Raw genomic sequence first — 242532 nt, 5'->3', positions numbered from 1 at the left:
CGCGGTTCTTTTCTTCAGTCCTTTCATTCGCAATGTTTCGAATCCTAGTTGCATTACGTCTTTGTCAGGAATAATTTGATCGTCTTAGTCGTGACATTGTTTAGTTATAATATCAGCACAATAAGCTAATAGTTACTCGCACACTCGAAACAAACACACCAACCAGTCAACTTAAATAACATGACGTGCACTGTCAGTTGTATTTTATTACTCATGTAGCGTGAAAATAACAAAAAACTTCATTGAATTCCTTCTATTCTCGAGATGTCATGAAAATGTCAATCCATACAAAATGTATCAGAAAATAATTCTTTTTTGTTATAATATTTTTTCTTTATTTTATTACTTATTACTTACCCTATTCCGGACTAAGAGAAATCCAAAAAAACAAACAACAGAAAAATTGGTCCAGCCGTTCTTGAGTTACAAATGGTGTAACTAACACGACTTTGTTTTATATATATAGATAATTAAAAAGTGTCTCCATAAACTAATACAAAGTCCTGTAAAACTGTTTAGACAGTTTGTCTACAGGATCGAGTGAGTTTCATACTATAAATCCTAAAACGAATCGTACAAAATATGTTTCTGCAACACTAAATAATACTTTTATAGTTTTTAAAAATTTATTTTTGTTTGTATCCCTTCGGATGTTCTCTGGGAAAATATTAAGCCGATATGGTATTATTTTCCTTAAAGTTCTATTGCCAAAGTAATTATTTACTCTAGGTACTTCAAGTTTGCCTGATGTCAACAAACGGGTGCCATGATTATGATTATCAAAACGTTACGAAATGGATACCTTAAAAAATGACCATACACCCTCCTAACAGACTGGAAATGCTCCTGTGATTGCTCGGGTGTTTTTGAGTCTAGACAGCGCTGGTAACTAACCATCAGGTCACCACAAACGTCCACCATAAAAAATAATCTGAATTCAGACATCGATAACATACTAAAAACGAGGTAATAGTATCAATTTATACTATATTTTGAAGTTACAAATATTCTTTATATTATGGCATTCAATCTATATACATATAAAAGAGAATGTATGTTTGTATGTTCCCTAATAACTCTTAAACTATTCGACCGATCTCAATGAAATCTTTTGTAATAGATTCGTTGAAACTCAAGGAAGATTTACATATACAATTTATATGGTCAAACAACGTTTGCCAGGTCAGCTAGTAATATTTATATTATAAGCTTATACGAAAGTCAGTATGAAATATTATACAAGGTATCAGGCAATAATTAGTATCAACTATTTCAAAATGTTGAACAGAAAATTTGTTTTCTAAGCTTTACTTAATCGCCTGGTATTGTTTGAAGTCTTTTTTTGGAACATTGTTATTTTACACATTTATCTTGCCTAATTGCAATTCAAATGGATTATCAAGTCCACTCATACATGCAGTACATAAGGGATGTCTGCGGAGGCTTCCATTGATGGATTCCAGTACCAACACTCTCGTGAGTGTTATTGCCACTGACCTCTAATATATACCACTGGACTGGCTGTCAAAGTGCTCTTGTGCCTGTTTGATATTCGCCATTTTGGCGCTGTTGGTCATGTAGCGAGAGTCTGCGGTACTAAAACTTGTGATGACAACCTCAGCAAACATCGATAGACGGTGTGAAACTATGTAAAAAAAAATCTGTACTTTATGACGTTGATTCTTGAAGTATCAATAACACGGAAAACGAACGAAATTAATTAAAAATGCAAAAATACTTCAGATTTTGTACGTTGCTTCGCAGTCATTTGTATTATACGTCAAAATTAGTTTTCTGGACGCTCGCAAGTGGCGCTTCAAATAGGCACAAAAAATTGCTGTCAAATATATGGAATAGCCTGTCCTATGGTACAGGTCAGTGGTTTTTGCAGATTGGTTGGGGGTCCCCCTTTTTACAAAGGTGAATGTGGCTTCACACCAATTTAAAATAATTCTAATTTGCACATATGAGTATAATACAAGTAGTGATTTTGAACCAGGGTAACACCACACTAATATAAAGAAATGTTATTGAGAATATGTAAAGAATATGTAGGTACGTAACAGTCTCTTGTCAATTCTAATAAACTCAAACACGATTTAGATACATGGCTCTATTAAGGAGTTCTGATATCCACCTTCCGACTACATCCCCAGATCAGTTGGATGGCACTATTTTAATTCCCTATATAATTCAACAGTTCAGGTGGCCATGTGTAGTCTTCTTCATGAATTTCATTTTAACCGATTATACTCAGTGTACAAATATTTGATTATATGTACAAAATTCAAAAACGCTGTATTTATGCTTAAAAAATTTGAGGGTTCATCTTCGAATAATGGGGGGGGGGGGGCAATTCCTGCCAGCTGGTACAGTTTTTCGGTAGGTGTTTTCAGAGCTACGTCGAATAGCTTTGTATGTGCCGACCGTTCCCATGCAGGGGGGAATATTCGGCCGCGGAGTAGCAGAGTGCAATGGCTGTAGCGCGCAAGATGGTTGGTTTAGCTCCCCAGGAAGTCGCAGTCAGTTTTCTCAGTAAGTTGTTGCGTGTGCAGACCTTCTGCTGAGTGTTCATGCAGTGCTGCTTCATCGTCAGGCTTCGGTCAAGGGTTACGCCTAAGTATTTGGGGAGTCTATTATGGGATAATTTTGTGTTTTGCCATGTGATGTTAAGTTCCATGTTTGCGTCTTTATTACGTAGGTGGTATACGCAAACTTCGGTTTTATTTGGGTTTGGTTTCAATCCATTTGCCGTATAGTAGTCGCCGAGCTCGTTCAAGGATGTAGTTATTGCTTCCTCTACACTCGTGAAGCTGTCCGCTTGGGCTGCTAGTGCTAGGTCATCTGCGTAAATGAAGCTTTTGGTGTCCCGTGCCCTAGGCTGGTCGTTTGTATAGATATTGAACAGACTTGGTACCAGGACGCTACCCTGTGGCAGTCCATTACGCTGTTTCCTTCACCGACTCTTCTGATTGAAGGACAACCTGGAATTGGCGGTTGCTCAGTAGCTGCCTCACAATCTGGCATAAGGTGTAATCAGCCGTGATTTCTTAAAGCTTTTTGATCATTGCGCTGATGTTGACGGTATGGTAAGCAGCCGATAGGTCCACAAAAGCGACACCGGTAATTTTCCCCCTCTCAAAACGATCCCCAATATGTTGGGTCAGGTTGAGAATTTGCGACGAGCAGGACTTGCCTGTTCGAAAACCTGATTGTTCGGGGATAAGCTTTTCATCGATGTGTGGTGTAAGTCGGCCAAGAAGAATTCTTTCAAACAGCTTGTACAGGTGGCAAAGAAGGGAAATTGGTCGAAAATTTTTAAGGATCGTCAGCAGGTTCACCAGGCTTAAGTAACGCAATGACCCGGGCTTTGCACCAGATTTTTGGGATGTTTTTAGTTTCTACTCACTTGTTGAAGAACCTCAGAATCCAGTCCAGCGTTGCAGGGCCAAAATTCTTTATTTGTTTGACTGTGAGATCGTCAAGTCCACACGCTTTCCCACTCTTCACCTTCTTGAGCGCAGCTTTTAGTTCGGCTAATTTTAGTACTCACAGCATCTGTTTCTGTCGTTAGATCTGTTAGGATTTTAGTAGGTCCTGGAGAGGATTTGGTATTTCCGTTAAGTAGGAGTTAATGGGCGACCTGCTTAAAGGCAATGTAAGCACACTTTTCTCCTTAGTCGTGTGTCAACTGTGTGTCAATCAACAAGCCTAAGTGTGCTATAGAAATGCTTAAATAATACATTAAAGACTCAAAAAAAAGATAGTGTGACTTATCATCGGTAAGGTTATTTTATTTATATAATATTAATATGCAAAAAGCGTAAGTCATTTAATAAAACGAATATTTTTTCATTAAATATGGTACAATATTATTGACAAGTCCCCAGACAAGACCCACTTGTCAAAATGGGACAGATGAAAGGACACAGTCAGAAATTAAAATAATAGAGCTCTTTTTAACCGACTCCAAAAAAGGAGGTGGATCTCAATTCGTCGGTATGTTTTTTTATATTTGTTACCTTAGAACTTTCGACTGGGTGAACCGCTTTTGATAATTCTTTTTTTATTTGAATGAATGCTGGTGCTTCCCGTGTGATCCCATTGCAATTTTGTCCAGATCCATGAGAAAACCATAAAAGTCTTAAATTTGCTATAAGTATGTGCGCAACAACGAATAACTCAATATCGCGCGAGCCGATTTCGATACTAATTTTTAGTTGGAATAAATAATCGTTACAAGAATTAGATTTATTAATTAGATTGTATAAAAATATGCAATTATTTTATACTTTTTAGTGCATATTATATCTATTGTTTTGGATTAGTGTTTTTGAAGTCGGTTGTTTTTTGTTAGATTTTTTTTAAAGGACTAGGCCTTTAATAAAATTTGGACAATTAGCAATATTGTATTTTGTGTAATGTGAACGGCTTACAAGAACGTGAACAATTACATACTAGTGCTATTTACACGTTATCACGAAAGTATCGTTACCTAGTGATAATTGATACTTATTTACATCGCAAATATGTAAAAGCTAAGATTTGGTAGCAAGAGAGAGATGTGAAGAAATTTACAAACCAAATAAGCATATTTATATTTCACCACTAAAGGAATTATTTTTTTTGGATTTAACCACATTCGAAATTTGACAAAAGCTGTCATATAGATAGATAATAATTATGTTGATGTCCGCTTACGCCCGTTTAGATATCTAAGTCTAAAAGACAAATTTTATTTAATTCAAGGAACTTAACATTTAAATAACCAGTTTAACTAATTATGTTATCCAAATAAAAATATTATATTTGAGTATTAGTTTTTTCTCATTATACATATAGGTTACCTTAACTTATTAAATCCAAATCCCTTTAGAACGCAAAGAAGTAAGAAATATTAACACAAGGCAATAAATAAACATACAAACTTTCCCCTTTATAATATGAGTGTGATTTTTTATTAAAAACGTAAAAAACCTCCGACTGAACGGATCTTGATCGGAAAATAGGAACAGACTGACGAACGTTAAACTTATAGCATCCCTCTTTTTCGTCTGGGCTTAAAAAATACCTAACTGCTACTCCACTGATGTCACTGTCCAAATCGGGTTCTAAATTCAAAATACGCAGCTGAAACTGAAGTAGTGTACATTGCTGCCTATTGACCAATACAATTTAAAAAAACTGGAGTAAACGCAGAAATGTATACACATAGCAGTCGAAGGTTATTATGATGTCATTTGTGGCATGTGCCATATTTCGGCTTTGATTTTGAAGTGACTCGAGAAATATGCCAAAGCTATCAGGAATCCGTTATTTGTCATAGATATCTTATTTCGTTTGAACTTTAATAACTAGCACGGAGTTCTATAGATTTATATTCACACCACAACAGCACTTTATTAAACTTTTGCATTAAATCTCAATCAGTTTGTTAACGACAAACGATAAATGTGAAATGAAATTGACGTTTTGGAGCACGCGTTAACTTCGCGACTCGTCGAGATTTGGGAAAATATTATATTTGCTTCGATAGACCGAGACCTTTACAAGCCACGACTCGAGAACGACATCAAGAAATATTATATTATTTACATAAATAATAATGTGTAAAGGAAGAAGAAGAAGCAAAGAAGAGGTAGTGAAAAGTGGAAAGTGATCCAGGTGAAGAAGAAGATAGAAGAGACTTAGTGTTCGGTGCGGTATGACGCGTTGAAGGTACCGCCGCCCACAAGAGGAACAGCGGCAGACCGGCGAAGTGCATGTTCAGAAAAATGAACGCAAATATAGACTCGTTCCTGCTGAGTATTTATTTCCAATACCTGACCCACTCTCGTGTCATTATATTAACCGTCTGACGTATTTATAATTTTTGCCTGTAGCTTCTAATATTTAATTGTATGATATTAACTTAAATAAATTACTAGGTAGTTTAATTCAACACTCTATTCTCTTGAATAGGTTTTTGTGCAAATTATACAATTATTAAAGTAACTTAGTATAGAAAATTTTACACAAGGTTTCAATTTTATTTGATTGATTTATTTGAAACATAAGTTAACTTTATTTTCTACTGTTCGTATTTAATAAAATGAATAATTATTTGATATTTATTGTTATTAGCATACACGTTAAGCGGAGTATTATAGTAGTATCGTATCCGTGTCGTTACGTCAGAAGAGGATCCATGGATGAGGCATTCGCAAGGCTCTTTGAGTAAAATGCAAATAAAATGAAGGTTTCGTCGAAATCGTAAATCAAGCCACTCCAGCTTCGTCTTCGAGTGTATACGAGTCTATTGAAGTATTAAATGAGGGTATTTCAACATAACTGGATTTTTAATGTTCTTAAATATTTAGGTATTATTCCATAAACGTAAGGAAATATACTCATCCCGTTGTTCGAAGCTTTCCGACGTAGTTGTAGTATGTATTTCCAAAATTACGCAAATAAATTAGGATGCGCAACGAGAGTTAACAAAATATATAATATTATATCATCACTGATTCAAATATGAATTACTTTATTAAGTAGTCAAAGTCAAATAAACTTTATTCAAATAGGCTTAAATTTGAGGGAGGAAGACGACTCGGCACACGACGACGCCACCGCAAGTAATGCAAGTTGAGGCTTCAATCCTGGATACACATATATATTATAAAGGTATATAAATAAAGGTATTATGCGTGCATTATATTAGAGATTATTATCTATAACTTTATTTTTAAAAACATGAAGCAGAGTTTCTGGTAATTGGATCATCCTGCCACTCGTTTATTTATTATAACAGTACTCCAAATGAGATGTATGGTAAGTTATTTAAAATAATTAAAACAGAGTTTGCTTCTATATTTACTTCAAAGACAGTCAACTCGGGTGGTCTCTTATCATTTAACAACTGGGCAACAGCTGGTATTCATAGGAGCAGACAACGGTTATATGAACTATATAGTGAGAGATCATCATGTAATCATGATGTATCTTTGTATATGTGAAAAAATATTCAAAATTATTTAAGAAAGTATGTACTATTGCTAAGTCAATGCATATTAGAGAAATAATTAAAAATGCTTCAAATAAAATAAAAATGACTTGGAAAGTTATTAACTGGGAATCTGGAAGAGCGAAAGACTGCAAGTCTGAATATAATCTAATAATAAACAATACAAAAATTCACTCTGAGCAGGAAGTAGCTTCTGCTTTTGAGAAATTTTTTTCTGACATTCCAGTTTCCATCTCAAGCACCCTTGTCTCCTCCACCAGTGTTGCCGAGTCACTTCTTTTGGAAAATGTTAAGGAATGTAAACAAAATTTCAAATTCAGTGTTGTTAGCCCAGCAGAAATAATTAAAACTTTCAGATCCTTAGAAATGAAAAAAACTGCTGATATATGGGGCATATCTGTAAAAATAATAAGTTCTGTTATTGACGTCATAGCACCATATCTAGCACTAGTTTTTAATAGCTGTATTGAACATGGCGTGTTTCCTGACCTTCTGAAGTATAGTAAAATTACACCAATATTTAAATCGGGACTCACTTCTGACCGGAATAACTATCGCCCTGTTTCGGTGTTGCCGACCCTTAGTAAGATTTTTGAAAAAATTATTTTAAGCCAAATAATTACTCACTTTAACACGTCTTATAAGTTACTTCATATAAAACAATTTGGCTTTACTAGGGGACGCTCGACTACGGATGCAGGTGTTGAACTCATCACGAATATTTTTGAGGCCTGGGAGGAATCACAGAATGCACTTGGTATCTTCTGTGATTTATCTAAGGCTTTTGATTGTGTTCAACATTCAACGCTGGTCAGGAAGCTATGCCACTATTGTATAAGAGGATCTGCACTTGATCTTCTGATCTCATATTTAAATAATAGGATTCAGAGGGTCGAGGTGAATGGCAGGAGATCTCCTGGGACTCCTCTTGGTATGGGGGTACCACAAGGGTCTATTCTTGGACCCTTCCTCTTCCTAATTTATATAAATGATCTACCTAACCTTGTAGAAAAAAAACACAAGGTGGTATTGTTTATATATAAAGGATAAAGGATATATAAAAACATATTAAAGGATTGGCGAATAGGCTTAGTTCTGCAGCATATGCGGTTAAGAAAATTAGACGGTTAACTGACATAGATACGGCGAGATTAGTATACTTTAGTTATTTTCATAGTATTATGTCCTATGGTATATTGTTATGGGGCAGTGCGGCCGATATTAATACTATATTTGTGCTGCAGAAGAGGGCTATTCGCGCGATTTATAACCTAGGTCCTAAAGAATCATTAAGAGAAAAATTTAAAGAAATAAACATTTTGACTGTTGCTTCTCAATACATTTTTGATAATGTTTTGTATGTTCATAAGCACATTGAGGAATTTTCTAGAAACTGTGACATTCATAATGTTAACACGAGGAACAAACATAAACTTGTTGCGCCTACTACTCGGTTGGGTCGAGTTAGTAAGTCTTTTGTTGGGCGATGTATATGCTTCTACAATATGATCCCAGAAAATGTACAAAACAAATGTGTTACGAAATTTAAAAGAATTGTTAAAAAACGTTTGTGTGGGAAAGGTTATTATAGCATAAACGATTTTCTTAATGACACCACGTACAGGGAATAAAGCGAACACCCTCAGGCTCTTTAATTATAAATGTTTACTGTACGATATTACATTGTAATCCATATTTTATATTAAAAAAAAAGCCCGCTGAGTTTCTTGCGCCCATTCTTCTCAGGTCTGAGGCAGTCTCTTTTGAATGGGTGGTAGATTTTGACGTTCAATAAGTGATTTTAAATCCTATTTTGAATAAAAATATTTGAATTTGAATTTGAATTTGAATTTGAATTTGAATTTGAACTACAAGTAGCACCCATTCACGGGCATGACGCATGAAACAGCCATCATACATCAACCATATAGGGAAGATAAGGACCCGCCCCACGTCGCCGGCACAAGCACAATAATGATATAATGTAAATATTATTACTAAAACAAATGTATTTCGTATGATGACGAGTTATTGAAGTTTATTATGGTCTTGGCATACACGGTTATTATCTTTGATTTTAATACGTTATATTTTTTATTAGTTGTCCCAAAAACGGCTTTACTTTAAAGGTTTTTAGTTTTATTTTCCGTTACAAACATAAATCGGCATTAGAAAAAATATTAGATCAATATTACATAATCTATATATATAAAAATGAATTGCTGTTCGTTAGTCTCGCTAAAACTCGAGAAGGGCTGGACTGATTTGGCTAATTTTGGTCTTGAATTATTTGTGGAAGTCCAGAGAAGGTTTAAAAGGTGAATAAACAGGAAAATGCTGCTAAATTAAATAAAAACAACAAATTTGTTTTTCCTTTGATGTGTCCATACATAATTTCTATGAGAGAATTTATTGACGCACGGTTTGACAGTTCTGCTGTGAAACAATTTCATTACGACAGCAGGGTGCATATTTTACGAAGTAATTTTTGATGTTATGATATATTATTGACAAATTCATATAAAAACATTATTTTATTTATTATATACAGAACAACGTCTGTCGGGTCAGCTAGTACACAAAATAGAACGTCATTGGCAGGGAGCATATTTTACAAAATTATTCTTGGTGTTATTGACAAATTCATAAATAACAGTATTTTAATTATTATGCACAGAACAGCGTCTGTCCGGTCAGCTATATAATATGTATATATATAATATTACATAATATATATATATAATATTACATAATATATATGTAATATGATAAATAAATAAAATATAACTTATAACGCAGCCCTACAAAACAATAAATTGTAAAAATTTGATCAGTGTTGTTAATAAAACGACAGAAACCATCAGAGCAAATTGCACAAGAATTAGATGTTAGCTTTATGTTTGGAAGAAGATGGGATGTAAGTTAACCATAGATTTATAACGAGATAAACCCCGCATTTGTACGCCGAATACTCAATACGGCAGTTTGAATGAAGTAAATTAATTAAATGAACGAGAAAACTTATATCTAACTCTTAAAAACGTTTAAAAAACGTATGTGCGTGTAATATTTACTTTAATAATTTATATAAAATGAAATATGCCGATTGTTATTTCATTTTATATTCTTTAAAAAACTATAACATCAATACAAATTATAACACATTTTAAAAGTTTTCACTCATTAAATAACTTTGTTGTTGATTATTAAAGAATGTCACAAACGTCAGATAACTGATAACTTTATAAATAATTTATTTATTACAAAAGTAGTGATAAATAAACTAACACTTGTGCTTAATACACTTTTCACTACAGATTTTCAATGAATTTTACTGAATAATTTGTAACAATTTTTAAACCAATCAACTTTAACGACAAAAAAATTGTTTTAAGTATTATTTTTTTTTAGGTTTAACTTAGGTTCTACTGATAGGCTAGCTGTAATTTTGAAGCTTAGGTACTCACAACCTATGATTGATTATAAATGCAATATTTAAAAAAAAATGTATTTTTACCATATTATACTTAAGTCATCTTTTGGGAAATTTTAACAGATTTCATTACCTTAGTCTGAAATTTGATTGTTTAAGTACGTCCATAGTATATTCACTTATTAAATAGATGATCTCATTAAAATAACCAGAACTTTAAATGTGTATCTGTCTATTCGTCTTTGGTAGCAAAGCGGCTCATACATCTATGGAGGATATATAAAAATGGTAATAAAAATAAATTGGATGCTCAGTGCGGGCTCTATGCTATACAGTTCTATTCCACTTGTGTTGTCCGATTTAGAACAGTCATAAGTATAAGTTATCGAAACCTTCGAGGATTTGTTTTCTGAAGGCATTTTGAGTAGAAAACATATCGCGCATATTTTACTTATATTACGAATTAACATTCAAAGAAAATAAAAAAAGGTAATATTTGATTCAAAATTTCAAATATCTGATTTATCTATCTTGAACTTACCTAATGAAATAACTGTTTACATACAGTGTACTGTGTATTTTCTTGTATTTCTTTTAGTCTAGAAAATATTCGATATTATAAAAGTTGGTAAATTGTGTCACTAATAAAATAAAAAAAGCCGTGCGTACAAGGTACACATGTCACAAGTGAAACTTCTTTGGAAAACTAATTTTTAAATATCGTTTATATCAATTATCCTAATCTGTTCACTAAGCCAAATGTTTTTGTCAATATTAGAAATTCTTAGATGTTCTACTTACGCGCTAAACCTGCACGATACAATGCTAGTAGGGTAGATGTTCTACTCTTTCGCGGCCGCGAGCTAAACCTGCACGATACAACGCTAGGAGGGAATATGTTCAACTTACTCGCGGCCGTGTGCTAAACCTGCACGTAAGATTTCAGAACATTTTAAATTGATAAGTTATACAAAGTGGCTAATGCCCCGACATTTCGATATTTCTAACAAAACTATCTGAAAAAATAATGAAAGTTGTACAATTATATGGTTGCTTAGGAATAAAATTTCTAAAGCCATCTTTGTGCTTTATGTATATACACATAATATATATTCTTCTCTAGGCAGGAATTGTCCGAGATTACCTACCACATTTTTTTGTGCAATCTGTTATAATACTTAATCGCAAAAAACAACAAGAGCCATAGAGATATATCAACAATATAAATATAAAAAGAGCTCTTAGACTACGTGATAATAAATGATGTTCGATTCACAAAATGGTTTCTTACAAGGAGAAACTATTTCGCTAACGTTTCAATTACCCGCCTCGAGAAATCTTGTTAAGTTTTTAATTAAAACATCTATTAGAGGCAAATTGCTTGTTGCACGAAGTAAAAAGGCTTCTTGTTATAGGAAATTACTCTAGGTCGCCGCTGGTGACATGTTTGACAATTTAATTTATATATTAATAAACTGTTAAAATGCGAGCTAGACTTATTCAAGAACCTTAAAATATTTTTGTAAGTTTAAACATATTATACGGTGCATCTAGTTTGGTTATATTCTATGATATCCTATGGAGATTGCTTGTCCCAAAGTTTTCTATCTTCTAACTTGAAGAAACTTTTAATTTCAGATTGACTTGCTTTAACTGATTGATAAATTTTACTATAACTAGTTGCGTTTTTAGCTTCACTATCTGCCTTCTCATTTCCGATTATCCCTCGGTGGTTAGAATCCAGATCAATTATATTATAATGGGGAATGTAGCCGATTAAATACAATCTTTAATACAATACGTCAAAGTTAAACATACTTTATTCATTTTGGCTTCAACTAAGTGCCTTTGAATCGTCATTATAAATATTTCTTTTAAATTACTGAATCTACCATATGTTCGGAAGAAGTTGAGCTCATAAGAAGAACATACAAGAAACTCAACGGCCACTCTTTTCAATCAAATAGAGTATTTTACAATGGCTGTAATATACATAAAAATTCGTTTGTAAGGTGATGCATCCAATATATGAATCGTGTTAAAATAATATAACTTATTGTACAAAAGTATTAAGAATAAAATTTATAAATTTAAATTATCGTATTTTGTATGTGGGAGGCTCCTTGCACAGGAAGCCGGCTAGATTATGGGTACCACAACGGCGCCTATTTCTGCCGTGAAGCAGTAATGTGTAAGCATTACTGTGTTTCGGTCTGAAAGGCGCCGTAGCTAGTGAAATTACTGGGCAAATGAGGCTTAACATCTTATGTCTCAAGGTGACAAGCGCAATTGTAGTGCCGCTCAGAATTTTTTGGGTTTTTTGAGAATCCTGAGCGGCACTGCATTGTAATGGGCATGGCGTATCAATTACCATCAGCTGAACGTCCTGCTCGTCTCGTCCCTTATTATCATAAAAAAAAAAATAAAAAAAAAATTGTATGCATCAACCTCTAGAGTTTGTTTAAGGATGCTTCGTGAACATGATAATCGTTTCTACTGTCATAATTAGTAGTTGCATCAACAAATACAATGATTTATTAACAATAACAGGTCGCACCTGGTACCACAGCAGCCATCGTTCCCTTCGCACATAGTTGAGGGAAGGAGAGGACCGCACATGACGGCGCCGCGAGCATTTGTATTTTTTGTATCTTTATGCTGAAGAAGAGGGCATTTCGCGCTATGTATAAACCTTGGTCCAAAAGGATCATTTATAGAAAATTTTAAGAAAAATTTGTTTACATCACAATATAATTACTATTATTACCTTTGAATATATGCTTGATATGTACGAATTTTCTAGTAACTCTCACAATCATGATTTTAACGCCAGAAAAAAACTCTTCTCCTACATTTCAGGTCGGCTAAAATTTTATATCTTTAAGGATTTATATAATAGCGATTTACTTAGTAAGATGTAAAATAAATTCGAATAAAAGGAACACATAAAGCTACAGTAATTTATGAAGAAATTGGCGATTACAGCTAGAATTTACTGAGCGACATAAAATTATCATTACGACGTGCGATTCAAACTCGAATTTTCTCGTATTGGGTATTTTACGGCTGTGATGTCTTACGAGAAAGCAGGGGCTTGTAGGTAGTAGAAAAAGTAATATTTACAGTATTTGTATGTTTGATAATTAATTTGATATTATGTATAAGTTAGTACTTTAGTAAGGGCGCCGTAGCTAGTGAAATTACTGGGAAAATGAGACTTAACATCTTAGGTATGTCTCAAGGAACCGTGATTGTAGTGCCGCTCAGAATTTTTGAGTGTCTTAAGAATCCTGAGCGGCACTGCATTGTTATGGGCAGGGCGGATCAATTACATCCGGCTCGTCTCGTATTTTCGTAAAAAAAAAGGAAATCTCATTGTTATACTGTTGGTCGTAAGTGTAAATGGTAAATAATCTTTCTTTCATATTATGTTTCGTTTCTTATATGCATCAAAAGGTGTAAGTATTTTTTTAACATTAAACATATAATAATATTTGTAAATCCTATATAGATAACTAATTCATTACGGCAAATGATTGAAATCTTTGTTTTCATTATTCTTTATATTATGCTGCCGCACTACAACTTTTATATAAATATATTATCTATGGTTAACTTTTTTGTACATAAAACAATTTATATCCTTTCGTGTAATAATACCCTTCACAAGTTTAATCGATTGTATCGGCAAATTATCTAAACTGGATATGTTCATTTTTCGGTTTATGTAAATGGGTCTAATATAAGTATTTTAGTTGCTAGCTTTTTCGAGCACTACACAATTTATAATTTCTGTTACAATATGTGGAACTCTAGGTCTGTTTGTTTTCATATATTTACTGTCATATTTGTTTAAGGCTGTATGTTTCCCAAATAAAAGAAAAAAAAATTATTAATTAATCATTTTAGAAAATTAAAAGTGTGCTTTAAATTTTTATATGTCAGTCATCAAAGAACGTCAAACCAAACAACCAACCACAGTTGGATGAGGGCAGCGCAGGACCGATCGTCATGGCGATCTTTGGAGGAGGCTTTTGTCCAGCATTGAACGTCTTCCGGCTGGAATGATGATGATGAAAGAAAGAGAAATATACCCCTTTAATAAAAAAAAATGCAAACACTGGCTTATTTTTAGCGCAAGTTGTTTTAATAATTATTCCACCTATAGGTATATTTATGTGACTACCGTCATAAAAGTTTTTATTTTTTATAAGACGGTTTGTATTCAAACGGTCGCGGCGCTGAGAGGAAAAGAAGCGACACAAAAAGCTGTCCTCGTAATATTATTAATGGTCTTTTAATAATTATTATTGATATTAACAGAAAAACAATTTTACCTTGTCAGTTTTAAGTTTATTAATTACAAACATATTTTTGTACATATTGAGATATTTAATAAAATTATATCCTAAGATTATAATAATATTAACATTGAAATGCCTTCAGACTATTTCAAATTATGCCCCAAATAGATATAAAATAAAATTGTATTGCTGTTTGATTGATTTTTCTTTGCAATTCGTATTGTAGATATAAGTTTCGATTTTTTTTTGTTATTGACACACCAAACTTTGTGTCCCACAGGTAAAATAAATATCTTTGAATCTTTGATATATCCTAACATATAAACATGCACGACTCGGAAACAAATATCATTCTATATAAATGCTTCGACCTTCGGGATTCGAACCAGGGACCTGTAGCACAGCAGGCGGGGCCACTAACCACTGAGGTGTGGGTCGTCGTGATGCAACACGTGAACGCAGTTGTGAAAAATAATAGTGCAAAAGTCTCAGTGTAGAAATGTGACACAAATGATTAATTAGACGGTTCACAATGGAGTAGAACTTTCTCCATCGATATACAAGTTTGACAGCATTTCACCTGCAGTGTGCACCCCCGACATGTTCCTCAACTTCGCCAGTTATTAATTGATTCCATCAAACTATCACGAATGTAAATTATGACAAACTTGAAACTACGAGAAGCTTCTTAATCAATAGTTCCATGCATATTGTTAATAATTATGTACCTTCATCTATAATTAAGATTCAAGTTTATTATTGTATGTATGAAACTGTGTTAACACCTTAAACCTTTTTTTTTAATTTGATGGAACCTCTGAAGTGGTTCGAATATTTACGGCCGCTTTCTGTATTCAATCATAATCCCAAATTGGCGTTCCGAAATTGATATGATGATGATGAGAGTATGCAGATGAAACAGTGTAGGAGATAGCACACAACCTTGGGGAACTCCAGCATTCACAAGCTTCGGGTTCGAACAATAACCGTAATCTACGATCTGTATGCTGCACCCAGTGAGGAACCTGGTGATCCACTTGGATAAATTCACGGAAAGCCCAAATATTGGAATCTTCGAGAGAAGCGCCTTGTCACACGATCAAAGACATGCCATCAGTGCTTGAATTCTTTTCGTCCAACCAATACAGAGCTCAGCTATCAGTTCTGGTCCGTCTGAACAGTTCTTCCGGTAAAGAGCTTCGAGATAGTCAGCGGTGCTTTTCCATCGTCGTCAAGAGTCGAATTAAAATACAAAAAGAGTGCACAGAAAATCGGCTATTTATTTTGCCGTACGAGCTAGGGAGTCATTCCTCGTGTTCAGTGGCGGCAGGGATGGCTGGTTAAAGTTCTCAAGAGCAGCATTCGACAACGACCATAACTTGTTGTGTGAAAATACCGGTCGGGTAACTTGAAAGCTGCTCGCCGATTTTGACGACGTGCTTAGATTTCGCTTGGGTGATTTTCCGCTTAAAAATCTGGAGGCACGGTTGTATTTCCTATTTGCAGTTCGGATCCTTCGTACCCAGCGCCGCAACTGTACAATACGCCTGTTTCAGTCGGCTGCTACAACGGAACAGACACTGGGAATGATCTTAAGTATTTTTTAAGTATTCAAATGATTGAATACTTAAAAAATACACAAACAAAATATGAAAACAAAATTTTATGAACGATGCGGGACTCGAACCCTCGCAAACGAACTCTCGCCTTCCGTGCGAGTGCTCTGCCAACTGAGATAACCGTTCGAGTGACGTAGAGATATAAAATCTTGTATGCTTTGTTCAACTCTCAGGTTGTACTTAACAAATTGTAAGATGACGCTTAGCTTAATTAGCTTATAGTAATGCGAATCAAATAGGAAACCCCGATCCCTTAATTTTATGGCAGAACCGGTTTAATATTAAATAGGTATTATAATAGATGAGATAATCGTTAAACCTTGATGTTGTAGTTTGGATTATACACGCTGTAATAACCATTATGTCGTGTGCCAAATTGTGTTAACTATATCCATCAGTTACAATCTATAACATTTATGATATACCAACATTTCTACACTATATAAATATATTGAACATAGTACAATAAATATTAGAACAGAATTTTGAGTTAGAATTTGGTAACATGGAATTTTTACCATTTTAAAACCATTTAATAATAATATAGGATATATCTATATATATAAAAATGAATTACTGTTCGTTTAAAATTTGTTTTGTATGGACATATTTTCTATGGGAGAATTTATTGACTAACGGTTTGACAGTTTTGCTGTGAAACAATTTTATTACAATAACAGGGAGCATATAACTTCAAGTTTCCACCCATCTACGATCAACAGTTACTTTTGTATCGCGATTTTAATATCGGCAATACAACGTTTGCTGGGTCACCTAGTATATATATACAAACCTGTAGTTTTTCTGTTTCATGACAACACTTTTAAAATATTGTTATAGTCGAGTTTCAAAGTACCCTCACTTCTAGGCTTGGCAAGTCAAACCTCATCTCTTGTTAGACCTCAGTTTCGGCTATCAGCCCCCTTCTTATATCTTGTCAGAACTTAGGTTTGCCTAGCGAAACCTAGAAGCGAAGAAGTCTCAGAGTTGGACTACAACATATTTTCATAGCAATTATTTTAGCATTTTATAGTATTACTTTGAGAAAATTATTAGTATTATGAACTGACTTTAAGTGGTGTCTATTAAGTTCAAGAGGATAATGTAAACTTATACCTAATCATAATAACTAAAGCTAACAAATTGAAGGAGCAGAGTGTCTAATAATGCTCCAGCTAATAACCCGAGGATATCTCCAGGGTCCCGGCGGTGGCAACTGGCGCGAGACAATAAAGAATATTGACACAATAACCAAGTAGCAGCCGCGCCTGAGAACCAGACCTGAATATTATATTGCGGAGATATTTGCGCGCGGTTCCACTGTAATACGTAACTTTTCGCAGAAATCTCTGCAAAGTATTAAATCAAATCAAATTAAAAACAATTTATTCACTAAGATCAAAAAATGACACTTACGGATAACAAAATTATACATTCCACGATTTTGGGAGGAATGAGCTTCATTGAAAAGAAGTTGTAAAATATTTGTTACATCTTTTTTATATCCACGTTTGTAGTTTCAGCATTTTACAAATATATTATTACAATGTCTTTGCAAAGTGATGCAGGAAAAATGTTCAAACATTTAATTAGTAATTAAAAGAATAAATTAAATAATTAAAAACAGATGTTACTAATTTGTGGTTACTATTGGAACCGAGACACTGGATGAACGTAATGAAAGAAAATCGACATGTAAAGCGTGGGGTGAACAAAACGGAGTCTGTCAGTCAGACACGGCTAGTCTGAAGATGTTTAATTGTGAACATCATTACGACTAAGGAATGTGACTTAATTTCTACTACGATACTCCACGATATTAGTCCATACTAATATAATAAATACGTGGTAACTCTGTCTATCTATCTCATGTCTGTCACCTTTTTGTGTTTAATCGATTTAGATAGATTTTTGTAAGGGGGTTGAAAGTTAAATTAAATTAATAGTTTGACACCCCTTTAGGGTTTAAAAGTTTAAATATATAGTATATTTAAAAAATAAATAGTATATTTTTTATACCTAGAATTATTCGATTTAGAAAAACTTAAATGTAGTTTGAAACACACACGACACTACAATGGAAACGTACTCTTTGCATCAACATAAGGAGAATCCCAAACGAGCTCTTAATAATGTCTCTATATGATATCATTCCAGTATTGGGCAAATGTTTCGCTTAGTAATTTTAGATTAGACCATATATATTCAAATTTAGACCCTTTTCTACAAACTTTAGGGCCTAGTTTAGATTGGACCTTGTAATTGAATTGATTTTCTCAGTAAAAATGGTTTTCTAGCGTGGAAATTGCTTCAGACTGATCGGGGACTAGAATACGTTTTCAATTATTTCTTCGATCTCATTCATATTAATTACTAGTTTCTCGCCTCGAATTTGATAGAATAAAAATATCACATCGAATTTGATAGTATTAGAAGTAATACATTGGCTTCAACGATTATTCATTTTAACAAAATTGCGCTTTACGTTGGATGAGTAAATTCTATAAAAAAATATTTTTTTTATTTTTTAAGATGTTTTTTTATTATTACAAACATATTCGGAAATTATTTATTTTTTAAATTTATCTGAATATCAACACTGTTCTACTCTCACGTTGTGGCTTCATCTACAGGATCTACTTTTCAGTTGGTAACCTGCTCAACCCCAATATTTGCATATTAGAAAATTGACTTGAGATGTCGCTTTTGCAAATCTATGCAATTTGTTATTTTTTTTAAAGTGATAACTTTTTATCGCTTTAATTTTATTTAATTTCTTTACACGCTTTACATCCATACAGGTGAAGCCAATAAGCTTCATTCACCTGTATGTATATTTGTTTATAACCGACTCATTTGGGCCTTATCAGCCATTTTCGTTAAAACTTCGTCGATTTATCGAGGACCGAGGACAATACATTAAATTGATTATTCCATTATTCCATTTTTCAATTTTCAAAATATGATTTTTGTTAATTTATATAATTTTTTCATATTTATTTCATGATATAAGGCAGGAATTGATGTTTATTTAATATCAACCATTATCTTTTCAACCAAAGCTTTTTAATTTTTTTAACTATTTTTATTTTAGTGATAATTATTTATCACTTTAAATTTGTTTTTAAAGTGATAACTATTTGATAAAAATTTTATTCCTGTAAGTAATCCCAGAAGGAAGGGTTATCACTTTAAAAAATAACCAATTGGTTTGATTTACAAAAGTTGAATTCTGCAGGAAACGAAATGTACCTAGGTAACACTGAAAATGTTTAGAAAATGAAAAACGGCTTAATGTAGAAAGTTGCCAATACTTTTATTGTTCTTCGAAGTAATCTCCGTTCCTCTCTACACATCGTCGCATTCGATGGAACCACGAAAAGCAGTGGGCCCATTCTTCCTTAGGGGTCTCTTCTATGGCATTTTCATACGCTTTCACTGCATCTTCAGGTTTCGTAAAGCGAATACCTCAAATTTTATCTTTAGTTCTTGAGAATAAATAAAAGTCACAGGGCGCCAGGTCAGGACTGTATGGCGGATGACTCATTATCTCGACACCTGCCATAGTCAAATATTAAACAGTCCGTTTTGCGGAGTGCGCTGAAGCATTGTCGTGGTGAAGGAGGATCCTGCTTCGAGGGCGCTGCTGTCGAATTTTTCCCAAGACAACAGGCAAACAGCGATTGACATACCAGTCTGCAGTAACCGTCCTTCGATCTTCTAGCACAACTGTCGCGAAATGACCTTTCCGACCAAAGAATGAGGCAATCATCTTTTTTCGCTGACTTCTTCCTTTCTTTACCTTATTTCATCCTCGAAAGGAAACACCCACTGAGCTGATTGTCTTTTGATTTCGGGTATATCCAGCTTTCATCACCTGTGACGATGGCAAATACAGCATTTGAGTCACCGCCGTTGAACTTATCTAACATTTGACACCAGTCCATGCAAAGGTGTTTCTGGTCGTCGGTTAAAGTATGGAGAATCCATCTGGTACAAAGCTTCCTGACGCCTAAATGTTCGTGTAATCTTTTTTGAACTTGACTCATACCAATGCCTAGGCTTGCCCGTATCATGCGTCGCACAGCACTGATGTTATCTTCAGTAGTCGCTGTTAAATGACGTCCCTCACGCGGATCATCACTGAGATTGCTACGTCCACGCTTAAGCTCGTTAAACCAATTGTAAATAGTGGCACGAGATGGGGCTTCATTTAGAAATGCTAATCGCAGCCTATCATAGCTTTGTTGTTGAGTAAGCCCACAACGAAAGTCATAATAAATCATTGACCGACAATTTTCTCGCGTTCGGTTAATTTTCACGTGTAACAAGAGTTTTAGATTTGCCGCCAATTCACAAAAACAAATGACAAATGAATGCAATAGGTTACCAAAGAGTTCTAAAATTGAAATTCAAAAAAGTTTGCATTAGCAATGTTTCTAACAGGCTAGTACTAAATTTTTAGTGTTACCCACGTAGATATGAATTTCAACAGAGTTCTGTTAATTCACTGAGTTCTCCTGTGATGTATGCTCGGTAAGGCAACGAGGTCACGGATGAGCGTGATGGAAAGTTTACGTCGTTCAAATAAGAAAGTAGCCGAAATACTCGAATGCCTGCACGTTGCAAACAAATTGCTTAGATTTGCAAAAGCGACACCTCAAGTCAATTTCCTGATACGCAAATATTGAGGTTGAGCAGGTTATCAACTGTAAAATAGATCCTGTAGATGAAGCCACTACCTGAGAGTTGAACAAGACATATTATACAAGATTAATCAACGATACGTCACTTGAATGGTTGGCTCAGAGGGAGAGCGCTCGCATGGAACGCGAGAAGTCGCGGGTTCGAGTTCCGCATCGTTCATAAATTTTGTCAATCATATTCATAATCGCATTCTACAATATGATTTTTTAATAAATAAGTATATATAATAATACTTCCTGCTAAAAGGCGATTCAGGAGCCCTACAATTATTCTTTTTTCCTTAGCTTATTATTATGCGTTCTATGAAGTATCGACAACCCAGTTCGTTAATACTGAAAATATATTTGCAAGCAAAGCAAGTGGCGTCGGTGTTCTACAATATAAGTAATTGGCCTCGCAATACATTTCCTTCAATCTTGTTTTATTTTTGTAGACTTTCGTCTTACGTTCTAAATAGGTCCACTTTGTTTGTCGATAGGATAACAAGCTGGACCCATTCCAATTTGCATTTGAATTCATTATTATGTAGTTTGTTTTTGAATGCATAATATTATTTGAATTGTAATATTAATAATTATAATTGCTTGAATGAATTCACGCAGTTGATATGCGATCACTGCGTTGTATGTGTGGGGTAAGACTGACTGATAGAATTCCGAATGCAATGGTAATACGAGCGCGCTGTGGTTTGAAAGAGGATGTTGTGACAAGGACTGAGAAAGGAATGCTGAAATAGTTTGGACACGTGGAGCGAATGACTGAAGAAAGAATGACGCATCAAATATATAAAGCAAGTGTGTGTGGCAAGACGGCCGCGGGAGACCTAGTACAACATTCGTAGACCAAATTGGGGACGTTTTGAGAAAAGGAAAGGTCCGATGCACCCGCAACCGGCGAGCATGTGTGAAAAGAGTAATGAATGTAGAGGAAGCGTGTGAGGTTTGTAAGGATAGAAGCAAGTGGCATTCTATTGTCTCTGCCTACCCCGACGGGAACAAGACGGAGTGTATGTATGTATGTATATATAATTGCTTGTACAATGCATATCTTATCAGAAAAGTGTCAAGCCATAGGATAACATTCTCCCATAAATGTTAAAACGAATGTATGATTAATTTTTACTCCACGTTATGTTTTGCTTGGGATGATATTTCAAGAATTATTGGTGTAAACAATTTGTTATGTTTTAAAGTGATAACCCTCAATACTGGGATTAATTACACAAATAAAATTTAAAAACAAAATTTATGAACGATGCGGGACTCTCGAACCTGCGACCTTTCGCGTTCCGTGCGAATACTCTTCCAACTGAGCCAAACGTTCGAGTGACGTATCGTTGATAATATCTTGTATGTTCTTTTCAACTCTCGGGTTGTGGCTTCATGTACAGGATCTACTTTACAGTAAAGTATAATGAAGTAAGTAAGTATCAGAAAGCAAGGTTCGAGTCCTGCATCGTTCATAAAATTTGTGTTCAAATTTTATTTGTGTAATTATTCATGTATTAATTTGATCTGATAGATTGATAAGTTTTACACCTTTTTTCGGCAAACTTTCTTCAGCAATTTTTCACTTCTATGGTGTAGCAAGAAATCTTATGATTGTCATTTATTTCTATGTAATGAATCTTAATTTGGAATTGCATTGGTTGTGAAATGTGGAGAAAAATTTTTTTTGATCATTTACCATCTACTCAAACAAACTCAGTTCCAAAATTGAGATTAAGGATCACATGTCACATCTACAGCAAAATAATGTTATATGAGACTGAGTCAGCGGTAGTTCTCGCTGCTGCTTACGTAGTATTTACTTCCGGACAGTATGTATTATTAGCACTAACAAAAAAGTCGGTTTAATTTAAAAATAATTGATTGATGAATAAATTTACAACGAAACATGCACACAACGTGCATAATGTAACAGTCCTCAGAGTAGCTGACTTTATGTATTGGATTGGGTAGGCTGATCCACTGGCAATTAACTGCGAGCACTTGCCTTTCCTAGCTCTATTAAGTCGCGTAATAGTACTTTGTACAATCATATAATCTTCGCGCCTCTGGGCCCCACGGTCCCAGTGTCCCAGATTACTAGCGGCCGTCCGCCACCTCACCTGCTTGAGGCGTATTGCTGACTTGTCAAAGTGACTACTGAATCAGATTTTATACACAATTTAATTGATGAAATAGTGTGGAGATAAACCGGAAAAAACAGACAGACAAAGATTATAAAAATTTGTTTCCTGGGCTTATATCTTATACGAGGCTTATTCCTGTAAGTCGCAGGAGCGTCGATTTCCTTTTAGCATGTGTTATTTTTTAGTAGTCATGTCGTATCTTCCTGGAAAACCAACGCGCTAGGAATTTCATTGTGTAGTAGTACGTGGCAGAACATTCTTGAAATCTGCACCGTGAAGATCATTTTAATAAAGATGTACCTGACCAGTAGTGTCATGTAGTGCAATGGTGGAATTCTGTGATAGGAATCAGGTCAAACAGCACGTGTTTGTATATTCCCGATTGTCTGTATACTCTTGATTCCAAATTGAAATATTGATGCATTGGCGAATAGGCTTAGTTCTGCAACATATGCAGTTAAAAAAATTAGACAGTTAACTGACATAGATACGGCGTGACTAGTATACTTTAGTTATTTTCATAGTATTATGTCCTATTGTATATTGCTATGGGGCAGTGCGGCCGATATTAATATCATCTTTGTGCTGCAGATGCTATTCGCGCTATTTATAACCTAGGTCCTAAAGAATCATTAAGAGAAAAATTTAAAGAAATAAACAATTTGACTGTTGCTTCTCAATATATTCTTGATAATGTTCTATATGTTCATAAGCACTTTTTTAGGAATTTGCTAGAAACTGTGACAATTATAATATTAACACGAGGAACGAACATAAACTTGTTATGCCTACTACTCGGTTAAGTTGAGTTAGCAAGTCTTTTATTGGGCGATGTATATGCTTCTACAATATGATCCCAGAAAATGTACAAAACAAAAATGTGTTACGAAATTTAAAATAATTGTTATAAAACGTTTTGTGTGGGAAAGGTTACTATAGCATAAACGATTATCTTAGTGATACCAAAGACAGGGAATGAAGCGAACATCCTCAGGCTCTTTAATTATAATGTTTTTTATATGATATTACATTGTAATCCATATTTTTTTAAAAAAAAAGCCCACTGACTTTTTTGCGCCCGTTCTCATGTCTGAGGCAATCCATTTTGAATGGGTGGTTTTTGACTTTCAATAAGTGATTTTAAATAAAAATATTTGAATTTGTTAACTTTATATGGGCATAAGAGGCGTCCGCTGTCACGGCGACATCACTACTTGGCACAACAGTCAGCACTCTTATCAACACACGTGATGGCTTGGCGTGTCGTGGCGTGCCACACACGAGCCCTCATAAATCAAGCGTTGCGTTGTTATTGCCATTATTTGGGTGTCACGTACGACCGATATGTTGTGCGGATTCAACTATAGGGACATTTACCACAATATGACATTAAATCAAACTTAAATTATCTATTAAACCATTTAAATTATTTAATTAAAAATATTGAATATCATGAAGATCGCAGCCGGCAGGTAAGGTGCCCATGAAGCTGGCATCGTTCTGTATGGCCAAACTTATCCTCTGACAGAGGTACGTATCAGACCTTGTCGATGAACCCCAAGGATCCATCGTCTCCACTCCGAAGAGAATTAATATTATGTTTCGATCACCGAGTGATGGATATTGCCTTTATTCGGCAGTTTCCGCCCCTACACCTGCCATCCTAGCTGTATTTTCAACAAGAAGAGACGCTATGATGTCCGCACATCTCGCATCCCAGACCAGCGCCCTTCCTCCAATCCAGGGAATTCAATTATGAGTTGAGCTATTTAAATTAAACGTTTACGTACTATGTTATGACCCTGGTAATGTTGTCCAGGTGGTTGGATGAGAATGTAAACAAGTAGGTATATTAAAATAGGGATTATATGGATTATAGGGATGTGTGTTACTCAGTTATTTACTTTGTAACATTTGATGGGGTAATGGGTATTGTTTATTGGATGGTGACGAAACGTATTGTCGCGTAGCAACGCTTCGACGTATATGACGAGAGTTGTCAAACGTCAAGACATTAATAATTTCAACAGCTCCGTCAGCAATACTCGTAGCTTTGGCGTAAAAGTGTTTACTTAAGACGCTGTAGACCCGGGTTCGATACACCTACCAGTGTATGGAATTTTTTGGGTTTTGTAAACTTAATTGAAATTTCTAGTACAATTTAAATTTAAAGATGGAATGGGAGAATCATTTTGTAAATGGAACAGATCCGGGGGTATATAAGTCGTACTACGCGTGGTCTACGGCAGTTCTAGTTCTGACTCGAAAGTGTAAAGAAGCAGAAGAAGAAAAGAAGAAGTAGTGAAAAGTGGAAGTGTTCCAAAGAGAAGAAGATAGAAGAGACTTAGTGTTCGGTGCGGTGTGACGCGTTGAAGGTACCGCCGCCCACAAGAGGAACAGCGGCAGACCGGCGAAGTGCAAGTTCAGAAAAAGTGCACGCAAATAAAGACTCGTTCCTATAAGCGGAGTATTATGTCCAATCCCTGACCCACTCTCGTGTCAGTATACATACCGAAGCCATAAAAAAGTTTAGTTTTTAGAATTTTTGTGTATCTGCTGTGTTCATCCGGACAGTTGCAAAAAGTATTGAATATATTTAATTATGATTTCGCATGAATATTTGTGATGGCCAGTGGGGCACTAAAGTCCTCGAATGGCGACCATGTACGGGAAGACGCAGGTTGGTAGGCCCCATAAAAAATGGCGATCCGACGATCTGGTCAAGATCAAAAAAACTAGTGGAAGTGGCAAGTGGGCGTTACAATGTCGTCACTATTGTGTACAAATGTACCTACTCGAAGCTCAAGTGAGACGAGTCATTTGATGTCAACTGAAGCATAATAATCTTTTAAAAAAATACGAATAATAATATTATTAACTTATTGTACCATTTTTGACTGTAGAAATCATAGTCACAATAAAAATATGTCCAATGCAGGGATTTCCTATCATCGGTAATCACAATTTTCCTATTTAAATGCAATTTATATTTTTTATGTGTTGTGCAAAATATACAATTAAAAGTTAACCATAATGTTACGATGTATGGTTCATTTATCTTTACGTTTATTTAGAATAATTAATGTAAACAATAAATATGTCTAGCTACTCAACAAGTGCATGCATGTACATATCGATATAATTTTATCGAAATAAATTTTACCTTTATAAATTGTATTCAAGTATTGCTCTTTTCCATGCATCATGCGATAAGGGTGTAAGTAAGCAAAATGTTATAATAATATGGTTGTAGTAATAAAATTGTGTACAAGAGAGATAACAATGAATTGAAATTTATTGTTATAATTGTCTCTTTGGTACAGCTAATTATTAACAACAATTAAAAACAATTTTTTTTATTTTAATTTAAATATTTGGCATATATTGAGGTTCCATTGATAAGATTGAGTCGAGGTCGAGTAGAAAAAAAAGTTCGTCAGACTAACAAGAATATTAATACTTCATCAGTACTTTATTGCTTCTCTTTTTTATAATCATTCGTTACTGCTTGTTTTGGTATTTTTCTTTCCGCACGCGCATTTCTTATGGAAGCAGTACGGTTTATAAAATCTCATGTCTTACTTGCCCCTGGGTTTATACAGAATAGCGATGAATACCTATAAAAAAAAGACGTGTGGCACTCGGGGACTGCCGAGGTAAAGCTATTGCAAAGCATTTTTATCAACTTATGCAATTATAATTATTTATTTATTTTATTTATGCAGTTTTTTTTTTGATAAAATTAATTTTAAAAAAAGCAAACGGGAAGTGAGTAAAACTTAACTTGCAAGATTTGATTACAGACAGAAAACGGGGCAGGTGAAACTAAATAAAAATGCTAGTCATAATAATAAAAATTAAAAAAACGTGATAAAATAAAATAAAGAAATTAAAAAAAAAATCAAGACGTACCCCAGGCTCGAACCTGGGACCTTCTGCTCAAAAAAGCATACATGTTAACCGCTGTTCCACGGCAACTGCAATGACTGTGACGAAATATCTATATACATCTAGTAAGTAAGTGGTAGGTTATTTTCGTTACGGAATTTCTGGATTCGGTCTCCACGCTCAAGGCCCGCGATAGAAGCTATACAATAATAGCTTAACTATGTTTTATGCATATATTACTTCCCAGGTAAATATAATATTGATATTGTAACATTCCAAGACTATTCATGTACGCTGTCTTTATTTTGTTTGAATTGAGCTAAATATTGTGCATCCTTTTAAATAAAACTATACCTAAGAAAAAAAATTTACCTGTTATTATTTTAGCTTACTACGTACTTTATCGGTCATATACTTTATCAACCCTGATTACATTATTTCTAGTTTTCGCCCACTTATCGATATATTTATTTATTTTCGTATAACACTAGGTATTTTGACAGATGTCAAATCAATGGTTACAGAGTGTCTATTACTTCAAGTTTTTAAATGTGATTATTTGCAATTTAAGAAAAATTCTGAGGTTTTGATAATCACTTTAAGAATATGAGATTAACGTAATTGTATTAAGTTCGAAATTGATGAATTTAGGCCTATAAAGCCGGAATTAAGTGTGTGCATTATATGTGTGTATATTTAATGGATAAATGTGTGAGTTTTGCGACATCGGTTTCCATAGTAAAATGACATGATGCCACTTCTACTAGTTTTTTGTGTTCTGTGGTAGGACCGATCGTCGTGGATATCTTTGGGGAGACCTTTGTCCAACAGTGGACGACTTCCAGCTGATGATAATGATGAATATTAGTTAATATGACAATAGGTAGCGGCGATATATAAGTAAAACGTCTCTACGCACGATAGAATTGGCGAGTAAGCTGGTGAATGCGTGACGAGAATGTTACGAACAAACGCTAGCGTTACGCGAACGGTGATTTAGATTATTTCATAATTTCATTGCGTTCTTGAACAATTTTATAAATTAAATATTTTGTTTTATTTCAGTCGTGTGGTCTAAATCACTATTTTTGCTATAAGAACGGAGAATTCAAATCAGTGTTTTGATTATATGTAGGTAATAGACGCCCAAACCACCGCAGCAGTAGGTAAGTACGGGTAACCGTCTACGGAATAGCTCTACAAATCGTTTGGCAACCTTCCAACACGATTCACCGCTTGAATTTATCGAGGCCTGAACTAATGATTTCTAAAAACTATGCAATACTTTGAAAAGTTTGTGCAAACCTTTGTGTACTCTTTGTATATACTGCTTCATCGAAAACCTGTCAGGGAGGTTTGGAGTTAACTTTTAATTTATTTGCTGTTCTAACAATTTTTACTGCAATAACTTTGTTTTGTAAAGGGTTTATGACAAAAAATATGTACATTTTCTTTAGTAGTAGTACCTACAATAAAACTATTAGTAGTTTCAGCTGCCCGACTTCGTCCGCGTGTTCGACGCTTATAAGCGGCAAAAATATTATACTAGCATCGACGTAATAAGATATAGCCTATATTAAGTCTCTTGTCATAATAACTAATCTTCATTCAAAAATATATATTCAACCAAAACAAATCTTATAACTATTTACAATACCTACTACGATTACATTAAATTAAAACTATCATTACGGAGAAGCGTACCAAGAACACTGGCAGTATTCCGCGTTGGACAGCTGATCTGTTGACCAAAACAGCTGCCAGCGCTTGGGTTGTCAGTAGCCCTATTGAGACGCGAAGATACTTCTTTGTACATTCTTCGCGCCTCGGGGCCCCACGGGCCAACTTTTCTACACCAAACGGCATAAATTTAATTAAATCTATTCAGTCGTTTCCGCGTTTTGCGCGGACCAATATACTTAAGCGTATGACTGAATGTGAATGTAACTTGGGTACCTTAGTCAGAAAAACACCAACACTTTATCACTAATTATAATACGCCATTCATAGATGAAGAATATAAAATATTAAGAACTTCCACAAACACTGATAATGGTTATGGTCATGCTTATTGTTTGTAAAGTGGCTTTGATCCAGTTCAGTTCAGCCCTGTTACACTGCGACCAATGTGATCTATTGTGATAGCCACTGTTAACTATAGATCACTGCTAACATTGGTTCTTTTCATGAATCTTATTATGTCTTTTGCACTGAGCTGACGTATCTCAAATGGCTGAAGAAATGGACTTCCCAAAGAAATGCTACGTTTACGCATTAAAGGACCACATTCAGAGAGAATGTGTAGCGGGGTTTCATCTGCACTATTACTGAATCTGATCTCTGAGAGTTGAGATTGAGAGGTGTTGAACACTGATAATATATACTACATTAATCACACAATACAATGCAACAAAATACAAGACTTTAGAAATTAATTAACAAGATTATTCATAAGAAATTACTACTAACAGATGCATGAGCTTATACTTTCAATGGTAAAAATCAAATGTCATTCAATAGTTAAGATCATATCACTAAACATATTTTTACCTACCCGCAGAATTTCAGATTATTTGGTCGCGGTACGCATAAATGGGCGCAAATCGCCACCTACCGTCAATTGTTTGCAACTATTGATATTTATGTTTTAGTTTATCGTTAAAATGAATATATTATTATAGATATATCTGAAATATATAAGATTTAAATACAAATAGCTATTTGTAAACATAAAACGGTTATTTATTAAGGTCTAACTAATTCAATAGACACTGTTTGGACTGTTTGAATTGTTTGAAGATGTTTGATTATTTGATAAATGAAACATTATTGTTAAAATACTTAATTGAATGTGTAAATGTTCATATTAAAATTAATTTTAGTTAATTAGAATTAATATCGTTATTCTGTATCAAACCTTATTATTTTATGTCTTTCTTAATTGTATTTCGAAACTTGCTTGCAGCGCCATCTTCTTACTTCGTAATGTTTGTTCAAATTAAATGAACAAACTATTATATAAATCATTTGAAGTTATATAAATTCACTAAAACATTTATTGAGCTGTATTCAGGAATTATTTTACAATACCTAATTTTATTTGTGTTTTAAAAGAAGTTGTATCTACTCTGTTTCATCTATTGTACGGAGCTATAAAAGCGATTGTTTTATGTGAAGACAGTTCATATCTATACTAGTAGTTGTGCTTCAATAAATGATGGACTTCATGATGGACCCTGATCAAGGACACCCTGGCGTAACGCCGACACATACTACGCGTATACCGCGACTCTGTCATAAAATAACAAAATATTATAATATTTTGTATGAGTGTAATGAATGTCTGAATTTTCTGTGTTTTAGTGTAATGCCTGATTGTGCAATATTTTAATACGTATATAAATATGAATTAAAATATTTAAATACTTGTTTGTGTAGAATATATTTATATTAAAATACATATACTAAAATAATGTGTGTTAGCCACAATACTAATGTTCTTTACACTACTTTATTAGTTTCAGTGGTGTTTATAGAACACGCAGCAAATATTATTAAAAAATATTCAATTAACTGTATTGTTGGTGTTTATAGATAATATACCTATTGTAAATATTTTGTCACATAACACAAAGTACTATAACATAAAAAGTTTCTAGTAATGTATTTGTTATAAAAAGGTATACCGTGTAAGCGTGCTCTACAAATGCATAGACAAGGACAAGGTATTGTCCTGTCCTGTGCATTTGTAGAGATTGTCTTATTTGAGAAATTTCAGAGGTAAACCTCAACAATTAAGAATTTATGTTAGTTTGGTGATCATTAATGAGTCCTGAAAAAATTATTAACTTTATCTTCTTCCATATCAAATCAAATCAAATCACTTTATTCACCGGTATGTAGGTCACGGAAATGACACGACACGAATGTCAAATAATTACATTTGTTTTAAATTTACCGCCGTCGTAAAGGGTTGAGCTAATTAGAAGTGAAGAAGTGGCAAGAAACTCATTGCCACTCTTTTAAATCAACATTTATAAGTTCATAATTATACAAATAATTTCAATTACAATATATTGTGTATAGTGGTGCAACAAAAATATTCAAACGTCAAATTGTCAATGCCTTACAGGAGTAAGCAAAAAAAAAATTAAATATATACAAAAGAAAAGTTAAATAAATAAAGGTATTTTACACAAATAAAATTTGAAAAACAGAATTTTATTTGTGTATTAACCCTAGAAGTGAGGGTTATCACTTTAAAAACATAACATATTGTTTAGATTTACAAGAGCGACATCTCAAGTCAATTTCCTAAGGGTTGAGCAGGTTATCAACTGTAAAGTAGATCCTGTAGATAAAGCCACAACCTGAGAGTTGAACAAAGTAAACAGAATTTTATAACGAGGTGATACTCGAACGATTAGCTCAGTTGGTTAGAACACCGGCACGGAACGCCGGAGGTCGTGGGTTCGAATCTCGCATCGGTCATTAAATTTTGTTTTTAAAATTTTATTTGTGTATTAATTCTAGAAGTGACGGTTATCACTTTAAAAACATAACGTATTGTAAAGGTATCTTGTGAACATTTAATTAGGGATTATGAAATATATATACATAGCATTATGTCCGATGAAAATTTTTGAAAGGGGGAAACAGCTCACTAAACACATATTATAAACAGAAAGGGCGCAAGGTTCTTCTATACTTCCTCTTAAATCTATCAAAATATATTAAATAATTTGTATATTTTGGCTTTGTATAAGTGAAAAATAAAATCCATCACCACTACTTCTAATTCAAATAGCCTGTTATGATAGGTAGGCAATGATGTTCTATACATATAGAAAAATCACGTTTCTCCTTTGCACAGGATGCCGACTAGATCATGGGTACCACAACGGCGCCTATTTCTGACGTGAAGAAGTTATGTGTAAACATTATTGTGTATCGGTCTTTGGTTCTATAGCTAGTAAAAACTTACTGGGCAAATGAGACTTAACATCTTATAATGTTTAGTTGGCTTAACATCTTATAATGTTTGGTTTAACTCTTGGGCGTGGCGTTATACACGTCCATTAACCCGGCCCCTGCTCTTCACTTGGGCAAGTCCTGTCTGGCGCGTCCATGTCGCGGGGGTGGGCATCTTACACTTCAGCAAGCCGGAGTGTGTAGATGGCGGAGTTCAGCAGGGACCCAGTACTGCGGGGTATAACGCAGAACCCGTGCCCAGGGTTACGGGTGAAGACCTCAACGGTGGTGAATGCGGAGACAACAGTTGTCGGTACGGACTAACCAGCGGAGGAGGCAAGCTACAGGGGCGTAGAACCTGGATCCTGATGGAGGGCAGCGGTAACCATCAGTACCGAAGTGAAGCGAAAGAACCATATGTTCTGAACCGGTTCACTCTTGGATTAGTATAGCCACTGAGGCTATAGTACCGCGATGTAGAAAGTAACGGGAACCTACTACATTATTTATCCCATGAGAGTTGCAATGATGAGTATGTTTAAAGACAGAGTAAGACCGCCTGGCAACCCGCGTAGCGACCGGCGCCCTGAGTTTTCCGGGGCTGAGGGTGTGAAATGGGTTACTGGCCATCAGGATGTAGGCAACCAGGCATCCTATGGAAAAAATGCTACTGGAAGAAGAAGAAAGAATATTAATTTAAGAAACGATCTTCGCATAGGTACATGGAACGTTCGAGGGCTTCTTGAAGATGGAAAGCTTCATATTCTGGAACAAGAACTTGAGCGATGCTACTCACTATCACGGGAATCAGTGAGACACATTGGAAAGGTAGCGGCTACTTTGACTCAGAGAAACATACCATCTATTTCTCCGGCAACGATAAAAGTAGCTTTTCGGGTGTGGCTATTGCGATCCCTAAATTATGTAAAAACTCGGTGCTTGGATATCACCCAGTTAATGATAGAAATATTTCCATTAAACTTAGCGCATCACCGACCCCACTCAACATAATTCAAGTCTATGCTCCTACAAGTTCTGCCAAAGATGAAGAAGTAGAATACTTCTATTGTCAACTTGAGTCTTCAATAGCTAAGATCCCCAAAAGAGAGCTATTAATCATCATTGGGGACTTTAACGCCAAGGTGGGAAACACCACAATGAATACGGGCATACGACATATTGTTGGGAACTATGGCCATGGTGTTCGTAACCCAAGGGGTGAACGACTCATAGAGTTTCCCGATAACGTTAGCCGATAACAACATGGCCATAGCAAACACTATGTTCAAACACCATCCTAGACGCCTATATATCTGGACCTCCCCTGATGGCAAACACCGCAATCAGATTGATTACATATTAGTGAGAACCAGATGGAAAAGTTCAATTGCCAATACACATACCCTTCCCGGTGCTGATTGTCATTCCGACCATCAACTGCTCATTGGGAACCTGCGATTGAAATTGCAAAGAGCAAGACAAATTAAAATGGCTAGAAGAATGGAGGTGAACGATCGAAAGTCACTAACCACCTCGATACAGAACAGACATGCCGCATGGAGAGCAGGTATCGGAAACAATGACTCTAACTACTTGTGGATCTCGGCAAAAACATATATTGTGGAGGCGATTGCTGAGTCACAACCGAAAACCGTCTTACCAAAACGACAACATTGGATGACGGAAGAAACCTGGCATTTGGTTGAAGAGCGCCGAAAACTTAAAGCCAGTGGTGCTAGCATTACGAAGCTAAATGCCAAGTCAGCCATCATACAAGCTGCTTGCCGACGTGACCGCAATAACCATCTGAGTAAGATATGTCATGAACTGGAACAGCACTCCGACAAATATCAAACCAAAGATCTGCATGATAAGGTGCGATACATAACACGCCAATTTAAACCTAAGACGTGGGCTGTTGAGGACTCCGCTGGGAATACGGTTACGGAGATAAAGGATACCGTGAATGTGTGGAAGGAATATTGTCAATCATTATTTTCCAATAATTTGGTACTAAGCTTCACATGTTCTCCCCACAACATACTTGACCGTGAACCCGACATCATGCGGGATGAAGTACGAGCAGCAATTACACACCTCAAATGCAATAAAGCCATAGGTTGTGATGAGATCCCAATAGAAGTCCTCAAAGCGATGGGAGAACCTAGAATTGATATTTTATATACCATCTGCTGTAAAATATGGGAGACTGGAATATGGCCTGACGATTGGTCAAAATCCATTTTCATTCCACTGCACAAAAAAGGGTCCACCAAGAAATGCATCAACTACCGACTCATATCCTTGATATCTCATGCAAGTCAGGTGATGCTCCACATAATTAATACAAGGCTGTTGGCCTACCTCTCAAGGCAGATTGCACCCGAGCAAGCCGGATTTGTTAAGGGAAGAGGCACTCGGGAACAAATTCTTATACTGCGTCAGATTATTGAGAAGGCCAGAGAATTCAATACAACCCTTTACATCTGCTTTGTGGACTTTCGCAAAGCATTTGACACGGTCATATGGACACACCTTTGGAAGATACTTGCGGAAATGGGTGTACCATCCCATTTAATAGTTCTATTGAGAAGGTTGTATGAGTACGGTACTGCAGCGGTACGAGTGGATGATACCCTTTCAAGCGAATTCAAGACTGAGGCCGGTGTACGACAAGGATGCATCTTATCGCCATTACTCTTTAACATCTACACAGAGTATATTATGCGCATTGTCTTGGAAGATTGGAACAAAGGAATATCTGTTGGGGGACGCGTGATAAATAACCTCAGATACGCTGATGATACTACCCTTCTCGCACAGACTAGAGAAGATATGGAAAATTTTCTAAGCCGTCCAGAAAGTACCAGTTTCCAATTCGGACTTATTATTAACCGAGACAAGACGAAGGTGATGATAGTAGACCGGGCCGAACAAATTGGAACCAACGTACCCTATATAGCCAACTGTGAAGTGGTTCAGACCTATATTTATCTTGGTTCTACTATATCAAGTACTGGAGGATGTGGCGACGAGATCAACGACGGTGCGCCATCACCAGGTCTGCAGTGGAACAACTGGGAAAGATTTGGAGGGACAGGAGGATTACCAAGAAGACTAAAGTCAGATTGATGAAATGCCTTGTTTCCAATCTTTCTCTATGGAGCCGAAACTTGGTCTCTGAGACTGCAGGATCGCTGTAAAATCGATGCATTAGAGATGTGGTGCTGGAGACGCCTCCTAAAGATCCCGTGGACGGCATTTCGCACCAATGTATCCATCCTCAAAGAGCTTCGTATTAAAGACAGACTATCGTCAATTGTGCAACTAAGAATACTGAAGTTCTTTGGTCACGTCTCTAGAAATGAGAACTTGGTGGAGAGACTGGTAGTTCAGGGCCAGGTGGAAGGCAAGAGAGCACGCGGTCGATCGCCAACCCGCTGGATAGACGCCATCACAAAGGCTACTGAGTCCACCATAGTCCAGTGTACTCGCAACGCCTCTAACCGTCAGAAATGGAAGCACATCGCCAGGAGATCTACCCTCAGAAAGGATGTTGACCCACCGAACACTCCACCATGTACCTCGTCAGCGCAACCACGACCACTCTAACAAGAGTGTCGGACTAAGAAGAAGAAGTGTTTAGTTAAACGGAGAGGTAATAGAACTGGTTGAATCTGCTATATTTCTTGGCATAACTCTAGATTCCAAGGCATGGTCTGAGGCATTCATTTTGGAATGGGTGGTAGTTCTTGACTTTCAATAAGTGATGTCACATCCTATTTTTAATAAAACTATTTGAATTTGAATTTATGTCTCAAGGTTACGACCGAGCAATTCTAGTGTCGCTCAGAATTTTGGGCTTTTCAAGAATCCTGACGGGCACTGCATTGTAATGGCGTATCCATTTATCTCAGCTGAACGTCCTGCTCGTCTACTCCCTAATTTTCATTAAAAAAGTCGTATTAAAACAAAGCCAAAATATGGAACAAGCCACAAATTACATTAAGTTTCGACTGCTATATCTCTACATTGTCGCATTTATCGAATTCTTTAAAATTTTCGTGGTTTATAAGCAGGAATGAAAAATAATTATCCAGTACAGGTTTTATTCGGACAGTGACAGTTGACTACTATAGAGAAGTGTTCTTACATTGTCTTTGAACACACTTTTGCTGTTCCGCTATGCGACTGCGAATGATAAAGAACGTCATTGTAGGTAGGTGATAGAATTTTATGACACAAGTTACACACACATTTACAGTTACCGTAAGTATTTAAATAAAACACTAAGGATTGAAACGTGTGTAATTGTAATTACTTTGTTTTACATTACATTAGTGGGTTTTGAAAACCACGAGATCTGGTAAGGTCTTGAAACATAGGGTTAACTAAAATAAAAATGTAACTTTTATGCAATAACCTAATGTAAAAACACAGTTACAATTACACGCGTTTTAATCCTTTAAAAGTGTTTTGTTGTATTTATTGTATTTGAATGTGTAACACTCGCGTCAATCAAAGAAAATACTTTATTACTGTAATTAAATAAACTACAGAACCGATATGGACAAAACCAGACAAGAAATAGTCAGACTCGCCCACCGAGCCCAAGGGTAGTAGTAAGTAGGCCCTGGACATTGAGTTTTCTGATGCAGAAAGAGACTCTGTCTAGATTATTAATTATCTAAGGTAAAAAGTTAAAATAAAACAAATACATCGATTAAAAAACAAAACTTTTATTACACTTTTTGGTAAATGCAATTACCCACACATCCAAAGAGTTCTACACACATCAGTCATTCAATAAAGATGTTTAGTGTTTGATCTTATAAGTAGAAGCGGAATTAATTAAGTTAAAATAAATATTTATAATAAAATAACAATTACTTTACTAAGACTACGCTGTACTCAGAAAATAGGATATTTTATTATCAACGATTATTTTCCAATTCTTATGTTGATAATTTTACTTTCTTTAGTTAATATACCATTATGTATAACAATTTGGGATCGTTGACGAATTTAATTTTAAAGCTGGTTAGTGTAAGATATTTAAAGATAAAAAAGTAAATAAATGAATATACATTAAGAAAAAGGGGGCTGTGAAACGTATTCTAATAATAAACTATTTGATAAGGTCTCTACAATTCAAGAAGTTAAATACTATTTACACGAAAATATAACTTTTTAAAACATAGACTATATATATATACCGTTTCCTTAATATTATTAAGTACTTATACGTACATCTGTGCAATATTTTAATTAAAAAAAAAAATCAAAAACTCTATGATAATAATGGCAGTTTTTAGAAGGCACTCATTTTTATAAATTTATTAATTAATAATATAAAAATGTAATAGCAGAAATATTATCATAGAAGTATATAAGTTACAATTTATAGATACTTAGAGGTAAAAATATAATATGTATAAAAATCATTTTTTTTACATGCTCAGAAAAGTGATTATTCTGGATATGTAAGCAAGGCACTTGTTTGCGTAGTTGATTATAGTTTTTGTTTCTTTTTAAAATTATTTGTACAATCGTGTACAAAATTATATTGTTCCTATTAAAATTTTATAAGACTTTATTTCGAGTTATTAATAATTTTGTATTAATAAGTACATTTTTCAATAGTTACTGCAATGTACTTATATTACTATTATTATATCAATGCCTACCAAATATTTCAATATATAGCTACAATAAATAAATAATAATTGCGGTATCATACATACATTTCACAGGTCCATAGTCATTAATCTACACAGCTACTAGTAAGAGTAACGATTAAAATTTTAGTGCTTAACACTATAATTTTAGTTATCCAATAATAATTTAGTACAAAACAACAATAGAAATCGGTACTCTAAAATTTTATGCAAATAATATAAAACAATTATCGTATGAAAATTAAATTTATTATTTACATTAGTCTAATTAGATTTAGTGTCGAATCTGTCGAAGAAGAATTAAGTATTAAATTATCCAACTTAAGCAAAAATATACCTAACTACTTTAAATACAGATCACATTATTGAACAACACCACTGCTCTTAATAGTTTGCACTTACATCCAAAAGTGATCTTCTTTTATCGTGACTAGTTACGTTAGTATAATTTATACATCGAAAATATTCCTAAAATATCTCTTCTATATAAATATTGCATCTTTAAGAAATATTTAAAGAATCTCCAGGGTACCTATTTATTACAGATCTGCCAATATTACATTATTTGAAACTTAATAGAATTATATTTTAATTAATCAAATCAATAATTGTGCGCGACTGTATTTACTATTAATACTTTTTCAAAATTTCTAATGACATGCATAGTCTAACGTAAGAAATATTTTAATTTAACTACTGCCTTTCAATTTTTACAAGGGAATCCTACAATATCCGAATTAAAAACAAGTTAGGTACATAATATATCGATCACCATACTTTATGACACAAATGTAAAATCATTAAAATTTATTACGACTTCAAATTCGCGACCTTATAACACAACTTCATAAGGCACATTTTAGTACAGTCTTCATCACTTTCACTATACACTCATATTTCACACATTAAGTTAATTTAGAGTTAAATAGGTTAGATTTGATTTCAAGAATCCATCACTCAGCTAGACACAATACGAGGTAAATCAATGTACGGTTAGTATCTTAGGTCATTAATGACTCTTTTGATCACTAATCAATCACACAAGTTCATTAGTAAGTATTTTAATAGCGACTTGAGCTCGAGTCATGGCTAGTGACATCACTGGCAGCGTCAGTCGAAGAGCTATAGCTGACGTCACGTCCGTCGCTCGAGTCAGTCGTGTCTCGAGCGCGATGCGGATCGGACGTGTCCGCAGTGTCGCTTGTGAGGCCGATATCAGTACTTGTATATCAAAGATGCTCGTCACGACCGTTGAGGGGCTGGCGCTCAGCGTGGTCTGATGGCCTGTTGCGCTTGAAGAAACCGCACTAGAAATAAAATATTTAATAAGTATTACCCAATCTAAGACGATATTGAATTATACTATTTAAATAATTATATACCAACGAACGACTTTTAAACTCAACCCAAAAGAAGTTTCAAAGCACTTTTTACATATTACAATACAGGTATGTGAACGATCTTTTTACATCACTTCACATTGACCAATATAATATAATTATTATAAATCAAAATCACTTTATTCATCTAATTACGGAAATACACTTATTGTCAATATAAGAATTTTTTTCCTATTGAATCTACTGCTACTTCGTAAAGGGTTGAGCTAATGAGAAGAAGTAGCAATATACTCATTGCCATTCTTTTAAATCATGATTTACATTTTCATCGTTTTACAAATCATTTCAATTACAATATAATATGTAAAGTGATGCAACAAACACACTCAAACGTCAAATAGTCAATGCCTTACACAAGTAAGTCAAAAAAGTTATAATTAATACAAAACAAAAGTTATTGAGTACAGTAGCTGCATCATCCACATATAACGTAAATAAATAAACGTATTCTGTGAGCATTTTATAAGCGATTATATATAACTTTTAAGAATCTGAAACCGAGCCTCCGGCAACAGGATCTTCCTGCCACTACAAACAGCGCCCGTTCACGAGCATGACGCCTGAGCCAGCCATCGCCTTTCTCAACCATACTTTAGGGAAGGGGACGACCCGTCCCATGTCGTTGCCACAAGTAGCGACATTTAAGCGAGCATGACGAAGCCTGTTACGAGAACTCAACCAAACAACAAAAAAAAGGATCTTAATCTAAATTTGTAATTAATATTATATATTATTATTATACAATATATTACCTTATACAGAGCAAAGATAAGAAGCAGTAACAGCAAGGCGCCGACCACAGCTGCGAGGATGATGACCCAGAGCGGTATGGTGCCGGTCTCCAGAGCCTCCAGCTGCGGCGTGACGACAGTGTGCGCCTCCGCAGTCTGCCACGAGCGGTCGCTGGGGCGCCCCACCATCGGCAGGCGGGACACGCGCGTAGCTGTCAGAGTTGACAGCTTCACTGCGTTCTCTTTGGATATCTGTCAGAACGGGACACGACATATTAAAGGCATGCATACAAATTTTGATATAATAGGTAAATTCAATACAAGTTTGCAAAGCTTAATTTTCAAAATGATAAAAAGAATCCTGTAAAGATCTTTTATAATTTTATTTTTTTTTTATGAAAATAAGGGACGAGACGAGCAGGACGTTAGTCAGCAGCTAATGGTAATTGATACCCCCTGCCTGTTACTATGCAGTGCTCAGGATTCTTGAAAAACACAAAAATTCTGAGCGGCAGTACAACTGCGCTCGTCACCTTGAGACAAAAAGTCTCATTTGCCCAGTAATTTCACTAGCTATAGCCCTAGCCAAGCCCTAGCCTTCAATAGCACTAGCCCTTCAGACCGAAACACAATAATGCTTACACATTACTGCTTCACGGCAGAAATAGACGCTATAATCTAGCCGGTATCCTGTGCAAAGGAGCCTCCCACAACAAATTTAAGCAGCATTTTGGAGGGAGGCTATAATAAGCTAAAGTAAATAGTTCAGTAGGTAATTGAGAGGATTTTGGATGTGGAGTATGTGTTACCTCGTTGAGTACGGTCGCGTTGATCCTGGACCGGAGTGCGAGCCACACCTCCTGTCCCTTGACCAGGCGCCCCGTGCGACACCGCACCACCTCGCACTTGTACTTCTCCTCACACCGCTCCAGCATTTCCTTCAGCTGGGGGTCCACCTGGAACATCCAGTACAATCCATGCTTAGGTACATGATAACTATACTTTTTAAATAAAATACCATATAATAGACTAATACTCGGACCACATAAAAGAGACAGGTGATGCAATGCACAGAGAGAGAAAGAGAAGGAAAACCTTTCGTAGGTGTTGTTCATTGTATATAGATTTGACTGTACACGAAAACATGGAGGACACGTTTTTCATTTATTTAACATATATGATATGATAGAGCATAGATTAAAACATAATAATAAAAACTTTACAAAGATTAAAGACTGTGTAGTTTAGCGGTTTCATTTTGAATTTTTATTAAAAAGAGCGCAAAAATAGAATGCTGTGAGAGTTTCTTGCGGCGCTTCTTCTCTCTCAGAGCGCCATGTGTTTCCGAAGCGGTAGTAGTATCTAGTATATTAGAAATGACATCAAAAACAATTCTAAAGGAATAAATTTTGAGAAAAAAAATGCCTTTTATGCCTTTATAAAAAAAGCAAACTTTTCTTGCGTCCGTTCTTCTCAGGACTGAGGGTTTTTGACGTTGAAAAAGTCATTTTAAATCTTATTTCGAATTAAAATATTTAAATTTATTTCAGAGGAAACCGTTGGAAATAACTTGTAAATAAATAAATTAATAGAAACCGTGAGGCATTCAATACTAACCTCGTCTTGTCTTCGACGTCTCGTGCTCTCGCGGCGATGGTCTGTTGAAGAGCTGAAACCGCCTCCAGAGTGCGAATAGGATCGTCTTCCTAATAAATAAGAAACAAGAATTAAATATATTTTGCAAACACCGTTGCTCCTGAGATTCCTTTGTTGTTGCAAAATAGCATAGGTGGCGGTCATCACAAAACACTTGGTGACCCATTCTCGTTTCTCTCATTTTCTATAAAAAAAGAAATTATGTTTCTTGGCAGCAGTTGAATATAACAAGAACCTTTTTAAAGAATTAAAACGTAGAAATCCATGTATGGCCGTGACACACTGACCTCTATGTGTGACCATATGTGTTAGCCATTTTGGCGCTGTTGGCCATGTAGCGAGTTGCGGTACTAAAACTAGTGATGACAATGAAAAAAAATTATGTACCTCCTTTATTACGTTGATTCCTGAAGTATAAATAACACGGAAAACGAACGAGATTAATTCAAAATGCAAAAATACTTCAGAGTACTGTAAGATTCTCCACAGCCATTTATATTATTATTACGTCAAAATTAGTTCTCTGGACGCTCGCTAGTGGCGCTTCAAATAGGCACAAAAAATTAGCTATCAAACATAATATGGAACAGCCTGTCCTGTTGTATTTATACATGTCAGTGCCATAATTGCATAGGATAAAAAAACCTTTTGATATTTGTTCCAAAATAATAAAACTTAATTAAAACCTACTTAATTTAAACATGTAACATGTAATTAAAGAAAATGCTAAACATAGTTGGAAATTTGAACTTGAACTTACCTGAACTTGAAGAATACGAGTATCCTCCACTGCTGGAGCCGTAAGCCCCTCCACTCACACCGCCTTGTATACTTCCGCTCTGGACGGTACTACCCTGCAGGCTTCCACCCTGGTTGCTAAGGTAACCACTCTGGAAACCTCTGCTGCCTGTACTATCGCTTCTACCACCAGACCCGCCAACTGCTCCCGTGACGTCAGCCATCCCAACTTTGAACTCATTATTTGAGCTCTGCGCAGCATACGCTCCGAAACCTTCGAGTCTGAAAGAGTTACTTAAATTTATTAAGAAATTCTCCATTAGACCTTTTGATCTGATTACTGCCAACGAATCCCACTATTGCACAAACTTAAATATCACACATCCTCAATACCTGGATGTCTGGTGCGGTTTTCCAGAACTTTCTTCTATGCTATGCTATGCTATGCAGTACTGTGTGTTATATATCCAGGACTTAACGTAGGTACTACCTAAAAGGCCGGAATTGCTCTTGTGATTTCTTTAATTATGCAAGAGAGTTTGGACAGAGCGGTGATCACTTACTTACTTGTTGTTCTAATCCCATAAAAATATTCCTTTCTACATATTTTGAATTAATATCACAAAACCACCAAAACCTCTCCACAGCGCGCTTTTCAAGTAACTTTCTTCCACGTGCTACAATGCTTGAAAAATGAGCTGCCTTGAGCGGTGTTTCGGGGAAGATACGACATGGGTACCTTGAAAAAAAGAAAGGACACCGGCAACGCTCCTGTGTTTCCTCTGGTGTTGAAAGAGATTGTGGGCGGCGGTGATCGTATAGCACCAGGTGATCCGTACGCTCGTTTGTCATTCTTATCCATAAAAAAAAACGTCATCTGCACTTACCTGTCTTCCTCTTCATCACCAACAACAGTAATATCTGATCCTCTGAATGCATTGGAGCCAGCGTTCATGATGTCTGGGTTCACAGTTTCTGTGGTCGCCCATGAGCCGTGGACGAAACCTTGGTTTGATCCAAAGTTTTGGTTACCTTGCTTGTTCAAATACCTACAAATTTAATAATTTGATTTACTTATCATATCAAATTTTATAACATAGAGCCACTTAAAAACCAAACAAGGCCTTGAGGACAAAGATTCAGATGATATATAAAACTATGACTATCTTGACTCACAAAATCAAAATCATCACTCTCATCAGACTATATCTACTAAGTATTTACTATTGCGTTTTCAAATTAATAATATAAATTTCAGAATAATAATAAAAATAATTCTTTATTTATACGAATCAACACATTACATAAATAAAATTTGAAAACACATTAGCCAAAAAGGGCATGCAAATCACATTAGCTCCTATAGGAGGAGCACAATAGGAGCTTTGAGGACTTATGAAGAACAAAAATTAAGAGTGAGAAAGTCATATTACTATACTTGATGATCTTGGTAAAAAGCGTTATGCTTAAGATTTTATTTTCAATAAATTTCCTTAAAAATCTCATAGTATGCTATTTTCATCCAAAATATCACGGAAATTACTTTGAACAGTAGATGTGACTTATTTCATATGCGAACTCTTAACGAACGACGGCAATAGAAAACTATGGAACGAAAGAGAAAGAGTGTAGCGAAACGAGTGACAGAGAAGAGACACCGTTAGCTGGCTCTCTTGTATTTGGGCTAGGCTTAATACTATACGTGTATAATAATGCCAGGTCCGAGATTATGACAAAAGAAGTTGAACTTACGTATTAAAAGAACTGCCAGCGTCTCCTTCGTGACCCAGGGATCCATATTCCGTGCTGCTTTCAGTTTCTGACACCACGTTATGGTTCCCATCGTAAATTATAGTTCGGTTCTTCACTCGTACTATTCTTCCATCTTGATCATATCCTCCTTCGAAAACTTGTCCGCCCTGGTTGTAGACCCCCTGGCCGTAACGCGTTTGGCTTTCTTGAGTTTGATAACCTCCTTGTCCACGACTATAGCTACCTTGGCCTTGACCTGAACCTCTTTGGCCATAGCCTCCTTGACTTTGTCCATAAATACCTTGTCTATAAACGGTTTGTCCTTGGTTATTAGTTTGTCCATAAGAACCTTGACTGACTCTGCCGCCTTGATTGGGATTTCTTGCTATGACTTCAAGATTCTTCCTAATAGCTTCCTTTTCTTCAGCAGTAAGACCTTCTTCGCTAGACCAGGTACGATTATAAGAGTAAGCGCCTCCTTGCCCAATCTGCCCCGTACCACTTCCCGATTGGCTACTAGTGTGAGTGCCTGATTGTCCATACTGTCCACTACCCGATCGACTATACTGTCTTCCGCCTGATTGGCTATACTGTCCTCCACCTGACTGACTAGTAAATTGGCCACCAGCTTCTCCACCTGCATTGTTAAACTTACTGCTCGAGAAACCTTCTTCCCAATAATCTGGAAAGAAAAATGTTTCGATACATTGTTCATTCTACAGAAATCGATGACTTATAAAAATTTCATCAACTAATACTGACTTTGTCCGTAATAGCCTCCTGCTCCACCAATTTGAGAAGCTGAATAGACTTCACTGTTCATCATGGCTGAAAAAACAATAACAAAAATAAATGTAACAAAAATTTTGCTATTTTCGAAAAGTACTCAATCAATATTGCTATTATTATTGATACATATAAATTATATATCTTTGTTGATAAAATAAAAGCCATAGTCAAATAAACATAAGAATTAGATGCAAAAGAATAGAATAAGAAACGCCTGTATTGCGCGCTCAGCGTTAAAATCAAGCTCAATTTCAATCCCCATACAATTTTTATACCCTGAGCTGTAAATAGATTCTTTAGAAGTAAATACCAAAAAGTAAAAATAAATTTATCTATTTAGCATAAATTAAGGCATTGAATTCATTTTGTAACGTTTTTCAGATGCGTGCAAGCGTTTCTCCACAGTGTGAATTTCAACAAACTTTTCGCAACTCCCTAAAAGTCTGGCAACGCTTTTACGAATCCTCTGCTATTGTAGGAGAATGTGGGCGGCGGTAAACAGTTGAAAAAAAAGATAACTTTCATCTCAATTTACTAACCTTCTTTCTCTTTAGCCAATAAGAACGCGTAAGGATTTTGCACAAACAGGTTCTCAGGATTGATGTTTCTTGCCACATCACACACCATATCGCCGACCCATTGAGGCTGCACTAGCATGTACAGTAGGTTCTCTCCTGCGAAGGAAAAACTGTTTTAGTAATGCACTGCTGACGTTCAATATAAATTAGTGTGGCCACATTCAAAGGATGGATGCCGTTTTCTACTCAGAGCTTTTAAATAAAAAACGTAGACTAGCAGGCAGTATCTGGTACAAAGATGTTCTCAAACGTAACCTAACAGCAGGCAGTAAGCCAACGGATAACTGGCAAGAAGAGACTCATAATCGACCGATTTGAAGCTTAAATTTGCCTGAGGATGCTCGTCATTCGGAGCAAGATCTACGAGTACAAATTGCACAGGCCAGCTGTACTGCTCCATGAGTGATTGAAGAAATGAAAGATAGAGTCTTAGTTGGTTTATACGTCTAGATAGACTGTTATAGCTTTAAATACGTCGAAAAAAACCGCAGTGAACAGTTAACCTCTATCTTCAGCAAACGCACGAACACTAAAACAAAGTGGGTTCCATAACAGCAGGAGACTCTATCTAGATGTATAAATTAGGTATCTCTTCATCATCATCATCAGCCGGAAGACGTCCACTGCTTGGCAAAGGTTTCCTTAAAAGATTTCCACGACGATCGGTCCTGCGCTACCAACACTGCGTCTTCTGGTACGTGCCGTTCGAGGACTTTACTGCCCCAACGGCCATCTGTCCGTCGAACTATGTGCCCTGTCCACAGCCACTCCAGTTTCGCAATCATTTGGACTATGTCGGTAGCTTTGGTTCTCCTACGGATCTCCTCATTTCTGATTCGATCTCGCAGGGAAACTCCGAGCATAGCCCTCTTCATTGCCCACTGAGCGAACTCTTTGAGCGAGCTTTCTCATAAGGCCGACAGTTAGCGACCACGCCACCATAAATTATGTAAGGATAGAATATAAGTCCAATTCTCTATATTGTAGACTTTTTGGTGTAAATTACCGTCAAGCGTCTGGTAGGGCCACATGACATAGATCTCAGCCTCTTCAACGGTGAAGGGTCCATCGTTCTTGATGTTGTACTTGTGGATGACCTGAGGCCCCAGCTTGGTGTCGTCCTTGAGGCTCTGGCTCTCGTAGAGCGACGCGTTGTAGTGGAGCTCTGGGGGATCTGACGTTCTGTGGAGGGTACAATAGTAAACTTTAAATTTATTTTTACACTGAAAGCTTTGCAAATCAATAAATAGGAATATTCCGACCGCAACAAATTCTTATTTATCAGCACACTGTTGTTTAATATTTTCCATATTGAAATACTTATAGATCTGTTTCGTTTTTATGTTTTTACCGTTTTACCGTTTTTTGGTGTACCCATTATTTTAATTTTAACATCATATTACTAAATTGTAACAATAACAGCTTTATCTACAAATAAACTTGGTATAAATTTATAACTGAGAATAGACCATGAATATAATATGATATAATTCTGAAGTTTTACAAATAACCATAGATCGTTTAAGAACGAAGTTTGATTCGATAGGGATGTACTTCACCGTTGACAGAATTGATGAATGAAGAATAGGTAATTTTATTCTAGGAGGTTCGAGAACATTCTTTATAGGTGTATATAAATAGAAAATGTTGTACATGCATTCTTAGTTTGGAAGCCAAAGAATGACTTAGATAAACTTTTGAATTACTGACTACATACCCACTTTGGGATTCGGAACCTTTATTATTATTATTATCAAAGTCACAATTCTAAGAATAATTAAAAATATACTTAATCAAAATTAGCGGCTAACATACACAGATAAGCTTTCAAAAGTTTCAAGTGTTTGTTATTGTGGTTTAATATGTGTGTTATATCCCGCTCAAAGTCACGCGTGGCGAGTGTAGGTACCTACATTTGGCTTGGCACCGACTTCAATTCCGCATCAAACTAAAGAAGAATCACGAAAATACGGATCATAAATCTCAGCGCAATCATAAACATACATAAAAAAACCAAACGAATTGAGAACCTCCTCCTTTGGTTCAAAACATAGATAATAAAATAGAGAATAGATAATCCTTTTACTAATAGTAGAAATACTTTCGATTTGGTAGAACAATATTGGTATCTTCAAGCGAGCTTGTCCTTCAAATATCCTTGAAGCGCGGCTCTGATTCAGTTAACGTTCCAGGGAAATGATACGAGAACACAAATCTAGAGCAAAACGTGAAAAGGATTGAAACTTAATGTTAACGATTTTGCAAATACGAGAATAGCAAGTGTTATGAAGGAGTGACTTACCCAATGATGGCCAGTTGAGCTCTGATGACGACGCCGATGGCGAGATGGCGCACGTTGTCGTAGGTGGTGCCTTGCTCCGGGTTGGTGGAGTTCACCTCCATGTCAAAGTTGAGGTCAGTGACGCGAGCGTCCACCTCCAGTATCACGCGGAAGTTTACCTGCGAATATGAAATAGTAATAATAGATCGATCTGTATCTGTACCTATCTGCAGTGTTTGTCTTTTTTTATGAAAATAAGGGGCAAGACGAGCAGGACGTTCAGCTGATGGTAATTGATACGACCTACCCATTACAATGCAGTGCCGCTCAGGATTCTTGAAAAACTCAAAAATTCTAATTCTCTAAAAGACATAAGATGTTAAGTCTCATTTGCCCAGTAATTTCACTAACTGCGGCGCCCTTCAGACCGAAACACAGTAATGTTTACATAGGTATTACATTCAAGGCAGAAATAGGCACCGTTGTGGTACCCATAATCTAGCCGGCTTCCTGTGCAAAGGAGCCTCCCACTGCTCTGTCTGGGATAGAACTGCCACGAATACACGTGTAAAGTACATAATTGAATTATGAGTAAATATTTTATATGTTTTTTAACTGAAGTATGGAGAAATCCTAACTCAGAAGAGATACAGATCAATCTGCCTTTGGAAGTACTTGCTCTTCTTCTGTGAAAATAATTTTGCCATAGTTATTTTTTTGGTCAAGTGCGACTTGTGCCACGTAAGGATCATTTCATTGTACCGCAAGCAAAAATTTGAGCAGCAGAAGTGAGTTAAATATAATAAAATGATTTCTCATAATAAACTACAGCCGAGTCACAGTATATCTTTATATATATAATTCTTCTGTAGGTGTGTTGACAGTGAACTCCTCCTAAACGACTCGGCCGATTTGAATAATTTTTTTTTGGGTGTTCAAGTGGATTCGATGATGGTTTAGATTCACAATTGAACTCCCTCCAAAAAGGCTAGACCGATTTTGATGATTTTTTCGTGTGTTCCATTTGAGAATGGTTTAGATTCTCAATTCAGTCCATATTTAATACGCCTGCCCATGTTAGTGAAGTCCTCCTAACGGCTGGACTGATTTTTTAAACTTAAGACGTGTTTACAGGACAACGTCTGTCGGATTCGCTCGTATGTATATAAAATACAAGCACCGAAGACAAAGACATTGTAACACAACATTACAGTAAAAAATCACTAATGTAAAATACATAATAAGGAATAAATAAATATCTATTCCAATACTCACACTTTGCCCACTCGCCATAGGGTTGCCAAGGTCACATTTTAGGGAGCTGTTGCCACTGTTTCCTTGATTCTTGATCGAGCAGTATATTGGTGAAGTTTCGGCACTAGAAACATATTTAAAATTACCAAACTTCTAATTTTATTAATACTATTTACAGCTACAGTAAACGTCCTTCAGATTACTTTTTTTTAATTGTGCTTTTTTATAGTAATAACCAACGCTCACACTCCCATGCAACACGAAAGGTATTACCAGAAAATTGCCCGCCTTTTAGTCAAATGTACGCGGTTATCTGAAGGTAAACTTGTCGAATTGAATTAAAACCACTGCGAAAGAAGTATTTTTTATATATAAGAGGGGGCAACGGGCGAAAGACTCACGTGAAGAGAAGTGGTAAAGAAACTGCCTATGGACATCCGCGAAACCACAAGCGATGAGTGGAGAATGCTCTTAACTTGAATGTTCCCGAGGCGTATCAGTTCGGGAAAACAGCCGTTAATTGATTCCACAAAGTGATTTAGCGAAGAAAGAAGCTCCTTGCAAAACGCGTGGTTTTAGTATGCCAGACATCAATATGATACGGGTGGAATATCGCATTTTTAAGTAAAATCTTTTTTAGCGTCGTTGAGCACGTTTCTTGAGAGGGGTGGGGTATAAAATGTTAATCTCGCATCAGGACACGTGTAATGATCGAAAATTCTTAAGACAGTCGTTGAAATTATATATAAAAGTTGATTTTTCTGAGAGATAAACTTTTTAATGTAAAATAATTGTAATAGATCTGAAGTGTTAATTTTTTATGCAACGTAAATTGTCATTTTTATATACGATAGCGTTATATAAATATTGTATTTAACCACATAAATGCTAGTACTTATATACTGATAAATAAAGCAATTCGTGCGAAATTATTCACTAACAATTCCAAAATATTCAAAAAAGCATAACGTTAATGTTATTCACTTCTGACGGCACTGCCGAAGTGTACCCGTTATTTTTCTTTAAAAAGGCATTAAAATTCAGTGCCACTCAGGATTCTTCAGTAAGGCCAAAATTTTATGTGGCATCACAATTATGTCAATTGAAGAAGATAATTATCACTAGCTCAGTAATATTACTAGATACGGCACCTACAGTTTTGAACGACTACTCAAAACTCGGGTTTAATTTAGATTTGACGGTATAAAGCATGGTATTTAGTCTCAAGTCTAAATCATGAGTAAGTTCAGGTTGAGGGTCACCTACCTGTCCTTGTCGAGTCTCTCCATCTTGGCGTAGGTGACGCCGGCTGGTACCAGCAGGTAGTACGCCGCCTCGAATGCATCTTCAGCACTGTTCTCCACCTTCACGTCAATGTGCACGTTCTCGCCGGATCCAAGCACGTAGTTCACAATGGGCCTGAAATTATTATGGAATAAAGTGATGAATAAGAAGATAATCCACACAACCTGTGACTTAGATGGAATATTTGTAACACCTATCCTCACACCAACACACGTTGATAAACTTTTAAAGAGTAACTATTAAATAGTCATATTTGTGTTAGAAGTAACAAATAAGTTACCTAACTCTCATATAAATTTATATCTTACGAACGATTTATATATTTAATGGCATTCCAGAAAACGGCGAACTGGGATTATGATATTATCCCATTTTCTGCTTTTGGCATTAAATAATCCATCGAACTTCATGATGATAAAAATGTTCAATACATCTATCTCATATACATTTGGAAATAAATATTGCTAGTCATCACTCAAGTTAAATCTGAATCGGAAAAGTATAAGTTGGCGTCAGACACTTACGTGGTGACGTACATCCGGAGGTCTGGCACACACACGTTGTCGGGGCCGCAGTTCTTCTGGATGTTGAGCGAGTCGGTGTGCACGATGCTGCGCGTCTGGTCCAGCACCGGGGGCACCACGTCACCAGACGGCTGCTGGGCCAGCGAGTACGTCAGCTTCACCTCGATGGGGGTCAACTTGTCACGAATCTCTTCCTACGATCAAATAACACACTTTTATATAAAATAAGACTTATGCCATTGGGCTAGAAATCATACTCCTTAGGAAACTCATAAAATGTAAGTTTGAAGTGGATGGAGTGAATCTTTAATCACCCCCCAATGATGAGTAAACGATTTATATTGTTAAGGTAACAAGTATTTGACAGATATCAAAGTATTAAGTAGATGAATCTATAGTATTATAGTAGGTAGGTACACTGATATTATGTAGGTATCATCATATCAGCCGGAAGACTTGAAAATGGACAAAGACTTCCCCCAAAGATCTCCACGACGAACGGTCTTGTGCGGCCCTTATCTTGTGGGGCGCCTACTAATACTGCGCTTTCCGGTACGTGGTTGCCATTCGAGGACTTTACTGCTCCAACGGTCGTCGAGCTATGTGCCCTGCCCACTGCTACTTTAGTTTCGCAATCATCTGGTTTATGTCCATATCTGAATTTGGTTCTCTTTTTTTATGACATTAAACTAAAGACTTTCAGCTGATGGTAATCGATACGCTCTGTCCATTACCAATGCAGTGCCTCTCAGGATTCTTGAAAAACCCAAAAATTCTGAGCGGCGCTGCAACTGCGCTCGTCACCTTGAGACATACGATATTAACTCTCATTTGCCCATTAATTTCACTAGTTACGGTGGCCTTCAGACCGAAACACAATAATGGTTACACATTACTGTTTCACGGCAGAAATATGTCGTTGTGGCACAAATAATGTAGCCGGCATCATGTGCAAAAATGGGAGGCTTCCACTGGTGACATACAGATCTCATTTCTGATTCGATCTCGCTGGGTGGCTACAGTGCAGGTATTGCCTCTTTCAACTGTCTACAGCTTGAGACATTCATCCATCGGGTGGTGTGTAGGTCGTATGTGAGAGCGTATCCATGAGCGCATTTGGCTGAAGGGCAGTGGCAGAAGTGGCAATGGACCAGTCACTAGATTTGCCGATGCCCGCCTTGCAAGCTCATCCGCTGCATCATTTCCCAACGAACCGCTATGTCTCTTTATCCATTGCAGAGTTACCCGGTTATAAGAGGCAACTTGTCTAATCTCTATAAACCCTGTTTTACGGACCTAATGCAAAAGAGGAATACATTATTAAGTTTTTCGTAGAAGACTTACATCAAGATACACCATGATCTCCTTGCATTCCTGTTGTCCCTGTGTGAGAAGAATGTGTGTCTGGTACACGGTCTGTCTGCTCTCCATCAGGAACAGACGCTTGCTCGTCTTCTGACGGGAGTCCAGCTCCAGAGTTATTACAAAATCTGGAATTGGGTTTTATTTTTCTTTATAAATGAATGACGAATGATTGTAATGGCTTTCACTTATATCTTAGTTCTTTAAACGAGCAATTCTTGTATATTTATAATCTGAATCTCGGAAACGGCTCCAACGATTTTAATGAAATTTAGTATACAGGTAGTTTCGGGGGCGAGAAATAATTTGGCTAGTTTCAAATTTTTAAAAATGTAGCTTTATCCATCTTTTCATGAGAAACAGCTACAATAACATTAGAATACAAAGGTGAATTTCAAAGACTATAATATCCTCAGATGGGACATTGGGTGATCCGGAAAGCAGAAGACCCCGGTTCAAATCCAGATGTCGTATTAGTATTTTTGTTCAAGTTTTGTACATTCTTAAAAATCCGAGCAAGGCTCGGTCGTCCAGACATTTTCCACTTATGTCAGATTTCACTCAAAATAGTAATCAATTTCTTATTTTTAAAGTGATATCCCTCACTTATTAAAGTAAACAAAATTTATGAACGAAGCGGGACTCGATCCCGCCACCTCTCGAGTCACAACCTGAGATTTACGCACGTTGGTAAGAGTGCTCGGACGGAACTCGAGGGACACGGGTCTCGTACCGGATCGTTCTTAAACTCTGGTTACAAATATAATTGAAAATAGTAATATTTTAAGATTAGTGGATAGTTTTTTTTAAAGGCCTATTGTATGATTTTTTTTTACTGAAGATCATGAACATCAGTAATAACCAGGATCAAATATATTTTTAAGCAAATTAGTAAATATATCTTTTTTGTTTGTTATTTTATTTAAAAAACACGATAGTTAAGATAGATATAAGATTGTTTGTTAAGTAAAAGATTATGAATGAAGGCTATTATTACTATTATAATTTATAGTTATTAGAATACATCTTGCGTAATCATATGTAGCCTATATGTTATCCACTGGTGTTCTGAATATCCATGCAAAATTTTAATTAAATCTATTCATTAGTTCTTGCGTTTTGCCGGGACATACAGGAAAATAAACTATTGTGTAGAAATTTAATTATAGGTAGATATGTACAGACCATTTTCTTCCGAATCGACCAATAAAAAATTCGCCCCTAACCTACTTTAACATGGTGAACACTACAACTTTGTGCAGATATAACAAACATTAACATTTCTAATCTACTAAACATTTTACTAACACCAAATAAAACAGACATAATATATTTTAATTAATATTATATTTACATAAAACTGCAGCAAAATAGAAACGCATAAATATGAATGCACAATCATCGGTAAACTATTAAAAATAATGAAGGGTTTTTATAATAATATGCGGACCCCACTTTCTCCTGTCTTGACCGACACACGTCTAATATTTAAAAAATCGATCCAACTGTTAGGAGTTCACTAACATACAGAAGGGCACGAAAATTATAAATGGACTGAACTGAGAATTTAAACCATTATCAAATTTCTTGAACACATAAAAAATCATAAAAATCGGTCCAGCCGTTTAGGAGGTAGTTCAGCTGTGAATCTAAACCATCCTCGAATCCACTCGAAGGCACACAAAAAAATTCATTCAAATCGGTCAAACGGTTTAGGAGGAGTTCACTGTCAACACACGCACAGAAGAATTATATATATATATATATATAAAGATATTAATATGACTAAAACAAAGAGCATAAAATTCATCGCTAAACTTATTAGCACCTATCAGTTTGTTTCGGTCGAAGAAAATTTTCAGCTTCGTTTAATATCCACCAGGGGGCAGATAGAGTATAGTAACCACAGATAATAACCCATAGATCGGTAATTTTAGGAAAGCACTAATTTATATCGATCGTGACTGTACACTTAACATCAATCGGTTTGTCTTAATATTGTCCATCTACAGTTTTCTACACAACTCACCGAAGTAGCAAATATATCCCTCCGCTTGGAAAAGAGAATAATACATAAACATTATTCATATTATTTTCTTAGTAGGCATTTGTCCAATAAATATGACAAAATACATACATATCACAAAAATTTAAAGTTACTACTTAAATATTTTTAGATACTTTGTAATTAATTATATAATGCAATTATTTATAAACAAATAAGTACAGATTGAGGAATATTAAATAAATAATTATAAAAGAGCACAGACAATTGTACATATTATTACATTATAGAATATTATACATATACGTGTAAATTACATTAGCTGGCATTTAGTATTTTGATGGACTAGTCATTACGACCTGCATTTAATTAATTAATCAGATAACGCGTCTTTTTATTTTATAACTTAAAATAAAACTCAAATTTTTGCTGTAATATTTTGTCGTGAATATAATACAATTAAGTTAGGTACTTACTGATTTGCTGGTCGACGTTGACGCCGGTGTAAGTGAGACAAAACATGAGTTGCGCACACGCCACTTGCGTCCCATTCGACAGGCGGCACCGTTTATCTGTGAGCGAGATTAGCTTGCTCTCTCCCATGAATTTTACTTCAGCCATCACTTTTACTACTGGTCGCGATCTAAAATAATATAAAAAAATGCATTATTCACCTAAATTAATTTTCCATAATACATACCGAAACAAGCTGTCATTACACAAATAAAACTGAAAACAAAATTTTATGAACGATGCGGGACTCTAACCTAACCGAGCTAACTGAGCTAACCGTTCGAGTGACGTATCGTCATAAAATCTTGTATGCTTTGTTCAACTCTCAAGTTGTGACTACATCTACAGGATCCACTATACAGTTGATAACCTGCTCAACCCCAATATTTGCATATTAGGAAATTGACTTGAGAAGTCGCTCTTGTAAATCTAAACAATTGTTGTGCTCTTCCACCTGAGCTAACCGTTCGGGTCCCGCATCGTTCATAAAATTTTGTTTTCAGTTTTATTTGTGTCCGTAATCCCAGACTACTTTAAAAACAGGTACTTTAAAAACATACAAATTGTTGAGCTGTCTTTAATCACGTAGCCGCGCGCTAGCGTAGGCACTGACACCTACTTGTCCCCCACGCCGCACGTAGCCAATTAGAACTCTTAGGTGAGTAGCGCCCACGTAAGAGTGATCAAAGGAGTTGTTCCACGTTGTCTTTATACGTTGACTAGCTATAGCATCAATTTACGCCAAAAAAAAGTTATGATTAAAATTTGTTTGATATTTATTCTGTTCAAATTCAATCAATGAATTGTTAAGAGTGACAATTGATATACACATTAACGCCATATTTAAATCATTGCAAATGTTTCCTCGATTATAGTGGAATTTTGGATCATTTATATTCAATACCAAGCTGATCTCTCTAGTGCCCGGCGTACAAGATCATATTATAATGTAACAACTCCTTTTGTATTTTAAATATGTAATTGTTTGTTTGAAAACTTTCAATAATTATTAATTTTAATTTGTAAATTTATTTTTTTATGGTTACGGTTAAGTAGTTAGTTCTAGCAGTGTGTTCAATTAATGTTTCGATGCACCACGCTGTATACCTTAACGTAAAAACAGCTCAATAAGATAATATGCTTATAATGTAGGCGAGTATCGATATAAAGAAGGATTTCTCTTTCTTGACACAAGACAGGACGAAGTACGCTGAGCTGAGGACCACTCTCTAGTAGTGGCTCGGCACATAAAGAAGAAAAAATATCGCCTATAAATACAAACTTAAGCTTCTTAACAACATGAGAAAATCGGAAAGGTGTATTGAATTTAAAAAAAAAAGAGAAAAATATAAGAAATTAGTAAGTTTAAAAAGTTGGAGTTATGTAAATTAAAATTATTAAAAAAAAAAACAGTATTTAAGTTAACCACTAAACCAATTACAAAATTTTAAATGTAATTTTTTTGTAAAGTACTTGTGATAATATGTAAAATTAGATCTTTTTTTGTTTGAGTTTAAAAGAGAGCTCTTTTGAAGAAGACATAATAACTGATGTCTTCATGTTCTGATATTTTGCCAATAGATGTCCATGAACTTACTTGAGAAAGACGACACTGTCAGACTTGTAAGCACCAACAGCAAGATCAGTGTAGTTGTTGTTATCAAGATCGACTCCACCAGATAAGGAGAAGCCGAAGGTGGAGAGTGTAGGGCTGATCTCCTCCGCAGTGATAGCTTGGGAGTACTTCTCTCCGAGACCGAGCTCGCTGCCGTGGTAGATGTAAACCACACCTCGACCGTTTTCTCCACCGTACGGGGCGCCCACTGCAATGTCTGGAGAAAAACGAAACTTAAGTAAGACGTTAAGTTAAGAAGTTAAGAAGAAGTGGGAGGCACCTTTGTACAGGATGATTATCAGCTAGATTATGGGTACCACAACGACGCCTATTTCTGCCGTGAAGCAGTAATGTGTAAACATCATTGTGTTTCGATCTGAAGGGCGCCGTATCTAGTGAAATTACTGGGTCAATTATACTTAGCATCTTATATCTCAAGGCGACGAGCGCAATTGTATTGCCGCTCAGAATTTTTGGTTTTTTCAAAAATCCTGGAGTGCATTGTAATGGGCATCGTGCTTATTTTCATAAAAAAAACACTTAGGCGGACTTCAAACACAGATTTCAATTTATTTGTTTATGCTTTTATCTGATTTTAAAAATCATGAAAAATTGGGAGGAATCTTCAAATTTGAAAGAATTAGTATTTCTAATATATAAGTTATAGTAGTAATGTATTATGTAATGATTTTGATATTTTCAATGGAAAAACATTCGTTTTTTTAATTTTCCATTATAGTTTGTACAAGGCAGATTATCATCACCGTCATAACGAAATAGTTATTATAAAAGTGGAAGGTTCTAGTGTCGTAGGTTATATAGTTACTTCATTTACATGTTGGGACACCGTGGCATCTATATTTAGTGCACACACAGTTTAGTTAAATAAGAAAATAAATTATGATGTAGAAAAACTAGAATCTTCAAATAAACTATAGAAGAGTTAGAATTTTGACCTCACCACCACCAGTAGCAAAACTCGAATCTTGTAAATTACATACTTTAGTACTACTTATCCAGTTATGTCGAAGCCATATTGGTGTAGTAATAGTTGTACAAACCTCCAAAGCCATCGTAGTTGATGTCACCCAGGGAAGTGACTGACAAGCCGAACCTGCCCCGTGAGACTTCACCGGTTCTTGCATGATACTTCGTAAATGCCTGCGAAAACATGAAACAAGTGAAATAGTTACATACATACTGTTGTATAAAGTATTATCCTTGATTACCGCGAGTGTTACATATTTAAATAAAACACTTTTCAATGGATTAAGACGCGTGTAATTGTTCTGTGTTTTTACATTAGTTTTTCCCGTAAAAATTACATTTTCATTATTATTTTAGCTAACCGAACAGACAATGAATTTTCCGAGGTAACGAATGGCGCTAAACTACATAATGACAACTATGACAAATACTCTCGACTCCTGTCAACCGCAGTGCCCCAAAAAGGTGCTCTGAAAAGGTCACGAAACGTCGCGTCAGTTAAAATGTAATACAAATGTAAGTTTTACGCAAAAGCGAATTTAAAATCACAGTTACAATTACACGCTTTTTAATCCTTTAAAAAGTGTTCTATTTAAATATTAAAATATTTAGATAGATTTCGACTTTCATCTATTGTATATAAAGACTCTGTCTATTTAGTCTGTCTTTTCCTTACTTATGTTGACTAATGATTAAATAATCATTTTTTAATAGAGGGAGTGCTACGATTAGCTCATAATTTCTGCAATATGCCAAGTTATTTTGTAGCATTATAGATACTTCCTAATTTTCTCTAAAATATGTAATTATGGATAATATACAGAACTCCACTATTCAGGAAATTTTTCAATAAAATGTTTGCCAGATTTTTAATGAAAGGATTTATTATTATTTTCAACATTAGAATGACTTCGAACTGCTTCCAAATGGAAAGATACTACTTATCAAATAAACAAAAGAGAAAATATGCCTTTGAGTAATAATTTCAACTCTGTTTTGTTACTCCCTTCCACTTACTCTGTTTTTCCCCTGATAGACGACATATATTCTTCCATGCTCGAATCCGTCACTCTTAGGCTTTGTGAACATCGGAGCACCAACAATGATATCATCAGCTCCATCACCGTCGATATCACCGCTAGCCAAGCTGTAGCCAAAGTATGCTCCTATCTGTGATCCGCTGATGTTTTTAATGTTTTGTAACTCCCACGTGTATAGCACCACCTGGAAGCAACAGGCATATACATTTATGAGGCTAAAATTATATTTTTTTTATGAAAATAAGGGACCAAGCAGGACTTTCACCTGATGGTGATTGATAGGCCCTGCCAATTACAATGCAGTGCCACTCAGGATTTTTGAAAAACCCAAAAATTTTATTTGGCCAGTAATTTCACTAGCTGCGGCGCCCGTCAGACTGAAACACAGTAGTTCTTATACATTACTGCTTCACGGCAAAAATAGGCGCCGTTGTGGTACCCATATTCTAGCTGGCAAACTAAAACTGGTAAAATAAAATATAAACACTTTTGTAAGTTATAATTTGCAAGTGTTTGTTCAACTCTTACCAAGCCTCTTAATTCTGAGCCCCGAGGTACACCCACAGCGACTCCCTGTATACCCTGGCCAGCAAAGTCACCAACAGTCACAGAGTATCCCATGTAAGAGTCGTCGTATTTTGGACTCGCTTCTGGCGTCGAGATGAGGACCGGTCGACCATTGAGTGTTTGCGATTTCAATTGCCCTAGAATATAAGTAAAGATTATACTAGGTCGAACCAATAAATATTATTCACATCATAATACTCGTATGACTAAGCAATAATTTTACTTTTAATCTCTGTTAGGCAAAGCAAGTATTTTTAATTTAAACAGTCATTTTATGAATAACCGAGCTATAAATCGTTTAAGACTACATATAGTATTTTTTTTATAATCTTGTGTAAGTTAGTCGACAAAAAATACACAATAGCAGTGCGAATAACTTCATGTTAAATTGAAGTATTCGGAAAGTATGAATTTTAAGCATTCTGTGAAATAATCGAGACATAATGACAGAAATTAATAATCAATGAATTCTGGTAAGAAGCTCATGAAATAGCAACAAAAGTATAGCTTTCTGTTGAAACTATACAGGATGATATACAGCATGATAACAACTTTGCTGTAGATGAGAGTACTCTAAATACGAGTGATTTCATTGCAAATATAAGAATTCCGATTAGAATCAATCACACCTCAAAAATTAAATCACCAATTTTAATAAAGACGGGTTAAGACCAAATAGCGACCAATTAAAAAGCCTATGGGGAAGGTACATTACTGACTGATCAATTAGTACCAAAGCAATGGGTGTTTGAAGCGTTAATAAAACCACTTTAACCCATTTTTAACGGCAAATGGATACAGAACGCTACTACCAGTACCCTGATAAATTATTTATTGGGAATTGTTACCGTTTCATAGAATTCGTTGCAGCTGTCTGTCGATATTTTAAAATATTTCTATTAGAATTTTCATTAATATCCCTATCCCTATTAATATGAACATAACTAGGTATTCAAATTATGATTTAAGGGACTCATACACGTCTGACGTTGGTACATCGTTGTGTACGAAATATGAAAATACATATGTAGATACATCAATATCAATAGCGGTGGATTTACACTAGGGGCAGTTGGGGCAAGTGCCCAGGGCGGTAAATTTTTGAAAGTGAAAAAATTTTTTAGTCTTATCGAGATTGCTCAATATAATTAATTAATTCTGTTAATTAATAATTTTTGGTTTTATTGTTAATGAAATTCAATTTATCCATTATTTGTAAATTATAATTTTGGCACGTTTAGTCAAAATTAATAATAAAAAAGATTTAATCAATTGGAGATTTAAAATAATAATCGTTTTTTTCTATTTTGTGGAATTAAAGAAATTTACTTTAAGTAAAATTCCAGTATCGGGCGGATTTTTTTCCGGTGTCCAGGGGCGGCATTTAGTTTTAATCCGGCCCTGAATATCAACAATATATGCTCAGTTTTTATTTATTATTATATTTAGTAAAAGGAGCAGCAGATGGTACGTACACAAGATGATAAAGGGCATTATCTATATAAATAAAAGATCATTTGAGCGCGCATCACGGAAAAACTACTGGATAGAACTAAATATTCCAAGTTATATTTCTTATACACTTAGCCCTTATTAAAAAAAAATTAGATATATTCGTTTAACATACACCGACACACTTAAAATCTGAATACAAAAGTATTTAAAAGTAGGTAAAAGTATTTAGTGTAACCTTATTTTACGGCAGAAATAGATGTGGTGGCAATTTGATATGTGTATCATGTCAATGAGATGAGGTATCACGGGAAATTATACTATAAATGATACCACATCTTGTGCATCGAGCGATTACACTAAGCTATTTAATGAATAAATTAAAATTCAATGCAATTTGATAAAAAAAAGAAGCCCGGTAATTTTCTTCTCAAGTTTGAGGCGTATCTTCTCGAATGGCTGATAGATCTTGACGTTCACTAAGTTAATTTAAAATCCTATGTTGCTTAAAGTCGTTGGTAAAGAGTTTTGAAACTTAACAAAAATTTAATACGACATCTAGAATCTGTTAATGTCTCACTAAACTACAAATTAGTTTGAAGTTTATTACTATATAAAGATCTTTGAAATCCATTTTTGATTTCAATATATTATTTTAAGTATCTATTTTGTACAAAAAGACTACAGGCAAGTTAGCACTTAAGAAATATATGAATTACAATTATGAACATTTCAACGTGCACTAAAATGGTTCGTCAAAATCACAGAACAGGAAGTAGACGAAATCTAATCTAGGTAGGTATTGTAGGGTCTGTACAGATGACGAGAGAAGTAATGAAATAAATGCTAATGACAGCTGCCTTTTCCTTCTTTCCATGAGCATGTGGAGTCAACTGCTTTATGAAAAATGACATTTTGAGTATATTACTATAGTTAAAAATTTTATATCCTGAAAAATATTTCATTATTCAATGAAATTCTTTTAAAATTGACATTAAACAAGAATCGAAAAAATCGCTTGAAATTGAAGTCCTCATAAAGTACCTAAAGAAAGTCTTTATAAGCAATTATTGAAATAATTGCATTGTTAAATCACTATAATAGAAAAAAAAACTTTTTTAGTTTTTTGGCCAATACAGAACAAATACAGAACAAATACATAACATTAGTATCAATAAAGAACCACACTAAAACCTCACGGGTTTATCTGGGTTCATTATTCAATTTATTTTTTTCAAAACTAAAAATACTAAAACAAAATTAATTAAATTTTAAGGCTACTGTTACACTTATGATATGGTGATGGTACCAAATGAACCTAACTGTATACTACTTATTCTTTTTTTTATATGAAAATAAATGACGAGACGAGCAGGACGTTCAGCTGATGGTCATTGATACGTCTTGCGCATTATAATGCAGTGCTGCTCAGAATTCTTGAAAAACCCAAAAATTCTGAGTAGCACTACAACTGTGCTCGTCACCTTAAGACATAAGATATTAAGTCTCATTTGCCCAGTAATTTCACTAGCTACGGCGCCCTTCAGACCGAAACACAGTAATGCTTACACATTACTGCTTCACAGTAGAAATAGGCGCCGTTGTGGTGCCCATAATCTAGCCGGCATCCTGTGCAAAGGAGTCTCCCACTGGTATTTCGTTACTAGGTTTAGAAAAATAAATTAAATTCAAGAGATTTTGTAGAAACTTGTTTAAACATGAGCTCGTGGTAAAAATTAAAAAAAAAATACTCAAAATGTCATAAAATATGAAATGATCCGGGCTATTATATTGGATTATGCGTTGGTAAGCCGTTGCTATGTTATTCTGTTATTGTCAGGGCTAGTACACGATGTTTACCTTCCTTCGGCATATAGTAGTTGAACCTTGCGTTACTGTCTATCGATAATGTTCGTCCTGTGGATTTTATTAATATTCAGAATCACAATTAAGACTACACAAACAGAAATGAAACATAAGCTCTTGATTTACGACTAAAGCTCTTTTCATACAACGCTATACTATTGTGATATATAATAGTATAGCAAATAAGGACCTAATGCTATACCTACTATATAGCACGGCATTCACATTACGCGATATAACCGCAAGCATACTGGATAGTCTTGAAAGCTTATCGATCGATGATGACAAAGCGAAATTTGACACTATCTTGTCATTAATGTTACGAGAGAAGAAAAGTGCCAGAGCATGGATATCAAATGATATATAGTTCAGAGGAGAACTTGGTGATTTGAAACTTTTTGAAGATGGAAGAAGGAGGAAGAGAGCGGCTCACGATGTAGCACAGCATGAACTCAGCACACTATCGTACTGTGAAATGTAAACGTGTCCATAATCTTATATCTTTAAATGAGCAATTCTTGTATATATATATAATTGGAATCTCGGAATCGGCTCCAACGATTTTCATAAAATTTTGTATATAGGGGGTTTCGGGGGCGATAAATCGATCTAGCTAGGAATATTTTTTTTTGAAAATGTCATTTTATTCGTGTTTTATCGATAATCAACTTAAACATAAACTTGGAAGAAAAATAACAAAAAGGAGGCGTTTGAGTAGTCTCAACTGAAAAATATGACTCTTCCTGACATCTATTGGCGAATAATAATACTATTTTTTGTGAGCACCACCAATTGCTTTAACGACACAACAGCAGATGGCGTTGTTAAGTAAATAGTAAATATTAAAATATTACTTATTTAAAGACCCCGGTTCGAATCCAGAAGTCCTATTAGTTTTTATTTGTTCAAGTTTTGTACATTCTTAACAATCCGAGCAAGGCTCGGTCGTCCGGATATTAATGTATGGTGCGCGATATTGTTGTGCTATAAATAATATATGCTATTATATTATAGCGTAGTGTGAATAGAGCTTAAGGGAACAAGGCGAAAATACACCGATAACAATAACCAAACAAATTATTATTATTTTATCAATAATTTACAGTCTCTATGTCACAATCGGATCGCTAATGCTTATGTTTCATTGCACAATTTTATATAAATAAATATTATTTGAAAGATTTCCTTTACATCCCTAGACTCTTTGAACTAACCTTGCCAATAGAAGCTCCCAGGAGCTCCCATGAAGAGCCGTTGTCCATCCTGTAATAAGAGAAACATATCTAGCTAAGTAACAATATAATAACTGTAAAATAGACTGGTGTTAAATGGGAACCGCGATTAAAGTCAATGGCTATTTAAAAATTTAACTATTTATGCCACAGAATCTTATTCACAGTACGTAGGTACTAAGCAAATTGGCAAAAACCTCTTGATTTTTAACCGACTTCAAAAAAGGAGAATGTTCTCAATTCGACGGTATTTTTTATGTTTGTTACCACAGAACTTTCGACTGGGTAAACCGACTTTGATTATTTGGAAGCTGGTACTTCCCGTGTGGTTCCATTTAAATTTCATCAAGTTCTGACAGCGGCATCCATGAGAAAACCATTATATGAAGCCCAAAATTTGCACTAAGGATGTGCGCGACAAATGGATGAATAACTCAATATCACGCCAACCGATTTCGATGATTCTTTTTTTATTGGAGTGGTTATACATCAAAGGTGGTTGATGAGAGTTCGGTTAGGTTCTGATTATGGAATCCATGACAAATAAGGCAACTTTTCAAATGTTAGAAGAAAATTAACGATATTCGGCCGAATCTTTTAAATGCTATCCGGATATCAGAGTCAACTACCGTAACGTCGTTATAGTCAAGCAATTGTCGTAGTTGAATATGGTGACCAATAGAAACTCCTTAACAGCTTACAGTAAGAGTGAGATCTGTGGCAGAACTGTCTATTATCAAATTGCACTGTGCCTATGTTTGTTTCTGCATTGCAAAATGACGCAAGCGTTTTGTGTATTTTTGCCCACTTCGCGAGTCTCTTTTGAAATTATCGTTGAGGTAGATTTCCTCTGTTGAGATTGGCGTTTCTCCCTCACTTCGTTTGTTTCACTTAAACGGCGCTGTCTCACACGAGCAGCACGTTTAGTAAGTCTACTTACATTATCCAGAAAAATTAGTTAGTGTACTTCAGATTCAATAAAAAAAAAATTACCACAAAAACCAACCGATTTTAAAAAAAAAACTATTAAAAAATATTATAATATGCACTAAAAAGTAAAAAAATAATTGCGTATCCTTCTACAGCTTAATAATAACTTATTTTTAGTTCTCAGAAAAATTAAATGAAAAATATTAGACTACCTAAAAGTCAATCAAATTATTATACGACAATATAATGTAGTTACAATTATTGTCAATGGAGTCAATGTCAGCCAAGGTAGGTTTGTAGCTACATAAAAAAGTTATAGGTGAGTTGTGCTTGTGTCGCACGCGGTAGCGGGGTCGCGGCGGGAGGACACCGATTTCAATAATAAAAATAATTGATATTGCCAATGATAAGATGTTACATAAGAAGATACGAGTACATTATACGCTTCACTTAAACTTTGACTGATTCGCAATGCCACCAGAATAACGTAATCGCTCTTACCACGTCTCCGTTTATTGATATGTTTTGTATTTTTTGCATTTAATGTGTGTTTTGACATGGTCACTCGTTGGCGCCGGCCGCGGCCCTCGGGCACTCGCGAGCCCTCGTCTTATAAGGTCCGATGACCATATTTATAACTCAGTCGGCACCCGTTTGTTTAACAGACTTTATATAGATAACTAATAATAATAATTTTTACGATCTAATCTAAGATATCGAAGCTCTTTGGTATAACGCCCAATAGAAATTTCCTGAAGGAATTTGTCTATTTTTAAAACTGTCTTACATTAGACAAGTGATTTAAATTTTATGGTTTTAGAGTTTTATTAAATGGAACGTTAGTGCGAGGTTTCGTAATATAGAACTACGTAAAATTTTTGTTAAAAAAATTCAGAATTTCTTTTGCAACATTAACTTTTAACTGCAGTTCGTTTAATTATAATTATATTACTTATTATTAAGTATTCTTACTGTTAAATACTATTTTGTATAAAACTTATTTATTTTATATAAAACATTGCTGTGCCCTTGTACGGCGTCACATATTGTCTACCTATTTAATCTACTCACCCTTTTGTAATAATGTGACTTGCAATAAAAAATTTGATTTGATTTGATTTAATTAAAAAAACGACAAATGCGAGTCATCTACCGAGGGTTCCGTACATATTATTAGGTGTCTACGTATACTTATATAAACACATCGTAAAAATACTAAAAATCTGTTCAAGCTTGTGCCCCACATGATATAGTTACTTGATTCAAAATTTTAAATCCCGTTCCTTGTTTATATCCTAAATGTAAATATTGATTTAAAAGAGTGGCAATAAGTTTCTTGCGACTTCTTCTCATTAATCCCTTTTTCGAAGTGATGGAAAATGAAAAGAAAACTTTTGACATAAATGTCTATTCCATTAGCTACATAAATTGATTTTGATTTGATTTGATTTAATTTTCACAATATATATTTTTCAGACTTTTCCCTGTAGTATAAGACGCTCATCCTTGCCAAATTTCATACTTATGTTTTTAATTAGCTATGTCAACTGAAAATACATTGAACTTAGAAGTTTGATTTTCAATTTCAACTCGATATCTCCACGCGTTCCCGAAATAAAGAGTCTTGACAGACATACAGACGGACGGATAACAATGTGATCCTATTTCCCCATGTTTTTATGTAGGGAACCCTAAAAAATGAATAAGAAACTAGAATAGAAAAACTCTAAAAACTAAAATAAAATAGAATAGTGTCCCCTGTTTGAAAGCCAAACGGGAGAAAAGAGCAATGTAAAAGAAAAATTTCCCATAATATTATTTATCGTTAAATTGAAAAAAGATTAAAAGGAGTTTATAATTTCGTTATATCCGTCTTTGCTTATTATACTATTATTAGTATTCGTATTTGAAATCACGTGAAAAAAGTGTAATTATGAAATCTTTAAATATATGCCTGTTTGTACATAATATAAATTATCTTAATATATACATAGGTATAAATCTAGTGTCCTGATGTTTGTTTCCAGAGAACTCCTAAACTAATGAACGGATTTTAATGGGGATTACTTCTTCGAGTAGGTACAGTTTAGTCCAAATTGAGAGATAGGATAGTTTTTATTTCGATTTGGGACCCATAATTATTTTTATTTCCAATATATGTTTTGTATGGACATATTTTCTATGATAGAATTTACTTACGCACGGTTTGACAGTTCTCCTATGAAACAATAACATTATAACAACTGGGAGCATATTTTACAAAATAGTTCTTGATGTTATGGAATAGGAAAAAAAGACAAATACATAAAAAACAGTATTTTATTTATTATTTACAGAACAACGTCTGTCGGGTCAGCTAGTATTTCAATATAAAACACGCCATCTCTGTTACAGACTCGGCACCGAATAGAATATCAATTATATTGACCCTTACCCAAATTTTATTGTTCTTAAATTCGAAAGTTTAATTTATTCTCAGTTGCTAAATATAGAATACTAAAATGTGTTCTATTAACGCTTTAAAGTCAATTCACAGCAGTTATCGGTCAAATTGAATTTATTGTTCGAAAACATTTAAGGAATATAAAACAGATAGATTCAGAAACATTTAGATAGCGCAGGACGTCGTAGTGGTTGTGAGCGACAGATAACATAACATAAACATGTGTTACAATTTGTCGCATTCCACTTGAGATCGCTCCAGCTTTCGAGTTTATGTCCGTCTAATTGGCTCCTTAAGAGGGCTGGCATGAAATGAAAAGGAATAGGTTGCACCCGAGAGGGAAAGAGAGAAAACATTATGATGAGAGGATCTGAGAAAAGTTTGATATCAATAAAATTTATTGAATTAGGCGTTACTTTGCGGAAATCCATAATTATACAAATGATTTAAGTTTTCTTTAGTGTTAATTCCGCCAATATTTGTCTTTAAAACAATTCGACACGTGTTTCGGCCTCTACACGAGGCATCCTCAGGACGTGTTGTCTCGCCAAAATGTGGCACGAGATAAACACGTGTCGAATTGTTTTAAAGACAAATATTGGCGAAATTAACACTAAAGAAAACTTAAATCATTTGTATTGATATCAATATTTATATACGATTCTTTTCTTAGGTTTTTTTGTTCACTTTGATTTTTTTATAGCGTTCAGACTTAAGTACCTAGTAGTAAATTTGAAGTTTAATATCAAATGGTAATTTCCTACGATTATTTGTTATTTATGTTATTTTTTTGTATGTGTCGTGGCTACTACAGTTCCTAAAATTGCGAGTGCCACAGCACCATCCGCCAAAAAATAAGCATGCAAATATTTAACTGTCAATATTGAATTAAAACATTCTTGCGTCATTAACACACATTATAAAGGTCTAATTCTAATATCATTAAGAAAAAACCATAAACATAAGATTCTAGACCGGTATAACCACTCTCAAATAATTACTTTAAAATGTTATTTTTCATCGCTAAATAATTCCTTGAAACTATAGAGGCATTTATAAATTAATTTTATTTTTTTATGTATTAAAGTTTAAGGCAACTCTAATATTTTTTTTTGAAGATGTAAATGATACAGACCTTAAGAGTTTCTTATAGAATAGTATTTGTCGCTCGCATGATATGTTTACTTAAATTTATTTATCACAATTTTACTTAAAATATATATAGGTAAGCAATATTTACATAAGCGTATGAAGTCACGTGCGTTTAATGTACATACTACATTTTACAAATAATTAATATTAGCTATACGTTCGGCGCGTTTATTATCTCAAAGCCAGCAAACACACAGAGAATTTTTAATAGTTTTAACAACCAACGCAGGTACCCGAGTATCATAAATAACCAGTTGAGTGAAAATTACCTATGCTAACTCACGTAAAACGAATAAATAACGAAATTACTTTAAGCACCCTGTATAATAATTATTGTACTTATATTCTATTACACAATCGTAAAATGAAGCTATTTAGAATCTCATAACGCGCCTGTAGCACCGATGCTAATTTTCTAGGAGAAATGTTCTCAGGCGAATAACAATTGGAAATGCGTGAAGACTTTTCGCGGGAAACGAGGAGGTATTGTCATTTTATAGGTTTAGGACTGGAATAAAGTTTACAATTGCACGACTTATGCAAAATAAGTTAAAGTATGTACAATGTTGGTTCCCGCCAAAACGTAAATCTCTTACTTTAAACCTCGCTGAAGACGTATTCATTCCCCCACTTTAGCCTCCATAAATAAATGTAAACAACAATTATTCCGACAAATCCCTGAACGTCGCCGATTCAATTTCGAAATGGCGTGCGTATCGCTTTTCCCGCCAACGCCATTGTCTGCAAATGGCGGCCGTTTACGGCTGCGTTCCGAATCCATGTTTGTACCACAAAGAATGTTTAAAACGTCGCGATGACAGCGAATTTTGTTTTGCATAAGAAAAAGGCAGGAAGAAATAAAATTATTTCAAGGCGGTCGTAGAAAGTCGCGACAGGATTCTGTATTGCATCTTCGGAAAATAGCAAACGGGTCTCGTTTAGAATATAACGTAGGGGCTAAAGTATACACTTAGCCCACCAAGGTTTCTTGCTATTTTATTGCTATAATTAGTTTATTACTTGCACTGGTTTTATTTAAGAGGAAACTTACATAAAATTAAAGTGTTTTCTTTAATAACCAGTAATTTGCATGTTTATAAACTTAAAGTTATTTTTTATGGAAGAGGAGGACAAACGATTGTACGGGTCACTTGATGTTAAGTGATCACCGCCAACCACATTCTCTTAGAAGTAGAACACAAGAGGAAGCAAAGGAGCGCTGCCGGCCTTTGAGAAAATTATCTGCCGAAAAATTTACCTCGCTTTTTTGAAGGTACGGTACTCATGTCGTATCGTCTTGGAAACACCACTCAGGGAACCTTATCCCACAGTTTTTTTTTTTATGGAATATGAGGACAAACGAGCGTACGGGTCACCTGTTGTTAAGTGATCAGCGCCGCCCACAATCTCTTGCAACACCAGAGGAATCACAGGAGCGTTGCCGGCCTTTAAGGAAGGTGTACGCGCTTTTGTTGTAAGTTTGGTTGTACTTGGAAGAAATTTCCTTGAAAACCGCGCTGTGGCGGAACGCTACACATTCAGATGGCGGGAATGATATCCTAAGTTGTAGCGAGTCGTGAGGTGGAATTCGGCGGCAGGAATCAGGTAAAACATCAAACAGCTCTTCAGAACACTCCCCTTTATAAAGACACACAATGAAGCAACGTCTTTACGCAACGCCAAGTGATCTAGCCGTTCACCGGACACTGGGTTACGGACAAGTTCAGTATCAGTATTTAAGTAAAGACATTTGAAGCATATTGAAATTTTATTTTCAGAAAAGACAAATATAAATTATTAACGAGAGCGACAATGACACATAATTGAATAATATGACACATATTGATAATCTTCTCTCATCTTTCTTCCCTAAAGATAGACTATAATGATATTCTATATTTTATTAATACATTTTGTTCAATTAAATTATTAACGCAGCGTTGAAAATAATCCGTGACGGAGGGGATAAAATGGAAACAAGAAACTATGCAATATATTTTTTTTTAATGTAATTAAAAATACCAATGTTAGCAAGTTATTATTTATTTCAAACCAAAATACAAAAAAAGAGGAATATTTCATTCATTTTATTATACTCAATTACAAGAAAAACCCCCGTTAGGGCAATTTGGGTAGTTAGGGTAGGGCATTAAAGGCAAAAATATTCTTGTAGGTGAGACCTCCATTTTTAAGTTATTATTATGTACTCCTTAACTGTTAAAACCAAAAATGTTCGTCATCTAATAGAAGTTTTATGGAATCTGTTATTTGATAGATTCAAATTAACATTCGATTTTTTCTGTAAATTTAATAATTTTTGGGATTTAAGCCCAATTTGATTAATAATGACATTTAAATATTATAGTGTTTTTATTGAACTTGAACAAATCAAATGGCAGCATTCGAATGTATATTATCAATATTAATGATTCCTGCAAGTATGTGAGATCCTGACATTCTCAAATAAAACTATTATATTTCCATAAACTACATACATTATCTAATATCTTCAGAATTCTGCAGCTACATGCCAAAAACAACAGTGACCACGAAGAGTAATCTACAAAGCACGATTATTATGTAAAAGTGTCACGTTTCGCTCTGAACTGAGTCAGGTAGTTTTGTGCTATGCTCGGCTAAGAATAATGTAGACAGAGCAGGGGCGAGCCAGAGAAAAATGTTGGAAAATCCTATTGTTGATTAAGTTGTACTCATCTGTTTTTATTATTTTCGTTGTAAATATATTTTTCTTCTATTCTTGATAAGCGTACCTAATAGTAAAATAATTCATAATTTTGTTCTTAATTAATCTTAATTAATCGTAATCTTTGATAATATCGATAAAAGTAAAGAGCTATAAGATGTTATATTTAATGCAATATTTAATAAAATCAAAATCATTTGTAATTTTAAGTGATTTAACCCTCGCTTAACAATTTGAAATTTTTGTAGATTTGTAATACCTATAATATATAATAATTATATTTTTTTAATAATAACTGTGGCAAATCCTACTTTACGTCATATGTATCCTACTCTAAAACTTAAACAATTGGTTTATGATAAATAACTATGAAATGAATAATTTTAATTAAAGAACAAGCGTAACAAAGCTCAGCGTGACGGGTCAATATCATTATCTTAAATAAATAGTATTTTTAGTATATTCGACACATAGAACAGTTTTGCAGCTCTCAGATCCCACGCTCCATCTATATAATAGTTGCATACATCGATAGCACGACGTGCAACATTATACAGTTCGTAGAAACGATACTATCATGCTCCAGCGTAATATTTTTAATCTTGGGACTCATCTCGGGATTGATCCTGTACGTGGTTAAGCACACTAACATTAAATTAAATTATATTTGTTTAATCTAAATATGGAAAAAAGTATAAATTGCTAACAGCTAAAATAACTGGCGAGCAGCACGTTATGTTATATTACACGAACTATATGGAGCCACTTTTGATCTCCTTAGAACTCAAAAACTATTATTTCACATAAACAATATGTCAAATTATGGCTCATACATTAAAACTTGCGATTTATACAAGTGCACCTTTCAGAAGCAAACCTCAAGCGGTTGTTTAGATATTGACGTCCAAAAATAGTCATTTTTATCACTGACTGACCTATAGATCAAAACTCTTATCCAGTTCCAGATGACCTAAACAGTTCAAACTTAGCATCCACATACATACATAGTTGGGTGAAATCAAAAACCAGTAAATTTTTATCATTTTATCATAACTTTAAAAAAAATTTATTGAAGTAGCCGTTACTTTGCGGAAATCCATGATTATCCAAATGTTTGAAGTTTTCTTAAGTGTTAATATTTGTCTTTAAACAATTCGACACGTGTTTCGCCTGTATACGAGGCATCTTCAGGACATGTTGACTCGCCAAACTCTGACACGAGACTGATAACTTTTCAATAAATTGATTCTATTAGGAACACTTACTTATAGAGCCTGTGTAATTTAATAATAAGCAATCAAAATTGATGAAAGCTGGTCTTTATAAGGATTTTAAGGTCTTCATATGAATATATATATCGAATGGAATACGATACTTATTCTTTTTTTAATCTAAACATATCATTTTACGTACTTATAACTATTTTAAAGTAAGAGAGTCTATCATATTTATTACGTTTTTAACTGGGATTTCGCACCTATTCATTGTTATTTCAATATTAAGCGCTCATAAATGGGGTTATATCATTGAACTACCTAACTAACAAGTCAAGACCAAGTTGCAGGTATGTTGTAATAGATATGTTCACACTTCACAGGGAACAATTACTTATTCGCTTAGCATATGCTATTAATATCGATAAATCATATCTCTTCTGGACATAGGCTCCTTTATATTTAGTAAAGGGCGGGCTTACTTTGGACTCTTTTTTTTTTATAGAAGAGGACTACAAACGAGCGTACGTATCACCTGTTGTTAAGTGATCACCGCCGCCCACAATCTCTTGCAACACCAGAGGAATCACACGAGCGTTGCCGGCCTTTAAGGAAGGTGTACGCGCTTTTTTTGAAGGTAACCAGCAGAGAAATGATGTACTCATGCTGCTGACATTGGTATAGTATTTGTTATGAAAAAGTTCCTGCTATATATCAGCTTGGTTATAGACAGTCTCTCAAAGAATATTTTAAAGAAATAAATATTATGACTGTTCATTGTCAGTACATTTATGTAAATTTCATATAGTACTATATTTGATTAAAAAGAGCGCAAAAAAAATTCTGGGAGAGTTTCTTGCGCCGCTTCTTCTCTCTCAGAGCGCCATTTGTTTGCGGAGCGGTGTTAGTGTCTAGAAATGCCATCAAAAAGAATTCTGAATGAATCAATTTTGAGAAAATAAATCCTTTTATGCCTTTTTAAAGAGCTTAGATAATGTACAACTCATCAATTTAGATCCAAGTCAATCCAATGCATAAGAGAGCTCTCCGTTGACAATTTTTTTAAGAACAAAGCACGATTCGGTCAGAGTTTTTCATTATCTCAAGTGACTTATTTCAAATAAGTTCAATCAACAGCCCAAAATTGATGTTACAGTAGGGAGTTGATCCCCGACCATCTAGTGAGCCCCATGTTGATAGTAGATTCAGACTTCGTGGGAACAGCACCCTATATACATGGTATCATAGAGATCGTTTGAAGCGAACGTGATGTGAATACGCAGGCTTATGAATTATTAAACTTTTATTGTTGCCAGCGCAAAAAATAAAGCGACACACGACCAGTCTATTCCTCTGTTGTTTATGGTGATTTCTTCCTTTTTTTTAATTGTCTATTTATGGCGCGGAGATTAGCGATATGAATGACGTGTAACTTATACGACAGTTTTGTAATAAATTGCACCATAAATGGTACTGTTTAAAGGATTTTTATTTTTATAAAATAAAATGAATATAAAACTTGTTGCTGCAGTGGTATTAGTTTTTACCTCAAGCCACGGGCCGTGGTATCAATCCCCGCTGGAATGACATAAAAAAATCTTATTTTTTTTTGTATTATCTGTACATACATAGGTACATATATATAAAATTGGAGTGTCTGTTTGTAATATTGAAATAAGGTACATACACCAAAATAACATCTTTTACAATTTTCTGTCTGTGTGTATGTCTGTCTGTCTGTTTGTTCCGGCTAATCCCTGAAATGGCTGGATCGATTTTGACGGGACTTTTATTGGCACGTAGCTGATATAGTTAGAAGTAACTTAGGCTACGTTTATTTTAGAAAAATTAAGTAATGTTGCAATGTCCAAGAAACGGTCTAACTATAAAAATAATTTATATGGCAAAACAACGTTTGCCGGGTCAGCTAGTTTAACAATATAATCACGGGCTTCTCCCGTCTCCTAGAGGTGTTTTGAAATATCGCTCAGACTTGTTGTTTGTCCGTCTGTCCGCGATATTTTATTATTTTTACATATATTATTATTTTTGATATACCTACTTACTACTATTTATGTCTATAAAAAATATGATAAAAAACTAAAGTGACAAATTTCATAATTACTACCATGCAAATTTAAAACATATCATATTTATATTCGAAATAATAAATTAACTTCAAAATAGGCTTTAACATGAACATTCAAATGTTGTCAGCCTTCTTACTTCACGACTACTGTCTCGTGCTAGCATTTGGCGAGTCAACATCTCCTGAGGATGCCTCGTGTAGGGGCGAAACACGTGTCTAATTGATTGAAGACGAATCTTAGCGGAATGTACACTCAAGAAGGCTCACAACATTTGAATAATTATAGATTTCCGCAAAATAACGCCAAATTCAATAAATTATTTTAACATGAACGTCAAAAAGTACAATTAATTCGAAAATATATGCCTCAGACCTGAGAAGAACGACCGCAAGAATCGCAACTTGCTTCTTTTTTTTAATCACTTAATTTTTTTATGGAAAAGGAAAACACCGTAAGGATCACCCGGTGTTAAGTGATCACCACATTCTCTTGCAATGCTGCCGGCGTCAGGAGGTGGGAGGAGACGCGATACTTTTACCAGTGGCAATCTCCTTTGCACAGTATGCCGGCTAGATTATGAGTACCACAACGGCGCCTATTTCTGCTGTGAACCAGTAATGTGTAAGCTTTACTGTGTTTCGGTCTGAAGGGCGCCGTAGCTAGTAAAATTACTGGGCAAATCAGACTTAACATCTTATGTCTCAAAAAGACCAGTGCAGTTGTAGTGACGCTCAGAATTTTTGGGTTTTCAAGAATCCTGAGCGGCACTAAATTGTAATGGGCAGGGCGTATCAAATACCATCAGCTGAACGTCCTGCTCATCTCGTCCCTTATTATCATAAAAAAAGTAAAAAAGATATAGACAAGGTAATAACCATGTATGTAATCTTTTCTTTCTTCACATGATATCACATTTTCACTTTTAAAAATAAAATATGCATTTTCTGCTTAACATAGCTTAGGCTTACACTTAGTGATATAAAGGGCTACACCATCTACATGGCTAACATAAAACATATATCCCTTTGATGATAACTTCGTTTAAAAATTATTATAATATTGACACACTTTTACACAAATTATCTTGCCCCAAACTAGGCACAGCCTGTACTATTGGTAGAAGGCAACGATATAATTAATACATTATACTTACTTAAACATACATAATATAAAACATCCATGACTCGGCAACAAACACCCATATTCATATTCATCATATAAATGTTTACAACTTTACACCTTCCATATGATTCCTTTCGAACCCGCAACTTCTAGCTCAGAAGGCAGGGCTATATGGGTCGACATTGCATAGCGGTTAAAGTAATACTTAATATATATTAATGCCAGTGAACAATTTCAGGAGCTCTACAAAATTTATGTCACCATAAATTACAAAATTACGGCTTCAAAGCGGCAAAAAACATTAACGGCCAGTCAAATGAATTTATAATATATCTCGCGGGATTCACTTTACAGTTTCCGAATTCGCCGACGGGTTACTAATGAGCGTGTCCGAAACGATAATGATAGTAATTTTGTGAGGTCCTAATTTACGTTGATCTGTCGCATGAATATTCATTGAATTTTTACAAAATGACTACTGATGTCTCGAAAGTTGGGACGTGAAATTCGATGTTGAAAGGCAACATGACAAATGTGAAATATTTTGCTTTTTAAAGTGAAACTTTTATTACAGCGCCGCAAATTATATCGTCAATTTATCGCATTTTTTTTAATGAAAATAAGGGACGACACGAGCAGGACGTTCAGCTGATTGTAATTGATACGCCCTGCCCATTACAATGCAGTGCCATTCAATTCTTGAAAAACCCCAAAAAAACTGAGCGACTCTACAACTGCGCTCGTCACCTTGAGACATAAGATGTTAAGTCTAATTTGCCCAGTAATTTCAAATACACAGTTTTGCTTACACATTACTGCTTCACGGCAGAAATAGGCACCGTTGTGGTACCTACATAATCTAGCCGGCATCCTGTGCAAAGTAGCCTCCCACTGGTAGAAGCATGTCGCTTTATCGCCGGCCGCGGAGTAGGGGTTAAGTTGAATCATTAATTTTTTAACTACTACTTTTAAGTCAATTTGATCGAGTAGTCTACGGCGCCATATTTAAATAATGAAGTGTATGTTACAAAAATAAAAATCATACACACAATGTTGATTAGCAAAACTTTGCTGCTTAAACAGCGTCAGGCGTAACATTCGATCCTCTTTCTTATATTTTAATTTGTCAAACTTTTTAAAATTAAAGAAAACCCACCTTGGATACAGCAGCTGAAAAGCCGGCCTGGCACACCCCTGTCTTGCGTTGACCATGACTTGCTGTAAAATAAAAAAAACATCTCTTTAGCTCAAATACATTATGGATTTCTACCGTAGCTATGTGACATATCACTGGTAGAAAGGCAGAAATATCTAACAATCACAATTGAACAATCTATAGAAATTAAACAAGAAATTAATAGTGTAAGTAACTATGGAAAATTAAGGTTGATGTATCAACTAGATTTGCCTTGAACAGATAGTTTTACAGGAAACTTAAAATTACTGTTTTTCTCTAAAAATATATACATAAATCGCGATCGAAATCGAGGCGAACGTGTTGGTCCACCCAACCAACAAAACAAACAGTGACAAAAACACATACTTAATTTTGTTTTCATACTTTTATTCCTAACAGTTTTTGTATACAACATACAAATATATATATATTTAGGTATATATTTCATCCTAGTGGAATTTAATCTTGGTAGCTACCAACGGTTTTTGAAGATTCAGATTATTAACAATAATAATAAGATTCAAATATTTTTTAAGGAATTATTTTTCCATATATTTAATAAATGAATATATTTTAAATTTTAATTAAAGAACATTGAGTGCTGATTGGAGCGTGTATTATACATTAATTCAAAGCAAACAGTTACAATACCTACGAGAATACTACACTGCACATGCATTTTGTAAAATTCTAACTTCTTATTATGTATGGATAAATAGATGGATTTATTTTGTTTATTTTATAACGCCCGAGTCTATGGCATGTTTAAGTGTCGCCACACAAAGCGTTTTTGCAGTGCGTTCCAAACTTCATAATGAATTTCATCTCAATGTAATGGCGGTAACTGAAGACGCTAATAGCAAAACATCTTTAATATCAAATACAATTCGACGTAGTTCCTGAAAGACGTTCCAAGCCACAAACATCATTTTTTAAGAAATTCGTGTTTAAAGTTTAATAAATATTAGTATTTCATACATGTGGGTTGGGCTACTAAGTAGATTTTGACGTTCAATAAGTGATTATAAATCCTATTTTGAATAAAAATATTTGAATTTGAATAAGTCATGATGTCATTTAAAGAGTGACAGTAGGGCTGCTATTTTTTGTCAGTCCGTTAATATGAATCACATAATCTCAGGGTGACGAGCGCAATAATTGTAGTGCCACTCAGAGATTATGGTTTTTTCAAGGATCCTGCACTGCATTGTAATAGGTAGGACGTATCAATTACCATCAGTTGAACGTCCTACTAGTCTTGTCCCTTATTGGCATAAAAAAAACGTGACCAGTTTTGTTTTCTTAACACAAAGATTGTGGTTTGGAACGTTTTTCTGGAATTACGTCCAATTAATCTTCAGAAAATTTGCTTAAAGCTCATAACCAATTAAATTTCTGCAAAAACGCGCGTGTTATTTTCGTATTACAATGAATTGTTATTTACAATGTCGTGTCGTGTTAACATTCTATATGAATAGCGTCTTTATTGCATACGCAGACATATTGAAATGTTTAACATGTCCCGTGCGTTATAACATCGATTATACGTCTTACTCACCATCCTCGTCCGAGCGAAACCCTAAAGTGCACAAAATTATTATAATAGATACCATTAGTACATAACATTATAATAAATAGTTATTAACACATAATAAATAATAAATTATGATATCCCATTTCATGCTGTGATCTTTCCCTAATTTATAATAATATTAAACGGTCGTGCAATTATCAAAAGTATTTTCCACCATTTCATTCAAAAATCTCAAATAATTTGTTTTCAGTTTTTTTTTTGGTATGGTTATGGTTTGTAAAGTGGCTTTGGTACAGTTTAGTTCAGCCCTGTTTCACTGCGACCAGTGTGATCTACTGTGATAGCCACTGTTAACTATAGCTTACCTCTCATGAATGTTGTTTATATCTTTTGCAGTGAGCTGACGTAACTCAAGTGGTTGAAGAATTGGACTTCCCAAAGAGACTACCTTTACGCAGTGAAGAACATGCAGGGGGAATGTGTAAAGGGATTTCATCTGCACTATTACAGAATCTACAATTGAAAGGTGTTTGTTTAATCTGCAGTGCCCCGTTAGTGTCCTGGTTAGATTGTGTAAGTTTTCCCTACTAAACCCGTGTCTCATGCGCAGCTTTTTTGTTTAAGGCTTGTATTAGGTTTTGGAATGGGTTTAACCCGGAGTGTTGCTCCAGGTTTTATAAAACTCTTGTGAATATGATGTATCAAAAGTTGGGATACCACAGAAGGGTTCAGGGCCAAATTGAGTACTTTTTAGCACCAATTTTTGCAAGGTCGTCAGCGCATACATTGCCTTCGATCCCTGCATGTTCTGAAACCCATAGAATTTTACCTCTGTTAATTTCTCCCAGAGTATTCATTACAGTCCGGAGTTGTCTACTAGTTTTATTATGTTTGAGTCTACAGTGTACAGAGACGCCTGACTAACTGTGTGCAGATGTTGGTTAGTTCAAACTGAAAATATATGTAATCTTCTGTTCTTTTTTATGCCACGCCCCAAGAACAAAAGAACATAACCATTAAAAGAATTTTCAGGTTCAGATGTTTGTTAGTTGAACCTTTTTGAAAGTTCTTTTAATAATTATACTCTTCTATTCTTGGCGCGCGGCATAAAAACGATAGAATCGTCTAGTCTGTAAAGCGCTTAAGTATGCGATTATTTATGACACATTTCTAATTAACTATTTTCAATCAATGACTGTAACATGTAATAGATATTAACTATTACGATGAATATAACGTTTGCCCATCTAAGGGCTGCTTCATTTCATAATCCATTACCTACGATCAGTTCTTCTGAACATAATATGGTATAAAGATTATTTCAAGTCAAATCAATAAATTAATTGACCGCACTTACAGTTTCTGCATGGCGAGAATTCGTTTACGTCGACTGCATCGGGCGTCTTTGCGACGAAGCAGCTTCCCACTGGGTCTCGTTGGTTAAGCTTTGCTGTCACGAAGGAGACATAGCGGGGTGCACACGCCTGGAACAAGGGAGAGCAAATTCAATCAATCAATAGTAATAATGTACGACAGATGGTGATCACCTAAAATAATGAAAGGGAAAAGAAAAGAAGCTCAATCAGTAGCAAAATGACTGAAATTTGTTTAGCAATGGACCCTACAAACTTGCTAACCAAGTCAGATATCGTTAACAACAATATAAGGTATAGAAATATCTAATTTCCTTTGTTTTTAAAATATTTTTTTAATATAATAACTAGAAAATGCTCGCTTCCTCCAATGTTCGTTAATAACACTAAAAAAACAAAGAGCTGTCTCTAAAATCTAAACCTATGAATGATATAAAAAATACGGCAAGTATCCTAAAACTGTTAATACACGGGGTCGATACCTTCCCTATAAAACATACACCATGACAGATAGTCCATAACATCATACGGATTATCTCGAGTCTCGACACTGCGGACTGTTAACTTGTGAACACAGATCTAATTATAGTTTGTTATTTTTAACGGCATGAACTTGAGGATTCAGCGGTTCATATGTCCTGTAATAACATTAACTTAATATTATATAGGGCTGTCACCTTTATAAGCAAATAAAAACGCCGCGTTCGATCTTACGATAGAAAAAAAACATGATATAGCTTAAAATTGCAAGAACTTCCTTTTCAGGAATTACTTTTGTGCAAATCGAATCAGGAGTGAGGATAAGATAGAAATCTGAGAAAGGCAATAAATTGCTGTGTATTTGATACTGAGAATGTAAGCACATGTACGCAATATTCTCACTATTACATTATTCACAATATATATCGAATAGTTGCAGTAAAGATAAAAAACTGATTATGAAAAATATTTAAGCCGTTGAGTAGGTTAGATTCTGTAGTTGCAGAACAACTATAAAACAACACAAGACAACAATAGAACTAACATTTCGTTTCATTTAAATTCACAGGTACACTTTTTTTTTAAATACCCTCTAAATATCAAATTTTGACAACTGGCTAAGTGACTTTTAGATGCGAGTTTGCTCTGAATCTGGCAATTAAATTCAGAATCAATTTAAATAAAATTTATTCCCATTAAGACGTATTGACACTTACATAAGAAATTACAATTTAATATTTAATTAAATGGCTCCAAACGATTAGGTTATTTAGGAGGTACCTGTACAGTTCAAAACAATGTTGATGTAAGTTTTATTTCTAAATTAAAAATAAAATACGCGACAACCCTATCAAACCCCACCAATTAGAATGATTCAAAATAATTCGTGCGCGTGCGCCGTTTTGTATCCCGCTACATAAACACACCACGGGCTAGAGCATCAAAACTACATCAACATCTGGTTTAAATTTAATATCATTTATTTATCAGAATTTGTTTTCAATATTTGGAAACGTAGATGATAGATCTTCGACCATAACCGGAAACTAGTTTTATGGATGCTTTGTATTCATCGATACTTGTAATATACAGTTGAGAGGGTATCTCTGGTTTTGGGTAGACAATACACGGAAAACTACAACAATCAGATCTTGGTCATCCAGGTCGTAATATTAAACGAGCACTAATTCTTTTTAAATATAAAATTACTTTCCTAGACGAAGATATATTGAAAGAATGGCCAATTTTCTCACCTGATATAGATAATAGAAATAATGATTTGGAATTATTAAGTTACTTGAAGTGAGGTTGTGATATTAACCAGTAAACCTTGCACTTAAATACTATGTTATTAAAAACTTAAACATTTTAAATACTATTTATTTTCTTCTTATTAGTAAGCTTCATTGAGATATTTGCTTACTTTCCTTTAACAGTTCTTATTCTGTTAAATTTTATTCTTTTACTGGTAAACTTTATTCAAATCTTCATGTCTATCATATTAACCAGGAAGCCTTGCGAATAAATACAGTCCTAGAAGAATTGACCCATGTTTATTATTTATTAGTATCCAATGCATTTCAAATTTAATTTCTTCTCTTCTCCTTGATTAGCTTCAATGAGATATTTGTTTTCATTCCTTTATTAGTTTCTAGCTGACCCAAGATACGTTGTTCTGTTCATAATAAAAAAAAACTCTTGCGGATGAAATTTCTTAAAATCCGTTCTTAGCTAACCTCTACTCGGCGACAGGAATATTCCTACAGGTGCGCCGCAATTATCAATTCTTGATTCTTGTAATTTGATGATGGCTTATTATAGTGCAGACGATTCCCTGTAGATAGAGAAACACCATAGCCAACAGACTCAATGTCACCTGAGAGGTAAAATGACAGTTGTCTCTTGTCAAATTGTCACCGAGCAACACAGTTCGCACGCAAATCGCAATATACACATAAATATACGCTTCATATTATAAGCAATTTGAGACTTTATCAGTGATCAACGACGTAATCGTTAAGTTCTCGGTGTAACGCAACGCAAAAATACTTTTCCTACACACGCCGAGAGAAAGTAACACGCACCTTAGCACCAGGAGTTCCTAGAGGATTAGCGGGAGCACCATGCAGAGCATCGCGCTTTGGAATCTCAGGTACGTCAGCCTATTATTTAGCCATAACTGATTTCAATTTTTAATAATACATTTATTTTCTACGCACTCGCTAATACACCTACTAAATTTCAAGTCTTCTACGCCTTATGGTTCCAGAGGTATAGTGATGAGTAAATATATAGGTGGATATATATATATTAAGCTGTTAAATCTTAACTTTATTTAAATCTAGATGCTATAAATTATGTACCTACTTAGTTAACTAGTACTCATCTGATGTACACACTAATGGCTCTGTATCTATCATGTTTATGTAATCAATTAACGGTTCATTGGTCAGCGGCCATAAAATAGTTTATAAACAGGCGGAGGTTTTATTGTTCGCCATGTTGGGTTGTGTCATCTCCTTGTTAAAAAGGGCTGTTACGACCAGATGTCTGTACAAAGTGACATATAGTGATTTTGTTACGGTTTCACAGCTTAGGAGTTTGTGGGTTAATAGTTAAATTAAATAAATAGTACATATGATTTAAGTTTTCTTTAGTGTTTATTCCGCCAGTATTTGTTTTTAATACAATTCGACACGTGTTTCGCCTCTACACGAGGCATCCTCAGGACGTGTTGTCTCGCCAAAATCTGGCACGAGACTGAGATAGTGGTAGCACAAGAGGTAGAACATAGATGGTTGAAACTCTCACCACGGAGCCCGCAGTTCGATCCTTGCCCACGACGAATCAATGTGTTTTTGGTTTTTAAAGTCAGTTATACGTTTATTCGACGCTTTATAAGTTCGGCAAACCTCCTGAGATTCCTCTTGTTATCTCATGTGATCACAACATTACCTCCTCTTTCATTACAAATAAAGTATGCTTAAATAAAAAAATTACAAAAGAGAATATTTATTTTATGCAAATGAACAATAGATTAGAAGCCTGGTTGACGACAGATGAAATATATTTATGAGTATCATATTTTTTACTGAAATTTATAACCGCTACGCCAGGAGTCCGATGATGTATGAAAATACAATATTGTTTTATTTGATTTCAAATATGCCTATTCTACCCAACTATGCTTAGTAAGCTTCAAAAAATTGGTATAAATTGTAAATATATTGCTGAAAATTTGTCCAACGAATTATTAGTATTCAAATCACGGGAGTTAGTGTTTATGAAAGTTTTCCGCAGCACACTCCGAAGATATGGGATCTGGACTTTCAGTCAACTGCCCCAAGTTGTCGCAGTAGCGATCGAAAATCGCATATCTTATCACAAAGGACAATTCACTTCACAGGTTTGTAAGAGGGGAAAAAAAATCACATTCACGATATAAACACTTCACGCTGCGACAAGTAATAATAGAAAATAAATTACAATACAAATTTCAAGAGCTTCTTAATAAAGAGGGTTGCCAATCAATCACGAAGCCCGACAATCGCAAGTGACCACAATCAGCTGATTTAAGACATTCGGACATTAACCCCGGCTCGGACAATGCCGTTTTTCAGTTTGCATTACGCATAGCAGACAATAAACTAAAATATGCTAAATGCCATTTAATAATTCTTAACGACAATCTAAGGATGAGTCAAAACTTTGAGGCATTACTTTTTGGAATAATTTTAATATCAATACTTAGATAATTTATACGTCTAGATAGACTATGACAGCTGTGAAAACGTCGAAAAAAATTTAGTTTAGAACTATTCTTATTTTGAGCAATTCACGCACAAAAGAAAGTGTCATACAAATCTCGAGTGTAAGACGTAGCTTGTCACGCACACTAAAGTATTATTCCTGGCATTATGGCCTGACACTATCTAGAGGTATAATTTATGTAAGTATCAATATATTATTACTATTGGGGAGGCCTTTGTCCAGCAGTGGACGTGTTACAGTTGATATGTTAATATCACTATACCTATCTAATTCAGATTTAGAATAAAAATATTTTAATTATAAAGGCGTAAAATTATTACTTATGTGATCGTCGTGGCCCAAACTCTCTGGCAACACCAGTGAAATTACAGGAGCGTTGCCAGTCTTTGGATAAAATAATAATAATAATATAAATTTATTTCAGAAAAATAACTCCATAATACGAAATCCGAGTCATACACAATCTTATAATATTAATTAATTAAATTAATTATTGATATTAATTAAAACAAATTATTACGTATAATTTTTTTCTAATTGAATTTATATTCTTTATATTTATATTTTTGATGTCGCTCCTACTTTTCTTTTTGAGCTGTATAAAAAATACCATAATTAATAATGAAGTAAATATTATGTTTTTTTATACGCTTTATATTAGCTTCACCTGTGTGTTTGTATGTTTGTAACCGACTTCTTTTGGCGCGATTTTGACCCACTTTAAACGGCTAGATTTCGTTCAAACTTTGTAGATTTATCGAGGACCGATGACATTACACTAATTTGATAAAATTATTCAATTTTTGAATTTGCAAAATAGGATTTTTGTTAATTTATATAATTTTCATCTATAGTCGATAAGGCGGGAATTGATGTTAAAGTACTTAATAGTTTTAAAAATACGCTTTTATAGAAAATTTAGCTAAAAAATGAAAAATAAATAATAGTTAAAAAAAACTAAAAAGCACGCTTTATATAAAATTCAACTAAAAAATAGAAAATAAATTGAAATTGAAAATAGTGTATTTTTTTTAATAATATCTTAAAAAGCACCCCACGCGTTTTTTTTACAATAAAATATATTTTTTTTTACACTATTTTCAATTTAAATTTATTTTCTATTTTTAGTTGAATTTTATATACTTATAGCGTGCTTTTTAGTTTTTTTTTAACTATTATTTTCGTTATTATAATTCTTTTGTATATTACACAATATTGTCAGTTATTCTTATCGGCAGTCAATGTTTCAATTATTTTAAATACAATCGAAAGGTCTAATGCAGTACTAAACAACTGTATCAACAATTCGAAATTATGCAATAGTTCAAAACCGTGCTATCGATTAAGAAACCCCATGTCCCAATAATGTAGATCGGTACAAAGGCAAAAAGCTAACCAATTGACACTTCGACCTAAATTCGTTACGAGAATAGTGCACGATGGAAGTAGGTTAATGTTTCGCGCCTATTTCTCTGTGCTATTATACGATTCAAAAAGAATATCTACTTTATTTTATTTTAAAAGAATTAAAGAGTTTCATGATCTGATATTATCTCAGAGGAGTTGTTAACCGGACATTTGAAATGAGGAACTTAACGCGCATCATGTCACCGTTAGCGCCTATTTCTGCCGTGAAGCAGTAATGTGTAAACATTTCTGTGTATCGGTCGGAAAGGCGCCGTAGCTAGTGAAATTACTGAGTAAATGAGACTTAACATCTTATGTCTCAAGATGACGAGCGCAATTGAAATGCCGCTCAGAATTTTTGGGTTTTTCAAGAATCCTGAGCAGCACTGCATTGTACATCAGCTGAACGTCCTGCTCGTCTCGTCCCTTATTATCATAAAAAAGGCATCAATATGCCATTTCACAATCGCGCGTTTTACTAGAAACTTTTTACAGAAACAACATACTCGAACCAGTACAATTGAACCCTTTAAGCTCAGAGCATACTCCCATCTTAAAATCTAAGGCAAACAATGATTATCTCTTGCAACACAAGAGAATTGTACCTTCAAATTTAAAGCGAACAATTCTTCAATTAATTTGTTCATTTTTTTTAAGTGATAACCCTCACCTCCTACGATTAATACACAAATAAAAGTTGAAAACAAATTTTTATGAACGATGCGAGACTCGAACCCAGTTGGAAGGTCAAATTTTATTTGTGAATTCTTCAATTTTTTCTTCAGAATAAAAAAAATCAAATTGTTCATTGTTGATTAATGCCACGCATTAATGCGTGATGCTTGAAGTCGACAGCACACATCTCTTCAGAAGGCACCGGTGAAATAAAATTTAGATCTGAACATTATATTTAACAAGTCTAATATCTATATTGTAAGTTTGATGTACACGATGTTGTAAGAGCATTTACCTACAAAGAGTATTTAACCTATTTGACATTAGGCACGTTGAGTCAACACAGAGTGGCCAACATTCTCACATTACTAGTACTGATTTTTATTATCAATATAAACTTGACTAAACTGAATAGTAATAATTATTATTAATAATTGATAATTGAGTTTTATTTATGTGTGTAGTGACACACACATAGTATGTAGTGACAGTCATTGCGACAAGAATGTTATAACGGCTTGTAAAGGATTAGAATTCGAAGAAGTATTAGAAATAGATTGACCTGTTGAAGTGTTTTTTTTTATATAGGAGGACAAACGAGCGTACGGGTCACCTGGTGTTAAGTGAACACCGCTGCCCACAATCTCTTGCAACACCAGAGGAATCACAGGAGCATTGCCGGCCTTTAAGGAAGGAGTACGCGCTTTTTTTGAAGGTAACCATGTCGTATCGTCCCGGAAACACCGCACATGTTTAAAACATCGGCATACCTTCACATCACAGGATCTACAGAAAAAGGTACTCATCCAAGAAGAGATCTTGTGTAAAAGAATTGATACGAGTTATAGAAGATAGGGAAGTTATCAGGACTATAATCTCTGACTATCCTACCTCGCGAAAATAGGCGAAATTATATAAAAGAGATCATGTATAAACAATTTGGTATATTTTAAAGTGATAACCCTCACTTCTAAAATTAATACACAAATAAAATTTGAAAAACAAAATTTTATGAACGATTAGTGATTCGATCCGTGATTGTATAACTTTTTTTTCCTTTTTTATGACGACAAGGGACTAGACGAGCAGTACGGTCAGCTAATGGTAATTGATACGGCCTGATCATTATAATTCAGGGCTGCTCAGGATTCTTTAAAAACCCAAAAATTCTGGATGGCACTACAATTGCGCTCGTCATCTTGAGACATAAGATATTAAGTCTCATTTGTCCAGTAATTTCACTAGCTACGGTGCCCTCCAACCGCAACACAGTAATGTTTACACATTACTGCTTCACAGCAGAAAACGACGCCGTTGTCGTACCCATAATCTAGCCGGCATCCTGTGCAAAGCCTCCCACTGGTAAATGTCCTAAGTCGGCTGTTACGACGCTCTTGGGCCCGGGACATTCCCTATTCTTATTATGCGCCGGGGAAGCACAGGAACTTGTGTGAAAAGAGGAACTCCTCTGCCGCATATATTGAGCAGAGTACTCGGAGGAGTTGTTCAGGTTAATACTAGCAGCTGAATTCCAGCATTGGACATTAAAACAAGATGCGAAATTTCTGTACTACCCGATAATGTGACCAATTTTCAATGTCAAAAAGTGAATGTGTGCGTTAGCCAGTGCTTTAATAATCAAAATTCTAAGGAACTAGAGCCAAACGTGGCTGACTGTTTATGACTTATCAATCAAAATCGGTTACAGTAACAACAGATTCGCATTCCTTTTCTATCTTGCTGTATCTACATTAGAGATGTTATTCTTCTTTGCTTGCGCGCTTGCGCGGTTCGTCTATACGCTTGTCATGTTAATGGTCGTAACAACTTTTTTTTCGTATGCAAGATATTGACCGCAAATCGACGTAAAACTAAAAGTTTGGTTACCCTCGTATATACTAGCTGTTGTAAATCATACAGACTTGAATCGTGTTATAACAACTGTCTTTGTTGTACTTAACTAATATTTGAACTCAATTGTTGATTTATTGGACATTCTGTGTCATTCATTTTAAACAACTGATATAAGAATACTTCAATATCGTTTCGCATTGTTATAATATTCATAATATGTAACCGATTCTATATTAATTCTTCATTATCGATATTTCGATCGATGTTTTATTAATACTCCATTTCAATAAAGAATTAATAAAACATATTCGAATGCTTTTCTAAGAGTCGAATGAATTTTAAGCATTTATAATATAAAAGATTCAATTATTATTTTAGCTAACCCGACGTTTCGTGATCTTTCTAGTCCGTATGAAAACGTTTTATTCCTTTAAAAAATACGTTTTATATATATTAGTAGGTACAGCTTTATTTAAATAAATATATTTCATATTTATTTGTATGAGTAGTTGTAGCATAGTTCTTAACAATTGGTTGAATGTCAAAATTTTTTTAATGTCAATATAAAATTTAATATATTTTGCGTCATTATTATTACACATTATAAGGCTGTAATTCAAAAACATACCACTCACAAATAAAAACATTAAAATATCAGCATTTATGACGACAGAATTCCTTTAAAATATAGAAGCATAATTTTAATTATTCAATAACTCTCTAACATTTTCGGAAGACGGAAAAAGACTTTTATTATGATTATATAAGACTGTTATTTAATTACTTATTAAGGCAGTGTTCATCGTGATTATTCTAATTTTAGCTCTTTCTTATATAAACCCAGTAAAACCCACTTGTTGAATATGCTTATGTCAACAAGATTCGATAATTTGTCTATATGTTGAATTAGTTAGGCCACTTAAACCAAATTAATTGATAGAATGCGAATCAGCCTTGAACTGAACTTATAAGTGCACATTATAATTCCATGTATTGAGTAACCTATTTACACGCGGAAACAGAGTACCGCTGCAGACGCTGTTAATTTCGCGAAACCTCCTTTAGGGAGAGGAGGGAAAAACTGGCCAGTACTGTAGTTGACTTTCTATGGCAGAACGGTTTCAATGGGACGCGTTGTAAAAACTTGCCGTTTGAGTTTAATAAGGTTATGTTTGCAGGCATAAGATCTAAGGCAGACAACACATGTTATTGAGAGTGGAGATTTGGTTATATGTATTCTGTCATTTGCAGAAACAGTCGGGCGGTATAAGTATTTTGAATGGAAGGATCAACAAGCCTGCATGTCGTCATCATCACAAGAGCCAGCCTTTTAGTATTTAGGTGCGCGATTTTACAGAAACTACCCATTTCATATCTCTTTTGTATTTGCCTATCGCATAACGGGTCGCGGGTTTGATTTCCGCCTTTTTACACGCTTTTTATTAGCTTCAGCTGTACGTAGTTTTGTTTGTAACCGACTCATTTGGGCGCGATTTTGACCCAATTTAAACAGCCAGATTTCGTTCAAACTTCGTAGATTTATCGAGGACCGATGACAATACATAAATTTGGTAAAAACAATCTATTTTTCAATTTACAAAATAAGATTTATGTTCATCTATCATCCATAAGGAAGGAAGGAATTGACATTAATTTTTTTCAACCATTTACTCTTCAACCAAAGCGTGTTTTTTAGTTTTTTGCAAAGTATTTATATTATTGTACTAGTAATGCTACTGTATTAGGAATATTCTAACTATTCAGAGGTATAGAAATCTCTAGAACAGACTTTACGATTCAGCTTCATTTATGATGACTTTTGACGTTTTTGGTGCATCATTGATCATTATTAACGACCAGAATACATAACACATTCACTGTTTCACTTGAGTCACTATAGGGAAAGTTCAATGTGGAATATTCATACCTTTATAGGACACTTGACAAAGTTCTTAACAGTAATTTGACGTTTATATAATATAGTTTATTTAAGTTTTTATACAACGATTATGTCAAGCAGAAGATGGTTGCAATTAAAATATCTCAGAAAGTATGATAATTATAAATAAACACTTAATTACCACAACTTATCATGGGTTTGAACCAGCTGCAACACGCAACTGTATCTGACTGTTTTGAACAAGACAACAAGAATTTAAAGGGGCAATTGTTATTTTTTTTTGTATGAAAATAAGGAACGAGACGAGCAGGACGTTCAGCTGATGGTAATTGATTCGCCATACCCATTACAATGCAGTGACGCTCAGGATTCTTAAAAAACCCAAAAATTCTGAGACCTTGAGATCTGTCACCTTGAGACATAAGATGTAAATGGTAATTTCACTAGCTTAGCCCTTCAGACCGAAGCACAGTAATGCTTACACATTATTGCTTCACGGCAGAAATAGGCGCCGTTGTGGTACCCTTAATCTAGCCGGCTTCCTGTGCAAAGGAGCCTCCCACAGTTGTCAATTGGACTTCAGCTCATAATTTTCGTGAGTCGGGCGCTCGTCTTTAAGAGTAAACTTTAACTGAGACTTTTTTAATATTTAAGAATTCTAAAACAACGTACCGTCTCGCTAACGCGGGCGACACAATCATATGTTCGATAAGGACAACTGAAACCCTAACTAAGAATTGTAAGTCAAAACAAAAAAATCACGGTTACGTTTTTGAAAATTGAATGGGATGGGAAGGAAATAGACTGGATGCATATAAAAAAATAGAACATTCTAGAAGAAACAGATCCATTACTCAAGAAAGCTGAAGCTAAAGCACTTAGATCATTTATACGTCTAGATAGACTATGACAGCTGTGAAAACCTCTATTTTAATCAATTCACGCACACTAACACAAATTTTTATACAAATCGCGAGTGTAAGACGTGGCTTGTGACGCACACTAAACTAATATTCCTGGCTTGTTTTTATCGATTGTCTAACAGCAAGAGACTGTCTAGACGTATAAATCAGCTTAACTAATCTTGCTAACACTAAACAATTTGAATTAGAATTTTATGTATTAGGTACTAATAATTCTAATTATTGTCTAAACGAGTTTTGAAGTAATTATTGTTATTATTATAATTGGTGGACTAATATTTTCAAGTGCAACATAGGAAATTTTGACTTACCGAATTTGAATTTTGGAAATATTGGCACTTGGATCAACCGTAAAAAGCATTTTCAACCAATTTTAAAACAGCTTTTAATTTACTTGTATTTTTGTACCTTGCTGAATCTTTTTTTTATGAGGGGCCAAATGAGCAAGAGGCATGATGTCATGATGGGGACTGCTGAGGCCGCCCATGATTATCCGCAAAACCAGGGAGCATGGAGATGCATTGCCGGTGGGAGTTCAAGGTGGGAGTTTCCTATTTTCTTGAAGGTCCCAAAGACGTATTGGTTCGGGAAAACAGCAGCCTATCTAATAATAAAGAAAACTCTAAACCGAATTCTAAATTTTACCTTGTAATGAATGATTTTGAGCTAGATAGGTTCACAAATAAAATTTTAAAAACAAAATTTTATGAACGATGCGGGACTCGAACCCACGACCTCCGGCGTACCGTGCCGGTGCTCTAACCAACTAAGTAACATAACGTAACCATTCGAGTAACGTATCGTTATAAAATCTTGTCTGCTTTGTTCAACTCTCAGGTTGTGGCTTCATCTATAGGATCCACTTTACAGTTGATAACCTGCTCAACCCCAATATTTGCATATTAGGAAATTAACTTCGAGTCCCGCATCGTTCATAAAATTTTGTTTTTCAAATTTTATTTGTGTATTAATCCTAGAAGTAAGGGTTATCACTTTAAAAACATAACATATTGTTTAGATAGGTTCAGTTGATAATTTCAGTTCAACCCACTATTATGGACAAGTACCGATCTAGTAATCAGAAGACATCTTGTATCTCCTGTAAAAACTCGACCTAGATACAAAAGGTATATTTTTTTTACAGAGTTGTCTCCGTTTGTGAGTCTCCGTTACGATCCTTTAAAAGGGAAATGTAACTGGTCGTAACTGTATTCAGCCTTCTTCTAACTGTTACACATCGTATCTCTATATGGCGGCTCTGCTGGCAGTGTAAATAGTTGAATCGAATACTTTAAGCCATTGAGCTGATTGTGTTTTATAATCAAATCAAAATCACTTTATTCATGTAGGTCACGGAAATGACATTTATGAATGTCAACAAAATATTTTTGTTATTGAATCTACCGCTACTTCGTAAAGGGTTGAGCTAATGAGAAGAAGTAGTAAGAAACTCATTGCCACTCTTTTATATCAAGATTTACATTTCCATTGATTTAAAAATCATTTCAATTACAATATAATATGTAAAATGATGCAACAAACATATAAACGTAGTTTAACCTACGACTGCAGGTTAAACTCAAACTAAACAACAAATCTGTTCGACATCGTTCCATAACCTCGTGCTTTATAACAATTACAGTTGTTAACTTTGTGAAAGAAATATTTTTTTTATTTCGTTGGTTTATACTTTATGATTTGATTTTGTGTATCGGTAATACTAATACACACTTCGTCAAAGTTTGTATTACGTATTCCGGTCTGTATCACACAGACTAAAAAAATTTGACAAAAAACAACCGAGATCAAAAACACTATTCCAAACAATAGATATAATATGCACTAAAAAGTATAGCAATAATTGTGTATTTTTATACAATGTAATTAATTAATCTAATTCTAGTTACGATTACTGTTATAGCAAATTTAGACTTTTAAGATTTTCTCATGGATGCCAATGTCAGATCTTGGCCGTGTCAATGGGACCACACGGGAAGCACCAGATTTCAAATAAAAAAATGAATTATCAAAATCGGTTCACCCAGTCGAAAGCTCTGAGGTTACAAGCATAAAAAAATACCGACAAATTGAGAACCTCCTCCTTTTTTGAAGTTGGTTATTAAGGGGTGGATAGACGGACAGACAGCAGACTTAGTTCTTAGTAAAGGGTTCCGTTGGTTGTAAGTTGGTTACTAAACTTACAGGATCACTTCGTGGTCGATATGACTGTCAAAACACTTTTTTCTCAGAAACGCATGGGTTCCGTCCAACTTTAAGCGGATTTTATCTCAAAAACCGCAATACCGGTACACAGTTGAAATTTTGACATAGCAGATAACTGTTATGTCAATGTATAAAGATTAACTGCAAGTATGTAACACAATAATAAAAATCCAAAATGGGGAATCCCAAATCGGCCTCATGTAATTGTTTTACAAAAGTATTAAAAAAGTTTATTTGGTGTTAGCCTTGTACAATGGTACCGAACGCTTAGCTAAGAGTTCGACTCGCATTTGCTTTCCACTAGCCGTACTGAAGCCTATAATGATTCCTATACAAGGTATCCGAAGAAAACGAATGAGTACATGTGGAAGACCATTCAAGAGGAGGGAAGAAGACTTAAAAGCTATTGCTGGAAAGGCTTATTTATTATTATTATTTATACGAGGGTTCATCGTCCTTTTGATTAAATCAATTCGTTTGTTATTGAGTGGAAAATGTATCCTTGTTTCCAGAAATAACTTATTAATTACAATAATTATTATCAGTCTCATTGTCCGGGCCAATGAACAATAAAATCCACGTCGAACAATCAGTCAACATTAAGTTCTACACATATTTGTTGGCACAATAAATGTCACAGTAATGTGATAACTGATAACGTAACTCTTGTGAGGAAATAGTTTCAGAGTAATAGTTAAGGAAGGTGAAGAGGTCGATACTATCGACCGGATGGCGCCCGGAGATGAACTTAGTAGAACATTTTAGTTAAAATGACAGTTTTAGGAGTAGGACTTAAATTTTATGTATCAAACACACGTAATATTATTTCACATTCTTAAAACTTAGATTTTAAAATCATAATTTTATTATGATAAGAAGGAAATGTGGAGTAATTTAATTCTTTGCTGATGTGAAAACTTTTTTAGCATCGTTGTGATTTGAAAGTCGATGAAACGAAAAGACACGACAGTAAAAAGAGACATTTCATAAGATTTAACGTGGGAGCAGACAGTGGAAAGCATTATACAGTGTTTTGGTCTTATGCATGACGCGAGTATACTCATTTTATACTGATGTAATTTTCTGACCTATAACATAAATATGGTAGCGGTGATAGTAATGTCTTTCATAGCGGTTGAAATCAAGTGTCTTATTGTAATCATGTGCATTATCCTAGCAACATGTACCAGGACTTCATATGCAGTTTAGAGGAGAACAAAAAAACGCACACATTGGTACCACTCACTGTAGGGCATTTATTAATTGACGTTTGAGTATTTTTGTTGCAGCACTTTGCATACATTGTAATTGAAATGATTTGTAAATTTCATTGAAAATGAGAACTTGAAATATCTTTCTGTTTTGAAAATTCTTTCTTTTCTTTCAAAAGAGCAACCTTAGAGTTTTTTGCTCGTTCTTCTCTAAGAAATCTGACTCACGAATTAGCTGTGTGAAAAAATGACATATTTCAAGTATAATGCAATTTACCTCCGAAATAAAATTATTTTTTGATTTGATTTGATTGACAAATCAAAATCGGTCATGCATTATCTGGCTGACAGATCTTTTATATGTTAAGTCTATGATTAGGTACCATGAGGTATTTACAGAGGCAGTTAAAAATGTCACATATGGTTATATTTTACGTCACAAACACCACAAATGAAATTTGAAAACAAAATTTTACGAACGATGCGGGACTCGAACCCGCGACCTCTCTTGTTCCGTGCGAGCGCTCTTCTAAAAAAATCTTCTTCTTGATAAAATCTCGTATCCTTTGTTCAACTCTCAGGTCGTGGCTTCATCTACAGGATCTACTTTACAGTTGATTTGGAAATTGACTATCATTCATGTAATTTTTTTTAATTTTATTTGTGTAATTCATCCCAGAAGTGAGGTTATCACTTTAAAACAACAAATTAGTCACAAATACTAATTAAATAAATTTTAGTATCGCAATGTGAACGATCGCATCGAATGCGTGGAAAGAAACCATAATAATAACTCAAATGATCCCATTTCAAAACAACATAACTAACTTGACCGGATATAAAACCCATTTGCTACAGTTCATATCTTCCGTAAGGTCAATCAGATAAAATATATATAATTCGTATAACGAAGCGTGGTGTATCTTATAATTAACTAGTATTTTCACGCTGCGCGCCACGCCCATACACGTTCGACGTGCGCACGCGCAGCCACGTGTACTTCTTGCAATAATCTTAAATATTTATTGGATGTTATGTTACACGAACACATTCTAACAATGCGTTTAGTTTTCTATAAAACAATAGGATACGTGGAATAAGTGTTGTTTTACACTTATTCCACGTATTATTTCCACATTTAAAAATAAGTTTATAACACTAAAACAAATTAAATGGAACGTATATTTTAATACGTTATCTTGCAGAAATCCATAATTATCCAATTGTTTTGAGTTTTATTTAGTGTTAATTCCGCCAATATTTGTCTTTAAACAACTCGACACACTCTGGCACGAGACAGTATGGATGTCCTGAGGATTTCTCGTGTAGAGGCGAAACACGTGTCGAATTGTTTAAAGATAAATATTGGCGGAATTAACACTAAATAAAACTCAAAACATTTGGATAACTTTGAATAAAAAAACTTTAGAAGTTAGACTCTGTTACTAGCGATTGGCGAGTCAAAAGCGCCCGAAGATGCCTCGTGTAGAGGCAAAACATTTGTGAAACTTAGCGGAATTAGCATAAGCATTATCATGTATAACTTGTGTATAACATTCTTATATAATTTATCATACGTCTAGATAAAACCTCTCGCTGTTAGGCAAAGCATGAAAAAAGGCCACGTTTATTGCTTAGTGTGCATAGCTTGTTATGCGTGCGTCCTACTCTCAGGATATGTATGTAAATGGACCACTTTGTTTGAGTTTGCGAGAGTTGCTGAAAATAGAGGTTAAATGGTCGCCGCTATTTTAAATAACGCCTAATTCTATTTTGAAAGTTATAAATGATTATAATATAATACAGTCTTTATCAGTCAGACGAATCAATTTCGTTTATTCTGTGTAAAACCAGCCAGTGCTATCAGCAGCAGTTTTTTTTAAATTGCAGCATTATTAGCCAAACTCTAATAAGTTGAAATAATATTTCCAAATTCGAAATTTCGAAATCGGAATATTTACATCATAGAACCATCAAAATGCTTCGAAGAGATAAGAAATACTACAAGCAAAGAGGGTGTAAATACTCCGTCATACCACTTGGGACTGCCTAAAAATTTAAATTTAGTTTAGTATGAAACGTGTGGTCATTTGACATAAGTTTGAAATAGTAGTAATTACAGTATGGCGATCGGCGACGAAGTATAATCCGGCTAAGTTTCAAAGCGAACAGTTGCTTAAAACGTAGTGGATTTCGGCTTTCTCCGTTTTTTACAAGATTATAGCCGTCATCTGTCAATCTATCAATCACAGCACGTTTCATACAATCAAGTGAATTACTTTTATCTTAAAGAGTTTCGCTAGGCTGACTACAAATTGCATTTGCTGCAATAACAAGCTTAATCTTAGTACTGTATTAAAATTCTGATTAAAACAAGTCTGAGACGAACAAGTTGGTAATCTCTGTCGTAGAAGCCAACTACCGTTACTATAAAAGTGAAGTGTACATCGCAACGATCATATTTATAGGTTTATTCAGTATCTGGCCAAGCTCAGGACAATGGGGTATTATTAGCTCGGGATGGCGTCTTATTGTAGTGCTAACTTGCTAATAGCTGGCCCAAGACATAAGACGAAGTGGATAAGAAAACTAAACTGCTCAAATATTCTGATAATATTTTAAGATCTGTAAAATCGCCGTTACAAACATTTAGTTTAGGGCTACAAAATAAATCGTTACAAGTAATAATATTCAGTAAGAAAATATTTTTGTTGTTAATCTATATTAGGTCGGTAGTTTTGAAGTTTAATTAGTTATTTCATATCCTATTTTGAATAAATTTATATGAATTTCAATTTAAACCTACTGATGTGTTATAGAACTAAAAGTGATCACAATATAATTATTATAATATTTAATATATCATTTTTTCTTTTAATTATTTATTAATAAGCATTTGCAGCAATTTATTACTCTCATTAATACTTATTTATATAATAATTGTCACATTTATGTAATAGTTTTATTAAAATCGTCTCGGTTCATTACTTGTACCACTCATAATAGCAAGAAAACGTGCGCACACGCATAGTTTATAACGTCTATTGGCTGCGCAGACAGACAGCGCAGGATTCTAAATGACTTTCTTATTGATATTTTATCACGTGATTCCTTCTGACAATGCAACAATACTGATAATATAGTACATAGAACATAAATAATCACTGTATTGTTAGTAATTTCATGTTGAGGTTTTATTGGATCTGTACTTTGTATACACCACGGGGATTTCATCGGATCTGGCAAATATTTCGGTTCCTATTCTTACATATGGCATCTTTGTAGGTTTTGAATTATATATAACTTAACAATAACGAATGTTTTTCAGTTAATTTAGAAAAAGGAAGTCCCGAGAGTTGAATGAAATGAAAATGTCCACGGACTCTAGTATCCCATAGTAGAGTTTCTTGCGCCGCTTCTCTCTCAGAGCGCCATTTATATTTTAGAAATGACATCAAAAATATTTCTAAAGGGATCAATTTTGAGAAAATAAATTCCTTTATGCCATAGGTATGCTACTACAGATGCATAAGCTATGAAAGGAATAGGAAAGAAATCCTGTTGGCTGCTGTAGAGAAACATATAATTCCAAGTATGAGCAATTAATTCACAACATCCTAGGAGTTGCGCTGACGATGACTTGATCAAAGTCAAAGTCAAATAAACAGGTTCAATTAGGTTTAAACTTTAATCCTTTGAGGCTTTTAATTTTTGTCATTGTAAATATTTCACTTAAATTACTGAATGTTCGTGAAATGTAGAGCGCGTGAGAAGAACATACAAGAAACTCGACGAATCGTAGACTCGGTAGCACACGAAAAGAAATTGTCATGGCCTATCCATGCTTGGGAGCGTGTTCGACGTGTGCGAGCGTGCGTTGACGTTTGTTACACCAAAAAGAACTTAGTTTAAACCTTATAAAATAACACATTATTGAATGCGTTTAAATTGTAGCCATGATTGTTTATACCTCAATAATTTCCGTTCAAAATAAACAGTGAAATAACGATATTAACATATGTTGTATGATAAGAATAGCATTCCTTATTAAATTCTGATGTACAAAAAACAATTAATAATAGAGGTCTATTAATAATCTTGTTTTCATATCACAATGTTAGTTCATTAAGCAATGAACCGTAACAAATTACAAAAAACTTTATAGAATAGCTTGTAACGATTCGATGCCTCGTACACGGTATATCGTTTTTGCTATAATTTCAAGACAAGCGTGTCCAAACCTCTATTATTTGTGAAATTTAATGGTATGTGCGGTTAAATTTGATTTTATTAAAGATTTACTAATTACTTTATTAGCAATGTTATAAGATGTATAAAAATTTTCATTTATTTTATTTCAAAAGACGGTTTTGTATTATCTATATTACCTACCTACATATAACCTTTAAATTATATTTTACCTACTTAAATGGAACATTTTATCATACTAGCTGACCCAGCAAACTTTGTATTGCCATATAAAATAATATAAAAATCGCGATACAAAAATAGGTGTTGATAAAAATAGGGTGAAAATTTTAAATTGCATGTATTTTTAATGCTGAATCAGAATAAAAAAAACGTCCAAAAATTAAAAAAAAATGTTAAGGGTGAACAACCCTTACCACTTATGGGTATAAAAATAGATAGTAGCCGATTCTCAGACCTACTGAATATGCATATATTTGGTAAAAATCAGTAATGCCGTTTCGGAGGAGTAAGGTGACTAACATTGTGACACGAGAATTTTATATATAAGAAGATTACTTAGTTATTTTTCCTCTCAAAATTATTAAACTACTACTCATATTGTACATTATAATAGTCAGACATACACATTCTTGAACTATGGAATAACCGACCGATATACGGGGAGTACTAATATCCTAAACAAAGGGAAACTTAGTTAGGAGTTAGAGCTCAGCCATGTACTATGTACTAGTAGATTGTTGTCATAATGTAGATACATACATACCTACACTCGAGCTAAATATCAATTTTCTGGAAATGCACCAGCTTTTATGTCAATATCACATAAACCTACTGTCTGTATGTGCCTAGTTTATTTAAGAAGTCCTAGCAATAAAAACTTCGTACCTACTTGGCTAGATGCACTTACGAAACTGAAGCATGTAGGTTTCTTCTTAATGTTTGTACCTAAAGGTTGTGATGTATAATGTTACGTAGTAGGTATTATGAGTATGTAGTAGGTAGCTTGCACATGGTTTTGTGCTATGTCGTTTATGCAATATTAATTATAACTTAATGTGATCTAATAATCTATAAAGCAATAAAGTGTGTTAACAAATATATTATAGTAACTAGCTGACCCGGCAAACGTTGTTTTGCCATATAAAGTATAATTCACGTGATATTTTTATAAATAAGTAATATATAATAAATAGCCTATCATTTATTCTGGTGTGTAAGCTATATTTTTGTAAAGTTTCATCAAAATCCATTCAGTAGTTTTTGCGTTAAAGAAGTACAAAAATACATCCAGACATACAAACTTTCACATTTATAATATTAATACGGTAAAACACCTGTATAATTTCCAGCATTTTTCGTAAGTCTTTCTTATAAGTATTTAAGGCAAATTCTAAGTTTTCTATTCAGTTTCAAATTCGTAAAGTAAAGCTATAACTGCACCATTTACTAGGTGCGGTCAGACTTAAGTCATTCTACTTCGCAGTTACAGTTTGCAATTACATCGAAATTAAGTGCAATTGAAATCAGATAAAAGTAGGATGTTCTGTCAAAAATAACAGAACGCATTGTTCAATTCGAAAGTAATCGGTTATCACTTCAGAACTCCCAAAATCTCTGTTTGTATCGAACGAACACAAAAACAGTCCCGAATAAAACAATACGACAAATACGCCATATAAGTCATGATGTCCTGGTACGAGCGTTCGATGCCGACATCCCGACCATATTAGGAGCTTCGCAAGAACTCCGGTATGGCAGACAAATCGCTTGACAATTTTGTTTAAATACTCGTCGCGGGACGAAATTTATTTAGCGAAAACATTTGGAATGCTAATTTGAGTCAAATTAAGGTTGTGTTTGCAAAGGTTTTCAACATGCGAAATGTTAAGTGAAAAGCATAAATTATATTGCATAAAATTACAGGGTATATTTTTTTTTATAATGATCTTTAGTTATCATAATATTAAGAATAAAGTAAGATTGATTGATGTCTAATTGAAGTGACTAAGAATCAACCAAAATCAATAAGATGACGAAAATAAAATTGATTACATGTAAATAAAACACTTTTTAGAATTATTAAAACGCAAATTGAATAATAATTGAGTTTTTACTTAAGTATAGCGCAATACTAACACTTAATATGTTATCGGGACCTTTCGAAAGTTTTGCAATATGCATGTATGGTCACGTAAGGTCTGAAGTTGACGAGGATTTTGGTAGTTTGTCGATAGTTAAAGAAATTTAAAAAAAAAACGTTTAAATATTTGAAAAATAAAGGAACTAAAAAAGGGGGAAAATAAATAACATGGTGACTCAGTTCTGTGTTTAGCGACTTATAGTTCAGTGTGAGATTGTTATTTTAATAAGCCAGTTGATACTGCATTATAGACCGAAATTTCATATTTAAATATTACGACATTAAATAATTAATGCTTGCACAGTGCAAATTCTACTAAGTGCACTAATCGAGATTCGAACTCGGGACCTCTAACTCAGTGGGTTGGGCCTCTAGCCACTGGGCTATAAGGGTCTGTTGTAACTCTAGACTCGACGTTTCTGTACTCTCGATATTTTTTTATTCCATTTTACATGATAAAGGGAGTGTAGCTGAACTCAAAAAAAATATCCATCTGTCAGTTGGGTCTTTATTTTTGTACACGCTCATGGAACTACTGGACTGACTTTTACTTTACTTTTACTTTACTTTCATGAATGCCATCAGTGTAGTCTGGAGCTGTAGTCTGTGTTTGATCAAAATCGCTGCACGAAGAAAAAGAGTTGATTTTGTTAGCAAGGTTTATATTTGTACAAAAAGTATTAAATATGAGTAAAAATAAGTTGTATCTACGATAAATTTTCATCATTGGAAATCAGATAATGCCACCTCTTAACAAGGAGACCTCTCACAGATTCCACAAAGATTGCGAAGAACGGGCGTTAAATAAAACCAATCAGCGATTTCTAGAACCATCTACGCGCCAAGTTTCTCGCAATTTCATTAGATCTAACACAGGGTAGATTAAAATCGTAACGGATGCATTGGCAGCGTATTGCGATCGAGGTAACAATGGCGGTTACTCAGTAATCAATAGACATCATGGAACAGGCTGCAACACCGTTTATAGAACTTGCCGATGATGGACCATAGACATATGAAGAATTAGATGTAGCGCTTTTTTTTGGAGAGGAGGAAAATACATTTACGTATTGAAGACTCCCAAACGGGGCCCACTTGTCGGGCTCTGGTGTAAATACTTCCTACCGACTAAAAACCTCCTCTGTCATAACCATAATGTTAACACCAGGAACAGACATAAACTGATGATGCCTACTACTCGGCTTAGTCGAGTTAGTAAGTCTTTTGTGGGACGATGTATATACTTTTACAACAAGATCCCAGAAAGTGTTCAAAACAAAGGTGTTACGTTATTCAAAAGAATTGTTAAAAAACGTTTGTGTGGTAAAGGTTACTATAACATAAATGACTTTCTTAATGATACCACAGATTGGGAATGGAGCGACCGCCCTCAGGCTATTAAATAATAAGTTTAATTGTACAATATTACTTTGTAAATGTTAGTTTAATTGTAAAACATATTTTTGATGAAAAAAAAGCCCGCTGAGTTTGTTGCGACCATTCTTCTCAGGCCTGAGGCATTCACTTTGGAATGGGTGGTAGTTTTTTTTTTTTGACTTTCAATAAGTGATTTCACACCCTATTTTGAATAAAAATATTTGAATTTGAATTTGTGCTGACAGCCCTAAAGGCTTTTACATCGAATGCATGTAGCGCACGGAAAGAGATTTTGTTTTTTTTTAATATGATACACACGACAGAACTACAACTAATGGCATACAAGAAAACTTTCAGGTAAATATAAAATAGGCTGCAACTCCACGAGGGTTTAGAAGAAATAGATAAGTAATTAAGATAGCGCACATTTATTTATTTATATTTGATTATTATTATACAAGAATAAGTGAGAATACTATATATTTACAAAAATAAACGTGTAAAGGCATATTAAGTTTTTATTGTATTAATCTAAAGTAATTAAAAATTAATACTCATAAGAAAGTATATATTATGCAACTTTCCTCGTTCTTATTTTATCATTAATCAATTGTATTTAAAAAACATTATCAATGGTTGTATTGTTGTTATTACTACATATAATAACACCATAGATCCTTTTTAAAACCTAGCTATCCCTAAATTATTTGAAGAAAAATTTTTTTTCATTTCGAAAGGCTTTAGACACGTTTACAAGCATTTCATTATTGTAAACCAAGAACATAGATCTATATAATTCTTATAATGTTTTAGATTAACTACATCATATTATTCACTCTATTGGCTTATCTAAAGCTTCGTACCTAAAGCATGAATTAAGAACGTCTATTGGTTTTCTAACTCTTAGATACAAGAATGGCAGGACATGCGCGTACGCATCTAGGATGGCACTGAGACGTCGATATCTTGACACTTTATCACACAAATATATTTGCAATTGTAAGGATCCATCCAGTTTAAAAGGAATAACGTCATTTTGAGGTTGTTCACACAATATCTATTTTTAATTGAATAATCAGTAATTACAATTAATAAGTATTAAAAAATTCATAAAATAAAGACTATTATACATACACACACAATAAATTGTAATAAAGTATAAATTGTGCACTGATTTCTTTAAAAAAAAATACCTCCTGTTCCACATATAATACAGAAGCCAAAATGTAGTTTATACATTTTTTGTCTATTTGTCCGTTTGTCCGAACTACTGAAAATATTTATTTTACTGTAGGTATAGTTTTTTACTGCTTTATAGCGTCTATACAACCTCTAGTCTCGTGCCAGAATTTGGAGAGTCAACATCTCCTGTGGATGCCTCGTGTAGAGGCGAAACACGTGTCGAATATTGTTTAAAGACAAATATTAGCGGAATTACTACAGAACACTAAATAAAACTCAAAATATTTGGATATCTATACAACCTGTCAATATCAAAATTACAAAACTGTCGTTTTTATAATTTATTGTCATTAATTAAAAAGAAGACACATATTGAAAAGAAGGGGAAATAATTATTCAATAGAGATAAATACTTTTATAATGTGAAGAGCGTGAGATCAAACGTAAATGTTTGTTTGAGGTAGAGAATACAGACGAGTTGTTAGTTGATCTGAGTAATTTGTTATAAATAAACGATTGGCACAAAAACATGAAGATCGAATGCGGCGAGCAATTATAAGTTTATTCAGTATTGTTACCTTGCACTATACAGGATGCTATTTTTTGTACATTTATTATTTAAGTAAAATACTTTTTAGAAGATTAAAACGCGTGTAGTTGTAACTGTATATTTACTTTAGGTTTTTGTGTAAAAGTAACATTTTTATTATTATTTATTTAGCCCTATGTTTCGTGACCTTTGCAGGATCCACGATTTATGATTGAATAGACTGAATTATGAAAAATCTAATGTAAATATAGTCTTAATACAGAAGCCGTAAAGGTATTTTATTTAAGTAAATGTATAACATTTGCCTTAATTAACGAAATATCTACATGAAATTAGATGAAAATTCAAATGAATGATTAAATTTAATTGATTATTTAGTTTACGGGTTTATAGCAAATTAAGTGTTCTCCTATAATCTACTTTGAAATTTTAATAGGCAAATGTAAAAGACAAACGATAATAAAACAATTATATTAATATATTTTTATCGGTTTGTAACTATTTTTTTCTAATAATAAAATAATAGTTAAAATAATTAAATGTGTGCTTTAATACCATATTATGGCCATGGACTCTTTCCTCATCAGACCAAAACTCGAGATATTTTCGCCACCATTTTCCCTTATACTTAATATTATGCGAGAGCCTATCTAGTTTTGTTTATAAATAACTAACACAATCCATATCAACAAATCGCGTAATTCAATAAATTCTAGAAATAAAATGGAGTAGTATTAATATTAAAATTAAAATAATTTTATTGAAATTCTCATATAATATATATGACCTCCTAAAGTATTTTCGTGTGTTTGTATAATTATAATAAGCTGTTCACTATTAAACATGTAATTAAGGAAACTATAGGTCTAGTATCTGTTATTTAATTTAGTAATTAATTTGCGAGACTGTCTGTTTTTGAATAAATTTTTAATCGCGTAACATTTTGGAGCACCCTGTATCACAGTCATTAAGCATTCCGCACACGTCGGCTGCAAATGGAATAAAACAGCTAAACAAATTGCAACAACAGTCTGAGAAGGTCCCGTTTTTGCACTAATTCGGCATACCGAAATAAAAATTCCATCTCCTTATGGTTTGCTCGCAAAAACTCATCTGAGTGATCTTGGTGAATGTAAAAAGAGGGCTAATAGAAACACACGCTGTTTCGAATGAATAAGTGTTGAGTAATCGGATTCACTTGCTTGAGAATTAATGTGACGAGGAAAAACCTTTATTTAATGTGATTGATAGTATATTAGTAATTTTAATGCGCGTAAGTATGTTAACTTATTGTCGTAAGCGTATTTAAAATCGCCCTCCGTACTCGAAAGGTTGGCACAGTTGGAAGTGCGCTCGCAACGAACGCGAGGTCGTCGGTTCGAGTTATGCATCGATCATGAAATTTTCTTTTCAGTTTTATTAGTGTAATTAAGATAATTTGTAAAACGATGAAGCTGTAGATGTTGAATTAAGTGAGTGGAAATGAGCTCCTTGCCACTTCTTCTTTCCTTACAATCTTTCCGCAGTTGTGTTAAATGTAAAAAGAAGAATATTCTTTTCCTTGACCTAGATGCATAAAGTGATTTTGATTTAATTTGAAGGGCGTATTACTTATGCCTAATCATAAAAATTTCTTCTGCTTCAGTGGTAAAAACTTTCGTTCAGTAACATTCTCAGTGGTCTATTTTTTTATTATGAAAATAAGAGACAAGACGAGCATGACGTTCAGCTGCTGGTAATTGATACGCCCAGCCTATTACAATGCAGTGCCGCTTAGGATTATTGAAAATCCAAAAATTCTACACGCTACAACTGCGCCCGTCACCTTGAGACATAAGATGTCAAGCCTCATTTGCCCAGTAATTTCACTAGCTACAGCGCCCTTCAGACCAAAACAATAATGCTTACACATTATTGCTACACGGCAGAAATCCTCCCACTCCAGCCTCCCACTGGTAAAAAGTGGTCTAGTTGTAGGTCTAATATTAGTGGTAGATTAAAGAACTCTTTAATTATATTGACAGTGAACATAATGATGTATACGAGCTATAAACCCCTTGCAATAAAGATAGCTATTAAATGACATTGCAAAAGCAAAGCCGACCTTATAGCCAATCTACCCGTCCACTCGTAAACCTAACCCCGTAACCTAATGGTCCGTCCAGGTTGGCCTACTTATAAATATCACCTGACGTAACCTCTGATAAATTGCTTCTCCGACAAATGTTTTGGGAAAGGTTTTTCTAATGACTCCATAAGCAATGGTATGAATCACTTTTACTATGTAGAACACCGAAATGTACGTTTTTATTTATTTTTAAATTTGGCTTGAATTAATTTTAGTGAAAGTTTCCAATATTTGTATGAACAAACCAGCGCACGTACGATCTCCGCGGCCCATACTTTCATTTGTTTATGGAATAGGAGGACAAACAAGCGTACGGGTCACCTGGTGTTAAGTGATCACCGCCGCCCACATTCTCTTGCAACACCAGAGGAATCACAGGAGCGTTGCCGGCCTTTAAGGAAGGTGTAAGCGCTCTTTTTGAAGTTACCCATGTCGTATCGTCCCGGAAACACCGCACAAGGAAGCTCATTCCACAGCCTTGTAGTACGTGGAAAACCGAAAACCGCACTGTGGAGGACCGATACACATTCAAATGGTGGGGATGATATCCTAACTTGTGGCATGTCGTGCGAATCATGTTAAACAGCATTTCGGAACACTCCCCGTGGTAAATGCGGTAGAAGACGCACAATGAAGCGACGTCATGCAACAGTGGATCACAGAATTCGAAAACCGAAACAAATACATTGTGATAGAAGGTTACGTGGTGCGCGAGGATCGAACCGGGGCCCGGGGACTCCGTGTTCAACGGTTCTACCACAGTAGACATACAGATGTCTACTGTGGTTCTACCTATTACGCCATCGACGCTTCAAAATATATACTATGGTTTATGCTATATATTAGTTATCAGTTACAATTTATGTTTGACTAAAACATGTAAACATAAGGTTAAATAAACAAATACACTATAATTCATTTTCTGTAGCAATAAGCTATAACAATTTGAAATTATTTACTTCATTCCAATAATATACTACTTGATAACAAATAAATTTAAAAAAAAAAACGCTGTAATTCTCTTGTTGCATGAGAGTCAAGGCAGTGGTAAAGACAATGGAAATGAGTAAAGAAAATGACATACAATCAAGCGCGTACACCTTTCTTAAAGGCTGGCAACGCTCCTGTGATTCCTCTGGTGTTGCAGAAAATGGGTGGTGGTGGTGGTCACTTAACATCAGGTGACCCTTACGATCGTTAGTACTCCTTTTTCCATAAAAAAAGAACAGTCATTGACGAAGACACCTGAAGTGGAATAAAGAGACACTGTGGATGCCCTCTGCCCCAGCTAGGAGTTACATGAACTTAAATGAATAAATGATCTACCCTTATAGCGAAAATCTTGCAAATACTTCCGTGAAAAATAGTGGTCCTCGTGCTCTTAAAATGCAATAAAAATTTGACCTTAAATGCATGATAAATGACTATAATAACTTTGATATTGCCGCACCATCAACACAATCGATAAAGCAAATTTACGTAATATAAAATATCGTAAGTCGTAAGCAGTGACAACTTTGTTAGTTCGCTTCACGGATTCCTGGGCGGAACAGGAAGGGTGGAGCCCAAGTCGTTCCATAAACTTTATAGGTCACTCATGGGGCCGGCGTCTTTGAAAATGCCATAGATTTAAAACAATGGACGCTTTTAGCGAAAACAAAAGATCGTATCGGCGAACGTTTGATGTCGAATTAAAAAAGATTGCCTCGGCTTAAATATTTCTGCAGCAAGAAAACGAAATAAAAAAAAGTGTTTTCAAAGGCTTCGGTGAAAAGTATTACGCTTAGTACTTTAAAACCATAATATAAAGGCGTCCAGAATGTTTTTGTATTTGTTAAGGGCTGGTGGTTTTTCGGGGCTTTGCTTTTTAGACTTTTAACTTCTTAGATTTTTATCTTCTCATAAGAATACGTAAGCTTCATTGCATTATAAATTATACAGTATTTTATTTTATGAAAATAAGGGACAAGACGAGCAGGACGTTCAGCTGATTATTGATACGCCCTGCCCATTAGAATGCAGTGCCGCTCAGGATTCTTGAAAAACCCCAAAAATTCTGAGCGGCACTACAACTGCGGTCGTCACCTTGAGACATAAGATGTTAAGTCTCATTTGCCCAGTAATTACACTAGCTACGGCGCCACACAGTAATGCTTACACATTACTGCTTCAGGATAGAAATAGGCGCCGTTGTGGTACCCATAATCTAGCCGGCATCCTATGCAAAGGAACCTCCCACAGGTAATATCCTGGTTGTATCCGCAAGCCCGGCTGTTTACTTTACTTTACTGCAACTTCTATCATCAAATTCAATTGTTGGATAATATTAGTAAGGTCAGGTAAAATAAGTGCAACAAATCAGGTTACCTATAGATGTTCTATTAATTGCCTCTGCACATTACATATAGTTTGTTAAACATCATGTCTTTTTATTTAAGCTGGATAGGCCAGACACTCCGAAGGGATTCCGACCATATGCCGAGGCAAGCCTTAGACTGGAACCCCAAAGGAAAACGCAAACGAGGCCGACCAAAGCAAACCTGGCGGCGGACTGTCATTGATGAAGCGAAAGACATCGGAAAGACCTGGAGTGAAATTAAGAGAGATTCTCAGGATCGGTCTATATATATGCCCTCTACCCCAGCTATTGGCTACAGGAACTTAAATGAACGAATGATCCACCATTATAGCGAAGAACTTGCAAATATTATTATTTCTCAATATGTACTTACCACAATAGGACCATTTCTGCCGGTACTGGTGAGCGTCGCTCCGAACCACTGGTTGGATTTCTGATCGATCTGCCGATGGGCGCTGTCCATGTTGTTATCTGAAACAATATTATAGTATTTAAAAGGCGAAAAAGGTTTGATACTAGTTGTAAAACTTCTCTTAGATTTAACAATTTATTTCCTCAGTAAGTATCTCCAAACACAAATAATTTCAAGAACGAAAATTTTAACTATATCGAACTTTTAATGTTAATTCTTCCAAAAGTCGTGCCACAGCAAGCGCTGGGATTTAGTGTGCTGGAAATTAACTATCAAACAGCACGCTTGGTCACTGTTATTTTTAATTGAAACCGATAATAAATTTGAGACCTCTCTGATGTACTATAACTCTGTAGGTACCACAACGGCGCCTTATTCTGCCGTGAGCACAAACATTATTGTGTTTTAGTTTAAAGGGCGCCGCTACATTGACATTACTGGGCTAATGAGACAGCAGCTTGTCTGTGAGAGAGCGATAACGCAGTTCTACAAAAAATCTAAAATTAAAATACATTTTGTTTTAAATAATATTACTTCGCAGAGGCACTACGGAACTGGTCATCGATTATTGGAACACAAAAGGATTGTGCCATAAAAGAGAAATTATATTAAGATGTCAGTCATATATCACGTATAAAATATAAAATTCAATGCAATTTATTCGATATTAAAAGAATATAAGTGAAATATCGGCGGCAATAACTTTATACCCTGCTATTATGAATGGGTCGCGGTTTCAATTTCGTAACGGCGAGTGTGTGATCGATACGCAGTTTAGTGGTGAACTGTTTCCATTGTAATAGATTTTTTTGCAGATCTTCAGAGGTGCCAATGAATACACAGAAGACAATAATAGGGCATTGGCAAAGAACGCGAAGACGCTATAGGTACGGAGATTATTGCCAATTGTCAATTGTTTCTCGCTGGCGCATAGTGTCGCTCCCCACTTGAGATTCATGGATACTTTTTACATATTTATTTTATAAATAAAACACTTTTTAAAGGATTACAATGCGTGTAATTGTAACTGTGATTTTGCGTAAAAGTTACATTTTTATTATTATTATAGGTAACCCGACATTTCAAGACCTTTCCAGATAACGTTTACAGGGGTCTGGAAAAATAATATTTTTAATAATAAAAATTTAACTTTTTTCGCCAAATCTGGTGTTAAAACATAGTGACACGCGTTTTAATCCTTTAAAATGATTATTAATATGTGTAATACTCGCGTTAATCAAAGAAAATAGTATATTTAATATACTTTCTTATTTTAATGATATCCCAGCATTGCTTACTGGCATATTTTATGTTAGTACTATCTACTACTTTCTTACTCCTTACAAATGTTATATTTATTTTTAATTTAAATATTTATATTCAATTGAATGCGAATTGTACTCCGTGAACACTGAATATAAAATATTATAGTATTATCATATCGTTAAAATCGTAATCTTCTAACAAGAACTTAATAAGGTTGCATTTTTAATAATGTTCTGTATGTTTATAAGCACATTGAGGAATTTTCTAGAAACTGTGACATTCATAATGTTAACACGAGGAACAAACATAAACTTGTTATGTCTACTACTCGGTTGGGTCGAGTTAGTAAGTCTTTTGTTGGGCGATGTATATGCTTCTACAATATGATCCCAGAAAATGTATAAAACAAATGTGTTACGAAATTTAAAAGAATTGTTAAAAACGTTTGTGTGGGAAAGGTTATTATAGCATAAACGATTTTCTTAATGACACCACGGACTGGGAATAAAGCGAACATCCTCAGGCTCTTTAATTATAAATGTTTATTCTACGATATTACATTGTAATCCATATTTTATATTAAAAAAAAAAAGCCCGCTGAGTTTCTTGCGCCCATTCTTCTCAGGTCTGAGGCAGTCTCTTTTGAATGGGTGGTAGTTTTTGACGTTCAATAAGTGATTTTAAATTCTATTTTGAATAAAAATATTTGAATTTGAATTTGAATATACTTCATACCGTGTTATGTTCATAATTCTCATCAGGTCTTCTAATTAATAATCAAACGTCTTCCCGTATCGTGTGTCAATGGCAACAAACACCGTTCATGAATGAGAATGACATATTTATCGCTTGCAGAATATATCAGATCGTATCTCTTACAGTTAAATACTGCCATGTATCATGTATAAATGAAAGCTTTCATTTTTTTTAATTAACAAATACCAAGGGGGCGTGCGCGGTTAAGTAATAAATTAATATAGGTTACTACGAAATAATTTCGAAAACGGCGGCGTCTCTTATATTAAAAAAATGTTTGTGGGTCACATACGAGTACAAGTAAGTAATGATGACAGATAGGCTTGAATAATGGAATACACGCCCTTTTTAACCGACTTCAAAAAGGAGGAGGTTCTCAATTCGATCGGTTTTTTTTATGTATGTACCTACCCCATTTACGCTGAGATTTTTGATCCGATTTACGAAATTCTTCTTTAGTTCGATGCGGAATAGATCCTCATCCAACCCCCCCCCCCCCCCCCCCCGTACCTACAAATGTGTTTTTGGTTTTCGAATTTGAACGCTTATTCGAGGTTTATTAAGACCGGCAACGCGCCTGTCAATCCTCAGGTGTTACAAGGGAGTTTGCTTGATGGTGATCGCATGATCATACCATACTTATGCATATTATATATATATATATCAATCAACCAGTGGGAGGCTCCTTTGCCCGGGACTTACCACAACGGCGCCTATGTCTGCCGTGAAGCAGTAATGTATAATCATTACTGTGTTTCGGTAAAGGGAACCGTAGCTTGTGATATTACAAGGCAAATGAGACTTAATATCTTATGTCTTAAGGTGACGAGCGCATTTCTGGTGCTGCCCAAATTTTTTGGTATTTCAAGAATCCTGAGCGACACTGCATTGTAATGGGCAGGGCGCATCAATTACCATCAGCTGAACGTCCTGCTCGTCTCGACCCTTATTGTCAAAAACATGGTATGTAGGTACCATTAGGTGACCCATGCTCGTTTGTCGTCCTCTTCCATTAAAAAAATATCTTTTCATATAAAAATCTCGGGTCACGTTGTTGTTAACTCCTAAACTACTGAACCGATTTTAATCAAATTTTGGACATTGTGCACTTTGATCCAACTTGAGAGAATGGGGTAGTGTTTTTGTTTCAATTTCTGACGTGTTATATTTTTTAATTTCAAATTTCTTTTCTATGTGAATAATAATTATATTATACTAGTGGAACCGACAGACGTCATCCTGTACACACGTCTTAACTTTGAAAAATCGTTCCAGCCGTTAGGAGAAGTTCACTAACATATACACAAGCAGGATAATTATATTATATGGATGGAATTGAGAATCTAAACCAATCACAAATTCACTGGAATACACAAAAAAATCATCAAAATCGGTCCAGCCGTTTAGGAGGTAGTTCAATAGTGAATCTAAACCTTTCTCGAATCCACCTGAAGACACACACCAATCTCAAATTCACTGGAACAACCAAAAACTTCATCAAAATCGGTCCAGCCGTAGTTCAATTGTGAATATAAACCATCCTCGAATCCCCTTGAACTCACACAAAAAATTTCATCAAAATCGGTCCAGCCGTCTAGGAGGAGTTCAGTGACATACACACGCCCACAAGAAATATATATATAAAGATGTACTATACTATGAAATAAATTTTTGAAGCACAGAAGTCTTCAGAGACTGCACACGATCGACACAATGGATTTAAAACTGGATGGTCTTGAAAGCTCACCGAGCGATGATGACAAAGCGGAAATCGACTCTATCTTGTCATTAATGTTACGAATGAAGAAAAATGCCAGAGCATGGTCATCAAATGATATAAACTTAATAAACTTTTTGAAGATGGAAGAAGGAGGAAGAGGGCGGCTCACAATATAGCTCAGCCTGAACTAAACACACGCACAATTTTATTGCGTACAGTAAGACAATAATATATCATACAGTGGAGTCTGAACGTGTCCATAATAATGTATGGTGTGCGCTATTGTTGTGCTATAAACTATATACTACTAGCTGACGTGACAGACGTTGTTCTGTAGAAAATAAAAAAAAATACTGTTTTATTGGAATTTGCCAATAATATTTCAAAACATCAAGAATTATTTCGTAAAAAATTTTCCCTGTTTTTATAATGAAATTGTTTCACTGTCAAACCATGCGTCACTAAATTCTCTCATAGAAAATAAGTCCATAGAAAACAAATATTGGAATTAAAAATAAGTATGGGTCCCAAATCGAAATACAACTATCCTATCTCTCAAGTTAGACTAAACTGCACTCGTTGAAATAATCCCCATAAAAATCCGTTCATTAGTTTATGAGTCCATTGCGGACAAACAACGTGTCACTTTATTTATATATATTAAGGTTATACTATAGCATAGTGTAAAAAGAGCTTAATTGCTTTCAGTTCGCCGAAATTTTTTAGACGTGTTCACTACTGTCACAGTATATCTAGACGTATAAATTATCTAAGTTACATACCTAGGGAAGTAAAATAAGAAATATCTCAGATCTTATGTCAACAAACATACAATTTTAATTCTGCCCAACGTGGGTATACTATTTTTCTGCTCGACGAAGGCGGAAGTGGCACCTTCGTTTACCACAGGAGTACCGTAAGTTGTCGCTTACGTCCGCAAGGGAGAAAAGGTCCTTTCCCGAGATTGTGTGGTTGTACCAGTGGGAGGCTCGTTTGGACAAGGTGCCGGCTGGATTATGGGTACCACAACGGCGCCTATTTCTGCCGTGAAACAGTAATGTGTAAAGTGTAAACAGTACTGTGTTTCCTGAGCGGCATTGCATTGTAATGGACAGGGCGTATACATTACCATCCATGGTAATTGATAGCAGGACTTCCTGCTCGTCTCGTCCCGTATTTTCATAAAAAAAATGTTGTAACTACTATATTTAAAAATTCCGTAAGAACAGCAGTGTTTGCCTGACAAAATAAATTGTCAAGTCAATGACGTCACATTAATGATACGGCAGCCTGTCAGAGTGACCCCGTCTATCAGTCGTTGTACTCGCCCGTGCCTCGCCAGTCGCCACCACCCGATGCCCTGACTAATCGCTATGGGGTTAGCCTTTTAAACTGATTGTGTACACTTACGTAGAAAAGTTTACTTATAACAATTCCGAATTATAATTTAAGGATATTATTTACAATTCATTAAAGAGTTATTAGGATACACATGGAGCTACTACGCAGTTTATTTGACTGTACTTTGAAATTAAAATTATTTAGAAAAATACATTCCTGCTGATGAATGTTTATATTATATTCATTGAAAGCATTTCAGATATGGCCCTCAGTCAGAAAATATATTTATGTAATACAGCACAATGTGATTTAAACTATAATATACCGGTAATAGCTAAAAAGGTAATATAAAAGGCTTTATTATTAAAAATGAGACATTCATATGTAAATGAAGTCGCGGGAAAAATATAGTCATCGTATTTTATCTATACATTAACCAGTCACATGATATCTTAATATATATATATATATATATATATATGTATTATTATTTTAATGAAACTTTCTGTGTGTCTTCAGGTGGATTCGAGAATGGTTTAGATTCTAGGACTAAACTGCACTCCATAAGTACCTAATCCCGATTAAAATCCGTTCATTCGTTCACTGGAACCAATATCAGGACAGTGGATTTATATATATTAAGAAGATCCTTGACCGGTATTTTACTTCTGCAAATCTAGGACACTATAATTTCACCAAGATAATAAACACCTACAACCATAAAAAAAAATTCGGTAGTATTGGGAAATAATATCAGTGTTTTTCCGCACTACATAATACAGACAAATTATTTATTGTTAAATTCAATTGATTAGCACATTTCGCCTTGATTATACCTACACGATATTGTAATTAGGGTTGTGTAACCTAGCATTTTTTACAATCTTTTTTATGTATTGACTTCGGTTTGTTACAAATTGGTAATCAAATGCTAAAATGTTATTTCTGTTTATTGTATTCGCCCTCCTCTACCTTCAAAAGTTCCTGCGAACTGCGACGAACCAAACATGGGGCTTCGTCGCTTTACTACAAATAATCGTTAGAGCATTTATGATCTTTCCGGATGAATCCGTTTTCCATAAAACGTGAAACTATTTACAATACGCTTTTCGTATCGCATTAACAAGTCGCTGAATAAAATTTGTTTTCTAGTTTAACAGTGAATGAATGAATGTTTCATATAAATATTCAGTGCGGTAATTTGATGTATGTTTGTATTAACATTGAAGAAAACAAACTCCAATGTGCCCGATATCTATATCTAACACAGTACTTACATGTTTAGATCTTTGGTAAAAGTAAATTTCCAAAAATACTGTGAAAAAGTAATTTTTTCGATACACACAACTTATTTATAATTATTCAAACGATCATCGAGGCTTCGTGTGGGTGTCGTTTTCTTTTCTTAAATATGGTCGAGGGAAACGATGGCTGGTTCATGATTCTGTCATCGGCAAAAATGCTTCGCGTTATATATATTTTTCTAAATTATAAATATAATGGCTTAAGTACTCAATAGCTCCAGTGTTTTTTTATTAATCTACAATTTTTTAAATTACTCGTGTAAGTCAAAACATCACCTTACATAGAATGTAATTAAATTAATTTCTAAAACATTGAAGCTCATAAAATAATTTAAAAGAAGGGCAGTGAGTTTATTGCCACTTCTTCTAATTAAGCTCAGCTCAGCTTTTTCCGAACTGGTGGTTAATTATAAAATGTATAACTACGTAACTAAAACACCTTGAATATGACGAAATTATATTCGCACTTCTTAGAGGATATGTTGAAAGGCTTCACATAAAAAAGCTTTTTTTGTTGCCATAACCGCAAACTGGTGGCGTAGTTCCGGTGGTGAGTGGTGGTAGCAGATGTCATTACATGAGTCATGGGGAAAACACGCTCAACCATTTCAAATCATTAGGGTTACCACTTGAAATCTAGAGTAATATTGTTATGAAATTATTTTTGATATAACTTTGATTGCAATTTTATTTACAATTTAAAATGCATTCATTTCAAAATATTTAACTACTTCATATTAACTTGTTGTTTGTGAACAGATCGGAATGAAAAAAATTATACATATTATGTATATGTTTCAATAAATCAGTGAATACCACATTCAAATCGTGTAAGCCCTTTCCGAGAAAAAATCTAAAACTACTTTTTTGGCCTCGGTTATATAAGTACCGCCGGTAAGTATAAAAATTTTCTAAAAAAAAATATAATTTATGAATACAATGGCACAAGATGCCCTACATATATATATATATACCTTTTTACCAGTCTTCTGGTAAATTCGTATTCTGTAAAATTAGTATTCTTATTAAGCAACGGTTATTCAAGACAGAACACGTGACTATAATCCGTGTAACATTAAAAAATATCTGAAAACCGTGATGATAGAAGTTTATAATCATTAGAATTAAAATGCTTTTATAGTTTAAAAGAATTGTTTAGCCAAAAATAATAGTATTTAAATATTATTATTTGAGAAGTACCTACAAGCTTATGTTTATTTTATATTATGTTATTGAATTATAGCTATGTAATGTGTATTAATGACGTATAAATATAAAAATTCCAATACTAACAATCAAATATTTTTATGCCGACATATTGGCGAATTGTGCTGCATATCTACCAATTGTTAAGAACTATGTTACCGCAATTCATACAAATAAATTAATTAAAAAAAAAATAGAAGGATTACTTGATTAAAACACACCCAACATTACATAATTTGTGATTTTGAAACAACAATGGTGAGTTTTCTTTCCAAACTTAAAACAAAAATATGTAATGAAGAACGTAGCAGGAGTTTCGTGATACTTATAAATATAATGGGACTTATGGTCAGTAATTTCACGGTTTCCATTAATTTGAATAAAATTTTATGTAATTCTAACTTAATTCTGCTAAAACCTGTTGCATTGTGCGTTTCTTATAAGCATGGAAATTAAAAATGGGAGGGTGACAACCCTACGCGACAAAGGGCTGTTATTGGTGGTATTGGCACGCGACATTAGTCATAAGAATGTCTACACGCGTTATCTAAAATATGTCGCATATATAATTAACATTATAAAGAACAGTGCCCATGTGAAATATCTTACAGTTCACTCCTATCTCACACGACGAATATAATTTAAAGTGATTGTCAATAAGCCTCTCGACAACAAAATTTACAATCAAGGTCAGCTCTACACAACATTTTATATGACAAAACCAACAAGTATATATGCGTTTGAATGAAAGTAAGTATTCAGGATAATTTTATAAACCAATACTTTGAAACATTAGACTTTTAGTTATGAGCACTTTTGTTTAAAATCAATATCTATATATACATATAATAAAATAGTAATATCTAGTAAGATCTACAGTACGAGAGTGGCTTTTACAACTCAGCTATGATGAAACCGAGAAAATTACTAACTCAAAATTAATATACCTTTATATATTTAACTGTGAATATTTATTTATAACTTTGCTTTATCTATATAAGAGCTGTTCAACCTGATTCCTGCCGCCGAATTTCACCTTCGCACGACACGCCACAAGTTACGATATCATCCCCACCATCTGGATGTGTGGCGGTCCTCCACAGTGCGGTTTTCAAGGAGCTTTCTTCCTCGTACCACGAAGCTGTGGAATGAGCTTCCTTGTGCGGTGTTTCCGGGACGATACGACATGGGTACCTTCAAGAAAAGCGCGTACACCTTCCTTAAAGGCCGGCAACGCTCTTGTGATTCCTCTGGTGTTGCAGGAGAGTGTGGGCGGCGGTGATCACTTAACACCAGGTGACCCGTACGCTCGTTTGTCCTCCTATTCCATAAAAAAAAAAAAAAAAAACTATTTCCTTTATCTATTATTATCTATTTGCCAGGTCGATGGAATGTTTGGTCAAAGAATGTAAGAAAAGATTTGAGAGTATGATGCCAGTAAGCCCTATAAAATAAGATAACTAGTTTATAATATTCATTGTTGTTTTTTCTTTAGTATTATATCTTTGTAACGCTTTATATTTAATCTGTTATGTTACATTGTATTTTTAATAAATAAACAAATGCCATTAATTTTATACAGTTCTTATTATAAGATAGGTATGCTTTAAATAGATAAATATTGTTTAAATGTCAGTCTTAGTTCTATTTCATTAATTATTAACATTAAATAAAATTACATAGCAGACGGTAATCACTGGTTGGCTCTGCACAGGGTTTCCTAGTGAGCCATCCAGAGGTATTTAATTTAAAGGTGCCTCTTTGTTTCTGTTTTTGAGACTGAGACTGTAAATTTATATTAGGCATGTAGAACAATGTATTTAATTATAATTAATAATAATAATAATCATACGGCAAACTAGATTGGCGAAGAAAAAAGTAAAACAGAGAGAGTAAGTAACAAAACGTCATTGGTAACAAAGTATAACTGTACACTGAATATTTTTCAAAAGAATACTTGCAGTGTGTTCTATTACTGATGCCAAAAACAGTTTTTATAGAATCTTTGTATATTTGTCATTGTGTGTATACTGAAACTGAATACTGAAAATCCATTACATATTATCGTCCATTACATATAGCGTCCACGTGGACGACGTCGCGGACAGCCGCTAGCTAAACATATTACTGACACTTTCCCCCTTATTCATAGTGGTCCGCTAACTTTAAACAGCCGCTAAGGAGTGTTTTTTTCTCATTCTGAGTTAGGTCAATAGAAGAAGACAGTGAGAATTAGCAATGCTTTAAGTTAGCAGACTATTATGAATAAAGGGGTTTAACTTTAAACAACGCCGTAGGAACGGATAGGATAGGTTGATGCATCCAATATCCGAAAATTTATATTAAACAGTTTATTCTTTATTACTTTTTTTTTGAAATATATGATACTTATTATTTAAAGACGATTTATATATTGGATGCAGCACCTTAAAAACTACTTATACTTTATACATAAATGTATATAACAGCCGTTGTAAAATACTTCATATTACTGAGAAGAGTATTAGTGGCCTTTGAGTTTCTAATGTAATGTCTTTCTCACGAGATATAGTAATTTAAAAGAAATATTTGTAGGCACTTTGACTTTGAACAAATTGCCTCAAACCAATCAAAGGTTGAAACCCTCAAAAAACCTTTCAATACCCTCAATGCAAATTTAATTCACAAATAGTTGCCAATTTAATTATTATGCCAACGAAATTATTGTTTGTAACTTCGTTATTAATAAATTGTGTCGCTTTCATTGATTTCATCTGACAGCGAAATTGGTAAAGTAAATGAATTTTAATTTCCAATAAATCAACATCGCTTCCGCCTACTGTTTGTTGAGATGTGCTCTTAAACTCGATGCTTATCGTGATCCCCTTAATGGGATACCTTATACGCCGTCTTGTTCCGAGCAAATTATAGGCTCTTTTTATTCTTAGCTTATCTTTCTTGTAAGAAATTAAGGTAGCCCCGATGGCGCGGTTTTCGTTTGATTATACAGCGTGTATAAAGTGCGCCACGCTTTATCGTAACACTACCTAATTTAGCGCACGATTACAACGGCTAAATTTATTGTCATGTTTGGGCCCATTTACTATGAAACTCACTTAACTTTGAATTCAAGCGCTATTACCTATTCGGACCTAATCTAAAACGAAATAAAAGCGAAGTATGTAAAATTCCGCCACATAAAACAAATTTGGCAAGACGACAATTCTGTATTTACAGTAACCAGATATATAATGCAGCCAACGCAAGACTAAACATATACCCACAGACTTTATTTGCTCCCTGTTTTGTATGTAAATAATTAATAATATAATTTAGAACTATTTGTAACTTGTAACTACTAACTATTATTAATTATTGTAATGTTTGGGAAATAAAGTTACTATTATTATTACCGAGGGAATTAATGTAATTTTAAATTATCTACAAAAATTATTATGAGGCAATTTGATTATGTCAAGTAGATATATAAAGATATTTATTGTGTAAAATAATTATATGACTAATTCTCATTAGTTACATATAGATAATCTGTCATTTACAATTATCAGCTACAACTCTAAATTGATCATTTCAGCCGGAAGACGTCCACTGCTGGTCAAAAGCCTCTCACAAGGATCGCCATGACGATCGGTCCTGCGCTGCCGTCATCCAACCTATTCGATCTTGACCAGATCGTCAGACCTTGTGGGCGGCCTCCTAACACTACCTCTTCCGGTACGCGGTCGCCATTCGAGAACTTTACTGCCCCAACGGCCATCTGTCCGTCGAGCTATGTGCCCTGCCCTGTTTCGTTCTCCTTTGATCTCCTCATTTCTGATTCGTTCTCGTAGGGAAACTCTAAGCATAGTCCATTGCCTTTGAGCGACAATGAGCTTCCTCATAAGGCCCATAGTTAGCTGTACATTGATATCAGAAGGATATAAGACAATCTCACGATTACAAACAAGTTACACGCTGTATAAGTATCGATAAAACTAAGACATTAAATTTTGACATCAATCTGTTACCCTTCGCAGTTATAATTAACTCGTCCACTGGCATTAGTTGCAGTATTCAGTTATTGCTGCTATCTGGACGGTACTGACAGATCTGTGGTGCTGACGAAATTGAGATCCGGATTGAGGCGGATACCAAGCGATCTCGACGAACAATTATCTGATACCTTTTACATTAATCGTAATGGAAGATTGGAGATCAGATACGTACATGATTTGTTACCAGAAGATATACGGGATGTTAATATTTTTTAATTTTAGCTTTTTTTTTACATTAATCATCAACGGACGAGAAGTATACTAATTTAGTCAAAATCTATTAACCAGAAAGTTTTTCGGTCAATGCCTTTCAGCATCATCATTCAGCAGGAAGACGTCCACTGCTGGACAAAGGCCTACTCCAAAATTCTACACGACTATCGGTCCTACGCTACCCTAATCTGACCTATTCGGGCGATCTTGACCAGATCAACGGTCCATCTTATGCCAACTGCTGGTGGACTTTACTGCCAACGGATATTTATTTTTTATGCTTTTAGGAGATTTGTCCGTAGTATGTAGTCGTTAGAATGTAGAAAAATATTAAAAAAAAAATCAGAATAAATCAAAACAAAATAATATCATTATGCGCTCTGAAACGTAATAAAAGATTGTTAAAACTCAAAGCCGTTTTACAATCCGAAATAACTGCCGAGGGACACGAAATATTACTAAAATATGTACGATTTTATGAAAGTTTCCACACACGTTACAGAAGGGATTCTCCCCATTTTACGGGTAATTAGTCGCAGGTGTGCCGCTTCATACATCATTAATACATCACTAATTATGCAGTACCGGTGCAGTAAAAATCATTCAAAGTTGTAATTTAATGTTTTTGATGTATTTATCATCACCTATGTTAGTTATATATTATAAGCATCTATCATCAGAAATAATTATTGCCCGGACTTTTGCTTCACTTAAATTTATTCATTCACCACTCTCTTGCAGGGTCGTATAGTGTTGCCGGAAAGCGGTGGTTAAAACCATTTTACATATTAAAGCTACCATCGGAAGCAAATGATAAACTGAAATGAAATTATTTTGTACTGTCTAATAATCTAAGGCAAGGCTATATAAGAGGGAGAACGAGTACAGGGTTCAACTGATGGTAAATGATCACCACAGCCTAGTATATAGTCTCTTGTAACTCCAGACATTAGGAGCGCAAAGGAGCGTTGCCGCCCTTTTTAGGTGTCGAATACAATATGAAATTATTCGAAAACCGAAAAGATATTGGTATGTGGCGGGCGAGAATCTAAATACTTAACTAACTTAAGGCGACACTAAATGCCAGCGACCTTGAGCGATATGAGTTCACGGCTGCCGGTCCGCCATCTTTTAAAGCCAACAAAGCCAATATTTTCAAAATTCTTGCGTGGATAACAGTTTATATGCTTACAATCCTCGTTATTCACTACTAATCTGAATATATTAACCTACACAAAAAAGTACAAGCTATAAGAATAACTTTTCTGAGAGAAGTACCAAAAAAATGCGTCACGCCATGCCAAAAAACTTGTTTTACTTCAAAGAAAAGTGGTAGTTCAAAAATTCTCGGCAGTGTTAACTATAATCAACAGCAAGCATTAGCAACCTACAAATAAGTCTTTAGGATATGTGTAACAGGATTAAGTAGTGTTCATAGCTCCAAATGCTATACTTTCACCACAAAACTTGTCTAAAAACACCATGTTTGCGTGTTTTCTGCTTACTCTTCGCCTTAATATCAATGGTACTACCTATTGGCATGCGCTGTTGGATCATTACCGCTCTTAAATAAGTAGATACATTATTAAAAAAAACATTTCCCTTTATATTTTGTTTTATTTCAGATATCGCATCTTGAAGTCTTAAGTTAATTTTATGGTAATCTTCTATACATATACATAAAATGGGTTTGTCTGTTTGTAATAAAAAAACCGTTTTTTACAACATGTATATGAATACATAATATACGGTACATACACCAAAATAACATTTTTTTAAATTTTTGTTTGTATGGTTCTTCCGGCTAATCTCTGAAATGGCTGGGCCGATTTTCACGGGACTTTTATTGGCAAGTAGCTGATGTAATAATGAGTAACTTAAGCTACGTTTATTTTAGAAAAAATATTTTATTTTAGAAAAATAAACTAATGATGCAATGTAAAAGAAACGGTCTAATTCTAAAAATAATTTATATGGCAAAACAACGTTTGGCGGGTCAGCTAGTTATGAATAAAGTTGATGTAAATGCCCGAACCAAATGTTTCACAATAGTTAGAATAGCTTTTATTCTATAAGCACTTTGTTTATGCGAATTTTGTAATAAAACTTGTGTAAGTATAAACTAGTTATTACAACGCGTGTGGCGAATACTTCGTTGTTCTCACGGTAGTATGGTTCTTATTTTTTTTTATTTAATATGTCTAATGCTGTTAGCTCTAATGACTCGACACTTTTTTTGGTTGTATGGTGATTTTGTTTATTTTCGCTTTTCTTTTTATGGGAGCTGTTCAGTAATGTTAATACAGCGTTCAGGTGATAATATGAATACTTACAATTATTTTAATCACACCGCTAAAGAGAAAATGTATAGAGATCCTACTGTTTTTGCCATTATTAGGAGAAATATAAATAAAAAGAACCTAGTCATGAGGGACTGGGTTAAGTGGAGTGATTTTGATTCAGGGTGGTCTTATAACTCCTTCCGAGAATCGAACCAGGAGCAACGTGGTGAGTGTCAACGGTTCTGCCTATTGAGCTACCGTCGTTCATAACCTCATTCTCTGGATGTAAGGAGTCCTCAACGGTGCGGTTTACCGGGAACTTTTTGCCCCATACAGCAACCAAACTATGCTAAGTTAAGCTAATATGCTTATTTATGTGGTATATCCAAGACACCTTCAAAAAGCGCGTACAATTTTTGAAAAGGCCAGCAACGCTCCTGTGATTCCTCTGGTGTTGCAGGAAAATGTGGGCGGCGGTGATCACTTAACATCAGGTGACCCGTACGCACGTGTGTCTTCCTCTTCCATAAAAAAAAGGCATTAAACCCCTGAAATTCTTTAATTTATACAAAAATTCGAGATAACTTTAATTAAAAAAATAATTGGGGTCATATGATGTGTGTATATATATATTGCATATTAACTATCGTACATAAAAGTTAAATTATATATTCAATAAGAATCTTAAATACATACATATAAAATTATTTCTTAATTACAGCTCTTATTCATATTCGGAACATAATGCAACGGATGCTGTCGAAACGGGTCAAGTTTCAAAATAAACGAGAAAAGATCAATTATCGATGTAGGAAGTGATGAAGCGAATGATTGTTTGGAAACCAAATATTAAGAGGTTACGATAATATTAGGCTGGCTCTTATAGAACCTTGTCGCAATTCCTGTTCAAACTTATTAGTCAGAGAAAAAAGATATCATACAATTTTTGTAAGGTTTTCATCTGTAGCGCTAATCTAAGTTTAGAATTTAATTATTCAAATCTCTTTTTATGGAAAAGGAAAAATAATGAACGTTAAACCCTTAATAATTGTCTCTCCTCGCACACTCACTTTGTTAAATTTAATTACCAGCTGCAGTTTTCCAGAACCAATACGACTTAGGGACCTGCAAGCTTACGGCATCTTCCATGCACATCCCATCTTAAAAACCCCTGGTGTTGCGGATATCCAAGAGGGGTTGCTTCGCCACTTCCATGGTTTACCAGTAGGAGCCTCCTATGCTCAGGATGCCGGCTAGATTATAGGTACCACAACAGCGCCTATTTCTGCCGTGAAGCAGTTATGTGTAAATTTTGTGATTTGATCAGAAGGGCGCCGTCGCTAGCGAAATTACTGGGCAAACAAGACTTAACATCTTATGTCTCAAGGAGACGAGCGCGATTGTAGTCCCGATCCTGAGCGGCACTACATTGTAATGGGCAGGACGTATCAATTACTATCAGCTGAACGTCCTGCTCGTCTCGTCCCTTATTGCCATAAAAAAAATGTGATCACCGCCGCCCAAGTCTATTCAAAACGCCACAGGAATCACAAGTAGACTGCCGGCCTTTTAAATTCATTCACGTCAAGAAAGTTCTTTGAATGCCATGCTGTGAAGGAACGATAAGCATCCAGATAATAACGAAGTAATCTTTATTTGTGTGGAGAGAAGGTGGAATACCTTAGAAGATATCAGATCAAACAGGTCATGGGAATATCTAATGGTTCGAGGTGATACTGGAGTGCACCGGAAGGGTCACGAGAGCAAGAGTCCATATGTGACCAGGACTGCGCCATATAAAGCGTTAGAATGTGTTCCGGCTTAATATATTGTCTCACTCAATAGAGTGATTGCTAATAAGCAATCAAAATAAATTTCAAGATCCAGTAATTGGATACTTGGCGAGCCACTAAGAGGAGAGAGAGAGAGGAGTCTCAGACCAGTGATACGAAAAATAGAGTCTCTGTCTGCGCGCAAACCTGAGCAATCTGGGGCGGGGGCTGGGCAAACAAGGTCAATATTATCCCATTGTGAGTTCTTTAGAAAAGTGGAGAATCTACAGGATCTACTTGGTAGATGGAGCCAAAACCTGAGAGTTGAACAAGATATACCAAAATTTACCACCCATGCGTACTCGAACGGTTGGCTCAGTTGGAAAGAGCGTTCAGACAAAACCCGAGAGGTCGCGGGTTAGAGTCCGGCATCATTCATAAATTTTGTTAACAAATTTATTTTGTATAATTCCATGAAGTGAGGGTTACCACTTTAAAATAACAAGTTGTTTCGTGAGATGTTTTCTACCATTTCATTTGGTAGCTAAATTAGATATTATGACTATCGGGTAAACTCTACCAGTGAGAGGCTCCTTGCACAGGAAGCCGGCTAGATTATGGGTACCACAACGGCGCCTATTTCTGCCGTGAAGCAGTAATGTGTAAACTTTACTGTGTTTCAGTCTGAAGGATGCCGTAGCTAGTGAAATTACTGGGCAACTGCGACTTAACAACTTATGTCTCAAGGTGAGGAACGCAATTGTAGTGCCGCTCAGAATTTAAAAAAAAGATGTTTTGACGCTCTCCGCGTTCTGTCGCGTGTTCTTGAGCCGATGTTTTGTGTGTCCGCATTTCATTTTATTCATCGAATTAGATTCCCACAAAATATAATCATTTTGTGAATAAACTGAAATGATCATACTGTCCCGCTATCTAAATTTACTTAGACAATGTCACAGACGGCAATTCGTTTCACCTTAAATCGAAACAAAAAACTATTATCTCCATCCAGCGGAACTGAAAAGTTAGAAAAAATTGCAGTTTACAGTGAAAAGGTTCTAAAACACAGCATGTAATTCAATTGGTCTTACAGTCACACAAGTTCAAGTAGACGACAGTAAGCACTCGACACCGATCGCAAACATTTGTTAAGTAATCGAATATTAAATGCATCTGTTTGTTTGTCGTGTAAACTTAGCCTTGCGTCAAATCAAGCTTTATACTGGCTTTATAAGTTTATTTTGTTGTATTGCCATATTATAAAGTAATAAAAAAAAGTACAATAAGTAAAATTTTTGGCGAAAAAAAAATTGATCACGACCGATTCTCAAACCTACCAAATATATCGTACATAAAATTTATCGTACTACAATAATTATTATATTCGATTACCATCTTGCAACCCTATCCGATATATCTGTGGATGGAACAGAATAATCTAAAATCGCGATATAAAATAGGGGTTGATCCTAGCAAAGTGAAAATTTTAAGTTGTATGTAGTTTTCAATGCTGAAACATATTCAAATTCAAATTCAATTATATAAGATTAGTAGTCTACCCGACAGACATTGTTCTGTCAATAGAAAAAAAATCATGTATTTGGGAATAATGTAGCATCAGAAATGTGTAATCGAAGTTAATGAGTTAAAAATGAAACAAAAACGTGTTACTGAATGATTTTATAAAATGTAGTAATAAAATGAAAAGGATTGATATCATATTTGTGTTCACAGCTTTTACATTACTATTTTATAATTTCCGATTTTTTAAAGTAATAACTGGACATAGTTTGTAATCCTTAAGAGATAAACATACCTATCATGCCATCGCGAACAATTCTGTAGACCTATATAAGATGCACAATGCCACCATACATTATTTTTTATATCTCAAAGGGTTTAGACAGCGCTGTCGTTGAAAGCTCTGGCAACTTTCAACTACAAATTATACACTAAAAACTACCTCGAAAAACACGCTATCCATTGGTGAAACAAAATGAAAATCGGTGCAGTAGTGTTTGAGTTTATCGCGAACAGACAGACAGACAGACCCCGCGGAGGATTTTGTTTTATAGTACGTAGTTATATAATGTTGTCTTGTTTTCTATTTTCTAAAACATACTTTGTATAAAATTTCAAATTGAACAATATGTTATGTTTTTTTAAAGTGATAACCCTCATAATAACCCCTAATCCTTTAAAAAAACATAACATATTGTTTAGATTTACAAGAGCGACATCTCAAGTCAATTTTCTAATATGCAAAATATTGTGGTTGAGCAAGTTATCAACTGTAAAGTGGATCCTGTAGATGAAGCCACAACCTGAGAGTTGAACAAAGCAAACAGAATTTTATAACGAGGCGGTACTCGAACGGTTAGCTCAGTTGGTTAGAGCACCGGCACGGAACGCCGGAGGTAGTGGGTTCGAATCCCGCATCGTTCATAAAATTTTGTTTTTCAAATTTTATTTGTGTATTTCAAATTGAGTAAAAAATAAAGTAAAATTTAAGAGTTATCTATCATGGTGAATTAATTTAATAGAACAAATAGCAACCCCTCAACTAACATTTCAATAACGAGTACGATCAGTCAAACAGTAAATAGGAAGCGTACATTTCGAGCATCAATTAGCGACAAGTGGTCAATTCACTCAATTAGCCGGTAGACCCAATTCTCTTCAGATTCACGATCCCGATAACAGGCTCATTTATGTTACACTCATGTATAGATACGACAAGTTAACTTTTAATCTATGCTGTATCTAAAACATTATATATAATTGTAGAGCAAAATTTTATGTAAGACAAATTCAAATATTTTTAAATTAAAAACGTGGTAAGCAAGAACCTAAGTATTATCCCTAATGTCCACCGTCAGTCAAACTCTATTTTTAACCGACTTCAAAAAGGAGGAGGTTATCAATTCGATCGGTATTTTTTTTTTATGTATGTACACCGATTACTCTGAGATTTATGATCTGATTTACGTAATTTTTCTTAGTTCGATTCAGAATAGATGCCATTTGGTCAATCTATCTATCAATAGGTAGCACATTTAAATAATAGCATTTTATTAATATTAAAGGTAAAGATGTATTAATTTAAATTTTTAGTTATTTGATTATTTTCAGTTTTTGAAGTCGGTTTTTTTAAACGAAGTTTTATTTTATTACTTTTGTGCATTCGATGACATTACTTAAGATCCAGAGGCGTAGGTAAACCTTCTTATATTTTTATAGATCAAGCAATTGACCCACCGTATGATAAGCGGTATCTGCTAATAACAGTTACAATATTATGTTCTGAGACATAATATGCCCGTCACCACTTAAGGCGAAGAGTAAACAGAAAACACGCATTCAAGGTGTTTTTAGACAAGCTTTGTGGTGAAAATATAGCATTTCGATTTATGAATACTACTTAATCCTTTTACACATATCCTCAAGTCTTACTTGTAGGTTGCTAATGCTTGCTGTTGGTTATAGTTAACACTCCTGAGCCTTTTTTTTGGCATGGCATGACGCATTTTTTAGTACAACTCTCAGGAAAGTTATTCTTATAGCTTGTACTTTCTCGTGTAGGTATATTTATTCAGATTAGTAATAAATAACGAGGATTGTAAGCATATAAACTGTTTTCCACCCAAGAATTTTGAAAATATTGGCTTTGTTACATAGATGGCGGCCAGAAGCCGTGAACTCAAATCGCACAAGGTCGCTGGCATTAAGTGTCGTCTTAAAAAAAGAATGTTACATGGATCTGGGATCTGATACACACCTACAATCGCATCATCAAACTGTAACATACCTACAGTAGGTATAAAAGTTAAGAATAGGCTTAAAAACATAAAAATATATAAACTATTTGTATCAAAGAACTAATTGTGTCTTTGATATATTATTGTGTCTATGTACAGTGTTATAACCGACCTGCCAAGGGGTTTATATATTCGTAGATACATAAACAAACAGTCGAGAAACTTAAATTCAATTACTTTGAGTCAATCGATTTGACAGGACTGCAGTTGATGTTTAAGCTCAAGCAGTAAAGTATCAAAGATTGTCACAAGATGGCGCTTTGAAGAGTGAAGTAAAAGACTTCGTTATATCAAAAATAGTCTGGAAAGAATTCAAATTTTAACATTAAAAGTATCATGTTAAACTATTAACATTATCAAGTATTGAGTTGGTATTTCACAAGGAAGCAACCACAATGAAATCATCTCAATTTAAGAGCTCGCAATATCAATAAACAAATCAACAAGTAAGTGATATGTGCAGTTTGTTTTAACATGTGTGGGGTCGTTGAACCCTGCGCTTGCGCATCAAAACAAAACGAGGCGGCTACTGTGGAGTGTGGCGGACGCAATCAAAGACGTTAGTGGCGCTATGTAGGGTAACCATGAGTTATGTTAATAACCTACTTAATAAAATAATTTTCAAAAATAAAAAAGGACTTCAAACATTAAAAGGCAGGGTAGTTAAAAGTTCTCTACATTTTGAAGTTGGTGCCAAAATAAACATCAAAATTACTAAATTCGAACAATATGTTATGTTTTTAAAGTGATAGCCCTCACTTCTAGGATTAATACACAAATAAAATTTGAAAAACAAAATTTTATGAACGATGCGGGATCAGTTTTTCAAACTTTATTTGTGTATTAATCCTAGAAGTGAGGGTTATCACTTTAAAAACATAACATATTGTTTGGATATACAAGAGTGACATCTCAAGTCAATTTCCTAAAATGCAAATATTGGGGTTGAGCAGGTTATCAACTGTAAAGTGGATCCTGTAGATGAAGCGACAACCTGAGAGTTGAACAAAGCAAACATAATTTTATAGCCATTTGGTACTTAAACGCTTAGCTCAGTTGGTTAGAGCACCGGCACGGAACGCCGGAGGTCGTGGGTTCGAATCCCGCATCGTTCATAAAATTTTGTTTTTCAAAATTTTATTTGTTTACTAAATTCGATACTTATTTATAATGTACTTATACCAAATATGTTGGTCATATATAGAAATTACCATCAAATACTTGTATAAAAATAATAATTGTTTGTTGAAAAGCCACAGATCTAAAAATAGTTAAAATTCTATCAATTACACATAGATTGCCTCATCAGATCTGAATATTTAGTGAATATATAAAAAAATACCAATTTGATCCATTTTTGTAACAAAAATAAACAAATACAAATGACTTGATAATCTTCCCTAAATTAACAAAACCTCTAGTGCAACGGACATGGCATGTTTACTTTTTTCCATTTCCTGCCAACAAATTAATCAGCTGTGAAGCCGGTGCGTTATTAGTTTATTCGTAGCTGTTTCAAAAATAAATAGCGTTCCTATATTATGTCTGTGAAAATAATATTGCTTTAAATTCGCATCCCTTATAAATTAAAAAATAATGAAATAATATATCTCATAGTAAATTTCTCTGTGCCCCTGAAAATATATGCGCGAAATTTCATGAAGGTTGGTTGAGTTCACATTTATATTATTAACTTAGAATTAGAAATAAATTAAAAAAAAATTGTTGCTTTCTTCGTGTGTATTATTTTTATACATTTCAAACGTATGGTTACCCCAACCTACTTATTGATTTACGCACTATCACGATGCATTACCGTTTGCTCGCGAACGCCAGAATCAAACCCGCTATCAATCGTAAGACTGCTCTCCGTGTGTGTGTGTGAACATGGAAGATGAATAGCATAAGAGACTGTTATAAAATATTATTGTGACTTTCAGAGGCTATAGCTATGACTCAAAAATTAACTATTATAACTATCCCATAGCCACATTTAGCCGTAATTTCGCTCATCACTTTCATCTCATTAAATGAAACTGATCAAGTATTATTTTATGATGTGTGTACATATTAATTTATTGTAATATTAATTGTGTACATATTAATGAAATAGTTAGGGAATCAAAATCTGAAGCGAACAAAGTGTACATAATCACGAGGTTAGCAATATTCCTTCGCTTCAACATACGGCGACAGCTGTGAAAACGTTTGAAAAAAATTGAGGTTGACTGTTAACCTCTATTTTGAGAAATGCACGCACAGTAACACAAACTGACCTACTGACAGCGCTGCGTCTATGAGACTTCTTTCGTGAGATGGGCTATAGTTATGCCGGCCTTCAAAATGAAACACAATAATTTTTGCATATTACTGGCGCACCTAGAAGGCAAACTGAGCAAAGGCCTCCCGCTGATGAAAAATGTTAATCATTAGCTATATCAACATTGTGTTTTTCTGTTCTTCAAGAGCATAATATGTCATAACGCAGTCAACAACACACGTGAGGCATGCCCTTAATGCATGCGCGATGACGGTTGAAAGAGGAAGCGCGCGCTGTGAAACCGTCTTCCCGCGTCTGGTAGATTTCTCTGGCAAAATAACGTTCAGAAGCGACTGAACTAAATAACTACATAGGCGTTGCGTTTGTGAACACGTTCACTTATTGAATAGGAAGGTGAAGACGAAAATTGAAGATGAAAAGGCAGTGTGGACATAGCTATTGATTTAATAAACTTAAATGTCAGTTTATTAATAATCGTATCAGAGTGTATGGAGAGTTCTTTGTTCAAAGACATTCCTAAACTTTCATGCAACAAATAATATTTTGTTTCTTGAAAGTTAATTTTTATGTGAAGGGATGACGAACTGTTGATACTATGTATTATTTGTTTTAATTGATAACCCTCACTTCTGGCATTAATTACATAAATTTAATTTGAAAAAAAAAAAAATATGAAAGATGTGGGACTCGAACCCACGACCACTCGCAATCCATTCGAGCGCTCTTTCCACTGAGCCAACCGTTCGAGTAACGTATCGTTGATAAATCTTCTATGTCTTGTTTAACTCTCAGGTCGTGGCTTCATCGCGCTGGCACGGAACGCGAGAGATCGTAGGTTCGAGTCCCGCATCGTACAAAAATCTTGTTTTCAAATTGAATAATAGTGTGTCGATTGGTGCGTCTAGTGGACTCTATCACTTCGGTTTTAAAGTTTAAATTTGTGCTCTTTTTGCATCGCTTTGGACAATATGTAAATAATATATTTAATAATGACACAGTCCTGTATATTTTTGATTTAATAGATTTCTCAGCACTTTTTCTCTTCTGCTCTTCTTTTCCAAAGTGGTAGTAAATGGTTGCATGTAAACTTCGAAGTTCATATGTGTCGTTTTTTGATCTAAGTTATTACCTTAATAAATGATTACCTCATAGTAAGTGGCTGTCGCCATTTTTTATTTATTTTTATAACTATTTCAGTTTTAATGGCGCCATGAATAGTGAAATTACTGCAATTAGTACCAAAGTGACGAGCACAATTGCGGTACCAGTTAGAATATTAGGATCAATCAATAACCCTGAGTGGCACTGCATTGTAATGGGCAGGGCGTAGCACTACCATAAAGTGAACGTTTTGCTCGTCTCGACACTTTGTCTCATAAAATAACCCCAGTAAGAATGAGGCCACTTAACTATCAGTTGAACACTTTACAACACGCAATTGTGTTAAAAGTAATATTCGTTTGTTTCCCAAACACATTCACACGTCAATAATATGCAAACAGCTTAACGACACAAACTAGTTTTGCCAAACTTGAATATATTCAATGTTTGTTCAACTTTGTACAATGATGTCATTTTCGTATAACTAGCCTTTACTTGTGGTTTTGTCTATTTTTTCGGATATTAGGGCAAACGATGCGTAAGCATCACTAAATGGTAAGTAATCGCAAAATTAAATCAAATCAAAATCACTTTATTCATGTATGTCAAGGAAATGACACTTATGAATGTCTAAAGTTTTCTTTTCTTTTTACCACTTCGGAAATGATTGAGCTTTAACGAGAAGAAGTGTTACGAAACTCATTGCCACTCTTTTAAAATACGCACAATACGGTTAAAGATTGGTGGAAGAATAAAGAGTACCGCGGATGCTGTTAGAAGGGATAATTTATAGGCAGACGTAGAAGAAAATGCAACAGTTCGGCAACGCTCCTGCGATTCCTCTGGTCTTGCAAGAGAGTGTAGGTGGCGGTGATGATCTCTTAACATCAGATGATCGTACGGCAGAAGGGCAAGAGGCTCATGTGATGGGAAGTGATAAACATCCGTAGCACCAGGCCTTAAGAGAAAAGCTGCCGACCTTAAAGTTTACAGTATACTCTTACCTTGAAGGTCCCTAAGTTGAATCGATTTAAGAAAGCTTCTATAAAGAAGCAGAATCTCCAAACTTTATAAATCACGAGATTTACACAGAGTAGACCCTGAACTAGAGGTTCTTTCATGACCATGACAAAGCAATCGCAGACGCATAATATTTTAACAGTGCGAGGCTCCTTTGCACAGGATGCCGGCTAGATTATAAGAATAATTTATTTAAATTGATCTTTTTACATAAATTACATTAACTTTAAATATTTTAGAAGCTTATATATAAGTATGACTAAATTATTATTGCCATTGAATCACCACACTAGTCGGAGACTGTATCGTGGGATCAAATAAAGATATGATTAACAGTAAACCATTATCTTGGTTGTCATCATTGGCATTACTATTACAAATTTTGAAGACACTATATACAACTGTAAAATAATAATTTAATTAAAAAAACTACAAATTTATCAATACTAAATTTAAAAGAAAGTAAAATAAAATTAAGTAAGAACATGTGTGTGTGTGTGTGTGTGTGTGTTTATGTGTATGTGTGTGTAAAATTAAATACAAGGGATCAAAATATTTTCAGTTTTTTCATAATCTAATTCTCCTAGGTATTTACTGATTTATATTTTCATATTTTTTGTACTTAAGTCTAATATACCAACATGTTTATGCAAATAATTATTATCATAATTATCATTTTGTTAGTGGCAAAACCCGGAGTATTGAGAACATTTTTGTGCTCCTTCATTACACTAGCCAATATGAATAATTGTCGAACTCTTAGCACGCCGCATTCCCTATACAAACTGTCCGTAGGGTGTCGTCGTGGCTTCCTGCACATGACTTTTAAAATGGCTCGTTGAGCTCTCTCTAATATTATTAGATGAGATTTTGCAGCTCCTCCCCAGACTGTTATGCAATACATAATGATTGATTGACATAGTGCAATATAGATTGATTTAAGCAATTGGCAGTCAGCTGAGTTCCTGAGTAGCCTTATGATATTCATGAGTTTTCTAACTCTTCCAGATAAGGATAAGATGTGCGGCAAGAAGGTGAGTTTTTCATCCAATTGGACTCCCAGGTACCGTAGTTCTGTCGTCCTCTGTATCTTTGGACAAAATCATGGTGCTTCTGCTGCTTTATCACATCAGGAGGTTATTATTAACCAGTTAGCTACTACGGAGAGGCCTTTTTCCGACATGTGTTTTGCTTCTTCCCATGATTTACCTTTAAATAATATTACGGTGTCGTCAGCATAACAAACGATATCCGCGTTTTCAATGTTCAATTTAAGTAGGGAGTTCATGTAAATTGAAAACAGGGTTGGGCCTAAGATAGAGCCTTGTGGAACACCCACTGTGACCTCTTGCAATTCACTAATGTGTTTACCTACACGCAGACACTGTTTCCTGCCAGTTAGATAACTAGCAAACCACTTCAAAGGAAGGCCTCTGATGCCCATACATTCCAGTCTCTTCAAAAGTATTGGAACTGAGACAGTATCAAATGCCTTAGACAGATCCAAGAATACCCCAATAGATCGATGTCCACTGTCCATGTACCGTGAGATCAATTCTGTTACCAGTAAACATGCATCCTCTGCGGATTTTCTTCGACGAAAAGCAAATTGACGATCACAGAGTAGGCCCTTAGATTCAAGATACGAAGTGAGTCGGGAATTGACTACTTTTTCCAAAACTTTTGATACTACACTGAGCAATGAGATTGGTCTATAGTTTCCAGGCACTTTAAGTACTTTGCACTCCAGATTTATATATTGGAATTACCATTGCTAGCTTCCATGATTCAGGAAAGACTCCAGTAGTGATACTCAAGTTTATTATATAAGTTAGCGGTAAAGTAATATGGTCCGAGTTTTGCTTAAGTACTGCTCCTATTTGGTCTATTCCTGAAGCACTATCTACTCGTAGATCGTTTAACCAGTGTTTTATTTTAGTCTCGTCAGCTGGTTTCATGAAAAATGATCTTATTGGAGTGTTTATATGTATTATTTCGGATGCTAAATTTTCCTCAGTTTTTTTGATGTTGTCAAAAATTGTCTTAGTAAGTTGTCTACCCACAGATGCAAAATATTCGTTATGCAACTTTAAACAATGTTCTACTTCATCAGACGTTTTAATTAATTCTTCAGCATTCTGCTGTGAGCGTTTATGATGAGTAATATCTCCAATCACCTTCCATAGCTTCTTTTTATCATGTTTACTTTCTGTCAAAAGTGAGCGTTCGTAATTGTACTTTAGTCGATGTAGTAGATTATTACAGAAGTTTCTATATTTTATATAAATTACCTTTTTAATTTCATCGTTTGTATTATTTTTGTACTTTTGATGGAGTTTGTCTCTGCTTCGAATACATCGGATTAAACCAGGCGTAATCCAGGGTTTAATGTTAAATTTATTCCTACTGAGCGTGACCTCTGATCTGTGTCTGGATATAATTGTATTAATTGTATGTGAGAAAATTTCTACTGACCTTGAGACGTCCATAGTATCATACACTGCCGTCCAGTCAGTATTTTGTAGATCGCGCGTGACTGCGTCATAGTCAGTTTTTGTCACAGTTCTACAGTGTTTGTGACCAACCGGGTATTTAGTTTTTAAACACGTATAGGTACCACAACAGCACCTGTTTCTGCCGTGAAGAAGGAATGTGTAAACATTACTGTGTTTCGGGCTGAAGGGCGCCGTAGCTAGTGAAATTACTGGGCAAAGGAGACTTAACATCCAGGGGCGTGCATTGGTTTTCTAGCTAGGTAGGCACTGTGGATGTAACTAGTCGTAGTTGAGCTTTGGAATATGAAAAGATTGCCTACCGTAAGTATTTAGTATCTGGCGTATGGAAAAAATTTATGAGTACGTATTCAAAAGAATTGGTTTTTAATATATTGGTTATAAAATAACGGTAACAAATTAAACTAAATTAACTTTAACACTAGTGTTATATTTATTTCGGTTTATAACGAGGTAGGCACTACCTAATTGCCTGTATGATATGCACGCCCCTGTTAACATCTTATGTCTTAAGGAGATGAACGCAATTATAGTGCCGCTCAGAATTTTGGTTTTTCAAAAATCACTGCATTATAATGGGCAGGGCGTATGAATTAGCATCAGCTGAACGTCCTGCTCGTCTCGTCCCTTATTTTCATAAAAATAATATATTTATGCATTTGAGAGTTCGACGAAACTATCTAATAGCCTTAGGAATTTAAAGTTTGGAGAGTGTCTAATTAATAGGGAACCGTTATCAATGTTAGCACGGCTGAATCTGCATGACCATTTACAGAAGTGGCCAACCAGCCGGATGTATCACATTAGGACCCACGCACTTCTATTCGCACTTACCTTACGATAAGCTCGTACCTACGTCATCGGATTTCTGTTATGGTCTTGTTATGTTTGCTATTATTATCTATTCAAATTCATATTCAAATATTTTTACTCAAAATAGAAACACTTATTGAAAGTAAACACCTACCACCCATTCCAAAAGGTATGCATGCCTCAAGAGCTATGAAGAAGGGGCACAACAAACTCATCGGGCTTCTATTTTTTTTAATAAATATGGTTACAATGTAAAATCGTTATAAAATTTATTATTTAATAGCCTGTGGGCAGTCGCTCTATTCCCAATCATTGGTATCATTAAGAAAGTCATTTATGTTATAGTAACCTTTACCACATAAACGTTTCCTAACAATTTTTTTGAATTTCGTAATACATATATTTATAAATTCTATAAAATATATATATATATATATATACGTTCTACGATTTTCATACATCATAACAACAGTTCTTCCATTTTCATAATTAATATAAATATTATAAATTTAAAATTAAACATTTATATCACAATATTCAACAACTTATACTATCGGCTTATGGTTACTTAAGTATGAAACTAATAATTTTGATTCAATTCCAGTAGTATGTCAAATACGGTGTAAATTTATTTAAGTACAACAAAGTTATTGACAAATTTTTCATACAAACAAAAACACATAAAAAATGTTCGTCTTGCCTGTTCAATGTCACATATAACCTCTTAGCCGCAACGGTAATGCTAGATCTGTAGGCCGATTCCCGTTTTTTAGCAATCTCTTGCAACACCAGAGGAATCACAGGAGCGTTGCCGGCCTTTAAGGAAGGTGTACGCGCTTTTTTTGAAGGTACCCATGTCGTATCGTCCCGGAAACACCGCACAAGGAAGCTCATTCCACAGCTTTGTAGTACGTGGAAGAAAGCTCCTTGAAAACCGCACTGTCGAGGACCGCCACACACCCAGATGGTGGGGATGATTTCCTAACTTGTGGCGTGTCGTGCGAAGGTGGAGTAACGTAAGAAGGTATATTCTAACGATCCAAAAATCGTTGTAGTTTAGAAGTCATCCTATTGAAACTTTGTCCAAAATTGGTATTCACGTACTGATTCGATAGGACAACAACTAAATAGGACTGAAACTCAGCGACTCATCGACGACTTGCGATAGGACATTGCCAGTCTAATTCGACTATTCCTTTATTTTGTACCTTATTCTTTTAAATATGTTTATTATGATATCAGAGCCTTTTGCTCAGTTAAGGGAGAGAATATCACTCCTACGCTCTCTTGGAATTAGAGAAACGAGTTCTTCAATAAGACCAAGGATTAGTCCTTGGTAAGGTGAAATGTTTTCCGTATCTATCATTTCGAAAGCAAAATATTTGCTGATTCTCATATTATTTCGGCGTCGACGTTCTCTTCGCCGGTCTTCCCTTTCGGAAAGATCCAAAAGTAGCCAAGACAAGCTGATATTCATGCTTATGAAAAAACTTTAAACAGCCAACAACTGCAAATTACTAACTTCAGTTCAGCTACTTCTCAGACGTTCGATTTGACATTAAATCGTTGGTAACCGATTGTCAAAAGATAGCAGAATACCACTAACACAACGATTGAGGTCCGTCTAGCTGACGTGAATACGCTTTTACGATTTTTGGATAGGATCGTTTCTCAAACGTGCGATTTAGATTACGTGAATACGAATCGTAGGTGAACGACAGATGTCGCTGCGATATCGCTCATGTAAAATTACGTGACTCGGGCCGCAGTGCTTTATCCCGATACCAAAAGCACCCAACGTGCCAAATAAATCGTTCACTTTCAAAAACCTCACAAGAGTTACCATTGAATTAGACACATCAATCCACATAAATACGTTAAAGACTTTAAGAGATCTTTCATTCAGGTCTTCTTATTCTTGGCACTGTTTGCCGGGCTCCTTCTCGTGGAATGTTCGCCTTAGATCGTCACCTCCGAACACATTCGAGTTTTTGATTCAGTTTCCTCTCGTTCAAATGGTTATCAAACAGAGTTACGTCAACTGTCCCATAAGCATTTTCAAGTGTATTACGAAAGTCCTCAATGACAGCAATAACAAGGAACCAATCAACCCACACTGGACCCACGCCGCAGAACCTATAGTGCCCACGTTAAATATCTCAATAACAGTGTGAGTATCAATCAATGTGAGGAATAATTAGACAGAGCATTGTATGGTTTGCGTGTTTATTAATTATACATAATCATTTAAAAAAAAGTATCTAAGAAATAATAATATGTGGTGGACTTCGATAAAATTATTAATTTTATTGTTTTTGTGCTGAAAAGTCAGTCTTGTTTAAATAGACTGGATGGGAGTTATTTAAATTGAGTTGAAATCACCTACCATGAAGTGTGCTCCAATTTTCTCTCGTCTAATCTAAAAGGTCTTGTCTAATAGGTGACATTAAACAATTTTTTTTTATAATAATAATAATTTCACGTCTAAAAAAGATATGGCTACAGAAAGTTTTGTGCCCTACCCTCTGCGGTAGGATACCCCGAGTTCCAGAGGCTAGATCCTTCCGAAGGCTTATGACATGACTCAGTAAAAACGGGTTAAATTCTTGAACAATTTTCCAAGTAAAAGCAACTCCGTTCTAGGTTATGTTAAGCACACCCAAAACAATTTTCAATACAAGTCTCTGATACAGTCGCGCATTTAGAGGTGAAAGGCCTCTGGGAAGAGGGCAAACATGACTTCCCTGTATATGCCACTAAAATGCTTTCCTGGCTTCTTCTAATAACTTCATATCTTTCATAAAAGCTCCCTTTTGGTAAGTACCTTCTTTTCTTTTAAAATCTTAAGTCGATATTTTTCAATGCTCACATCGAAATTCCCTCTATTGCATGACTTCACTGCTATTGTAATAAAGTAACAACAGGCACATTTACAAATATCTGAAATTAAAGTTGTTTATTTTAGCTTCTGGCTCTGTCTTTAATAATCTCTGGTCTGAGAACGTTCATTAAGTTGAAGTCAACGTGGGTGTACAAAAAATGTTAAATTTGCATCGGAAACTATTCGGAAACGATTTCACTTTTATCACCTGTACCAGAACAACAGAACGCTAAACAGCCATCAAACAACAATAACTGCACTATATAGAGGTTTTGAAAAGTGAAAGCATACGAATGTAAATGAGTACGCCACAGTGAGAGTGTGGTGCCTTAAAGCCCTTATACTCCAGGCAGAGGATCTACTTTATACAACCTCTGAAGATTATCATCAATATACGATAATTTATATTTATAAAGTTTATTTTTTGTTACTTTATAAGAAATATTTTATATTATTAAAACATGATTCATATATTGGATGCAGCACTTTGCAAAAAAATTTGTTATACACCCAATGTTAAACACTCTATATGATTGAAAAGAGTGGCCGTTGAGTTTCTTGTATGTTCTTCTCATGAACTCTACTTTTTTCGAACAATTTGTTGATTCAGTAATTCGTATTACATAAAATAATATTTTAATGACGATTCAAAAATACCGAGTTTAACTGAATATTTTTGGAGTTTACTCTTTAAGAATCGATTTTCATATAAGGCGCCCGGTATGAGAAAAATATGGATAGTAAAATCTGCTCATCAAATCTCATAGTAACGTTTTTGGTGCGCATCATTTTTCGCGCACCTTTCACTGTCTTGTATTTTGAAGCTTTATTATATTATTGAAATTGATTTATTATTATACTTTCATAAAGTTAAGTGAAAATTCTATAAATTATGGAAGAATGTGGTGTAAATAATAGTGCCGGAAAATCTGATAATCACGTAGGTACTTAGTAAGTTACAATTCATATATTACAACACTATGACATGTATTGTATATAAAATAAACATGTGTGCTTTGTATTTATTAAATATTGCATTATTCAATATAGTTCATACAAATTTATATGAGCTATGCACATAATTAAATGTTTTATTTGACATGGAGAGTATATATAGTGCATTTCACGCCAAATAGACAATTCTTAACCTAACCTATTATTTTATTTTTTTAATATCTATATTTTTTTAAAGTTATTATGATTTATTTTCTATTAACTATTTTTGTAGTTTCAGTTACGATAATTAATGATTCCATAATATAGTTATAATAATTTAATCGTGTAAGATCTACTAAAATATTTGATATATATCGGATCGTCGTAAAAATGTGAATAAAATAAAAATATATAAGTAATGCGTTTATTTACCCTTACATATGATGTCGATCTTTTTTAATTAATACGCTTTTATTAGCTTCTGCTGTATGTCTGTTTCAGGGGCGTGCATTCAATATAGGCAAATAGGCAGATACAAATTAATATTACTTTAGATATCTGTGATGGTGAAAATTTTGTTCGATCGCTTTACAATACCTTGCGTTTACTTACAATACCTTCAAGTAACAACACGAAGAACACCTACTAAATATTAGACCTACTTATAATATGTAGAAAAATATAATAGTTTTGAATGATAAGCAGACCGATTGTACTTTGTATTTTGAGTTTTTAAGTTTGAAAATTATATGGATTGAGATTAAAGTTGTTTTTGAACAAATGTTTCAAATACATATCATTACAATAATTAGAGTTCACATTGGATCATGGATGAGAGACATTTACTGCCTCTACTGGTGACTTAAAAAATATGAAAGTACACAATACAATATCACGTCATTATAATATTATTATTAGTGATCGGGAAATCGATGTTAAATTTATGCAACATCATAAATGCATGGAAAATCTATACAATGATTGCAATTTGTGTCGTTACCGCTAGAGGGCGGTAAAAATGAAAATACTCGTATCTATATATCATAGTTAATGTTAATAACAAAATCATCAAAAAAAAACTACGCGTACCTATTATGGTTATGGAGCTACAATAGGAAAACTAATTAACATATTCTGAAGCTAATAAAAAAGCGGACTCTATGTCATTTTTGAAGAGTTTAATTTAAATCATATCAGTATAAAATTATTTATAGAAAATATACGTTGAATAATTAATTAAATTAAAATTGTGCTGTGCAATACCTTAATTTTTAACTATGTAATTTCATATTATTAGGTACTTGTAGAGAGTACCTAGAGTAATAAAAACTTAAATATTGACCAATTAATGGTCCCGAAACTATACAATATTCAATATTTTCACCTCAAAACCTACTGTCGGACTAAGCCCAACTACAACTAGTTTGATCTTCATGCCTACATTTCTGGAAAAACAATGCACGCCCCTGGTTTGTTTGTAACCGACTCCATTGGACTTGATTTTGTTTAGTACCTGTTCTAAGACAATCGTTCTTGAGGAGTAAACTCCAGTCGTGCGTCGGAGCTGACACACACACCTTTTTTTTTGACCTAAAATAAGGATTATGCGCCCCTTAAAGGTTATAAAAACTTGAGGATGTTATTAAGATACAATTAAGAGCTCCAATTATGCAAGGAGAAGCTTCTCATATATAGTATGGCCGAACCTCCCTGGATCTAGTAATTGGCCCTAATGGTAATAACACTCCTATGTTTCCCCTGGTGTAGCAAGATAATCTGGGTTCTGCACTTCGGTTCGCAGCAAAACAAAAACAATGACAAGTCAAAATAATACGCCGAAATCTATGCGACCAGAGTCGGGGGCGTGCGCTGTGTATAAACTAGATAATAATTCAAATTTAATAATATTGATTTACATACCTACTTGTTCGATCATACAGTTTAAGAAATATATTAGAGAATACTTGTATATATAATTTCACTTAGCAATAATCCGTTTGATTTTTTTTTCTTCTAAAGTTTTGTAAGTTTTTTATATTATTGTCTATTAGTGGAAACTTTTTTGGTGTTTATACAATTATATATGTATTTTTGTATATGTTTTAAATACTGTTTGTTTCCCAAAAAAAGTTTAATACTAAAATACAAAACACAAACAGACATTCTTATTCTTCAAGTACTGCTTACAGTTCACAAACTAAAGCTTCCAATACCCTCAAAACTATGTAAGCAATATCAACATTAATTATGTTAAATTTTGTGCCATATTTGTATAGTCTATTGTACAGTACGTAAGTCTTTTGTGGTAAAGATTAGGTAACTTTGTATGTAGAAATCACGAAGGTAACTTTGACCTGTTTGGGTTAGATTTAGAGCTAAGATCGGGCACGCCTAGCCTAGGTTTAGTATCTGTTATAATATTATATATGAAATAGTATGTATCTTACTCTGGTGTTTGATAAATAATTTAACTACATTTATTTAACAATATAATTTGTGCATTATAAGTCTTTTTTGGGCGATTTATACGCTTTAACAACATGATCCCAGACAATGCACATAAAAAAATGTGTTACGAAATTCAAAATAATTGTTAACTGTTAACATAAATGACTTTATTAGTGACATCCCAGTTTTAAAATGGAGCGACTGTCTCCAGGCTATTTAAATAGTAAAAGTGTAAAAAATATAAAAGAAATAAGAAGCCCACTGAGTTTTTTGCGCCCGTTCTTCTCAGGTCTGTGGGATAAATAAAAGGGGATTCGAATGGGTTAGTATTTGAAGTTCAATTGGTGGCTTAAATTCCTATTATGAATGAAAATATTTGAAATTGCCTATTTTCAATAATAAGTACCTTTATAAATTTAAATAATTACAAATTGTAATCTTTTCCGATATAATATACAAAATAATATTCTTGCTTCAACTAACACATATATTTCTGGTTGTAAATAATATAACCTACCTATATAAAATACAAAATGAAATCCAATAAGTATTAGAAAGATCAACATTTAAGCTAAGCTTAGTAAAGGTAGGCTTAGAGCTCCTGATTACAAATCCGTAACCGTAAAGTTCAAAGTACCTACGGTGATTCGAGACTCGGGAGCGCTCTGTCCTCCATAGTGCTGTATTGTTAGAAGATATACGATAAGCGGGTTCAATGAGATAACATCGTAATACCTTATACGCCTAGTGATGTGGAGCTTCTTACATTGCTTTGTCGATATCGATGAAAACGATATTATTATACATAAAATTCGATTATTATGTACCGCATTATGTAAAGGAAAACAATTTATTTATATTATCCCGTTAAAGGTAAAGCTACTTAATAATTCAGACAAATGTAACATCACATACCTGTGACGATACCTGTAATGGATATTTTCATACAAGGGTCTGTTAAAGCAGAAAGAAATAAATAGATTGTATCGAACCTGAGTTGCAGCGCTGGACACAAAGAGTTCGAACTAAAGTTCTTAAGACAAAATCTATTCGTATGAAAAGTGCGAAGTCTTTACAAGTCGTCGATATCGTTGAGCAGCTTCCATGTTACGCATCAAGCTAGTTCTGGGCGCCGACGAAAGCTGTCCTTGGTTACATCAGCCAGCTCACCTAAAAGGTCGGCAACTCTGGTGGGATTTTCCTCGTTTTGTAAGAGGGTATAGGCTGTGGTGATCACTAACAATAAGTTAACCCGTACGTTCGATTTTTCTCCTCATCCATAAATTTAAACTGGTTATTCCGGTTTAACTCAATATTGTGATTGGTACATTAAATAAAACATTAATTCTCCAAGTATTTATGAATTAAATTATTTATATTTATTATTTTTATTTTGCAATATAAAAATTGACTTTCTTTTTTTAAGTAACGAGCATTGTTGTAGAAATAAAATAAACGATGGTTTGCAATACAAGGGTTGTAATGCTCAGCCAGTTTTCATTATCAAACGTTTTAACAACCTATATTATCGATACCTGACGCACATCTCTATTATCCCAAAGATATCTAATCTCTGGCGGGAATATTTCACAGGCAATCGTGATAATCGACTAGCACTTCTGTAAACAATCAGTCACTTAATATCTCCTCACTTTTATATTACATCAACATTATGTCGTTGTGGGATATCTTTATGAGCATTACACGTACTTGTGAGCTTCTGGGCAGGAAATTCTGATAATGTTTCCCATTTTAAGCTTCACGATAATCTCTAACGATTTATTTTTGTAGAATTTAGGATTTTAATATAAACGCCGACCGTGATCATTAAAATAATTGCCAGCCTTTCACAAAATAATTCACACTTTTATAGTGCTTACAAGAATTTTTCTTAGCATGCAAATGTTGACGAGGATGTCTATTTTGGAAGTCAAAGGTAGCTTGTACTTAAGCTCTTCAAAACACACTCTGTGATAAATGTTGCAGAAGGAGTTTTGAGAAACTCGTAAGTGCATCTTTCCAAAATTTTGGTAAATTAACATTGAAAGTATTATTAAGCAATATATGTTTTTTAAGTTACTGTGTTCTCGAATTGAATAGTAAATCTGTTTATTAGCCATTTAGGGTTGACAAACAATATTGATTGCCAACGAAAAATTCGCAGACATATTAAACATACCAGACTGCAGATAACTGAGCGAAGTAATTAAATTCAACGTAACAGCAAATGGATAAAAAGAAATGATAATAATATGTAATACGACTATCAATAAAAAATACATGACTTATAGGCAGCACAGCTGCTTAGTATTATAAGCAAGTCTTGTGGTGGAAAAAAACAAAAGTTTCAGATGAAGACAAATATCAGCTAAACTACGTTTCATGGTCTGATTGGGATGAGTTCACTTACCAAAAAATTACCCCCAGAATAGCTACTACAAGATACCTGCGTGAAAAATGCTGTAAAGGACATCTATTAAGCGACGTCTCTACGCAACGACAAGTTATCTAGCCATTCACAGAGCATTGGATCTCCGATTAAAACATGAAACGGCGAAATTTGAAGTTAATATATCAGTGGGAGAACCCTTTGCATTAATTAGATAGTTTGGTTATATTGTTGATATTGGTTAACTGAGATTTTACATTTTATCATATTATGCTGTCATTAAGACTTTTAGTTTACTGGTGTTAGCTAGTTTTACGATTACGAAGCTAATATTAACTTACACCAAAGTATAACACAACAATATTGCGTTCTATATCTCCGATAAGACCAATACCAATAATATCGGTGGCAAATTGTAGACCCAGTTCTCCCACAACTCGCCTACGCATCTTATGTGACCCACAAACCACTAATTATCCGATAACTGATGTAATCAAATCCCATTAACACATTGCACACGATACTGTTTCTGTAAAAGCTTCCCAATTTAACGCGTAGAAGTTTCATAATTACAGTAACTATTGGAAGAAATATGGCTGTTTTGAGTGATAGTTGGATGTTTTGTTTGGAATGGAATATGCTGCGTACTTGTTTGTGTTTAGGGGAATTTCGCGGTTATCGTGATTTTCAAATGGCATACACATTCAAAATTAATTTCGCTTTTTTAAAGACTTACTGCTTAGGAACTACAATATCTATATTCCTTAAGCTTAGTTACTTATGTGTAATATAATTGTTCTCTTGTTACAGTGTGGATGTTCACATAGTCGATGATTTTCAACATTTTTTTTGCCTCCATTCTCTTGCAACACAGGATGAATCACAGGAGCATTTGCAGGCCCTATAGAAAGGTGTACGCGCTTTTTTGAAGGTATTTTATTATTTTTTATTAGTAGTATAGTATTATATTTCCAGGTCGTATCGTCCTGGAAATACCGCACATGGAAGCTCATTCCACAATTTGATTGTAAGTGGAAGAAAATTCCTTGAAATTCTGACAACACACGTAGATAAACATTATAAAAGCCAGACAGATAAAAGCCACACATAAAAGCCACACATAAAAGCCACACATAAAAGCCAGACATTCAGATGGTGGCGATGATATCCAAGTTTTTCTTATGAAAATAAGGGAGGAGACGAGCAAAACGTTCAGCTGATGGTAATTGATACGCCCTGCCCATTACAATTCAGTGCCGCTCAGGAATATTGAAAAACCCAAAAATTCTAAGCAGCACTACAACTTTGCTCGTCATCTTGAGACATAAGTTTTCAAGTCTCATTTGCCTAGTCATTTCACTAGCTACGGTGCCCTTCAGACCGAAACACCGTAATGTTTGCACAATACAAATTACTGCTACACGGCAGAAATAAGTGCCGTTGTGGTACCCATAATCTGGCCGGCATCCTGCACAGGAGCCTTCCACTGGTAATTGGTTTAAGATGTGTCGTGCGAAAGTGGAATTTGGGCGCAGGAATAAGGTTAAACCCTTTGCATTGGATGCTAGCTATATTTCTATTCGAAGGTGACGTAGTTACTTAAATTATTGAACTACTGAGATTTAACATTATATGTCATATTCTGTCATATTTTGGATTTTAAAGAATTCTGAGCGGCACCGCGTGGTTGTTAACAAAACGCGAATATCATTTTCATTGATTTATCGTTTTAATGAATTCAAGCTTCGAATTTAGATTTAAATACAATTTCAATAGAAACAATCAGACTATGGGATCAAACATTCAAAAACCTGTGAATGCATAACACACATCTTCAATCTTAGATTGTAATCGAATTTTGAAAGGAAAGTTTCACCAATTTTCAAGTAAATACTTGATTTAAATATCAAAAAGTAACCGCATACAGAGACATTGTAAGTAAGGCGCGCGTGTTCAATGCTGTCATGTAGCACAGAAGCGCATTGAGACGCGCCACAATATAAACACAAAACACATAAATTGTGTGCATGCGATATATCCATAGACGGAGCGCTTGAAATTTAATATAATGTAACTCATAGCAGATAACTCACAGGATCGCAATATAATTTATTGCATAAGTGTGAAAAATATGCAAAACTATTTTGTTTATATTGATTTTTTTTATGGAAAAGGAGGACAAACAGGCATACGGGTCACCGGGTGTTAAGTGATCACCGCCGCCCACATTCTCTTGCAACATCAGGGGAATCACAGGAGCGTTGCCGGCCTTTAGGGAAGGTGTACGCGCTTTTTTTGAAGGTACCCATGATGTGTCGACCCGAAAACACCGCACAAGGAAGCTCATTCCACAGCTCTGTAGTACGTGGAAGAAAGCTTCTTGAAAACCGCACTGCGGAGGATCACCACGCATCCAGACCGTACAGCTAATAACAATTATGGTTATACCCACATCCATAATTTCTGAAATAAATGCGGCACTTTTTTGTGCCTATCGGAAAACAATTCCTATAATATATCAAAAGATTTTCTCCTTCAACGTCAATAAATGAAAACAATTTTGATAATTTAAATCATGCTTATTTGTTACGATTCCTGTTAATTAAAATTCCCCTTGATTTGTTATTTTTAGGGCCTATTCCGCAACCAAATAATAACAAATACTTAAGACTGATAAAGAACATAGCTACGATATTGGATAAGTCTTTTAGTGCAGCCGTCAGCTCTACGGCAGTATATTTTGTCACACAGAAATGAATAACGATTTTCTCTCTCGTACCTACAACTATTCAACAGGAAAACAAGTCACAGACCAAAATCGGCCGGCCGCCCTATAGATCGCTGACTGATTATTGTGTACGCTAGCTAAGGAAATACTCCGCTCTATCTAAACATAATACATCGATCTTTGTAACATACAAGGGCATTACTGCATTGAAGCTCAAATACTCCTTATCTGTTCCTTCTTGCTAAAGTTTCTCCTTAAACGTATCGTATACAATAGCAATTTGTAGATGAATAGACACAGCGATATGGCAACCACGTCCCAGGGTTTACGACGGGAGGTGAAAGGTCAGATACGCACACTTAATACATAGTTTATATATGAAGATTTAAGCGCACAATAACTTAATCCATTGTTAAGATTTCAATAGATTTGAATGATTTATAGCAACTACTAAATAAGGCTTGACGTAGTGTCGATACGATACCTTAAATTCCTTTCAACCAATATAATATGAGCTTTCGATGCTGATACGAGTAATAGTTCGACTGTAAATGTTTCATCGCCTTCAGGAAGCAATATGACACTTCAATAATATTGGAATCCTGGAAGAAATTAAACCGAAATGCTACCATCCGATTCTTCTAACTATTTTTTTATGGAATAGGAGGACAAACGAGCGTACGGGTCACTCGTTGTTCAAGTGATCACCGCCACCCACAATCTCTTGCAATACCAGAGGAATCACAGGAGCGTTGCCGGCCTTTAAGGAAGGTGTACGCGCTTTTTTTGAAGCTATCCATGTCGTATCGTCCCGGAAACACCGCACAAGGAAGTTTATTCCACAGCTTTGTAGTACGTGGAAGAAAGCTCCTTGAAAACCGCACTGTGGAAGACCACCACACATCCAGATGGTGGGGATGATATCCTAACTTATGGCATGTCGTGCGAAGGCGGCAGGAATCAGGTTAAACAGCTCTTCGGAACACTCCCCGTGATAAATGCGGTAGAAGACACACAATGAAGCGACATCTCTACGCAACGCCAAGTGATCCAGCCCTAAGTGATTCACAGAGCACTGGGTCCCCATTTAGCATTATATTGTTTACAAATAGACAATATGTAAACAAATAAAATAATATTTTACAAGAACACAAGCGACTACGTTTCCTGTTACAAATTTGTGATGAGAAAGTCTTGTTTTATAATATTCAAGTCAAGTTTTACCATGTGCTTCCTGGGGCATAAAAATAATACAGAAGTCCCAGGCCCAAAGGTGTCGTAAAAGGCGACTATGGGACTATATACCAGTGGGAGGCTCCTTTGTACAGGATGCCGGACTAATTATGGGTTCGATAAAGGCGCCTTTTTGTGCCGTAGTAATGTAGTGCATTATTGTATTTCGGTCTGAAAGGCGCCGTTGCTTGTTATAAAAGCTGGGCAAATGAGACTTAACACGTTATGTCTCAAGATGACGAGCGCAATTGTAGTGTGGTTCAAAATTTTTGGGGTTTTTCTATAATACTGAGCGGCACTGCATTGTATTGGACAGGGCGTATTAATTACTTCATCAGCTGAATATCTTGCCCATCTCGTCCCTTATTGTTATAAAAAAATAGTTCGTGATTTTTTTCTTCCTCAAAACAATTATCAAAATTGTTTTGATTGAACATTTTTTTTAATCAGGTTTGGGGCAATTGTTCCAAATTTTTAATTTGCTGTACTGGTGTAGTCGGGTTATAAATTATTATTTAAGCAGATAAATAGTAACTTACTTTTATTCTTGTCAAACTCCATGATGTTGCACATCTGGAGCGGGTTGTCGAAGTCTTCAGGTGGATATCCTCTGCTGGTGGGCTGGCACCTGTACACTGCTCCTGGACGTCGAACCCCGGCAACGCGGTATGGATCGTCTTCCGGAGCACCCACCAGAATCCTGGAGACAAACAGATTACTCATGAAATAATAATTAAATGTTTCAATTTAAAAGAAATACATTGATCTATTTGAAGGATTTTAGTGTTTCTCCGTCGAATAATTTTTCGTCAAAATTTTACATTAGAAGGGCCATACGGGTAGTATGCTTACCCAGATGGAAAGTGGAAACCGTTGTTGACCATCTTAAGAGTATAAACATCATGGAAACTTATACTATCATTATAATTTGAAGAGGGTGGCTATTTGTCTCGTCCTTATGAGTCCTAGAAACACCGCGTCCAAAATTAAACTATTTTGTTCGTCAATCATACTTAGGTATCACCAGTATTTACCAGTTGGAGGCTCCTTTGCACAGGAAGCCGGCTAGATTATGGGTACCACAACGGCGCCTATTTCTGCCGTGAAGCAGTAATGTGTAAGCATTACTGTGTTTCGGTCTGAAGGGCGCCGTAGCTAGTGAAATTACTGGGCAAATGAGGATTAACATGTTATGTCTCAAAGTGACGAGCTCAATTGTAGTGCCGCTCAGAATTTTTGGGTTTTTTGAGAATCCTGAGCGGTACTGTATTGTAATGGGCATGGCGTATCAATTACCATCAGCTGAACGTCCTGCTCCTCTCGTCATTTATTATCATAAAAAAAGGTATAGCTTGTCGTCAAGACATGCCGTATCTATTAACCGCAGAATCTTCTTAACACGAGTATTACAAACATCACCTGGGTGCAAGGTATAGTATATACTAAGGATCTTTTTACGCTTATATCGACTTATTTTTATAATTTTGAAAAATTTCCCCGAGAAGCTGATTCATTCAGGGCAGTATCATTCAGATTTTAAACAATTATTATTTTTCTCGAATTGCTAATATAAACAGATTAATATCCGGACGACCGAGCCTTGCTCTGATTTTTAAGAATGTACAAAACTTGAACAAAAAAAAAATTAATAGGACATCTGGATTCGAACCGGGGTCTTCTGCTTTCCGGGTCACCCAACGTCCCATCTGAGCTATAATAGTCTTGTATTAAGTGGCGAAATTTACCTTTGTATTCTAATGTTATTGTAGCTGTTTCTCATTCAAACATGGATAAAACCATTTTTTTTAAATTGAAACCTATCTAGATCGATTTATCACCCCCGAAATCCCCTGCATACTTAATTTTATGAAAATCGTTGGAGCCGTTTCCGAGATTCAGATTATATATATATATATATATATATATATATATCTTTAAATGAGCAATTCTTGTATATATATATATATGTATATATATATATATATATATATATATATATATATATATATATACAAGAATTGCTCATTTTTTGTAATTTTGTCGCAGGCGCACAGCGTTATTATGTCACAATAAGTACAAGGCTCCCATCGTGCACTGTGGTGGTTGCAATTTGATACCAAAGGGTGTATAACATACGGGGGTTGAAACATTTGGTTTCTTAAAATGTAAGATCATCATAGATCTAAAAAGATACATTACAATACAATACGATTTGTTCTAGAAAATTCTAGAATGATCTAGAGATTTCAAGAATGTAAGATAATATTCTAATCAAATGAAAATGTTTTAAAAAATTTGAGAGCATAAGCTGACAATGACGACCTGCATAGCCGAGTGGTTAGCGATCCTACCTACTAAGCTAGACGTTCGAGGGGTTCGAATCCCGGTAGGTGCAAGCATTTATATGTTGAATATAGATGTTTGTTTTCGAGTCATGGATGTTTAAATGTATTTATATATGTTTATATGAATATATGTATGTTTAAGTAAGTATATTGTATTAAATATATCATTGTCTTGTAACCCATATCACAGGCTATATATGCTTAACTTGGGGCAAGATAATTTGTGTAAAAAGTGTGTCAATATTATTATTATTATTATAAGCACGTATAAGTAAGTTGTATTATAAACATTATTATTAACATTAACAAATCAAATTATGACCCAGCGAAGCTAGAATATTTATTTTATGTAGGAAATCTATGTCTCATTTATGTATTTTATGATCATTATGCATCTTACTGTTACAAAAATGGAAAATCTGCATTTCGCCGCCCACGTTAGGTTGCATACACCGTTAACGATTCGATGAATCGATGCCTAGCTGACACAGTTCATCGTAAACTGTCCATCATTCCTCAATGATAGGAAACCAGTTGTCCATCCATAACTCCAGTAGTTAGTATTTCCCGTAATATCAAGACATCCGTAATTACGTCCCGCTTGTCAACAGTGAGTCACTGCTGTGGAAATACAATTTGGCGAGTGTGGACGAGATTGAACCCGCGCTATTTGTGGCGTTGGCACTGAGCCAGCGGGCCCGACATACTCCAGCATCATTGTTTGCTTTGATCGTCCTCTACACATTATATTATCCTATACTAATTCGAATGAAGGAAATTAGAGTCTATTAAAATTAATCAATTCTTACTAGAGCGACATAAATCTGTGTATATAGAATTACAAATAACCTTTGATTTGTATAAATAGAAAGGCAAGGGGTGAACTGATAGAGGGGCAAAGCTTCTCTCCTTATTGTTACGTTAATAATTCAAACACTGTGTGATTTACATGATTGATAAAAGTTATTACAATCCTAGACAGTTTCAGAAATTTCTGGATTTTATTATTAGTCTTAGTTTATTAGGTATCGACAGGTACATGTGACCGCCGATAGAGTAACGGGCTGCGGGATCGATCCCCGCTAATATCATTGCAACTAGAGCACATTTGAGACGACAGAGGTAGGCTAGGTAGCAATGAATTCCAACAATATAAAATTAATGAACCTGTAGTTATATTTCCTTACAACAAAATGTCAAGCATTGAAAGTAAGACTTCCGATCTACTTAAAGGAAACATTTGCGCCAATTTTTCCATATGACTCTTTTCTCCGCAGTTTTAACCCTAGATGATTGGTTTTTTAAATCAAGCAATACTTATCATCATATGCATCTCTCTGTTATGCTTTTTTTATAATTTTTGTTTCGGTGAGTGTTAGATACAGTTCTTCAAACATTGCTTAAAATTTAACGAAAACCCGCCCACAATAAGCGTTAAATTTAAAGAGTCCGACACAGAAAATTCCCTTCTCTATCAGTTTCCTAAATTTTGTTACTATTGGCAAACTGTTAAAAGAGGAAATTGTCGAGAATGGAACCCTGATTTTTGAGTCTTTATCACACTGGATAATGTCGAGCCCGCGTTAGCGCGACGGTATGTTATCTTATGGCCGTTCCCAATATACTATCTACAGATAGAGATAAATTACTACGTTCTACTGTCAGTAATTAGCTGTCAATAATCTGAAGCTGTCCCAATATACCCGATAAGTCATTCTTATCGCCTTAATTGGGACGCGTGAATTGCAATTTCCATACAAACTTAGAAGATAGATCGCAGGTAAGCTATACGTCGTCCCATTGACAGACAGCGTGTACGGATAAGGTGAGTTACCGTCGATAACTTTATTGGGACAGAAAAGTCAACGATAGTTACGATTTTTATCTCAAGTAAGAGATATACTGAATATTGGGAACGGCCGTTAGAATTCTTAAAATTCAGAGAGGTCTCAGCTAATGTTTCTTCTTAAGGCTGGGGACCGAGCCAATGACCTTGAGGAATCGGACGGAGCAAATTAACCTCTCTCGCACAAGATCGCCATAGCTTAAATTCAGAATTAGACTCATAATTAATTTATTACAAACATAATAAAATTTTCTTTACAAAACTAAAATAACTATTTCATCTATACTAATATATAAAGCTGCAGTGTTTGTTTGTTTGTTTGAACGCGCTAATCTCTGGTACTACTGGCCCGATTTGAATGATTCTTTCAGTGTTGGGTAGTCCATTTATCGAGGAAGGCTATAGGCTATGTTTTTTTTTTTTTCAAAATTAGGGATCCGTAATAAAATTGCTATTTTGGTTACAAACCTCCTTGTGTTAACAAGGAGTAAAATCGAAAACCTATTTTTGCGTGCGCTGCAAAAACTATTGACAATAGAACAAAATGATGTACAGGCTATAATATAGGCAATATTTTATTACTTATAAAACTATCGCGTGAATTATACTTTATATGGCAAAACAACGTTTGCCGGGTCAGCTAGTATTAAATAGTATTGGTGTACAATTAATAAATTTTCGTACAATTTTTATCTAAATTGAATGATTAGCATGTCTCCAACTGTAAAAGTTACGGGAGTTTAGTTATAAAAAAAATGAATATTCTTCTCATATTCTGTAGAGATATATAATATTTTTTTGTAAACATATAAGATTTATATAACCGTCAAGAAATGGTTTCAATTATGCGCTTTTTTGGCGATTTTTTGGAATAGCGGCGAATATTACTTGAAAAAAGAACTCGATAGTTGTAATCAATTATTATTTATTATAAGACCACACTCATGAGCTTAATAATCTCAGCGGAACTTAAACGCGCTATGCTTTAATCTCAAGTCAAACATCGACCTATACTGTATTTTAGTCAGATTTAGAATCAGGTAGGTGTATATACACACGACCGCGACAAAGATATTTTCGTCGCCGGAAGGGGGACTATTTTAATGTGTGAACTTTCCGTTACACCTCCCTTTTCCTAGCTAACACCAGCCGCATACATACATACCTACAGACAGAGCTTAATCCTTATGAAGCTGAAGAGTGAAGTGAAAACTTCTCGGATTTCACCGAAACTGACCCTTGGCTATGTGACGCTCGTTCGGGTAATTTGGCTTGAATCAGTTTAAGGAAACGGATTCGAATAATTCTTTATGTCTTTCATAACCAAATTCATGGGGACTAAGTAGTATTGGTATTATTTACAACTAGCTTTAAAAAAGCTCTCCCAATATGATTTATCATCCCAACTTGGATTCAATGTGCAAAAAAAATAATAAATTTCGTTTCTGAATACGTTTTCGGCACTGAGCAATCGAGGCTATTATTTGGTGAACTTTGTAGTTTTCGTTTGCTTAAAATATTATTAGATTTTTTTTTTTTGCTTTAGTATCTAGAGATTTAAATTCCCTATACAATGACGTTTTGTTGCAAAATAATTATCCATTGTTGAGCTAGCAACATAAGAAATTAAAATAGAGTTGCTTTCATAAATGTTTATGGCTTTTCAAAACACTGTAATATTAAAAGTTCTGCTTCAATGTTTAGTAAATTTTATCATATTATGTACTTCACAGAACTTAAGTTTTGTTTGTCGTCGAAGTTTTAAAAAATATAATGGCCTGGTGTTGAATTAATTCGACTGTGCCCTCATATATTTCAAGCGGCAATCTTACAATTGATTCAGATTTTTTTATAATTTCATAGATTTTAATTTATTGGGAGACCTAATTGCCTCCAAATAAAAGTAGCCTTCCAACATGAGCTATCTGCCAGTGAAAGTCCCGCGAAATGATTAAGGCTGTTTCAGAATTTAACTGGAAATGCTTCAAATTTATGAATGGTGTTGGTTGGTGGTATTGGATGGTTTGTTTGGCGATAACACTCGTTGGGCTAAGAGCGATTATAGATCCCGAAAATGATAAATTTTACATTAGTGCTGAATATTAGAACTTTATAGTCTAGAAAGTGTCTAAATATCTGTATATATATATCACTTATGTATATATATACATAAGTGATTTCCACGTTTATAGTCACTCATCACGATATCTCTGGAACCATTAGGCGTAGAGACTTAAAACTTGTTAGGAATATTCCTTATTTTACGAAATTCCACCCGCAAGAGTTTTTTTTTAATATGAACAGAACAACGTCTGTCGGGTCAGCTAGTACTCTATGTGTGGTGAGATACTAAGAATGTCTAAAGAGAGTATTCGGTAATCAATTGTAGTTGTAATTATGTCATAAAATTAGGCAGTTAGTTAGATTAGATAGAGATAGATTAGACATAAGATTAGAGCAGTTAGATACATCTCCGCATGGCGTATTATTTTTCAGCTAATCCCAAGCGCCCACAGGTCCGCTAACTTTCGGTTAAGTTTATCAAGTAGTCAATTAATTGTTATTTTTTCAGGTATCCTTCACATTTGGGTTTAATTATATAAATATTTTTTTTTCTAGCTTAAATGATCGCCAAACATCCTCCTGGTTTTATCATGAGTTTTATCTCTTTATGAACACAGTAACAAACTACGGAGTACGGGTCTAAAACCAGTTGAAATCGTATCTTAAATAATAGTCTCTATCATCTTGACACTACGACAATACAACTCAAACCTCGATTGAATCTTGAGATTGATTCTATTTGATATGCCTGACATTATTTAGTTATTAAGTAGCGAGTAAGGAATGTATAATGACAGTATCACAAACGCAGCTGATATTGGCGCGTCGCTTATTGTTCTCGACGAAGGAATGCGTTCTGTACACTTACTGTACTGACACGCTCCAATCATTGTACTCAAACAATGAAACTTGCCGAGTCACAACTTAGTGCACGTGTTGAATAGAAACTATCTTAGAGTAAAACAAAAGCATAATATTAAGGTCAAATTGTTTAGATATGAAAGCAGTGACATCTGAACTTAGTTAAATTATCAAAACTTTCGTAAGACAAATCAATGTCCTCCGCCACGACTGTTTATCTGTTTGCGATAAACTCAACAACTACTTCACCGATTTTTATGCTGTTTTTCACCAATAGGTAGCGTGGTTCTAAAGCATAGTTTCTCAACCTTGTTTTGCTCACCGCCCACTTTGAGAATATGTTTTTTTCTGGAGTATTTTCGTGTATTTTTTTGCCTTTTTAGACTATATTTTTTAATCTACCCACGCTCCATCTGCGCCATCTCAATGCCCCCTAATTTTCTCTGGGTCTGCTACTGCCCCCCCGAAAGTCTCAAACGCCCACAAGGGGGCGTTATCGCCCACGTTGAGAACCTATGTTCTAGAGGAAGGCTTTAGTATGCAATTTCTTAAGTTTTTTTTTTATTTACAATATTTGTTGGAGGTGTCGATAAAAAAGCTGTCTCGGAGCTTTCAATGAAAGCACTTTTTAAGCCCTTTGAGATATAACAAAATAATGTATGGTGGAATTGTGTATCTTATACAAATATCTATCTATCTTTCTCTTAAGGATAACATTCTGTATCCATTTTAAGACTTTAAAAAATGGCAATTTTAAAGCGGTAATGTAAAAGCTGTTTACACAAATATGATATTAATCCTTATCATTTTATTACTGCAGTGAAGATATATATCAAAAAAATACCTTGATTTGCATCCAATGTTGTGTAAAGAGACTTTAACATTGAAATTTTTTATGGGTTCCTGAAAAACCACGAAAAAACAAAAACACATTTTAATTGCGATAGTACACTCAAAAATCTATATTATACTGTCTGGTAAATCGTTGAGTCAAAATAATAGCTGGTGATTTATTTTCTTTTTGATGGAATTAATCAAATAAGGAACACGATGAAGGCTCGCAGACATTTAATTACGTTTCATCAACCTTCATCCGTTAATATTTAAAGTCCTCAAAACTAGTCATGACTATAAGTCTTACTAACCGTTATAACCATGGTAATGTTAGTGTCATCTTCAATGCCGGATTTAGACGCCTGGAGGCCTCGAAACAACAAAGGAATGGAGGCCCCCTGGCCCCAAATTATTATTAGTCGAATTTTCCAAGTTAACACGCCAAAAAAAGTATCAAAGGAAAAGTTGTATATTCTCTGAATTTTTTTTTCCGGGGGCCCCGGCACTGTAGCCCCCGTCGCCTTCCCCTAAATCCGGCCCTGGCCATATCCAACATGCTCTAAATAGACTCGAAGACGCAATACTGTTATCTCTGCCACGTGCGCCAATTACACAAGCCGCAGTAAACACATCTGTTATATCGTGATCTTCATGCAAACATTGTTTTGTCATTTCACCTACATCGCACCTGATATCTTTATGTAATAAAAATTAATTATAACACGACACAATGAGAGAGCAGTAGAATGTTAGTTTTAATACAATTCGCAGCTTCACGTAGGGTACGGTAGGGGTGTATTGCACATCAAATTTAATATGACATCACTTATTGAACGTCAAAAAGTACCATACATTCGAAAAAAAATCAAATCAAATAAAATTTTTAAATAGCTTAAGGGTGGTCACTTCATTCCTAAAAGGCATAAAAGGCATTTATTTTCTCAAAATTGATTCCTTTAGAATTCTTTTTGATGTCATTTCTTATACTGCTAGATACTACTACCGCTTCGGAAACAAATGGCGCTCTGAGAGAGAAGAAGCGGCGCAAGAAACTCTCCCAGCATTCTTTTTTTTGCGCTCTTTTCAATAAAAATATACAATATTGTACAGTTGCTATAAAATAATCACAATCTAGTCCCAGGCTGTCCGATCATTTAGATATTCAGCAGTGGAGTAATAGGATTTACGACAGAGCCGTTTTTTTATAAAACATTTAAATTTATTTATAGATAATGCCTGAACAGTGGCTGGGACTTTATTGTAGAAGTGTATACATTTACCCTTAAAGCTATTATGTATCTTATGAAGCCTACTAGAATTAGTTACAAGCAATCCCTTATTTCTAGTGTTATAATAATGAAAATCACTATTAAGAGCAAAAAGGTGTGAGTGTGGAGCCTAATCTGTGATATCATTAAAAATGTCAATTATATTATATCTAGTTAATATGTTTTAAAATTTTACTTCATTGATTATTTATGATCTAGGTTATAAATACCAAAATGCATCTCAAAGTTTATTACGTCAGTTACGTCTGAGATGACTCAGCACTTTAGGTCATAGTTGGTCACTACGATTCGTAACGTCTTGCACGGTAATGTTAAAGATGATTTGTCACTCATATTTTGCATTTCACAGCAGAATTTAATATTACAATAATAAACGTTGATATTATAAAGTATATAGATGTGTTAGGTATTTTTTTTTAAATTATTCAATGAACAAAATTATCTTAATATATATAATAATAGAGACAAACTCGCAAAACCTCTAAGGTTTATGTGCGAGCGGTAAGTTCGCATTACAATAATTGTTTTAATTACTTAAGACTTAATATAACATATAGTAGTATTATTAAAAATATACATCAAAGGTATTCCTGGTCATTAGCTTCTAGATAGTATTTTTTAGCTTTACTTTGAAATTTTTCTTTTGCAGATATATATCTATTAGATCATTAGGTAATGTATTTAATATCCTAGGTAATACATAGTTACAGGTTCTTTTACCATATACATTGTTATAGATATATTGTTATACAAGGTATAGGTGACGCATTAAAATAAAAAAAAATATTGTCACTTTCAATCTCTATGTAAACGAGCGTTAATATGTCAAAGCGATTCCCAATAAGGTCACTTTCGAGTCGAGCGTTGCGCGCGATTTTAACATATTACCAATCTGCTGCTTTTTAATAATATCTATTTATTTGTTCACAACACTATAAATACATTATACACCTCTTTATGTGCTGGATTGAACACGCTAGTGAAGTGTGAAATGATTATGGCTCATTTCAAATGTAAAACAACAATAGGTTTCGATTCGCAACGTTTGACAGAAAATACGAAATGACGATTCGTCATTGATATGAATTGCGTCGTCATTGCTTTTCGACTAATTATTTTCAATATACCTGTTATATATATACACATACTTTTAGGCTTCATTAATGTCTGGCAAACTTAACAAAAACTGGATAGTATATTTAAATCGCTAAATATACCTACTGACTTATATTATTTATATACAAACGAGTTTATAGATCATTTGATAGGTGTTAACTACCGCCCATAATCATAAAAGCTTTGCGGGTTATTCTAAGATAACTAAAATAAAATAATATATAAACCTAGAAACACTACACGATGAAGATAAATCTAAGGTATTGATGAAGATAATTCCTTGAGACCCGCAGTATGCATATACATTTTTTAAATATATAATATATTATACAGACAGATAGACACTCCGAAGGAAATGTCAGTCATAGGAATGCAAGTAAGCAGTGGAAAAAGACGCAGTAATGTGTAAACATTACTGTGTTTCGTTGTGAAGGACGCCGTAGCTAGTAAAATTACTGGGCAAATGCGACTTAACATCTTATGTTTCAAGGTGACGAGGATATTTTTGGGTTTTTCAAGAATCCTGAGCGGCACTGCATTGTAATGGGTAGAGCATATCAAATACCATCAGCTGAACTTCCTGGTCTTCTCGTCTCTTACTTTTATAGAAATAAATTAGAAATTATTTTTACTATACCAGAGTACCTATAACATAACACAAAATAGCATGTACATAATAAATTTTTTATTGCGCTGTTTTACATAGAATATTATAAAAACATATCAATTATATAAAATTTGGTTATAAGACTACTGTAAGCAGACGACTAGTGTAAGACTAGGTTTAGGAGATGTAAACGGGGGTTACAGGTACTTAAAGCTGGCATAGGTTGGGTTACAGATTGTAATGCTACCACTGTTATGCAAAAAATGCTTGTTATAAAAGTTTATTTCATTAAAGGTATTTTAAATTAACAGAATTTTAAATATCTTGTACTGATCACACACCCAATCCCTAACACACACGAAAGGTACCGACCGTCAAAAATATTTAAAGCAAAATAATTTTTGGTTAGAAACTATAAAGTGTTTTAATGTTATGTCCGTTGACACGAACCATAAAAGAAATTATTCAACGAACACTAGAAAAAAATATTCATTATAATTATTGGATAAAAGCTATCATTATCACCTCTGTATATAATTGGAAAGAAATTTGTTATTCAATTAATTAATTATTCAGTAATAAACTGTCTATAATCATAAAATAAATTGCTTTAATTAAGTAAACAGTCGACAAGTTCTGCAGAAGATTACTTGACGGGATTAATGGTAGCGGTTAAATGTAAATGTCGCGTAAATGTAAGTTGTCAACTGTTTTATAATCTGTTACAAAAACTGTCTAAGTAGTATTCTAAGAAGGATATTAATATGTTTGCAGTTCACTTCGCTTCACCTAAACAAATATAAACAATTTGTTATTTTTTTAAGTGATCACTTCTGGGATTCATTACACAAATTAATTTTAAAACACTGTAGAGTAAGATCTTGTTGGTTGGCTCAGTGGAAGAGCGCTCGCACGGAACTCGAGAGGTCGCAAGTTCGAATCTCGCATTGTTCCTAAATTTTGTTTTCAAATTAATTTGTCTAAACATTATATTTAAAAGTTAATTATAACATTTTGTAGACGTTTAATCAATACAAACAGACCGAAAACATTCGAGAATATGGATGTCGTCAATAGTTTTAATTTTAGCTCTGATCATAGAATTCTAAGAGGAACTATGAAATCTAAAGAAACAAGATCCAGGTATATTAAAAAACCAAACAGAGGAAGAATATCGCTACTGATTTCAGAGAACCTATTGGACTATTTTGAAAAGAAACTTAAACAAGAAATATACAACAATAAAGATGAAACTATACAAAACAAATATGATATTCTGGAGAAGAATTTAATTGAATTCAAGGATAAGTTAATTACACGTAAAGAAAAAAGGAATAACATTGGAAATGAAGCGTTGACACTATTGGATAAGAGAAAAGATTTGTTGGCTGATCGGAAAACTCATAAAAAAGAAATTCAAGACATAAGTAAAAAAATAAACGAAAGCATTAGAAAATATAAAAGGAAAGTGGCTACTGACACTATTATAGACCATATAGAAAAAACGGGTGGAGTTAAAAGGGCACAAAAATCTCTGGATCGTAACAAAAAGTGGATTCCTAGATTGTTGAATACAACAACAGAAACGTGTCAAACATCGAGAGAACATATATTAGAAATCGCAACTAACTTCTACAGCTCCTTGTACGAAGATCACGAAATAGAAACAACAGATTTTTATTACAGAACGGCAGAGTTTGAAGAACAAGTACCATCTATACTACAGAGTGAAGTCGAAAAAGCTATAAGATCTCAAAAAGATGACAAATCACCTGGAGAGGATAACATATGTAATGAAGTGATAAAAGGAACTCTTCGTAAAAAAATTACACTAATAACAAATCTATATAATGAAATAATGAAGACAGAACAGTGGACACAAAATATAATTACATTATTTCATAAAAAAGGAGATACACAATTAATTGAAAACTATAGACCAATAAGCTTAATGCCCCACTTGTACAAAATATTTTCTAAAATTATTTTGAATAGAATAACCACAACATTAGATGAGTCGCAGCCAAGAGAACAAGCTAGTTTTAGAAACAAATTTTCAACGATAGACCATATACATGTAATTAAACAACTTGTACAGAAATGTAATGAATATAACCAACCATATTATTTATTATTCGTTGATTACAGTAAAGCATTCGACTCTATAAAACACAACTCTCTCTGGAATGCACTAAAAATACAAGAAATTAACGGCAAATATATAAATTTAATAAAAGAAAATTATAAAAACAATAGAGCAAAAATTAAATTGGAAAGATTAGGACGAGAATTTATGATCAACAAAGGTGTGAGACAAGGAGATCCGCTATCACCCAAACTATTTTCGACTGTTTTGGAACAAATCTTTCGAAAATTAGAATGGGAGGATCAGGGAATAAACATAGATGGTCAACGCCTACATCATTTAAGATTTGCGGACGACTTAATTATTATTGCCCAAGATCCTAGAACGCTCCAAAAAATGCTACAGGATTTGACCCAAGAAAGCAAAATAGTGGGTTTGGATATTAACACTGAAAAAACCAAGATAATGACTAACAGATCACATGAACTTATAACAGTGGACCAAAATACTATTGAATATGTTGAAGAATATACGTATTTGGGCTAAATCATATCCCCCACAAACCTCATGGACAAAGAAATAGAGCAAAGAGTGGCAAGTTCTTGGAGAAGATACTGGTCTTTAAAAAATATAATGAAAACTAATGAGATCTCGCAAAAACTAAAGAGTAAAGTTTTCAATATGTTCATTACACCTTGCATGACATATGGGTGCCAAACATGGTCCTTAACAAAGAAAAATATACAAAAATTGAAAGTGTGTCAACAAAGCATTGAAAGAAGCATGTTAAAGATCAAAAGGAAAGACAAGGTACGACTAACACAAATTAAGAAGAAAACGAAATTAGAAAGGATAGACAACACTATAAAAAGATTAAAATGGCGATGGGCAGGACACACCTTGAGAAGCAATATTGATAAATGGACAAAAAATATTATAGACTGGTATCCATGACAAGAGAAAAGAAATCAAGGAAGATAACCCATTAGATGGGAAGATGATTTTAAAAAAGTGGCTGGACCAACGTGGAGACAATCTGCTCTGGACAGATCACAATGGAAATTTCTGGAGGAGGCCTATGTCGGAAGACAAGCGAACGATGTAGAAGATTAAGAATATCACTTATATTAGATTATTACTTAGATATGAATATTACTTAGATTATTATTACTTAGCTTAGAATATTACTTAGATTAGAATATTACTTAGTTTACAATATTATTTAGATTAGATTAGACTATATATATTGTATGAATCTTACATTGTTTGCAATAAAGGCTTATTCATTCATTCATTCATTCATTCATTCATTCATTCAATCAATTCAATACTTTTTACGTTTTTACCTGTTCATGTAATGAAACAATTTCCCATAGAAATTATTAGATTAAAAAATAGAAATTATTTATACAGAAATAAAATTTGTATTTAAAAATAGTCACGAATAGAAATTAAATCTATCCTGCCTCTCAAGCTGGATGAACTGGACGCAGTGTGCAAAATTTGATTAAAATCGGTTCAGTAGTTTAGGAGTTCATCGCGGAGAAGCAACGCCACAAGAAAATTTTATATATAAATATTAGAACCTGTTTTAGGATGGAAGGATACCCTGAAAGCAAAATCAAGAGCTGGAAATAATAGGAAGTAAAACACAGATTTTTCATTCTTCATCAACGGATGACAACATCCTTAACAATACGGCGCTGATTGTGGTTTTTTCTTTACTCGGGAACTAGTAACTGGGTAACGCGAATATTCACAAACTAAGCCAAAACATACAATTCGCACTATCCAGCCCTCACATGAAAAGAACGCTAATCTGTTACCCCCTGGAAAATGATTTAATTAAAACCGCAATATACTCGAACATTCCAGGTGGTGTGTATATCGAATGATGTAGAAATTGTTTATAACATATTTGTTATAAACAATTTCTATTTATTTTCCTTTTCAATTTTTGTAATAAGTGATAAATATTGAAACTAAATTTGATATAAAACAAGGGTTCCGTGCTCAAGCTCATGAATAATCAAATCGGCGAGGAAGGCGGCTTAAAATCTTATTTTTTTAAAGCGACGAGCGCAATTGCGGTTGTCGCTCAATTAAGAAGTCCAAGAACCCTGAGCGGTACATTGCAATAGTCAGGGCTCTTACCATCAAGTGAATTCTCGCTGGGCTCAAAGCTACCAGATTCTAGTCTTTCGCGCTTCCATAATCCAGGGACAACTACTTTCAAGTAAGTGTGTCAAAATAGACGACCTAGGGGCACACCATTAAATAACACTGGTAAAAATGCTAACCAGCCGACTGTACTTATGACCGTCCAAGAAAAACAGAGCTCAAAATACTGTTTAATGCATAAGCCGTATACCATTGTAAATCAGGGATGTTAAAATACCAACAACATTCAATCAACGCATGTGAATGCATGAAAAAAGATCTTAAATTCAACGGATATTAAGGATTTTAAGACTCATATTATAAAAGTGAAACTACAAAAACGAATGGTAATAAAGTTAAAAAACATGGTCTCGCAGGTCCAAATCACTTCATGCTTGCAATAGTACCCGAATCCTATCATTGCATTACAATTAGTTTTTAAATTAACCTACTCGTAAATGTTTCTGTTCACAACCGCATATCGTGCTAACGTTGTCTAAATTATGCCGCGCACATCTGCCGGCATGTTTTAGTACATACCACCTGTCGGTGACTTCGCAAACACGCACGGCACTTGAATAAATTTAAACAATAACATATTTAATATTTCAAAGATAACTAATGTGGTGAAGTATTTTGTTTGTGTTCGTAATGTTAGGGCGATAACTGTAAAACGTTTGCACGAAGATTGTTCCGCAAACGCAGAGACCTAAGAGGCGTTTATATCCCTACAAATAACATTATAAACGTGAATATAATTTTATTTATTACGCTTTCACGCCTAAACAACTGAACTGATTTTGATAAAATTTTATTTTATAGATAGACTAGAGCTCGAGAAAGGACATAGGCTTTAATTGCGAAAAAATGAAATGGATGGGTTGAAATAGGGGATAAAAGTTTGTGTGGGAATTTGTCATTCTCGGAGATATAATCATAGCTTAGTATTTAGGCACTTGATAAGTAGTAATTTATAAACATTTGTTCGAGCATTTTTGAAACTTTGACCTACATGGGGATGAAGTAGGATATTAAAGTTTGTAGGGAAACACTATGAAAGATACTGTCCAAAATGACAAGGGATGTCGGCTGTATCACAAAAGAGCGCCACCAGCAGCAAAGAGCAGTTTATATATTATTTGCAAGGTATCCTATAAAATTAATTACAATATACAAAGTAACTATTCCACGTGGACGAAGCCGGGAGCTAAAGCTAGTTTTAAAATAAATTCATAAAATTTTAACGTTCTTCTCGATAATAACAAACTAGAGAACACAGACTTGAGTTTGTTGCCAAAGAATTTTAAGATCACAACAAATTAAAAAAAAACCTAAGGATTATAAAAAGGGCTTTCGCAATATAAAGTTCGATGCAATATTTCAATTTGTATTCTTTTATTTATAAAAATAAACAACCCAAATACAGGTGATTTCGAAAAAGAATTCCAATAAGGAGTTAAAGATATGAATGAATCACCTGCTTCTTAGTCAGTATATGATATATCATGAACTTGAATGAAACTGGTTTCTTAATGAAATGAATCATTATATAAGCTGTGACTAAATGATTTAACATTGCGATGACCGCCGCGACCGTCACACTAACTGATGTTAAACACAAAACTAACATTGTTTTGACCTTAACTAACGCCGTAATAAAACGCCCAGACTTATATTCTGTACAAGACCGTATCCTACGCTATATCTAATTATCTACACTATATAACTAATAAACGTTTGTGTGGTAAAGGTTACTATAACATAAATGACTTTCTTAATGATACCACAGATTGGGAACGGAACGACCGCTCTCAGGCTATTAAATAATAAGTTTAATTTTACAATATTACTTTGCTACTTTGTAAATGTTATTTTAATTGTAAAACATATTTTTGATGAAAAAAAAGCCCGCTGAGTTTGTTGCGCCCATTCTTCTCAGGCCTGAGGCATTCATTTTGGAATGGGTGGTAGTTTTTTGACTTTCAATAAGTGATTTCACATCCTATTTTGAAAAATATTTGAATTTGAACTATATCGCTACACTCAATCCTAAAGCCTCTACACATTTTAACAACGTTTACTTACATCTTTTGTTTTGGACATATATGCGGCTATGTTGCCTATGATCGAAATTAAACTAGGCATTCTTCAACAGTGCGGTTTTGAAGGAACCTTCTTCCAGGTACAACCACTTTTCTAGAAGGCTGGCAACGCTCCTGTGATTCCTCCAGTTTTGCAAGAGAATATCACTATCAGGTGACCCGTACTTTTGTCCTCCTCTTCCATAAAAATAGTATATTGTACTAATATAGGGGCTAACAGATAATAATAATGCTACAATAACGCATATTAAGACAATGTTATAAAGAAATAAGAATCTTAATAGACTTTATAATAAGTTGTGCTTCAAAGAGAAGAACAGACAAAGAAATCATTGCCACTATTTTAAATCAAAGGTAACAACTTCAGTACTATACAATTTTTTTATATAATAAATAATCAAAGTGACGCAACAAAAATCGTTAGAATTACATAAGTTATAATTATGAAAAATTCAAATAAATCATTAAAAAAACCCTCAAGATTTATGAGTTACCCAGTTACGGCCGTTCCCAATATTTCTTCTCTATTTCTGTCCCAATAAACTTATCGACGGTAACTTACCTTATCCGTACACACTGTCTGTCAATGGAGGACGTATAGCTTACCTGCGATAGAAGTTTCTATGGAAATTTCTATACACGCGTCCCAATATAAGGCGATAAGAATGACTTATCGGGTATATTGGGACAGCGTCAGATTATTGATAGCTAATTACTGACAGTAGAAGGTAGTAATTTATCTCTATCTGTAGATAGTATATTGGGAACGGCCACATACCGCAGATTAAATTAAGTATGACGTGAAACTTGATGTTGTATCTTTAATAAAACGTAAACTTTTTTTTTACAACAAAAGTAGAGTTCCCAGATAATAGGATTAACCAGTCTCTCCCTTCACTGGGAAGATTAACAAATTATGTATGAAACATGCAACTAAGGATTTTGTGAAATCTCAAAGGAACATTTGAAAATACTTTCAATTTCCATATAATAGTTATAAAAAATGTTAAAATGGGCTACTAAGAACAGAAAAAGACGGATTTCAGTTGGCTTTCACCTGAAATGGGTAATTTTATTACATGTATGAAGAAATTGAGTGAAATTACTGGGCAAATGAGACTTAACATCTTATGTCTCAAGGTGACGAGCGCAGTTGTAGTACCATTCAGAATTTTTGGTGTTTTTCAAGAATCCTGAGCGGCACTACATTTTAATGGGCAGGGCGTAGCAATTATCATCAACTGAACGTCCTGCTCGTCTCGTCCCTTATTTTCATAAAAAAAATGTTGCATAGAATAATATTAAGGTTTTTTATTATTACGAAACATACATTCTAATATCATAGCTCCGTCCTGTCCACATATAACTAAGCAAATAAACTACAAGTACAAGGCAAGTCGTCCAAGACCCGTATGGGGCGCGCCCATGATTGGCTCAATGAGAAGATTGCTCCGTAATGAGATGCGGAACCCATGTGAATAGCGGCCGGCACGCGAAACTCGCATACACATTAACTCTACCGCTCTATATCACTCACTAAAAATGCAATGTTATTTAGTTAATAGACAAATTCGTCTATTATATACCTTTATTTTATACTAGTTTTACCTCGCGGTTCTGCTTGCTTATAAATATTTATTTATAATGGAAGAGAATACAGGCGGGTGTAGAGTGTACCGATGTTAAGTGATCACCAACATTCACATTCTCTTGCAACACCAGAGGAACACTTTTTTGAAGGTTCCCATGGTATATCGTCCTATAAACACCGCACAAGGAAGCTCATTTCACAGCTTGGTTGTACTTGGAATAAAGTTCCATGAAAACCGCACTGTGGAGGAACGCCACACATCCAGATGGTCTTAGACCATTCATAGGTCTAGATAGACTATGATAGCTGTCAAAATGTCGAAAAAAATTAAATTTAGAGTTAGCGTCTATTTTGAGCAATTCACGGACACTAACGGCCGTTCCCAATATTCAGTCTATCTCCGGTTGTGGCCTACTTGATATTGGCCTATAAATAAATAAAATAACTATCGTTGACTTTTTTGGTCCAATAAACTTATCGACGGTAACTCACCTTATCCGTACACGCTGTCTGTCAATGGGAGGACGTATAGCTTACCAGCGATAGAAGTTTGTGTGGAAATTGTAATTCAGGCGTCTTCAGATTATTAACAGCTAATTACTGATGTTAGAAGGTAGTAATTTATCTCTATCTGTAGATAGTATGCATTATGCATTAGAGATGTGGTGCTGGAGACGCCTCCTAAAGATCCCGTGGACGGCATTTCGCACCAATGTATCCATCCTCAAAGAGCTTCGTATTAAAGACAGACTATCGTCAATTGTGCAACTAAGAATACTGAAGTTCTTTGGTCACGTCTCTAGAAATGAGAACTCGATGGAGAGACTGGTAGTTCAGGGCCAGGTGGAAGGCAAGAGAGCACGCGGTCGATCGCCAACCCGCTGGATAGACGCCATCACAAAGGCTACTGAGTCCACCATAGTCCAGTGTACTCGCAACGCCTCTAACCGTCAGAAATGGAAGCACATCGCCAGGAGATCTACCCTCAGAAAGGATGTTGACCCACCGAACACTCCACCATGTACCTCGTCAGCGCAACCACGACCACTCTGACAAGAGTGTCCGACTAAGAAGAAGTAGATAGTATATTGGGAACGGCTGTAACACCAAGTGACATACATATTGCGAGTGTAAGACGTAGCTTGTCACGCACACTAAAGTATTATTCCTGGCCTGTTTTTATCCGTTGTCTAACAGCAAGAGACTCTATCTAGACGTATAAATTATCTAAGCAGATGGTATAGAGTGATGAAATATTAGTGATAATGAAATGTAATGTTAACACATTACTGCTTCACGGCAGAAATAGGCGCCGACCTTCCAAAAATGCAGGCAACGTGGTAAAGCTGCGATGATAACTTAACTTATCTGGTGACTTCGTTTGTTCTCCTCTTTCATAAAAAATAATATTTTCACTTCTTCTTCTTCTTTAGCCGTTCTCAATCTCTAAGGTGTAGGCCTCCTTCAGCTTATGCCATCTTTTCTAGTCTTGAGCAGTTTGTTCTTTTGATATTGTCGTACCAAAGCATCTGCTGTCTTAATCTCGGGCGTTTCTCACCCCACTTTCACTTACTTAAATAATAACTAGTAATTCCTGAGATTATTCTTATTTAAAGCTATTTTGTTCAATAACCAGTTTTCAACTGTATGATAGAACTGTGTTAAGCACGTTGTCTTGTGTTTATTGCACAATAAAATTGTCACCGAAATGTGATGATCTCATAGTAATGTTGATGTGGCGGTGAAAGTTGTATGTGGGCAGTTTTGATAATTCGATGATTTGTCATTTGCTGTACAAACGAGAGTTACAAAACTCAATAATAACAATGGGTACGTATTATTCTACGTTAAACGTTGACATAAGAGATAATGGAATAGCAAGTAATAAATACCTTGTATTAGTTTAAAAATAAAGATTCTAAAAGCTATATATTTCTCGCCTCGAAAATTAGTTTAAAACAATCTTTTAAAAATTAAAAAAAATATATGCTCAATTTTAATCTATGTATATTTTCTATCTTCTGGTCTCAAAACCAACTTATTCAAAACTTGACAGTGTCAAATGAATTTATTAGTTTCATGAAATAATATGAGAAAAATAAAAGCTGATTATTTATAAAAATAAACGAAATTTATTTATGTTGACCTAATGGTTAAGTTGTAGTTAGTATACACAGGCGAATTAACTTACGGATAAAACCTAATTTAGTGCTTACGCCTAGAAGTATATTATTTAAAAGCGAAAACCCATTTCTAAAAGCACAGCTAACCGCCTTATTTTATGATGTTTCTACAACCATCAGCCAGCTATCGAGAGCTTCAGTCACTTCAATAAGAGAGTATAATTAGATTTAGAAAGGGTAATGAAGCTGCAGGTAATTATCGCAACGTAGCGTGGGAGAGTTGCCGGCCTCGAACTCATTTTGTATGAAAGGTCCCTAATTTGAGCCTCGCCATCTTACAAATCAGAAGTTGGAAGCTCTATTCTTATAGCAATTATTTTATGCACAACGTTGCGGGTTTCATGATAAAGGTAGAGATTTTTAACGATTTTCAATGTGAACTTTATAAAAGAGTTTGAGCGTAAGCTATTGTGGAAGCCTAAAATTTTAGATTTTTTTCAAAACAAAGCGCTATCCTGTAACTTCATTGGTTCTCTTCCGTTTGTAAATCATATAAATGCGGAAACTGAATATTGCATAGTTTTTGAAAAACAAAATATAAAAAATGAGTGTTTAAAAGACGAATCTGTTTTAACATTTAGGTATTCAAAATATTTACAAAATCCAAACCACATGACTTATTAAGTTCACATTCTTCAGCGATAAAAATAATGAAATAATATTAAGTCTAATTTTTTACAAACTGTCTTCAACAATATTACCCTTCAGAAATCGTATGAAGCACCGTCACCTACCGAAGCATCCAAGCGTCATACCAAAATCCTTCATAACAAACTTCTATGCGTAAACGGACATCGTCATAAGTTCCCGGGAATTTATCAAGCAATCCAATTATGTCGTCATCTTTAGGACAACAACAAAAGTACACAATAATATAATGTTTACAGGCTTTTTCCTTACAATCACGTCATAATGTATGATGCATTTATACTGCATGAGAATATATTAATATCATACACTAACTGTAGGGTCACCATAATCACTTCAATTTACACATTATACAGCCCTTAGCATTAGCACCTAAAACAATTTTTAAAAGGATTAAAACGCGTGTTATCCCCTGAAAATAAGATCTGGAAAGGTCCTGAAACGTTGGGTTAACTTAAATATAAATAAAAATATAACTTTTACTCAAAATCTAATGTGAAAACACAGTTACAAAAACACGCGTTTTAATCCATTAAAAAGTGTTTTATTTAAAACAGGGTTTTCGTTTAATGCACAAAGAAATCTTATAACTATATTTAGAATACTATGACTACATAAAACTAAAACTATCATTACGGGTAAGCGTACCAAGAATACTGGCAGCATTTCCACGTTGGATAGCTAGGCTGATCCGTTGACCAAAATAGATGCCAGCGCTTGGGTTGCCAGCAGCCCTATTGAGGCGAGAAGATAGTACATTCCTTTACTTTACTTTTACTTTACTTTACATACTTTGTACATTCTCCGCGCCTCTGAGCCCCACCGGCCAAGTGTCTCGACACCAAACGGCACAAGATGTAAGACTCATTTAGACAGACATATTTGCGATGCTTACCGTCTTCGGCAGTCGAAGCAGCAGCCCCGGCACCAACTGACATAACTTGGTTCCCATCGGAAGGAGCCAAATTTATTCAAATGTGTAACAATTGCGTTAAAGAAAATACTATACGCGCCTAGATTCTAGAGAATAAGAGTGCTGAGAAAGACCGAATAGCTTTAGACAACCAACAGTCAGCTTTGATATTCAACTCACGGTATTAGACTTAATCATCTACCTAAAAATAAAATAGAAGAAAATTTATGGTGAATTATTTTTTATATCAATAACATAATAATTGATTTTTTTAGTTTTGGAACTGCTAGATTGCTTTTTTATGATAAGAGACGAGACGAGCAGAACGTGCAGCTGATGGTAAGTGATACGCCCTGCCCATTATAATGCAGTGCCGCTCAGGACTCTTGTAAAACCCAATAATTCTGAGCGGTACTACAATTACACTCGTCACCTTGAGACATAAGTTGTTAAGTTTCATTTGCCTAGTATAACGGCTTAATTTTAAAAGCCCAGTATAAAAATTCGACAACAATAAGCCAAGCAAAATTAAAAAACTCTAAAAAATTGTTTTGATTGACAAAATATTTTTTTTCTATTCATTTTCCGAAATTCCGTTATGATTGGCTAATATTTAAAAGAGGAAATTGTCCAGAAAGAAAACCCAGTTTTTACTCACGATTTTTATTCGGAGTTGCAGCTGTCTTTAGTCTCGGCCACGTTAGCGCGATAGAAATATTGGTTTAGGATTCTTAAATCTGAGACAGACATACAGTTACTTCTTAAGTAGTGAATTCATTTTATATATTAATTATTGAATTAATTATAAATATTACATTCTACTTTGAAAAAGACATCTTAAGAGACATCTTGTTTAATTGTATTTCATTGGTAATTATTTAAATATTGTTCGAATTTTTATCATTAAATATTAATAAATTATGGTCACCCTAATTGTTAAGTTCATAGTTTACAAGACTGACAAACGTTGACCACCCAAACAGGCTGGCGTGATCTTACCTTCTTTATTATCTCGAACGACCACGGCTCATTGTTCATTAGACAGAAGCGGTTGGTAATACTTTATTTGTGAGTATCTATAACATACCTGTATACTGGTGGTATTATGATTTACTAGCTGACCCAGCAAACGTATTATTGTCATGTAAAGTTTTAAAATTCAATAATTAACATGTTTGTATCAAAATAGATGACGACCGATTCTCTTACCTACCAAATATATCGATCATAAAATTAATCGTACTACAATATTTTTTTTAAGTTCGATTGCCATCTTGCACTCCTACTGCAGTTCTGTGGATGAAACAGAATAACATAAAAATCGCGATACAAAACTAGGTGTTGATCGTAGACGGGTGAAAATTTAAAGTTGTGTGTATTTTTTAATGCTGAATCAGAAAAAATATTGTCAATATTAAAAAATAAAGTATTTTTGGGGTATGAAAAATAGATGTTGGCTGATTCTCAGACCTACCCGATATGCACACAAAATTTCATACAAATCATTTAGCCGTTTCGGAGGAGTTTGGTAGCAAACACTGGGACACGAGAAGTTTATATATTAGATAACATCGTCTTTAAGGGGGCTAAAAAAGAATGGGGAATGAAAAAGTATGATAACGGAAACTGTCATCCTATTCCTTAAAAGTAAAAAAGAAAGTTTAATCAGACCAAAATCAAATTCTCATTATTTCTTACTTAGTCTCTTATAAAGATGAACAATGTATTTCTATTGGACAAACTTCACAGGACTTGTCTGTGATTGACTTTTAATTGCAACTTTAAAAAGCTATAAATTCGGGCTCTCATGTAGTACTGCTTCACCTCTGGGCGGGGGCTCCCCAGTACAAGTTTCTTCAATTTAATTTCATAGAAAGAAAATAACCCGAATTTCACCACCGGACATCATCATCACGGTCAAAATGTGGAATTTCGCCCAAACCACGTGTATGTCTGGCGTTTCATACCTTGCGTTTCCCAACAAACTTCCCGCCTTATACAGACACTATATGGAATCCTCTGCCGGCTTATGTAGAAGTCCCGAAGCAATACAACTGGGACTTTGAGTTTAGTCCATCCCTCTCAACGATGACTCGGTTAAAACCAAACGCTGGTTTTCACTTTCCATAAGGTCACCTGCTAGTTTACGATTTCCAATAAAAAAAAAAGTGGGTGTATACTTACGTATGCACGCAAGATGTTATACTTCTTTGGCGTAACAAAATAAACCCATAATATTATTTATTCGTCGTGCTATTCAACGTTTGTAGAAAGATTAATATTGTAAACATCGTGAAATAAATTATTGAATATCGACGAATACGGCTGTATTGGCTTTTGAACGCTTTGCCTGTCCTAATAATGGACGAAGAAACCAAATAAACAAACAATCAATGTTATTTGTCAGAAATGTGTCAAATGTCAATAGTTGTTAATTGTCAATGTTTAAAAGCCATATTTACTTGACAATGGCTGAATCGCTTAACGCGCGGAGCCAATAAACCAAGAAGAAGAAAAGACATATTTTAATAACCAAATTCAACCTGTTACTTTTGTGTTTCATTAATACGCGCACATCTTGAAATTTCACTCTCATCATTTTTTCATAACGCGCCTAAAGAAGTATAATTTCAATAAACATAATATGAAATAACACAATTGTAATACATTTGCTGAGATTTAATATACTGTGATAATTTTATGTATTGCTCACACCTTTACGAAAAAAAACAATCGAATGCACATATAAGTTATATTCTGGCACTGTAAAATGAGGAAAGAGTTGAAGAAGAATGTAAATTAAATGTTTTATGCAAGCCTACACTCACAGGTGTAGTGTTAGTATTATCCGTAAGCATTTTCATCTACACCCATACTTTAAATCCTCCTTTAAAGAAAAACAGTTAACTTATTGCCAACATTAAAACACCCAATGTCCTAAGAACCATTACATAATCCAAACGAGTGTTGTAATGAAATTTAGTACAACACTATATCATCCGTTTTCATAATAACACTCCTTTGGATGATATCATGGTTACTAGGACTGGCTTTTTTAATGTTAGCAGTAAGCTAACTGTTTCAGAATCTTTTATAGAGGATTCATATTAAGGGTGTCGATAAAGTCTTGTATGCAACTGTTGATAATTAGGTATTAAAACACTCATAATAGTATCACTATTATCACCCACATTCGTCTTTTAATAACCCTTATTACGCAACAGTTGCATAAATAACTAATATCTTCTAATACTGTGATCTTTTTGGCCGTATTCACAATTAGATTACGTATGCCTTCAGTGACAAACCTACAAAATGTAGGGCATTCCGTTGTACTTTCTTTTAATATCGCCCACCACTTATATATTGGTACTCTAATTGGGCTCATTACGTATTCAAGCAAGCACCTTTTAGCAGGAAGAACCAGATAATTACATACAACCTTATCAACGGCTCTTCTGTCGGCCATCAATTATGGAACTACCCACCTGCGCTATAGCCCTTCACCCTCCCCGCGCGTTCCCCGCGCGGCGTGTGCCGGGATGCTCGGACGCACGTGCCCTTGTCCCTTCCTTCCTGCGGCACAATTGATCTACCCAGGTTGAATGCATTTATAAATGAAGCTCAAGATCAGATATTATGTTTATCATTCCCATTTCGAGAATTTTCGGTGTCATGGCGGATATGAAGCGATACAAATAACGCGTATTAATAATTTATTCTTACTTATTTTTTATTTAATAGCCTTAATACTCGTTTCGTTGCGACGGTGAGAGGCTTGCAATCTTAATTGATTCCGTGGAATAAATATAGTATGCATATTATTATAATAATAATATAGTAATTAATTATAATAATAAAAAAATATTCGGGATTAAAAACTAGATGCAACCGATTCATAGACGTACCAAATATATCGTACTACAATTATTATTGTATTCTATATATATGTATGTATATCGCGACTTTTATATTAATATAAAACATAAAATATTTTATGTTTTTCTATTACGGTCTCCTAAAACGGAGGAGTTTGGTAACAAAGACAGGGACACGAGAATTTAATATATTAGACAAGTGCTGAACCAACACACGTTGTTTTGCCATGTATGAATTAAGTACCTACCCCGCAACCACTCATTGTATGAATTGTCATACATAATGAATGTCATTGACTGAATTATTTGTAATGCTAATAAGGTATTTCTAAATAAAAAAATATAGGTTCCGGTTTTTATGGTATAAATATTATTCCGATTGGTTCAGTAGTTTTCGCAGTACTTATAACGTATTTCGAACAAAAAAACGACTCTCCATTTATGAGTATAGATGGATTAACTAAATTATTTGTATGATAAACAATTTTTTTTTGTTTTTAACGTTATTGACAATAAATGAGTCTAAATTTACTTGTATTTCTTTTACGTTGCACCCATTTATGTCCCAATATCCGAAATGTAATGTTGTCCCACAAGGAACAGACACTCATAACATTTCAATAACCTATCTCAGATGTTTTTTTTAAGATTTCTATAGTTATTATTCTAGAGAGAACTACCAAGTTTTGTTGCTGGAGTATGTTAAAATTTAAAACAATTAAGAAAATTTAATGTGTATTAAAATTTATAGACGGGATTCAAACCTGCGCCTCTCGAAATACAATCCAACTGTATGACGCATGATCGATGGTGCCACAGCCTGAGAGTTAAACAAACATACCAGCTCTTAATCCGCGAAGTAAGATCATTTAAAAAGAACAGATATTAACTATGCGAAAGTATTTATAGTTTTCAATTACTTACTTACCTGTACTTCATTAAGAAAATGTATTTGTCATAGCCCGTGTTTAAGACTTTAAGTGTTAAACACAGGCTTATGTACCTGCTAGTTACCGACTACTGTAAAATCTACAAAGGTTGAAGTAAAACATACACGGCTTACAGAATATAAACACCCTTTTATGGAGCGAATTAAGATTAAATTTTCACGTGAAAGCTGATGAAAGGTTTCATAATCCGAAAGCATTACGTAAGACTCTGTGATATATCAAAATGTTTATAACACGAGATAATAACATGAGATACCGCGGCGAGGTGAGCCCACTTTGTTTATTGTTCTATAAATATTTGTTACGTGAGTGAACGCCGACGCACCCGCTCTCTGATACAGCTGTATCGTCAGCGGATAATCGGCGTTCATCCAGTGAACCTCATAATGATGTTGACGCCTACACTCATCGTTATCTTGTAAATAGTGTTTGTAGTGTCTCCAGGCATCGACCTTGAGCGGTGTCATTGAGTCAAAGTCAAGAATAGTCTCACTGGCATCATATGCACCATATACGAGTACACTAAGATATACGCCCATCCATCGTTCGTGACGCAATGTTCGCGACTGTACACCTGCGCGTTAATTTCGCCAACCGTTCAAGATTATGGACCTATAGTATCTAATTTCGATATATTAATGCTTTTATATGATCAAGTGCAAATTATCATAAATCTGTTAGTGATAGGATATAACATTTAAAAAGCAAATAGTATGTTCATAGTGCATGGCATCACATCACTCAAAATGGTTCTAGTTGGAAGCCTATTTCTTAAATCTGCATCGCCCAGGAAAACAGGATTGCATTGCATGAAAAATATGAAGAGGAGCACTTTTTTCGATTGTTTTGTAAGAATGAAATATATCTATTGTATATTATCGCTGTTCTTTATTCTCAGAGCGACATTTGTTTCCAAAACGGCAATAGTGTTTTATCGACGTAAGAATTCTAACCACATTAACTTATAGAAAACAATGACTTTTAAATGAAGCAAAATTTAATCTCAACGATGCATTCACCTTAAGGTGCTGATAGACTTGAGTATTCACATTTCATGAACATTCTAGCATGTCAAGGTAACAAAATGTAAACAGGAACAAACAAACGGGAACACTTTAGCGATCATTCTCCACGCAACTCTCTCTGCTCCAAGCGATATTTTCAGCGATTAGTTTACCACAATTTTCTGTCTTTTTAATATGGCATATTTTAATATACTTAATAAATGCATCACACACCACCGTTAAGCAAGACATCTTCGTGAAGAAAACATTATTTACTAGAGCGTTCGCTTGAACTATCGTGAACGCTATGAATATAAATGATGTTTCGCTCTTCGCTTTGCTCTCATCATTGTTAAGTTTGACTTTAAGAACAGCGAATGCTCGATGTTCTGCTCCAAATATACGTTCAAGTCTATCAGCACCTTTAGTGTTAATAAACAAAATGTAGAGTAAATGTCAATCAACAATGACCTCGTAGTATCTATCTTGGCAACACGACAACGTAACTTGAGCGCGGACCTGAAGATGATTCACAATAACATTTACGATAGAATCACTTTTGCTTCACAACACAAGCTGTTATAGAACATCAAATCATCCCTTAATTATATATTCGGATTTAAGATGTTTCTTACGGAAGTTCTTGAAGACACTCCAGTCTATACTAATTTTATAATATTATCGAAATCAAAGAAAGTAGAATATCTTAGCAATAAAAAGGCGACACAAGGGGGAATAGGTGGCGAGTTGGGGGCTCCTTGCTGGTGATCTCTACGAAAGTGCTAGTCACGTAGATATGAGTACTGTTGATGAAGGAAAAAACCTACCTATATAAAAATCATTCTGTTTCGGTTTGAAGGATGCCGTAGCTAGTGAACCTAAATCTGATGGGCATGGCTTATCACTTACCATCTGGTGAATACTTGCTCGTCTCGTCAATTTTTCTCATAAAAAACTCTACTTCTTCCAGTTTGCAACCCTCGTTTCGCATAACATCTTATTTTTTTTGTGGTTCCAAAAGAGTTGGTGTTTTAGTGTCAGCCCGAAATTTTATTCGCCGCGGAAAACACATTACATGTTTGAAGATGTGTGAACTATATTTTGTTTCGTAAAATAAATAGAATTTGTTATGTAAACAAAATATAAATAAGTCATTTCATCGATATGTAATGTATTAATAAAAATTTGGTCCATAGTGATTCAATTTATTCTTCTTAGTTTTCGTGTCCAGTGGTTAATTCGTCCAAGGGCAATTGATATTAGTACGTTAATTTAATATCGTCCATGCTTTAGCTGGTTATAAAGACTTATTCATGTTTAGAACAGTAAATAAGCTGTGTAGTCAACTTTGACATGTTAACAAGTTTATGATGGATTGGTCATTAAATCACCGGGCAGGATAGACCTCTGAGGTAGGGTCAAGTCGACCATAAATCGTAGAGCACGGTGTCGAATTTCGATGCGCCCGCGCTCCGGTTTCACGAGACCACCAGCACAGTGGCGCATGGCGTGCGAACATAACAACCTATTTGTAACTCTGTTTACAACAAAGCTTTATTAGATGTTGTAACGACACAAACTATTATAGATTAATTTTTGTTTTCTTAGTTTTATTTTTATTTTACTTTATTCGACAAACCAACTATATTCATGCGCAAATGTAAAAATATCAACAAGAAGACTTTAAACTAAAAGACACATAGCAAAAATATTAATAACTGGCATGTACAAAAGATTTAGAGACATACAGATTATTTAAATAGTATAACAAAAATAATAGTAATCTCTACAAATTAGCTCCCTTACGCAGTGAGTCAATGACATTATGACGAAAGCATGTTGATGTAGAATTAAATAAATTGAGTTGCTGATTATTTGAGAAAGTGTATTAAATTAGCGACAAATACGATTGATGCAGGAGTGATATGCTAGGTTAGTAAGGCTACGATTATCTTTAAATATGTTTTTGGTACAAACTGTACGTTTAGGGATTTTTCAATTGAAATTTATTTTTGGTAATAATGAAGTATCATAATTGAACTATCGCGACTACTTGTAAGCAAGTACCTACTGTCGAGATATTCCGTGATATATGGATCTTATAGACTTAGAATGAACTAGCTAATAGATTTACACGATCTGACAGCCCTAAAATAGCATTATCATTGTTTAACGCGAGTGTTACATATTTAAATATAACACTTTCTAAAGGCTTAAAAGTAATTGTATATTTCTTTTCACATTTGATTTTTGCGTAAAAGTTACATTTTTATTATTATTTTCGTTCACTCGATGTCCTGTATTGACTTACACTGTCAGTAAATTTTGCCAAAAATCGTCTGTCTATAGCAAATTAATGGCTAAATTTCATAATGATAACTACTTATAACAAAAAGTATCTACAGTCTTAAACTGCAGTCCCCCTGAAAACGAGATCTGGGAAGGAAGGAAGATCTTGAAACATCGGGTTAACTAAAATAATAATAAAAATGTTACTTTTACACAAAAACTTACTCTACTTTTTCCGAACATATTGTAGATTCAGTAGTTTAAAATAAATATTTAGGTATAGTGACGATTTTAAAGCGTTTAATTTGAGGGTAATTGAATTAAGATTATTTAGATTTGACTTCGATAATGGAAAGCCACATTATTTTTGAGTTTATATACTTTTATTTTGGCTATATATTAACCCGAGAAATGAAACATCTTATTCGTGGTTTCGTGGATGCAGAGTAAGTACTGGAATATCAACTGATACAGTCACAATGGTAAATGCGCACGAAGTCGCTGTTAACATCTAGTCTAATACACAACGCAGTGATTAAGATTCGTGCCAGTGCCTTATATGTGCAAATTTAAAAAAAAATCGACTGCCAATAGGCAAGCAACACGTGCCTGTATAGACATGTGTGTGTTTTCATTAGCGGTGACCATATGGCGTTATGTCAGTCGCGTGGGTTGACCGCTTGAGCTGCGTTAATTATTCTTAGAATATAGCATGTTCTCACCACGTTACGTCGTCTGCTCACGACACACGCCTGAATCATTTATTCATAATGATCACTGATTTATTAAGCCCGAAGTTGATGATGAAGTCAGACAACAAACCAGCTAATCATTTATTCTGTTACCAGCCGTTGAGTTAATATTTTTGCCTATTCTCTACCTATCTCTATATTTATTTGTTACCTTTTACTGCCTCTATATTTAAAGTGTTGTATCGTTGTACTGAATTAACAAAACAAAAAACAAACTATGGCGTGGCAAACCTCGTACGTCCACTACTATCTATCTGGAACCGTATTTATACCTTTTTACCAGTGGGAGGCTCCTTTGCACAGGATGCCAGCTAGATTATGGGTACCACAACGGCGCCTTTACTGTCATGAATCAGTAATGTGTAAGCATTATTGTTTTTCGATCTGACGGGCGCTGTAGCTAGTGAAACTGGGCAAATGAGACTTAACGTCTAATCAAGGTGACGAGCGCAATTGTAGTGCCGCTCAGAATTTTATGGGTTTTTCAAGAATCTTGAGCACTGCATTGTAATGGGTAGGGCGTATCAATTACTATCAGCTGAACGTCCTGCTCGTCTCGTCCCTTATTTTCATAAAAAAATACCTCAAGCAGTGGAAATAAGACAAATTTAAGGGTAAATAAGTAAGACGTGGTGACAGCATGGGAGCCAGCGGGTGATCTTATGGTAGGTAAAACATGATTCACCGCTGTTCATGGTCTTTTGAAACTCTGAAGATAGTGACAGTGTTTAGCCTTTAGATCTTGTACACGGTTTCTCCTGAGAAATTCTATAACATCTTAATACACGCTATGTACAATGACTGTCATCACATTGTCATTAGAGTTATTACTATAAAAATCTTTAAGAATACTTTTGACTTTTTGAAAAGGATACTTTTGACTTTTTTTTCTACCATAAATCGTATTTACTTCTGTACTACTGAATAAACATAGAGACAACGCTTGCAACCAACTGGTTCCAAGTATTACTGACACAATCAAAATCTTTCTCGATAGTCACCAGTTACATCGATTTTAGTCTCTTTATCGATGTTTTAATCAGAATATCTTATAGACCCTAGGAAACAAGTTTTTATGTTTACTGCGAAAAATAACTTAATTCCATGGCCATCGAAACAAGTAAGACTTTATGTTCATGTTACATTGAATGAAATGACGTAATCCCCGCTAAGATCACTACGATGTATTGGATTTAATGCCCCAACCGGTCTCGAGCACAGATCTCCTGCAAATTATCAGTTCCTTTCACTCAATGCCATAGTTCGTTGATTAATCTTCATTCATATGTCATAATTCTTCATTCAAGTGACACGTCCATGAAGCTAAAATTAAAAGTGGAGCCAATGTGTACTTATTGTGTAAAAAATGCAAATATGTCCGAGTTTGACTCTGTTTTTATGCAAGACAAACTGTTTCGTACAGATGATATAACAAGAACAAATCTATTAAGTTCAACCAATATTTAAATATGTATAATGTTCATATTGCTGCCAATCTTTTATATATTTTTTTTTCTTATATAAGAGAGTGCAAAGGAAAGGAAGCTTAATATTAAGAACATTGTTTATTTCTCTTTTTTTATGTACCCAAGATCGATTACCTCAAGGTTTTACATAGTAAGATGTGGATAGCGTATCTACAATTTATGACTACAATTTTATTAGACTTATATGTTATTTCTTTATGTACCTACTTTGTAAGATGTAGTTGTTTGCTTTTCCTGATAAAAAATAAAAAAGGGGCATGGGACTCGTGTGATAGGAAGTGGTGAAGCAACTGCCCATGGACATCCGCAAAACCACCAAGAGGATGATCTATGCTTGAAGGTATCTGAGTCGTATCGGTTCGGGAAAATTGCAGACGGTAATTGATTCCACAAGGCGGCTATGCGAGGAAAAACCTCCTGTGGTGGAATTCGGCAGCTGCTAGCAACCCGAACGGCTCTTCTGAGCACTCTCGTGATATATACGTTAGAATATGCAGAGAGAACCATCCCAACGCAACGCCAAAGAATAAAGCCGATATTATATCGAGGTTTCAAATAAATTTGCAACGATCTTTGATGTGAAACATCTATTGCTGACATTTGACAGTTAAATTTACCAGTTATCCCTACGGCACTACGTCTTTCATGCCGTCATGCCTCCTCTACACTACCGCTCTAGACTCCCTTGTGTGTTTGCGCCCGCACTCAACAACAAGCAACTCTATGTTGCTTCTCTGTATGAGCTGCATACTATAGGTACATAGGTATTTTCTATTTATGGCTATATAATAATGTGTATATAATTCTTTGAATTTTAATAAAAATACTTTTTAAATTTTATGAAAACTTTATAGTTTTAATCGTTGCACTACTTTTGCACCATTTTAATTAATTATGAATTTTACTTAGATGTAAAAGCCACATCTGCCGAGCGTCTCGTGTCGGCAAACCCCTTGTCACTCGCCAAATTTCATGATTTTAGTCAATGGAAAGACTCTAAAGGTTGTCATTTACTTGGGTATTACAGTAATAGTAGTATTTCGTACCTATTAATTGGGTTTCCTTGAAGATTGATCTTGTTAAAGTTCGAAGAGTCTAAAAGTATTTATGAACGAAGTTGAAAAACTTGATTCTCTCAAGCGTTTCTGAGGATAAAAAGAGAAACGAACAAACCCAATTTTCTAGTTACATCATGATAAAAAATTCCGATTTAATATTTCGTGGAGACTCTCATTTCAGAATATACAACAATATAGTGTATATTATGAACACGATTGATTTATAAATTGTCTACATAAGGGTCTAAGTCTTACCCTAACTTCACGATCATGGCCATGACCAATTATTAATTTAATGTGAATCAATTTAGTCGTCCGTTAAACAACATAATTTCATTGTCAGGAGAAACGCAGCTTGAGACAAGCAAGGGGTCTGTTAACTGATCGAAATTAACGTCTCAAGTTACTGCATTTTCTTATTTATATGACCGAAGTCTGCAAACTACAACTACATTGACAGTGTTAATCAAGTTATCAAAATAGAGATGTCAAAAAAATTATGAAGTAACAAAACACTGCCTTCACAAGTGTCTTATTCATTCATAACATAGTATCAAGTCGAATTTTATGATCAATGCTGAAATCAAAACTCATGCCAAAATAAATTGTTCGAAAGCTGTATTTTTATAAAATAGAAAGATGAAGAAGCCTGTGGGTCGACTCATGCAAAGTTATTACCGTTTGTAAAAAGGGTGTTATTTATGAAAATATCCATGCTATATCAACCTAAAAACTCCAGAACAGGAAATATATTCCAAAGTTTGATAGTTTATGGAAGAAAGTTGCTTGAGAGCAACACTCAGGATAATCTCGCCACATCCAGCATGCTAAGGCTGGTAGTTGGATTTGTAGCGATTAATTCGACACCAGGCGTCAGATGAAATTGCTCTTGGGGATAATTCCCAATAATAACTAAAATACACGCAATCATGCGACGTGCCTACATACCAAAGGCTATGTCAAGGTAAGATTTCGGTTTTCAAAACATGGAAAGTCATGAGTAGGTATAATATAATTAAAAAAATAACAGGTTCAATTCAACGTCCCTTTTCAAATTGTTACTATTTAGTAGGTCATCTGATCAACTCGAAAATTATCAATTTAAGTAAAGTAAATGTAAATGTTTGTAGCACAAGGTTCTGCCACGTTTATTTTATTTTCATTTGAGTAGTATCGAACCCATCAGGCAACCCAAAGATGTCAAGTCATTAATAAAGGGGAATGATTAATCAAAGCCAACCCTTGCTGAGGGAAACTACCCATTGCGTGACTTTAGTAACACCAGCGTGTCAATAGCCCTCTTTTAATTATAGTTACATTTCAAGAAAGATGAACTGACTGACTGAACCATCTAAATATCGAACACCCCCTCGTTGTAGATAGTGTACAGCGTAGAGATGGGAGACTTTTTTGCACGATACGGCTTTTTTTCTGCCTTAAACATTGACATTCAATAAACAACTAGTTTCCCAATTAAAAGGTCGTAAAAAATATTCGAGTGCCGCATATATACCAATATACGTATATATTAACATATATAGATATCATTAAAACATTAATTTAAATTACGCCCTTCATTTAAATGTAAATGTTCAAAGTCTATTTATTGTATACGCTAATAAGAAACTCATTGATTATAGGGTGAAATGTTAAGTTACATAATTTTGTTAACTTACGGGGGCACTTACCTTAAGTACGACACTCCATCCTTTTTAAGTTTGGGTTTGCTGTTATTTGGACAGTTTTTACTCAACACTTTGCCATTGCGTAGTGTTGTATTCTAAGCGCCGTCAAAACACAATTGAACAAAACTCTGCTTTATAGACGCGTAGGCAGAGTTTTCCTTCAGTAAATTTTTGAGCGTGATTGTGAGTCTAGTCGTTTATTATACGTAAATTACTGTAAAGCAGTAATGTGCAAATATTAATGTATTTTGTTTTGTAGAGTACCGGAGCTTTTGTAATTACTGGGCAAGTCTTAAGTGACGTGCGCAATTGGGATGTCGCTCATAATTTCGGTTTTAATCAGCAATATTGAGTGAAACTGTAATAGACAGAGCATAAAAGCACGAGTCTTGTTCGTCTCGTCACTGTTTCTATTAAAAATGGAAATGTTACATCTACCAACCAAACTTAGACGTTTTTCCCATATTTTACCCGTTTTAAGGTACATTTTTTATCATAAGAAGTGGTGAGACAACGCTAACCTGACAATAAGCCCTCCCTCTACAATGCGTGCCGCTCAGAAGTCTTGATAGTCAACGGTGCACCGCGATAACGCTCGTCAGCTTGCAACATGAGAGAGATTAAGTCTTTGTAGCCTATTATTCACTAGATTCAAGAGCGCCCTTCAGACTCAAACAAAATGATTGGTGGAAGAAAATGACCGTGGTCGTGTTACCATACAGCCGATATCGAAAATGGGCCTTTCACTGCAGTGCACTTCGGCATTCTACAGAAAATAATGATTCTCGAAATGTCTATAGGAATCAAAAGTGGAATGTTTTTAAATTCACATCGCACTTTTATAACCAAATGTCCGCTGCAGGGTTTTCGATCCGATTCGACTTGAAGACCTTAAACTAAGGCTTAGAGCATAGTTTATCGTCAAAGGCTGATAAAGCATCTTCATGACTTCTGGTATAAAAGCTGTGCAGTAAGAAAGGGCAGCAGTTGACCGCATGCCCATTTGATCTTCTAATAAAAATAGAACTTCTAATAAGATTCGAACATAACATACTAATTGCTTAGATATCATCCGACATAAACCTTTATGACCCTGACTTTAATAAAACTCATATATGTATTAAATAATTAATAATGAAGGAATCGTGACGTAATATTAATTAAACGATACATAATAACTTAATGGGTAAGATAACTGAATTAAATAAACAAATGAAATCGGGAGTTAATGAGATAAACTTGAGTAAGTAATTGAAAATAGGTCGTCAGGGTCTTAACCTCGGTTTATCTTAAACTAACAAGCTCTCCAATAATATTATCTTCATATTATTCACGATTATATTATATACTAATATTAATCATATATTGTAAATATAGTTATAAGGTTTTTTATATTCTTCATCATCATCAGCTGGAAGACGTCCACTGCTGGACAAAGGCCTCCCCCAAAGATTTCCACGACGATCGGTCCTGCGCTGCGCTCATCCAACGTATTCGGGCGATCTTGACCAGATCGTCGGTCTGTAGGCCCCCCACAGACCCCTAGTCTTTGGGGGGCCTGCCAACACTGCGTCATCCGGAACATCGTCGCCATTCGAGGAGTTTACTATGTTATATTCTTCACTTGTTTTTATATATATATATATGCTTTTTATACTATTAAAAGTAAGACTATCTTGCAACACTGGAATCACAGGAGCGTTACCGGCACTTAATAATTATTATATTAGTAATAAAGCAGGAATTTTAGGAAAACTAAAGGTTACTATTAAATTAAATATTAGAGAAATATGTTGATTATACATTATTGTGTTTGGAAATTCGAATATTCACGAAATTATTTTGAAGGTGTCTCGCTATCAATCTCTCTGCACGTTATACCTTCGAACAATGTAACGCTAAATGGCTTCTTCTTAACGTTTCATGAAGTGCACATTCCAAATGTAGGTAATCTGAAACGTCAAGTGAAATTAAATGCCAATATCCGATTGCTGCCATCATCGAGTCTATGAATAGCTCCAATATGGTTGTGATTACGTTTAAATAAAGATTAAATTTCAATTTACGGCACTTCCGCCGCGTCACATCCGCACGTCATGCGCGCACGCATACTAATAGCACGCCCCTGGCGCCATCTAGTAACCAAAGCGGGATCAGTGTCCGTCTATTGTTGCTAACTCTATGGACATTGGATATCGGTCATCTTGAATCGCAAACGGACGTGCGCCATTTTTGTTGCCAATATTTAAAATGCGTTGAACGCGCTTCACACGTTATAGGTACGTGTGTTGATTTGTAATGTGTTGTGGGAATATTATTGCATTATGGTTTCATATTATAATGTGATATTACCAGTGGGAGGCTCCTTTGCACAGGAAGCCGGCTAGATTATGGGTACCACAACGGCGCCTATTTCTGCCGTGAAGCAGTAATGTGTAAGCATTACTGTGTTTCGGTCCGAAGGGCGCCGTAGCTAGTGAAATTACTGGCCAAATGAGGCTTAACATCTTATGTCTCAAGGTGACGAGCGCAATTGTAGTGCCGCTCAGAATTTTTGGGTTTTTTGAGAATTCTGAGCAGCACTGCATTGTAATGGGCATGGCGTATCAATTACCATCAGCTGAACGTCCTGCTCGTCTCGTCGCTTATTATCATAAAAAAAAAAAAAAAGTCACACATATTTAGCGAAATAGGATTTGAATACATTTCTTGCAAAAAGCACAAAAGGCAAATAATTAGTGTACAATACAGCGTAAAGTGTATATAGCCCCCGAAAACTTGTCATATTTATGTGTGCGTGACTTCTGCAGTCAGTCACTATGAAAACGATACCTATGATTGATGATTTTGAAGTTGCTGTCTGGACCCAACGTCACTAATTGCGGCCTAAACCCACCTTAACGCGCGGGGATTTCGCTTCAGTTTGTAAATCTCCCATAAAATTTATGATTTTTCACGCAACATAATAACTTTCTACAACCGCGCGTTTTGCATGAAATTTCTTTGCGACTTATAAAATCAATTACCTGCTGTTTTCCCGAACCGATACGACTCAGGGGCCTGCAAGCTTAGACCAAACTGCAATCAACGCATCTCTCTACCCCTGGTGTTACGGATGTCTATCTCTACCTCACCACTCCCCATCACATAATATTTAAAATAGAAGAAATAATACCTGCAGATTTAACAACACAGAATAATTATAATGCAAAATATATTGACCAATAAACATGGTAATTAAAAAACCTCTACTTTTGTTAAATACCAGGTTCAGATATCAAATTATATCAGTCGTTAAACTGAGGAAATCCTTTCTAGATATTGAGTGTAATGGATACGGTTAGACAATACTTTAGAAATATCCGCGAATAGTTGTGGTGAATGAATATATAGAAGAATAGATCGTCGTAGATATTATTAGAAACTTCATTTCTGTTTTAAGTTGTAAAGATTACAATAATAACTGCAAAAGCGATAAAGCTGAGGTAATTAGGCCTCGTTTCAAAAGATAACAAGCGAATTTTAGGTTAGGCTTACACTCGTAAAGTAAAAAGGCTAAACTAAAGGCACTTAGGTATTTGTATTTAACTATCGCCTCGCTTCTTTGTGTAAATAGTACAAAGATATGTCCCCGTACCACGGGCTTGTGGTATCACTTGAAATGATTTGAATATTCCAAAAATGATATTAATTTATTTGTGTATTAATCCCAGAAGGGAGGGTTATCACTTTAAAAACATAACAATTTGTTTAGATTTACAAGAGCGATATCTCAAGTCAATTTCCTAATAAGCAAATATTGGGGTTGAGCAGGTTATCAACTGTAAAGTAGATCCTGTAGATGAAGCCACAACCTGAGAGTTGAACAATGCATACAAGATTTTATTACGATACGTCACTCGAACGGTTAGCTCAGTTGGTTAGAGCACCGGCACGGAGGTCCGTCCCGCATCGTTTTTTTCAAATATAATTTGTATAATATTCATACATTCAAACGTAAGGAATTGTCTACCTTAAATATTGCTCCGTCTACAGATAATAAGCCCGAATTTTACGAAAGAGTAATAAAGTAGTAACAGCTAAATATTAAAAATCCATTGAAATTTACGAGCGAAAGTCAATTAAATCTGGAGCAAGATTGGCCAATCATTAATCACGCCAATTGTTCAATTTGTAACTCGTATATCTACTGACATTTAAGTCTGGTAAAAGTTTTTTATAATTATATCACGATTGATTCATACTGCCAGAAATTCGTGACTCTTGATGAAGAAAATTTTAAACAAGACAGCCTAAGGGGCCGTTTAAATTTCTGTTATAGTTGCATATATATACCAGTGACTCTTTTCGACAGGATGACGGCTAGGTTATGGGTACCTCAACGGCACCTATTTCTTCCGTCAGAAAGGCGCCGGAGCTAGTGAAATTTCTTGGCAAACGAGACTTAACATCTTATGTCTCAAGGAGAGTGGGGCGCAATTGTAGTGCCGCTAAATTTATATAGGATTTTCAAGAATCCTAAGCGGCACTGCATTGTAAAAGGCGGGGCGAATCAATTACCATCAGCTAAACGTCCTGCTCGTCTCGTCACTTATTGTCTAAAAAATATCCGAAATTAATAGAAGACATTACCTAAGAGCTTTCCCTTTTCCCTTCCATTAGATTTCTTCTAACCGCAGATTTACTAACATCGTGGTTAACACCTTGGTGGACGCCTTGTCTTTTACGTTCCCGCCACTGCTTCACTCTGTCATATGATGTTTAATTTATCAAGTGATATATTATATATATATATATATATCACTTGATAAAGATTTTTTTTTATTTTATGAAAATGTAAAGCATAGTATATAAATTTGTTTTTTTTTTTCTATCCTGATATTAATACCTATGTTATTTTGTAAAAAAAAGGTTTCACTTGCATCATAGTTTCATAAAACCACACAATCGTTTTTTTTATGTATTGCCTCATTGTAGCAAATACAAAGACGGCTAAAGTCTTGTAGAATTTCGTCAATAGTAGTAGTAGTAGCTTGTGGAACTAAAGAAATTGCATATATTATAGCTGTATAGCCAAAACCTGACAATTTTCATCAAAATACGTCAGAAATAATATGATCATGACCCGCGAGTTATAAGCGTATTGTAAGTTGTCAATATAACGACGAGATGGATTGATAAAGTAATCAAGTGATACGTATAGGTTATAATTACGTGTCGTGTCCTTACCAGCTCTCGGTCATAACCGACCGCTGACTAACCACCCAGCAACATGCATTACTCATCTGTCACCTGAGAGACGGATTACGAACCTGCTGTTTCCTCACGTGTATTTTAAACAAGCATAAACTCAAATATTCATTAAGTAGTTTTTTGAAAGATGTTTTGAATAATTTGTATAAGCATAACTGTTATATAGAAATATGTTTCGTCCCTTTCACCTGTATAACAGATAAAATGGTAAGTACTTACGCAAAACTATACCACAATGTTAACACCAGGAACATACATAAACTAATAATGCCTACTACTCGGCTAAGTCGAGTTAGTAAGTCTTTTGTGGGACGATGTATATGCTTTTACAACAAGATCCCAGAAAATTATTATGTTAGAAAGAAAGTTGTTATTCAAAAGAATTGTTAAAAACGTTTGTGTGGCAAAGGTTACTATAACATAAATGACTTTCTTAATGATACCACAGATTGGGATTGCAATGACCGCCCTCAGGCTATTAAATATTAAGTTTAATTGTATAATATTACTTTGTAAACTTATTTTTTCGATGAAAAAAAAGCCCGCTGATTTTGTTGCGCCCGTTCTTCTCAGGTCTGAGGAATTCATTTTGAAATTGGTGGTAGTTTTTGACTTTCAATAAGTGATGTCACACCCTATTTTGAATAAAAATATCTGAATTTGTCCCAAAACTTATTCATGCGCCATACAACATTTGCTAATTTGCAATAATAAAATCAAGTGACAAATTATTCAATTGTAAACTTTTTTACGAAATATCTTCTCGTAAATGTAACAAACATAAGTAACTACCTACAGTATATATATATATATGTATATATATATTACTGTATATATTAGTACACCCACAGAAGCACCACATCAACCTACGCGTGTACTGTCATCAAGGATACAATGACTTAACAATAGGTTTTTATATGAGTCTTTGTTAGGCTTATCTGGTGGCAGGTGACTCCTCCAATATCTTTAAAAATTCACCACCAATAAAGGTTTAAGATTTAGCTTCGCATACTGGTCAGATTTAAAAAGTGTAATCCGAACTTCACGGTCCCTGTTTTCTTAGCTTAAAATTCTAACCACCCAAAAAATACTGAAATAATAACACAATTATATAATAAAATGTATGTAACCAGATGTGGAAAAATTTGTCAATCAGACATGGGTCGAACGTGGAATCCGGCTCATAAGACCAAAATGTCGATCATAGGTATGTAGTAAAAGTAAAAAGTAGTAGTAAAATGTTCGATCAATATCGTAATCTTACCTTGAAGATGTCCCGTTCTATAATAATATTCGTGGATTACTTTTTCTGTTTTCACTGAAATATAAATAAATGTGCCATGTAGCTCTTGGGTATCTTGGATTCTAATGTCTTCGTAAGCTGTGTATTCACAACTATTCTTCACTGCATAGCCTAAAAAAATCTACTTAATATGACGGTCCATATTATGCGTAAACTCAAATATATAATATTAAATACCGCCGCAAAATGAACGCAATCAATTTCATGACAATAGCCAATATTGACAACTCAGTAATTCCGTGGTAAGCAGTATTGGTAATATTTCTCAGAGCTTAATCTCTCGCAATGTGGGTCAAGGAGCACAATCTGCGTTCGGCGAATATGGCAATGCAGCTTTAAAGGGAAAATATCACATTGTTTCTGACATTGGCCGTAAATTTTATTGTCGTTTTCTTCAACCTATTGTTCCGAAGACGTTACTTGATGACGTCTCAATTTGTTTTTTGAGGAAAATATTTCATTCTATTTTATTTATTTATATAAGTCATTACGTCAAAGTAAAGGACTTTCACTGTTTTCTACCAATTTCCAAAGTTGCTTCTAATATTTTCAAAGCATTTCAAGATTGCTTTGAATAATCAATATCTATTTCAAGATGTTCTCATGATAAAATCATATTCATTGACTAACGCGAGTGTTACACATTGAAATAAAATACTTTTTAAGGGATTAAAGCGCGTGTAATTGTAACTGTATTTTCACATTAGATTTTTGCATATAAAGGGTTCCGAAGCCAAATGGCAAAAAACGAACGGTCGTCTATCTGTCTGTCAGTCCGTATGTCACAGCCACTTTCCGAAACTATACTGTTGAAAGTTTTTAAGTAGATGTATTCTGTGAAACGCATTAAGATTTTTACACAAAAATAGGAGAAAAACAATAAATTGTAGGGGCTCCCGATACTTAGAACTGATACTCAATAATTTTTTTTCAAACTCATACGTGTCTATACTATGCATAGGTCGTCATAAATGATATGGAAGTTTCTAATATCATTTTTTTCTTAAAAAATATGATGTACAATAATTGTATTGTATAATTATTATAGCATGCAAACTACCACCGAAAATTTAAACTTACTAATACCACTTACAAGAGCTCGTTTAAACCTTCGGTTTAAGCAGTATTTAAGAGGAGTTTATTTTTAATAAGTCATAAATCGCACGTCTCAAGACCTTTCCGATGTCGTTTTCAGGGAGACTGTCAGTCACACACACACACAGACATACAGTTACAGTTACAATTACACGCGTTTTAATCCTTTAAAAAGTTTTATTCAAATGTTGCATTGATTTTAAAGACAACTAGTAAAACAAAAAAAAATGTAGGAGGCGCTGTTGCCTGTGCAAGCGAATTTTTCCAATTCGAAACTCAGCTCTATCAGCAAGGAGGTGGTAGTCCTCAGCAACAAGCAAGAAACGACAAATACTTACTCTTAATTAATTAAAATGCTCTTGGCCTAAAAACAAGTGCCATAAATGAACAACAAACACAGAACTAATTAAGCATTCACATTTGAAGTTCAAAGTCATATTTCAATTAGTACAATAATTAGCGATAGTACCGTCTATTTACCATTACAGTGCTTCATTGTTTTTAGTGCCAGCGATTATGGACGATCACAGTTATATAGCTGGATATATACGAGGAGAATAAATGACCTTGCGTATTTCTAGAGGGAATGTGGATAATTGTTGGGAAAGGTCTACAGAGACCAGTATACTGTCCGTGTTGTGTGTAGAGGATGTTCTGAAATGTGGTCAGATAAAGGGTACCTAGAATAAGAGAGCGTGTATTCATTATTCTTTGACAACCAGTGGGAGGCTCCTTTGCACAGGATGCCGGCTAGATTATGGGTACCACAACGGCGCCTATTTCTACCGTGAAGCAGTATCGTAAAAGCATAATTGAAGGGCGCCGTGAAATTACTAGGCAAATGAGACTTAACATCTTATGTCTCAAGGTGACGAACGCAATTGTAGTGCCGCTCAGAATTTTGGGGTTTCCAAGAATCCTGAACGGCACTGCATTGTAATGGCCACAGCGGTCATGGGACGACGGCATATTACGATTCCCTGTAGCTCACGATTATGGATTGAACCCAAAAATCTGAGTGGCATCGCGCTCGTCTCTTTGAGACATACGATGGTAAGTCTTAGGCCAGTAATATCAATAAAAAACCGTAACACAATAATCCTGGCACATTACAAGGCGAAGAGGCGCCGCTGTGGCCACTCATCTAGCTAGCATCCTGTGCTTCTCGCAAGCCATCTTAAGAGAAAATATTAGTGGCTATTTTTCCATACAAACGTTCTCGACGTTTTTCTCCTGGTTCCCTTCATCTTTAACCCTAGATCAATATTGTGTCTCTCCCATTTTTGATCGGCTTAATCACGGAGGCCTAACAATCTTTTCCTTGCCCTTCAGTTACAATTGGTTAATTTTTCGAGGTTGAAACTGCCGAGAACCAAACCCTTTTTTGAGTTTTTTACTCGCAGTTATTAAAGCTGCAGTTGTCTTTATCGCACTCATGATAGTCTCGCCCGCGTTAGCGAGACGGTATGTTGTTTATGGATTCATAGGTCTTAAAAAGGCCTCACCTAATCTACGTTACTTCAAAAGATGAAGGCCGTGTTAAAAGGACATTTAGTTCAGCTAAATACAGTATTACAGAGATGTAACTTTTGTATGTAATGGTAACAATATGACGTGTTGTTGCTGTGAGTATTGCAACAGTAGGTAAATAAATCTGTTTTGAGGTCGACCGCGGGCGCCATACTTGTAATGAGGTCACGGAGAATGCGCCTGCGCACGTCTTAAATACTCGCTACAAATATGTGTGCCTACTTATGCATGTGTAATTTTCTAATTTAGCAAATTCTTTTATTTATTTGAAACGACACAAACAACATAAACACTGCCAAGCCAACACAAATATATACTTGAGTTAGGTTGTAATTATAATATAATATATAGAACTAGCTGACCCAGCAAACGTTGTATTGCCGATATTAAAATCGCGATACAAAAGTAACTGTTGATCGTAGATGGGTGAAAATTTGAAGTTGTATGTATTTTTTAATTCTGACTCATAATCAAACAAATTTAAAAAAAAAATGTCAAAAAAAAAACGTCGTGCCCTTGACATTTAAAACCCTTAACATTTAGGGGGATGAAAAATAGATGTTGTCCGATCCTCAGACTACCCAATATTTCATGAGAATCGGTCAAGCCGTTTCGGAGGACTTCAATGTTTAACACCATGACACGAGAATTTTATATATTAGATGATACATGATGACAATAATGTACCACCAAATGGATGTTTCATAGTATGTTGTAAGAAGTAATGGTACAGAAGTTGTTCTTTTTACTTGGTGTAGGCATACAACTGCAAATTAGACCAGTTCTGTTGTATTTGCTTATAGTTTTATTTAAATAAAATGGCCTACTAGCACTGATTTTATATTATTGTTTAATAATTACTTATATTTACAATATGTATATTTTTAATACAACAAACTGCAGTTTTGCAGGAGAGTGTGGGCGGCGGTGATCACTTAACACCAGGTGACCCGTACGCTCGTTTGTCCTCCTATTCCATAAAAAAAAAAAAAAAAAAAAAAAAAATCAACAAACTGGATTAGATAATACATATATATACGTTTGTCGAATAAAAAGGAAACATATGATATTATTTTTTATGCCAATACGGGACGAGACGACGGTTCGTTCACCTTATGGTTATTGATACGCCCTGCCCATTACACTGTAGTGCCGCTCAGGATTCTTGAAATACCCAATAACTCTGAGCGGCACTACTATTGCGCTCGTCACCCTGAGACATAAGATGTTAAGTCTCATTTGCCCAGTAATTTCACTAGCTTACGGCGCCCATCAGACCGAAACACATTACTGCTTCACGGCAGAAGTAAGCGCCGTTATGGTACCCATACTCCATAGATCCTGTGCAAAGGAGCCTCCCACTGGTAATATTGAAGTTGGATACATCTTCTAAGTTTTAATTCAAATTTTCTGGTTAAAACTTTAAATAAAAATAATCTATTTGTTTTGCTCTGTGCATCTATAAATGGGGTATCTGATAAAGTATTTGAATAGTTGCAGTTGCACATGAGTGTAGCATCATAGTTTATAAACAAGTTGATAAGATTTTTGACAAAAAGCGGTTTAGGAGATAGGCCGGGTCGGTGGTCGACGGGGTTATCACGAGGCGCCCGCGACGCTGTGAAATGCGGATAATAATAAACGCAGATAACAACTTAACAATGTTCAATTCATGGGTCAATATGTTAATAATTTAAACGAAATTAATTCTGAGATAACAAGGCGACAACCTTCTCTACCTATAAATATAGCGACCAGTCTTTGTGGATTACCTTACTTCCGTCAGTCGTAATTTACACTTGAGAGATACACTGTAATTATGACCCCAAGTACATTTAATATTTATAAATTTTGAGAAATAAACGACTGATTAATTTAGCAGGAATTGTAGTTGTATGTTGGAATTGTTGTTGTTGTATAGACAGTCTCTCAAAGAAAAAAATTAAGTAATAAATAGTATGACTGTTCATTGTCAGTACATTTATGAAAATTTAATATACGTTCACAAAAATCGTCACCTTTTCGCTCTTAATAGTGATTTTCATTACTATAACACTAGAAATAAGGAAATGCTTGTAACTAATTCTAGTAGGTTTCATAAGATACATAATAGCTTTAAGGGTAAATGTATACACTTTTATTATAAAGTCCTAGCATCTGTTCAGGCATTATCTATAGATAAATTTGAATGCTTTATAAAAAAATGTCTCTGTCGTAAATCCTATTACTCCACAGCTGAACATCCAAATGATCGGACAGCCTAGGACTAGATTGTGATTATTTTATAGCGATAGAAATGACTGTACAATTTTGTATATTTTTATTGAAAAGAGCGCAAAAAAAGAATGCTGGGAGAGTTTCTTGCGCCGCTTCTTCTCACTCAGAGCACCATTTGTTTCCGAAGCGATAGTAGCATCTAGTATATTAGAAATTACATCAAAAATAATTCTAAAGGAATCAATTTTGACCAAAGCAATCGTTAGAGATATTTACGATAAATTGAAGGATTCTTAAATTTTCCGTTATTTCGATTTTCGACCCTGTTTAAAGCGGTATGAAAATCGCAATAGTATTTACTAGCGATTAGTGAGTAGTTGGTAAAGGTGGCAGACCTTGGTCCTCCTTCGCAGTCGGACATATCATAAAACATCCATTACCCAGGAATGTGTACAATGTTTAAAGAATGTGAATATATTCCATCATAATTAATTTTTTCGTTGATTACACAACAATTAGACGACTCTACATGAGGCTGCTGTCATTATACTTGCATCTGGAGCACGTCCGAGACATAAATCACGAAGACACTCAAAGCTGCATTCCGACAGCTCAACATTTACATGATTGATAAAAAACTCATCTATCCACAACAGGGACGGATTTAAGTGAAGCTGTTACAGGCCTCGAAGAAGTCAAGAATCACATATTTTATTTATGGTCATGCTTTAGTTTTGGAGGACTTATTATTATATTTATAATTCATAATTTCGTCTTCCTATCCTTGCCATGATAACCCAAATACTGTTTGCATGTAAATCTCCTTTCAAGACTAAGGGTAGGTAGGGATTCGGGCAAGGACTGTTATGATTTTAGGACTAAAATTAGGTGATTATTTTTTCATCTAGCGATGTGTAAATTTTTTGACAACTGTACAGCATTTTTTTTTTCGATTGATGGTTAACTCAATAATCACATTAGGGCTAGTGATTACGTTCAATGTAAAATCAACGCAACGACACGGTTCGGCAACAATGCAAAAACAAGTTAATTTATTACGCTTTTTTGGTTATCCAAATGTTTTGAGTTTTCTTTAGTGTTAATTCCGCAAATATTTGTCTTTTAAACAATTCGACACGTGTTGACTCGCCAAAATCTGGCACGAGACTTCTGAGCTTTGACGAGCTTTTTTGGTTTTCAAGAAATCTTTTATTTATATGAACAGGTAAAGGCTAAGAAGTCTCTCTTACTCTCTAAGTATTTTTGTGATAGCGTTTGCCTCAAATCCAACCCTGTACCGAGTTGATGTTAGTGTTACCGTCCAAACTCATTACTTATCTACAGCATTAGTCGAATCAATGCGCTTGTTTCTCGACTAAACACGCCACCATAACATTGTAATATATATTCATGTTAAGTCATATTAAATTAATGCCTTTGTAGCAATATAACTGTTTCGTCACCTGATGCGAGGCTTTATCAGTTAACATAAAAGTTTGATTGTAAATATATTTACAAGTTGTAAACTGTAGTTAAAGGTACTTCTGGAGATATATATAGATATATTTTGCTTTAATTGGTTTTCAATGTTTGATAATATTTTATAGTAAATACTTAATACTGACAGAAAACATGAAGGTAAGTAATCTTTATCTAAAAATAATAAATACATATAAATATGAATAAATTAGCCTTTATTATTACTAGTGACTTAATTTTTCTTATAAATAAAACTTATATTAGCTTAACTAGTAAATTGTCTCTCGACAAAGGCCTCCTCTAACGTCTTCCACCTTATTCGGTCTCTAGCTACTCTCATCCAGTCCGGTCCTGCTATCCTTTTAAAATCGTCCTCCCACCTTCTAATCTGTCTACCTTTCCTTCGTTTCCCGTCTCTTGGATACCATTCTGTAACAGCTTTTGTCCATTTCTCTCTTTTCCCTCAGAATGTGTCCAGTCTATATCCACTTTTGCTTTTGACAGAGCTTGTGTGCGTTTTTGAATTTTGTCATGTTTTCTAACTTAACTTTGTCTCGTCTCCGAACTCCAATTCTAATAAATACATATTATATTCAATTTTTTTTTACTCCGCGGTAGATATAACATATTACATTTTCAATAGATAGATAATAGTACTCGTACCTAACAAAAAAATAGGTCATTAGTAATTCAAAGACAACTTTAGAAAAACTTATTGTTTTAGGCTTATGTACTAAAGACAGACAAAACAAAGTATCATGAATTAAATTTTTCCGTTGATATAGTGCTTATTGAGATCTCTTGTAAGTCTTGAAACTAAACACTACGTCATCAAAGTGCGTTGAAATTCGAGCGTGAACTCTGAGCGAAACGAATCATAAATCAAGCGAGAAGCGGTCTCACCCTTACTTAAACAGCCCGGACTTCGGCCCCGGACTAAATTAAGAAAAAAAGTAAAAAAGAGCGCGGCTTGTTGGCGCATGTGCTGCACATGTGACCTGTTTCCGGTTACACAGTTTAAAATTTTGCGTATTGTCTTTGGGGTTGGTGTTTGAGATAACAAATAAATGTCTTTCATGTGTCAAGTTCAACACAATAGAAACCTATGAATTACAACGCGACAAGACGACAATGGCTTTGAAACTTTTAAGTTTAAATTTCGTAATATAGTAGATATAGCAGAAACTTTTTTTTATGAAAATTAGGGACGAGAAGTGCAGGCCGTTCAGCTAATGGTAATTACTACGCCCTGCCCATTACAATGCAGTGCCGGTCAGGATTATTGGAAAACCCAAAAATTCTGAGCGGCACTACAGCTGCACTCGTCACCTTGAGACATACGTTGTCAATTCTCATTTGCCGAGTAAATTCACTAGCTATGGCGCCCTTCAGTTCGAAACACAGTAACGCTCACACATTACTGCTTCACGGCAGAAATGGGCGCCGTTGTAGTACCCATAGTTTAACTTGATATGCTTAAGAGGAAAATGTACGAAAAAATTGCTATTATTGTCAAAATTTTTATACAATTTTTATTTTTTCACAGCAGGAATTGAAACGCAAATGAGTATGGCCGGTAAAAATTGTACAATAACAGTCGCGAATTTGTAACACACGGTAACATTCGTGAATGGAGGTAACACGTGTGAACTTTATTAAGCCTAGTTTACATAGTATTATGAAACATTCCCAACATTTGTTGATGTGTTTTTAATGCAAACAAATATTTTTTAAATGTCAAACTAAGTCTAAAACTTTGGTATACTTGTCCCTCGACCTATTAGAACGATTTAAGTGATAGTAGACCAAAAAGTTTTTGTATGAAACATATGGTGATGAGGTCGTTTTCAAATATATTTTACACTACTACAATAATTCAGCCAGTTGTTTCTTTAAAAACTTAACTATACATAATATTATAATCGTTTTTATGTATACACAATTAGCTTAACTATTAATATTGTTTACGTAATATTGCTAGTTCTTAGGTGTGTTATTTAATTCCTATTATGTGCGTAGTTACTAATGATAAGTCTACTAATATGCTATTAAAAACCAATTAACTGACTCATTTAGTACATCTTACAGAACTGTTGTTTAAATAATGCATATTTTTTTTTATATTAAACACGAAATATATTAAAAACGTGATTCTTCACACAGTTATATACTCCGCCAATTTGTCAGGTTTATATTACAACTTAGGGAATGTTTTCTTAGAAGAACCTTTTATCAGACACGTCAGTTTCGCTTTTTTTTTTCAATTTTAGTTTGTGTGTTTTAAACGTTATGTTTATTTTATGTTAGTTAACAAGTTACATTTGCCTAAGTCGTGATAGTAACATAAAATTACTTATTGTTTTATATAACTCTACATTTATTTAAGTTAAATATCACGCCATTATAAGTGTTTTTCTATTTAATTGACATATATGTTAATAATGGTTTACTTATACTAACGTTATTTTGTAATTATTAATACATGTATGTTGTATGGGAACCAATAAATAAATAAATAAAGACACACATAGCACTAATAATTTACGCAGATCATTTATTTATGCTCAGAGCAATGTAGAGATTCACAAACTGAGACTAAAAAAGCATATTTGTAAACGTAACGGTGGTTATTCGTCATTTTGGAAATTTTGAACGAAAAAATTTACCTCTCCAGAGCAGACTCAATAGTCAGATTTGACTTTATATAAAAAAAAGTTATTTGCCAAGAAAGGAACTTAGTCGAGTGGCGTCTGATCTATTTTTTACCACATACGTAGGTAGACCTTATTATCTTACAAATTTCATTTTGAATAATGTGTAGGTAATTTATACATTCTGAACCCGATACAAACTTATCTATTATAAAAAATAACTGTGAGTTATTTAACTATCAGTATTATTTATTTATCATATGAGGAATATTTACAATATTCTTCGCCTTCTTACAATACGATTACAACTTTCGATGCGGATATCCAAGCCAAACTTAACTGTTAATTAGCAAATTTACAACTAAGTAAGACACACGAAGCTAATTTCGTAATTATTGCGGTTTCAGCTGGTAACATGGCACCAAGTTAGTCCTAAGTAATACGAACCTGCGGAGTACAACTGAATTATGTAACCACTTCACAGTAACAACGCGAACTGCTTTGTAAAATATGTGATACAAAGCAATGCGCTTGCGCAACTGAAAGACACGCTGAAACTTTTTTATGAAAAAAACATCACTAGATTTTATTATTTATTTTATTTATTGCTTCTTATTTACCAATTTATTAACAATTATAATGAGTAATCATCGAATATACTTATTATTGGGTTCATGCTTAATTGTCGCGACAAATGGATGCTTAATAGTTTTAAATTCTAAATCAGAGCAATGATCAATGTCTATATTAATCAATATACTAAAACAATATTTTTCCATTAAAAAAACTAGTTTAGAGTATGCCGGATATAATTACTCTCATTTTTTTTTAATTTTCAGTTAATAAATTAACGTCTGCGACACCTTTCTCACCTTTAGACCTTTTTTAGACTAGATGTGCTTGTTTCGTCCTGTTACATTTCTACCGGTTTTAATTAATACATATCAATCAAAAATATATCTATAGTTATTTCCTATAGTTCAATAATGTTGATTTTGGAGATCAAGCTCTACTAAAATTCGCGACGCGGTAGTTTAATTGTAAAATAAATAATAAGATTTTGTTTTTTTTCTTTAATACTTAAAACCGACACCCAAACATTCCATCTATCATATTTCCTCAGCCTAAACAATTCTTATACAAACATCAAACTTGCTGAAACATTCAATTAGATGCCTTCAACAAATTCGCACTCGACACAACCTCAGTGTACGCAGATCTAGATCCAAAACTTCAGTAATAAAACACCTTTTGCCTTAAGACGTTAAAAATCGCACTCATGTATTTCTTGAATGATGATGTCATTACGATAAACTTCGTCTGAACTCGTAGGCAACCTTCATACAACCATTTATAAGAATTATAAATAAATACATTTATTCCTATCTTAAGGTCTTTTCCATATATGCATATTACGTACGTGTTAAAATAAATTAATTACTTTTTTATAGGTCGATTTGAATACTGTACGAACCGTTTTTTTTTATTATTAGCTGCAAGTTATTTACTACGAAATATTATTTACTCTATGTACTTACATTTTTCTATCACCATCCACATGTGACTGCACTGTAAAACCAAACATTGATTGATAGTTTCCAGTATACACAACCCTGGATGGGATGTCCACGTTAAAACCCAAAACGCCGGCAACAGCGCACACAAAAATGCTCAAAAATAGAGCCATAGTTACACTTGTAAATATTTAACACAACACAAAACACTTTTAAATTATATAAGTCGTCCTCATGATTCGTTTCGAGTTTACGTTCGTAAATGCGCGCGAGAGACGTAGAACCCCCTCGGCAGTCGACGTGGTACTAATGATACTGAGACATCGCACACCAGGCGAGGCTGAAGGCCGCGAATGAAGTAATCAGGTAGAAAATAAGTTCGGGAAACTATTTTCGCGCGCTTTTCTCAGTAAACCTCTGAGTCTGCTACTGATATTTCTCTTCTAATGAATGGTATTGACTCAGGTCGCGATAAGTATTGCAACGAATACGACTTGCGTTTGAGTCACGTAATATGACGCAAAATACGTTAAGGTAACTTATCAGTGATAATAGAGTTAGCGTTTTTACTAATAAGAGGCTCCTTTGCACAGGATGCCGACTAGATTATGGGTACCACAACGGCCCCTATTTCTGCCGTGAAGCAGTAATGTGTAAGCATTACTGTGTTTCACTCTGAAGGGCGCCATAGCTAGTGAAATTACTGGGTTAATGTGACATGACATCATAATATGTCTCAAGGTGATAATAAACGCGAAGTAAAGTTATTTAAAATTTAAAAAAAATGTCTTTATCTTACCTATGTTACTATAGAATTACCTGTCAGGGAGAACTAATTTAAAAAATTTGAGTAACTTTACATTGCGTTTATTGATAAAACAGTATATGTAGAGCTGGGCTCTACTATACATTAAGATAGATTGCACACCCCTTTGCACAGGAAGCAGTAATGTATAAACATTACTGTGTTTCGGTCTGAAGAGCGCCGTAGCTAGTGAAATTACTGGGCAAAATGAGATTTAACACCTTATGTCTCAAGGTGATGAGAGCAGTTGTAGTGCCACTCAGAATTTTTGAGTTTTTCAATAATCTTGAGCGGCACTACATTGTAATGGGCAGGGCGTATCAATTACCATCAGCTGAACGTCCTGCTCGTCTCGTCCCTTATTTAAAAAAAAATAAATTAGGTTCAGATTTATGAAGCGTTCTTAGACTTTGCTTATGTAAAACTTAACTGAGTGAAAGCTAAGCATAATTTTTGATTTCGTTTTTATAGTCATTTGTCAGCTGAAATTATGCTGAGCCTAAGCTAAGATAGCCTAATGCAAAAGTCAAGTTCGCATTTCTCTCACACTTAGCTAAGTATTGCGTAAGTAAAGTCTAAGAAAAGTGTAAGAACGCTATATAGATCTCACCCTCAGCTATTTTTTTTTAAATAAACGACGAGACTGTTATGTTACACAGTATTCGATTTGTCGATGTGTGCGTTAGCTAGTGATTCAAAATACTATATAGCTAATCTCAAGCGTCGCTGACTTTTACGACTTGTCAGATTCGCTATCCTTTTCTATCTTGCTGTATCTTTTCTCTCGCACGGTTTGTTTTTCTATACGCTAGTGTATTGTAAGTCTATTCGCAGTTCGAGCACACATACGAGCTTTTATGTCTTGCAAATAATCGTAGCGTTTTGAAGGCGTCATACCCTGCTGAAGTAAGAAAGCTTTCAGCATACGGTTTTCTCGTCAGACAAATTTAATAAAATATACAGGTTTCATATTTGTTATATCTGAAACCTGCATAATGGATGTCAAATTCCTTTGCTAAAACACAAATTCATACTTTTTCTATTAAACTCTATCTTTTTTTTATGACGAGACGAGTAGGACGTTCAGCTGACGGTAATTGATACGCCCTACCCATTACAATGCAGTGCCGCTCAGGATTCTTGAAAACCCAAAAATTCTGAGCGGCACTACAATTGCGCTCGTCACGTTGAGACATAAGGTGTTAAATCTCATTTGCCCAGTAACTTCACTAGCTACGGCGCTCCTCATACCGAAACACAGTAATGTTTACACATTACTACTTCCTGTGCAAAGGAGTGTGCAATCTATCTCAATCTATAGTAGAGCTCTACATATTCTGTACTATCAATAAACGCAATGTAAAGTTACTCAAAATTTCAAAATTAGTTCTCCCTGACAGGTAATTCTGTAGAAAAAAGGTTAGATAAAGACAATTTTTTTTAAATTTAAAATAACTTTACTTACTTTATTAATAACACAGAAAATGTATACTTAATTAAATATGTCTGTGTCAGTGAGTCACACATCTTTGTGCCGTTTGGTGTCGAGACACTTGGCCCGTGGGGCCCAGAGGCGCGGAGAATGTACAAAGTGCTATCTTCGCGCCTCAATAAGGTTACTGGAAGCCCAAGCGCTTTTTTTTATGGAATAGGAGGACAAATGAGCGTACGGGTCACCTGGTGTTAAGTGATCACCGCTGCCCACATTCTCTTGCAACACCAGAGGAATCACAAGAGCGTTGCCGGCCTATAAGGAAGGTGTACGCGCTTTTTTTGAAGGTACCCATGTCGTATCGTCCCGGAAACACCGCACAAGGAAGCTCATTCCACAGCTTCGTAGAACGAGGAAGAAAGCTCCTTGAAAACCGCACTGTGGAGGATCGCCACACATCCAGATGGTGGGGATGATATCCTAACCTGTGGCGTGTCGTGCGAAGGTGGCTGGCAGCTATTTCCGTTAACGGATCAGCCTAGTTATCTATCGCGGAAATGCTGCCAATATTCTTAGTACGCTTCTCTGTAATGATAGTTTTAATTTTATGTAATCATAGTATTGTAAATATATCTAGTTGTAAGATTTGTTTTGTTTGAAAAAACTTAATTAATAATTGAAATTGAAATTTAAAAATAAAACCATAACTAGATTCATAATAATAATATATTCATTAGCCACAATGATCACAACAATATAAAGTATAAATACTAATGGTCTTACAAAACTTGAACTCACAAAGTCGTGCCTCACTATCACGTTTTGTCATAACATTTCTAGATTTTAACATCATTGGATATATTGATTTTTAACTAATAAAAGATTTACTTTTGATAACAGCAGCAAATTCTTATAGGGTTTTAAATAACCTTAATTATTTTATAAGACAATAATATACTGACAAGTTTAAATTCAGATCAATGCAATTGTTTACTATATATTGGCGAATTTCAGAAGTAAATTATGTTAATTAGAAACATGAAACAATTTATGATATATCAAGATACAAAATACAAATACAAATATTTATTTATTACAACAAAATACAATTAGTGTTGGGGTCTCCTTTAAAGCAAAGAGTTGCCTGTAGTAGGAGGCCCCGCTCTTCCATTGTAAAAACATAATATAATAAGTTGATATATTAATTATTATGATTGTGGATTTGAGTAAGTGGATTTGTTTAATAAGTATAAAATAATGTTTTTATGTTGCTATTACCAAAAATAGACATTAAGTACTACATTTAATACCATATAACAATACTTATTTCAAACCAATAAATATCATCGGTTTACGGCCGTTTTCAATATACCTATCTATCCTTAGTTTAACTTACTAGAGGTAGACAAATCTGTCCTTTTACGCTTACTTACATTTCAATAACCTATCGACATAAAGCATTGGACTATAACTATACTGGCAATAACTATGGATAGATAAGATCTTGTCATTAAACGGTGACAGCAATGTATCCGTAACTAGAGATACGTTATTGCAATCGGCCGTTATTAAATTATGCTCAGTCGAACTTGGCTGTCTAAATAATAAACGCAATGTAGAGTTACTCCAAGTTTAAAATTACGTCTCCCTGTCATGTATTTCTGTAGTGACAAAGGTAAGATAAAGACAAAAAGTTTTAAGCTTGGAATAACTTTAGTTCGCGTATATTAATAACAAAGCGAGAGTATTGCAAATTAGTAGCCGCAAGTATGTAGTTTCCAAAATTAATTCCAGATTCAACTTGGTCGGAATATGTGGTGACAAAAAAAACATTCATCCGAATACAGGTGGACCCACTGGTATACCACATGAGGGGAAGTACCTTAAATATTGTAGATGTTACATTTTACTATGAGAAGACTTTTAAAATGAAGAAGAAGTTTTTTAAAATTAAAAAAATAATTTAAACTGCATTCATAGATTTTTAATAATATTTGCCCTATTAAAAATTGCCTCATTGAAAAGGGAGATCAACCCGCTACATGTGTAAAAAAAACACCCTTAACAAACAGCTTTATATGATAAAGCTACAGGGATCGAAAGGCTTCATCATAAGTCTTGTTATAAGCTATATAATATAGCATCAGAAATAAAAGTAACACAATTAATTTTAACATTTGATGTAAAATTTTGTTCACAAAATGAAAAGCTGACCAATGTCAGCTTACGGCAATCCGTAAGAATACAAAACTGGCATTATAATGGAAATTATTTAAAAATCGATGAAGGCAGTCAATTATTAAAGTAAAGTCTTCTTTCAGTCAAATTGTACATATACAATATTTAAGGTACTTCCCCTTCATGTGGCATAACCGTGGAACACATGTATATTATCTTTGGCCCACCACAGATAAAATACACGAAGCAACTTTTGATTTTTGAAAATATAACATCGAGGCTAAACACTGAAATTTAAACAGAACATCAATTCCTACTTATCGACGATAGATGAAAAAAAATATGTAGAAACAAAAATCTTATTTTGCAAAATGCAAAATGAATGAATGATATTTTTAAATTAATGTATTGTCATAGGTCCTCAATCGGGTCAAAAGCGCACCCAAATGAGTCTGTTACAAACAAACATACATACATACAGGTGAAGCTAATAAAAAACGTGTAAAAATGCTTGCAATGCTTTTGAAATTCCTTTTGCAATAGAGCATGGGCGGTGATCACTTACATTGGACACTCATTTGTCCTCCTATCATATAAATAATATTTAATGAGTTTTAGAAATTTTAGATGTGGCATCCGACTGGAGAGTTTTGGCCTCCCCCTATTGCATGTCACGTGCACTACACTCCTTAGATTCGGTCGCAAAAACCTCATTCGGGGTAGGGCTCGGTGTAAAACCTGAAAATATTTGACAATCGAAGATTGCAGGATTCAACAGCAAAACATTCGAGGCATATTTACTATTTGCGCTAATCTCGGATAATATAATTATGCATAAATAAATCCAATATTGAACTATCAAACTAATAGGAATATACTTATTACAATAAATACAAGTTAACAAGTCTTTGATACGCTTACATTTTGTCCGTCTCGACCTTCTTAAATAACATATAAAAATATTTCTCCTTATATTAAAACCACGCATTCAAAACATTTTTCTAAGGATCATTAATATGAGGTAACATAAACGAAAAACTAAGTCTACTAATATTATTTTCTGTATTTTTACTAAGACTTTCAATACGAATCCATTCGAGCGGTTTTCACTTGCGTGTCCCCCGTATACCTGTACAAAATATTTACATTGTAAAAAATAAAACATATACAGAAAATTTAGAAACGTTGGTGGTGTAATACTGCCTAAGCACATAGTCACATTTGCTACGGCCGGACCATCGGACCGGTCCGGTGGGCGTCTCGTACCAATTTGTACGGTCCATACGGTAATAACAATAATTTTGTGCGATGGACAATGCACATACCATCCAATATGGTGCGGTACCGGACCGCGTCCGATGCTTTGGCCGTACCAAATCCTACCCTGTCAAAGTCAAAATGAAATAAACTTTATTCAAATAGGCTTAAACTAAGCGCTTTTCAATCGTCACTACATATTTTTTTTTCTAAATTACTGAATTTACCATAAGTTCGAAAAAGTTGAGCTCGTGAGTAGAATATACAAGAAACTCAACGGCCACTCTCTTCAATCAAATAGAGTATTTTACAATGGCCTAATAATGGTAATATACAAAACAAATTAGTTTGTAAGGTGCTGCATCCAATATACGACTCGTGTTTAAATAATATAAATTATTTCATGAAAAGTAATAAATAATTAACTGTATAAATATAAATAATCGTAAGTATCTGTGTTTAGGCTATCAAGGGTAGAACCGTTAAGTCTCACTCCGTAGTGAGACTTAACGGTTCTACCCTTGATTTGTTGTGCTCCTTAGGCCCCGGGTTGATCCTCGCCCGCAACGTACCCATATGTTTTCGGTTTTGGAATTCATACGTCCGTTTATTCGATGCATTAAAAAGTCGGTACTGCTCTTGTCATTCCTCTGGTGTTACAAGCGGTGATCACTTCCCATCAGGAGCATAACAAAACCGTTTGCTCGCCCATTTCTCCTCCTCTTTGGTTAAATAAAATAAAAATAAAAAACATTTAAGATGTCAATTAGTTCTAACCCTGACTTCTCTATCTTAGCGTATCTGCCGCCACCACACCATCGCTTCCCACTTGTGTCGCCTCGACGAAGTATTTACCCCAATGATATTATAGTATTAAAAGAGACTTTTAAATATCATTGATTTGCCCTCGATAGTATATAAGTTACTGCCATCTCACGGGAAGCTTAATTTTTGCTTTCGCGATAGGACTGTGGGGGACCTGCGGGCCTACCATGAACTCTTATTGCGATTCATTTGACGGCCTAAATATTAATTTTTTACGTTACTTCATGCCACGACATCTTAATCGATCGAATTTAGGTTGGTTGTAAAAGACACTTCACGGTACGAATTTTAACGATTCAGTTTAGGTACCTAAACTGAACTGCATCGGAATCGCATCGCTAATTAAAAGTTGATGGTAGGCTTCCTAGACTCAACAAACACTGACAAGGCATTTTGTATTGCTTCTGTAGAAAAAAAAATTTACAATGAAAAATATATCAAAATCGCTGTAATAATGATAATTTGTAGATGCAGGTCTGGCGATTACGCAGAATGTCAGAGGGACTCTATATGTAGGTCCAGTTGACTTAAATTATTTCTCTTAAATCATGGGAACCAATTTTTCAAGCTTTTTATTTTACCGATTAGGTGCAATTTTAGCGATACGATGCAAACCATGTAGCTAATTCGAATCAGTTTCTTCCATCGCATTCAATTCTTCATTATTCACCTTAGCGACTAGTTTCCGTCGGGGGTATACTTCAAGCCGAAGTTTCCTATTCGGACGCGATTTTTTTTTATGAAAATAAGGGACGAGACGAGCAGGACGTTCAGCTGATGGCAATTAATACGCCCCGCCCGTTACAAAACAGTGCCGCTCAGGATTGTTGAAAAACCCAAAATTTTTGAGCGGCACTACAACTGCGCTCGTCACCTTGAGACATAAGATGTTAAGTCTCATTTGTCCAGTAATTTCACAAGCTACGGCGCCCTTAACATCGAAAACACAGTAATGCTTACACATTATTGCTTCACGGCAGAAATAGGCGCCGTTGTGGTACCCATAATCAAGATGGCATCCGGTGCAAAGGAGCCTCCCACTGATTTTCATATTGAATCAATCCAAATGCTTTCGTTATCCGTATCGTCTTCAATCATTGCATTGATTGGCTGCGTTATATAAGTGTTTATACTATTTATATTTCGATTTATAATACCGCGAAAATGCTTTCCATGGGAACAGAAATCAACATTCATGTCTAAGCTTACGAGACTGTTTTAAATTTTGAAATCTTCTAATGACGTAAAGATCTATAATAATGGTGAGACAACGCATCAAAATCTGTTACATAGTTTAGCAGAAGTTAGCGAATATACAGACAGATAGCTGTTTCATACTATGTTATGAAGATACAAGACTTATCTGAATAATGGAGTTATGGAACCCATTAACTAGTATCAATTTTGTATAATATGTAAATACATTGTAAGTATAGTGGATCAGCTTGTTGATAATAACAATAAGTTCTTTATGGAGACCGCTGAGTAAGTGTTAGGCAACAAAGTGGTTGTAAGTTACACTTCTTTATATAAGTTAACAATAATCGTCTTACACATTGCTTTGACACCTTACATAGATATAAAACATACAGACAGAGCCAACAATTATTATCCTACAGACAGACTAACCGACCGACAGACGAATCCGAGACAGATTCCTGTGGATCATGACCTAAGGACCACTATACTTGTCTTATTTCGCTGCAACGCTCCTGTCATTTTTCTGATGTTTCAAGAGATGCGAGCGATGGTAATTACCTACTTGTCTTTTTAATTGCTACTAAATAAAAAAAAATGCATATTTTCTTCATTAATTATAATTTTCTTTTTAGTGGAAGAAGAGAACAACCTCGCGCACGAGGTGGATCCAGGTTTAAAGTGAACACCGATGCACCCATTCTCCTGCATCTCCCAAGAAGTGTAAGCGTATTTTTTATGTCTTAATTTATTTAAGGGCTTATATTATGTCTATGTGCATGTCAGCCCCGTTACAATCTAAGTACAACACTCAAACAAAAGAAAAAAAAACTATAATATAAACAGAAATAAACTAAAAAAAAAATCATAAAAAGAAAAGCAAGTTATACAGTCTTCAACAAATAAGACTTATGAATTCAAACAGACAGATGGCATCCTTCGATGTAGGACCGGCTATTAACACAACATGCCCGTATCAAATCTGTTCACTGAAATCGGACACATTCATTTAATAAGTGTTCAACATCCGCAATTATTCCACATGAATCACATAGAGGTGACTCCGTAATTTTCATCAAAAATTAAAACTTATTCAAAGACATGTGTATTTTTAAACATGCCTATGTCATATCGTCTTGGAAACACAAGGAAACACATTACATAGTGCTATTAACTTCCTCTAGAATTATTTTAATTGCTTTTGGCAAGCTTGATAGTAATTACTACCCTTAATTACTACGATGAATAAATTAAATAATAGCTGATAAACAATAAACACCAAACAATGTCTCAATATATTCTTGGTCATTAAAACAAATTAAATAATGAGTTTAAAACTCTAGACGTAAATATCAACACGCAAGTTATTACTAATACTAATGAAACATTATCTTGAGCTTTAGATAACTTATCTTGAAGGAAATTTGCAAATCGTAATACAAAAACAATGCCTGATATAAATTATCCGATTATCTATTTTTGAATATATCACGGGTACGATAGATATCTATCATGGGTACAATTTATTATAATCACAGGTATATGACACGGGTTTAGAAAATGTATAAAAAATAACGTTTAAAAGCGTTTTTGCATAGAGTATATGCAAGTGGACCTCCAACTTCCTTACTGAGCGCAGCATACAGGTCGTTGTCGACGGTTATTGCTCGAACCCAAATCCCCTAAACGCTGGAGTTCCCCAAGGCCGTGTGCTATCTCAATGCTAATTCTAAAAGGCCGGCAACGCCCCTGTGAATCTTCTGGCGTTGCAGGAGAATGCGGGCGGCGGTGATCACTTAACATCAGGTGACACGTACCAAAGCGAATTTGTCCTCTTCTACAATAAAAAAATACTAACATAATTTAGAACCTCAGCTTAAGCATTCAATCTACCGACAGATTCAAACTTTTGATACTGATAAGGTTTAACGTGCTTTATAAACAAAAAAATATCGCTATTCAAATCATTACACCCGAAAATCGCATTCAACTACCTTTGCATTTGACATTTTAAGAGTGGTGCATTACTTATAACTCTTCATTTATGAATAAAATTTGAAAAACAACAAATTTTTATGAACGATGCGGGACTCGAACCCACGACCTCCGGCGTTCCGTGCCGGTGCTCTAACCAACTGAACTAACCGTTCGTATGTCGTATCGCTATAAAATCTTGTATGCTTTGTTCAACTCTCGGGTTGTGGCATCATCAACAGGATCTACTTTACAGTTGATAACCTGCTCAACCCCAATATTTGCATATTAGGAAATAATTGACTTGAGATGTCGCTCTTGTAAATCTAAACAATTTGTTATGTTTTTAAAGTGACAATCCTCACTTCTAGGATTAATACACAAATAAAATTTGAAAATATTTATTTTAAAATTATTTTTTATTTTAAAAAATTTCAAATTTTATTTGTGTATTAATCCTAGAAGTAACTTCATTTATGATTGAAATTTGAAACCACCAATCATTAATCATTAACTGTCTTTTGACAGATTTATATTATGAACTTTGTTAATAAATGCTTTCTAATTTGGTCTTGATCTTATGTTTGTTGGATATATCAACTACTAGAGTTTTTTTTTAATGTTTGAGTTTCCATGTCCAACACAACATGAACGACAAACTTATTAGCAATAATAATATGTATACTCAAAAGATAATAAGAGAAACAAACTGATTCGTAATAAATATTTGTAAATATGTAACTAACAGATAATCGCACTCCACACGTGGCCTGCTATGACTTGGAGAACTTGAACACGCTCGGAGCACTCTTCTTCTGAGGCTTGTTCTCTGGCACCTACAAATAAATACATAAATTAATAAAACGGTATAAACTAACATTATGTAATTAATTATTGCATATTGCATAGATGGACCCAATCAAAGGTCCAATTCAAACCCACATCCACACACTCGCTCACTCACACACACACACACACACACAATTAATTGTAAATTGTAAAATTTGGTTTTTAATCATTTCTGTTTATTTCTATATTGTTTACTAAATAAAAAGTTATCTGCTAAGGAAGTTGCGAGATATTCCCAATACAAGTGTCCTAAGACAACTTACTGGGAAGTCTCAACCACTAAAAAAAGTATATGTAATCTTTGAAATAAACGAAATGTATTTTTTTTGTTTTTTTTTTTTTTAATTATTATGTAAATGATTACACAATCTAGTTTATAAATGATTTCTAAGAACACTCAAGTGTTCTCAGAAACATTGTAAACTTGTGAACCTGATAATGATGCCGACTTTTAAGAAACTGAAGTGCAATCATCACCGCATAATATGTTTTTGTAATCTGGTCAGCTAACATACATTGTAATAATATAATATAATATACGATGAATTCAGAAATGCCTCTTCAGTAAGCTGTATAACCGCTATTACAAGTTTGACTATGTTTTATTTTAATTCATATTTGATTTGCTTTTAGTTAAAATTTCTTGGGATGTTAGATTTCTTTTTTGTATGGAATAGGAGGACAAACGAGCGTACGGGTCACCTGGTGTTAAGTGATCACCGCCGCCCACATTCTCTTGCAACACCAGAGGAACCAATTTTATGAACGATGCGGTACTCGAACTCACGAATATTTCTTCTGCCAAACTAATTAAAAAATCATCTAATTAGAAAAGGTAAACTGCTTGCCAGTATCATCTCACTTGGCTCGTCTTATTCGCCTCTATTGTAATGCGTTGATGTTTATTTTGTGCACCCGTCCGCATCAGTGGTACTGATGGGAAAAAGCCTATAAATAAATATTTTTGACTTTGTATTTCGACCATATCATTAATACAAATATTTATTTATTACAACAAAATACAAAATATACAATATCAGTGTTGGGGTCTCCTTTAAAGCAAAGAGTTGCCTGTAGTAGGAGGCCCCGCTCTTCCATTGTAAAAACATAATATTTATGATGTAATAATAAACAAGTTGGAAGTTGAGTGAAAGAAAACTACTAACAATAATAACATAATAAAAATTTATTTATTTGCTGTGTGTATGTGAGTGTGTGTATGTGGACGTGTGTGTGATTGTATGTATTGGTGAGTGTGTGTGTGTTAGTTTGAAAGAAAACTTAAAGATTTAGTACCTAACTATAAGTAGGTTTTCTGCGTTTTGATAATTATATGACCTTATCCACTCAATTATTATTTTCTTTCATTCATAGTATGATATATTATTTACCGTACGGTCGCCGAGTAACAGACGCGCCTTGTCCTCCTCGAGCGGTTCAGGTGCGGCCGCGGCGCGACGGTGAAGTTGCAGCTTCTGTCTGATAGCCTGCGACACCAGGACCCTGACACCAACCAAATGCAATTTGTTTGTAAAAAAACACAATACATAAAAGACATAGAGATCCCGTTGTCGAGTAGCCAAATGAAAAGTTTATACAGAAGACAGAAAAATTATTGGGGATTAAGTGGACAAATAAGACTGCGGTAATCACCGCCGGAAATACCTACAAAATGACAATGCTCACCTTAAGGTAGGTAAATTCTGCGGAAGTTAAGTTATATGTGGAAAATAGCTACGTGGAAGGTACTTGGAATCCGTACGTTGGAGGCACGCCACATAAACATGAAGACCTGTATAGCCAAGTGGTTAGCGATCCTACCTACTAAGCTAGAGGTCCCGGGTTCGAATAGGTAACCCGGTAGGTGCAAGCATTTATATGATGGATATGGATGTTTGTTTCCGAGTCATGGATGTTTAAATGTATTTATGTATGTTTATATGAATTTATGTATGTTTAACTAAGCATATTGTATTAAATATATCGTTGTCTTGTAACCAATAACAGAGGCTATATATGCTTAACTTGGGGCAAGATAATTTGTGTAAAAAGTGTGTCAATATTATTACATTATTATATATTATTATAAAGATGCTAAGCAGAAATGATTATGCTAAAAACTATAGTAGTAGCAGAAGTAATAGCAGTATTAATGCCAACTAGGAAGTTCTTACCTTCTGGTGTCGTTCTTGGTGGCGAGCAGTAGATCAAGCCAGGTCCAGGTGACATTGTGGTACTCCAGAGTGGGTAGGACCAACGGCAGGTCCCGCACGTCTTCCAAATTTTTCTCCTTGTTACCCTTGTACGAGACACGCACGGGTACCTCAGGGATCTTTATGTAGATGAATAATTTGTTTTTCTCGGCGCGTTCCTGTCATTTTAATCATATTATAATAAATACATAAAAAATCTTAAATATAGGAAATATTGTTACAGATTTTTGACGCTTTTCTGATTTTTTATTAGTTTTTAAAATTTAATGCTGCATCTCGAAATTTCAGATCATGTGGAAGGCAAAAGCCTAAGTGGCTTCGAGAAAATTAGGGGTGATCAAAGCCAGTCTTCGATGTAAGTCCCGCTACAGAGCAATACTGCTCTCATTTATGGTTTGATGCACTCCAGTATCCGTTTGGCCGCATCCAAAGGAGAAACTGTTGATGAACTAGTGATAAAACAAGTACTTATTCTCAAATTACCTTCATTTTCTCAACATCATCCTTGTCCTTTTTATCTCTCTTCACATAGAAGTTAGAGTTAGAGTCCTTATTCTTCTTCCTCGACTTCTTGCTGCTGAGCGTTGTGCTAGCGCGGCCGCCTCCACTCCCCGTAGTCCCACCCTCTCCTCCTTCATCTTCGCCATCTTCCATCGCGTCTGGGTCGCGCTCCGGGAAGCAGAACTTGAGCATTGTGTTGAAGAATTTCTTTGTTAGACCTGATCAATCAATTAATATCTACAGAGAGATAACCACAAAGAAAGTAGGATTAGTAAGATTATCTTAATTCTAATAAACTGAACCTTTTCCGTGAACATAGCTTGATATTGAAATGCCTATTAAATTAATCTGCATAATAACAGCCACACAACAATATAATTAACAAACCACTAGCCGACTCGGTAGGATTTACTATATTTTATCACTTTATGTAGAGTACTAATAACTTATTTATTATTATATCAATTATCATTTTAATGTGTTAATTGTACATGATGAAACAAGTGGAATGTTCAAGAAATAAATCTTAGAGAAACTTTGAAATAATTAATCACTACTTTACGATCACAATTTCTTATGAAATTTTATACTTTTAATATCATAGAACATAATTAGTATATTGTGTAGCTTAACCTTTTCAAGTTTTGTATATAATCTGTGGTTCACGGTGCTGGCGGTACATTTAGTATGATTTATTAAGCTGGTATTAAATGTGTCAACTGTTTGCTGGCCCCAATTAATATAAAATAAAATGAGTAGTTAATATACCACACTAGTTATTCACACACATGAGTAAGAGTTCATTACAGTCCCGGTGCCTATTATGCGATAAGGGAGCCGAAGATGATATCAATGCTCAAGCGTTTCATATGACGCTTTGAAAATAACCAAACTCGAAAATGGTAATGGAAAATAATGTTTGTTTAAAACGACTTTTTTAGCAATAGCAATAGCAATATACGTTTATAGCCGTACAGCCTGTGCAATATTATTAAATTTATAACGCAAGTTGCGTTACAAATTGTGACGTATTAAAATTATCAAAAAGTACGCTAGTAACATCTTACGAGCTCTAGTCAGTATCGTAGAGCAACATATGTTCATCATGCAAAGTCGAAACTAAGCCTTAACAGGTTGTAATAGGGTCGCTTATACTAAAACTTTATTAGACATTGGGATATTTATCAATATCTGTATATTATATAATAAAATATATAAAACTTAGTAAAAAGGTATAAAAGATTTTTCGAAATTTGAAAAACAATTTTCTGAAAATTGATTCCTTTAGAATTTTTTTGACGTCACTTCACAAACCGCTTAAACATTCAGCTTCTATTCTCTGAGACGGAAGAAACGGCGCAAGAAACTTTCCAAGCATTCTTTTTTGCGCTCTATATAATAAAATATACAATAGTAAGTATATAATAATAGTAGTTAGTAATTCAAGCCATTTTCTTACACAGAGTTTATATGCAAAGCTGAATGTGCTGGTAAGGAAAGATATTTAAGGACGGAGGGAACTGACGTGGTAAACGTTGGTACTCCTCTGCAGCTCCCGGGGGAATTAAATTGGCCTTTATATTTATCCTTTCTTCTACGTTACTATTTCTAGGTCATTTATCACTGATGAGGTTAGTTAGGTGGTGCGTCCGCCATTACATTAAGAGAATACGCGGGTCACTGAGCGCTGTACAAGCGTGTAAGTGCGAGATCCATTGACGAGAAAGAGACGACGAGGTAGGGGGAGAGGGCACGGGGTGCGGAAGGAGGGATGAGGAAGCGGGGAGTGGAAACGAGAGCTTGACAATTGATGTTGACGCTGACAGTTACAGGTTCGTTCCGGCATGAGCAAATGAAATATGGCGCCAACGAAAGCGTCACAGTCTAGAAATAAAAGTACGTCACCTATATATACGAGGGGAGGTCAAAAAGTTCGCGGAATGACTGGGAAAAAAGATGAAATGATACATTATGTTATTTTTCCTTTTCAATATATTCCCCCTTAACACGAATACATTTTTGGGATCTGGCATATAACTTATTAATACCGTCGAAAAAATAGGTTTTGTCTTGGGCGTCAAAATACGCCGAAATCGCCGACTTGACTTCATCATCGTCTCTAAATTTTTTTCCACGCAGCTCTTTCTTCATCTTTGGGAATAAATAAAAATCGCTAGGGGCCAGGTCTGGACTGTAGGGTGGATGGCGTAGTTGTTCAAAACCGCATCGATGAATGGCAGCCGTCGCAACATGACTCGTGTGAACGGGCGCGTTGTCGTGCAAAAGGAGTACACCTTTTGTCAGTTTTCCTCTTCTTTTTTCTTTAATAGCTTCTTTTAATCGGTCCAATAGGGAAGCGTAGTACTCTCCCGTTATAGAAACACCACGTTCTTTATAATCGATCAAAAGAATACCTTCAGTATCCCAAAAAATAGTCGCCATGATCTTTCCGGCCGATTGCGACACTTTAAATTTTTTTGGGGGTGGTGTGCCTTTTTTGTGCCACTGCATCGACTCCTGCTTTGACTCAGGCTCATAGTGGTGAACCCAAGTTTCATCACCGGTTACAATTCGGGCCATAATTTCTTCCCTAACTTCTCCACAGCGGTCCAAATACTCGCGGGAACAGTTGACGCGCTCACGTTTTTGCAGCGGCGTGAGCATTCTCGGGACCCACCTTGAACACACTTTACTCATGCCAAGATGTTGATGAAGAATATTTAAAATTGTGGTTTCTGATACTCCAACTGATGCTGCAAGTTGTTTCTTCTTCAACCTTCCGTCTTCCAATACAAGTTTTTCAACTTTTTCAATGATTTCCGGCGTAGTGGCCTCAATGGGCCGTCCAGGTCGAGGATCATCTTCAATTGACTCCCTTCCTTGCTTGAAAAGGCCGTGCCATTTGTAAATCATGGTTTTACCAGGAGCAGAGTCTCCGTAAACAGCTAACATCTCTTGCAAAATAGTTTGAGGCGTTTTTCCTTGTTTGGTGAGGAACTTTACGACGGCGCGATGTTCAATTTTCTCCATAGTGGCTAGTTTGTTCCCGATTTACTTGTTCACTCGTTTGTAACTCGAAAGCTAATGACCCAATTAGGCTAGAAATTGGCATATATAGTAATTATGAGTTACTCAAGTAGCGGCTACCTGGAGGAGCGACCTCACCCCCGCCAACCCCGCCATTCCGCGAACTTTTTGACCGCCCCTCGTATATATTTTTTTTATTTATTTCATATAGGAAGATCAACAGCGTACAATAGTTTTATATAAAATCTAATAGTGACAAAAAGCCAATTTAAAGGTCCTCACGGATAGCGACATTAGTTTATAATAGTTTTGAACACTTCAGTTAATAATATATATATATATATATATATATATATATTTATATATATATATATATATATATATATATATATACATATACGTAAAATATCATTTGATTTGAGTTTTCTTTAGTGTTAATTTCAATCAGAGTACTCTGAGTCTCGTGCCAGATTTTGGCGAGACAACACGTCCTGAGGATGCCTAGTGTAGAGGCGAAACATGTGTCGAATTGTTTGGCGGAATTAACACTAAAGAAAACTCAAATCATTTGTATAATTATGGATTTCCTCAAAGTAACGCCTGCTTCAATAAATAGTACGTCACCTATTTTGATGGGCACGATGTTGACCTCGAAGTGCTCCTTGACCGCGATGCCCCCGACGGGCGGTCGGTCGCGACAGAACACACGCAAGGCCGCGCGGCGAGCCAGCGGCGCGCGACCTGACGCCGCCTGCGGAACCAGCACCTACCGAAAAAGTCATTCGAGTTATTTTTTTCTCATAATAAAGGAGAATGACCAGCATTGCATGGAGCTTGGGCCACTTACAAATACTTTTGCGAAGATAAATATTATCATTCAATAAAGTTTGGTAATTCTATTTTCATTCAGAAAAATATTTTCTGGTTAGATTCAGAAAATGAATATATACCAGAAAAAAATGTTAGTTAAATTATAAAATATATTATTGTCTCACACAACCATCTCCTTACTTGTGAATTATTTTTGATATCAATTAAATCAATACCACGGCTTTGAAAACAAAAAGCACTCTGAAGAAAAGGTGCAAGAAATCTCTTCCTTTATAATTCTTTTTTTTTATGGAATAGGAGGACAAACAAGCGTACAGGTCACCTGTTATTAAGTGATCACCGCCGCCCACAATCTCTTGCAACACCAGAGGAATCACAGGAGCGTTGCCGGCCTTTAAGGAAGGTGTACGCGCTTTTTTTTGAAGGTACCCAAGTCGTATCTATATGCGATCTAAAAAATTAATAATATTATAATCATAGATTTACAATATACTTAGCCTATAGACGAAGAAGGCGTGTAAAAGAGAAGAACTCTCTTACGAAGATACAACAGGATAGAAAAGGAAGGCAAATCCATTGTTACTGTAACCGATTTTGAATAACAATTCGTAAACAATCAGCCACGCTTGATATTACCTCCTCAGTATTTTGAATATGATACCACTACCTATTGTTACATGCACAGTCTCTTTAACTTGTGATAATTAATGTCCTCAAAATCATACAACAGCAAACAGTAATTCCAAATCCCAGATTAATATTTTTGTTAGAAGTAACAAGGGGGTATATCACTTACGCTCTCCTGTAAACACAAATGGCTACATAAAAAATATTCTCTTGTAATGTAGTAATGTAGTAAAACGAAATTTGAAGTAAAATTATATATTATAAACCATTCAAATTATCTGAATATAATTCTCTTGTCTTGTAGTTAAAAGTATATATATTTTAGGGAATCTCCTTGAGTAACGTATTACTTAATATTTATAATAATATATTTATATATTTATACGGAACATCAACATCGTGATAGTCTATTAAACAATCAATGAGTTATAGTTAATAGAGAAACAAAGATTATTATAGATACGTACATATGATAGTCACTAACAATGATATACATGATGTCCCAAAGTAATGGGACATGAAGGGAAAGTACCTTAAATATCGTAGATAGGGTATTTGACTGAAAGAAGGCTTTATGTTATTTTTTAAAGTTAGTAATTCTGCATTCAAAGATTTTCTAAAAATTACTTGCTTCGTCTGGGACTCGAACCGTCTTAAATGTAAAAAAAACACCCCTACCACTTTTATGATGATAACTCTTCTTAAGTAACATAGTATTTTAAAAGAAAGGAGCAACGTTAAATGTTTGAGTCAAATTTCAAGAAAGTTATTTATTGCCGACGACGACGTTCAAAAAGTAGAGATATTATAACTTTCCATAGATAGCATTGATTATTCGTAAATACCTACTAGTAAAAAAAACAAACAGAATTGTGCCATATCATATCGAGTATTCACCATAACATGATAAGAAAATCAAAAGGCAGCGGACTGATTAAAAGATTGGCGATTTTCGTAAGACATCGAGCTATCACATTTTGAGCATTTAATTAATTAATTTTCAAAAAAATACCCACTTAATTGACTACTTTCTCATATCTACATATCATAAAAGTAGGGGTGTTTTTTTTTTACATTTGATTCGGTTCGATTCCCAGACGAGGCAAGTAATTTTTAAAAAATCTTTGAATGCCAAATTACTAACTTTAAAAATAACATAAAGTCTTCTTTTAGTAAAATACTCTAGCTACGATATTTAAGGTACTTTCCCTTCATGTCCCATAACTTTGGGACACTCTGTATAAGTCAAGTCTTAACCGCCGCCATCCGAGATTTTTACACCAAATGCTTGGACGAAAACCTAATGACGTGAAACTCGCCTCGGCCCTTGTAATTGTCTATAATCGTTGCCACGTCGGAAATTATTTATTAAACGTTAAATTTAAGGATGACAGTATGTTACCTCTGGGAAGGGCTCGTTGGGCAGCAGGTTCGTGACGCGCACGTAACCGACTTCGAGCTGATGCTCCACAGAGTCATCTGACCGCGATGTCTTCGTGTACCTGGTGATTCATCAATGTAAATTAGTTTATGTAGAAAAATATGTTATATCCAACATTCTTAGTCACTTAAATTGCTTCAATTATGGCTCGTAATAATAATAAAACCAAACACCTTTTTACAATAAAACGCATTTTTGTTAGTCACACTGATTTCTTATTTAAACTTATTAAAAATTACCTATTATTTAGTTTTGCTAGTCTTGAAATAATTAAATAAAACGCGTTTTAAAGGATTAAAACGCGTGTAATTGTAACTGTGTTTTAACATTACTTTTGCGTAAAAGTTAAATTTTTTTATTATTTCAGTTCCAGGATGTTCCTTTGAACAAGAGATCCTGGGAAGGGCACGAAATGTCGGGTTTCAAACCAAAATAATAAAAAAAATAACTCTTATGCTAAAACTAATGTAAAAACACAGTTACAATTACACGTGTTTTAATCATTTAAAAAGGGTTTTATATAAAAGAGTAACTATTGCTAGGTCTATCCCGTTCGAACAACATGGTTTTATGAAGGATCGTTCCACCGTGACTAACTTGGCGGTATTCACCGATTACGTATTAAAGTGCATGGTTGAGAGGTATCAGGTAGATGAATGAGATGAACGTTGTGACGGGTAGCGCCAGAAGCAACTTCGTGTCAATACCATCAGGTGTGCCACAAGGCTCTATCCTAGGCCCGCTTTTGTATAATGCCTACTTATTCGACATAGGAAGCTGCTTTACTCACAGCCAATATTTAATGTTTGCAGACGACAAAAAAATCTTCCTCAAAATACGTGACATTGATGACTGTTACAAGTTGCAAACAGACCTGAATGCTTTGTCTGAATATTATAGTAATAATAGGATTGTCGTTAACGTTAAAAAATGCCACTACATAACATTGACACGTAAAGTAAAATCAATACTTTTCGATTACAAGACAAACGGCGTATCAATATCTAAAGTGAGCTCCGTTAGAGACTTGGGAGTCAAAATGGATACTAAGCTTTCTATGAACGACCAGGTTAATATTGTAGCAGATAAAGCATATAAGCAGTTGGGATTCATCTAACACGTAACAAGTAATTTCAGCAACATACAGTCCATAAAAAGTCTGCACTTCAGTTATGTACGTAGTGCACTTGAGTATGCAAGTAACATCTGGTCACCTCATACACACAAAGGATTGAATCCATACTAAAGCAATTCCTAAAGTATAGAATTCTTAAATATAGAAAATGCTCTTAAGTACCTAGGTGTCTTGGCTGCTTACGACGTCACTTAGAAACCATTCTCTCTGATTGGTTTCAGTTAAAATGATGGATTGTTTGATTGAAATTGTAAATCATTTTTAATACGTCATAAATCTTATTAATATTACTAAATTCAATATTTTTGGAAGCCTTTCGTCATGATTTAAATCTCAAAATTATTTATTCCTTGATTCTTTAATGCTGTCATTTTACCAGTGGGACGCACCTTTGCACAGGATTCCGGTCAGATTATGGGTACCACAGCGGCGCCCATTTGTGCCGTGAACCAGAAATTACTGGGCAAATGTGACATGACATCATAATATGTCTCAAGGTGATGAGCGCAGTTGTAGGGCCGCTCAGAATTTTTTGGGTTTTTCAAGAATCCCGCGCGGCACTGCATTGTAATGGGCAGGGCGTATGATTACCATCAGCCGAACATCCTGCGCGTCTCGTCCCTTATAATCATAATAATAAAATCGTGTGTAACGCGGCAGCAATAGATGCGGTACGACGGGTGGACTGACAGGAAGTTGGTGAGCAGCAGGTCGGCGATGCCGAGCTGGCCGTCGGCGTCCGTGAGCCGCCAGCGCGCCGACTTGAAGCAGATCTCGTTGTAGCGGTGCGGCCGCGCGGCCGGCGCGCGCGGGCCGGCCGCCGCGTCGGGCCCGCCCCCGCGCCACGCGCTCACCATGGCGTCCAGCTCCGAGCCCAGCGACCACGCCGCCTCCTTGCACTCGTTCACCTGCCACCAACCACCGCTCACTGCTCGCTTCATACTACAATTATCTTTATCTTATATAAATTATCTTGCTCCAAACTAGACACGTTCTTTTAACTGAGGGTTTTTTTTCCATAGCCGCCACGCTTGGCGGGCGGGTTGGCGATCGCAGTAAATGTTGGTGCTTCTCGGAAGGATGCTGCTTCCCATCCTCCATTCTATGTATCCCTTAGTCGCCTCTTACACCGGCGGGAGGAGACGGGGTGGTGCTATTCCACACGCACAAGATGAACCGACGGTGATCGACGGAATACGTTGGACGAGGGCAGAGCAGAACAGGTCATTGTGGAGATCTTTAGAGGAGGCCTTTGTCCAGCAGTGGACGTCTTCCGGCTGATGATGTTAATGAAACTAAACACAGCCTTTACTATGGGTGCCATTGCAGCGATATATCTAATACATATACAAATTCAAATAATACATATTCAAACATTCATAATTACATCAAAATCAAACCGGGACCCTAGCCCGAGACCTTTAGTTTAGTAGTCAGGTTCACTGACCATTTGGCTAAAAAGTGGTCGACATTCGTAAATTTGGAATTCAATAGAAACGAATTAGAGTGCGATTAAAATCTATACCCAGAGGCATAGGTCTCTGATTGGGGTATAAAATATATCCCGAATGATATTGTAATTGTTTGTTTTTAGTTGTAGAAATAAAATTTGTTTGTTCTTGTACCAAAATAGTGAAATATGTAAGCTTACTTGATCATCGAGACTCTTCAGCTCCGCTAATGCGACGGGATCATTACCCGTGATAGATCTATTCTTCAGATAATATTCCTTTTCCAAGCGGCGCAACCTCGCAAGCGATTCTCTAACCTTTAAAAATAAAGAAATTTTAAATGTAATCAAATCAAATATCACATTTTTGTTAAGTTATTCTTCAGGAAGGTTAAGCTTTAATGAGGGAAAGCGATAAAAAACTCTTTGTCACTCAAAAGTCACTTCACCATTTTACAAATAGTCCAGAGAGTGGGACGGAACGGAACAACCAAACCTGCAACGGAATCTCAACTTCATAATTAAGGTAATTATGACTTCACAAAAACAAAGTCCTGGAATGTAGAAAGTACAGAGATAATAACTATCTATAATTGGACGTAATTCCAGAAAAACGTTCCAACCCACAACCATGTCGAAATTGAGTTAAGAACACAAAACTGGTCACGTCATTCATATTAACGTACCAACAAAAATGGCAGCCCTACTGTCACTCTTTAAGTGACACCATGGCTTAGTAGCCCAACCCACATGTATGGAATACACTAATATTCATTAAACTTTAAACACTAATTCCATAAAATGTTTATTGTGGCTTGGAACGCTTTTCAGGTACTACGTCCTATATATACTTATTTTTATCACATATTTTGTCCGTTGTCAGTTCATATTATAGTGTTGCGTGTAAGAAAATTTATTGAGGACGGGAACCATAACATTTATAATTACAAAAAAATACAAAATCATTTATTTCACACTTTTCATGTTCAAATTAACATTTTATACTGACACTCACTAGGCGTTGCCTGTCTCGTGGGGGAAATAGTAGAATTAACAAAAAATAAAGATATACAAGCGGCTAGTGACAACAAGCTGATTACTAAAATTTAACTAATCATATAAAGAAATAAACTTAAAGTAATAACTATACAAGTAATAATTGTATGTATATGTAGGTGAAAGTGTGTGTATTGTGTTTATGTGTATGTATGTATTTTTTTGAAGTGTACCTTAAGAAGATTTTCAATTTCCGTATAGGATAGTTGTATTAAATATTTTGATAGAAGCTCTTTAGCCTTGAAGATGGAGTGTTCTTTAAATTTACATAGCTGGACCAGTTTATTATAAATCCGGGGGTACAAAAAGGTTGGATAGCGACTTGCAAATGCAGTTTTGACAATAGTAACAGGCAATTTACAAAACTCGGTTTTTAAGCAATGTAATGTACTCTTTTGAGTTCAGAGCTGTTTTGTGGACATGCATCGCCACTCTTATCAGGTAAAGCTTTCGAACGCTGAGTACCTGAGCGTCGCTGTACAAATAATTCGTTGGGTATCTAATCGGTTTCCTCAAAGCAATTTTTAACACAGCTCTTTGCGCTCTTTCCAATTTTATGAGGTTGGTGGAATTTGTACCTTCCCAGGCTAGAATGCAGTAATTTATGATTGATTGTCCGAGGGCTAAATAGATGCTTTTTAATAATGAAAGCTCGGCGGACTCTCGAAGCAATTTAATGGTGTATACCAATTTTCGTAAGCGACTTGTGACAGCAGCAACGTGATCTCTGAAGCTTAATGTTTCGTCTACGACTATTCCAAGATATCTCATTGCGTTAGCTCTTTTAATGTGGTCACAAGTGCATTTTTGAGCTGGACGTCTTGTACAGCTTGTACTGTGAATTTTAAAATTCTGCTGTTGGCTTGGTGATGAAGCAGAAGTCTTATAAAAGCATTGAAATCTGGTTTTAGAAGAATTTAAAGTTAGAATATTTTGTTTCAGCCAGTATGATACCAGTGACATACCTTGCTCGACATAGTCGTAAACGGTATCCCAAGAGAGTCCGTGGAAAACAATAGCTGTGTCATCAGTGTAACACAGGATCTCAGCATTTTGTATTGGGATAAACATTATGTCATTAATATATAATAAAAACCGGGTAGGACCTAAAATGCTGCCTTGTGGTACGCCGAAGGATATTGGTCTCAGGTCACTGAGCTTATCACCAAATTTAACACTTCTATCCGTCAAATAGCTGCTAAACCAATCCAGTATAATTCCTCGGAACCCGTATGCTTCGAGTTTTCGCAGTAGGATGAGAATTGAAACTGTGTCAAAGGCTTTCGATAAATTTAGAAAAACTCCGACACAGGCCCTTCCTTCGTCTAAATGGGCGGCAACAACTTCTGTGAGAAGAGTCACTGCATCTTCTGTTGACTTGCCCCTTCTAAATCCAAACTGCCGATTCGCTATAAGGGAGTTAGATTCAAGGTAAGCGATTATTATATATTAAAGCAGAAATGAATCACCGTACAAAGGTTTAAAAAACGCTCGCCTTTGGACGCAAGTCTCAACAAGGCGCCTAAGCTGACATCGCAATGGTGTCAGGCGCGCATGCCTTGCGCTTGTCGCGTTGGAGGAGAGGAGTGGTGTCTCTTTGTAATTAATTGTATTGTGTGCGATCTTTTACTTCGTACTATCTTCGGATCTTTCAGTATTTACGTCGAGAAAGTTAAAACATTCGTTGTTGTTTTCAAAGAGAACGCATAAAATACAAAGTAGCTGTATTCATTTGCGTATGCATAAGCATTTAAATCTAGAACGAGTCGTATTAGGCGATAGTATATTTAGGGAGTAATTTATAATAACTAACGAAGAATAAAGACTTTTTCAAATGTTAAAGATTATTTCAATAATTAATTTTGTTTGTAAACGAGTCAATTCATTCGATTATTGAAACCATGTGTCATTATATGTCATGTATCGTCACCTGTGTCTGCAGCTTGTGCACCAGGTGCCGCGGGTCGGTGTCGCGGTGCAGCTGCAGCTGGAACCGCATGCGTGCGCGTCGCTCCAGCGCTCGTCTCCGCTCCGGCTCCACGTGTCATTATATGTCATGTATCGTCACCTGTGTCTGCAGCTTGTGCACCAGGTGCCGCGGGTCGGTGTCGCGGTGCAGCTGCAGCTGGAACCGCATGCGTGCGCGTCGCTCCAGCGCTCGTCTCCGCTCCGGCTCCACGTGTTATTATATGTCATGTATCGTCACCTGTGTCTGCAGCTTGTGCACCAGGTGCCGCGGGTCGGTGTCGCGGTGCAGCTGCAGCTGGAACCGCATGCGTGCGCGTCGCTCCAGCGCTCGTCTCCGCTCCGGCTCCACGTGTTATTATATGTCATGTATCGTCACCTGTGTCTGCAGCTTGTGCACCAGGTGCCGCGGGTCGGTGTCGCGGTGCAGCTGCAGCTGGAACCGCATGCGTGCGCGTCGCTCCAGCGCTCGTCTCCGCTCCGGCTCCACGTGTTATTATATGTCATGTATCGTCACCTGTGTCTGCAGCTTGTGCACCAGGTGCCGCGGGTCGGTGTCGCGGTGCAGCTGCAGCTGGAACCGCATGCGTGCGCGTCGCTCCAGCGCTCGTCTCCGCTCCGGCTCCACGTGTCATTATATGTCATGTATCGTCACCTGTGTCTTCAGCTTGTGCACCAGGTGCCGCGGGTCGGTGTCGCGGTGCAGCTGCAGCTGGAACCGCATGCGTGCGCGTCGCTCCAGCGCTCGTCTCCGCTCCGGCTCCACGTGTTATTATATGTCATGTATCGTCACCTGTGTCTGCAGCTTGTGCACCAGGTGCCGCGGGTCGGTGTCGCGGTGCAGCTGCAGCTGGAACCGCATGCGTGCGCGTCGCTCCAGCGCTCGTCTCCGCTCCGGCTCCACGTGTTATTATATGTCATGTATCGTCACCTGTGTCTCCAGCTTGTGCACCAGGTGCCGCGGGTCGGTGTCGCGGTGCAGCTGCAGCTGGAACCGCATGCGTGCGCGTCGCTCCAGCGCTCGTCTCCGCTCCGGCTCCACGTGTTATTATATGTCATGTATCGTCACCTGTGTCTGCAGCTTGTGCACCAGGTGCCGCGGGTCGGTGTCGCGGTGCAGCTGCAGCTGGAACCGCATGCGTGCGCGTCGCTCCAGCGCTCGTCTCCGCTCCGGCTCCACGTGCAACACGACGTTATTGATCACGTCCAGCAACATCGCGTACTGCACAAGCACACGTTGTTATTGTGTTGGAACAAGAATTATAAATAATAAAAATCCAGAATAACATGTTTTCATTGTTGAATGAACCATCAAATTTGGTCTCTTTACCGTTGTTACGTATGCCTTCCGGGGGTAATAACGGGGGTCACAACAACCAATCAACAGCGGAAAACAGCGGTTTTCGGCTCATTCAATTCAGTCTCATGTCAGAATTTGGCGAGTCAACATCTCCTGGGGATGCCTAGTGTAGAGGCGAAACACATATTGAATTGATTAACGGCAAATATTGGCGAAATTTACACTGAAGGTGACTCAAAACAATTTGGATAATTATGGAATTCCGCAAAAAAAACTAATTCAATAAATTTTCGCATTATTGTTGACAAATAAGATTGATCAAGTAAGATAATGTAAAGGTAATGTAGTAATGACCTGGAGCGAGTTGGTGCACACGTCAAGATCGTGGTGCATCAGTGTGAAAGAGTCGTAGGGCTCGGGGGCGGAGGCCCAACCCGCACCAGCGCCGCCACCGTCCTCGCTCTCCTGCGACACGTAGTGGAACTCGCACGCACAACGCGATACTATCCGTTGCAGCTGAAATAAATAATGAATATTATTTAATGTAAGCTTATTAAAAATAAATAAATCGTAAACTAGCGAACGTTTTGTTAAAAGACGTTTATGTGGTAAAGGTTACTATAACATAAATTACATTTTATTAATGATACAAATTAGGAATGGAGCGATCCCCGTCATTTAAAGTATAAATTTGATTCGAACGAAATTTTCTAAAACCAAGAAAAAGAAGAAGCCCGTTGAGTTTCTTTCGCCGGATCTTCCCTGGTTGGATGTGATATTTTAGACGTTTAGTAAGCGATTTTACGAATACTTTTCATACTAATTAGAGGCCCACCTGCGCCAGGCCGGTGTCCGAAGGGCCCACGGTGCAGCCGATGACCCCGCCGGCCGAGTGCCCGCTGCCCACGAGGCGCGGCACGTCGGGCAGCGTGCTGATCTCGGCGCCGCTCCAGCGCTCCTCTATCTCCTCCACCGACACCCACTGGATGTTCTCTACGACATACACTATATGATTACCATGGCGATGTATACACTTTTACAACATGATCCCAGAAAATGAATTGAAAATTGAAATTAATTTCGTTACACAATAAATGTGTTACGAAATTTAAGAGAATTGTTAAAAAACGTATGTGAGGTAAAGGTTATTATAACATAAATTCTATTTAATTAAAAATGTTTATTGTACGATATTACCTTGTAATACACTTTTTTTAAATTCCGCTGAATTTCTTGCGCCCGTTTTTCTCAGGTCTGACGTACACGAATTCGAATGAGTGGTAATTTTTGACGTTTCAATAAGTGATTTTAAATCCTATTTATTTGAATAGAAATATTTGAATTTGAATTTAATAATTGAATTCAAAAAAATGATATTAAGAGATACGGATTAAAAAATCTTGCGTTCTCAAATTTCAAATCTTCAAATTTATACATAGAGCTGTTTTTCACTTGCTATTTATCACATTGGCACGCCTAGAGTTACTTGCACCTTTAAATTTAATTTGAAAATATTGTTACCTAGGTAACAGTGAAAATATTTAGAAAATGAAAAACAGCTTAATGTAGAAAATAGCCAATACTTTTATTGTTTTTCGAAGTAATCTCCGTTCCTCTCTACACATCGTCGCATTCGATGAAACCACTGAGAACAGCAGTATGCCCATTCTTCCTTATTGGTCTATTCTATGGCATTTTCGTACGCTTTCACCGCATCTTCAGGGCTCGTAAAGCTAATACCTCGAATTTTATCTTTAGTTCTTGGGAGTTAATAAAAGACACAGGGCGCCAGGTCAGGACTGTATGGCAGATGACTCATTATCTCGACACCTGCCATAGTCAAATATTCAACAGTCCGTTTTGCGGAGTGCGCTGAAGCATTGTCGTGGTGAAGGAGGACAGCTGCGCCCTCGAAGCATCCTGCTTCAGCTGTCGAATTTTTTCCAAGACAACAGGCAAACAGCGATTGACATACCAGTCTGCTGTAACTGTCCTTCCATCTTCTAGCACAACTGTCGCGAGATGACCTTTAGGACCAAAGAATGAGGCAATTATCTTTTTCCTTTGACTTCTTCCTTTCTTTACCTTAGTTGGCGATCCTTGAAAGGAAACACCCACTGAGCTGATTGTCTTTTGTTTTCGGATTCGTAGCAATATATTCAGCTTTTATCACCTGTGACGATGAACTACAGCATTTGAGTCACCGCCGTTGAACATATCTAACATTTGGCGACACCAGTCCATGCGAAGGTGTTTCTTAAAGTATGGAGGATCTATCTGATACAAAGCTTCCTCACGCCTAAATGTTCGTGTAATATTTTTTGAACTTGACTCATACCAATGCCTAGGCTTGCCCGTATCTGCTGATAGGTCTCTCTCTTACCTTCCTCTATCATGCGTCGCACAGCACAGATGTTATCTCCAGTAGTCGCTGTTAAAGGACGTCCGTCACGCGGATCATCATTGAGATTGCTACGTCCACGCTTACACTCGTTAAACCAATTTTAAATAGTGGCACAAGATGGGGCTTCATTAAGAAATGCTAATCGCAGTCTATCATAGCTCAACTAAATACTTTTTGATATTAACGTATATGGCTATAAAACCATAATTTATTTACTTATTGTTTTAGATTGTAAATATAATTTTTGGGAAGATGGTTAAAGATACATATCAATAGTTATGTACAGAGTGGCATTATTAGATGAGTTGGATCTCATTAAATCATTTTTTTTAAATCCCCTACAAAATGATTTTAGAGATACGATTTGAAGTCGAATGTAGTCTCTTCTTAGCACTCTTCCTCTTGGCTTGTGAGCAATTAATTTGTTCGTAAATGTGTCAAATGTTTTTAATTATTAGTTTACATTTTTTTACTCACTCGTGTAAGGCATTGAGTATTAGACGTTTTAGTATTTTTGTTGAATTACTTTCACGTTATATGAAAACTAAAATAATTTGTAAAACGATGAATCTATAATTAAAAAGAAAGGCATTGAATTTGTTGCCTTTCCTAATCATTAAGCTTTTAACATTCACAAGTGTCAATTTCTTGAAAAAGATTAATCAAGTGATTTTGATTTGATTTGATAGTGTGACCTTCTTCAGAGGAAAAGTAACTCGTGGTCGTAGTGCCCTAGAGCATTTCATACGGGTTAATGTTACTTCTCTTCCTATTTGAAAGTGAGTATGCTTGTTATAACAGTGAGCTACCGTCCAGTTGGTCCCGGTCGGCCGCGCTGACGGTCGCGTAGTACTGCATGGCGGACAGTGCGCCGCTCCAGGAGGTGGCGGCGGGCGAGCGCCGCACCCGCTGCCGCACCTCCGCGCGTGCGGCACACAGGATCACGTACCCGCGCGTCTCGCACCCCTTCAGCACCACTTGCGAGTTCACCAGCTCCACTAGATACAAACATTAATACACTATAATTGCAGGGGTCTAGGCTCCGAATATGATTGTTCCATTTGGTGTCGAGACCCTTGGTCCTAGCGCTATAAGGCTTTTTAAGGAAATAGCTAAAAGCTTAGTCGACATCACAGAAGACCGAAGAGCTGGCAACTACCTCAGACAAAGAATTATTAGTCTAGCTATTCAAAGGGGGAACGCTGCCGGTATCTTCGGAACGTCGTATCAGTCGTCGTCGAGCACGTGTCGCTGGTGGGGCGCGTCCCCCTCGGCGCCCGCCAGCTCGTCGCTGAACACGACGGGCGCCTCGCCCCCCGCCTCGCCCGCCTCCGCCACCAGCGCGGCCAGGACGTGTTTATTGTGTGGATACCGAGTCGTACCGAGACAGGCGGTGTGCGCGTCGTCGTCGTCGAGCACGTGTCGCTGGTGGGGCGCGTCCCCCTCGGCGCCCGCCAGCTCGTCGCTGAACACGACGGGCGCCTCGCCCCCCGCCTCGCCCGCCTCCGCCACCAGCGCGGCCAGGACGTGTTTATTGTGTGGATACCGAGTCGTACCGAGACAGGCGGTGTGCGCGTCGTCGTCGTCGAGCACGTGTCGCTGGTGGGGCGCGTCCCCCTCGGCGCCCGCCAGCTCGTCGCTGAACACGACGGGCGCCTCGCCCCCCGCCTCGCCCGCCTCCGCCACCAGCGCGGCCAGGACGTGTTTATTGTGTGGATACCGAGTCGTACCGAGACAGGCGGTGTGCGCGTCGTCGTCGTCGAGCACGTGTCGCTGGTGGGGCGCGTCCCCCTCGGCGCCCGCCAGCTCGTCGCTGAACACGACGGGCGCCTCGCCCCCCGCCTCGCCCGCCTCCGCCACCAGCGCGGCCAGGACGTGTTTATTGTGTGGATACCGAGTCGTACCGAGACAGGCGGTGTGCGCGTCGTCGTCGTCGAGCACGTGTCGCTGGTGGGGCGCGTCCCCCTCGGCGCCCGCCAGCTCGTCGCTGAACACGACGGGCGCCTCGCCCCCCGCCTCGCCCGCCTCCGCCACCAGCGCGGCCAGGACGTGTTTATTGTGTGGATACCGAGTCGTACCGAGACAGGCGGTGTGCGCGTCGTCGTCGTCGAGCACGTGTCGCTGGTGGGGCGCGTCCCCCTCGGCGCCCGCCAGCTCGTCGCTGAACACGACGGGCGCCTCGCCCCCCGCCTCGCCCGCCTCCGCCACCAGCGCGGCCAGGACGTGTTTATTGTGTGGATACCGAGTCGTACCGAGACAGGCGGTGTGCGCGTCGTCGTCGTCGAGCACGTGTCGCTGGTGGGGCGCGTCCCCCTCGGCGCCCGCCAGCTCGTCGCTGAACACGACGGGCGCCTCGCCCCCCGCCTCGCCCGCCTCCGCCACCAGCGCGGCCAGGACGTGTTTATTGTGTGGATACCGAGTCGTACCGAGACAGGCGGTGTGCGCGTCGTCGTCGTCGAGCACGTGTCGCTGGTGGGGCGCGTCCCCCTCGGCGCCCGCCAGCTCGTCGCTGAACACGACGGGCGCCTCGCCCCCCGCCTCGCCCGCCTCCGCCACCAGCGCGGCCAGGACGTGTTTATTGTGTGGATACCGAGTCGTACCGAGACAGGCGGTGTGCGCGTCGTCGTCGTCGAGCACGTGTCGCTGGTGGGGCGCGTCCCCCTCGGCGCCCGCCAGCTCGTCGCTGAACACGACGGGCGCCTCGCCCCCCGCCTCGCCCGCCTCCGCCACCAGCGCGGCCAGGACGTGTTTATTGTGTGGATACCGAGTCGTACCGAGACAGGCGGTGTGCGCGTCGTCGTCGTCGAGCACGTGTCGCTGGTGGGGCGCGTCCCCCTCGGCGCCCGCCAGCTCGTCGCTGAACACGACGGGCGCCTCGCCCCCCGCCTCGCCCGCCTCCGCCACCAGCGCGGCCAGGACGTGTTTATTGTGTGGATACCGAGTCGTACCGAGACAGGCGGTGTGCGCGTCGTCGTCGTCGAGCACGTGTCGCTGGTGGGGCGCGTCCCCCTCGGCGCCCGCCAGCTCGTCGCTGAACACGACGGGCGCCTCGCCCCCCGCCTCGCCCGCCTCCGCCACCAGCGCGGCAAGCATCCCCTCTGCGCAGGCACCGCCACCCCCTCCACTACCAGTCTGTAACATGTTGCATATTATAATATGTTATTAACTCTGTTTTTATTTCAGTTTCCATGTTCAGACTGTATGAGGTGTTCGAGGGCCATCATCATCAGCCGGAAGACATCCACTACTGGACAAAGGTTTCATCCAAAGATTTCCACGACGATCAGTCCAACGTATTGCGGCGATCTTGACTAGTTCGTCGGTCCATATTCGGCCTACCATCACTGCTTTTTCCGGTTCGTTGTCGCCGTTCAAGGACTTTACTGCCCCAACGACCACCTGTCCGTCGAACTATGTGCCCTGCCCACTGCCACTTCAGTTTGAGGGATAAAATTTCTTAATTTTGCCGTTGTTGCATGTCACTTTGTACCGATTCATACCAAAATTCAATTCTTTAAGACTTAAGCTTCGGTCCGCCAAACAAAACGGACAGGTTTATAAACTCCAAGTCCAATCCAGAATTTTATTATTAAACTCAAATAAATTTTATTCATGTTGAGTTAGTAGATACAAAGCATAATAATGTTAAAATGTTTACCTACACAAATACATTTAATCCTCTATTAAAGATTTCTGAAACAGTTAGCTTACTGCTAGCATTAAAATTAAAAGCCAGTCCTAGTAACAGTTATATCATCCAAACGAGTGTTGTAATGAAATTTAGTACAACATTACAACACTCGTTTGAGTGATGTAATGGTTACTAGGACTGGCTGTTTTAATGTTAGCAGTATACTAACTGTTTCAGAATCTTTTAGAGGATTCATATTCTGGGTGTAGATAAAGTCTTGTATGCAACTGTTGATAATTAGGTATTAAAACACTCATGTGATATGATAAACCCACATTCGTGTTTTAATACCTGTACGGTCAACAGCATGTCGACTGTACATCACGTTTCGCGTGTCAGCGTTTACGTCGCCTCGCGTTATTTCCTAAGTAATATTGTAACCAGTTCGCGACAAGCCGCCGATCGATTCGCGTGCTCATTACCATACCAACATTTTACCATTTTACCATATAGCATAAGTTAAGGTTTCAATATACCATTTGAGCCTAACTTGTGTTTTACTCTGTACGGAACCAAACCACCGTACATTGTGGTCCTTCGAGCCGTTTGTTAACCAGTGACCAGCTTCGGCCTTTTGTTAACCAGTGACAAATTTTTTTTTTTAACCATTCCAAGGACATTGTGGTCCTTCGGCCTTTTGTTAACCAGTGACAAATTTTTTTTTTTTAACCATTCCAAGGACATTGTGGTCCTTCGGCCTTTTGTTAACCAGTGACAAATTTTTTTTTTTTAACCATTCCAAGGACATTGTGGTCCTTCGGCCTTTTGTTAACCAGTGACCAGAATTTTTTTTAACCATTCCAAGGACATTGTGGTCCTTCGGCCTTTTGTTAACCAGTGACCAGAATTTTTTTAACCATTTCGAGGACACAAAAACATTGTGATCCATCGTTCTATTAACCAGTACCATTAGTTAACCATTTTAACCAAAATTCGTCGCGTGTGTAGTGAACCAAATTAGTGTTGACCAAAGTGCTTGTGTGTGGAGTGTAACCAGTTCACCAGATCGGCGATACTACCAGCGACTACCAACGGGGAGACTGCTGAGGACACACCAGGTCACCACGTACCAGTCTTCAAGTAAGATCTTTCCTTTTTATCACTCACCACTCTTTACCACTCTCTTTTGACCCGTAACCATGGAGGCTCTATTAACCACCCAAAACCAGATTATGTCCGCGATTAACACGCAGTGTGTTAATTTCAAGAAGGACGGGCCAGAACGAAAGACACCCGCCTATATTGAAAAACGTCTCAACGCTTTAGACTCGTACTGGAGTGAATTCCAGACCAACCATACTAGGCTTTGTGCTGAGTTTGAAGACCCTAACCATCGCTACTTCGCGGAAAACCATTACCAGCGGACGAAAGATTTTTACCAGGAAGTTAGGAATATGATTTCTAATTACGTAACCAGCGATCCCAGCAAACCATTACTGAGACCTGCTACACCATTATCGCAGGGCTCAGATAGGCGCGATATTTTCTCTCCCGCTCAGGAGGGTCCCTCTTTTAGCTTCCCTGCACCAAAGCTATCGAACCAGGGCAACTCCAGTAGGGTCGAAGAAATGCTGCGAAAGCAGAAGAGCAACTTCAAGGCGCTATCCCGTACCATAGAGGCTGTCGACCTTGAAAGCTGCTCCGACCGCTGGGAGTTCGAAGATATTTTACGAACTATCCAATCAAGATGGTCGGTCATCGATTCTCTTCACTGGGACATCGACAGCGAAGGGCTGCTCGACAACGAAGAGTATGAGACAGCATTCGCTGAGATGGAGAAGAAATACAACACCATGAAGAAGGCAGTGAACAGACAGATGTGGTCGTCATCTTACAGGGAACGTTCAACCCCACAAATGGACATTCCCACCTTCAGCGGAAACTACCAAGATTGGATATGTTTTAAAGATTTATTCTCCGAAACAATTCACCATAATAAATCTTTACCAAATGCGCAGAAAATGCAATTCTTGAAAAGTAAGCTCCGTGGCGAGGCTGAAAAATTAGTTCACCATTTACGCATCAATTCTGAAAACTACGAAGTATGCTGGGACATATTAAACCAACGTTACCATAATACTAGGTTAATATTTAATTCTCACATACAATTGTTACTAACCATGCCTACGATTCAACATCAATCTGCAGCGGTCATCAAAAGGTTACATGACACCACCAACGAGTGTCTTAACTCTATAAAAGCAATGGGCATCGACATTTCCAACTGGGACCCATTGATCGTCTATATTTTGTGCCAAAAGTTAGATACTGAAACCCATAATGATTACATTGTGTCGCTTAAGAATCCAAAAGAATTGCCTACTTTGTTAGATTTTTTGAAATTTTTAGAAATTAAATTTACTTCGTTAGAAAGCTCTCGTCGTAAGCAGGACTTCAACAAATCAAATTCATCCCAGGTACACCAAAACCAATACCAAAAACCATGGGCTGAAAAGCATACCAATAACCATTTACATAATTTTATGAACAGAAATTTTAAACCAAGACCAGCTGTAATAAACCACGTCAATACGAAACCAGTACATATTGCGCCACAACGGAAATGCATACTCTGTAAAACGTGTTGCCATGAATTGTTTAAATGCAAACAATTTCTAGAATCCGCACCGCTGAATCGACTTAAGGTCATTGAATCCAACAAATTATGTAAAAACTGTTTAATTAACCATTATGACAAGGAATGTTCTTCGGAAAAAACTTGCCGTTTTTGTAACCAGCAGCATAATACTCTTCTGCATAATGCTCTTGTCACTTTTGCACCATCTACTTCTAGAAATACCGAGATCGAAAATTCTCCTAGAAAATCCAATATATGCGTTACCAATGCCCCACAAGAAACCATGCCCAAATTATTAGCAACAGCTAAAGTTAATATTATGTCTATGGATGGCTGTCACCATACCATGCGAGCCCTCATAGACCCGTGCGCGGAGTCATCTCTCATTACAGAGAATGCCGCTCAACTTTTAGGCCTACCCAGGATTAAGCGCCACTGTGTGGTGGTCGGAGTAGGCGCAAAAGCCAACAATAGTAAGGGAGTCGCACAGCTTTCAGTGTCATCTCTTCATAATAATTTCACATTTAAAACGGAAGCCTATGTGATGAAGCATGTCGTCGGGAATTTACCACACGAAACATTAGAAAAACCAGCTTGGCCGTATTTACAAAATTTACCACTCGCAGATCCAGAGTTTTATAAAAGTAGACCAATAGATTTAATTTTAAGCGTTGAAGTTTACGAATTAATTATTTTACCAGGTTTAATTCGTAATGGCACATCACTACCAATCGCGCAAAATACCAAGCTCGGTTGGATTCTTAGTGGTACCATAAAACCAAACCAAACATATTGCAACGTCGTCATGGTCGACTTGCAGGATATACAGCGGTTCTGGGAGATTGAAGATATCTCAGACAACTCTGTAAATATTACGGATGAAGATAACCATTGCCTTCATCATTATCAACAGCATACTACGCGCAAACCAGACGGACGTTATGTTGTACGGTTACCATTAAAACCAGAGATTACCGAAAAATTGGGTGAGTCTAAAACCAAAGCCGTAGCCCAATTTCGGCAATTAGAACGCAGATTTTGTAAAAATAAAATTATCGAACAGAACTACAAACAATTTATCCATGAATATATTAATTTAAACCATATGAAGAAATGTAATAGTAATCCGATACTTCAGTGCTATTTACCTCACCATTGTGTAATCAGAACGGATTCCACGACGACTGCCACGCGAGTTGTTTTTAATGCCTCAGCGAAAACTTCGACTGGACTTTCGTTGAATGACCTTATGTACTCTGGACCAAATTTACAAGAGGATTTGTTTACTCTCATATTAAAGTGGAGGCAGTACCAAATAGCCTTCACAGCCGATATAGAGAAGATGTTCAGATTTATAGATGTCCATGATGATGACCAGCCGCTCCAGAAGATCGTGTGGAGGGACTCTGAAAAGCAACCATTAGAAGAATACCAACTTACCACTGTCACATACGGCACCAAGGCCGCACCATTCCTAGCCATGATGACATTGAAACGTCTGGCTAAGGATGAAGGTCACCGTTACCCAGAAGCAGCAGAAGTTCTGGCTACCAGGCTCTACATGGATGACCTCCTCCATGGACATCATGACCTCCAGTCTGCAAAGAGGCTGATTTCCGACCTCATAAATCTCCTTAAGTTAGGTGGATTCAATCTAAGGAAGTGGTCGTCAAATCAACCAGATGTACTACCAGATAACCAGTTACCATGCGAAGACCAAGCATATGTTTTTAAATACCAGGAATCAACCAAGGCATTAGGACTTAAGTGGCATCCCGACGAAGATTATTTCACTTTTCAATTGAATTCCGAACCAGTCAGTAAACTCACCAAAAGAAGTTTACTCTCGAATATATCGAAGATATTTGATCCGCTTGGATGGCTTTCACCAGTTACCACCAAGTTGAAACTACTCTTCCAGGAAGTATGGCTCTTAAATCTTCTGTGGGACGACGAATTACCAGCTGACATCAACACAAAATGGAAAACCATAGAGGCTGACATCACGAAAATTAGCCATATTACCATACCAAGGTGGTTGCAGTCTTCTAAGAACGACACCATTGAATTACATGGGTTTTGTGATTCATCACAAAATGCCTACGCTTGTGTTGTATACTGCAGAGTCAACAATATTACCAGCAACCAGTCTTCTGTAGTATTAGTAGCTTCGAAGTCTCGTCTCGTACCTGTAAAGAAAAATGTATCGTTACCTAGATTAGAGTTATGTGCAGCGGTTCTACTTACCAAGGTCATGAAGATCACCTGTAAATGCCTATCAGATTACAACATCAAAATCTACGGTTGGTCTGATTCGACAGCTGTGTTAGGCTGGCTCAACGGCGACCCATGTAAATGGAAACCATTCGTCGCGAATAGGGTGAAGCAGGTCATTGACATTATACCATCGAGTAGCTGGCATTATGTGTCAACAAAGGACAACCCAGCTGACTGCGCAAGTAGAGGCATTACCACAGAACAGCTGATTAACCATTCCATGTGGTGGATAGGTCCCCACTGGCTAAGATCGTTTGAAGAGTCCAAATTAACCAATAAATTATATACAACCTGCGAAGAGCTTAAAAAACCATTATTAAATATAAATGTAAACACAATTAAATATCAAAACAAGGTTATAGATAGTATAATTAGCAGATACAGCGATTTTACGCGAGCTTCAAGAGTGCTTGCGTGGGTGTTACGTTTTACACCTAAGTCATTTAATACTAATAAAACAAACTACTTAACTATATTAGAAATAAGAAAAGCTAAAAACTTAATTATAAGGCATATACAACAAGTAGAATTTTTAGAAGATATACAATATATTAAAAACCATAACCAACCTAACCCTAAGAGTAAATTATTAAAATTGAAACCATTTATTGATAACCAGGGGCTCTTGAGGGTTGGGGGGCGATTGACCAACGCCAAAATAGAAGATAGTATGAAACATCCGTGTATTTTACCACATAACCATTTGCTTACTGACATGATTATTGACCACGCGCATAAGATGACCTTTCATGGGGGTCCCCGGTTAACCCTTGCTTGGCTGCGTCAAGAATATTGGATCCTGGGAGGAAACAATGCTGTAAAGAAGAGGCTACGGAGATGTGTGCTATGTAGAAGGCACGACCCCCTGAAACACGACCAGTTGATGGGAGACTTACCACCTGCAAGAATCAACAGGACCCGCCCCTTTTACCATTTGGGGGTTGATTTTACTGGTTTTGTTGACGTCAAGTCTGCGAAGGGTAGATCAGTGAGATGTACCAAAGGATATGTCGCCGTCTTCGTGTGTATGGCGACCAAGGCTGTACATTTGGAGTTGGTCTCTGATCTCACCGCCTCAGCATTTTTGGCAGCCCTCAGAAGACTTGCGGCCAGGAGAGGATCGCCCGGTCACATTTACAGTGACAACGGGACGAACTTTATAAAAGCAAATAGAGTTTTGCAAGAGGAGATTGTTAACTTGAAAACCATATTGAATGCCCAGTTTTATGCAGAAATAGCTGAAATGTCGATAGAATGGCACTTCAACGCACCATCTTGGCCAAGCGCAGGCGGTCTCTGGGAGGCTGCAGTGAAGAGCTTGAAATACCACCTGAAGCGAGTAATAGGAGAACAAAAACTCACCTACGAGGAGTTCTCTACTCTTCTAGCTCAGCTAGAAGGATGCCTTAACTCCAGACCTCTGTGCCCGCTGAGTGAAGACGTCGAAGACTTAGATTGTTTGACCCCTTCTCATTTTCTGTCCAGTGGACCAACATTGACCATTGTTGAGTCAGAACACGACTTACGAACCAGATGGCAGTTAGTGCAGAAGATTTACCAAGATGTGTGGAAGAGATGGAGAGCGGAGTACCTCACACAGTTGAACGCTAGGTCCAAGTGGCGACGTTCACAACCAAATTTAAATGTTGGCGGCATTGTAATTATACACGATGCTAACCTGCCACCGGGTAAATGGGCTCTCGGTCGAATCGTGCAGCTACATCCGGGGCAAGATGGGCTAGTTCGAGTAGTCTCTGTTAAAACCAAAAATGGCATTATGAAGCGACCAGTAGTCAAACTATCTCTTTTACCTATTAACCACTCCAACGACGAAGACAGTAACCAAATTCATGAAACCACTGACCATAACCAGCCGAAACACCAGTCGAACGACGATTTACCAAAACCAAAGCGACGAGCTAGAAGAGGAATTGTTAATTTATTTACCATGGCACTTATGTTGTTTACCTTTTTATTTTCACCAGCCACGTGTGCATACAACGCTATAAACTTCAACGACAGTCAAAGTTTATATTTAGATAAAATATCAACCATGCGACTAGTTCAGGGCGAATGGAAACTAGTTGTATACTACGATTTAAAACCATATTGGCAAGGCAGTAAATTGTTATCCAAATATATTGATCATATGGAATATATTTGCAAGGAATCGTCAGTCAGAAACCATTGTGAATCTATTTTAATACAATTACAGCACAGTTATACAGAGTTATCGCATTACAATAACATTCTGTCGACGCAGCAGTTCCCACGCGGGCACGCGCGGCGCAGGCGCGGCCTTATCAACGCTGTGGGTAATGTTGCACACGCGCTGTTCGGTGTACTCGATGACCAATTCGCTAAGCAGTATATTCAGGACATCGATTTAATTAGGGAAAACCAAAACCATCTTGCTGCTCTATGGAAAAACCAGACTTCCGTAATAGAAGCAGAATATAATGTATTGAAGAGGATGCAAGGCTCAATTGACAAACAATATAAAATATTTACTCATTACCTTAACCAGTTAAAGAACGCTACCAATGATGTCAAGAGTCAATTGAAAGACGTGGAAAACAATAATGAATTTTTATTATGCGCTATGGCAGCTAACAGCTTGGAGTCGAATTTGAAGAATGTGCAGGATGTTCTTTTAGATACTGTTTCGGAGGTGTACTTTGGGAAGTTCAACATACATCTTTTGAAACCCGACCAGCTTCTAGAAGAATTAAATATTATTTCCGGAAGATTGTCCAACGATTTAAGTTTACCAATAGAGAACACGCATACAGAATTAACCAAAATGTACCATTTACTCAAGGTCAGAGCGAAAATGCTAAATGACTATTTTATTTTTGAAATTAGAATACCATTAGTGAGTAGAGACCATTACCAAGTATATAAAATTTATCCTGTACCAAGACGGAACGGCAAAACCATGGTCACCCTAGTTCCAGTTTCGGATTACATTGCGATCAACTTACGAAGAGACTCATTTATGACCATATCACACTTAGAATTAAATAATTGTCTTCATTTAGATACTGAGACACAACTTTGTCCTTTGGAAAAACCAATTTCTCATATGAGTCATGATGACGTCATGTGCTCCAAGGACCAGGAGACGAAGCAGTGCAGAACCAAAACTGCCAAATGTCTAGATTGGTGGTCTCAGCTAAGCGAGGTCAATACATACTTTTTCTTTTGCTGCGACTCGTATCCAGTACGTATCATCTGTGGAGAGCAAATGTTTTCCAATCATCTTAATAATAGCGGCATTATTAGGTTGGGTCCAGATTGTGTTCTGAAAGGACAAGACATTACCATTTATGCTCGGAGGCTTCAGAACAATACATTAACCATACAGACGGATATACCAGCTATAGACATTCACCCCATCAACCACATCTTTAACCAGAATAAGACGTTCGTGTCGCTGATTTCGGAGCCAGCATCAGTGATGGGTGGTTACGATCAGGAGCTAGATGATATAGGCGCAAAAATAAAACAAATGAATTCAGAGAGTGGTCTAAAGGGTGGTATATCTTATCACGACGTTCACCACTACGTCGCGATATACGTGGTGGCGGGTGTGCTGGTGGCCGGGGCCGCCGCGTACGCCGTGCGGCGGTGGTGCCCGCGCCGCAGCCGACGCCAGGACTCCAGCGCGCCGCCCGCGCCGGCAGCCGCTGGCGCAGGGCCAGCCGCGTCGCACCCGCCGCGCCCTGAGCCGCGGGGTCTGACGAACGCAGCGTTTGTGTATAGTGTTAGTGACCAGTGTGTAAGTGTAGTTAACCACGGGCAATCTAGTGCTAGTAAAAATAGTGATAAGTGTAGTGATGAAGTGAAAGACCAATCCACTTCTCCTGTAGTGCATAGGCATAATTTTAGTGATTACTGTGGCTAGAGACATTAAGGTTACCATTAGATAATGCAAATTTGTTTATCACCTTGTCTCACGTCACTCGCTAACCATAACCATTTCTTTTTTGTACCATCTTCACCACCACTCTTTCTTCTCTCGCGGTGGCAGCATGTACGGTCAACAGCATGTCGACTGTACATCACGTTTCGCGTGTCAGCGTTTACGTCGCCTCGCGTTATTTCCTAAGTAATATTGTAACCAGTTCGCGACAAGCCGCCGATCGATTCGCGTGCTCATTACCATACCAACATTTTACCATTTTACCATATAGCATAAGTTAAGGTTTCAATATACCATTTGAGCCTAACTTGTGTTTTACTCTGTACGGAACCAAACCACCGTACAATACCCCTTATTACACAACAGTTGCATAAATAACTATCGGTTCCTGTATTCTTCATTTCGTTAACAATAATAACGTACCTGTGCAGTCGTGGGGGGAGGTGACACAACGTCACTTTCGCGTTGGTGTTTAGGTGACGTGGACGACTTGTCCTCTTCTTTCAACGCCTTCGTTGATAGATTCTTTTTCAGTTGCTGCAAAACAAATATTTCCATTTATCAAGGGTCCGTCATCTTTAACAATCCTGAATTTTATAATATATTTATCATAGAAAATTGATTCTAATTCAGTTTTCATAAAATTAGTTAAAACAAAATTCTGCATTCTGCAACTACAGAATTTTCTAGATAAATGCCAATAGCTATGATTCAGTTATAGGGAGCTCTACGGAACCTATCCGTATTTGGAGGTGGTCAATTACGTGACATATTGTTTGTCTGCGATGGACTCCTAATGAACGGAATTAAATTTGGACTACT

At 35.5% G+C, this 242532-nt stretch overlaps 2 protein-coding genes across 5 annotated transcripts in view; both read right to left on the bottom strand.

The window, feature by feature from the left end:
* Positions 1 to 36778: 36778 nt before the first annotated feature.
* On the bottom strand, positions 36779 to 201099 carry LOC126974906 (integrin alpha-8). 4 transcript variants are annotated; one of them, XM_050822632.1, is made up of 28 exons: positions 200797 to 201099; positions 148522 to 148682; positions 107889 to 107986; positions 79108 to 79234; positions 77775 to 77795; positions 76196 to 76257; positions 63367 to 63415; positions 62147 to 62203; positions 58796 to 58971; positions 58245 to 58451; positions 57302 to 57401; positions 56223 to 56457; positions 54589 to 54755; positions 52090 to 52235; positions 50746 to 50939; positions 50183 to 50335; positions 48938 to 49040; positions 47684 to 47841; positions 46388 to 46563; positions 45343 to 45477; positions 44777 to 44842; positions 44015 to 44696; positions 43150 to 43311; positions 42285 to 42544; positions 41486 to 41574; positions 40678 to 40824; positions 39890 to 40120; positions 36779 to 39044 (listed from the first exon to the last, which is right to left on the bottom strand). In XM_050822632.1, the coding sequence occupies exons 1-28, from the start codon at positions 200943 to 200945 to the stop codon at positions 38967 to 38969; spliced, it is 4389 nt and encodes a 1462-aa protein (XP_050678589.1). In that variant the 5' UTR covers positions 200946 to 201099; the 3' UTR covers positions 36779 to 38966. The 4 variants fall into 4 exon arrangements, with proteins under 4 accessions (XP_050678589.1, XP_050678591.1, XP_050678590.1 ...); XM_050822634.1 differs by lacking the exon at positions 62147 to 62203 and having other exon boundaries at positions 200797 to 201098; XM_050822633.1 differs by lacking the exon at positions 77775 to 77795 and having other exon boundaries at positions 200797 to 201097.
* A 2618-nt stretch (positions 201100 to 203717) lies between these two features.
* LOC126974932 (protein KIAA0100) overlaps positions 203718 to 242532 on the bottom strand; it is a 40716-nt gene continuing 1901 nt past the window's right edge. The window contains exons 2-16 of the mRNA XM_050822681.1: positions 242134 to 242247; positions 232188 to 232371; positions 230049 to 230237; positions 227671 to 227828; positions 227190 to 227351; positions 226605 to 226757; positions 222716 to 222832; positions 221755 to 221972; positions 219891 to 219990; positions 217655 to 217796; positions 213986 to 214221; positions 213464 to 213660; positions 212681 to 212792; positions 211187 to 211276; positions 203718 to 206316 (exon numbers count right to left, since the gene is read on the bottom strand). Coding sequence (XP_050678638.1) covers positions 211214 to 211276; positions 212681 to 212792; positions 213464 to 213660; positions 213986 to 214221; positions 217655 to 217796; positions 219891 to 219990; positions 221755 to 221972; positions 222716 to 222832; positions 226605 to 226757; positions 227190 to 227351; positions 227671 to 227828; positions 230049 to 230237; positions 232188 to 232332 — 1992 coding nt within the window. The 5' untranslated portion in view covers positions 232333 to 232371; positions 242134 to 242247 and the 3' untranslated portion in view covers positions 203718 to 206316; positions 211187 to 211213. The remainder of the gene's footprint in view (positions 206317 to 211186; positions 211277 to 212680; positions 212793 to 213463; positions 213661 to 213985; positions 214222 to 217654; positions 217797 to 219890; positions 219991 to 221754; positions 221973 to 222715; positions 222833 to 226604; positions 226758 to 227189; positions 227352 to 227670; positions 227829 to 230048; positions 230238 to 232187; positions 232372 to 242133; positions 242248 to 242532) is intronic.

This window comes from Leptidea sinapis, chromosome 34 (genome assembly GCF_905404315.1).
Source record: "Leptidea sinapis chromosome 34, ilLepSina1.1, whole genome shotgun sequence".
NCBI lineage: Eukaryota > Metazoa > Arthropoda > Insecta > Lepidoptera > Pieridae > Leptidea > Leptidea sinapis.
This window is presented reverse-complemented; position numbering and strand designations above follow the sequence as displayed.

Coding starts and splice junctions, on each gene's coding strand:
- LOC126974906 (XM_050822632.1), bottom strand. CDS start 200,945: ATGGCTCTATTTTTGAGCATTTTTGTGTGCGCTGTTGCCGGCGTTTTG. Junction 77,796..79,107: donor ATTCTCGCCATGCAGAAACT/GTAAGTGCGGTC, acceptor TGTGCACTTTAG/GGTTTCGCTCGGACGAGGAT. Junction 54,756..56,222: donor GACAGTGTCGTCTTTCTCAA/GTAAGTTCATGG, acceptor ATATTATTTTAG/ATCGCGACCAGTAGTAAAAG.